The 288,358-nt window shown below is 43.7% G+C and overlaps 1 long non-coding RNA gene across 1 annotated transcript; it reads left to right on the top strand.

The window, feature by feature from the left end:
* Positions 1–101,541: 101,541 nt before the first annotated feature.
* LOC141134527 (uncharacterized) lies at positions 101,542–107,835 on the top strand. Its single transcript, XR_012243187.1, has 2 exons — positions 101,542–101,783; positions 107,009–107,835. It is a non-coding gene; the product is annotated as an uncharacterized lncRNA (long non-coding RNA).
* Positions 107,836–288,358: the final 180,523 nt, after the last annotated feature.

The following is a 288,358-nucleotide window of genomic DNA, read 5'->3' as shown; positions in this document are numbered from 1 at the left end:
CCTGTAGTAGGATCCTGGAGCACAATGGTCTGGCAAGCAACCGGTAGGTCTTCAGACTGGGTAGAGCAGATGCTGGGCAGGAACTGATCAGGCTGGTCACACACAGGCAGAGGTCGGCAACGGGCTGGCAGCAGCGGTACAAGAGGGTGAGGCAAAAACAAGGTCAGACAAGCCGGGGTCGGGTTCAGGCAGCAATCAAGGATAGTCCAAGGGGTAGCCGGGTCACAACTGATAAGCACAACAGGGAAACAGGAACTCAGGATGATCACGGACAAGGTACAGAGCTGTTTGATCAGGCAGCACTGGGTCAGCATAGAGGCAAGCCTTAAATAGGCCGATTGGCGCCAAAACGCCGCGCACGTGCGCGCGCCGATTCGCCAAAGCGCGCCGCGCCCCCGCACGCGCCCGAGCGCGCCCCCGACACCGGCGTGCACGCCCACCGAACCGGGTCGCGTCACAAGCAGCGCCCACAGGCGGACGCGCGCTAACGCGAACGCGCGCTAGCGCGAACGCGCGTACGCACGAACGCCCGGACGCCACCCCGCACGCCACGGTCGGCCAGCCCAGACACACCGGCGCCCCCAGGGACACGCGCCCCAGCACGGACAGGAACGCGAGCGCCAACACGCCCCGGCGCGCCCCGGCGCCCAACCAGGTAACCTCTCTGACAGTGCCCCCTCCTCAAGGGCAGACTCCGGATGCCCAGCTGGGCCATCTTTGCGGGATGAGAGGTTTTGAAGGATTGAAGGAGATCGTTAGCGTGCAAATTGTTTTCTGGTTCCCACGAATTGTCTTCGGGACCGTAGCCCCTCCACTTCACCAGATATTGTACCTGATTGCGCCTTCTTCTGCAATCAAGAATTGCTTCCACTTCAAACTCCTCTTCGCCATCAACCTTGATCGGTTTGGGTGGACCAATGCAACGACCAGGAAAGAAATTAGGCGTGACCGGTTTTAGGAGAGAAACGTGGAATACTGGATGAATTTTCAGGGAATTGGGGAGGTCCAATTCAAATGCCACATTGTTGATCTTCCTTTTGATCAAGAAAGGACCCAGGTATTTGGGACCCAGTTTCCTGGATGGACAAGCTAGCTTGAGGTTTGCGGTGGACAGCCAGACAGAATTGCCAGGTTCTAGCATAAGTTCTCCTCGCCTCTTTCTGTCGAAGATCCTCTTATAGTCTTCCTGAGCCTTGGTCATGGTTTCCTGTAGCAATTTATTGTTATTGGCGAAAAAATTCAAGGTCTCGGAAACTGCAGGAACAGGGCATTCAGGAAATGCTCCAGGTAAGAAGGATGGGTGGAAACCGTAGTTGGCATAGAACGGAGACTGATTAGTCGCTGAATGTAAAGAGTTATTATAAGAAAACTCTGCGATGGGAAGCAGGGAGGCCCAGTCATCTTGGGAAAAAGCTGAAAAACAGCGGATGTATTGCTCCAAGGTTTGGTTCGTCCTCTCGGTTTGTCCATTGGACTGAGGGTGGTAGGCCGAGGAAAAGGACAACTCGATCTCAAGGGCACCACAAAGGGATCTCCAGAATCTGGAGGTGAACTGGACGCCTCTGTCCGAGACTATATTGGTCGGGACTCCATGTAGTCTGACGATCTCTTTGATGAAGATAGCGGCGGTCTCCATGGCTGAGGGGGTGCCCTTCATGGGGAGGAAATGGGCCATTTTAGACAACCTGTCCACTACAACAAAAATGGATGAAAAACCCTCTGATGGTGGGAGCTCCACGATGAAATCCATAGAGATCATGGCCCAAGGTCTCTCTGGGACTGGTAATGGCTTCAGTAGGCCCCATGCTCTTGACCGGCTAGTCTTATTTCTGGCACACGTATCACAGGACTCCACATATGCCTTACAATCCCTGGTAAGATGAGGCCACCAGAAGGAGCGTTGGACAAGGTCAATTGTTTTCCGTGTGCCGAAGTGACCCGCAAGTTTGTGGTCATGGCACAAGCTTAGTACCCGTGCTTTCAGCTCCTCAGGAACCACAATCCTATTCTTGAACCAGAGCAGTCCATCCTTGGCACAGGCTTCAGCAAGTGGGGGCATTCTCGAGGAAGCTCGCCTGATTTGAGAAATTATGTCTTCCTGTAGAACGAGAAAATTTCCAGAAGGAAGAATGGTGTCTGGGGACAGGGTTCTTTCAGAGTCAAGGAACATCCGGGAAAGGGCGTCGGATTTGACATTCTTGGATCCAGGTCTGTACGTGATGTGGAAAATAAATCGCGAAAAAAAAAGTGCCCATCTGGCCTGCCGGGGTTTTAATCTCTTGGCCGTTCTTAGGTACTCTAAGTTCTTATGGTCTGTGTTGACCAAGATGGGATGTGCTGCACCTTCCAGGAGATAACGCCATTCTTCCAGAGCTGCTTTAATGGCCAGAAGTTCCCGATCACCCACATCATAGTTTTTCTCGGACGGAGAGAGCTTACGTGAGAAGAATCCCACTGGATACAGGAGTGCTTTGGCACCCTGTCTCTGAGACAGTACAGCTCCGACTGCAACTTCGGAGGCATCCACCTCCAGGACGAAAGGCAAGGCAGGATTGGGATGTTTAAGAATAGTGGCTGAGGTAAACAACGCTTTGAGTTTTCCAAAGGCCTCTTGTGCTTTAGGGGTCCAGTGGAACCGGCACCCTTGTTTAATAAGTTCCGTAATGGGAGCTATGATTGAAGAAAATCCCCTGATGAACTTTCTGTAGAAATTGGCGAAGCCAATAAAACGTTGTACCCCTTTCTTGTCAGTCGGTGCAGGCCACTCCAGAATGGCGGATACTTTCTGAGGATCCATTTTAATGCCATCAGGAGAGATGATTAAACCCAAGAATTGGATGGATTGGAGCTCAAATTCGCACTTCTCAAGTTTGGCGTAGAGCCCATGCTGTCTTAGCCGGGAGAGTACAGTTCGTACATGTCTGCGGTGCTCCATCAGAGAGGCGGAGAAGACCAGGATATCATCTAGATAAACGATGACGTATAAATCCAGTAAATCATGAAAGACATCATTAACAAAGTGCTGAAATGTTGCCGGTGCGTTGCACAGACCAAAAGGCATGACAAGGTACTCATAATGACCAAATCGGGTACGAAAAGCTGTCTTCCACTCGTCTCCTTCTCTTATACGGATCAGGTTATAGGCTCCACGGAGGTCTAGTTTAGTAAACACGGTAGCAGATCCTAACCTCTGAAACAGCTCAGGAACCAAAGGTAGCGGGTATCTGTTCTTTATGGTAATTTTGTTAAGCTCCCGGTAGTCAATGCAGGGACGTAGGGAATGATCTTTTTTTTCTACGAAGAAGATGCCTGCCCCAGCTGGAGACGTAGAAGGACGAATGAACCCTTTCTTCAGGTTTTCGTCAATGTAAGTCTTCAAGGTGCCCAGCTCCTGCTCAGTTAAGGGAAAGATCCTACCAAAGGGGACTTCGGTACCCGGTAGAAGTTCTATTGGGCAGTCATAGGGTCTATGTGCTGGAAGGGTTTCTGCCCCCTTCTTACTGAACACGTCTAGGAAATCCCGGTAGGGTTCAGGAAGATCTTGGTAGAGTTTAGTTTCAGAGTCCATGCACAGACATTGGGAAGAGGTTGGTGGGGTTCCCCGTAAGCAGTTTTGTCTACAATATTCGGAGGAAAACTGAACCTTGCCCGTAGCCCAGTTGATGCTAGGATTGTGGGCCTGTAGCCAAGGTATCCCTAGGATAATTGGGAAGAGAGGAGAGGAGATGACATCTAGGCGTAATAGTTCCTGATGTTCCGGGCCAATGGTGGCCAAAAGAGGAACCGTTTCTTGGGTGACGGGTCCGGAACGGAGGGTGGAACCGTCTGCTAGAAAGACTGCCAGTCCTTGGGCTTTAGTTTGAGTGGGGATATGGTGAGTTTCAACGAAGGTCCGGTCAATGAATCCACTGCATGCCCCTGAATCAACGATGACCGGTACTGGGATGCTCCTTCCAGGTAACTGCAAGACAATGGAGAGAGTTAAATGGCTACCGGTACTAGGTAGGACAGGTGCACACAATGAGGAAGACGGTAGACACTTACGCCTCTTATTGGGGCATGCTCTTGCAAAATGACCGGGCTCTCCACAGTACAAGCACAGGTTGAGTGTGCGTCTTCGGGTCTTCTCTTCTGGGGTCAGAGAGGGACGGAGCAGTCCCAACTGCATAGGCTCCGAGCCTTCCTGGGCGGAAGCGGATGAGACCAATGGAGCTTGGTGCGGGGCACTAGGGGCCCTGGGCAACATCCAGGTAAGACGTGGATGACCAACTGATCTTTCAGAGCGTCTTTCCCTGAGGCGACGGTCAATTTGGATAGATAAATTGATGAGTTCCTCTAGTGTCTGGGGAACCCCCACTCGTGCCAGCTCGTCCTTTAGAGGGTCAGATAATCCCAGCCGATATTGGTGACGCAAGGCAGCGTCATTCCACTCCGTGTCGGCACTCCAACGCCTAAACTCCACGGCGTAATCTTCAGCCGCTCTGCGACCTTGTTGGAGGGAGTGCAAAGTGGCTTCAGCCGTTGCCGTTAGCTGCGGGTCCTCGTACAGTTGGGACATGGCTAGGAAGAAGTCACTCACGGAATCAAGGGATTGAGCCTTTTGTTTCAGCAGATTGTGGGCCCAGGTTTGAGGTTCACCAGTCAGCAAGGATATGATGAACCCCACTTTAGTAACTTCCAGGGAGAATGTACGGGGTTGCAGGGCAAAATACAGTTCGCAAGCGTTGCGGAACGCTTGGAACTTACTGCGATCTCCTGAAAACTTCTCGGGTGGAGGTACTCTGGGCTCTGGTGGAAGCATCACTACAGAGGGTGCCGAAGCCGAATTGGACGCTGCTCCTGAAGGAGAGGCTGAGAGGGCCTGGACCTGCCCTTCCAATCTAGTGTAGCCTTCTTGCAGACTTTTAACGGCTTGAGTGAGGCCCGCTAGGTGCCTGCACAGTTCATCCATGGGGGAGGCCCCCTGCCCGGACTCAGTCATGGCTGCCTGATACTATCAGGTCCCACACTTACCAGACAGGTGAGTCCGCTTGGGCAGAGGGTAGGCTCCCTTACGTATCCGATTCGGGGCCCCTGATAGAGTAGACAGGAGGCCACGAATGCGGAGTGGTATGAGGGCCTGTAGTAGGATCCTGGAGCACAATGGTCTGGCAAGCAACCGGTAGGTCTTCAGACTGGGTAGAGCAGATGCTGGGCAGGAACTGATCAGGCTGGTCACACACAGGCAGAGGTCGGCAACGGGCTGGCAGCAGCGGTACAAGAGGGTGGGGCAAAAACAAGGTCAGACAAGCCGGGGTCGGGTTCAGGCAGCAATCAAGGATAGTCCAAGGGGTAGCCGGGTCACAACGGATAAGCACAACAGGGAAACAGGAACTCAGGATGATCACGGACAAGGTACAGAGCTGTTTGATCAGGCAGCACTGGGTCAGCATAGAGGCAAGCCTTAAATAGGCCGATTGGCGCCAAAACGGCGCGCACGTGCGCGCGCCGATTCGCCAAAGCGCGCCGCGCCCCCGCACGCGCCCGAGCGCGCCCCCCGACACCGGCGTGCACGCCCACCGAACCGGGTCGCGTCACAAGCAGCGCCCACAGGCGGACGCGCGCTAACGCGAACGCGCGCTAGCGCGAACGCGCGTACGCACGAACGCCCGGACGCCACGGTCGGCCAGCCCAGACACACCGGCGCCCCCAGGGACACGCGCCCCAGCACGGACAGGAACGCGAGCGCCAACACGCCCCGGCGCGCCCCGGCGCCCAACCAGGTAACCTCTCTGACAGCACCACAATGCAGAGCTCAGAGGTCAAAGGTCACATTCCATGCTTCCAGCAATCTTCCAGTCCAGAGGGCTCCAGGCATAGCCTCCAAAGCGGTTGCTGAGGATACGCCAATCCTGATAGCTGCTTTGTTGAGATTAGCTCAATCGATGTGGAAAAAGAGAAAAGAATCTACGCAATAAACCCCACCCAATGTGTTCAGTCACTCTGACATCATCAGGAGAAGTCGAAACACATTGGGACTTTTGTTTTCATATATTAATATATATTGTGTGTATTTATCTTTTGTTATTTGCACTAGCACTTTATATGTGATTGAATTTGAACACTAATTTATTTAGATACCAATTATGCATATCCCCTTAGCACTGACCGTATGCACATATGTGGCCTCGACTTGAAGGGATATACCGGGTTGATGCCTGCACTTGCAGGCATCAACCCAGTACCGTTTTTTAGAGCTGGCAGACGGCTTTTTAGTGATAACAATCGATGTGGCTAAAAGCCACTCAGCTGTTATCCTAAAGGAGCGGGAGGGGGACGTCCCCCTTCCCGCCACCTTTCACGGCTACTACCGGGCCTCCCGTCTCACCGGGAGACCCGATCCATGATCCTGCACCTCCGCCGGCTAGGCTGAGACTGGAACAAAGCCAGAAATGGCTTCGATCTAGTCTCCTATGTAAAAACATGGAAGCGATGTCACAATGTCACTTCCGGTTTACTCGGCTGCCAATGGCGCCGATTTTTTAAAAATGACAGTATTCAGAATTGCTGTTTTTGGTGATCTGAATACTTTTAGGTGTCTTTTAGACCCCCGATCCCTCCATAAAGAGTACCTGTCACCACCTATTACTGTCACAAGGATGTTTACATTCCTTGTGACAGCAATAAAAGTGATCAGAATTTTTTTTTAAAGGGAAAATGTAAAAATAAATAAATAAATAAGAAATCTTTTTTTTTTAAAGCGCCCCCGTCACCCGCATGCTCGCGCAGCAAAAAAAAAACCACATGCGTAAGTCGCGCCCGCATATGTAAACGGTGTTCAAATCACACATGTGAGGTATCACCGCGATCATCAGAGTTAGAGCAATATTTCTAGCAAAAGACCTCCTCCAAAAGACCTCCTCTGTAACTCTAACCTGGTAACCGTTACATTTTTTTAAACCGTTGTCTATGGAGATTTCTAGGTACCATAGTTTGTCATCATTCCACAAGTGTGCACAATTTCAAAGCATGACATGTGAGGTATCTATTTACTCGGCTTAACATCCTCTTTCATATTATACAAAAAATTGGGCTAACTTTATGGTTTATTTTTTTTTAATTCATTGCAACGATCACCATTTTATTCTCTAGGGTCTCTGCTAAAAAAAATCTATATAATGTTTGGCGGTTCTAAGAAATTTTCTAGCAAAAAATGCGGATTTTAACTTGTAAGCAACAAATGTCAGAAATAGGCCTAGGCATGAAAGGGATATACTGTATATTGTTATAAAGTTTGAACGTATTAGTATTTTAAAACACTAGGTTTATATATACACAGTAACACTTTTTGAATAGTTTAAATAGTTTAATACAGTTTTTGATCATTTTAGTCCAACTCTAAGCACTACCCAATATATATGCATCTTTATATTGTGCTTTCTCATGAATATTGGTAATCTTGGTGCTGGGAGCTGAATGGGTTTACCAGAGTGATACTCATAGTGTGGAACTGACATCTATATGGAAGGTGTAGATAGAGCTCTTGGATGCCTGTGACAAAATAAGTTGCCACGTTTTCAGGGGCAGCTCCTCCCCCAAGGCCTGCTCCCATTTTCGCATATAGGCATGCTGAGGCACGGGCGACGTAAGGTCAGTATTGAGAAGTTTATAAATGCGAGAGATCATGCCCTTAGAGGATGGGCCTTCCAAACAAATTTTCTCAAACTCTGTCAGATTAGAAAATTGGAGGTTTTCATTCAAATGGGAGACATCTGAGAGGCCAAACTATCCCAGACATTAGAGGTAAGCAGAAAGGAAGCTGCTAATGAAGCATTGGAGGTAAGGGGGTAGAGCAGCTTGGCACACCACCAAAGAGTACTCAGGATATAGGTCCCAGCAATCACGAAGTATGAAGCGGGGCGTCATTACTCAACAACATAGAGTTCAGATGGACCAGCCACAGTTTCTTGACCTCCGTCCAGCGATTGTAAGCATGGAAGGTATACCAAAAGACAAGAGAGCGTAGCAGGGTTGCCAAGTAATACTTAGCAACGTTTGGGAATGCAAGGCTGCCTTGACCTCGGGAAGCGTAGAGAACAGACTTAGCGATGCTGTGTCTTTAATAATTCTAACAGAAATTATGCAAATCAGTTTGAAGGTCCTTAAGGTGTGAGGATGGAATAGGGATAGGCAGCGTTTTGAATAGAGGAATTTAGGTAAAATAGCCATCTTGATGGTAGCCATACGACCAAACAGAGTTAGCTCATGGGATTTCCACTTAGCTGAATGGGTTGTTTTACAAGGTGAGGGTTAACATATACTTTATATATTAAATCTCATTTAGACAAGCAACACTTTTTGATCTGTACAGTTCTCATTTCCAAGAAATACAGAGGGTGGTTTTCAGGACCAGGTATTATATTTTCTCAGTCTCTGATTAAATGCCATTTCAAAAACAAAGTTAATAGCATTCACAAATGTACCTAACTGGGGATATAGCTTCACAAATGGTATCCCCTGGGTACCATTTAATTGCAGACAGAAGCACAGAAAAAAATCAAAAATGTGAAATGCACATTTGCAGAGCTTTTTCTTTCCATAGATTATTTATATAACTGCCAGAAGATGAAAGAGAGGAATTCTATAGAATGCTAACATCACATCCATGGTAAGTGCAAAGATAATACACCTTGAATCTAAAACGTGCAAACATAAATTGAAACACAGAAGGAGAAATAATGTAATGAAAATTTAAATAGAAAAGTCCATATAGTGAAAAAACGAATTCCAAAGTGATGAATGAAATACATTTTCATAAGGTGCCAAGTGCATGTATGGGACCTCCACCTCAGACAAACACTGCCGCTTACCAGAATGCAATGGTCCCTTATTACAGGGGACCACGCTGAGCAGATGGCTGCAACCCCAGCCTGGGATCTCACAAGCACCAGATATCTTCACGTCCCTGGGGATCCTCACCGTCAGTCACAGCAGGGTGATGTAATTACCAAGGAATAAACACATAAAAATGCTCCACATAGCGTAAATCCTTATGATTTATTGAGAAGGTAAAAGTCAAATGGACACTTACATTTGGACAGTATAAAAACAGCAGAACAGATAAGAAAGCCGGCCAGCTTCGGATCAGCCCATATCTTCCGGGACTAGATGCACAGCGGTGACGTCAGGACGTGGCTCCTTCTCCCTACGTCGTTTCGTCACTAGGGGACGTGGTCACGGGATACGAGTGGCATCCTGACGCACCGCTTAAATACACAAACACCCCACCTCCATCAGACAGGACACAATGAGTGCCATCCCACTTCAGGGAAAAACAAAGGGCAAATGATTACCTGCATTTCATAACTCATGTGATACCCAATGGAGGAAATAACATTACCTATACTGTAAATATAAAAAGTATCACATACGAAGCCGCCAACAAATCAATATTCAATGGATATCTGGCAGGCATCGAGTGTATATAAAAAAATATAAAAATATATAAAAGAACAAATATATTTTATAATAACACGAACCCTGCTATTGATACAGTCGGTTATAAATAGCAGTCAGTGACATTGAGTGCCAAAATTGACTCTATATAGTGAAACCTAATCATTGTTCAAACCGTTATATAAGTGCCTCCCAAATGTTCGGTTGATCCACCAAGAACACGGTGAAAAATCTTAGGACGAAAATTTGAAAATTAATGTGTCTCCCCAAAATGGAAGGGCACCCCCTACAGGGTAAATTATACTAAAGTAGCGACCATAAAAACTGAAAGGAAGTCTCAACATAACGCTCGACATCAGTAAAAGTAAATATTAATTTACAATCAGGGTTACAGACATAGAATAAATCCCATAGATCCTAGAACACTTCATAAGACCCCCCAGCCATAAATCAGAAAGAGAATTAGAACCTATGCCCTGATGGGTTATAAATTAACCCAGAGAGCCTAGGAATTATCTACAAAAGAGTTGACATCTACATTGATATTGAGGCCAAACAGGATGTATGTTTTCAACCGATGGACCCACGCCATCTCCAGTCATGAGATGCTTCTGACAAGGACACTACCCCTCCAATGGGGCCTAAATTTGTCAATTCCAAAAAAAATCGTACCTGAGGGGTCTCTCCCATGGGAGGTGAGGTAATGCTTTGATACAGAGTGCTTAGTAAATCCCCTCCTTATATTATTGATATGCTCATTTAATCGCACCTGCAGCGGTCTTTTGGTCCGGCCCACATATGGCAGGCCACAAGGGCACTGCAGCATGTAGACAACCCCGGAAGTGGAGCAGGTAATAAAAGGCTCAATGGTGAAGGTTTCAGTTAGTTCAGTTAGAATATCTCGATAGATCCAAAAATTTACTTAAGTTATTAGAAAAAGAGGATAGGGAACAAAAAATTAAGAATAGGAAAAAGTTTAACAGGTATTTAGCAGATTATGAATCCCACACGGTGTTTGAATGGCAAAAAAAACTACTTGCCGAACAGGCCGGTGGGGCCATTCAGTCTATGGACACTGCTCCCAGCGTAATAAATCAGGCTATGCCTGTTACCCAGGGGGGCTGTGTTGGTAATGTTGCCCATGGTGTAACATTGCCCCAGTGTGGTCGCCCCACCACAGTGGGAATACAGCCACCACCACAGAGAGTGAGCGGTAAACGCCCTCCTAACCCGTATTCCCACCCTGGGGATTATATCCATGGTGGGAATCGACCTTATGATGGGTCTTTGCCCCCACAGCCTTACAGGCATGGTTCACCTCACCGAGGCTCCCAGCGGGGCCGTGGAAGAGGTTGGATGCGGGGACTACCCCCTTCTCGGGGACGGAGCTCTACACCTAACCCGAACAACGGTTATTCCAATAGCGGTCATCCGCATGGTGGTTTTTTTGACCAGCGTGTTCCCATTCCATCCCATCTTCGTGGCCCTGGTATGTCCACCCTAATACCTATGGTGAACAACATGTAGTGCACTATGAGGGGGACTATGCTACAGGTTACAATGTACCTGTTCAGAATAGCTTTTCACCCTTAGATGACACACAGGGCCCAGTGGAAGGTTTTTACCAACCATCTCCCCCAATAAGGGATGCTAGTAACCAACCTGGAGGTCAATATGTACACAATCCTGATGGGTACATTGGGACTACTAGTTTGCAATGCCCAGGACAACAAAACTGTGGTTTTCCCAGACCCAACCAGGGTAAAAAAAGGTTGGTAGTACTAAGAGAGGAACTAGAAGGGGGAGGCGCATTAAGTCCAAAAAGACCAAGGACGTAGATGGTAATGGTATTTTTAACCTCAGTTCCCAGACCCTGACAGATTCTAAAGTCAGGTTTTGGACAAAGGTTTGAAATTTGCCCCACCCTGTAACATCAATAAATTACAAACTTATATGGATATTCATAAATATGTCCGTAAATTTAATGTCCAGAGATATTTGACTTCAAATCCTATTAACCCCTCTAGGATATCTTGTACTGGTTTTTCTCATACAGGTTTATCTAATGCATCCCTGTTTAACCCTCCCGGTCATCTATCCCCCTCCCTTAAAGTCTTCAGGGATTTGGCCCTGAAGGAGTTAGATGAAATGGAGGTAAAATGGGTTCAAAACAAAAGGGACATCCAGCTGGGTATTGAATCCCTGTGTGCAAATAAACAACTTATTATCCGGCCTGCGGATAAAGGGGGTGGGATAGTCATCCTTAATAAGGATGACTATATGGATGAAATGTATCGCATTCTAGGGGATAGCACCACCTATACTTAGTTGCGCTCCAACCCTAATGACCACTATAAGACCCAACTTGAGGCTTTGGTCACTAGGGGCTCTAAGCTCGGTATCCTAAATAAAAAAGAAAGTGCCTTTTTGTTCCCTAAGGCACCTAGGATACCGATAATCTACTATCTGCCCAAGATACACAAGAGTCTTGTTTGCCCCCCCGGGACGCCCCATAGTTAGTGGGATTGATTCCACTTCCAGGGTGGGCAAATACATTGACTTCTTCTTACAGCCTTTAGTCCGGTCTATGCGGTCTTATGTAAAGGACACTCGGGATGTCATCAATTGCCTTTCCAACCTTACCCCCAAGAAAGGGACCATATTGGTGACTGCAGATGCCACTTCCCTATACACGATAATCCCCCACCAGTTGGGTTTAGAGGCTGTATCCACGCATCTTAACCAATTCTCTGATCTCCCTGAGGAACAAATTGGATTCATCATGTTGTTGTTAGAGTATGCAGCCACTCATAACTTTTTCTGGTTCGATGGTCATTACTATCGCCATGATAAGGGGGCTGCTATTGGGGCCAAGTATGCCCCCAGCCTGGCTAATCTATTCATGGCCAGGTGGGAGGAGGATGTCGTCTATGCCCAGCCAAGGCCTCAGATGGCCTTGTGGGTTTGTTACATAGACGACATCCTCCTCCTATGGGATGGCACGGACTCTGATCTATCTGAGTTCATAGGTTTCCTCAATAACAATGACAGAGGCATTCAGCTCAACTATGAGGCCAGTACTGATAAGATTCATTTTTTGGATCTTACCATCTCCATACATCATAATGAGTTTGTTAACTCCACATACTTTAAACCAACAGATAGAAATTCTTTCATTCCCAAAGATAGCTGTCACCACGAGTCGTGGCTTAGATCTGTGCCTAAAAGCCAGTTCCTCAGGCTGAAACGTAATTGTACTAAGGCTACTGCTTTCCAGACTGAGGCACAGATTCTAACCCAGAGGTTTTTGGCCAAAGGTTACTCCCCTGACTTTGTGGCTAACACTTTGGACCAAGTGGCTAAAGTGGACCGCAAAGACTTACTTACAGTGCGGGCTGAAGGTTCAGTTGATGCCTCGTATCATTGCCCTTTCATCACTGACTTTTCTTGCCAGCACCCTAAAGTCAGACATATTATCACCAAATATTGGCACATCCTGAAAAATGATAGGATGCTGACATCTATTCTACCAGAGAAACCTCAGGTGGTTTTTAGGGGTGCTCCGTCACTTAAGGACAAAGTGGCATCCAACATACTTGATCCTCCCATTGTGAGGTCCATTTTTTTCTCTGAACTAACTGGATATTATCAATGTAGGAGGTGTCAGGTTTGCTCCATCAATGGTTGCAGGACCAGAAGGTCTTTAAATTTTACCTCTACCTGCACCTCTAAAACCTTCACCATTGAGCCTTTTATTACCTGCTCCACTTCCGGGGTTGTCTACATGCTGCAGTGCCCTTGTGGCCTGCAGTATGTGGGCCGGACCAAAAGACCGCTGCAGGTGCGATTAAACGAGCATATCAATAATATAAGGAGGGGATTTACTAAGCACTCTGTATCAAAGCATTACCTCACCTCCCATGGGAGAGACCCCTCAGGTACGATTTTTTTTGGAATTGACAAATTTAGACCCCATTGGAGGGGTAGTGTCCATGTCAGAAGCATCTCACGACTGGAGATGGCGTGGGTCCATCGGTTGAAAACATACACCCCGTTTGGCCTCAATATCGATGTAGATGTCAACTCTTTTATAGATAATTCCTAGGCTCTCTGGGTTAATTTATAACCCATCAGGGCATAGGTTCTAATTCTCTTTCTGATTTATGGCTGGGGGGTCTTATGAAGTGTTCTAGGATCTATGGGATTCATTCTATGTCTGTAACCCTGATTGTAAATTAATATTTACTGTTACTGATGTTGAGCGTTATGTTGAGACTTCCTTTCAGTTTTTATGGTCTCTACTTTAGTATAATTTACCCCGTAGGGGGCGCCCTTCCATTTAGGGGAGACACATTAATTTTCAAATTTTTATCCTAAGATTTTTCACCGTGTTCTTGGTGGATCAACCGAGCATTTAGGAGGCACTTATATAACGGTTTGAACAATTGACTCTATATAGAGTCAATTTTGGCACTCAGTGTCACTGACTGCTATTTATAACCGACTGTATCAATAGCAGGGTTCGTGTTATTATAAAATATATTTGTTCTTTTATATATTTTTATATTTTTTATATACACTCGATGCCTGCCAGATAGCCATTGAATATTGATTTGTTGGCGGCTTCGTATGTGATACTTTTTATATTTACAGTATAGGTAATGTTATTTCCTCCATTAGGTATCACATGAGTTATGATATGCAGGTAATCATTTGCCCTTTGTTTTTCCCTGAAGTGGGATGGCGCTCATTGTGTCCTGTCTGATGGAGGTGGGGTGTTTGTGTATTTAAGCGGTGCATCAGGACGCCGCTCGTATCCCGTGACCACGTCCGCTAGTGACGAAACGACGTAGGGAGGAGGAGCCACGTCCTGACGTCACCACTGTGCGTCTAGTCCCGGAAGATACGGGCTGATCCAAAGCATTCTTATCTGTTCTGCTGTTTTTATACTGTCCAAATGTAAGTGTCCATTTGACTTTTACCTTCTCAATAAATCATAAGGATTTACGCTATGTGGAGCATTTTTATGTGTTTATTCTTTGGTAATTACATCACCCTGCTGTGACTGATGGTGAGGATCCCCAGGGACGTGAAGATATCTGGTGCTTGCTTGTGAGATCCCGGGCTGGGGTTGCAGCCATCTGCTCAGCGTGGTCCCCTGTAATAAGGGACCATTGCGTTCTGGTAAGCGGCAGTGTTTGTCTGAGGTGGAGGTCCCATCCATGCACTTGGCACCTTATGAAAATGTATTTCATTCATCACTTTGGAATTCGTTTTTTCACTATATGGACTTTTCTATTTAAATTTTCATTACATTATTTCTCCTTCTGTGCACTGTATGGACATTTCAATTTATGTTTGCACGTTTTAGATTCAAGGTGTATTATCTTTGCACTTACCATTGAGGTATTGTTGTATTGTATTGTTGTCATCTATGTTTGAAACACTTAATTTGTAGTTTCCATCACACATATGTTAGCACGACTTTATTGTTTTTCATTCTGATTTGTGTCGTATAACACTGGTTAGTTGCAGCTATTTTTCACTTTTTCATTTATTTATTGTGTTTGGTGTTAGCGCAGTATTCTTTATACACATTAACATCACATCCAAGATGGCGGCACTGAGCAGTCAAAGAGCAACACAGGGGAGGCTTTTACATGTAAACAATATGCATCAAATATGGTAAATATACATATAACCTTAATAATAGGAAAGATTGCTGAAAAGAATGGTCAGGACAGGATCATTTTACATGCAATATCTTCACTTCAGTATACCTTAATTAATTTATAAATTAAATAATGAATGAAATTTAAAATGTTTTAGTAGGCAATTGTGGAGTTATAATATGATCTGGCTTCAAGAAAAACTGTTGTATCCAGCTAAATTTAATAAAACGGATGCACCCTATGTACCCATTGGTGCTGCCAACCTCCCCAATTCCCCACTGCAGCCCCTTAGTATAGGCTGCATAAACACACCTCCTCTGTTTTTTCAAATTCTCACAGTTGGAATGTTGACTAAATGCTGTCATGCAGGGGGTAAGAATTGTGGCTGACTATAAGCAAATACCACCCAGTCACTTGGCAGTTTCAGTGCTTGTTCAGTGCTTGTACAGTGCTAGCTGAGTACAGGGTCACTTTACATTATTTTAAAAACTTTATGACCCTTTTTTGTAAAATTTCATGTGGTCTTTGAAATAGCAGCAGGCGTGCCTGGTTACAGTATTTCTAGTGTTTTAATTTTTAATACTATTGCACCAGATTGATCATAGCTGTACCAGTGTAGGGTTGAAGTAAGGGGATATGTAATGATATAGAAACGAAGGCTAGACATCGCATAGTCTCAGTATGTATATGTTGAGTATTCAGTTATACACCATCAGCAGATTTAAATACTAGACTGACCTGAAAAGATTTATTGAGAGTGTCTTGAGAAACCCATGCTACATGTAGTTATTCGCTTTATATTTACAGTGATGAAGTTTGTTATTCACTGAGAGATATTTAACTTCCACTCCTCTGCAAATCTAACATATAGTTTGATATGTGTAATCTCAAACAATAAAAAACAAAAACAGACATTGATTGATCAATTTTTGGCAGAGCAAGGCCATTTTATGTACCTATCAGCGTGCTTATCTAATGTATGTGATAGAAAATGTGGTTGTATGAGGGCTGCTTGGTGTAAAGATGTAGTTTTCATACATTTACCTCTAAAGCCCTAAAGCCTCGCACACACGATCCGATTGTTGGCCAACCGAGCGTCTGATTTTTGTCCAAAGGGCGTGTGCCTGGATCTTGTCTTGCATACTAACGGTACACAATTGTCGGCCAACAAACACGAATGTAGTGACATACTAGACGTACTACGAGACTATAAAGAGGAAGTTAATTTCTCAAGCGCCACCCTTTGGGCTCCTTCTGTTAATTTCGCGTTAGTAGAAGTTTGGTGAGTGTTGATTCGCGCTTTTCAGTTCGTGCTTTTTAGTTAGTTTCAAAGCCTTCACATTAGGCTTTGGGATGTGGCAGAGACCCTAGGACTATCCTAACTAGCTCCTCTTTCTCTATATTGTTTTAGTTAGTTTCTGAAAGGCCGTTCGTCAAACAGCCATGTTGTGTAATCGAAGGAGAGAATGTGTTATTATTGGGCTTGGAGTTATTGCTTTGACCCAAGTCCAGTCTAGGAACAGGAGGAGGAGGAGGAGTTCTCGAACCAAACATTGGTTGCTTAATCGTGACCAATTATGCCATATGCCGTTGCTGCGGGAGCTCCAGGAGAATAATCCAGATGATTTTCGGAAATTATCTCTGGATGACGGACCCCTGCTTTCACCAACTCTTGGCATTGGTGACCCCCCATATTAAGAAGCAGGACACATGCACTCGCGAGCAAAGGCTCATAGCCACCTTGCGGTACTTGGCGATGGGGAGAAGTCTCCAGGACCTCTCCCCCCAGGCTCTGGGACTCATTATTCCAGAGGCCTACTCAGCCATTATTCAAGTCCTGCAGAAGGACCTTATTAGGGTAAGTTTTTACCTTTTAGATCACATTCTATGTATTAATGTTTGCTAATGTATTGTATTAATTTGTTGATTACATAATTCTCAATATTGTAATATGCTGTGAATGTCCTCTTTGTCCTCATGCATGCTGTAAGCTTTTCCTGCTCCTTTTTTGGCCTACATGCATATTTTCCTTCATTAATCTCCCCAGCATGCTATCCTGGGTCCATACACACCTAGCCTAGTAACTTAACTTTTTTTTTGTCAGTTACATTTTAGGGCTTACCCTAAAATGTGTCCACATGTTATTGTTGTCCTCGAATTCAGGCAGGGTGCAAGATGCCATTTTTTGGGACCCAAACTCATTTGGAACCCTCTCTCCCCCCAAAAAAAGTCAATAGATACAAATACCCTATCTGCTGACTTTACAAAACCCATACACACTATCCCTCTTTTGTGTTCATATTTCTGTATAAATTCACCAAACCTTGTAGTGCAAGGGCCTGCCTGATTACCTACAAATTGTAACGTAGAAAGTTTTTGTCTCCTATTATATTGATAGGTTATTTCCGAATATCAAAATGTGCTCCAATTTGCTGCAAGTGTGTATCCAGATTTTTAGATTATGACACTTCTTACCTGTCCACTGGGCGGCCAATAGTGTAAGTAAGGAGAGCCAACGTATGACAGATTATTTATGAAAGCAGCTCTCATGGAAGTGGAGAAGGTTGCCTGTCCAAAACATCTACCCATTACCTTCCCCCACACTAAAATTTGTCTAATGGGCCACCAGAGGGGTTGAGGAATCAGATAAGTTGACCTTACACTTTTGTCTTTAAATACTCATTTAAGTTTTCTCCTTATGTTGACTAAGCATGTTTGTGTCAAATCTGCCTGCAATGTTATGTGCAGAAGTAGTAATTTATTTTTTATTTTTTTAATCAACAGTTTCCTTCCAGCCCAGACCAATGGCAGGACGTTGCAACCCAGTTCCAGCATCAGTGGGATTTTCTCAACTGTGGTGGTGCTATTGATCGCAAGCATGTCAGGATTGTCCCACCACCCAACTCTGGCTCAGATTATTTTAATTATAAGGGCTTTTGCAGCATAGTCATGCTAGCTGTAGTGTCTGCCAACTATGAGTCTTTGTATCTGGATGTTGGGAAGAACGGCCGCAACTCTGATGGAGGAGTGATTATGCAGACAGAGTTCTAGAGGCGGCTCCAGAATGGCACCCTAAACTTGCCACCTACTGAGGAGAATGTTGAGGGCCTCAATTTTGTTTTTGTTGCAGATGAGGCCTTTGCTCTGGGGGAACATCTGATGAAGTCGTTTCCTATGAGGAACCTCACCCCAGAGCAGAGAATATTCAATTACAGGCTCTTTCGTGCCGGAAGGGTGCTTGAAAATAAACCATGTGGTCCTGTGCTGCTGTATCCTATATAATTTTTTTAAGGAGGAATGCTACCAGCTACCTAGCCTCACTGCCAAGTGATGTGGGCCCTGCAGTGGCAGGCCCAGCTGAAGAGGCTGCAGCTCGTCCATCTGTGGGCGTGCTGACGGCTATTGAAAAGGCCCGTGCTAGATTGCCCTCACAAATTGCCAGAGATTTACGGCAGAAACACCTTGATTATTTTGTGGGTAGAGGGGCAGTGGCTTCTCAGCAAATTGTAGCTGATCATGTCTAATATTTTTTTGAGATCATAAACTCATATTTCATTTGAACTACTGTTGTCTGTGTATCTTATCTGTCTAATATGTTCACAAATGGGCTTTATTTTGGCCACTTGCTATAATAGTGCAAATGTATCTTATTTGCTACATGAAGTGACAATATCTTCTTCAGCTAACTATTATGGTGTGCTGTGGGTCTGCTACACACACACACACAATGTTTTTGTACTTAATGGATCTATCGCACGAAGTTAAAAAACATGCTTTTTTAACTCTTTTAATCTTTTGGAGGCCTAAAATTTGCAGGAGTTGGCCACATTTAAGAGCACGTTGTCACTTTAACTACAACAACTTATCAAATACACTGGTATTGAGCATTGAAATAATAAGCCACACATTGTTAAGTAAAAAAAGATTTTACTCAAAGCACAATCAAACCAACATCTTGGTGTATAACATGTATGTTTTGCATTATTTCTCCTTTTTTGTGGCTAAACAGTCATGTTCTAAACATTAGATACACACCCCAAACTCAGAAACTTACAAAGTTCCAGTTTGGTAAAGTGAAGGCCAAATGAGACATTAGTATCCCAAGACTGTGTGGATGTTGCCTTCCTCCTCAGATGGGGTGATCTCAACCCTCTAAAAGCCAAAATTTGAAACCACGTACACAAAGAAGCATAACGATTAAATTTGCCTTATGATCCCATGCTGAAAATGTGTGTAGTTACAAACATCCTATTGTCTAAACCAACAAAACACAGTGTGTCAACATGTGCTATCTCCCATCACGGGGTATCAATGGGTGTGTTTCGGGGGTACAATCCTTTCCTCTGAGCTACTTTAGTTATGAGTAAGGGGTTGCACCTCCAAAACATGTCCATTGATACCCAGTGATGGTAGATAGCACATGTTAACACACTGTGTGTTTTGGTGCTTTTTGCAAACTAGATGTATGGGAATACACACATTTTAGGCATGGGATCACGAGGGAAATAAGAATGTTAAGGCCCAATTTGGGGGCACCTTCAAATTTGGGGTTTTATATTCTCAAAAACACAGAAACTTTACAATTCACATTAGTTAGAGCAGTGTTTACCAACTCTCCTCCTCAAGATGCAAACCCAGGTCACGTTTTCTATACTTGTATAATTTGGCACAGGTGATGTTGTGTTTTGCGTGCGTCTATCTAGCAAGGTTACTGTGGTATAAGCAAGGAAGCTGAGATTTCTGCAGTGTGTAAATGTGCTTTTACTATACAAAGATGCTGTACATACAAAACTATTACAATCTTAGGAATACAATACAAGACTGACAGATATCTATAACAAGCAAAATGCCTAGCAAACTGAACAGCCTATGGTCTATAATAGTACAAATACACTTAAAGGTTACTTATGTTCTGTTACTGTATGTTCGTGATCTCCATTGGCAACGATTCTCCTGGAGCATCAGGCAAGTTTCTTCTATCATGAGTGGCTTCAGATGTTACAGCATGATGGTGTGTGTCTGTCTCCCTACTCACCCCTTTTATGTGTCAGGCTGTTTGCCATAGTTACCAAACAACAGAAAACATGCCTGTTTACTGTAGCTGTAGAAACAATGGACTGTTGAAAACTGTATCTACGTACCCATTGTCTAATTAGGCCAACACCTAACAGTAATCTAACAGTCATTCTTTCAGTTTGAGAGCTGAAAAAACCTCAAAGAACTAAATCTCTTTCTTGTGTACTGTAGCTATAGAGACAATAGCCTGTTGAAAACTGTAACAATACAATACCCATTGTATCCAGCATTTGTTTGAGAAAGTCTGTCTCTGTGACACCAGAATGCTATGAGTCTTATAGAAAAATTATATTTTATATCAAACGCAACACATTCCGCCCTTGATTTTTCTCTCAGACTACACACAGAAAATCTCTTCATTACTAAACCGATTCTAAACATTAATTTTCCTTGAATGCAACACCTCCCATTTCTGTCATTGAGAAGGTCTTTAACTAAAAAGTTAATTAGAAAGTCCATTCTAAAGTTCTTTAGAAACAAGTCCAGGCTTGTAATACATCAAAGGCCTTGCTCTCCACAACTCTTGCGATCTTCCGTCATTCTTTCCATCATGTCCTATGGATCAAATCGGAGACAGCCTGTGGAGTGGAAAACAAAGCGGATTATCTGTTCCTTCTAATAATACATAAACCGTAGATCCAAGCCCTTCAGCTACAATCTCTCCTCTAAATGGCTTCTTGCCTGGATATCTGATTAACACTTTGCCCCCTGCCTGTACCCACTTCTGACCCTCCCAAAGAACATCAATAGGGAGGAGAGGAAATATACTGATATTTCCCAGAAGATTACTGCTGTTTATTTTGGAAGGTTTGCTGTTATGTAGCCTCACTTTCCACTCCTGCTGAGAAGTATCCACTAACCAGAGTCCCAGCCACTGTCTTGAAGCTCATCTGTCAATGCAAATGTAACTTCAAACCTTCCTGCCAGATTCCCTCTCATTCCTAGATAGGCTTCAGCTTCAGATACGTCACTCTTGGTTTCTATGTCATGGGAAGCAGTAACATGGTATCTGTTAAGCCCTGTTCTTTCAGGAACCTTACATAAATACTGAACTCTGCACTCCAGCTGTGGAATCTGTGCCCCAGCCCCTACCATCCTCTCATATGGTGTGCTTTTGGCTATTGGCCTAGAATTTACCAACATGATTGCCTGTGTGAGGACCCCATCCCACCCCCTTAGTGTATGTGTGGGTGTAAGTGTGCGTATCTGGTCCTTCAATAGCCCGTTGTATCTTTCAATCAAACCAGCTGCCTTTGGATGGTATGGGATGTGGCACAACCAGTACACTCCTGAATCTTTGGCCCACTGCTGTCCGGTGAAGTGTGAGCCGTTATCACTTTGGACCTGTTTGGGACAACCATAAGCAACGACAAGTTTCTGGAGCAGTTGAAGCATTGCAGCTTGAACTGCACGTTTGCAAGGATGAACAAGCATAAGTCCTGAATAGGTCTCCACTGCAGTACAACAATATCTCAGTCCATTGCTTCCCTGGGGCAGGGGACCGATAAAGTCAATCTGCCAGATCTCTGCAGGCCTCCCACCCCTCTTGATCGACCCGGCGGAGTACTTTTGCAATGGCCATTGTCGCACTTCTCCACACACTGTACAGTTCCCTATCACAGTCTTTATCATGTCCATGGATATAGGCAATCCTCTCTGCTGTGCCCATTCATATGTTGCTTTCTGCCCCAAATGTCCAGATTGCTTGTGGGCCCAGTTGGCCAAGTTCATCAAAACAGGATCAATTGGCACAACTGCCTTCACTTTGGCGATTTCATCTGCAACTCTGTTATGGGGCGTACACACGGTCGGACTTTTCGCCTACAAAAGTCCGACAGCCCGTCCGACAAACTTTCGACTGACTTTTAGCGGACTTTCTAACGAACGGACTTGCCTACATACGATCACACAAAAGTCCGACAGATTCTTACGTGATGACGTACGCCGGACTAAAATAAGGAAGTTGATAGCCAGTAGCCAATAGCTGCCCTAGTGTGGGTTTTTGTCCGTCGGACTAGCATACAGACGAGCGGATTTCTGGGACCGGCGGAGTTACGACGTAAAGATTTGAAGCAAGTTCCAAATCTAAAGTCCGTCAGATTTACGACTGGAAAAATCTGCTGAAAGTCCGGGGAAGCCCACACACGATCGGATTGCCTGCCGGATTTGGTCCATCGGCGCCCGTCGAACTTTTGTAGCCGAAAAGTCCGACCGTGTGTATGCACCATTATAGTTTTCAAAGTCTGGGACAAGGGGCACATGTGCATCAACATGCCCCACTTTTATGGTGCTGGAGTGAGCTTCCTTCCAGATGTAGTCCCAGACTTCCTTGTCTTCCCACACCACCTTTCCATGAATCATCCATTCAATGGACTTCCATGTGGGCATCCAAGTTGTCAGTCCTTTAAAAAACATCCAGCTGTCAGTTTAGATAGTGACATGGGAAGAAGGATTCTCCTGAAGAGTCATCAGCACAGCTTTCAACTCTGCATACTGACTGGACCCTCCAATTCCGGTCTCCTGCAGGACTGTGTCTGTACTTGGGTTGTAGGCTGCTGCTGTCCATTTACGTCCAGACGAGGTGACTATGGCTGAACCATCAGTGAACCACGCTGACTCCTTCATGTTTTCTGAAAGAGACTCAAAGGGTGGAGCCTCTTGAATGGGGGATGACTGCAGCACAGGAATTTCTTCTTCTGGCCAGGTGCTGGTAAAAGTGACAAGCCCTGCCAACTGTTTTGAAATGTCTCTAACATCCCCAGCTGCAATACCCCCTCTTTCTTGAAGGTACCACTTCCATTTCATCAGTGTCTGGTTCTGGGCTACAGCTGCCCTAGTGGTCAGTCCATTATCTCTCACCCATCCTGCTATTGGCAATGCAGTATGGATGGTGACTGTGTCCTTTCCTGTAATGGTCTCTACATGTTGAAGTGCTGTGTAGGCCCCAAACAGGTACTTCTCTAGGGGCATGTATCTCTTCTGTGCCCCTGTCAGTTGTTTGGACCAAAATCCAATGAGTATTGCTCTCAGTCCTTTCTTTTCATTTGGCTGCCATAGACTCCAAGATATGGCACCATTCTGCTCCACTATATCCAGCTGAAATGGTACTCCTTGTCTCACGGGTCCTAATCCCTGATGCTGCAAAATAGCTTCTTTAGCAGCCAGGAATGCAGTCCGCTGCTCTGAACCCCATGAGAACTCAGTCTTTTTTCTGGTGACATTATATATAGGCCTCAGAATCAGTCCAAGATGTGGGATGAACGATCTCCAGAACCCCACAACTCCAATGAACTTCTGTGCCTCCTCTTTGGTAGTAGAGGGCGACAGAGCCTGGATAGTTTGCACAACTGTCTCTGGAATTTTCTTCTGCGGCCCAGTCCACATCATTCCCAGGAATTTCACTTCTGTGGCAAGTCCTTGGACTTTGTCTCTGTTGATAGCCCACCCTCTGTTCTCCAAGTGCTCTATCAGCAGGTGCAGTGCTTCAGTTACATCTTCTTTTGTTCCAGAGATCATGATGTCATCAATGTAGTAGAACACAGCGACTTTCAAACTCAGGGTACTTAAATCTCGGGCAATCAGTCCATGACAAATCATTGGAGAATGAACATAGTCTTCAGGAAGCAAGGTGAAAGTGTACTGGCGGCCGTCCCACACCATAGCAAACTGGTCTTGACACTCTGGGTCTATTAAAATCGAAAAGAAAGCATTAGCCGGGTCTATCACATCATGATATTCTCCTGCATCTTTAGCAATTTTCTCAACAATTGAGATCATATCTGGTACAGCTGACTTCAATGGAGGTGTCACTTTGTTTAGACCTCTGTAATCCACAGTCATTCTATATGTCCCATCAGGTTGCTTTACTGAGAACACTGGAGACGAGAAAGGACTTACAGCAGGTCTAAGGATCCCTACTCTCAACAGTTCTTGAATAGTCTCCCCAATTTCTTTGTGGCCTCCAGGAAGTCTGTACTGCTTGAGACAGACTGGTTTCTCTGGTGGAGGAATGTAGCCAGGGGTCCATTTCGCATGACCTCTGACCACAGCCTTCACCGCCCTAAAAAGATACGCTTTATCAGGATACCCGAATGTGAATGTACCTCTTTCAGTCTGAGTTGACTGACCTTGAAGTACATCCATCCCAAGAATATTTTCGGGTAACTCTGATACCAAAACATTTGTCATAAATCCTGATCCCTTGCCAATAGCCAATTCCACCCGTATCCTAACTGCTGGTGTAGTTTGCCCTCCCAAACCTTCTACATAAATCAATTCTCCTTTGTGATGGGAAGGATTACCTTGCAAAAGTGTAACTTCAGCTCCGCTATCAACTAAAGCCATTACATGTGTAGGAGAAGATGACTTCCCCACCATACAGTGACAGGTGCATATGGGCGTCGGTCTCCTGCGGTCACTGCCCTCACGGCTATTACAGGAGACTCACCTTCCCTTCATAAAGGATAAGGAACCTCCCAATCCCATTTTCTGATTCTCTCTAACTCCTCCCTAGGATAAAGGGATTTGGGTTAATGTTCAGTTTTGGGATTTGGTTTGGGGCTAACAGGAGGGGTCTGTTCTGTTTTCTCTAAGTCCAGGCTGATGTTATCTTCATTAGGAGTAGTGTTTCTAACCCTGACAGTTTTCCCTACTAAATGTTTCCACCTCTTCAGCATTTCTGCAGTAGAAATGCCACCTATCTCATCTTTAGGTACTTCTGCCTTTAATAGGTCCACCCACATTTGTTTCCTAGAAATAACTAGCCTGGTTTTCTCTTCACCTCCTGTCTTCTCTACCTCATTCCCTTTCTTCTCTGTTTTTTCTGCTTGTATTCTTCCTGTTTGGCCTTGACCTTATCTACTGCCCTGACAGGTTTTGTTTTAGTCTCCTCTAGCTCCCCCAACTGGCTTAAAAAGGTTGTGGCTTAATGAATCTTGCTGTTTAATCCCAGGCCCCCCAACAAGGACAATAATGGAACCCTGAGATTAAATGGCGCAGACTTCATCAGCTTAGAGCGCAGAGCAGACGTAAAGGGTTCCATGTCTGGACCCATCCATTCTGGAAATGTATTTAATCCGGTTATACAACCCATTTCACGTAACCTGGAAATACCCTCTACTATTGATCTCCAGGTGTAGGTATTTTCCAGGTCAGTAGGACTAGCGTATACTTGGACTATTCCATCTCTCACAAGGTCTAACAGTAAAAAATTCACGCTAAACTCTCGGACTTTTCGCATTGCCTAATGCAATTGTGGATCATGGGTTAACACTCCCATAGTCACTGCTTCCTTACCTGACAAAACAACACTGTCTGCCCCTTCATTCCATAAGCGTAGGAGCCAGGTCAATAGTGGCTCCCCAGACCTTTGTTTGTATTGTTTTGTCAGCTCATGGAGTTCAGTTTGTGTAAACTCCCGTACTTCTTCAAATTCAACATCTCTGGGGTTGCGATAATGCACCTCCCCATCTGCCATATGCTCTCTATCATGTTGCCGTTTCCTATGCTTAGTAATGAGAGATCTGGCATACTTTATCTTTCGCACTAGCAGATCATCATGCGAAATATCAAACTCTATCTCCTCATCCTCACTATCATTTGAGGAGAGCACATTCTCACAATCCCAATTTTGGGATGTGACAATGGCACGTACCCTGGCTTTACTAACAGGTTTACGGCCCTTCCTTTTCCTTAAGGCATTAATTGATTTGGTCATGAGGGCTGCACACCGCTCTTGTAAATCATCAGCCCAACTAGCAGTTGAACGCACACACTCTGAAGCAACTGCTAGCTGGTCTTTTAATACCTTAACTTCTGCCTCTGCCTTCTCCCTTCTCTATGATTCAGTGTAAATAGCAGTAAGGAAATACCAGTCCACTTTGGACACTGTCCTCTTCTCTTTTTTACTTAAATCCAACCCCTTAAGGCTAAAATCTACAAAATGATCTGAGACTTTATCATCCCATGTCAACTTCAAGGGAGAAGCATACTTCACAAATTCTTTAGCAAGAGGCTCCCACTCATTGTCTCTGGCCCAGATAGGTAAGCTGCACACTTCCTTCTGGCCACCAGAACCCTCTGCAGCCTTTCCTAAACAGCTTACGCAGCATTTTACCTAGCACAAGCTACGCAACACACTACAGAAAAACAGGTCTGCTTCAGTTGAATTATAGCACAAATCCCGGACGAGCCCCCAAATGTTTTGCTTGCGTCTATCTAGCAAGGTTACTCTGTGGTATAAGCAAGAAAGCTGAGATTTCTGCAGTGTGTAAATGTGCTTTTACTATACAAAGATGCTGTACATACAAAACTATTACAATCTTAGGAATACAATACAAGACTGACAGATATCTATAACAAGCAAAATGCCTAGCAAACTGAACAGCCTATGGTCTATAATAGTACAAATACACTTAAAGGTTACTTATGTTCTGTTACTGTATGTTCGTGATCTCCATTGGCAACGATTCTCCTGGAGCATCAGGCAAGTTTCTTCTATCATGAGTGGCTTCAGATGTTACAGCATGATGGTGTGTGTCTGTGTGTGTGTGTGTGTGTGTCTCCTTACTCACCCCTTTTATGTGTCAGGCTGTTTGCCATAGTTACCAAACAACAGAAAACATGCCTGTTTACTGTAGCTGTAGAAACAATGGACTGTTGAAAACTGTATCTACGTACCCATTGTCTAATCAAGCCAACACCTGACAGTAATCTAACAGTCATTCTTTCAGTTTGAGACCTCAAACAACTAAATCTCTTTCTTGTGTACTGTAGCTATAGAGCTACAGTACACAAGAACAGCCAATGTTCGAGTCGAACTCATGCTCGACCTGAACATAAAGCCCATCTCTAGTGTGGAGTGGGTGTTTTGTTTGGACATCTAAACACTCGACATGTATACACATTTGCAACCCGATTCAAAGAATACTTACTTGCACAAACAAGAGGCTCCCGAATACTTTCTTCCTCTTCTGGTTCGCTTTGGCTCTCAGTGTGACTCGCGTCAGGGGATTTGACGTCCGCAATGGCAAGGTCTGTTGTGGGTCCAGGAGTCAGATCCCATGGCTCCAAACAAACATCCTGGTTGAGCTCACTTTCCTCTAAAAAGAAACAATACACCAGTCATTAAGCCACCCCAAGTCCCATCTGTTTCTAGGGGGCGCTAGAGACCTGAAACCATATGTATCTGTCACTAGATACACACACAATCCACATCAACCGCAGTGAGTTATAAAGTACTGCTTGTGCTAAAGTGAAAATATATCAAATACATAGTATATGATAAAAATAAACATACAAATAAAAATAAAAATAAAAGTGAAAAGTGATATTAAGATCAAAAAGGTTCTTAGTGCATGTGTGATAGATATAATCGTAATGGTTGATTGTCCCAATCCATTGAAGAGATCAGAGCAAACAGTTAGTTGAAAAACAACATCACAGCAGACACATAGATCTTCAAAGATGCAACAAATCTTGCGATGATATAAAGGTTCCGTCACCAAAGAGGAAAAATCACCTGAGGATAATAGATATCTGCTTACCAGATACCAATGACTCCTTTAACTAAAAAGAGAGTCATTAGCGCTTGTACAGGATTGTGCCTGTTCACATGAAGGCTGGAAGGCTGGGTGGTACTTTAGGCATAGATCCCTCCCGTCCCATTCATTCAGGATAGGAAATATGAGAAACAAAAGGGAATCTCCATAGTGTAAAATCATTTAATAAGTAAAAAAAGAACAATAAAATAGCCAAATGGCCTCTTACATTGATCGGTGCCTACCCGGCACTGGGACTGCTTGCATGTCAGGGTGAATGGTGTCCAAAACCCTTCGCATCACATCGCACATGCGGCGTGCGTTCCACCCCGTGCGTCTAGCTAACCAGATGATCCGGAAGTTGGTAGGATGAATCTGGACATGTGACCACGTACCGCTCCGCTCCTTTTACTTATTAAACGATTTTACACTATGGAGATTCCCTTTTGTTTCTCATATTTCCTATCCTGAATGAATGGGACGGGAGGGATCTATGCCTAAAGTACCACCCAGCCTTCCAGCCTTCATGTGAACAGGCACAATCCTGTACAAGCGCTAATGACTCTCTTTTTAGTTAAAGGAGTCATTGGTATCTGGTAAGCAGATATCTATTATCCTCAGGTGATTTTTCCTCTTTGGTGACGGAACCTTTATATCATCGCAAGATTTGTTGCATCTTTGAAGATCTATGTGTCTGCTGTGATGTTGTTTTTCAACTAACTGTTTGCTCTGATCTCTTCAATGGATTGGGACAATCAACCATTACGATTATATCTATCACACTTGCACTAAGAACCTTTTTGATCTTAATATTACTTTTCACTTTTATTTTTATTTGTATGTTTATTTTTATCATATACTATGTATTTGGTATATTTTCACTTTAGCACAAGCAGTACTTTATAACTCACTGCGGTTGATGTGGATTGCGTGTGTATCTAGTGACAGATACATATGGTTTCAGGTCTCTAGCGCCCCCTACTGTATACCATTCCTTATTTGATTGTTTTCATTCAAATTAAGGGGAGCAGCTTGCATTTGTATTTTTTAGTTTGTTTTTTTGGTTTTTATATTGATCATTCAAGGGTGATACACTTTTTTGGGTCAGTACAATTACCGATCCTCTATGTATGCCAACTTTTAATTTATCAATTTTTCAATTTTAATTTATAATTCAATTTATTAATTTTTCAATTTTTGTAAGCTCACATTACTACTACCACGGGCGCGAAAGTATTGTTTATCTAACCCATCTGTTTCTAGCATCCGTTTTGTTACATTAGTTGACCAACCTTACACTTGGTCTGATGTCAATGTTTGCTCCTGACTAGTGGACTCCACCATGCTGCACTCTGGTTTTTGTTCTGTGAAAAATGCATAGAAAAGGGAAGGTGATGTCATTTTCCAGAGATCAAACACTTGACAAGTGCCTACACTGAAAAAGTCCTGCAGTTGCCCCCACCCCTCTTAGAGATGGGGGGGTGAGCGCTGCCAGATTACACAGAGCAGGGATCTTTTGCTTACCTGGCGCTGCCGCCGTGTCATACGAAGTCCTGCCTCCTGGCCCAACTCCTATGATGGACATCACACTGGTCCAATGCCGGGACGTGTGATGTCCGTCATAGGAGATGGTCCAGGAGGCGGGACTTAGTGTTACGGCGGCTGTGCCGGGCAAACTAGCGGCTCTCCTCTCCCCATGCACTGGCAAGGCTGTGCTGATGGGCACTGGTAAGACTGCGATGATGGCCACTGGCAAGGCTGCGCTGATGTTAACTGGTGAGGCTGAGCTAATGGGCACTGATCAGGCTGCAATGATGGGCACAGATAAGACTGAGCTGATGGGCACTGATCAGGCTGCATTGATGGGCACTGATCAAGCTGGATTGATGGGCACTGATGAGGCTGCTTTGATGGGCACTGGTGAGGCTGAGCTGATGGGCACTGATCAGGCTGCATTTAGCTGCAATTTTCAGAGATCCGGAAGCAAAGGTTAAAACGTCACTTCCACCCATAGCTCTTAAAGCAACATTTTTTTTTCTTTTAAATGACATTTTTTTTTTTTTAATCAATTCATTTTAGTGTAAATATGAGATCTGAGGTCTTTTTGACCCCAGATCTCATATTTAAGAGGTCCTGTCATACTTTTTTCTATTACAAGGGATTTTTACATACCTTGTAATAGGAATAAAAGTGACACAATTTAAAAAAAAAAAAAGAACAGTGTAAAAAAATAAATAAAAGGTAAAATAAATAAGTTAAAAAAAAAAGTTTTTTTTTAAACACGCCCCATCTCGCCGAGCTTGCGTGCAGAAGCGAGTAGTGAGTAGTGCCCGCGTAGTGCCCGCGTAGTGCCCGCATATGAAAATGGTGTTCTAACCACACATGTGAGGTATTACCGCGATTGTTAGAGCAAGAGGAATCATTCTAGCCTCCTCTGTAACTCAAAACATGCAACCTGTAGAATTTTTTAAACGTTGCATATAGAGATTTTTTAGGGGTAAAGGTTTGTCGCCATTCCACGAGTGGGCGCAACTTTGAAGCGTGACATGTTGGGTATCAATTTACTCGGCATAACATCATCTTTCATAATATAAAAAATTGGGCTAACTTTACTATTGTCTTATTTTTTAATTAAAAAAGTGAATTTTTTCCAAAAAAAGTCTGCTTGTAAGACCGCTGCGCAATTCGGTGTGACAAAAGTATTGCAACAACCGCCATTTTATTCTCTAGGGTGTTAGAAAAAATATACATAATGTTTGGGATTTTTCCTAGGAAAAAAAAAATTATTTTAACTTGTAAACAACAAGTTTGAAAAATAGGCCCGGTCCTTAAGTGGTTAATTTTTTTTTTTTTGGGGGGGTTTACATCCATTTTAATTAGCAGCAATTTCCTCTCACTTCCTGTTTTCATCTCCCTATCGGAATGGAATGGAAGGTAAGACCTGGTTCACACCTATGCAGGTTGAAGTTTGCATATTCCAGGTGCATTTTGCATTTTTCAATACACATATTTAATCCATTGAAGTCTATGGAACCAAAAACCAGAAAAAAGTCCCTGCCCTTTCCATAAAATGCAGAGATGTGAACTACATCCATAGGAAACCATGTTAAATGGACTGTAGTGTGTTTCTGCAAAACTGAAAACGCACAAAAAAATGCATAGGTGCGTGTGAACTAAATCCCCCTAATGGGACACAATTAGCAAAAAAAACTAAACCCCAAAAAAGGACAGTAGTTATTACCTTCCTTTACTGTATCCAAAAATGAAAAAAAAAACTTTCTTGAAAAAAGTGTTTAAGGTGGAGATTTACCTCCATGAGTCATTAAATTTACTCAACATACTGGTTCAAGGTTCAGATTCCACAAAGTCTTAGATCTGTTTGCTTTGATGATGCAATGTGGGACATTCTTATGCAGAACCCTAGAGACTATTTAAAGCGGAACTACACTGCATCTTAGCACCACAAACTAAAAACGCTATTTTATTAATTTTTTATATTCAACGCAAACTCACCCATCCATCCATGCCCCCATGCTTTATTTTGCTGAGACATCACTTTAAAAAACACTGCATTTCTGGCTGTGGCCATCTTGAGTAAGGACCAGTGGTTCCCCTAACCTAATCCATGTGTCCGGCCCCTAATCTACATGCAGGATGCCGGACGCATGAGTTCCAATGGTTTTTTTTTTTTTTTTAAGCACGTGATTAAAGTCAGAGGCTCTAATAGGATTCAAAAAAGAGTGGGCTTGGGGGCAGAGCACTGCGGCCCGAGCGAGCCCACCCAGATGTGTGACAATAGCGAAATAAAATTTGCTATAAACAAGGTTTAAAACAAGTGAATTTAATATACCTTCCTATCTCTTTAGTAATGCTAGCAGCATAAGGATTACAAATAATGTTGCTTGAGAGAGTGACATTCCACTTTAAGGCCTCTTGCACACTGCAGCTTGAAAATGCTCAGTACAGCTTATTTTTTTTACTGAGCTAAAATACAGCCCATCAATTGTAATGTGCCTATGCATGCACATTTGCGCGCAAATGCAGACAAATCTGTCCATTGACATTGTCAATCCGAGAGCAAGCTTCCGCGAATGCGCAAAAATGTGCGTGAATTTGCATGAAAATTGTGCAAACTCATATGCGCAAAAATGCACGAAACTACATTTAAAAAAAAACGTCTGAAAAAGTAGATGCTCAAATAGTATTATTATGTGCAAGAGGCCTAAACGCGGCAAAACTGACATTTTTAAAGGTCGGTTACTATCTGTCAAGTTAAATCGTTCAGGAGAGGTTTTAAAATGTTAGGCCTTTAAGTTCAACCCATGCAAAAACGTTTTTATTTACAGTACTGTGCAAAAGTTTTAGGCAGGTGTGAAGAAATGCTGTACAGCAAGAATGCAATTTACAAAAATGCAAAATGAGTGAACATAAAAATAATCAAAATCAAATCAATATTTGGTGTGACTAACCTTTGGCTTCAAACCAGCATCAATTTTTACACTTGCACACTTTGCACAAATTCAGGGATTTTGTAGCAATACATGTCATCAGAATTCATGTGGGTAAGGCTCCTTTCACACTGAGGCGCTTTGCAGGCGCTAAAGTGCTAAAAATAGCACCTGCAAAGCGCCCCGAAAGAGCCGCTCAATGCACTCCAGTGTGAAAGCCCCGAGGGCTTTCACACTGGAGCAGTGCGCTTGCAGGGAGGTCCAAAAAGTCCTGCAAGCCGCATCTTTGGAGTGCTGTAGGAGCGGTGTATTTACCGCTCCTAAAGCGCCCCTTCCCATTGAAAACAATGGGGCAGCGCTGCAAACCCGCCCTCAAAGGGCCCCTGCAGCGGCGCTTTGTGGGCTGTTTTAACCCTTCTTTGGCCTCTAGCGGGGGGTTAAAACCACCCCGCTAGTGCCGGTAAAATGACGGTGAAGCGGCGCTATATTTAGCGCCGCTGTACCGCCAGCGCCCGCATGCCTCAGTGTGAAAGTAGCCTAAATGTGTGGGGATCTTCACAAAGTAGGCATACAAACTTCAAGATCATACGGATTAATACAAGTTGGCTAGAAATCACTGAATTCCAAAATGGAAATGAATATATGATTTTACATTTTGACCATAGATACACTTTAAGCCCCAAAAATGTTTTTCTCGCATTGCATTTGTTGAACACATCAGAAACACATTGATGTGTTTTTGATGCTATTGTTTAATTTATAATTAAATACGGTTAGGTGAAATAACATAAGCTTACTGGACAGAAATGCAGACAGGTGTGTCCAAAAGAGCATGACAATGCATTGAAAGCAGATTACATTTTCACTGTGTTCATTTAAAAAAAAAAAAAAGAAACAAAAATAAATATATATACAGTATATAAGATACAGTATATACTGTATACATTAAACTTGCACCACAGGCAACTAAATGGCTCTGAACAGTCACAAGCAGCATAGCATAGCTGGTCATGCCATAGCATTTCATATCCAAAGAAGAAGAATTCCTAATTAAAGATGTGTATAAAAGCATTTTTTACACTGTAAGTGGGCTTTAATTTAGCTGCATGTGAATCACTGATAAAATATATTTCATTAATCAGGTCCATGGATTTAAACATTCTCTAAATAGTACAAGTTTTTCTAAAGTACAGCAAGTCTATTATATGAATACAAAATATAAATATTTATTAACTTCCCGAATCCTGAGATAAAAAAATAAACTTGAGCATGGTATTCCTAAGCAAGCCACTCCATGCCATGAAACCTTTGGTAAATGCAGGATGTCAAGTGCCATGTTAACAGGGCCAATGAAACTTAATATGCTCAATAAATATTTATTAGCCTACCATAAACCCAGGACACGTAAAAAAAAAAAAAAAAAAAATATTTAGAGTTCTGCTATGATTTAATGCTGCTGGGCATCAAAATATTATAGCAGGTCTTAAAAATGAACAATGTACCACTGTCTTATGTTAAACCATATGTCATTAAGCTCGATATCTTATTTTTTTTAATATAACACCCAACCCATGTTACTGTATGACCATAAACTGGGATAATGATAGCACCCCAGGCAGTCAGCAGGCAATAAATCTAGTTATCATTTTACTATATTGAGACATACTTATCAAGTTACAGCCATACTGCAACTGTACTAAAATGTGATGCAACAGTTTATACAGTTGTTGCTGACCAGTGGGGTCAGTGCTTTGAAGTTCATTCTGACAGCAAGAAGAGTTTGCAACTACAAGCGTACAGTATGTATAGCTAACCAGGTATTTGATGCTATAAATATAATAACTGGGTACATTTTACATGTGCCTCACCCTTGTGTTTTTTTTTTTTTCGTCAGTATTCTGTTCGCTTTGTATTTTCATAAACAATAGAGACATCATGCTGCACTGCAACTGCCAGCCAAGCATTTTGCTCACGCTAACAGTGTAGGCCTAATACCCTCTATTGATGAGTTTGACAAGTTCTGCCATGCCTCTCAAACTCAGCATGGTAAGTAAAATTGGCCATGGCATGTGTACAGTCCCCTCCAATTGAATGTAATGTTTTAGATAGGTGGTAAAACTGGGATTCCTTTGCCTTTTTTTGCTGCCCCCTGGTCGCCCTTGTAAAAGAGACCTTTAGGAAATACAGAGGTTAACAGAAAAAAAACACCTGTGTTGTTTAGCTAATCGTTTTCTGCAGTTTATTTTTTGTGGTCCATGTAAATAGGGGTGTTGTTGGGGCTTGTCTTTGCCTACATGGGGTATGTGGGTAAAGGACCTTCAAATTTTTAGAAAGCTGGGAGATATGCATGACGGGAGTCACTTTGGGTGAGGGCTTAGGGAACCCAGCTTACCTTGGAGAGCACTGGAATCTCCTTATCCAGCTCCCCTGGCCCCTCCTATGTGTAAGTTATTAAGGGCACATTGTGACCAAGAACCCCAGTCTGATCTGCACTAGACTCACTATACAACCACACTGGAATATTATGTATGATATATATATATATATATATATATATATATATATATATATATATATATATATAGTCTCATATACTGTTGTAAACTCTTTACTAGATCGTTTGAGGTGTGGCTGTATCCCATTGTTCTATTGTTTGTGTCTGCCTTGGGAGAAACTGTATTATGGAATGTACTGTATATGTCTCTGTGGATTAGCTGTGGTGGGAGGGATTTATCCAGCAGCCCCTTCCAAAGACAGTCTACTGATGAGAAGTTTGAATATACCTGTGTCATGCTACTGGGGGAGGTAAAGTCTACCCCGCCTTCATTATGCAAAGACGGGGGGATTGTCTCCTGAGTGTATAACTCTGTGTGCCTTTGTTCAAATGAAACCGTTCATGTTCTAGTTCAGAAGCAAAAATGAGTCCTGCCTTGTTCTTGGTGGCAAGTGGCTGTACTATCTAATATCTATATTCAGACTGGAGGAAGCGGTATATGACGGAAGCACTCAAGTGGACTGTGGGAAGTTCTGTTATAGTATGTACATATATACATAAATTAATTTAGTAAGCTTCAGCAATGATATCATATGAACAAACTACAGCACGTATTTTTCCACTGTAGACTAGATTGCAAGTATTACATGCCCAGGAAGTATCTCGGGGTTCCCATTCCAGCAGTTTTATACAAGAGTCCCTGCTGTATTCCTCACCTTAGTGGGAAATGAGTTCTTGCACTTTAAAGGGAATGTATGGTATTTTAAATGTTTTCTAGATATACATGTGAAAGATATCAGCTAGACGTAAATATTAATTTCAGTTTGTGTTGAAGACTTAAAAACCTTTTTTAGTGTCTAGTCAAAATTTTCATACAGCACTAACCCCCAAAGCTGCCTTCCATACTGGTCATCTATTTTGTAACAGCACCCAGATGCTCACTGACTGGCCAATAGTAACAGGTGTCAAAGGAGAGAGGGTTAGGTGTACAGCACAGGTTTCGCAGCCCTCCAGCTGTTGCCGAACTACAGGTCCCATGAGGCATTGTGAGTCTGACAGTTACAAGCATGACTCCCACAGGCAGGGGTATGATGGGACTTGTAGTTCTGCAACAGCTGGAGGGCTGTCAGTTTGACACCCCTGGTGTACAGGATACACAAAAAACACCAGTAAAAATGTCTGGTGCGCAGTCATGTTGGAACAGGAAGGGGCCATCCCCAAACTGTCCCCACAAAGTTGGTAGCATGAAATTGTCCAAAGTGTCTTGGTATGCTGATGCCTTAAGAGTTCCATTCACTGGAACTAAGGGGCCAGGCCCAACCCCTGGAAAAACAACCCCACACCATAATCCCCCCTCTAACAAATAATTTGGACTAGTGCACAAAGCAAGGTCAATAAAGACATGGATGGGCAAGTTTGGAGTGGAGGAACTTGACTTGCCCGCACTGAGAGCTGACCTCAACCCGATAGAACACCTTTGAGATGAATTAAAGTGGAGACTGTGAGCCAGGCCTTCTTTCCACATCAGTGCCTGACCTCACAAATGTGTTTCTCGAAGAACGGTCAAACATTCCCATAGGCACACTCCTAAACCTTGTGGACAGGCTTCCCAGGATACTAAAGATCAGCCCTGGAGCAGAAGGAACTTTGGTGGAGGGGCCGCATGACTGGGGGGATGCTGTTTGAGATGCACCAGGAAGTAGTGGGCAGGAAGTGGGAGGTATAGCTGCGGGACTCAGGGCGGTGCTTGGAGTCTTTTCTTAGTAGGTAAGGGCGGGGCTTACCATTTGGGCGCAGTGTGTAAGAGGTAACACACAAGCTCAGTGTTTTGTGCTGTTACCTCTTAATGGAGAAACTAGATAGCATCCTTGAGCAGCTCCGTGACCGTGGTACACGGGCCGGAGTGGTGTGCTGCACAGCTGGCTGAGCTGCTACCGGGGTCGGGGTGAAGGTATGTCAGATCCGTCCCCCCCCACCCACGCCGCGTACGCGGAGGTCACGGCCTGTGGCGTGATTCAGCCTTGATCCATCTCCCAGGGTGAGCCGCCGTTCAGGGAGCCCAATCCTGGACCCTCCAGCTCCCCGGGCCAAGCGCCATGCCCCTGCTCCGGCCGCGGGGTTGGGAGGAATCCCCGTTGCAGGTGGGACCCGGGCAGGAGGGTGACGTCCCCTTCCCCCTCCAGGCCTGCAGCGGTGGTGGAACAGGATTTGGCGGCGGTGTGTGCGGGGAAGGACTGCCAGAACGGGCGCAGGCCACTCCCCCAGGACGGCCGCAGCCATCGCAGGATGAAGCAGAGATCCAGTTGGTGACAGTGTCATTGCCAGAGCGGCATCTGGTGGCAAGCAGAGGGACCCGCATGGGAGGTCGGTGGTGGAAAGCCGTGTGGTTTGGCGGGCCCCTGATGACGATGTTGCCCTTGAGCACCTGCCCCTTTTGGCTTCCACAGCGTCCCCTGCTGGACAGGAGGACCAGCGATCGGACGGCGAGCTGTCTGATTCGGACTTGGATGTGCCAGGAATGGCCTGTCGGGGCCTCTACAGGGATCTGGAGTGGTGGCTAGTCGGTCAGTTTCCCCTGGGCAGCCTGGTAAGTCCTCTTCTTTTTGTTTGCCTTTATCTGCTCCTGTGTCCATATTGTCTGTGTCTACTCTTCCCTGCCGTCACCTTCTCTTGGGTTATGGGTAGGGATGGGCCAGTAACGGTGCCGGTTTTGGCGACAGGTAACAGGGTAAAGTTCTTGGGTGTGGACAGTGTCCCGGGGGCCAGGGAGGTGTTGCTGCAGCAATTAATGGTGTCTTTGTTAGCGGGCTGCAGAGATATGGTGAACAGGGGCGTCGCAGCGGTACCTGTTGCTGCCACGATCTTGCCAGCAGCGGCATGGGTGGTCGGGGGGGATGCGTGGCCTGTTGCCTTCTCCCCACCCGCTGTCACACTAGCGACTGCGGTGGGTCAGCAGTTTCCTTCGGTAGGAACTGGGGCGGCTGTGGATCACCCGGCGGTGGTGGGGGCCCTGCAGATGAGTGCAGGGGTGGGAGCCACCCCCCTTGCAGTGGCAGGAGCTTCTCAGGTGAGTTTGGGGGTAGGAGCCACCCCCCCGGCGATGGCCTTGGCTTCCAGGTGGGTACAGGGGTGGGTGCTACTCCCCCAGAAGAGGCTGGAGCCTCCAAGGTGAGTCTGGGGGGGGCGCCACTGCAGGGTCGCTGAACACAGATGGGATTTGGCTGGCGGACGCAGCTCGCTGCGAGGTCTATGTTTGTTACGAGGGCCCCCTGGGTGCTCACCTGAAAGCGGCGGTGAGGGAGAAGATCTGGAAGGGTGACTACGTGGAGATCTTTTCACTGCTGCCGCTTGAGAAGTTTAATTTGTAAAAGGTTAAGCCTGACAAGAGCAAAGAGGAAGAAGAGGATCCCGCAAACATTTGCGAACTGGATACAAGCTTTTAACATTTTAGCTAGTGTTATCGGGGAGAAGGCACCAGATAATTGTTCGGCCCTATTCTGTTATCTCGATTCCATTAGTGAGGCGCAGAGGGTGTATGGGGGTTGGCGTGGCTGCGCTATGATGAGCAGTTCCAGCAACGGAAGGCGTTAAGACCATTATTGCGATGGGATCATAAGTACATTGGTTTGTAGATGAAGCTCATGGCGCAAGCCAGGGTCGCGCCGCAGTCCTTTCGTGGGAGGGGAGGGGGTGCCCAAACCTCTTCACCATCGACCGGTAAGCGCAAGGGGATCTGTTGGCAGTTCAACGAGGGCACTTGCAAGTTCGGGGGATCAATTTGTTTTCGTCACGCGTGTGATGGGCTGCGGGGGTGCCCATCTCTTGTCCAAATGCTTCAAGAAAGGGAGAAACCCGGGCAACGCTGGAAAAAGGGAAGACGGCGGTGAAAGTAGAAAAAATGGTGCTGTACCTAAGTGGGTATCCGAACAGGGGGGAGGCGTGGACGCTGTGGTTGGGCTTTAAGGAGGGTTTTCGATTCCCAGTGAATTGGCAGAAGTCCCTCCCATCTCGGCCAACCTGCGGTTGGCATATGATCACCTGAATGTGATTTCTAGTAAACTGTAGAAGGAGGTATCATTGGGCAGGATGGTGGGTCCGTTTGAGGAACCGCCATTGGGGGACTTGGTGGTATTGCCATTGGGTGTGGTCCCTAAGCGAGAACCGAATCAGTTCCGGCTTATACATCACCTTTCCCACCCGAAGGGTGGGTCAGTGAATGATGCGATTGATCCCGCGCTTTGCTCTGTGTCCTATGCCTCCTTTGATGAAGCGGTACAGTGGGTGCAGCTGTTTGGTAGGGGAGCGCTTATGGCAAAAACCGACATTGAATCAGCCTTTCGCTTGTTGCCGGTACATCGCATGCCTTTTTTTTGGGGTGTAGTTGGGAAGCGGAGTATATCGTGGATAGATGCCTGCCTATGGGTCTCCTATTTTTATTTTGAGTTGTTCAGTTCCTTTCTGGAGCGGGTGGTCAAGGATTTGTCGGGCCTTTGCTCAATTTTGCACTTTTTGCATTTTTTTGGTGATAGGCCCTCCGGACGATCATTCTTGTCTGATTTTGTTGGCCACCACTCAGCATGTTTTTCAAGTTTTCGGGGTTCCACTGGCACAGGAAGGTCCAGTGTACCAGTGTTGAAGTTCTTGGGTATCGTTATTGATACCAAGCGGATGGAGTGCCGGCTGCCAAGCGATAAGGTGTCGGTGGCGGCTGTGGCTCGCCGCTCCAAGGTACAGTTGCGGGACTTGCAGTCATTGTTGGGGAAACTCAACTTTGCGTGCCGCATTATGCCAATGGGAAGGATGTTTTGCAGGCGCTTGGCGGTGGCTACGGCTGGGGTCAAGGCCCCGCATCACTTTGTTCGTTTGGGTCGGGACCACAGGGACGATTTAAAGGTATGGGCGGTGTTTTTGGAGCAGTACAATGGTAAGTCCTTTTGGCAGGGGCCCGCGGTGCAGGCACAGGAACTGGAGCTGTTCACGGACGCGGCGGGGTCCATGGGTTTCGCAGCTTGCTTTCAGGGGAGGTTGCCTTTGTCCAGGTACCAATTCGTGTCGGTGTTCAAACGATGCCTGGAGGTAAGGGGGTTCTCTGTGTCAGACTATTCGTCCCATTCGTTCAGAATTGGGGCGGCAACAGAAGCATCACGCTGGGGTTTGAGTGATCAAATCCTACAGCGTATTGGGTGTTGGGAATCTCATTGTTTCAGGTTGTATGTCCGCCCTCACCTCCTGTAGGGGGGTGGAATGTCCCGTTTGGTGTGTTTTTCATGTCTGTTTGTTATGTGGGCTGTCTTTCCGGGGTATGTGCATGATGGGAGTGTGTATGGTGCTTGTTCTCTGGGTCTTTGTCCTGTTTGTTTCTTTTTTAAAGGCCCGGTATGTCTGATGTGGATCCTGGGCATTCAGATGTGCACTGGGGGCAAAAAGGGCATTGGTTAGGCCGGAAGGAAGACAGTGGGGCTTCCCCCGGGCGGGAGCTATGATACGGTGGATAGGGATACCAGGGATGCTGTGGTCCAGGGGAAATCCAACGGTATGCTCGTTTGGACAGGCCCCCGGATGTGCTCTTGTTACATGTCGGGGGGCAACGACCTTTGTCTCAGGGCCTCCAGGGAGCTTATCGGAGATGTCAAGTGGGATTTTCTCCGACTTCAGTTGGCCTTCCCGGACACGGTGATAGTATGGTCAGACATCATTGGGAGGGCGGCCTGGCGGGGGGCCCAGTTTGTGGAATGTGTTAACAAAGCCAGAATAAAGGTTAATAAGGCTGTGGCGAAGTTTGTGGTCCGCAATGGGGGGCTGGTGGTGCACCATTGTGAGTTAGAGGGAGACATTGGCCTCTACTTGAGGGGTGATGGAGTACATATGTCCACAGTGGGAATTGATATGTGGTTCCTGGGGCTCCAGGAAGGTCTCCAATGGGCCTTACGGCTGTGGCGGGTCGCCCACGCGTAAGGGATCACTGGTGGGCATCCATGGATATATAATATATGGTGTGGTACGGGTTGGGACCTATCTTGGTATGGGTACCTTCCCTATCTGGTAATATGGACAATATCGGTCATTGAGCTGAAGGTGCAAGAAGGTGGTAAGCATTTGTCACTGAGCTGGATTGATCATGGCTAGGGGTCAGGATTCTGTGGTATTGGTGGTGGTCAGCCGATGAGATAGTGGTACCTTCTTTCAGGAACCTCAGACGTAGCAGTAAAATGTTTTTGGTTATATATATATATATATATATATATATATATATATATAAATAATATAAATTAAGATTAAGTGGGGGGGTTGTAAATGGGGGTTAGTGGTCAGGGCAGCAAACATATCAGCCTTACACCAGTCATGTAGCTTAACAGTAGGGAAGATGTATTGGGTTTGCTGACTATACATGACTTGTTATCCAATTCCTGTTGTTTTTATCTTTTGGAGGGGTTGTTAAACCTACTCTTTTTAAGATGATTTTGTAATAACATTTTTAAATGTAATTATTGCTATGTGTTTTCTTGGGGTTTTTGTTAAAGGTTTTAATAAATGTGCTGACTGTCACTTTAAACCAGTGATGGCCCGTGTTTTGAGGGTGCACGGGCGCTGCCCCCCTACCCCTGCCACCGCCCCCGTATCCATGTGCTCAGCCCCTTTCAGGATGCCGGGTGCATGGATTCCTATGGCGGGGTGTTTTTTTTAAGCACCTGATTAGAGTCAGAGGCTCTAAAAGGCTTCAAAAAGGGTGGGCTTGGGGAGCAGAGATTGAGCCCTGATCCCACCTAATTGTGTGACCATAGCAAATTAATTTTTGCTATTTTCACACTACAGTTCCTCCCCGCCAATCAGGAAGGCAGGTCGTGAGCGCCAGGTGATCCTATTGGATGCCTAGCACTTCGGCAGAAGAGGAGACACAGAGGGAGGAAGCATGATGAGCAGACACCAGAGCCGCCACTGCTGTCTGCACTGTGGAGGAGAGTGAAGACACAGGACAGGAGGATCCTCTCCACAACCCAGTAAGTGCCGACCCCCCGGGGGGTTCTGACACTGCTGCGAGCCCCTCGTTGGGGGATGGGGGGTATGCTATCAGTGCTGCGAGCCCTGCGCCGGGGGATGGGAGGGAATGCTCTAAGTGCTGCGACCCCTGCACCAGGAATGGGGGGGATGCTGTCAGTGCTGCAAGCCCCGCGGCAGGGGGTGGGTGCTCTATATACCCTATCTGTAATGCTGAGTTATATACCCTATCTGTAATGCTGAGTTATATGTCCCATCTGTAATGCTGACCTATATACCCTATCTGTAATGCTTACCTATATACCCTATCTGTAATGCTGGGCTATATACCCTATCTGTAATGCTGGGCTATATACCCTATCTGTAATGCTGACCTACAGTTGTGCTCATAAGTTTACATACCCTGGCAGAATTTATGATTTCTTGGTCATTTTTCAGAGAATATAAATAATAACACAAAAACTTTTCATTCACTCATGGTTAGTGTTTGGCTGAAGCCATTTATTATCAATCAACTGTGTTTACTCTTTTTAACTCACAATGACAACAGAAACTACACAAATGACCCCGATCAAAAGTTTACATACCCCAGTTCTTAATACCGTGTATTGCCCCCTTTAACATCAATGATAGATTTCTGAAGTTTTCTAGCACAGCGTTAACCCTTTGGGTTTTTTTTTTATATACTGCATTCATCTTGCCATCAATTTTGACCAAATTTCCTGTGCCTTTGTAGCTCACACATCCCTAAAACATCAGCAATCCACCTCTGTGTTTCACAGGAGGACAGGTGTACCTTTCATCATAGGCCTTGTTGACGCCTCTCCAAATGTAGCGTTCATGGTTGTGGACAAAAAGCTAGATTTTGGTCTCATCACTCCAAATGACTTTGTGCCAGAAGGTTTGAGGCTTGTCTCTGTGCTGTTTGGCATATTGTAAGCGGGATACTTTGTGGCATTTGCGTAGTAGTAGAAGTTATTTGTGGGTTTTTCTTTGCATCCCGAACAATTTTCCTGGCAGTTGTGGCTGAAATTTTAGTTGGTCTACCTGACCATGGTTTGGTTTCAACGGAACCCCTCATTTTCCATTTCTTGATTACCGTCTGAACACTGCTGATTGGCATTCTCAATTCCTTGGACATCTTTTTATATACCTTTCCTGTTTCAGACTGGGTTCACACCTATGCATATTGGATGCGGCTTACACCGCATTCAATTTGCATGACATTTTAAAATACGTTCATTTGAATGAGGCTGGTTCACACATGTGTGTTGCATTCGCACTCCATATTGCCCCAAAAAAATGTGCATTTTCTGGGCATTGCGGTGCGAATTGCAAGCACATTATCTTCTATGGGAACGCATCTGATTTGCAGATACATTCCGTTGTGAACAGGCATTCTCTCCCCCTCCTCACTACACCTCCCCCTCTCCCTGCTGAGCTGATCTGCAGCTACAATGGAGAGGAATCGCTGAACAGCTGTTTTTCTCTTCGCAGAGAAAACAGAGCTGGAATTCGCACCGCACATGTGTAAATCCAGCCTTATACAGTTCAACTACCTTTTTCCGCAGATCCTTTGACAATTCTTTTGCTTTCCCATGACTCAGAATCCAGAAACGTCAGTGCAGCACTGGATGACAGATGCAAGGGTCTGTCAGGAGTCCAGAAACTCATTGACCTTTTATACACACACACACTAATTGCAAGCAAACAGATCACAGGTGAGGATGGTTACCTTTAATAGCCATTCAAACCCCTTTGTGTCAACTTGTGTGCATGTTATCAGGCCAAAATCACCAAGGTATGTAAACTTTTGATCAGGGTAATTTGGGTAGTTTCTGTCTATCACAACTGGGTATACCCTATCTGTAATGCTGAGCTATATACCCTATCTGTAATGCTGACCTACAGTTGTGCTCATAAGTTTACATACCCTGGCAGAATTTATGATTTCTTGGTCATTTTTCAGAGAATACGAATGATAACACAAAAACTTTTCATTCATTCATGGTTAGTGTTTGGCTGAAGTCATTTATTATCAATCAACTGTGTTTACTCTTTTTAACTCACAATGACTACAGAAACTACCCAAATGACCCTGATCAAAAGTTTACATACCCCAGTTCTTAATACCATGTATTGCCCCCTTTAACATCAATGATAGATTGAAGTCTTTTGTGGTATTTGTGGATGAGGCTCTTTATCTTCTCAGATGGTAAAGCTTCCCATTCCTCTTGGCAAAAAGCCTCCAGTTCCTGTAAATTCTTGGGCTGTCTTGCATGAACTGCACGTTTGAGATCTCCCCAGAGTGGATCAATGATATTGAGGTCAGGAGACTGAGATGGCTAGTCCAGAACCTTCACTTTATTCTGCTGTAGCCAATGACAGGTCATAGGCCTTGTTGACTCCTCTCTGAATGTAGCGTTTATGGTTGTGGCCAAAAAGCTAGATTTTGGTCTCATCACTCCAAATGACTTTGTGCCAGAAGGTTTGAGGCTTGTCTCTGTGCTGTTTGGTGTATTGTAAGCGGGATACTTTGTGGCATTTGCCTAGTAATGGCTTTCTTCTGGCAACTTGACCATGCAGCCCATCTTTCTTCAAGTGCCTTCTTATTGTTCATCTTAAAACAGCCACATCACATGTTTTCAGAGCGTTCTGTATTTCACCTGAAGTTATTTGTGGGTTTTTCTTTGCATCCTGAACAATTTTCCTGGCAGTTGTGGCTGCAATTTTAGTTGGTCTACCTGACCATGGTTTGGTCATGACACGACCACGGAGCACGCGGCGGCGCGCCCACAAATCTTAAAGGGGACGTACCTGTACGCCCATTTGCCCAGTCGTGCCATTGTGCCGACGCATATCATCGCGTGATGGTCAGCATGTGGGTAAACTTTAGGCATGTTATAAGCCTGCTAGCTGCTTGTTTAAAGTGACAGTCAGTACTCCTTTTCAGATCTACAGTAGTTTTACCATTCCAATACTACAGTCCCTGAAAACTATTAAGCTGGCCATATATTTTACTATTTTCTTGTTCAGTTTCCTTTAGCTTTACCTTCAACTATGTAGTGCAAGGGCCTGCCCGATTGGATACAAATTGAAAGTTTTTTTAGGTTTGACCTCATATTATAAGGTTTTGGTAACTGTAAAGGATAATTGTACAAAAAAAATGTATAATGTATGGCTAGCCTTAGCATTCTTCTTGGTTCAGCAAAGTTCAAGCATAGATGCATTTACTCCATTATACAGGACATTTAATTGGAGCCCCAAGGCAGTGCACCTGTTATGTACTTGGCCACTACTTAACGCCAACTGATACAAATGAAAAGCATGTGTTCTGTCTGCTCATTTCAGTCTGTGTCCGAAAGTGTCTGTGAAAATGGCAGGTGCTCTGCCCAGATACTTTCATGATTTTCCCATCATCCGCTTTATGTGGCTGTGTGTAAGACTGCAGTGGGCATTTTATACTGTAAGTTCCTTTTAGTGTAGGGACTGGTGCAAATAGTCAGGCTTAGATGGAATTACTTAAGGCAAATAGACTGTACAATGCAAGCACAGTTGCTCCAGAGCTTAATAAATGAGGTAAAGCTTCACTTAGCAAAGAATACCCAATCAAACGCAAGGGAAAAAAAACAGCATTTTTGCCTGCACATGATTGGATGATAGAAATCAGCAGAGCTTCCCTCATTTACTAAGATCTAAAGCAACTGCTTTTTGCTTGCAGTGCACAGTATATTTTTGCCTTTAGTAAATCAACCCCTATGTATTATTTAAAGCACGTCAGAATCTGTCAGCATTGTATTAACTTCCACAATGATACAAAGTGGAAATATTATATTTATTCCCAATGATGACATCTTCGCATGGAGAAATCAAATAATACTGTAAGATAAATGCACAGTAATCAAGATTTCGACATGCATGGGTTGTGTCTCTCTTCTAATCCATTTATTAAGATATGGCAAAAAGCACATTTAACGGGAGTCACTTTGGGTGGGGGGGCCCGTGGAACCCAGAATCCCTTGGAGAGGTTGGGAAACCCTTGTTTCAGCTCCCCATGTACCTCCTATGTCTAAGTCAGGGGTCTCCAAACTCTCACCCTCCAGTTGTTCTGGAACTACAGTTTCCATCATGCTTAGTCATGTCTGTAAATGTCAGAGTTTTACAATGCCTCATGGGATGTGTAGTTATGCAACAGCTGGAGGGCCGTAGTTTGGCGACCCCTGGTCTAAGGTACCCTGTGTCTGTTAGATGTGTATGGTAACCGAGAACCCCAGTCTGATCTATACTAATCAGACTCACTATACAACCACACTGGAATGTTGTGTATATATATATATATATATATATATATATATATATATATTGTATATTGTTTCATTCAGGTACTCTGTGTACCTGTGTTTCAATAAACAGTTCATGTTCAGCAGCCAAAACGAGTACTGCCTAGTTCTTGGTTGTCAGTGGTTTGGAATATCTGATATCTATATTCAGACTGGAGGAAGCAGTATATGACTAAAGCACTCAAGTGGAGTGTGAGATGTTTTGTTACATTGGTGGCAGTGGTGGTATACTTTCTGCAGTCTGGGACATCCAAACCTCCACCTGGATCCAAGATCAGGATAGCAGACTTCGGTCACCCCAGCTGAGATATAGATCTGGCATCAGAGTTCCCGGGGCTGCTGCGGAACGTCCTTTCAGCATCAGTGGCGGCCCATCCATAGGGAGTGCCTTGGCACCGCCCCCCCTCCAGGGAGTCACAAAAAAAATGTCAAAAAAAAAAAATTTTAAAGCTGGCCCTTTAAAAAAACAAAAAAAAAACAAAAAAAGGTCCTTAAGTGCACTGTGTTCGGACACCGGACACAGTGCGACTCCGGACACAGTGCACCTATGGGAAGCGCCACATCTATGCAATCACGAGATTGCAGATGTGGCGCTTAATTTGCGGGCGTTTAGCCTGCCTTGCGGCACTTTCTGAAGCGCCAAATAGCTTCCGCCCGGCGCTAGTATCTATTACTATGGCCGGGCGGTTTGATTGACATCTAAGTATGATGTCACTTCCCGTTTCTCTCTCCACAGGAGACACTGCTGGAGAGGACAACACACAGCAAGGTAAGTAACCAGGGGTGGGGGGTTTGATGGTGACATATGCTACTGCAATTTGGTGACACATGCTGCTGCAATTTGGTGACACAGGCTGCTGCAGTTTGGTGACACATGCTGCTGCAATTTGGTGACACATGCTGCTGCAATTTGGTGACACAGGCTGATCCAATTTGGTGACACATGCTGATGCAATTTGGTGACACATGCTGCTGCAATTGGTGGTGACACATGCTGCTGCAATTTGGTGGTGACACATGCTGCTGCAATTGGTGATGACACATGCTGCTGCAATTTGGTGACACATGCTGCTGCAATTTGGTGGTGACACATGCTGCTGCAATTTGGTGGTGACACATGCTGCTGCAATTTGGTGACACATGCTGCTGCAATTGGTGGTGACACATGCTGCTGCAATTTGGTGACACATGCTGCTCAATTTGATGACACATGCTGCTGCAATTTGGTGACACATGCTGCTGCAATTTGGTGACACAGGCTGCTGCAATTTGGTGACACATGCTGCTGCAATTTGGTGACACATGCTGCTGCAATTTGGTGACACATGCTGCTGCAATTGGTGGTGACACATGCTGCTGCAATTTGGTGGTGACACATGCTGCTGCAATTTGGTGACACATGCTGCTGCAATTTGGTGGTGACACGTCCTGCTGCAATTTGGTGGTGACACATGCTGCTGCAATTGGTGGTGACACATGCTGCTGCAATTTGGTGACACATGCTGCTGCAATTTGGTGGTGACACTTGCTGCTGCAATTTGGTAACACATGCTGCTGCAATTGGTGGTGACACATGCTGCTGCAATTTGGTGGTGACACATGCTGCTGCAATTTAGTGACACATGCTGCTGCAATTTGGTGGTGACACGTCCTGCTGCAATTTGGTGGTGACACACGCTGCTGCAATTGGTGGTAACACATGCTGCTGCAATTTAGTGACACATGCTGCTGCAATTTGGTGGTGACACGTCCTGCTGCAATTTGGTGGTGACACACGCTGCTGCAATTGGTGGTAACACATGCTGCTGCAATTTGGTGACACATGCTGCTGCAATTTGGTGGTGACACATGCTGCTGCAATTTGGTGGTGACACATGCTGCTGCAATTTGGTGACACATGCTGCTGCAATTTGGTGGTGACACATGCTGCTGCAATTGGTGGTGACACATGCTGCTGCAATTTGGTGACACATGCTGTTGCAATTTGGTGACACATGCTGCTACAATTTGGTGGTGACACATGCTGCTGCAATTTGGTGGTGACACATGCTGCTGCAATTGGTGGTGACACATGCTGTTGCAATTGGTGGTGACACATGCTGCTGCAATTTGGTGGTGACACATGCTCCTGCAATTTGGTGGTGACACATGCTGCTGCAATTTGGAGGTGACATGTGCTGCTGCACTTGGTGGTGACACATGCTGATATAATTGGTTGTGACACATGCTGCTGCAATTGGTGGTGACACGTGCTGCTGCATTTGGTGGGACACAGGCTGCTGCATTTGGTGGGACACAGGCTGCAGTTTATGTGACACAGGCTGCATGTAAGGAGGGACTCCGCTGGGGACACCTGATGGCATCTGGTGGCAGGCGAGGTGGCTAGTGACACGCTCAGGGCTCCCACTGATTCTGCATTATGGTGAGTTGAATGATTTAATTTTATATTACAATGTAATAATAGAAATAATGCGCTTCAATCATCCTGACACCATAACAACCATGGTGCCGGGATGATTGAAGCGCTAACACCAGGTGTTTGGAGTATCTTTATCTGCTGATTGTTAAACTTTCTAGAATACACATATTTCTATTGTTGTGTAGGATCTGGGCCTGCTGTCCCTCCATCCCTCTTTCCCTCTCCCTCCATCCCTCGTTCATCTCAGACACTAACCACACCACCGTAGAGCCACGCCCACTATTTAGCTGAAACCACGCCCATTTTCACCAAGTGGGAGGGGTCAAATAAGAAGGGTGGGGTCTTGTGCCCCCCCATCCTAAAACTTCACCAGCCGCCACTGTTCAGCATACTCCAGGACTGTGTCTGCGGATAATTACCTGGAGCTCAGGCAGCAGATTCGGGCAGGACTCCGGATTGGAGCCCTCCAGGTCGCTGGTATGCAACAGGGCAAGTGCTTTCCAACCCCAGAGCAACAAACCAGTGACCAGTGGCCATTGCAGATGGCATTCCTGGGAGACTCTGGGTCTGCCTTCCAACCAAGGAGGGATCTTCCCTTAGAATTGGTGTAGTATACAGACCCCCAGGACAGACTGAAGATTATGAGAACTTATTGATTGACGAGATAACGACAATGAAGGGAGAGGTTTTGATTATGGGTAACTTCAACATGCCTGCCATTACCTGGAATTCTCAAACTGCTATTATAAGCAGGAGCAGGGATGTAGCAGGAGCAGGGATGTAATGGAAGCACTAAATGGGGTTTCCCTAAAACAGTTAGGCCTCTTTCACACGAGGGATCCGTATGTCCGTTTTTCATCCTTCCGTTTTCGGATGAAAAACGGACATACATGTATCCCTATGGAGCGTCGGATGTCAACGGTGACATGTCCGCTGACATCCGACCCGCTCCGATCCGAAAAGTGGAGGAAAATCCTACTTTTCCATCTGTTTTCGGATCGGGTGACGACGGACACTGCGGTCCGTCATCATCTGATCCCCCATAGGGGAGAGCGGCGCTCTGACAGGTCCGTCGCTGCACAGTGTGCAGCGATGGACCTGTCATCTTTCTGCTCAGCGGGGATCAGCGGAGCGATCCCCGCTGAGCAAGCGGGTGTTCACGGGGCGGATCATCACTGATCCGCCCCGTGTGAAAGAGCCCTTAGTAAAAAGCCCAACCCGAGGTGATCATATTCTAGACCTAGTACTGAAAAATAGGGATCAGATGTCTGATGTTGAGATGGGAGAAAATTTAGGTTTTAGTGATCAATGTCTTTGGTTGGATATTAAAACAAGAACTGAAAAATCATATACAAAAACAAAAGTTTTAGATTTCAAAAGGTCAAATTTTGCTGAAATGGGGAAATTTCTAAGAAATGAATTGAAAGGTTGGAGTAAAATGACAGGAGTAAATAATCAGTGGGCACTGTTAAAGTCTACCATCCTGGAGGCAACTAGATTATATGTCAGGCAAATTAGTAAGAATAAACTGAAGAAAAAAACAATATGGTTTACTAAGGAGGTAAGTAGGCTAGTAAAGGAGAAAAAAACAGCATATACCAGATTCAAGGAAACAGAAGGTGTATCTGAAGAGAAGAGTATAAAAAATAAAAAAAAGGAGGCCAAACAAATTATTAGTACTGCCAATGCACAGTAAGAGGGGGAAATTGCTAAATCTATTAAAAAAAGGAGATAAAACCTTTTGTAGGTACATTGGTTCAGTTTTCTCAGAAATAAATTGTACTAACAATCACAAGTTGGGTTATAATATTGGTTCTAGTAATGACCATTCCTTTTTAGGATTTCTGGAGGCAGAGGTAGCAGAGGAACTGACTCAGTTAATGCTTAATAAAGCAATGAGCTCTGATGGTATTCATCCCAGAAAACATTGATGTATAGTTGTTGGCGATTAAAAGATCTTTTCAATCAATTTCTTCTAACAGGAGAAGTTCCCCATGACTTGTGGACAGCTAACATTGTACCTATCCACAAGAAGGGCAGCAAGGTAGACTCTGGCAATTACAGGCCAGTGAGTTTAACATCGGTTGTAGTCAAGTTAATGGAATCACGCCCCAATAGAAGGATCATTAATCACTTAAAGATACACAACTTGCTGGACCCAAAGCTGCATGGCTTTACTGAGGGCAGATCATGTCAGACTAATCTGATTGAATTTTTTTACTATATTATATATGTTTTGGACCAGGGTGGTGCTGTGGACATAGTATATCTTGATTTCAGCAAGCCATTTGATACAGTTCCACATATTGATCTAATACAAAAGTTGTATGGGCTAGGACTTAACACTTGGGTGGTTCAGTGGATATTCAGTTGGCTAAAGGATAGATACCAAAGTGAGGTTGTAAATGGGGTTCACTTGGAACATAGACCAGTTACTAGTGGAGTACCATAAGGTTCTGTACTAGGTTCTGTTCTATTTAATCTATATGTATTCCTTTCCCCCTCTATACCCTGTGCAGCCTTGCCCCGTGTGATCCGTGATTTGATCCAGTTGTGATAGGCCGCAGTATGGCACACTTATAATTAGTTATGTTATATTGAAATATCTATGTTGTTGATCATCTTCTTTGTAAATTTACAATTACTGTTCTTTTTATTTTGATTTCTCTTTACGTGTGGTGTTCTCCTTTGCATGCCCCTCTATTCAATCGCCCTTTTCCATCCTGCTCGCCATGGGCATTCATGGGAATGTGTCTTGATCCATCGTGAGCTTTGTGGACTGTTTTTCCCACAAGTGGCCGCCAGGGATGGCCCCCCGCTCTGTTCTGCCTTTTTCCATCATGGCCGCCAGAGGTCTGTTGCCCACCCATGACATGGTTCCTGTGCGGCGGCCCTGATTTTGGCTGTTCTTGCGGATGTACAGCTCCGTAGTGAGCGGTAGGCTGTGTTGTTTCGACCACGGGGAGGGAATTTCATTTCCCCCATTAGAGTGCCCATTTACGGACCTGGCACATGCGCACTATGGTCCCAGTGACGTCACACGCCATCATGGCAGTGTGGGCGGTGCAGGGCAGGAGCCCTACATATGTATAGGGGCCCTTCTATCGCAGTCTGTCTGTTGCTGCAGTTGTGGTGCTAGTCCTTCCCCCTACCGATACCGATCTCTTTTCATCTTACAACTTCACCACATGCACAGACACCATGACGATTCCTGATGGATACCATTGTATGGCCTCTGTTTTCATCCACAGGTGAATTTTTTTAGAGACATGTACTGGCCACAAGCTTAACTTTTCTGAGGCTATACTGCTGTACCAGTTTTGTCTTTACCAATTCCCTGAAAGTTGAGCACTCAGGATATATGTTTCTTTACCATAAGTGACACTATATGCACATTTGATACATGTGTGCATCCTCTTTGCTGAGTACCTTCTCTTTGTCATGTTTATTTTAGATACACTCGGTAATAGGAATATATTTTTAGTACCTTGCTAAAGACATATTCGTTATATGTCTTTACTTTTCCCTGGTCTGCTGTACAAGGTAAAAAATCTCGGATTTACTGGTGTGGCCCGATGTTTGGGGCCTTATATACCTTATATACCTCATATACCTAGCATACCTACATCATAGCTTGGTTTTGTATTTTGCTGTCTCTTTTTAGCACCACCATTACTGCTGCGTATACCCTTGCCGCAATTCGGCTTTATTTTTGAAAGGACACTACCCAGGCGTAATGGATCTGTTGTCGCCATGTGGTGAATTTTTTAGTGATTATTATATGGTTGAACTGTTGAATTTGATACGTGATTTCAATTTTACGATTCTAACTCCTTACCAGACTGTGGACTGTGTGTCCCCTGATGTAGGGATTCCCACATTCGCCGGTGCAGATTACTGGTACTACGCACATGACTTTGTCCTGGGTAAGATCACATGCATTCGATATCACCACACCTATATGTATTATCTATGTATTTTTTGAATGCTATAACCTTTTTTGTCTTTTCTCCTTCTTATTTTATAGAATTAATAGTGATATTTGCACTATAATAAAATACATAAAAGCTCCTGAAGTGGTGATTTACACACGAAACATGTAGAGCCTTCACACACCAATGCTATATACCTATTGACAATGGTTATCTCCTAGTGCCACCCCCACTTAAGGACCAGCCTCGTTTTGGATTTTAGGTGTTTACATGAGTAAAACGGTAAAAAGGTTTTTTTGCTAGAAAATTACTTAGAACCCCCAAACATTACATATGGTTTTTCTTCTAACACCCTAGAGAATAAAATGGCGGTAAAAAAATAAGACAACAGTAAAGTTAGTCCAATTTTTTTTATATTGTGAAATATAATGTTACGCCAAGTAATTTGATACCCAAAATGTCATGCTTGAAAATTGCGCCCGCTCGTGGAATGGCGTCAAACTTTTACCCTCAAAAATCTCCATAGGCGACGTTTAAAAAATTCTACAGGTTGCATATTTTGGGGTACAGAGGAGGTCTAGGGCTAGAATTATTGCTCTCGCTCTACCGGTCGCTGTGATACCTCACATGTGTGGTTTTTTTTCTTTTTTTTTTTTTTTTGCCACTTCAGCGAAGTATTTTTAGGGACTATGTTTTCAACTTTTCAGTTCAAGTCTATCCCAATAAGCATTCACATCATTGTGGCTATTTTTTCCTTATTTGGTTCGGGAAAAAAAAAAAAAAAATTTCGAAAAGAGATTTCTAGGAGAGACATCTCCAATAGAGAAAGGAAAAGAAAAGGAAATAAAGTGGAAACATAGTCCCTTCCCCCGTGATCCGCCTATACCTGCCCTCCCCCTACCCCCCCCTCATTACACCCGTGAGACCCTACCCATTCCCGGCTCCAGCTCCTCCTCCAGTAGCTCATGTGCAAGTTCGAGTCGATATACTATTCCAAGTTTAGCAAAATACTACCTGGGTAGTTTTTTTTTTTTTTTTTTTTATTTTTTTATTTTTTTTTTTTTCCCTTTTATAGCCTTTAGCCTTTATATTCCCCACAATTCTGCCGCTTGAAGTGAATACCTAAAATTCTCCCAGTCCTTCCATATCTCCTCGTAGGTTTTCATCTCGGTTCCTTCGCTATACTTCAAGTATTCAAGATTAAAAATCTCGTTTATCTTGCCTAGCCACTCCCGTACCGTAGGTCTCCTTTTATCTTGCCAATATCTGGGGATGAGGCTTTTTGCAGCATTTAAGAGGTGGGGGAGTAATGACCTCAAATATTCCTTCGTGGGAACTTTCCTCCCGTGGTGCAAAAACACCCAGGGATCCAAGGGGATATCTATCTTTAAGATCTTGTTGATGATTTGCCTAATCTCCCCCCAGAATTCCATGATTACCGGGCACTGCCACCATATATGCGCCATAGTCCCTATTCCTCCGCAGCCCCTCCAACATAGCTGTGACCGTCCCTCCATAATTCTATGCGCTCTATCTGGGGTTATGTACATCCTTGTGAGGATCTTGTAGTTCATTTCTACTAGCTTGTAGTTTACTGAAGTAGCGTTCACCCTTTTCATAATCCTCCCTACCTCCTGTCTGTCAATCTTTATACCTAGCTCTTCCTCCCACTTCTCCACGAATCTCAGGTCTCCTACTCCCTCTAACTCATTGAGCGCTCTGTATGTCTTGGCTATACCTCCTCTCCCTTTTTTCTCGACACATAGTTTCTCCAGAGGGAGTAGTTTCTCTATCGGTCTGATTGGTTGCGGGAGTGAATTGACAAAGTGTTTCAGTTGGTAGTATCGCCAAGGATCTATTATCAACCATTCATTTTTAGCTTTTATTTCTGCCTCAGTACAAATCTTCCCCTGTTTCATGACATCTTTTAATTGTAGATCTTCCTTTATAATCCATCTCCCAGACACCTCTTCTTTCCCTGGTGCAAAATAATCTGTATTTTTTAGAGGAATTAATGGTGAATTGAACTCCCAGTGCTCTTTTTTGTGTACTTTATCCCAAATATTGAGTGTATGCTTAGTTATATACGTTGTTTTTGTGCCCAATTTTCTGTACTGTGGTGGGATCCAGACCATCTTGCTCAAATCCACTCCACTCATACTTTTTTCCATTTTCACCCATAATTTTTCTTCATTATTTTTAACCCAATCTAACAACCGTGATAAAGCAATCGCAAAATAATATTTTCTAATGTCTGGTGCCCCCCACCCCCCCTTCTTCCTGTCTTTTGTTAATTGTGCTAATTTTAATCTAGGTTTTCTCCCTCTCCATATAAATCTTAAGAAAACAGTGCGTAGCTTATTGAAGTAAGTCAGAGGGATTGGAATTGGTATCATTTGCAATTTGTAGATGATTTTTGGCAAGATTGACATCTTGAATAAGTTGATTCTCCCTCCCCATGATAGTTGGGTGTGTGAGATTCTGTTAAGGTCAGTTTTAATTTCATTAAGGAGTGGTATGAAGTTTGCGAGAAAAAGAGACTCCTTGGTGGTGGTAATTTTAATACCTAGGTAGTTGAGTTCCTTTGCCCCCCATTTAAATGGGAATGACGATTGATACGCCGTATCGCTCGCACTACCCTTTATTATCTCGAGTGTTTCTGATTTGGCCTGATTCACACGGAAATTGGACAGTCTGCCATACTCTTTGAGAGTCTTTACCAAGTTCGGGAGTGAGATCATCGGGTGTGTGATATAGAACAGTACGTCGTCCGCAAAGGCGGCGAGTTTGTACTCCTCTTCACCCACCTTTATCCCTCTAATATCCGGGTTGGTCCTTATCTTTGCCAGGAGGGGTTCTAAAGCAATCACAAACAACAATGGGGAGAGGGGGCACCCCTGTCTCGTACCATTGTACATTCTAAATGGTTTCGATAGGGTTCCGTTAATTTTCACTCGCGCTGAGGGATGTGAATATAAAGCTTTTATCCAGCTAATCAGTCTGTCCCCCAGGCCGATCTCCTCCAGGGTGTCCCAAATGAAGCCCCAGTCAACCCTGTCAAAGGCTTTCTCAGCGTCAGATGACAGGAGAAGACCTGGGGCCCCACTATCCTGGACACCCTGGACTGCAAGTAGCGTCTTGATGGCATTGTCCCTCCCCTCCCTTCCTGGCACAAAGCCCACCTGGTCTGGGTGGATGATCCCATTAATTATGCTTTTCAGCCTATCAGCTAGGATTTTAGCGAATAGCTTTGTATCGACGTTCAGGAGAGAAATGGGCCTGTAGCTCGAGCAGAGCGTATTATCTTTTCCTTCTTTCCAAATTACAGTGATGCTGGCCTCCAGTGCTTCATTCCTCATCCCCCATTTCTCCCCAATTCCGTTCATATACGAACACAACCTGGGAGTCAAGAGTTCCTGAAATTTTTTGTAGTAGAGAGCAGTCAGGCCATCAGGCCCGGGGCTTTTACCATTTGGGATTTCCTGAATAGCTTTCTTGATCTCTAACTCCGTAATGGGGGCCTCTAGTATGCATTTGTCGCTTTCTATTATCTTGGGTAGCATTGCTTCCTTTAAAAACTTTTTGGTTCTAGCGCTTTTGCTACTTTTATTCGCTTGGGTGTTTTTAGTATTGATGGCATATAGCCCTCCGTAGAATTCTTGGAAGGTATCTGCTATGTCCCCTGTTCTAAATCTAATTTCCCCAGATTTTGTCCTTATTTTCTCTACATAGTTGTTATTTTTCTTTTTTTTTAGGGCCCTTGCTAATAACTTCCCTGGTTTGTTCCCATTGATGTATCTGTCTTTTTTCAATAGATTAAATGTCTTGCGTGTTTCCTGCTCCATTAAATCCCTCAACTCTTCTCTTCTCCTCATTAATCTGGCCAGTGTCTCCCGGTCTCCCGTTATCTTGTGTTGTTGCTCTAAGCCATGGATGTTCTTTAATAAGATATTCTTCTCCTTGGCCCTGCTCCTTTTTTTTTCGGATCCCACCATCATAAGTATGCCCCTAATGTAGGCTTTATGCGCCTCCCAAACTGTGGCTTCAGATGTCTCTCCTGGTACATTAATTTTGAAGTACATATCTAATTCTTCTTTGATTCTTTTTTCTACCTCTTTATCATGTAGGAGCTCCTCGTTTAACCTCCAGCCACTACTCTGTACTTGAGGCGTCCCTGTTGTCCATTGTAAACTCACCGGGGCATGGTCAGAGAATGTGATACTGCCAATGCTCGACTCAGGTACCCTCTCTAGTAGTCTATGTTCTATAAGGAAAAGATCTATTCTCGAGTACGTCCCGTGCACGTGAGAGCGGTAGGTGTAGTCTCTGAGATCCAAATGCTGTGACCTCCATATATCCACCAGCTGGAGTCGGTGCATCTTCCTTTTTAACTTAGCCCCCCACACTTCGCTCCGCTCACGCACACGGGACGTACTGTCCATCCCTGGGTCCAGACACAGGTTAAAGTCGCCTGCTATTATGGCGCCCTCTCTCTTAAACTCCTCAAACTTGGACAAGACTCCCAATACGAATTTCATTGTGTTCTTATTTGGGCAGTATATATTTGCCAGTGAGCAAGCAGATCCATTTATTTTGCCTCTTAGAAAGATGTACCTTCCTTCCGGATCGGTCCTTCTCTCCTCTAACTCGAACCTTACCCCTCTGGCGAACCCTATGGCGACTCCTTTTGCTCCCCTAACAGGGGAGTCCCCATAGTACCATACCGGGAAATCCCTGGAGTATATTTTTTGATGATTATTAATACATAAGTGCGTCTCTTGGAGCATAGCGACGTCAGCTTTTAAGAATTTTAGTTCATTTAAAATATTGGCTCGTTTTATAGGTGCATTCATGCCTCTTACATTATAGGATATAAAATTGACCCTAGACATTATAGATTACTTGCTCTTTTTTTTTTTTTTTCTTTCCATTCCTTTTTTCTCTTTTTTTTTTGACTTTCGGGTGTCTACACTTAGTAAGGAGCTGGGTCGCCCTTGTCCCCTCCACTCTAGTGCCCCCCCCCCTCCCTCCCCCTCCCCCTCCCCCTCCCTAACCCCCCAGACCACTCCCAATCCCTCGCCCTCCCTCGCCCTCCCTCCTCCCACCCCCCTTGTCCGCCCGATCCCCCCCTCCCATCCCCCCCCCCCTCCCCCCTCCCTCTCTATCCGAGTCGCCCGGGGTGGGCTATCCTTCCTCGGTCTCCTATTGGGGTAAAAGAAAGAAGACGTAGAAAGAAACCGGTCCCCCTTTCCCATCTCTTGTCTACCCGGTTAACCCCTCAGAGGTTGAGCTCCGCTGCTGGCAATCGACGGGGCTCGTTTTTTCCTCCCCAGATGGATTATGGGGGGGAGAAGTGTCTCACCTCAGCCCCGGCTCCCCCGTCCCTCACCCATCCCCCCCAACCCCACCGCCCGAGGCCCCCATCGTCTGTTTAGATTTATATGGTCCAGTCTCGTTCCCGTTTCTTCTAGTATAGCTAAATGTTTAAGTTAATCATCGTCTGGAATGGTTAACTGGTTGCCATGTCTGTGATTCTTCTGCGATTCCTCCGGTTGCCCGGTTTTCCCACCATCCGGGTATTTCTATTATTGGCAAGTTGAGATGTTTACAGAATTTAGGCGTGTCTTCTGGGAACCTCAGGACTGCCGTTCTTCCCTCTTTGCGCCCCATTAAACATGCGGGGAATCCCCATTGGTATTGAATCTCTTGCGACTTCATCTGTTCTAATAGGGGTTTTAACGTCCTTCTCCTTGCTAGGGTCTCCACTGCTAAATCAGGGAAAATTTGAAGGGTGGATTCCTCATATTTTAAAGGTTGGTTTGATTTCATGAAAATCCTAATCTTTTCCTTTTCCTGGAAATGGTGGAATCTCGCTATAACGTCTCTTGGCACTTCTCCCGATATTTCGGCAGGTTTCCTCACCCTATGAATTCTTTCGAGCTTGATTTTTTTGTCTGAGCCTGCTTTATTCACTATATGACCGAAGATGCAATTTATTTTTTCTTGTAGATTGTCATTTTCGCCTCTTGTCTCAGGTAGGCCTCTAATCCTCAGGTTTTTCCTTCGGCTACGGTTTTCTTGGTCCTCGATTTTATACAATAGATTTCTTTGGTCTCTTTGCATCTCGGCCATCTGTGTTTTAAGCCTTTTGATCTCCTCTCCCTGTATCGTCAAGTTCTCTTCTGTGGCCTCCACCCTTTGCAATAGGTGATTCATGCTCTCTTGTATTATTGCGATTTCGCCTTTTATTGACACTTCTAATTTTGTGAACATTTCCGCCATATCATCCTTAGTTGGTAGTTGTTTTTTTTGTCGGGTTTCCATTGATGATTCGTCTAGCGGCGTCGCGCCTCCTACTGGGGTCTCCGTCGCTGCCGGCTGTTTCTTTGTTCCGTTCCTCTGCGGGCTCTCTGTTTGTTTATTTTTTGTTCCAGACGAGTTCTCCAAATTTTCTTTTGTCGCTTCTTGTGTCATATATTTTCTTATAGTCCCTGGACTAGCGCTCACTCTAGGTGGGATTCCTGGGGTCCCTTTCCCAGCCTTACCCCTCATCTCCTCCTGTTTCCTAACTGAGGGTTTTTCTGGCGTCCAGATCTCTGATTGGTTGCTTCTTCCTATACCCCAGAGGTTGTCTGCTGCTTCTTGTGAATAGGATTGGGGGTGAGGGTCTGCTCAGTCTATTGTCGGGGCCCAGATCTCTCTACTATACTCCACTTCCTTATCACTAAGGCAGGAGTAGTCCTTTAACTAAACAGTTCAGTCCCCCACGTCGTGCAGATCAGATAAGTCAGATGGGACCAATATCTCTACGGCGTTTAATACTCTATAGTTACGGCGGAGGATGCACAAAATGACACAGCATACAATACCAGTTTCCCCAACAGTCCTGCATAAGATTCCTCCCTCGTTTTCCCCTTATGGGTTTTCACAATCCTGCATCTTAAACCATACACATCTGTTCAGCATAAACTGTCACATCTACTTTTTTTTTTTTTTCAGACTCACCCAGGGCACTGCCGCTACTTCCTTCCTCCTGGGTTTGGCAATTCCTCAGAAGTTTTTTTTTTTTTTTTTTTTTTTACCTACTCCGCCGATCTCCAGCTCTTTTCAAAGCTCCGAGGGCTCGTTGCGATCCTCCCTCTCAGCTGTTCTGATCCTCCTTCCTGCCTTACTGCCGCTGCACTACCATCAGGCTCTCTCTTCAGCTCCGGATCTTTTAATTTTTCACCGGGGGGTTCGGCGGGTTCGGCGGGTGTCCTGCCGCTTTCAGGCAGCCTCGGGAAGACGGGCAGGGGGGGCCGTGGGGGGGAGCTATACGGCCATATCTCCGATCAGCCGCATTTCAGGAGAGCCCGTGCTGCGTGCACACAGGACGAGCTCAGCGTCCACACTAACCCCGCCTCAACATCCGGCTCCTCCCTCCCTCAGGCCCATGTGTGGTTTGACCACTGTTTTCATATACGGGCGCTACTGGCATATGCGTTCGCTTCTGCGCGCGAGCTCGCCGGGACGGGGGGGTTTTAAAAATTTTTTTTTTATTTTTATCATTTATTTTACAATATTTTATTTATTTTTACACTGTTTAAAAAAAAAAATGGTGTCACATTTATTCCTATTACAAGGAATGTCAACATCCCTTGTAATAGAAAAAAGCATGGCAGGACCTGTTAAATATGAGATCTGGGGTCAAAAAGACCACAGATCTCATATTTACACTAAAATGCAATTAAAAAAAAAAAAAAAAAGTCATTTAAAAAAATGACATTTGAAAAAATGTGCCTTTAAGAGGCGTGGACGGAAGTGACGTTTTGACGTCGCTTCCGCCCAGCAGTGTCATGGAGACGAGTGGGCGCCATCTTAGCCTCACTCGTCTCCAGACACACCACAGAGGAGGACGCGATCGCTTCCGACGGTACCGACGGCTCCGGTAAGCGGCGGAGGGCACCGGATCGCGGCGGGAGGGGGGGCCCTCTCCTGCCACCGATAAAAGTGATCTCGTGGCGAATCCGCCGCAGGGACCACCTTTATCTGAAAGCCGGTCGCCGCACGAAAACGGGGATACTAGCAGCTAGCTGCTGCCATAACAACGATATCCGCCGCCAAAGTTTGGACGTACATCGTCGTGCGGCGGTCGGTAAGTGGTTAAAGACAATTTTTCTCTTTGTTTTTTTTAATGATATATGTATGTTTTAACCACTTCAGCCCCGGAAGGATTTACCCCCTTCCTGACCAGAGCACTTTTTACAATTCGGCACTGCGTCGCTTTAACTGCTAATTGCGCGGTCATGCAATGCTGTACCCAAACGAAATTTGCGTCCTTTTCTTCCCACAAATAGAGCTTTCTTTTGATGGTATTTGATCACCTCTGCCATTTTTATTTTTTGCGCTATAAACGGAAAAAGACTGAAAATTTTGAAAAAAAATGATATTTTCTACTTTTTGTTATAAAAAAAATCCAATAAACTAAATTTTAGTCATACATTTAGGCCAAAATGTATTCGGCCACATGTCTTTGGTAAAAAAAATGTCAATAAGCGTATATTTAATGGTTTGCGCAAAAGTTATAGCGTCTACAAACTAGGGTACATTTTCTGGAATTTACACAGCTTTTAGTTTATGACTGCCTATGTCATTTCTTGAGGTGCTAAAATGGCAGGGCAGTACAAACCCCCCCCAAATGACCCCATTTTGGAAAGTAGACACCCCAAGGAAATTGCTGAGAGGCATGTTGAGCCCATTGAATATTTATTTTTTTTGTCCCAAGTGATTGAATAATGACAAAAAAAAAAAAAAAATTTACAAAAAGTTGTCACTAAATGATATATTGCTCACATAGGCCATGGGCTATGTGGAATTGCACCCCAAAATACATTCAGCTGCTTCTCCTGAGTACGGGGATACCACATGTGTGGCACTTTTTGGGAGCCTAGCCGCGTACGGGGCCCCGAAAACCCAGCACCACCTTCAGGATTTCTAAGAGCATACATTTTTGATTTCACTCCTCACTACCTATCACAGTTTTGAAGGCCATAAAATGCCAAGATGGCACAACCCCCCCCCAAATGACCCCATTTTGGAAAGTAGACACCCCAAGCTATTTGCTGAGAGGCATGGTGAGTATTTTGCAGCTCTCATTTGTTTTTGAAAATGAAGAAAGACCAGAAAAAAATTTTTTTTTTTTTCTTTTTTCAATTTTCAAAACCTTGTGACAAAAAGTGAGGTCTGCAAAATACTCACTATACCTCTCAGCAAATAGCTTGGGGTGTCTACTTTCCAAAATGGGGTCATTTGGGGGGGTTTTGTGCCACCTGGGCTTTCCATGGCCTCCGAAACTGTGATAGGCAGTGAAGAGTGAAATCAAAAATTTACGGCCTTAGAAAGCCTGAAGGCGGTTCTTGGTTTTCGGGGTCCCGTACGCGGCTAGGCTCCCAAAAAGTCCCACACATGTGGTATCCCCGTACTCAGGAGAAGCAACAGAATTTATTTTGGGGTGTAATTTCACAAATCCCCATGGCATGTTTGAGCAATATAACATTTAGTGACAACTTTGTGCAAAAAAAAAAAAAAAAAAAAAAATTTGTCTCTTTCCCGCAACTTGTGTCACAATATAAAATATTCCATGGACTCGACATGCCTCTCAGCAAATAGCTTGGGGTGTCTACTTTCCAAAATGGGGTCATTTGGGGGGGTTTGAACTGTCCTGGCATTTTATGCACAACATTTAGAAGCTTACGTCACACATCACCCACTCTTCTAACCACTTGAAGACAAAGCCCTTTCTGACACTTTTTGATTACATGAAAAAATTATTTTTTTTTGCAAGAAAATTACTTTGAACCCCCAAACATTATATATTATTTTAAAGCAAATGCCCTACAGATTAAAATGGTGGGTGTTTCATTTTTTTTTTTCACACAGTAATTGCGCAGCGATTTTTCAAACGCATTTTTTGTGGAAAAAACACACTTTTTTAAATTTTAATGCACTAAAACACACTATATTGCCCAAATGTTTGATGAAATAAAAAAGATGATCTTAGGCCGAGTACATGGATACCAAACATGACATGCTTTACAATTGCGCACAAACGTGCAGTGGCAACAAAATTAATACATTTTTAAAAGCCTTTAAAAGCCTTTACAGGTTACCACTTTAGATTTACAGAGGAGGTCTACTGCTAAAATTACTGCCCTCGATCTGATCTTCGCGGTGATACCTCACATGCATGGTGCAATTGCTGTTTACATTTGACGCTTTTTTTTTTTTTTTTTTCTTTCTTTATTATTTTTTTGCTTTTTTATCTTATTTTTAAACTGTTCCTTTCATATTTTTTTTTAAATCATTTTTATTGTTATCTCAGGGAATGTAAATATCCCCTATGATAGCAATAGGTAGTGACAGGTACTCTTTTTTGAAAAAATTGGGGTCTATTAGACCCTAGATTTCTCCTCTGCCCTCAAAGCATCTGACCACACCAAGATCGGTGTGATAAAATGCTTTCCTAATTTCCCAATGGCGCTGTTTACATCCGGCGAAATCTAAGTCCTAAAATGCTCGTAGCTTCCGGTTTCTTAGGCCATAGAGATGTTTGGAGCCACTCTGGTCTCTGATCAGCTCTATGGTCAGCTGGCTGAATCACCGGCTGCATTCTCAGGTTCCCTGTTGAGACAGGAGAGCCAGAGAAAAACACAGAAGACGGTGGGGGGGGGGCATTCCCTCCCACTGCTTGTAAAAGCAGTCTAGAGGCTAATTAGCCGCTAGGATTGCTTTTACATGAAAGCCGACCGCTGGCTGAAAAGAATGATACCAAGATGATACCTAAACCTGCAGGCATCATTCTGGTATAACCACTCAAAGTCGTGAATGGCGTACCTGAAGACAAAAAAATGGTTAACAATAAAGCACAGTAAACGGTAAAGTATAAAAAATTGCATACCTGAAAAGCAAACATGATAAAACATAATAACAATAAAACATTGCAGAATAGAATACAGTAAAAAAGAGCAGAACACCAGAGAGAGAATAGAGAGAGAGAGAACAATAAAACGACAACTATTTTTTTTTATTTTTGTTTGTTTTTTTTTTTTTTTTTTTTACACTTTTTTTTTGTAACTGTAACTTTTATAACTGTAACCGGTTCCAGGTTCGGGTCTCTCAAAATGTGATGGCATCTTGGGAGACCCTGTGAAAGTGTGCCTAGTCTGTGCAATGCTGTACCCTACGCTAATACTCAACTAGTGAATGGTAGCGTTCAAAACATTCACCAATGCAAAGACCAGGATTATCAGGACAGGAGGGACAATAATAGCGGGTGTCACGCCTATATCCGCGTTTGCTGCAGACACATCTTTTTTGGGGGGGTTCGTTGGGTAGGGGTACTCGGGAGGACATATAAATGCCTCTCATGCAGCTGACTGCATTTGGTTGGGGATGTGAATGGGGGAAATACGGGCGCTGCAGAAGTGGTGGGTTCCCAATTAGGATTGGCGAATGCAGCAGGAAGGGCATTATGGGCACGACGGGCCTGTGTTTGTCTTCTTGGTGGCAGCGGGACACTACTTGTGCTTGCCACCTCACCAGCTTGAACTGCACTTATGGGACTCGCCACGTCACCAAGTGTTACTGCAGTGCTGGTATGACTACGACCGGGGTGTACTAGGCCGCTGGCGCTTGCCAGTTCACCAAAACGCTACAAAAAAAAGTGACAGAGATCGATCGATACTGCACTTGGGTGGGCTGGGCTGGGCCGGGCGGAGGGGCAAAACGCAGGTGCTAGCAGGTATCTGGGCTGATCCCACTAACACTGCGTTTTTGGGAACCCTAAACTGCTGGGGACGCTAGTATAGATCTGATCGGATCAGATATTGATCCGATCAGATACTATACCACTAAGGGAGGTGTACGGTGCGTGCGTGGGTGTTAGTGGTACTGGCGCTAATCTGACGCTGCTTGGGGCTGGTGCTTGCCAGTTCACCAAAATGCTACCAAAAAAACTGTTAGCGATCGCAGGGATCAGGCCTGACTCTGCGAACGCTGCAGTTATGCGTTTAGTGTTTTGTAAGTGACAGTGATCGATCGATACTGCACTTGGGTGGGCTGGGCGGAGGGGCAAAACGCAGGTGCTAGCAGGTATCTGGGCTGATCCCGCTAACACTGCGTTTTTGGGAACCCTAAACTGCTGGGGACGCTAGTATAGATCTGATCGGATCAGATATTGATGCGTTCAGATACTATACCACTAAGGGAGGTGTACGGTGCGTGTACGGTGCGTGCGTGGGTGTTCGCGGTACTGGCGCTAATCTGACGCTGCCTGGGGCGACGCATATCACCGCCGGGCGATCAGGGGGCTAAACCTTTATTCGGTAATAAACGGCGGGTGCCCTGACACTATAAAAAATAAACAAACTAACCAGCGTCACCCGTAACAGTTATACGGTGATCAGTGGTGAAAGGGTTAACTAGGGGGCAATCAAGGGGTTAAAACATTTATTAGGTAGTATATGGGGGTCCCTGTCGCTATAAAACGCTGACAGCGAACCTAAATATTTACGTTCCTAACTAGCGTCACCAGCGACACTAATACAGCGATCAGAAAAATGATCGCTTAGCGACACTGGTGACAGGGGGTGATCAAGGGGTTAAAACTTTATTAGGGGGGGTTAGGGGGGTACCCTAGACCTACAGGGGGCTAATACTAACTGTCCTACCACTGCTAACTGTCACAAACTGACACTATGCAGTAATCAGGAAAAAAACAAAACAAAACAAAAAAACCTGCTTGGTGTCAGTTTGTGACAGGGGGGGGGGGTGATTGGGGGGGGATCGGGGGTGTTTAGTGTGCCTGGCATGTTCTACTGTGTTGTGTGTGTGTGTTGGTGCACTTACATGTCTTCTCTCCTCGGTGCTGGAACGGAAACTGGCCAGCCGAGGAGAGATGACATCACATCCTCTGCCTCTGTGTACTATACAGAGGCAGGGGATGTTTCTCATTGGCTGGGAGCGATCGCGAGGGGGGGGCCACGATCGGATGGCCTCCCCCTCATCTCTGATCGCTCCTAGACAAATGCAGACCGCCGCTGGCACCGGGGGGGGGTCCGATCGGACCCCCCGCCCGCGGGAAGGCAATCACGTACCAGGTACGTGATTTTGCCTGCCCGTGCCGCTCTGCTCACGTATATATGCGTGAGGCGGTCGGCAAGTGGTTAATATGTTTTTGGAATAAAAATGTACCTTTTATACTTACCCCTTGTATGTCAAGTCTTTGTACGGTACCATCAAAGTCCATAGTAGCCTCAGTCCACATTTTTCTCTAATCTATATGTAAGTTATATAACTAAAAGTTTTTTAGCCAAGGTATGTCGCTGATGATACAAGGTATGCAATAGGGTTGATATCCTTGGAGGTGTCTGTAACATGGAACATGATTGGCATTGCTGGAAGATTGGTCAAAGCAGTGGAAACTGCAGTTCAATGTTTATAAATGTCAAATAATGCACTTAGAGAAAAATAATTCCTTGAGAGAGTACAACATTGGGGGTACAGCATTGACTTGCACTACCTACTTATTTCAGATGATTGCAAAATGAGCAAACAGTGTGACCAGGCAGTGAGGAAAGTGAATAGAATTCTAGGATGTATCACTAGAAGTACACTTTCTAATTCTCTCTTCATTTAGCCTATGCTTGGCCTAATAATTTCTTTGAAATATACCAAGGTGTGTTGGCAAGTGCTGGGGGAGTGGGGTGTGTCATCTTTATTTTTTTTCAAATTTTTATTTTACAAAGCAAAAGATTCCAACAATGTAGAACATTATAACTAGACAAATACAGTAATGCCAAATGATCAAGTTCACAATGAACCCTTGTGGCAGTTACAGCGTTTAACAGATAGCACATATAATGACTTTGGTAGCACTGTATTGCGATCAGGGGTCAGGCTTGGAGACCAGTAGCTAGAGCAGTAGGGGGATTCCCACCAACCAGCAGGATTGTATACAAGCAGGTCCCCCTGGCAGATGATCACCCAACATGGAGGTGAGCAAGTCGGGGTCCAGTAGCGCATAGAGCAGGTAAGGATTAAACAGAAGCGTAGTCAGTAAACAAAGAGTGGGTAACAAGTGGTTGCAGGTTGGTTTTAGGCAAAAGTGTAGTCGAGGAAAAAGACAAAGGTCAGTAACAAGTGGTAGCAAAAATATGTATGGCAGCAGGGAAGACAAGAGCAAGATATTGGCTGGAGAAAGCACAATAATCTGGCAGACAGGAAATGCACAGACATGGCTTAAATCAGGAAGTTCATGGGAGGAGAAAAGTTCAAGGTTCAGCAGAAGTCAAGGAACAAGGCAGGGTTGTCCAAAGGATCAGACAGGGTGCTGTCCAGCATCACAGGTAGCTCAGCAAGAAGAGTCATTTCCAGGCACAGCAGTGGTCCTAGGTTCAAGTCCAGGCACTGACACACTGGGTTGTTCTAGAGATCGGGAGGTCAAGGAGAATTAGGCTGACTAAGGACCTGTAAAGTTTAACAGATGATGTGGGACACTGCCGAACATTTTTACTCTTCTTTAAGGCTAAACCAAATAGGAAATAGCATAGGAAGAGCAATATCAGGGAAAAAATGAACAGGAAGAAAAGGGGGAAAGAAGAGAAATAAAAAATGAGAGCAGGTAGGAAGAAGGGAGTGGGAAAAGAAAAAAAAGAGGAGGGGGATTAAAGAGGAGGACTGCTATGAGGGACTACACCTGCATCCAGCTAAAAAAAAATTCATATAATTAACCGCCAGTAAAACTCACTGCGAGAAGAGACTCCTCCTCCTTGGAAGGTGTGTCATCTTTAGGTGTGCTGAAAAATCACAAGACAATTCAGTGACTCCTCCAGGGGTAGCGCTACACTTACTTTCACTGATGCTTGGGCATTAATTACACTGGTTGACCGTTGACACCAGAGCATGGTTTCCTACCACTGACCACTAACAGGCATTTTTTTATTGCTACTGAACAAATGACGCATATTTAATGTATTACTTCCACAGACCATCGATGTAGGAACTCTTTTTATTCCCTCTGACCACCGATGTAGGGGCATTTAAGCATAAGGTTGTTTGCCTGAAGCTCAGCTTTAATAGAGCCATGTCACCAACCCCTGTGCTAGCTAGAATTGTTAGAGAGCTGGCCTGGCCCTTGTACTATTATTATTAAAACAAACAAAGAAGCCAGGTGTAAAACTGACAGCTGAACATGGACTGCATCCAGTCAGATGCAGCCACTGTATAGGAATACAATATTCCATCAGGGGGTTATGTCCATCCAAGCTGTAAAGTTTGGATAGAGGGATCTGTTAGATTTTTTTACATTCAGCCCACAGGCTGAATGAAAAAATCTAAGAGTGTATAGTCCAGCTTAAGGCAACATGTTATCTATACAAAAATTTGGACACAAATGTAAAGGCTTATAGCACTTCCACAGAGAGAAGTCACCAAGAATGCCTTCTGTAGTAGTATACATGTTGTCTGCACAATGCTAAAGAAATCCCAGGTCTTTTCCACAGATTGAAGTCACCAAGAAAGTCTGCTCTAGTAGTAAATATCTCATTTGCAAACTTCCACAGAAATTCCATTATGCCATCATCTAATGTTTATGGGTACCACATGATCATAGTATGGTGAATGCAGACATAAATTACACATTTTTAGATAGAAGAAATCAGCTCTTTAAACAGAACTTTTCAACCAAACTAATTTATACTTTCATATACTTCATACTAGCATTTATAATAAAAAAAATGCATCACCCCTGGGGCTGGGTCCTCCTCTTCTGTCTGTTTCCAGGAAGGTACTGGATAACAGGAAGCTATGCAAGATTCCACAGTGATGATTGCCACCAGACACAGTTGGTGGTGACACATGAAACAGATGTCCTGCTGCTTCACATGCTTGCAAAATATATTGTGAACTCAGTGATCCAATGCACTGAAATAATAAATTAACCGTTACAACAGTTCTTTTTTTAGTACAGATCTAAAATTGAGATGACAACATATAACATAGAAATGATAGGCTAATTTAAGCTAGGATATCTCCCAAAATCCTTCAAGGCTTAAATATCATCCAGCACAAATCTTCGGTCAGGTATAATAATTAACAGCTCCATTGCAGCTAAACTTAGCCCAGAGCGCATTGCATCGGTATGCTGTTACTGTAACATAGTATTGTGGAATTCTTTCAGTTGCCTGACACAGATTTAGAATTTCCAAACAGATTAAATCTCATGTAATTCATTTCCCCTGGTGGGAAGACAAGGGAACACTGTTTTTTTTATAAACCTTCTGTTTCACAGGTGACAGAGGTTTAGTGTTTGGCTTTGGACAGTTTAGTGTGTATCAAACTATTAGCAAAGATCGCTTTACTCATTCTGTGTGAACTCAACTCTACACAACATTGTCGACAATCATTCATTGTCTTTAAAATAGACTCTTCCATGCAACTTCTAGTCAACTTGTAGGCAGGTTGTCTACAGTGTTAATGTTAGTTAGATTGGCATGGCTGCCCAGATTGGGGAAAGAAGGGGTTAACTCTGTTACGTTCCACTGCTAACATTTTGTGGGCTTTTTGGGTCCTGTGTCCTGTGAGATATCAAAGCAGGGGTTCAGATCTCAAGGGTCAGTTTCAGGTCAGCAACAGGAAATTGGGACTGTGCTGAGACCTACAGCATTTCTAAGGAGCACAGGTGTTCGGAATACGCCCAAGCTTGAACTTCTCCCATCGAGACATGCCAGCTATGGACTTCACCAATAAGGACTTTACCTACAGAGGTACACTGGGGCAGCCACTATTAGTGTTAGTTAGGGAAAGGACATTCTGCCATGTTGTGTTCCTCATGCCACACTTTTATTAAAAGTTGTTAACTGTAATAAACATAGTCTGAAATTATTCATGGGGTGCACATGGGGTCCTGAAGCATGTACACAAGGGTCTGAGTTTTCAACAGCCTGTGACAGAACACAAAATATTCCACTCACAGTTCAGCAACAAAAAAGTTAACTGCAACCAGTTGATAGTTATTAAATTGATTGTCATTGTCTGTGTAGTGCCCTGGGGTTTAGTCAGGGAGCTTCTCACCAAATTCCTTGTCAGGTGTAGCTACCATAGTTAAATTGTTAGAGATCCATTGATTTCTTCCTAAGTTTGGCCTTGTTGTACTTTTCTCTTCCACCACTAGATGGCCGGGCACTTGGTGGTACTAGATAGGAGAAGGACAACTCAAGGTCAGGTTATGGGTATATGGGGTATCTCAGCCAATGGGCAGGGGTTTTCTTGAATCTCTTGGCCTGCTGGGAGAGCCTATATATTTGGGTGGAGTCAGGTGATCTATGTTCTGTGCCACCCGGACTGCCGTCTGGGTGCACGTGTGTTTGGAGATTGGGCCTATCCCGGGGGCATTTGGCTGCCAAGCTGTGTGAGGGCCTATCCAGAAGTAAGAGGGCAACGCAGGGTTGGGACTGCGGCTTGCAATCCAACCAAAAGTGACGGTTCTGCCGACCCGAGAACCTGTCGTGGCCAGAGGTAGAAGCGAAGCTGTCGCCATTAAGGGACCAACCATCTTTACCAGGGACCACAGTGAGTAACTGAAGCAAGTACTGGAGCAGTATTCTCACCGACCGGGCACGGTGGAGAATCGGGAAACTTCAGGCAGTGATCAAGTCAGGAAACCAACCAGCGGAGGTGACATTTGCAGAGCAGCCTTGTGTGTCAAGCTAGGTACCGAGCCGGTCAGCAGGGGTGAAGTTTAAAGGTATCCGAAGTGCAAAGCTAGGGACCCAGCAGGGAAGCATGGGTGACGCTTGAGGGAGATACCACCACAAAAAGTCTGCTTATTGAAATTGCAACTACTAAAGGGTTTCCTGGCCCCAACCCTCTTTCCCTTGCAAAATATAAAAGGACTGTTAAAAGAAATAAAACCTCTTTTGCATCCAAGAAGTATCTGGCGCCCAATGACTTTTAAATAAAAATTTTGTGCGCTAGCAATAATATAATTAGGGAAAGAGTGCCTAGGAGACACAATGTATGTGTGAATCCCAGCAAAAATGATAACAACAACAAGTGCATAAAATCATTACTCAAAGATCAAACAAAATATTAACATATGCTGAAAATAAGTAATCACACATCAAAAAACTTATAATCAGTCCATGACTGGGTTCAAAAAAATATAGGTAGAAAGAAAAAGTCCACTTGGTATATCTCATCACAAAATCATGAGAAATAATGAGCTGAAGAGACTCTTATCGAATGTACATTGATTGCAGAAAAAGGAGTAATAGATGTACGCTTACCCCAATCGTTGGACCTCCTCTATGGCAAGGTCGTATAGGCTTGCAGATATAACCCTCTGCAGGGACAGAATGTTGATATCCGGGTCTTGTCAGCATGTACCACCGACTCCAATGTGGTCCGGTCAATCCAACTGCTCCAACATCAGAGGGGGGACTATGCCTCTCACTGCCTCTGCTGCCCCACGAATGACGTCATTCGTGGGGCAGCAGAGGCAGTGAGAGGCATAGTCCCCCCTCTGATGTTGGAGCAGTTGGATTGACCGGACCACATTGGAGTCGGTGGTACATGCTGACAAGACCCAGATATCAACATTCTGTCCCTGCAGAGGGTTATATCTGCAAGCCTATACGACCTTGCCATAGAGGAGGTCCAACGATTGGGGTAAGCGTACATCTATTACTCCTTTTTCTGCAATCAATGTACATTCGATAAGAGTCTCTTCAGCTCATTATTTCTCATGATTTTGTGATGAGATATACCAAGTGGACTTTTTCTTTCTACCTATATTTTTTTGAACCCAGTCATGGACTGATTATAAGTTTTTTTGATGTGTGATTACTTATTTTCAGCATATGTTAATATTTTGTTTGATCTTTGAGTAATGATTTTATGCACTTGTTGTTTTTATCATTTTTGCTGGGATTCACACATACATTGTGTCTCCTAGGCACTCTTTCCCTAATTATATTATTGCTAGCGCACAAAATTTTTATTTATATGCTTATCACTTCATGGATATTTGGAGTTTTTTTTGCAGCTGCACCTTGTGAATTTTATCTTTTATCACGTTTTGCTCATTAGCGCAGGTTTTTTCCACCATTTCTGAAGGCCCAATGACTTTTACCACCTTTGCACCCACTATGCCTCACAACCCATTATATATTGAAGGATGTCAGCGGTCTGTGTTGTGGAAATTTTTATAAATGTATGTTGTCAAATGTCCCCCAGTGTTAGTTTTGCTGTGTGTATGTCTAAGTAACTGTATGTTGTGTAATAAGTATATAGAAATGTATGAATTGGGATTATTTGCAACATGAAATGTGTGCGGCCAAATTTCCCCAACATCTGTGGCCTCAAAAGTTCTCATTAGACTGGAAGAGGTTAGAGATTCTGTTACATTTGGCGCCCAATGTGGGGCTAAGGTGTTGTCCTTGCAGCAGTCGCCCATAGCAACTGGCTTCCACTCCATCGGGACTTTGCCTGGCTCCGTGGGACAGTGGCAAGTAACATTTACCCTTCTTATAGACTGTGTTGTCGTGTGGACTATTAGCGTGGGGAAGAACCAACAAGTCTCACTGCTCATGAGAAAGAATCAGCCTGGTCTTTTGACACTTCCCGCCAGCGATGTAAGGGTTAAAACAGGTCCCAAAATGGACTCCATTTCACTTTTGGTGCGCCGCAGTAAGAAGGAGGCAGGAACCACAGTTCTTGAGAAGCATTTGCACCAATCCATTGACAGGGGGAGGAGCTCCCACTCTGCAGAGGAGGATAAGGAGGTGCCACCACGTCTGTCTGATCGTGGGTTAGTGAGTAAGATGGCGCAGTTCATGAATCACATGGCGGATTAGAGAAAGTTCACTCCAGGTGTCTATATTGACCCAATCGGCAGAAAACCTGTCGTGACCGATCCCCCTATCACAGCGGCTACCTCAGGACCCAGCGCACCAATCGCGCCCAAGGATCGAGGCCGGGCCAGGATGCTTGCGTTGATGACTGATTTGCCCGAGAGAAAAATACAGAGGCTGGGTAAGTCAGCGAGCAGTAAGCGTGGTGTGACTGTGGGGGAAGTGATACCGGTGGCCACAAGGGGAGTTGACCCAGAAGTGTCAACCAAGGCGAAAGCCAAGAGAAAATATCTCCCAGCCGAAGAGTGTTCGACCATCTCAGATTCGGACATTTCGTCTGATAAGTTATCGGAACTCTTTTCGGACACTTTGTCTTACTCAGAAAAGTGGGGAGAGAGTGACGAAGAGTTAACTAGCAATGTGCAGGAAGACGAGATACCTGCTACTGTTACTACAAGTGAACAGATTATCCTGTTAGCCAGTGCAGCTTCGCTGATCAACATTGCCAGGTCATTTGAGGAGGACCCAGGGAATCAATGGGTTCCTACAGCTCAGCCTTTTATGCCCATACCAAACTCCAAAGTGGATCGCAAACCGGAGGTGGTTGCTGGATATCCAGTTCAGCATGCCCCAGATGCTCGGGTTCTATCTGGGTATGGAGACCCTAAAACCCTGCCTCAGCTCAACATTATTAGACAAGTAGAAAATAAATGGAGAGACAGCCTCTGTATGTATGTATGTATTCCTAACTCTTCTACTTTCTGTTGTTCTCAGCCTCCTCCAAATCTCAATTTTTTAAATTTATTTGCTGCTGTGATCTGGCTTCTTGTTAGAGGGTGACCATGTTCATTCTCCATGGTCTGACTGTATGTAAGAACGTAGTCATCCTCTTTTGCTCACTCTCGAGATGGACTATGAGATTTGTAGTGTGCATAGAGCAGTGCACATGGCCCCAACTAATGTACACTGTTCATTCCAAACAAACGGAAGAAGATAGAAAAAAGAGAGGTTTGCAGAGGACATTCCAAGAAGGCAGAAAAACACAGCAAGAATTGATTTCATGAACAATAGATCACTGGGCCACTAAGTAGTAGATGTAAATTAATTATTTTTGGAGAATAAGGATATTGTTTAGTGTCACTTTAAATGTTTGTTAAAGTAATAATATAATTATATAAAACATCAGTTTATTAGCTTGAAATAAAAAAAAATTGTGAATAAATTCCTTTTAATGAAAGTAAATAGGCTTAGCATATACTGTTTGATCATATACATACGTTTTATCTCAAGAATTCTAGTTTTTTTTAAAGCCCAACTCCAGGGCAATAGTGAGCCTCCCCTCCTCTCCCCCCTTCACATTTGATTGCTGGATTAATGAAGTACATGATGAAGGCAGTTCCCATTGGCTGGTCAGCCGAATGGATCTTTTAGGTTCTAGAAAAGGACCAATGTGAGACCGAGTGGAGGGGACCAGTTGGTGTAGTTGCCTTCACCAGCTAAAGAAAATGTTGGCAGCATAGGTTAGACCAGGGGTAGGCAACCTCATGAGCACAGTGTGCCAAAAAATGTTTTCAAAGAACTTGAGCGTGGCGATTTTATAACAAACAAACGTCAACTTCACACTCTCAATCACAAAAATAATTTTTTATAAAATAAATGCTGAAAACTACCTTAGAAGTGAGAAATTAACATCCTGCACTCTCACGCCTCAGATCAGCCCCAAGTCCTGCAACTCCACACCTCAGATCACTGTACCCCCCTGCAAACTTGCCCCACCACTGTACTACCCTGCACATCTGCCCCACCACTGTACTACCCTGCACATCTGCCCTACCACTGTACTCCCCTGCTCATCTGCTCCACCACTGCAACCCCCTGCACATCTGCCCCACCACTGTAACCCCCTGCACATCTGTCCCACCACTGTAACCCCCTGCTCATCTGCCCCACCACTGTAACCCCCTGTACATCTGCCCCACCACTGTACCACCCTGCTCATTTGCCCCACCAATGTACCCCATTTCTCATCTGCCCCACCACTGTAACCCCCTGCACATCTGCCCCACCACTGTACTACCCTGCACGTCTGCCCCATCTCTGTACCCCCCTGCTCATTTGCCCCACCACTGTAATCCCCTGCTCATCTGTCCCACCACTGTAACCCCCTGCTCATCTGCCCCACCAATGTTCCCCCTTTCTCATCTGTCCCACCACTGTACCTCCATGCACATCTGCTTCACCACTGAACCATCTTCTCATCTGTCCTAACACTGAACTTATCTGCTCATCTGCCCCACCACTGTACCTCCTGAACATCTGTCCCACCTCTGTTCTCCCTGCTCCTCTGCCCCACCGCTGTAACCCTCTGCTCATCTGTCCCACCAATGTACCTCCTTTCTCCTCTGCCCCAACATTGAACCCCCCTGCTCATCTTTCCCACCACTGTAACCCACTTCTCATCTGACCCACTGCTGAACCCCCTTCTCATCCCTCCCACCACTGTATTTCCTGCACATCTGCCCCACCACTGTAACCCCCTTGCTCATCTGCCCCATCAATGTACCCCTTTTCTCATCTGCCCCACCACTGTACCTCCCTGCACATCTGCTTCACCACCGTATCCCCATGCTCTTATGTCTTACTATTGAATCACCTTTTCATCTGTCCTAACACTAAACCCATCTGCTCATCTGCCGCTCCACTGTAACCGCTTTCTCATCTGCCCCACCAATGTACCTCCTGCACATCTGCCCCACCTCTGTACCCCCTGCACTCCTGCACCACCACTGTAACCTCCCTGCTCATCTGCCCCACCACTGTAACCCCTTATCATCTGTCCCACCAATACACCTCCTTTCACATCTGCCCCACTGCTCTACCCCCTTGCTATTCTGGCCCAACACTGAACCCCGTGCTCTTCTGTCCCACTGCTGAACCCCCTTCTCATCTCTTCCACTACTGTACCTCCCTGCACATCTGCCCCACCGCTGTACCCTCTTGCTCTTCTGTTTCACCTCTTAACTCCTCTTGCTCATTTTCCCCACCACTGTTCCCTCGTGCTTGTATGTGATGTATGTGATGTATGGGATGTATGGGATGTATGTGACGTATGTGATGTCACATACAAGCATCTGGAATGGATGCGCAATTATGAGCTCAGGTCAGTGGCATTTTCTGAAAGCAGTGGGTCTGTGTGCAGGATCATAAGTTGGGCCCCCGCAGCTGAGAAAAAGTGGTTGGGTGTGATTTTCATTGCGCTGAATACTGGCTGTGGCTTAAAGGGACACAGAGTGCAGAGGGGTTCAGTAGTAGGTGACACAAAGGTTCAGGAATAATTTCAACAAAGGTCTCAGAAGCTCAACAGTAATTCCACAAACTGTCACCTGATTGTGGTTTTCTCAATCACAGTGAAATCCCTTCTTTCTGAGATTGGTAGTGGCAATCAAGCGAGACATCTTCCTCCAGATGATGGACGGGGCTAGCAGGACTGTGATTGGCTTTAGCAGTGGCCAATGACAGTCTTCCTCTTCTCAGAAATAGGGACTGCCCCCCCCCCCCCTCCCCTCAGCAGAACTGCACCCAATCTCTTCCCCATTACAAAAGCTGACGATCACAGCTACAGCAAAGTTAGAGAACCAAACAATGTTTCCCATCATTTACAATGTGTGGGGGTGCAGTGCCTCCCCCTCAGTGCAAGTGTGGCATGGGGAATTCTGAAATTGGAATGCATTAGTGTCTCACTGACACTTCCCTGTGCTCTGCTGATAGGGAGGGAGTCGAGTGGCAGCAAAAGCAAAAGAGGCTTTGCGTGCCGCTTGCGGCACCAGTGCTGGGGGTTGCCTACCCCTGGGTTAGACAGTGGTGGGACAGGGCATGGGAAAAATAGATTTTGGGTGGAGTTAGGCTATAAACCAGGGTTTACAATACAGTGAATGTTTTCCGATTGTCAATCAAAGCACCATTACTGTACATTACGTATAAAAAAAAAAAAATACTGTTGGTTTGTGTACAAAACAAGGAGAATGTCAGCTTGTCTACTGTCCCAGATTTGATATTCCTACTGTCAAATGTATCAACCTGCCATCTCCGGGTATTTACTAGCAACAACATATCTACCCAGCACCATAAGCAATGGCTTTCTCTTTTCTGTTTGCAATAATAACAATAGGTAGTATGGAACTGTTTTAGGATAAACTCAGTTTCTCCTAAGCAATGTTTTGAGAAAATAATTCAATGTATATTTGCTGTATCTGTGAGAAGTCACAGCAGACTTGTCATTTGGAAAACATAAGAGTACAATTCTTTTTACCATTGACAAAGAGATCACTGCATAGAGCTGTAGAAATGGTTATTTTTGACGTCGGTCAAATGATGAAAAATGTATGTTAACCACTTCAACCCCGGAAGGTTTTACCCCCTTCATGACCAGGCCATTTTTTTACGATACGGCACTGCGTTTCTTTACCTGACAATTGCATGGTCGTGCGACTCTGTACACAAATAAAATTGAGGTCCTTTTTTCCCACAAATAGAGCTTTCTTTTGGTGGTATTTGATCACCTCTGCAGTTTTTACTTTTTGTGCTATAAGCAAAAAAGGACCGACAATTTTGAAAAAAAACAATATTTTTTATTTTATGCTATAAAACATACCCAATAAAAAAAAAGGTAAAAAAAAACTAGTAATGGCAGCGATCAGCAATTTTTAGGGGGACTGTGGCATTGGAGCGGACAAATTTGACACTAATGCCGTGTACACATGGGTGGACTTTTCGACCGGACTGGTCCAACGGGACGAATCTGTCGGACAATCTGACTGTGTGTGGGCTTCATCGGACCTGCAGCGGACTTTTTCGGTCGAAAATCAGACGGACTTTAGACTTCAAATCTTTCCGACGGACTCGAGTCCAGCCGAAAAATCCGCTCGTCTGTATGCTAGTCCGACGGACTAAAACTGATGCTAGGGCAGCTACTGGCTGCTGGCTATCAACTTCCTTATTTTAGTCCAGTCGTACGTCATCGCGTACGAATCTGTCGGACTTTGGTGTGATCGTGTGTAGGCAAGTCCGGTCGTTCGAAAGTCCGCCGGAAGTCCGTCAATAGTCTGTCGGAAAGACCGTCGGACCTTTGATGACGAAAAGTCCACCCGTGTGTACACGGCATAAGTGACACTTTTTGGGACCAGTGACACCAATACAGTGGTCAGTGCTTAAAAAAATGCACTGTCACTGTACAAATGACACTGGCAGGAAAGGGGTTAACATCAGGGGCGATCAAAGGGTTAAATGTGTCCCTAGGGAGTGCTTTCTAACTGTGGGGGATGTGCGTTGACTAGGGGAAAACAGAGATCCGTGTTCCTGCTTAGCAGAAACACAAGATCTACATTTTCCCCTCTGGCAGAACATAGTTTTGCCTCTCCTCAGAACGATTGGCGGGTGATGCCAGACATTGGGTCCGCCAGACTCGCTAATTGACTTCCGCGTGTCCAATCACTGCGCGTCGCCAGCGGCACCCACGCGTCCCATACCCACACCTGTACAGGTATGTGATTTCATGCAGGAGGGCCACCCTACCACCGTACATCTACATGGGGAGGTCCAAAAGTGGTTAAAGTGTTACTGAACCCAGGACCCTGCATTCACTATATCTGGTCTCCCACAGTACACCGAACATGAAAATGCAATAGTTTTAGTAAATATAAACTACTAAATACCTTTCTCTCATCAGCAGTATATAGCAGTCTTGTGACTTTTATCAGTGTCTGGTTAAAACTTGTAGACGTTTTCATTCTGCTCTGACTGTCCTATAAGGCTGCAGGACCCCTGACCCTCTGTCTGGACAGTGCTGATTGGCCCTGTGTTGATCATATGCACCCCCCCCTCCAAAAAAAAAAAAAAACTCTCTAGCAATACACACCAAACTGAGCATGTGCATGTGCTTGCCCCTGGTTTGGGGACTGTGGAAGAAGGGGAGGAACAGAGAAGACAGGATCAAACAGCCTTTCTACACAATGCAGAGGATTACAGTGAACCACAGTGAGTATAACAAGAATGCTTTACTGCATGTACAGACTGATTTTACTGTTGTGGGTTTAGTAAAACTTTAAGGAGTGTAAATAAACAGTTTATCTCACAACATTCACATTCCACATGAACTTCTGAATCCTGCTGTCTTGTGACAGCTCAAGAGACTGGCTTATACTAGATTCCTGGTCACTCTGTGAAGATTACTGTCCTAGCTGATCTGAATCCAGACGCTGATTAAAACGTATTTTGAAGTAAAGGCTCTTTCATGCTTGTGACTATGCAGTAACATGCCTTTCTATGTGCATTTCCTTTCAGTTTAAGTACTTGTTTTATTAGTTTCTTTGTTTAGCTGCAGTGCATGAATGTAAACTAGCCACATACTAATGAAAGTGTTTTTTCTTTACTAGAAAATGCATTCTGAGCAGCAAAAGGTATCTGTTTTAATGCAGTTGGCACTCAAATGGGGTCCTTGTATAAATAAAATTTCTTTTCGAATGTCTCAGCATTCATGCGAAAGTCAAGAGCAAAAAATATAAGGAGACATCTGGGGAGCAGTAGAACTAATGGGTGTTCAGCTGAGCGAACCTCCAGCTGCAGAGAAACTGAAACATTTAGCAGTGGTCCTGGATGTTAGGGTGGTGGGGTCCCCACCAAATTTCCTTTAAGTCTGGAATGGATTTTAAGGGGGAGCCCCATGCAAAAATCGATAAATGAAAGAATGAGATCCTCCTCAGGATTCATACCATACCCTTATCGAGCATGCAGCCTGGCTGGCCAGTAAAGAGGAGGCAAGCGTACAGTACTCCCTCTGGAACCGCAACATGGGGGGGTACCTTGCAAAGTGGGAACCATCCTGGCAAAGCACCTTGTCCCCATGTTGAGTAGGGCAAGGGCCTCTTGCCCATAACCCTGCCTGGGTGGTTGTGGGGTTCTGTTTTGAAATCTTTAACAATAAAGGGGTTCCCATGTAAATGAGTAAGGGGAACATTGTGTCCCTGTCTTAATCAGCAAAGGGACAAGATCTCCTCTTACATCAGGGTCCCTATCAGAGTCCCCCTAACCTTACACAACATGGCTATGGCAGCAGAATTGGAGCCATGAGGTGGAACTGAGGAAATTACTTCCTTCTGTGAAAGCTGGAGTTGGGGCATGCACAAGACATCATTAGTAGTTAGGACACTGGCGGGAGAGGAGTTTCAAGTCACTCTCCTTGGCTTATGAGGGACCTATCTCTCTTGGGGCCCATGTGCCCAGCACACATTGCGCATGTGAAGGATTTGCAACTGTTGTCACCCTAGGACAGGAAGTTTGTTAATGACATGTAGGGATGAGACAAACACCCCCCTGTTTAGGTTCGCACGAGAACTTGCGAACAAACAAAAAATTTGTGCGAGCATGCGAACACCGTTAAAGTCTATGGGACATGAAGATGAAAAATCAAAAGTGCTCATTTTAAAGGCTTATATGCAAGTTATTGCCATAAAAAGTGTTTGGGGACCCGGGTACTGCCCCAGGGGACATGTATCAATGCAAAAAAAAGTTTTTAAAATTGCTGTTTTTTCAGGAGCAGTGATTTGAAGAATGCTTAAAGTGAAGCAATAAAAATGAAATATTCCTTGAATATCGTGCCTGGGGGGTCCCTTTAGTCTGCCTGTAAAGTAGCGCATTTTCCCCAGGTTTAGAAAAGTACCGCAGCAAAATTACATTTCTAAAGGAAAAAATGTAATTTAAAATTGCTCACGGCTGTAATGTATTACGGCAATATAGATAAAAAATCATTTTAAAAAATGGTGTGGGGGTCCCCCCCAAAATCCATAGCAGACCAAAAGGGACTGGTATGGACGGGGGTAACACATGCAATTTTTTCTTAATTCTGTCATAGGGCTCCCCTTAACCACTTCAATACACTATATTATATATTGTACACTGCACTATATACCATGCACTGTATTATATCTACTACACTGAGTGCACTATATACTCTGAACTGCAGTATATATACTAAATGAACTGCACTATATACTCTGCTAAAAATTTGGGCTTTAGATGTTGGTGGTGGCAGAACATGGTAACCCCTCAAAGTTACTCTTGTTGGGCGCAGGAACGGTCCCTGCTGTTAGATATTATTTCAAAAATTGTAATTACATGCCCCTGTTAAACAGGGGTAGAAACATTGGGCCTTAGGTGTTGGTGGTGCCAGAACACTGTAACCCCTTTACAGTTATTTCAGAGGCTGCTTGCCCTCTTTTAGTGGCCTGTGAGCGTCTGCCTCTCCTTGGAGGCTATCTGGACATGATGAGTATTTTTTTTTTTTAACACTGCATGTGTTAAATACTGTGTACACCGCCTGAAGTGTATTTTTAACTGTACACACTGTATTATATACTGTGTACATTGCCTGCACTGTATTAGAAACTGTACACCGCCGAATGCACTGTATACATAGGCTACGCTGAATGCAGAGTATATATATATATATATATATATATATATATATATATATATACAGAGAGAGAGAAAGAAAGTTTACACTGTATATATAAGCTACACTGAATGCAGAGTATATATATATATATATATATATTTATTTATACAGTGGGGATGGAAAGTATTCAGACCCCCTTGGCCAATTATGGCTCTCGCTGAGGAGCGTGCTGTGATTGGCCAAAGCATGCAGGTCTGGTGTATGCTTTGGCCAGTCATCATACAGCTATGCACTGCGGTCTTGCAGTGCATTATGGGGCGCTCGAATTTCCTGTGAACGCCCCATAAAATTCGCTGTTCGGCGAACACCCGATGTTCGAGTTGAGTACGACTCAAACTCGAAGCTCATCCCTACTGACATGATCACAGGTGAAAATAAAGGGAAAAAAGGAACCTGAAAAAAATGCAGCCACTGCATCTAAGGACTTATGCCCTTAAGTTTACACACAGTTTTGCTGCCTGATTTAAATCCTTCTCCCCCTTCCTCTTGAGAGAGAAAACTTGTCAGGTGCCCTTCCATTATCAAGTTTCAGCATAAAAATTTGCAAACAGACAGGTTTTACTGCAGAAGAGGCATGTAATGTCTCTTCTGCACAATTTACCACCCGTGCGCTGGGATGACTGCTTTCCTACATGAGCATGGGAGTGATGAAATGTGGCACTGGCCAATGAAGACTGGCACCCAGAAAAAGCTGGACAGAAGATGCTGGCAAGGGAACTTGTGGGCGTTGGACCGTTAAAACTAAGGTAAGCATTTTTGCATTTAGCTTCACTTTTACACCAACAAAGAAAACATATGTAGCCATGCCCCTGTAGGGGTTGCTGAATGTAGTGGTCCCCTCCTGGCTGCATCCAGTTGTCCTCCCTGGAGACTCTTAGCAGTGTTCTCTCCTGCTATCCTCTCTCTGCTCTCTCATGTGCCTCTCTTTCCAGGATCTCTTCACTCCACCTGGATGGGGATGGGCCGAACGAACCCCTGTTCGGTTTGCACCAGAACTTTTGAACATTGGGAAAGTTCTGAACGAATAACGAACCCCACTGAAGTCTATGGGAACCGAACATGAAGGATCAAAAGTGCCAATTTTGAAGACTTATATGCAAGTAATGCAAACAACGGTTATAGGGGTATTTATCAAAAGTCCCACGCCCTAGTGGCCTACACTGTCTGCTACCATCCACCAGGAAGATAGTGTGGTGTCTGCAGGGAAACACACATCCCATCCTGGTCGGCTAGACATGGTGAGAGCGCTCTCTAGGCTTGCTTACTTGCTTTTTTCAATATGTTACAATGTACGTAGTTAGGATTAAGGGGAACACTGCTGTATAGGGGATTTTTACATGAATAAACAGGATTACGCTATGTCGGTGTTGCTCTTGTGTTTTATGATATATATGGAGCCCCTTTACCAGTGAATCCTGCTGATGATGAGGACTGACTATTGAAGTGGATGCTGAATACCCATTCAATGCTCTTTTAATTGTGGCTTCTGGTGAGTTTGACCCCCTGGGGGAGTGTACATCACGTGGTGGAACATGCTTTCTTTCTGGTGAAAGATGCACGCTTGGACATCAGTGATTTTACACCTATAAAAACCTTGAACTGTCTTCATCATTACCTTCTACATAGAGACTCTTTTTTTGTTCTAGCCACTTACTGTGACAATTTTTGTGGATTTTATTTTACCGCTGTTTTTAGTATTTTATGATTCAGTGTTTGAATGCTGGACTTTTTTACTACTCATTTATGTCATTTCTTCCTTTTTAAACAGCTGCTTGATACTTTTGAATATTTATTTATTTATTGCTGCACATAGAATTGTGGGATTTAATATTCTTAAGTGTTTATTTATTTATTTTATACTGCATATAGAACCGTAGGATTGATCTGGCGCTGAGCGAGTGTGTTATAGGCCTCATTTTACACACTTTCTCCGCAGCCTAGAAGTCCTGCAGAAATTCCACATCCCAAAAACACTTAATCGGCCACATCGGCATCAGGGGCTTCATAGTTGCTAGTAATCCAGGACTGATTCATTTTGATAAAAGTCAGTCGGTCCACAGAGTCTGTGGACAGATGCGTTCTATGATCAGTAACAAAACCTCCAGCAGCACTGAATGCCCGTTCAGAAAGCATGCTGGATGGCGTTAAATTTGCAGTAACGCAGGGCAGCCCAGCAGCTCAATAGCATACTGGGCAAGTTCTGGCCAGTGGTCTATTCTCATGAAGCTCTCTATCTCTGTTTTTGCTCCTAGATAATCGTCCACCATGTGATGCAGACGCTGCCGATGGGATGCGGAATCTGACAGCCCTGGGCGGTGAGGACTGAAAAAATTCAGAAATGCATCACTTAGGTGGCTGTCTTCTCCACCGCTCCTCTCTTGCCCAACAGAAGCCTCAAAACTACGTTTTCCTGCAACACTGAGCCGGGAAAAGTATTCAATGAACTTCTCTTTAAGGTGTCCTGAACAGATTTCATCTTCTGCACTCTCTCTGGGGATGGGATGAGTTCTGAAACTTTCCCCTTATAACGGTGGTCAAGGAGGGTTGCCAACCAATAGTGATCCTTTTCCTTTACGCCACGTATTCTTGGGTCCTTTTGCAGGCTTTGAAGCATGACGGAGCCCATGCACTGTAAATTTGTGGAGGCATGAGAAGCAGATTCCTCGGGGGCACTGAGAATTATAGTATCTGGAACTGCCTCCTCCCAGCCACATACTACTCCCAAGGGTTCTGCAGATGGATAACCATCTCTTACTGTTTGACGTATGTCTTCCTCTGCTTCAGTGCCTCATAAACTGCCAGAATCCTCCTCCTCCTCCTTTCTCTCCTCTTGTGTGTTCTGTGGCATAGGAGCAATGGTGTCTGCATAAAGTGGGCCGTGAGAGGAAAGGAAGTCCTCCTCTTCGCCCGCTACTCTGCCTTGAGTTCCCTGTCCATAATGCCACGCAGAGTCTGCTCCAGCAGGAACACAACAGGGATTGTGTTACTGATGCATGCAATGTCACGGCTCACCATCCTTGTGGCCTCCTCAAATGGTGACAGTACAGTGCATACATCCTTTATAAGCAGCCATTGGCATGGGGAAAAAAAGCCAAGCCAGCCTGAGCCTGTTGTGGTGCCATACTCACTCAGGTACTCGTTGACGACCCTTTGCTGGGATTCTATTGTTGCTGACTGCAGGGGATCTATCATACTGCTTTTCTTTTTATCATCAACATATTCCATACAAATGATTTAGCACCACAAAACGATACTTGGTTCTGTATTCTCTAAAAGGGGCAGTACTGGTAGGTAGGTAGGGGGTGGAATCAAGGGACGGTGGTCAGAGGTGGGTGGGGGCAGAGACAAGAGGTGACTCAGACAGGGGAGTTCCTGCACGTATTCTCCGAGAAAAAAAGCCCTGATAATGATGATCCCGCGCTGTTACATGCGGAGATTTGTTCTTCCAGTTGCACACTCTACATATTTCGGGGTGACCCCCTTCTTCAGGAGTATATTAGGTCAGAAAATGATCTACAAGAAAGCATATAAATCAAGTGTACAATATTAGAATCAAAAACGCATAACTAGTGACCAACCTTCAAGGTATATTGTCATGCATCTTAAATCAATAAGGATAGAGACTAATATATCCCTCAGTACATCCCTCAATATTAAGGAGTAAACCCATGCGAAATGGTTGATTTTGGAGCAAAAAAGAAAACTCACCCACATAGCATTTTAGGTGTCACAAGGCCAAAAAATTGGCAATCTCCCGGGCGGGTGCGGGAACCAGGAAAAGTGAAGTCACATAAGAAGACTGTTACATAAAAAAGAAGTAACTTTAAAAATAAGAACTTCATAGGGTGGAGAAATCTATCTCACAGCCTTTATATTACAGATAATTAAATTAAAAAAATTCAATCAAAACATTTCAATTGGTGATACACACCTATGAAGTCTTCACTAAGCGGTGCATATAATTTGGGTGCGGAGAAAGTGTGTTATCCAAATGGTAATTGAAGTCAGGTGTAGATAGAAATAGTCCAAAGAACCATCCAAAGCCACATATAGAATCTATGTAATATATAAAGAGCATTAAAGAGGCTTATTATTAGAATGATTGAAGCATCCCAACACCAAACTAATCCTAATGAGAGTAATCAAAAGAAACACCAACCCAGACTCAGAGATCTCAAAGTATAATGTCAGGATCACATCAAGCGGATTGGATATACTCAATAGAGATCCAGGCTTCAAAGAGTGTTCACAATAGGGTATAACACATGATCTCAGACAAACACCAGATCCACCAGGATCTGTGGACAAACATATCATTAGAAATGGTTCATACAGGAACACTTCATAAGGGTCATACCAACGCATATAACAAAACACATACCAGTCGATCAACTCCACAGAGTGTCTCTCCGCCACCATGCAAGCTGCCACAGGGAACATCTGAAAAATCTGTGGATGCACTTTAATCGCTGGAAAGTGGTGTTTGTTGCTCTATAATTTGAGTATTGACGACACACACACTCCACGGATACATTATTGTATACTGCAATATATTGTGTCAAACCTGCAGTAAAGCACAGAACTATATGGTGTTAAACTTGCAGTAACACAATGAAATATACAGCGTTAAACTTGCAGTAATGCAATTAACCACTTCACTACCCGTGTATTGTCAAATGACATCCACAGATGGGATCTCCCATCCAGGGTGGACGTCATATGACGGCCTGGGCTTCCCAGCCGTCTAGGGGGTGTGCGCACGCCGCCGGGGGCACGCGCCCGCCGCGTTGCTCGGGACCCGGTGTGTGTGCCCGGCGGCCGCGATGTCCGCCGGGCACCCGCGATTGCCCGTTAAGCGGGCCGGACCGTGGATCTTACATAGTTACATAGTAGGTGAGGTTGAAAAAAGACACAAGTCCATCAAGTCCAACCTATGTAATCTGTAAACACACAGATCCATGTCCTGTCAGTTGAGAGGAGACCGATCTGTGTTCCCAGTACAGAGGAACACTGATCGGTCTCCTCCCCTTGTACGTCCCCGCCCCCTACAGTTAGAATCATTCCCTAGGAAACATATTTAACCCCTTGTGTCCCCCTAGTGGTTAACCCCTTCACTGCCTGTCACATTTATACAGTAATCAATGCAATTTTATAGCACGGATCGCTGTATAAATGTGAATGGTCCCAAAAATGTGTCAAAAGTGTCCGATGTGTCCGCCATAATGTCGCAGTCACGAAAAAAAATTGCGATCGCCGCTATTACTAGTAAAAAAAATAAATAAATAATTTTTTTTTAAAAATGCCATAAATCTATCCCGTATTTTGTAGACGCTATAACTTTTGCGCAAACCAATCAATATACGCTTATTGTGATTTTTTTTTACCAAAAATATGTAGAAGAATATGTATCGGCCGAAACTGAGGAAAAAAAAAAAATTGGGATATTTATTATAGCAAAAAGTCAAAAATATTGTGTTTTTTTCAAAATTGTCCCTCTTCTTTTATTTATAGCACAAAAAATAAAAACCACAGAGGTGATCAAATACCACCAAAAGAAAGCTCTATTTGTGGGGAAAAAAGGACGTCAATTTTGTTTGGGTACCACATCGCACGACCGCGCAATTGTTGTTTAAAGTGCGACAGCGCTGAAAACTAAAAATTGGTCTGGGAAGGAAGGGGGTGAAAATGCCCTGTATTGAACCGGTTAAATATACAGCGTTAAACTTGCAGTAATGCACAGAACTATATGGCATTAAACTTACAGTAACGCACAGAACTATATGGCGTTAAACTTGCAGTAATGCACAGAACTATATGGTGTTAAACTTGCAGTAACACAATGAAATATATGGCGTTAAACTTGCAGTACCGCACAGAACATTACGGCGTTAAACTTGCAGTAACGCACAGAACTATGCGGCTTCAAACTTGCAGTAACACACAGAACTATATGGTGTTAAACTTGCAGTACTGCACAGAACTATATGGATTAAACTTGCAGTAACGCACAGAACTACATGGCGTTAAACTTGCAGTAACGCGCAGAACTATATGACAGTAAACTTGCAGTAACACACAGAACTATATGGCGTTAAACTTGCAGTAATGCACAGAACTATATGGCGTTAAACTTGCAATAATGCAATGAAATATACGGAGTTAAACTTGCAGTAATACACAGAACTATATGGCATTTATCACGTACCTGATTGGAGGCTGAAGTGCAGGGAGAGCTTCCCTTGCGACTAAGTGCAGAGCGCCCCCTGGAGGTGGTACAGGGGGAGCTATACTCAAAGCGGCAGGGGTTGCTGGCTGCGGAAAGCTGAGATGAAGCAGAGAAGTCCACTGGTGGGCAGCTGACGAGCAGGGTAGACTGCTAGGCAGGGGTACCTCGGAAGTACCAGATGAGATCGTACAGCAGGAAGTAACAGAAGCAGTGTCAGGAGCCAGGCTGGGGTTCATACACAGGACAGCAAACAGTAGCAAAGTCCATAAAACAAGCCAGGGGTCATACACGGTGCAGCAGATCAAACAGTAGCAAAGTCCATAAAACAAGCCAGGGGTCATACACGGTGCAGCAGATCAGAGCGGAGTAACAGGAATGAGCCAAGGGTCAAGCCAGGGTAAGTACAGATCAGATAGGTCAAGACAAGCCAGGTCGTTAGCAGATAATCCAAGACAACAGGAACAGGAACTCAGGAATACACAGGAAGCTGAAGATCATGCAGCAGTTGGTGACTGCTGCAACATGCTTTAAATAGTATGCTTGGATCCTGGAGTCTCTCACGTGGTGCGTGTGCTTTGGCGCGCACGTGTTCGCATTAGCGCTGGAGAATTTGTGTTCATTGATACAGGATTCTGCTGGCCATAGATGTTAGTTCTCCTGCGGGTTAGTCCCTGACAGTGCCCCCCCCAAGGGGCAGCCTCCGGATGCCCAGATGGGCTTGCTTCTCCGGATATCTTCTGAAGAATTCACGTAGCAGTCTAGGGGCATGAACATTACTTGCGGGTTCCCAAGAGCTCTCCTCTGATGGGTAACCCTTCCACTTCACTAAATATTGAATTTGTCTACCTCTCTTTCGACAATCCAGGATGATTTCCACCTCGAACTCCGTTTCTTCACCCACTGTGATTGGAGGTGGAGGAGGATCTTCTCTTCCAGAGAAGGGGCCAGTACTGATTGGCTTGAGCTGCGAGACGTGGAAGACTGGGTGAATCTTGTAAGAGCTTGGCAGAGACAATTCAAAAGCCACAGGGTTAATCTCTCTCTTAATCGCAAAGGGACCGATGAATCTTGGGCCCAGCTTCTGGGAGGGGCAAGACAATTTGAGATTCAATGTGGAGAGCCAAACTTTGTCCCCTACTTTCAGAACTGGATTACCTTTCCTCTTCCTGTCATAATGCTTTTTATAGTCCTCCTGTGCTTTTTTCATGTTTTCTTGAAGAACCTGTACATTTTCTTGAATGAAAGTTAATCTGTCCTGTACAGCAGGTATTGCTGCTTCTGGAGTGACATAAGGCAAGAAGGATGGGTGGAATCCATAGTTCGCCCAGAATGGAGACTGATTGGTGGAGGCGTGTACCAAATTATTATAGGCGAATTCGGCACATGGCAGCAACGTTACCCAGTTATCTTGAGAGAAGGTAGAAAAAACAGCAGAGGTACTGCTCTAGCGTTTGATTCGTCCTCTCCGTCTGGCCATTACTCTGTGGGTGATAGGCAGAAGACAAACAGATTTCAATGTTCAAAGCTTTACAGAGAGCCCTCCAGAACCTTGAAGTAAATTGTACTCCTCTGTCGGATACAATACTGTCTGGCAAGCCGTGCAATCTTACGATCTCTTTAATAAAGACATGTGCTGTATCAATGGCAGAAGGTGTGCCTAGTAGAGGCAGGAAGTGGGCCATCTTTGATAAACGGTCGACCACCACCAGGATAGTGGTAAAGCCTTCAGATGGGGGCAGCTCCACAATAAAATCCATGGACAACATTTTCCAGGGGCGGTCCGGGATAGGTAGTGGTCTTAGCAAACCCCAGGCTTGGGTGCAGCTTCCCTTACTTCTGGCACAGGTTGTGCAGGAGCCTATGAAATCCTTACAATCTTGCCTTAGATTAGGCCACCAGTAGGATCGCTGAATCAGCTCAGTAGTCTTATGAATCCCGAAATGGCCGGCAAGTTGGTGTTCGTGAAAGGTCTTGAGGACCTGAAGCCTGGCTCCCACAGGAACGAAGATCTTGTCCCCGTGCCACAGGAGTCTTTCCTGCCTTCTGAATGCAGATCCTTCCAATACGAGGCATTGAGCAGAGGTTTGTTCAAGGGTTGATCTTAGATCAGGTTGAACTAAAAGGAAATTCTGAGGGGACAAGATGTTTCTAGGGGCCACAGTCTCTGGAGTTTCTGGAAACATGTGTGAGAGGACATCCGCTTTCCCATTCTTGGACCCCGGGCGGTAAGTAAGGTGAAAGTTAAACCTCGAAAAGAACAAGTCCCATCTGGCCTGCCGTGGTCTTAGTCGTTTGGCAGATCTGAGATATTCAAGGTTTTTATGGTCGGTGAATATCATGATGGGATGAGCTGCGCCTTGCAGTAGGTATCGCCATTCTTCGAGAGCAGCTTTTATTGCCAGTAATTCCCGATCCCCCACATCATAATTCCTTTCTGGTTGGCTTAGTTTTTGGGAGAAAAAGGCTACAGGATATAGTAAAGCTTTAGGGCCTTGGCGTTGTGACAGGATAGCCCCTATGGCGACTTCCGATGCATCGACCTCCAAAACATAGGGCAGGGCTGGATCTGGATGTTGCAGAATGGGGGCCGAGGTGAATAGAGCCTTTAGTTTATCAAAAGCTTCTTGGGCTTCCTGGGACCACTGGAAACGGGTATGCTGGCGAGTGAGCTGGGTAATGGGGGCAATAATACCAGAAAAGTTTTTAACAAATCTCCGATAAAAGTTAGCAAACCCCACAAATCTTTGGATACCTTTCTTGTTGGTAGGGGCTGACCACTCCAGAATAGCGGATACTTTCTGAGGGTCCATAGCTATCCCAGATGTAGAAATAATTAAGCCCAGGAACTGTATGGATGCCTGTTCAAATTGACACTTTTCTGCTTTTGCATAGAGCTTGTGTTCTCTCAATGTAGATAGTACCTTCCGGACGTGGGTTCTATGTAACTCTAGAGTGTCAGAGAAGATGAGAATGTCATCCAAATATACGATCAGGAAATGATCCAGGATTTCTCTAAAGATGTTATTTACAAAATGTTGAAAGGTAGCTGGGGTATTACATAGTCCAAAAGGCAGAACATGGTATTCAAAATGCCCAAAACAAGTTCTGAAAGCGATCTTTCACTCATCCCCCTTTCTGATGCGCACAAGGTTGTAGGCGCCTCGTAAGTCCAACTTAGTAAAGACTTGGGCAGAACGGAATCTCTGAAAAAGCTCTGGAACCAGGGGGAGAGGATAACGATTTTTGACCGTGATTTTGTTAAGTTCCCTGTAGTCCACACAAGGCCTGAGGGAATGGTCTTTCTTCTCCACGAAGAATATTCCGGCACCAGCTGGGGATGATGACGGGCGGATGAATCCTTTTTCTAAGTTCTCGTCAGTATATTGACGTAAAGTCTCAAGCTCAGTCTCTGAAAGTGGAAATATTCGACCAAAGGGGATCTCTGCACCAGCCAGCAACTCGATTGGACAATCGTAAGAATGATGAGGTGGCAAAGTGTCGGCTTTTTTCTTATCGAAGACATCTAAAAAGTCATGATAAACTGGGGGGACGTCTTGGCTAGAATTGGAAACTGGCTGGACGGTAAGGCAACTGGAAGGTGCTACAGGTTCAGGTATGATACAATGCTGGTGGCAATAAGTTGACTTGAAAGCGATATTCCCTGTGTTCCAGTCTATCTGAGGGCTGTGTGCCTGTAGCCAAGGGAGTCCCAAAATTACAGGGAACATAGGAGAACCAAGAACATCAAAACAAAGAAATTCTTGATGGTCTGGGTCAATCATGGTGAGAATAGGCAAAGTCTCTTGAGTAACAGGCCCAAACTGCGGTGTTGAACCGTCGGCCAAGTGAATTTTAAGTTTATGTTCCTCCCTCTGAAGTGGAATCTAAAAGTCTTTAGCCAGGGAAATGTCCAAAAAGCATCTGCAAGCCCCGGTGCCAATTATTACTGGAAGTCTGACCTCTCCTCTTGCCAACTGTAATGCTATATGAAGAACAAGATGAGTTGGAGAAGGTTTCAGGACTTGGAGGCTAGTAGAGTTGCGGAAAGGAGATCTACTGGGCCTTATTGGGCAGTTGAGATGGATATGTCCGGGTTCTCCGCAATAGAAACATAGGTTAGCTTGCCGGCGATGAAGTTTCTCGTTAGGAGTCAGAGCAGAGGATACTGCGCCAATTTGCATAGGCCCTTTGTTGGACGTGAACGGAGTGACGGGGGCAGGAACGGCCGGAACTGTGGGCGTCATCCAAGAAGGCCTGAAGGATCGTGCACGTCGTTCAGACTGTCGCTCCCGCAGGCGCCTATCAATTTGGACGACTAGCTGGGTGAGTCCTTTTAAAGTGGTTGGGGACTCTACTCGTGCAAGTTTGTCTTTGACAAGTTCAGATAAGCCGAGCCGGAATTTGAATCTGAGAGCGGCCTCATTCCACCCCGTGTCGGAAGCCCAGGTGCGAAAGTCCACGATATAATCCTCTACAGGGCGCTGCCCTTGCCACAAGGCATGAAGGGCGGTCTCAGCAGTAGCCATACGTTGTGGATCATCATATAATCTGGACATAGCTTCAAAGAACAAGTTCACTAAATTAATAGCGGGATCCTTTTGCTCTAGTAACTGATGAGCCCAGGACTGGGGTTCATTGGACAGCAGGGAAATAACAAATCCCACTTTAACAGTTTCTATGGAAAAGGTTCTTGGTTGGAGGGCCAGGTAAAGTAAACAGGTGTCCTTGAATGCTCGGAACTTCCCTCGGTCACCAGAGAAGTGCTCCGGAGTAGGTACCCTTGGTTCAGGGGGTGGAACCATCATAGGAGACATTGCTTGGTTCTGAAGGTGAATCTCCAACTGGGAATAATGTCCTTGTAGATTCGTCACTGCTTGGGTCAGCGTAGCGACTTGCTGGCACAGAGTCTTGAGCAGGGGAGCACCTCCGTCAGCCTCTGACGTTACTGGCTGCATGATACTATCACGTACCTGATCGGAGGCTGAAGTGCTGGGAGGGCTTCCCTTGCGACTAAGTGCAGAGCGCCCCCTGGAGGTGGTACAGGGGGAGCTATACTCAAAGCGGCAGGGGTTGCTGGCTGCAGAAAGCTGAGATGAAGCAGAGAAGTCCACTGGTGGGCAGCTGACGAGCAGGGTAGACTGCTAGGCAGGGGTACCTCGGAAGTACCAGATGAGATCGTACAGCAGGAAGTACCAGAAGCAGTGTCAGGAGCCAGGCCGGGGTTCATACACAGGACAGCAAACAGTAGCAAAGTCCATAAAACAAGCCAGGGGTCATACACGGTGCAGCAGATCAAACAGTAGCAAAGTCCATAAAACAAGCCAGGGGTCATACACGGTGCAGCAGATCAGAGCGGAGTAACAGGAACGAGCCAAGGGTCAAGCCAGGGTAAGTACAGATCAGATAGGTCAAGACAAGCCGGGTCGTTAGCAGATAATCCAAGACAACAGGAACAGGAACTCAGGAATACACAGGAAGCTGAAGATCATGCAGCAGTTGGTGACTGCTGCAACATGCTTTAAATAGTATGCTTGGATCCTGGAGTCTCTCACGTGGTGCGTGTGCTTTGGCGCGCACGTGTTTGCATTAGCGCTGGAGAATTTGTGTTCATTGATACAGGATTCTACTGGCCATAGATGTTAGTTCTCCTGCGGGTTAGTCCCTGACAGCATTAAACTTACAGTAACGCACAGAACTATACGGCGTTGAACTTGTACTAACACACAGAACTATATGGCGTTAAACTTGCAGTAGCGCAATTAAATATATGGCGTTGCAGTAATGTAATGAAATATACAGCGTTAAGCTTGCAGTAATGCACAGAACTATATGGCGTTAAACTTGCAGTAATGCACAGAACTATATGGCATTAAACTTTCAGTAATGCAATGAATTATATGGTGTTAAACTTGCAGTAACGCAATGAAACAAACAGCAATAAACTTGCAGTAACGCAATGAAATATACGGCGTTAAGCTTGCAGTAATGCAATGAAATACATGGTGTTAAACTTGTAGTAACACACAGAACTATATGGAGTTAAACTTGCAGTAATGCACAGATCTATATGGCATTAAACTTGCAGTAACGCACAGAACTATACAGCGTTAAACTTGCAGTAGCACACAGAACTATATGGCGTTAAACTTGCAGTAACGCAATTAAATATATGGCGTTAAACTTGCAGTAATGTAATGAAATATACAGTGTCAAACTTGCAGTAACGCACAGAACTATATGGCATTAAACTTGCAGTGACGCAATGAAATATATGGCATTAAACTTGCAGTAACGCGATTAAATATACAGCGTTAAACTTGCAGTAATGCACAGAACTATATGGCGTTAAACTTACAGTAACGCACAGAACTATACAGCGTTGAACTTGCAGTAATCCACAGAACTATATGGCATTAAACTTGCAGTAACGCAATGAAATATACGGCATTAAACTTGCAGTAACGCAATAAAATACACTGTGCTAAAAGTCACTACACTTTCACTGACTGAACTATCCCTACATTCACACTAATGTAAAGATGAATGATCGCACGACACTCACAATGACTGAACTATCCCTACATTCACACTAATGTAAAGATGAATGGTTGCACTACACTCACACTGAACTATCCCTAGATGCACACTAAACTGATATTCTACACTGACAATAGAATCAGAATAGAACGCTATTGCACACTAACTGTCTAATAGCACCTAAGAGAGCCCTGTTCTATCTCTCTCCACGCCGCTATCACACTACAAATGGCCGCTATGGAAAGAATACTTTTAGAGTGTGGGGCGGGATTAAGAGCAATGAGCCATGATTGGATACAGTCATCATGACAGCGTCCAATCATGGCTCTGACAGTGCTCTATGCCCTGATTGGGCGAAGCTTTCATTGCTTCAGCCAATCAGGGCTTTCAATGCATTGTGCAGCGGCACTGTGCAATGTGGTCATTCAGCGGGCCCAACAAACGGTCAAACGACTCTATAGTTCGGAGAACTTCAGAACGGCCAATGTTCTGGCCGAACTCATGCTCGGCGGCGAACCGTTCGCCCAACCTTACTCCTGAATGCACCCGAGCCTGGCCCGGGGTCACCCCTCCGAGACTGGAGAGCTCCCCGTGGGCCCCCGACAGCCCCCACAATCTCTCACTCAAGCTCTTCCACCCGACAACTTCTCCCCGGCTGGACTGACCCCAGGTATTTAAGGAGGCCTGCCACCTGCTAACTAGAGGGTGCTACACATATGTAAAATCAAAACACAATTCAGTATAGTATAGTCTATCAGAAAACAGGCTGAATAATACATGACATCAAGAAATGCACTACACAGTTGTTCTTACCATCCACATTGACATAGAGAATCACTTAGATGTGCATGTAGCTCCAATTTGCTTCATGTGTCACTGATTGGAACTGAAGGTCATGTTGCCATTTTCTTCTGTTTAGGTACTACATTTAAGATGCAGTTTAGATAATGTCTTTGTCTGTATTGGCTAAACTGATAACCTGTCTGCCCTGGCTAAGGGAATGGGAGCATGAAAAAGGTGTGTATAGACTCTTTCTGGCATCTGCTGTCAAGGAAACCTGTTACTTTGCCTATTCCTGAAAAAGTACAGGTACACTGCAAGGTGAGGAGCAAATTCAAGAGCTTAAAAAATTTATTAGAATAGAAGGAATTTTGTGTTCTTTGCAGACTTTAAAGGCTAGGTTCACCTTTTACATGAAATGGCCTATGCAAACAAGGGGACCCAGTAGTTTAAATACACTTAGGGGAATTCATAATGAGTGTCTAATGTCATGTACACACGGGCGGACTTTTCGGCATCAAAGGTCCGACGGTCTTTCCGACAGACTTCCGACAGACTTTTGACGGACTTCCGATGGACTTTCGAACGAACGGACTTGCCTACACACGATCACACCAAAGTCCGATGGATTTGTACGTGATGACGTACAACCGGACTAAAATAAGGAAGTTCATATCCAGTAGCCAATAGCTGCCCTAGCGCGGTTTTCGTCCGTCGGACTAGCATACAGATGAATGGATTTTTCGACCAGACTCGAATCCATCGGAAAGGTTTGAAACATGTTTTAAATCTAAAGTCCGTCTGATTTTTGACCGAAAAAGTCAGCTGCAGGTCCTATGAAGCCCACACAAGGTCGAATTGTCTGACGGATTTGTTCCGTCGGACCAGTCTGGTCGAAAAATCCGCCCATGTGTACGCGGCATAAGACAACAAATGTTGGTCAGGCAACAGATTAATCACTCTGTGCAACTGAGATTTCTCCCCACTGCTGCAACTGTCACACAGACATCTGCATCTGAGAGGGGCAGAGCCTGATTGGGATTCAGAGACACTAGTCCACCCTTCAGGTCTACTCCTCTTGTTATAGAATCCGCACACTGCCTGCTGTTCCTGCTGTCAATTACAAGAAGAGAGCAGACCTGGTGGGAAACTAGTGTCTCAACTTCAAGGGAAGCAAATGTGCCACTCTGGTACACCGTGTACAGGGAAAGGTATACTCTGTCTGTCTCTATACACCAACCTAGAGTTGGTCCTAATTACTTCCAGTTTCACTCACCAAGAACTGGAGGTGATGCTTTTTGAAAGTAAGCCAGTATCAGATGTGTTCCATTCCACCAGTTATTGTGAAAACATCATTTTTTGAGGTTAACGCTGAACTTTACTCATTGCCCCTCATCCCACCCCTACAACAAATCACTGCCTTACAAATATCCAAATTACTTACCTAAATCTGTGGTCACATTAGACTCACAAGTTTATTTTTTTTTTAATCGTCGTTCCTGCAGGATATGATCTTTCTGCAGATGTCCATAGCACTGACTGGGTGATGAGCAGCATCCTCAATGGACTGCAGCAGCCTGAAGACATCAAGAAGATGCAACAGGTCTACTGCAATGTAGGATGGACCATTTGTGACTACCATACATGTTGCCAGTGAGGGACATGGACAGCAAGTCTAGGTGAGAATAAAAAAGTGTCCAAAGGTATTTAGTTATGCTGAATGAGTGTAAAGCCTCATACACAGAGTACAATTGTTGGCAGGGGATTTTCTGTTGACAGACTGTTGTCCTAAAATCTTACTGTTAGGACGCTCCTTTTGACAATTGTCCAATTTTCAGCCAAGAAATGTTGGATGACAGGTTAGTACATTTTCGGCGGACAACAGCTTGACGTCTGATTTTCGTATGGTCAGTACACAAATCCGTCACAAAAGTCGAACGTACAAACTCGCATGCTGGAAACCAATGGTCACTAAAGACAAAATTAGCAGAAGGGGCTCAAAGGGTGACACGACAATTGTAACGTTAGTATGCAAGATAAGATCCTGGCACACGCCCTTTTGACAAAAATAAGACGCTCGGTTGGCCAACAATCGTACCGTGTGTATGAGGCTTAAGGGGCAGGAGCTGTGGTAGGAGGGATTTGTGTGCTTATTGATATAGGCTTTAACTTACCACATGCCAAAATGATGAGCAGATCCAAACCCATAGGCATCTGAGGTTCAGTAGAAATAAAAGCTCCCTTTTACACCTGAGCATTTTTTGCAAGTGTGTGTTTTTTTGCATGGGAGACTACATCTGACAATGCTCAGCAATGGAAATCCCATAGATTTCAAGATGTGAGTTTTTTGGACCTGCGTTTTTCACCCTATAGACCTCAAAGAAAGCACCTGTTAAAGTGTAACACAAGCAGTTGCACACATTTTTGTAAGATACTGGGGTTGATTTACTGAAACTGAAGAATGCAGAATCTGGTGCAGCTCTGCACAGAAACCAATGAGCGTCCATGTTTTTGTGCCAAAGCTTAACTGAACAAGCTGAAGTTAGAAGCTGATAGGTTTATATGCAGAGCTGCACCAGATTTTGCACTCTTCAGATTTAGTAAATCAACCCCACAAAAACATGTGTATATGTGCAAATAAAGACCCGGGAGTGATAGAAACAGCCTTCAAGGAACAGACACAAGACACTATGAGCATGGGCCTAAACCCAGCATGTTTGATCAATCCAGGCACAGGATGAGAGGCAAGAAAGCTGAGGAAAATACCACTGGAATTCCACATTGACTAGTTACATTGTTATCACATAGGCTTGGATATCAGTACAAACTACAGTGGAACCTTGGATTACGAGCATAATCCATTCCAGGAGAATGCTTGTAATCCAAAGCACTCGCATATCAAAGCGAGTTTCCCCATAGAAGTCGATGGAAACTAAGATAATTAGTTCCACATTGAATTCTATTGCATGCAATACCACATGTGGCCAGAGGTGGGAGACTCAGAAATACTCAGAGATGGCTGGGATACACTCGAAAAACCCTCGGAAAGGCTTGGAAAGGCTCTGAAAGACTCGGGACCGGAGTATTCCAGAGTGTTTCCAAGTATTTCTGAATATTTCCGAACGGCTCCGAGTGTCACCGGCGCCCCTGCACCTCTGGCCAAATGCGGTACTGCACACCACAGAGGCTTGAATCCTGCTCGGAATTTTTTTAAAATAAGTATTGCGAAACGCTCGTTAACCGCGTTACTCGCAATCCAAGGTTCCACTGTACATTTAAAAACACTATTAATCGTCTCAAATTTGAAATAAACATATACTCTAATCGCATATTCCTCTTTTCCCTCATACTCTGTTCAATTCTTTGAATCCCAACTGTGTCAGGTACCTTGTGGCTGAGCCTGATGTGCAGAGGGAGCCCTCTCGTACAGCCCTGGCTCAGGAACCATTGATGTTGCGACAGTGGTCATGAGAGCGTGGTAAGGTATGGATGCCTGTATACTCTTTTCCTGGAAGTAGTGATGTAGCAGGTTAGTAGCAGGTTAGTAGTGGTTGCACCAGAGTTGGCTGTATAGGTTGAATAGATGACAGCAGGAACAGCAGGCCCAGGGTTAGTATACAGCAGGCAGCGGTAGACAGCGGCTGGTAGCAGGTGTAGGAAGATTGGTGGCACACATCAGAAGAAGCTTCAGGGGAAGCTAGACAGGTGCAGGCAGGGAAGAAAAACAACTGGATGCGAGGTCAGGCAAGCCAGCCTGGCAACAAACAGTCAGATGCAGGCATAGCAAATTAGTGCCTATTAGTGCTGCCTTTCAGTGCTCATCAATGCCTGATGCAACTAGCATTTTCAGGGGGAAAGGCCAGCAAAGACAGTCTGCATATTTCTCTGACTTCAGATTTCCTTGTCTAGCACTGGGGTTGTGATCAAGTTATCATGCTAAATAATATGATGTTTTTTAAGTAAGAGTTTGGCTCCCTCTAGTGTCCTTTTAATGCTATTAAGACTTTTGTTTAGTTTCTGTGAACAGTTTCTGTGAAGCAGCGTTACAAAGCATTGTGGGAGATGTAGTTTAATGAAGAAAGGACTTTTGAGCTAAAATCATGTGCTAAAATCTGGGAACTACTGACCCACAATGCCCAGTCCACCTACCCACAATGCCAAGTCACAGAACAGCCTGCTGGGTAAGCAGATAAAAGGAGAAGCACGCTACAGTGTGGCAGAGCCATCTTTCATCAGACTGAGACACCAGGAGGAGTGTCTGAACGGAGCCTCACAGCTTCTGGGTCTACTTGGTGAGAAGGGCACATGCCTATTTCAGTAGAGTACATTATTAACGGAGTGTGTTATCTACAGACTGCTGGTGAGACTTGTAGTCCCACAGAAGTGATCTCACTTATTCACAGGCTGCATACAGTGGAACTTTAGGATTTGTTTCTTTGTGCTATAAAGTCAATACTGAACCATACCCACTGCTAAGGAGGAAGTATTATAAGTGCCTTTTATTTGCAAGTACTGTACACAATTACCAGCGCATCACTTATCCTACAGTTTGCTTTCTACTTGTTGCCCTGTTTGGATTTACAATAACTGCAGTCTAATACATAAGCTAGCTGAAGATTCTGAAGACAAGGAACTTTATTCATCTTCTACAAAGCATCGCAGTTTACTTTGCATTTGGAACATTGCATTACAACCTAGGGCACAGGTGTCAAACTGGTGACCCTCCAGCTGTTGCAGAACTACAAGTCCCATGAGGCATTGCAAGGCTGACAGTTACAAGCATGACTCCCAAAAGCAGAGGTATAATGGGACTTGTAGTTCCTCAACAGCTGGAGGGCCACCAGTTTGACATCCCTGACCTAGGGGGAGCCCTTGAGTCCAGGATATATGCATTGCATTTTACTGTTGCATGTTCATGACATTATACTGCAAATCTGGTGTGTGTGCTTTGAGGTTTCAGTGGGAAGGTGCTTAATATAAGTTTTGGAAGATATTGGGAACTTGTCCCACTGTGTACCTGTCTACATTTGCTCTCTGAGGTGATCATTGAATCTACGGTTTCACATATACATTGACTGCCATCTGTTGTCATTTATTACCTTTAAGTTATCACACGTCATTTATTACCTTTAAGTATCACACTGTTCCTTGTGTTTAATTTCCATTTCAGTAAACTTTCTAAATGGTTAATTGATATCCTGTGTGAGTCTCTATCTATTATCACAGCTGGTGAAGTGATGGGTTCCAAGGCTACGGTAAATATACTGTATAGTGCAGAGGCGTAGCTTGAAGCTTGTGGGCCCCAATGCAAAAGTTGACCTGGCCCCCCCCCCCACTACCACCCACCACTTCCACTGTGTGTGCAGATACACCCACCGCACACCAAGATACTCAAAGTGGCTTAGGAGTTTAGAGTTCCCAGAGTTCCTCCTTACATTAGAGGACAGGGATCACCCCTGGAGAATCAGAGGACAGGAACCCCTGGCAGGTCATTTGGCAGTGCTCCTTTTCCATCCCAGCACTGTATACAACCCCCTTCACAATACACAGGGCTGTAATCACATTCCTTTACACACAGTCTATGAGCCTGCACAGGGTGTATCTGGCTTTTATGTTGCCGTTCTGACCTGTGAAATTCTCTGATCGGAACAACAGTGTAGTTGCAGTAGGCAGATACACTCTATGCAGATCATGGCTGACTGGCTGTGTTGTAAAGGAATGTGATTTCAGCCCTGCAGAGTAGGAGCAGTATAGAGTGCTGTACTGGGAATAAGCTCAGCAGCGGGCATAGCATCGAGGGCGGAGGGGGTGGTCATGGGGCTTGAGGGGGGGAACTTAGATATGGGGGGCAAAGCCATGTGACATAAAAACTGGAGCCTGCAAGCCCCTCAGGGGACCCTCAGGAGGTGTTAAGGGATTTGTTTTAGCAATTTCTGAAGGATTATCTGTCAGTGTTGACAGGTGTTGGGGGAAGGTCACCTCCCGGAGGTTTGTGTCTTTTCCCCAGTAGTCAGGGAAGTGGGGTAAGCAGACATCCCCGGGTGGGGGGTACAGAGAATCCCAGCTAGTGACTAGAAGTAACTGAGCAGTGTCATACCTCACCAGTGACATTGGTCCCATCGTGGCTCCTCTTAACTCGCTGAGCTCAGTTACCATTCCGTGTTGCCAGCACACAGCACAGACACTTGCCCATCCTGGGCTGTTCTCCATTCAGGAAATGGCTCACAGCTTCTCCCCAGCCAATGAGAACAGAGGGGTGTGGATTGTGGAAGGCAAAGTGGAAGCCCAGTACTGGAGCATGGCTGTGGGGCCCTAGGGCAGATCGGAGCTGGACATTGTGGAGGATATGATAATATGACAGGGAGGCTGCAGGGGCCCCCTTGAGCTAGGGGCAGGGTTGCGATTGTGACCCCTGCAACCCCTTATGCTACGCCCATGGTATAGTGTATCATTACTGTGTTCTCTTTACTGCTGGGTCCCACGCTCATATCACTATATAGGTGTGCCAGAGGGGTCGAGACCGTTCTTGGGGGTTGAAAGGCAGGGTGCAGAATTGAACATTTATCAGCAGCTCCTTCGGGTTAGTGCTACACTTGCAAATAATTGCCATAGCCTATCTATATTTTGTCTGATCACAGTCTGACAATATCATGACTATTTCTCAGCCACTATGGTTCCAGAGATTGATTTAGCAAAATGTGCATATGGCCAAATGGTTGGGAGCTTACTATTTATCAATGAGTTTAAAGAGCTGGATTGTATGGAATCTGGGCAAGCTTTAGTCCCTAAACACTGAATAAGTCCAACAATATTTCAAATACATGTGAGGTTTTGAAAAAGCCCAACAATTTGTGTGATAATGACAAATAAAATCAAGTAATCACCAGTAATCAGCTAGTAGGTAAGTAATCACCAGTAATCGGCTGATGATTACTTGATTTTATTTGTCATTATCACACTATTTGTTGGGCTTTTTCAAAACCTCACATGTATTTGAAATATCGTTGGACTTATATGGGAAGTTACATTAATTTTATGCCTTGGTACTGTAATGTTAATACTTGAAGACCAAGATAGTCTAGTCTTCTGATCTGTATCTTTGTTTGCCTGATAAGCCACCTTCTGAACTCAGAGATAATTTTGTATGAACAAAAACTCACACTGCATGATGCAATGATGAATCAAGATGCTGCATACGTAAACAATGACTCAGGAATGAACTGTGTCGCGCCCTGTCCCACATCTCATTGCCTCAGAGAGGTTAGATTCTGCAATTTGTAAGGGAATGCTACAGGAATGACTAAATCCATAAATGGACAGAAGTTCAGCCAGTTCGGCATTCAAACAAATGGATAAACGGTGCAAATGCTCCACTTGGTGTGCATTTTTTGGCAAAAATTGGGCTAAAACAGGCGGTGAGGAGGCCAAATCTTGATCGGGCTTCAGATGAATCTACTCATAATGTTTTAGTCATCCTCTAATACCCTCACAGGTAGGTTAAGTATATGTTGACTGTGTCAGTAATACAGTGTTATAGAAAAAGGAGTTATTAAAAAGCTTATTAAATATCTTTCATTGTGCCTACAGTCAGGAAGGGTTGCTAATGAAACCATACAGTGATCAACTGTTGGTAGCAATGCTTGGATTAAAGTGATATAAAAGTGATTGTAGAGATTTCTCTTTTATTTTTTTTAACCCCTTAATGACTGCCCTTTAAGGGGTTTAGTAACCTGGGAGGCAGGACAGGGCTTATGGTTATGTGACCGCCGTGATTGGCTGGGAGCTTTCCGTGAGCCGCTGGGAGCATGCAGGGTGCACACTCTTGGCACAGCGCTGTTGCTGCTATTGCACGCAAATATGCGCCTGCTCAGTGCCAAGACCCGGCCACTAAGAGGCCGCATACTCAGTGCCAAGCGATTAAATAACAAACCTGTTATACTGACCTTTTCTGTGCAATGGTTTTGCACAGAGCAGCCCTAGTCCTCCTCTTCTGGGGTCCTCTATGAGCACTATCCGCTCTTCCCTCCTGCCGCATGCCCCATAGCAAACCGCTTGGTATAGGGAAACTTGTGCATGCTCACTCCTCAGCCAGCTGAGCATCTTTTCCCTATTCAAGTTCAATTCCCCTAATAAAAAAAACAAACTAAGCTGCAAGGATTGTTTCTTGACTTGGAGTGAGTGAAAAATGGGTATGCCTGGCTGTGCAGGGTGGGAGACAACCACATTCACCAGCGGCCCTTATGGGGGTAAGGGCTATAGGTTAAAAAAACTTCAGGCTTTAGAACCAAATGCAGAGCGTCATGCCACCATAATAACTCCTGTGTACATTCGTGGGAGTGACCTCAACATGACCAGAGAGTGCAAACCTAGAAGGAAGAAGGCGAAGATGGGTGTGCCTGCAGCAGTGACAGCTCAGAGCTGAATGAATTTGTTTTAAAGGTAAGTCTGCCAAAGAAACTCAGTATTAAACCCAAAAGCAAACATTTATTATTTTGCAGCTTACCAGTTCAGATATAAATCACACTAGGTGCTTTAGATTAAGGTAAGTACACACGGCAGAAGGATACGCATTGTTAATTTTTCATTCCAGAGGTTTACAAGAACTTTAAAGCAGTATTAGACGCAAAAGCAATATTTTAAAATATCACAGCTTATCAATTCTTAGATGTGATGGCTGTATTAGTTTCCTTTTTTAGGCTTTCTATCTTCTGTTTTTATCTACTGAACCAGTCAGCAAGTCTGTTTTTCAAAAGCACAGCTTTTTCAGCTCTCCAGTAGAATGTATCAGTTTACATAGATGAGACAAACCACTTAAAGTGATTGTAAAGTCAAATAATGATTACTGCCAGTCCATCTGTTCTACTAAGCTATACTACCCTGTGTACATGTTTGTATAAAATTGTGCCTGCAAAATAGCTTATTTCATTTTGTTTCTGGCCAGTCACGTGATCTCCAGCTGCTCTCCTCCCCCGATCCAAGGGCTACAGCAGGAGGGGCCGAGATCCCCCTCTGACATCAGCCAGGAGGTCTTGTGACCACTGTGCTGTCCTCTCAGCCCCTCCTGCTATAGCCCATAGATCGGGGGAGGAGAGTGGCCAGAGGTCATGTGACCGGCCAGAAACAAACTGGAATAAGGTATTTACAGGCACAATTTTATACAAACATGTACACAGGGTAGTATAGCTTAGTAGAACAGAGGGGCTGGCAGTAATCTTTTTTAACTTTACTGCCAGCTGCTAATAGCGGCAGGAGGGGAGCAGGGAAAAGATCGTCTCACACACAGGAGCTGACAGGCAGGGAGGGAGGGGAAAGGGGGAAAGAGGAGAGCAACAGGATGACGGAGGCACGTAAGCTGACCCCGGTATCATGGATCAGCAGCAATGATTACCGTGGTCAGCACACTAAGGGGGACACAGAAACAAGCAGGCTCAACCAGGTTTTTTACAACATAGAGAGGGACAGATTAGACAGACACTGGGTGGGAGAGACAGACAGACACTGGGTGGGAGAGACAGACACTGGTTGGGAGAGACATATAGACAGACAGACACTGGGTGGGAGAGACAGACAGACAGACACTGGGTGGGTGGGAGAGACAGATAGACAGACACTGGGTGGGTGGGAGAGACAGACACTGGGTGGGAGAGACAGACACTGGGTGGGTGAGAGAGACAGGCAGACAGACACTGGGTGGGTGGGAGAGACAGACAGACAGACACTGAGTGGGTGGGAGAGACAGACAGACACTGGGTGGGAGAGACAGACAGACAGTCACTGGGTGGGAGAGACAGACAGACAGACACTGGGTGGGTGGGAGAGACAGACAGACACTGGGTGGGTGGGAGAGACAGACAGACACTGAGTGGGAGAGACAGACCGACAGAAACTGGGTGGGAGAGTCAGACAGACAGACACTGGGTGGGTGGGAGAGACAGACAGACAGACACTTGGTGGGAGAGACAGACACTGGGTGGGAGAGACAGACAGACACTGGGTGGGAGAGACAGACAGGCACTGGGTGAGTGGGAGAAACAGACAGACAGACACTGGGTGGGAGAGACAGACAGACACTGGGTGGGAGAGGCAGACAGACAGACACTGGGTGGGAGAGACAGACAGGCACTGGGTGGGAGAGACAGACAGACACTGGGTGAGAGAGACAGACAAACAGACACTGGGTGGGCGAGACAGACGGACACTGGTTGGGAGAGACAGACAGACACTGGGTGGGAGAGACAGACAGACAAACAGACACTGGGTGGGATAGACAGACAGACACTGGGTGGGTGGGAGAGACAAATAGACAGACTAGGGTGACCACGTGTCCCGGATTGCAGGTCTGTCCCAGGCACCTTCATTCCAGGACAATACAGTGTCCCAGAATGAAACTAAAACTGACACAACCCCCCCCCCCCCCCCGATTCGATGCCCAGAAAAAGGCTCATCGCCACTCTACTCACTAACAGTACTTGTCCTGGCCGGGAATGTCTGGAGAGGCACAATCCCCACCCCCTCCTTGTGATTTGAGAAATCATAAATCCTGCCTCTTGTGTCTAATCACTGCAGTGCAATGTAGAGCCAGCGTTGTAACAAGGGAAAACGGGTCTCGGCTGACCAGGACAAGTTTTGTCAGCGAGTAAAGTGGCAGTGCGGTGGCCTTTTTTTTGGGGGGCATGATCAGTACTTCTGGGTAGAGCGTGCACCCGCCATCTTGGCTGTGCTGTGATTCGTTACAGTACAAGCTGATTTTAGGGATGGGGGGTGTCCCTGAATGGCAGTTTGGAAATGTGGTCACCCTGAGACAGACACTGGGTGGGTAAACAGAGTAAGCATAGTCAAAACAAGCCATAGTTCAGTAACCAGATCGGGTAGTCAGCCAAGCAAATGTCAGAGAGCCAGAGATAAACGTAGTAGTACAGCAAGCAGGACCAGGAGTCAGAAGGAAGGTCAGCCGAGCAAGTCTTCAACAGGAACGCTGGAGAAAGTCACTGTGATGTTGACAAAGGCGAAGGCAGAGATCAACAACAGCTGGGTAGAATCAACAACAGCTGGGTAACAGTGGAGAGAGATGGGGGCTCGTAATTAGCCGACAGCTGAGCGGCCAGCTCAGAGAAGGAAGGGCTGAGCCCAGCCCTGACAATTTGCGCTTTTCATTTCGCACTTTTCAGTTCGTTTCTGAACGGCCGTTCGTCAACCAGCCATGTTGCAGAATTGGAGGAGATAACGTGTTATTTATTATTGGCCTTGGAGTTATTGCTTTGACCCAAGTCCAGTCCAGGAACTGGAGGAGGAGGATTTCTTGGACCAAAAACTGGTTGCTTTATTAATCGTGACCAATTATGTCATATGCCTTTACTGCGGGAGCTCCAGGAGAATAATCCGGATGATTTTCGAAATTATCTCCGGATGACGGACCCCTGCTTTCACCAACTCTTGGCATTGTTGACCCCCTATATTAAGAAGCAGGACACATGCAGGACACATGCCACGGACGGCACAGTGGTGTAGTGGATAGCACTTTCACCTAGCAGTAAGAAGGGTCGCTGGTTCAAATCCCAACCTTGACACTACCTGCCTGGAGTTTGCATGTTCTCCCTGTGCCTGCGTGGGTTTCCTCCGGGTACTCCGGTTTCCTCCCACACTCCAAAGACATGCTGGCAAGTTAATTGGATCCTGTCTAAATTGTCCCTAGTATGTATGAATGTGAGTTAGGGACCTTAGATTGTAAGCTCCTTGAGGGTAGGGACTGATGTGAATGTACAATGTATATGTAAAGCGCTGCGTAAATTGACAACGCTACATAAGTACCTGAAAAAATACAAAAAAATTTGATTTGGTATATTTTCTATATTTATGGATGCATCAAATGCACTTTTTGGTTAAGTTCTATTGGCAGATAGCATGTCTAATTTTATTTGTTTTCTTTTATTAATGCACAATAAAAAAAATTGTGTAGAATAATACTTGGCTAGGTGTTTTACTTCAAATGACAGTTTGGGAGTAGGCAGTTACATTTTAAAAATACCAATATAAAATTTACAAGGGACACCAACATAGTTTATCTTTGATCTTAAAAACTACGGATTAATGGTGTTGTGGTAACTTGACCAAAAAAAAAAAAAAAAAAACAAGCATAATAATATTATTCTTGATATCACTAGAAAAAAAAGCCTTTAAAAATACGTGTTTTTGCAGAACTCCATCAGTATCACCAGCAAAGCAGCTTCATTATTATCCCATTAAAGAAAAAGAGAATGTGCGCTGTATTTCTAGATTTCATAATTTGCCGCGTCACGAATGTTATTCCTCCATTATGAACGCTAGTTTACAAGACCGACCGCTTATGGCTCGTCCTTGCTTCCGAGCATGCGTGTTTGTACTTTGGACTTTTGTCCGACGGACTTGTGTACACACACTCGGAAAATCCAACAACAGACCTTTGTCTGTGGAAAATTTATAAACCTGCCATCCAGCATTTGTCCATGGAAAGTTGGCCAACAATTGTCTGATGGAGCATACAAACGGTCGGATTTTCCGCAGCCTGTCATCACACAATTCCCGTTGGAAAATCCGATCGTGTGTACAAGGCTTAACAGGTTTTCTTCTAAGTTTGCCCTGTATTTGTTTTTTAATATATTTTTGGGGTATATTTATTATAGCAAAAATTTTAAAATATTGCTTTTTTTTTCTAAATTGTCGCTCTTTTTTTGTTTATAGTGCAAAAAATAAAAAACGCAGAGGTGATCAAATACCACCAAAAGAAAGCTCTATTTGTGGGAAGAAAGGGACGTCAATTTTGTTTGGGTGCAATTGTCAGTTAAAGCAACGCAGTGCCGAATCGCAAAAAGTGCTCTGGTCAGGAAGGGGGTAAAATCTTCCCGGGCTGAAGCGGTTAAACAATGGCTTTCTTCTTGCCACTCTTCCATAAAGGCCAGATTTGTGGAGTGCATGACTAATAGTTGTCCTGTGGACAGATTCTCTCACCTGAGCTGTGGTTCTCTGCAGCTCATCCAGCGTTACCATGGACCTCTTGGCTGCTTCTCTGATTAATGCTCTCCTTGCCCGGCCTGTCACTTTAGGTGGACGGCCATGTCTTGGTAGGTTTGCAGTTGTGCCATACTCTTTCCATTTTTGGATGATGGACTGAACAGTGCTCTGTGAGATGTTCAAAGCTTGAGATTTTTTTTTTTTTATAAACTAATCCTGCTGCTTTAAACTTCTCCACAACTTTATCCCTGACCTGTCTGGTGTGTTCCTTTGCCTTCATGATGCTGTTTGTTCACTAAGGTTCGCTAACAAACCTCTAAATTACAGAGGTGGACTCTATTTACTAACTAGGTGACTTCTGAAGGCAATTGGTTCCACTAGATTTTAGTTAGGGTTATCCGAGTAAAGGGGGCCAAATACAAATGCACGCCACACTTTTCAGGTATTTAGTTGTAAAAAAAATTGAAAATCATTTATCATTTTCCTTCCACTTCACAAATATGTGCTACTTTGTGTTGGTCTATCACAAAAATTCCCAATAAAATACATTTACGGTATGTTTTTGGTTGTAACATGGCAAAATGTGGAACATTTCATGGGGCATGAATACTTTTCAAGGCACTGTATGCCAATCCTTGCAAGAGATGCTTGAATCTAGAGTAATGCTAACTATGATTAGGGGATGGCCAAACTAAGCCACGTCTCTTTGAAACTGACCCCAAGAGTGACCCCCAATGACTTTCATAGAAACTGTCACATGATTGATTTTGTTTCACTTGTTCATTCAGTCTTCAGCTAAGGATTAAATGACTTCTGAACATGACAGATAAAAATAAACCTGGTTACGATGTTCTTGTAAAAGTATCAGAGCAACAAGTATGTCAGATGGCTGTATGCTGTTGCAGGAGGACTCCAAACTGGCCTGCTCTTTCTCCTCTGTTGATTAATGCTTTTGTGCTGTTTGCTGGGTTGAAAATAGCTGCATGCAACAACATTTGCAGGCAACGATATAATGGACATGTCTCACACGTTTCATAATACGTTAAGCTGTATGAGAAGTCTTCATAATCCGTCTAATTTATTTAAAATCAGAACAATGTTTTCATTAATGTAGTCCCTTACGTAATGTCTTGAATTGACGGCCTATGTAAAGTTTCACATACAATCCTGAACTGCCAATAATCTACCAAGGTTAAATTCTGATCAGTCCCTCTCGGCTAGCAACAACATCACAGAGGTCTACTGTAACATTACTGTATACTGTCCTAAAACTGTCCCTCTAGCATTGCCATAATATCAATATGTGATTTCTCCTGTGGAAGTCATAAAGGTGACACCTCTACGACTAAGCCCAATGTGTAAGAAACATCAGAGGGGCGTCACCAATGGTCTGGGATCTGAGGTGAAGTCTGTCTTTCATTTACCTTACATCGAAGTTGAATACAGTGTATTACGTGCATGCCATATGATTTGCTTAAGGACAAACTAACAATTGTGTGTAAAAAAACAAACAAATCATACGCTCATGGAATGTGAGCTGCAGTGCCTGTATTATTTCCATATGTATTATAGATTATTGTGTGATCAGCTAAATAGGTTCAGGGATAATGATCATGCCAGTATGCAAGCTTCTACTGATCTACCTGATCTTTAGCAACATGATGGTGCTCTAGGAATTCTTTGTCACATTTTAATTTTTTTTAAAGCAGAGATTGTAAATTATTTACAAAAAACAGATATGAATGTTTTATAATTTATAATTTTAAATAATATTTAGCTAATGGAGCTAAAACCATTGAAGGAACCTTTGAAATACAAGCCAACAAAGTGCAGGATGGCATGATGCATTTTTTCTGGATAGTAAAAACAAATTTATGCCTTGTAGAGGTTTAGAATGTTATGCAAATAACATATTTGTAGTCACAATGCATAAGATTATCTTGGTAGATTGCAGAGCACTTTGAAGACATATGCTTAGGTTTCCTTTAATGTGAAATGTACAGAAACAGGTGACATCCAACTCTGGAAAGGTCAAGGAGGTTGTCATATGTCAGTTTCTCAAGTACTGCCGGGTAACAATGTAAAACATTAATCGTATGCCAATGACGCCATTAGCATTGTCATCAGCTTCTGGTTGAAAACACATGCACAGAAATAGTACTCAAATAAAAATAAGACGTGCTTTGGACTGTGAAACATTTGAAGCCATTTACTAATGCAGCAGCTGATGTCTTGCTTCTTGAAACGGTAATAGTTTCAGGATTAGAATTATATATCATTAACCAAAATTGAACCATATCTTTCTATAGCACCATAATGTAATAATCCTTGCAGAGCTTTTTATAATGATTTGAAATTACAACTTGATTTGCTCTACCATCTTCTGATCCCAGCTGTGCCTTTCAATTGATTTAGGTATAAGGTCATAATACTACTCTTCAACATTTTGGTTCCAGATAGTTAAGACTACTTTGCTTGACTTTTGTTAGGAAGTGTACAGTATATGAAGTGAAAAATTTGATTTTTTTACTCATCATAAAATTGACCTAGATCATGACCAGTGGGTTATATTGCTGCCCCCAGGAGTACAGAGCTAGGTACAAACAAAAAGACAACCCAGGGGTGGCCCTTGCTGGTGGCCAACCTCCCCCCCCCCCACTCTGTGACAACCAACTCAGTACACAAAGTAAAGGCAAACAAAGCATAGAAATATATTTGAGGGCTGCTGCTGTGTTCTTCATTAAAAGCAGAGAAAAGGATTTTATGGTAAGTGCAAAAGTCCTATTTCTCTTCTGTTCATTAAAGTGGGTGTAAACCCACTTTAAAAAAAAAAAAACTAACATCTGCAAGACGCATAGCATACTAGCTCATTATGTAATACTCACCGGAGATCGAAGCCCTCACTGCGGTGCCCGTACACCACTCCATCGGCTGACATCACTCCCGGGGGTTACTTGCGGGTATCGTGGCTCCGGCGATGTGGTTGGAACTGCAATAGGAATAGAGGGGAATTCTTCCAATGATAACACATGATTACCTTCACTCCCCCCTCACCCTATATCTACAGGGCAGGAAGTAAAGGGAAAGCTCCCTATTAAATGTGCCCCCAGGACCTCTATGCCACAATGTGCTAACACCACATTATGGTAGATACCTGTCAAACAATGCCCTCCAGCACTGCGCTGTCTGCATTATTGCTGGTCACGGGCTCTTCCATCTTCTCCTAGTCATCCTTCTGGTTTTGGTTTGTTCAGCCGCTTGAATGGCCAGGCCACGAGACATCACTTCCTTGCATGCGCACAGGAGGCACATCATCAGGGCATAGAGGGGTGTCATAAATGTTACATTGAGCTGCACATGCGTGGCTTAATATACATTACTACAAGCAGAGAGAGGTATTTATGACAGAAGAGACAAGTATGGACAGTGTTGTTTGTTTTGTTTTTTTTAGTTCAATTCCACTTTTATTCTTCCCTACTGTATCCATAAAAAAAAGTTTATGGATACACTTTAATATGCAATATGTGATTACGCACATCAATAATTGTATCTTTGGCTATTATAGTGGTTTTAAAGGCACAAGGTTTTTTACTTTCATGCATTCTATGCATGAAGGTAAAAAAACCTCCTTTGTGCAGCAGTCCCCCAATACTTACCTGAGCCCGATCTTCCTCCAGCGATGTGCACAAGAGTCTCAACACTCTGGGGACTCTCTCTCCTCATTGGCTGAGATAGCAGCGGGTACCATTGGCTCACACTGCTGTGAATCACAGCCAGTGAGCCAATGAGGAGACAGAGAGGTGGGGCTGAACCGGGGGACCCTGTCTGAATGGTCATGCAGAGCCGCCTTGGGTGACCCCGTTGCAAGCTGCTTGCCCTGGTGGCACTTGGCAGGAGGAAGGGGCCAAGAGCGGCGACGGGGACCCAAGAAGAGGCTTTATCACTTTAAATGACTGTTTTCTGACCTGGTCAAAATGACTATGCCTATTGGTTATACCCCCTTCCAATTGTTATGAGGTAGTAAGTCAATAAACAGTAAAGCCTCCGATAGGGCTGGCACAGAGAAAATCTACACAGCACCTAAACATAGCACTGTTTACACGTTCTGTGATCTTGTCTCCATAATTTGATCTCTGGTGGTTGTAGGTTACAGCACGTTGTACATCAGCCCAGCTCTTTTCACTGCTTTCCTGATTAAGCTTAATGCTTTGCAATATTAACTGATCCCGCAATGCACACAGGCAAGCTGATGCAAGTGAAAAGGTTTTGTAATTGTTACAGGAAGCGTGAAGCTTTAGTTTTTCATGCCAAGCCGAGCTGTAAACAACAAAAAGCAAGCTATTAATGTGCAGTCTAATTATCTTTAATAGGGGCAGAAAGATATGCAGCAGTAAGCACTGTATACTAGAAACTTAAATGCATATATGTTGTTGTAATATACAATCTTTGGTCCAGTATGAGTTACATGTATGCAATAACACTTTCCTGTGTTAACAGGTCAGTGTATATAAGTTCTTCCACTTTAGTCATCACTGCCAGAGGCACATATGTGGATGTTATGTGACTTGTCATTTTAGAATCAGAGAAAGTAAAACATGCTAAAGACAGGTAGCAGCTTGAATAACTGTAGGCACTTACATGGCAGTGTGAGCCCCAGCTAAACTCTCACTTTCATGAATGAGCTTGGATACACTGTACATAGGGTGTAATTATGTTCAAAGTGCTTGTTATGCAAATGTGAAAGTAAGATAAAAGTACAGGCTCGCACTCAAGCTTGGCTCTGCACATTTGCCTATCAGCAGAATTGTCAGGAGAGAAATATCCAGACTGTCATTGCTGGGCGTGTTTTGAAAATGCTAGTCGCCTGGTTGCTGTCTGACTGGCTTCAATATGTCTGAGTCACAAACCCAAAACAAGCATGCAGCACATGAGTGTCAGAAAAGTGTCGATATTCCTTATCTCCTCTTTTGTCTAGGAGGACTCAGAAAGATCTGAAGTCAGATAATAACAGTCTACGTTAATTGGGTATTTGTTTATTTATGTCAGGTACTTATATAGCGCCATCAATTTACGTAGCACTTATACATTGTACATTCACATTAGTCCCTACCCTCAAGGAGCTTACAATCTAAAGTATTGCAGCAATATTTGTGGTAAGGATGGTAGGAAACAAGACTAAAGCTGGCCAAAGAACGATCATATTTCGCCAGGTTCGGCAGGGACCAATTGAATTCTGTCAAAGGGACATGATGGAAAACTTTTTTACGATCAGCAGCTGTAGGCAGTCGGTGAGTTCTGCTGTCAGAATACAAGGTCCCGACGTAGAAAATTCCTTTATCCTCTTCGTTTATGTGGATGAGGAAATCTGTTTTTTTTTTTCTTTTCGTTAACTGAACAAAAAATAAAAAATAAATACTCATCTATGGCCAGCTTAAAGTGTTACTAAACCCAGGACCCTGCATTCACTATATCTGCTCTCCCACAGTACACAGAACATGGAAATGCAATTATTTTAGTAAATATAAACTGCTAAATACTTTTTCTCATAAGAAGTATATAGCAGTCTTGTGACCTCTCTCAGTGTTCAGGCAAGCACTGGTTAAAGCTTGTAGGAATAGTTTTTTGACTGTCCTATCAGGCTGCAAAGTCCCTGACCCTCTGTCTGGACAGTGCTGATTGGCCCTCTGCTGATTACATGCACTCTCCCAAGACTAAAAAACCTCTCTAGCAATACACACCAAACTGAGCATGTGCAGCTTGACTCCATAAACTCTGTGTTATCAGGAAATGATCAGGGGACTGTGGAAGAAGGGGAGGATCAGAGTAGTCAGGATCAAACAGCCTTTTTACACAATGCGGAGGATTAACCCCCTTAGGTTTCACAGTGAGTATAACAAGCATGCTTTTCTGCATATACAGACTGATTTTACTGTTGTGGGTTTGGTAACACTTTAACCCCGGAAGATTTTACCCCCTTCCTGACCAGAGCACTTTGCGATTCGGCACTGCGTCGCTTTAACTGACAATTGCGCGGTCGTGCAACGTTGCACCCAAACAACATTGACGTCCTTTTTTTCCCACAAAATAGAGCTTTCTTTTAGTGTTATTTGATCACCTCTGCGTTTTTTTTTTTTTTGCGCTATAAACAAAAAAAGAGCGTCATTTTTGAAAAAAAACACAATATTTTTTACTTTTTGCTATAATAAATATCCCCCACAAATATATAAAAAAATGTTTTTTTCCTCAGTTTGGGCCGATATGTATTCTTCTACATATTTTTGGTAAAAAAAAAAAAATCACAATAAGCGTATATTGATTGGTTTGTGCAAAAGTTATAGCTTCTACAAAATATGGGATAGTTTTATGGCATTTTTATTATTAAATTTTTTTTACTAGTAATGGTGGCAATCTGTGATTTTTATCAGGACTGCAACATTATGGCGGCCACGTCGGACAATTTTGACACATTTTTGGGACCACTGGCATTTATACAGAGATCAGTGCTATAAAAATGTATTGATTACTGTAAAAATGTCACTGGCAGGGAAGGGGTTAACACTAGGGGGCGATCAAGGGGTTAATTGTGTTCCCTAGTGCGTGTTCTAACTGAAGGGGGGAGGGGACTGTGTAGGGGAGATGACAGATCGCGTTGCCAGCAAAACCAGTGAGGCACGGTGGAAGTGAGGAGAGAGAAGAGCTGCAGAGCATACCTCCCAACATTTTGAGATGGGAATGAGGGACACCTACTAGCAAACATATGTAGGCATAGGGCAAGCCCCCCGTCACACACCCTTAAAGTAGAATTAACCAAAAAAAAATGTTGATTAAATCCACAAGGGCTTTTTTTTACCACTTTTACTCCTTTATATTGGCTCTTCAAATTTACAAATGCAGCAATTTAGAAATTAGTTGAAAAATTTAGCACTGGGAGACACTTTTTGAAAGATAAAAAGTGCATTTTATATAGAACTATATAGATCAGACCAAAATGAGGGACAAATGAGGAGGAATGAGGGGCAGAGGGACATTGCTCCAAATCAGGGACAGTCCCTCGAAATCAGGGACAGTTGGGAGCTATGCTGATGCCTAAACATTTTTTATCTTAATGCAAGGAATGCATTAAGGTAAACTTTAGGATGGCCCAATGACAGCAGCATGTGTAGCAGCAATGACAGCATCAGCTTTGAGGGTGTAGGAAACTGTGGAGGGGACTCGCTGGCTTCACTACTTACAATAACAAGTTTAATTCTATTTCTGGGTGCTGAAGGTCCATGCTTTAGCCCCCTGGTCTGTCGCTCGAGCTGCTCTGGCTTCCTATGGCTGGGTGGAGGACCCCTGGATTACATCAAGGTTGCCTGTGTACACCCCTACTTAGAATACCTGCCAATAGTAGCAGACCCCTGTTTGCATCACTTGTTTTATGTTCTTATTGATGTAGGATGATCTGCAGAACCAGGTTTACTGTCCAGTACATCCCATAGCTACCAGACCAGTGTGAAACTTTCAAGACAGCATGAACAACACCAGAACATACCAAGCAGACTCTACCAATCAATAACAGCTCTCTGTTAAGCAGACAGTATATAAATTTGCCTAGCTGTCTCCCTGTTAAGCAGAGAAAGCAAAAACTATATACACTCACTCTAGCACCTACCTAGGAGGGCGCTACACTTGCAGCACTGTATACCTTGCTCACATGCGGATATAGACTTGTTTCATTGTTCTTTGTCTTTGTAAAATTCAAAGTAGAGATTACATAACAAAAGCAAAAAAAAAAAAAACAAGTATCATTCTAGTTATTAGTTAATGACTTATGAGAGACAAATCTCCACAGTTCTTTGTACCATTAAAACCATACAACCAGAAGCTGGAGAGTAATGCCGCGTACACACGATCGGACTTTCTGGCATACTTGGTCCGGCACACTTTCCGACGGATTTTGTCCGCCAGGTGCACCGGACTTTAAAACGGACGGACTTGCCCACACACGACCGGACTTTCCGGCGGGCTAAATCCGCCCGTCTTTCCGACGGACTTTCGCCGGAGTTACGGCGGACTTTCAGAATGAACGGGCTTGCCCACACATGGACAAGTCCGTTCATTTTTAACGTGACTCAGGTACGACGGGACTAGAAAAGGAAGTCAATCTTGCCGCTTTTATCGGTCAGATTGACACCCTGCGAGCCCCGTCGCGGGTCATACTAGGCCCTTAGCTCTGGTATAGGTTATAAAGGGAAGCCCCTACGCCGAAAAAACGGCGTGGGGTCCCCCCTAAAATCCATACCAGACCCCGATCTGAGCACGCAGCCCAGCCGGTCAGGGCGAGCAGCCCCCCCCTCCTGAACCTGATCAACATCACCCGGTGACCACGCACCCTAAAACGTCACAGTCCCAGCATGCCCAGGGACTGTGACATCATAAGGGGGCAGGGTCTCCGCCTATATAAGTCACAACGGAGCGCTCAGAGAGCAGTCCAGCCGGAGAGAGCGTCGTGTCAACATCTGGAGAAGAGAAGAGGGAAGAAGACAAGAAGCCCAGAAGTCCGGACCTCCGCTGGCAAAAGAGCGGCCTGAAGACAGCGGAGGAGCCGGCCGAAGAACTGGAACACCGGGAGAAGAGGAACCGGAGGGACCCCCGAAGGCGGAAGAAGACGCCGAAGCCGGAAGAAGACCCCCGAAGCCGGAGGAAGACCCCCCGGAGCTGTTTAATAAATTATTTTAAAAACTTGTGTAGTGTGTTTTATTATTGACGCTTTTTCCCTAGGTGAATGGGTAGGGGTACCATGTACCCCATACTCATTCACATAGGGTGGGGGGCCGGGATCTGGGGGCCCTCTTATTATAGGGGGCTCCCGGATTCCGATAAGCCCCCCGCCCGCAGACCCCGACAACCAACGGCCAGGGTTGTCGGGAAGAGGCCCTTGTCCTCATCAACATGGGGACAAGGTGCTTTGGGCCCCCCTCCTCCCCCAAAGCACCCCCCCATGTTGAGGGCATGCGGCCTGGTACGGTTCAGGAGGGGGGGGCGCTCGCTCGTCCCCACCCCCTTTCCTGACCGGCCGGGCTGCGTGCTCGGATCGGGGTCTGGTATGGATTTTAGGGGGGACCCCATGCCGTTTTTTCGGCGTAGGGGGTTTCCTTTATAATCCATACCAGACCTAAGGGCCTGGTATGCCCCGCGCTCGCCGCAATAGTAAAATTTGTTTTTCTTATTGCAGCGAACGCGAAATGCAATACCCTGCCCTTGCGTCGTATCTGGTCCGTTGGACCAGCATACAGACGAGCGGGCTTTCCGTCGGACCAGCACACAAACGAGCGGACTTTCTGCCAGAAACTGTGTCCGACGGAAAGATTTAAAACATGCTTCAACTCTAGGTCCGGCGGGCTTTTGGGAAAAAGTCCGCCGGAGCCTACACACGGTCGGATTGTATGCCGGAAAGTCCGCTCGTGTGTAGGCGGCATAAGAAAATTAGGTCGGTGTAGCACTGACTGCCAATGGCCCTTTTAAGCTGCTTGGTAGAAGGTTGCACGCTGCCCTGTTCAGCTAATCTCCCCCACCCTCATGCAGGGAAAGAAAGACACAGGGAAGGACACTGATTGGCTGCTGCTGCAGCCTAGAACTAACCACCCCTGGAACCAAAGAGGATTCCAATTGGCCTCTGCCTTGGTTTTAAGATTAACCCAGGCCACAGCATAAAATGGGACATGGAAGGATGGAGTTTGTCTGGGTTGTCCCACCCAGATCATGCCCACTTTCTAGGTGGCCAGGCCCCTAATTATGTAGGAACTGCCTACTCGCACCCACCATCTCCATGAGCCGTGCTGCTGAAAATATACTATAATGCTGCTGGAAGAGACTATTGGCCTGGTCATGTTGCTGCTAAAAGACTCATGCTGCTGCCAAAGGGTCTGCTACTGTAGTAGAAGACTGCTGGGATCCTCTTCCTTTTTGGAGCAACCTTTCCATTTGGGACTTTGAATGCCCTCAGTAGGGAGGGGTGAGCACTCTGACGAGAGACTAGGGACCCCAATGCCAGCAAGACTAAATTACAGCAATCTAGTCTCCCTGCCCAGTAGAGTATGTGCAGTTAGGGCCTTTGCATCGGAGATAGGCCTGATAGATGTCAGTCACCTGTCTGCCTTTCAACTTGTGTCTAGTGGAACTGTTATTTCTTGATATTGTTGTGTATCTTTGTCTACCTAACCAACTTCTTTTACAGTGCCTTTGGCGTTCAGTAAAGGTTGAAACATTTTCAAGTGTGTAAGCGTTCACTCAGGTCCAGGTGCAGGGTGGGTCATCACTGGTGCAGGGCAAAAGTGCCCAAACAATCCGGAGATAGTGGGGGCTCAACCCGGATTCCCTTCTGCCCCATTTGCAGATCGTTGACTGGGACCATGAGCACCTCAATAACTTGCTTGGCAAGTTATGCAGTAACATGCATACAATAACAATCCCTCAGAAGTAATATTTTAGCAATCAGTCCAATTAATAAACTGGAAATCTTATTTCCATGGGCTAGCAGTTATATGTTTACTGCATATCATCATTTTTTAGATGCTGCTAAGCTGCTTTCAGGGAAACTATTTTAACAATATGAAAAAATGTTTCAAGCTTTTACAATATTTCCCAGATCCATTCTATAAATTAATCATAGCAATTAGAAATAATTTCACAGTGCATATTGTTTTACAATACATATTATAAATATATCTATAGAACTGGGTTTGCTCTGAGATAAGAAAATAGTTTTTCAGCTGATTTTAGCAATAATTATTATTATAGTGTGAATGCAGTTGTTATCATTAGAGAAGAAATATGCTACGCCGTCAGTTCTAGTTACCAAATATATTGGGTTGTCAAACTGTCAACACATTGCTGCTTTCCTGTGGTGTTCTACATGGAAAATGTTTTAGTTAACAGCTGCTGAGAAGAGGAGACAAATGCTTATGTTACACGTCCGTCATTGGACAGTGTCGCTGCTGGAGCCCATTTAGCTAGTGCCTTTCCATGAATTCTGTGCCATAGTCTTTAAACTTTAGCATCAGCACTGGTCTGATAGTGGTTTGCAAAGTTGACACATGTAGTTATTGTTTTTTTTATTTAGACATCATGCTACCCTACCAACACTTTTGTACAGGCTATTGCTCAAATGTGCATTCAAGGAAGCATGCTGTCTGATTTATATTCACAGCTACTTTGCAATTATACAGACCAACAGAAAGGAGAGATAGCTTTACATTCTAGAACTATACTGTGACGCACGACTCTAAACAACATCCTTCTGGAATTCATTTGTTGGATTTAACCACAAATGTCCAGGGGTGACCAGAGAAGGGAAACAAAATAAGAGGAAAAAAATGCAGTTTGTAAATTTTGAGGCTTGATGATGCACCCTTGTGTTTGCCATTATAGTAAATACAGTCCTTTCTGTGTTTGGAATTAGCACTTTAAAGCCCAACTGAACTTTTAGTTTAACCGTTTAAGGACCGCCCCACGTACATATACTGTGGCAGGGCAGCCCTTAAAGTGGAGGTCCGCCCACACACTGCAGCTGCTGACTTTTAATAATCGGATACTTACCGACTTACTTGTCACTCTGCAGAGGTCAGACACCCCCCCCCTGGATGAGTCCATTCAGCAGGCAGCAATGATGGTGTATGATGTGCTGCAATCTGAATATGCTAACCTGATTTTATTTGCCATTTTTACAAAAAATTTAGTCTTACTAAGAAAAAGGTATGTATGCATGCATGATAACTGTATGGTGTTTGCATATGGGAATAGCTGAAACACAGCATAGCTTGCACAAAACTGAAGATGGGATGGAACTGCAATGGAAAACTCGTAATGCTTTGCTTTCCACTTGTCCAGAAAAGTAGGCTCTAGAAAACCTTTCATTTAACACATCAGTTATGTCTAATGCCGCGTACACACGACCGGACTTTACAGCATACTTTGCCCGGCGGACCGGAGTCCGTCGGACAATTCGATCGTGTGTTGGCGCCAGCTGACTTCTTTCCACAAAAGTTCGACGGACCTAGAAATGAAACATGTTTCAAATCTTTCCGACGGACTCGAGTCCGGTCGAAAAGTCCGTTCGTCTGTATGCTAGTCCAACGGACAAAAACCGACGCTAGGGCAGCTATTGGCTACTGGCTATGAACTTCCTTGTTTTAGTCCGGTCGTACGTCATTACGTACGAATCTGTCGGACTTTGGTTAATCGTGTGTAGGCAAGTCCACTATTCGGAAAGTCCGTCGAAAAAAGTCCGCCGGACAAAGTCTGCCATAAAGTCCGCTCATGTGTACGCGGCATAACAATTATTGTCATACTTTCTGTAACCTTCTGTACAGCATCAATATGCCTTGTTAGTGGTATCCATGTAATGCATTAAATAGTTTTCCAGGCACCACAGTTGCACTTGTTCCCCTCTAAAAAAAGGACAATACAAGGTGGCCTCTGGTGTTTGAAGAAAAAAAAATACATTTTGTTTTAATGTAACAACTCCGTAACGAACCCAATGTGTGCTGACTCAAGTCATGCATGTGAGAGCAGATATGTTCCTATCTGAATCAGTGCAGGCAGGAGAACATGTTGACAATGACCTTGCAATAGATAGAGTGGCCCAGGGTATAGCTTTTAAAACAGAGAAAAAAATGGCAACAAATGATAGTCAATATAACTAGGTAGAGTTATAGGAAATTGTAAAACAGAAAAAGAGAAAAGCAGTCTTTATCTGTAATGGAACTTTCCACAACCTTTGGCACAGAGCTGTTTCTGAGAAGTGCAGGTACCATTAAACAGGAGGAATAACCATTGGTTAGGTGATAAAAGATAAAAAAAACTGTTAAAACATTCATATAACTTTTATTTTGTACACTATGCCCATATACTTTTGAGCAACGGCTGTCTGTTTTTAATCATCTGTTACACTCATTAACAAACCAAAAGAAAAAGGTTTTGCGCTTAGCCAATACTGGTATTAGTAACTGCTACAACACAATTGTCTGAATACTAGACTGGGGAAAAACATGTAAAAAAATGATGATAAATGATTAATATACCCAAAATGTGTTCTCAAAGGAACAACTGACAAAACACCACTCAGAAAATGGTGTATATATAAATAATGTGCAAGTGTAAAATATTGAATATGAAACGTACAATATAAAAAAATATGCATCACTATGTGATCAAAATCTAAAGTCCATCAAACCATCTTAATAGATGGATAAAAAGTCCAATATACGTGTAAATGTGCCTAAATAATAAAGTGCTCTGTGCTCAAGGACCAATTTCCACTTCAAAAGTGCTCCAGTGCTCCAAAAGTCCCCCTTAAAATGAAAAAAAGCAGCCTCTTACCAGACGGCATGGATCTCAATTATAGAGATCAAATAAGCCTGCACTCGATCCCCACAATGAATGATTCAATCATAAGGCACTCCTGCTATGACACTCTCGCTGATGTCAATGAGCTCTTTAAGGAGCACTTTTGTAGTACTGGAGCACCTTTGAAGTGGAAATTGGTCCTTGAGCACTTTATTATTTAGGCACATTTATATTGGACTTTTTAATCCATCTACTAAGATGGTTTGATGGACTTTAGATTTTGACCACATGTTGATGCATATTATTTTATATGTATGTATGTATGTTTCATATTCATTATTTTGCACTTGCACTTTATTTATATGTACACCATTTTCTGAGTGGTATTTTGTCAGTTGTTCCTTTAAGAACATATTTTTGGGGTATATTAATAATTTAAAGGAACAGCACACCATTTTATTACACACTCATTAACAGCAAGATGTCAATTACAATTGCTTCCCTCAGTCTCCCTGCAAGTGCGCAGCTTAAAAAACTCTTATACTGGAGGTAAAAAATACAAACACTCTTATACACTGATAGTGAATATACAATCTTTTCATTTTTTTTGATCAGGTATTTGTCAAAATATAGGACCTTAAACGAATCTTTGTACATATGAACAGTCAGTGATCTGCGTAGTCCATACAAAACAATCTTTATTTCCTATGTGTTCACAACCTAAAGGTAAATTATAGATTCTTACTTAATTCCCCAATCTTCTCAATGGGGCCCACCTGGTCTTATGCTTATCTATAGCCCCAATTCAGCAATATTCACTATGCTGCCATTGAGTCATTGGCCACATGACTTCATCAGGGCAAGTCATATGATCAATGATAAAAAGCGCGGGGGGCGGAGTCAGGTGACATCACAACCAGAAGACAGGAAGTGCAGCGCCAGAGCAATAATCAGAATCCCTGTGCATTTTTGGACTACTGTGAAGGTTTTACTGCAGTGTACTAGTGTACGAGGTTTGTCTATTAAATAATGAGGCTGATTAAATAACTCACCTTTATTCATATGTATTACAAATTTAATGCTTGTCCCCTTCAATATATTCCCCATTTACACTAATACATTGCTGCAGTCTTGTTTTCCACTGGTCGAAGGCATGGAGAAAATCAATTTCTGTCAGCTGTTTTAATACATCTGCCGTTTTCTTCATGACAGCATAAACTGACTCAAAACGTGTACCTTTAACCGCTTGCCAACCAGCCACCGTCATTATACTGCAGCAGGTCGGCACATTCCTGCGAGCCGTCATAGCTGTACATCGGCCCTTTAAGCGGGGATAGCAGGCACGCGCACGCGCCTGCTGCACTGCGGTGGTGCCGATGAGCGTGGCTGGCGGTCGCGATGACTGCCAGCCATGTGCATTGCGGGCACGAGAGCCAGAACAGGGACTTGTGTGTGTAAACACACAAATCCCTGTTCTGTGAAGAGAGGAGAGACAGATCATGTAGAAGAATACATATCGACCTAAAATGAGGAACAAATTAGCTTTTTTAAAAAAAAATTGGGGATATTTATTATAGCAAAAAGTACAAAATATTGTGTTTTTTTCAAAATTGTCGCTCTTTTTTTTGTTTATAGCGCAAAAAAATGAAACGCAGAGATGATCAAATACCCCCAAAAGAAAGCTCTATTTGTGGGAAAAAAAGGACACCAATTTTGTTTGGGTACATCGTACGACCGCGCAATTGTCAGTTAAAGCGACGCAGTGCCGTATAGCAAAAAATGGCCTGGTCATTAAGCAGCTAAATCTTCTGGGGCTGAAGTGGTTAAGCACTGATTTAACTTTTGGGAATTCATTCTCACGTCCCTCGCTGAATCTTTTGTGTCACTCAAACACATGCGCATGAGACAGGCCGTCATTCCCATAAGCTGTAGTAAGCATTTTAAAACATTCTGTTGGTGTTTTGTGCAGTTTTACAAAAAATTTCAAATTGACACATTCAACTTTTAACCACTTTAAGACCGGGCCTATTTTTCAAACTTGTTGTTTACAAGTTAAAATCATTTTTTTTTGCTCTAAAATTACTTAGAACCCCCAAACACTATATATATTTTTTCTAACACCCCAGAGAATAAAATGGCGGTTGTTGCAATACTTTTTGTCACACCATATTTGCGCAGCAGTCTTACAAACTCACTTTTTTTGGAAAAAATTCCCTTTTTTTAATTAAAAAATAAAACAACAGTAAAGTTAGCCCAATTTTTGTTTCATATTGTGAAAGATGATGTTATGCCGGGTAAATTGATACCCAACATGTCACGCTTCAAAGTTGCGCCCGCTCGTGGAATGGCGACAAACTTTTACCCTTAAAAATCGCCATATGCGATGTTTAAAAAAATTCTACAGGCTGCATGTTTTGAGTTACAGAGGAGGTCGAGGGCTAGAATTATTGCTCTCGCTCTAATGATCGCAGCAATACGGTTTGAACACCGTTTTCATATGTGGCCGCTACTCACATATGCGATCTGCACGCGAGCTCGGCGGAACGGGGCGCGTTTAAAAATTTTATTTTTTTTTTCTTATTTATTTTACCTTTTATTTTTAATTTTTACACTGTTCTTTTAAAAAAAAATTCTGTCACTTTTATTCCTATTACAAGGAATGTAAACATCCCTTGTAATAGAAAAAAAGCATGACAGGACCTCTTTAAGGTCAAAAAGCCCTCAGATCTCATATTTAAAAAAAAATAAATAAAAAAGAAAGTGACGTTTTGACATTGCTTCCGCCCTGCAATGGTATGGAGAGGTAGGGGCCATCTTCCCCTCACTCATCTCCATACCTAACAGGGCGAAGGATGCGATCGCCTCCGCTGCTGCCGGCTGCTCCGGTAAAGCGGCGGAGGGCACCAGAGAGCGGCGGGAGGGGACCCCTCTCCCACTGCCGATAAAAGTGATCTTGCGGCGAATCCACCGCAGAGACCACTTTTATCGGAAAGCAGACCGCCTGCTGAAGAAGAGGATACCGGGGTTATGGTAGCCAGCTGCTGCCATAACAACGATATCCCTCTTCAAACAGCCAATGTATAATGACGGAGGGCTGTCCAGAAGAGGTTAAACTTAGCATTTTTTCGGCACACTACAGAAAACACAACCAAACTAAATTCAGACTCACAATCAACGGAACATTATAGAGTGTTGCTGCTTGTCATGCAGGTTCAAACATGTTCAAGGTCACCACGCATGCAGTTATAACCAGTTCTCTTATTTAATAGACACACCTCGTATATGCACTTATACATGCGAGTGCAAAACTTTTTAATAAATTGTATTCTCTATTTGGAATACTACACTGTGGCTGCTCTTTATTTCGTATGAGTATATTCCAGCTATAGAGCCTCTTAAAGGGAGCATACATATTTCTGAAACTAGTGGAAGTTAACATCATACCTGTGGAAGTGACGTCTAGTCCATCTCCTTCCCCTGTAAAAAGGGCCTATGTGCAGTAGACTTGTATTGTTATATGGGTTCAAGTGATAAGGGGGGGCATAATTATCAAGGCGGTGGAGCACGGTTTTTTTAGTTTGTTGTGGAGCACTGGAGCCTTAGTGAAAGAGTGTCACGAAATTTGGCTTAATTATTTCATCACATTAGATTGACTATTAAGGCTTTCAAGATTATTTTTTTATTTCACAAAAGTTTTATGATTCTATGTTTATTGATTTAATGCTGTATATACACAATATTAGCACTATCATTAGTTTAAGGATTGGTTTATATTTTGATTAGTGTGTCACTAATATTTATTTTATTTATCAACCCTAAATGTATATATAGAACTCCTATTTATTCTACTTACATTTATGGCGTCATTTTTTTTTAAAAGTGTTACTAAACCCACAACAGTTAAATCAGTCTGTATATGCAGCAAAGCATTCTTGTTATACTCACTGTGGAACCTAGGAGGTTAATCCTCCACACTGTGTAATAAGGCTGTTTGCTCCTGTCTTCTCTGATCCTCCCTTTTTTTACTTTCCCCAATCCATCTGCTGATAGCACAAAGCCAAAGCAGGGCACTCTGCACGTGCTCAGTTTTTTTTTGGGGGGGGGGGGGGTGCATGTGATCAGCACAGGGACAATCAGCACTGTCCAAACAAAGGGTCAGGGGTCATGCAGCCTCATAGGACAGTCAGTGGAGAATGAAAAATCCTCCTACAAGTTTTAACCAGTGCTTGGACAGACAATGGTAGAAGTCAACAGACTGCTATATACTGCTGATGAGAAAAGGTATTTAGCCATTTATATTTACTAAAATAATTGCATTTCCATGTTCTGTATACTGTGGGAGACCAAATATAGTGAATGCAGGCTCCTGGGTTTAGAAACATTTTAATTTCAAACCAATGAGATTGGAGGAAAAGCGGTTTAACCTCAACCATTTCAATACAGGGCACTTTTAACCCCCTCCTGCCCAGGACAATTTTCAGCTTTAAGCACTGTCATACTTTGAATGACAATTGTGTGGTCATGCAATACTGTAATCAAACTAAATTTGTATCATTTTGTTCACTCAACTATAGCTTTCTTTTGATGATATTTAATCACCACTAGTTTTTTTATTTGTTGCTAAATAAACAAAAAAAAGACTGAAAATGTCGAAAAAAATGCATTTTTCTTTGTTTCTGTTATGAAATGTTGCAAATAAATAGTTGTACTTCCTAAATTTAGCTTAACATGTATTCTGTTACATTTCTTTGGTGAAAATAACCCAAATCAGTAAATATATTCTCGTCTGTAGAAAAGTTATAGAGTCCACAAACTATCTTTTACAATTTTTTTTCTTTTTTTTACATACTGTCACCAGTGCAGTATAGCATCATCATACAACTGATGTGCTGGTGATCAGGGGCTCTGACTGGTGACAGTGCGAAAAAAAATGTTATCATTTTTTTCACAATTGTTTGTTAATTTTTTAATACATTTTTTTTTTTTTTACAATTTTTTTTTTTTTTTAACACACTGTGACCAGAGTAATATAATGTTACCACAGTGCCATTGCTGACCTTTATTTCTAAAAAAAAAAAAAAAAAAAAATGCTAATTACCTAAGTGTTATTTTAAGCCTCTTGCTTCCGAGCACTGACGTGCAAAAAGTATGCAGGTAGTCTTGTGATTTTGCTCTCTGCCTTTTCTGATCTGAATAGTTATTTGGCATAAGGACTGAAGCCAAAACGTCAAAGTAACAGTTAAACAATTAGCATATTTATCAGAAGGTCAGCAATGAAAGCATCTATATTTCTCTCATATTGCCAGATAGCAAGCAGTTGTGCTGCAAGTTTGAAAATGACTTGCTAAGCTATTGCTAGACTTGCCAGGCTTCACAAGTTTGTTGCACAATTGCAGAAAGTCCGCATTGCATGACTCCAGATCAACTTTCTTTGCAAATATTCTCCAAGTCAGCTAGAAGTTCTGGTTCAGTTATGTTGTGCGATAGTCATCCCACCACAGGGGTCACTGTGGCTGAATTTTCATGCTGTAAAATTTCATTCAAGCTGTCTTGCCTACACACGGTCAACGCAAAGTCTGACCAAAGTCAGTTATTTCTTTGCAAATATTCTCCAAGTCTGCTAGAAGTTCTGGTTCAGTTACAGTGGGGATGGAAAGTATTCAGACCCCCTTAAACTTTTCACTCTTTGTTATATTGCAGCCATTTGCTAAAATCATTTAAGTTCATTTTTTTCCTCATTAATTAAACAGAATTGTTGACATTTTTGCAGATTTATTAAAAAAGAAAAACTGAAATATCACATGGTCCTAAGTATTCAGACCCTTTGCTGTGACACTCATATATTTAACTCAGGTGCTGTCCATTTCTTCTGATCATCCTTGAGATGGTTCTACACCTTCATTTGAGTGCAGCTGTGTTTGATTATACTGATTGAACTTGATTAGGAAAGCCACACACCTGTCTATATAAGACCTTACAGCTCACAGTGCATGTCAGAGCAAATGAGAATCATGAGGTCAAAGGAACTGCCTGAAGAGCTCAGAGACAGAATTGTGGCAAGGCACAGATCTGGCCAAGGTTACAAAACATTTTTGCTGCACTTAAGGTTCCTAAGAGCACAGTGGCCTCCATAATCCTTGAAAGGAAGACTTTAGGGAAGACCAGAACCCTTCCTAGAGCTGGCTGTTCCGGCCAAACTGAGCTATCGGGGGAGAAGAGCCTTGGTGAGAGAGGTAAAGAAGAACCCAAAGATCACTGTGGCTGAGCTCCAGAGATGCAGTCGGGAGATGGGAGAAAGTTGTAGAAAGTCAACCATCACTGCAGCCCTCCACCACGTTGTGTTGGTGGCGTCAGCACGACGCTCCTCCCTACGTCGTTTCGTCAAAGGTGACGTCGTCCAGGGGTGCGTGCCACTGGAGGAGCGGTGTGCTGACGCCACCAACACAACGCGTAGTCCTGGAAGCTTCGGGCGATCATCTGTATGAGCAGGCAGGCTTGGATGTTTTATAGATGCTACTTTTTTTGCTTATTTTGTAAGTGCAATATATTTTTTAATATTAATAAAGACGTATACAGTTTTACACTATGGTAGTTTTTTCCTTTCCATTGGGTTAACTGCTGACCGTGAGATATTCAGGGAAGACCAAAGAGGATGAGAGTTGCCATTTGGTGGTTAAACACAGAGACTGTGGCTGGGATATAAGCCTAAAGCAGAGCTGATCTCCTTAAAAAAGAGATCAGAGCAGCTGGTAAGCGGCAGTTATCTTCCAGGTGGTAGGACCTTCCTATCTTAAATCACTTTTTTTCTACTGTGTTTTCTGGTTTGAAGTCACAATTATCTATGAAGGAGAGACATCCCTTTAATGTGAACATTCAGTGACCAGCAACATCATCTGTCTAGAGAATCTAAGTGACTAATAATGTTTTCAATGACTTCTTTTTGACCGTATCATGTGAATAATTGCATAGTACATTCTGGAATTATTACTGTGATGCAAATAGTTTTTCTATAGGTAGTAGAACTTTCCCATTGATAGGGAGCAAATATGTCCCTTATAAGATAGGGACATCCCATCACTTGCAGTGAATTATTAACACTTATAAGGTCTCATATAGCGCAGTTTTTTTCTTTGACATTTACTTATTGTGTGTATCTCACATTATAAACTGTAGCAGGGCCTTAATTGTTGTATTTTCTAGAAGAAGCATGACCTTAATTGTTGTATCTGCTGGAAGGGCTATTTAGACAGTGCTGTATTTCCATTTGATAAATAAAATATTTATTGCCCTAATCAACAAATACCGTATATAAACTGTGATAACTGTTAGCTTGTAATTTTCTAAAACACTAAATGCACTGCAGAAGTTCTATAACCAAATTATAGGAAGGAGAAATGTTTATGGCATCTGACAAAGTCATACTGGCAAATAATTTTCAAAAAATCCTGAAAATAATCACTGGTAGACATTTTTCAAAAATAGAGAGGGAAATTTTTTTAAACAGTATTATTACAAGGCAGAAGAATGATAACAGGCCTCTGTCATAGGTTAATACCAGGTATATTGTTTTAAATGGATTCTTGAATAATATACTGTATATTAGAGGTTACATTTCCTGCTAAAATAATTATCTACAGGGTACAATGTCTATGAATATAATGCAGTTTGGTGGAGGGTAATTAAGGACATACATAAAATCCTCTTTAACATAAAAGTGTGTAGTTCTTCTTGGAAGACATGCCTGTACTATGTGGCATGTGAATTAGCTGTTAATCCCATGTAAACAAGGTTACTGCATGAAATTTATGCCCCGTACACACGGTCAGATTTTCCGATGGAAAATGTCCGATCGGAGCGTGTTGTCGGAAATTCCGACCGTGTGTGGGCTCCATCGGACATTTTCCATCGGATTTTCCGACACACAAAGTTGGAGAGCAGGAGATAAAATTTTCCGACAACAAAATCCGTTGTCGGAAATTCCTATCGTGTGTACACAAATCCGACGGACAAAGTGCCACGCATGCTCAGAATAAATAAAGAGATGAAAGCTATTGGCCACTGCCCCGTTTATAGTCCCGACGTACGTGTTTTACGTCACCGCGTTCAGAACGATCGGATTTTCCAACAACTTTGTGTGACCGTGTGTATGCAAGACAAGTTTGAGCCAACATCCGTCGGAAAAAATCCTAGGATTTTGTTGTCGGAATGCCCGAACAAAGTCCGACCGTGTGTACGGGGCATTACTCTGTCACAAATATGTTTGCCAGACATTTATTCAGAGCTAAGCATCTATGGTATGTAAAAAAAGCAGCCATTGTTTCCATTGCTTCGTGCTAGCATAGTGTGAACTTCCAAGAGAGAAGCATATTAATGACATGTATCTATATATTTTTTACCTTCAGTCATTAGAACCTCTGTTAATATTTCCAGTAGCCCTGTACTTGACATACCTCTGACACATGACACGAGCTTCACAGAATACTGAGAATAGCTGGTGTATCTAAACCCAAGCACAAAAATGTAACATGTTGCAATTTACCAGTCCTTAGGTGTAGTGGCTGCATTCCTTTTTCTTTTAGGCTTCCTTTCCCTTATTTTGAACCAGGGGCGGATCCGGGGGGGGGGGGGGCAACGGGGCAATTGCCCCCTCCGAGAATTCGGGTGAGTGAGTGGGCCGGCAGGCATCGCCCGGGTGAGAGAGCCGAGGGACGGTGGCTCCGCGGCTGAGAGCGCGGGCGGCTCCGTTGCTGAGAGACAGCGACAGACAGGTGAACAGCTGTGTGGCTCGTGACAGTGTTTGACTGTGAGCGTGCTGCCGGCCAATCGGATACGGCGGGCGGGGGAGCAGAGAGATGACATAATCTCTCACTGCCCGGCGCCCGCCCTGCATCCCTGCAGTTCCACTCTCGCTGTGCAGTGTGCAGGCAGCCGTGGCAGCAGAGAGATTACATCACCTCTCTGCTGCTTGACTGGTAATCTGCTGCCTGACACTGGGACACAGCAAGACAGAGACAATTATAGCAGGCAAGTGACAATCCACAACATGTGGCATGGGACGTGGCAAGTGAAATTCTGCAACGTGTGGCAAGGGACGTGGCAAGTGACGTGGCAAGTGACAATCTGCATCTGGGGACAGGCGATGTGGCAAGTGACAATCCGCAACGTGTGGCATGGGACGTGGCAAGTGACGTGGCAAGTGACAATCTGCAATGTGTGGCATGGGACGTGGCAAGTGACAATTCGCAACGTGTGGCATGGGACGTGGCAAGTGACGTGGCAAGTGAAAATCTGCAACGTGTGGCATGGGACGTGGCAATTGACAATCTGCAACGTGTGGCATGGGACGTGGCAAGTGACGTGGCAAGTGACAATCTGCAATGTGTGGCAAGGGATGTGGCAAGTGACAATCTGCTTCTGGTGACAGGCGACGTGGCAAGTGACAATCTGCATCTGGTGACAGGCGACGTGGCAAGTGACAATCTGCAACGTGTGGCAGGTGACAGTGGCAAGTGACACGCTCGGGGCTCCCACTGATTTTGCATTATGGTGAGTTGAACCATTTCATTTTTTATAACAATGTAATTTTAGTAATAATGCGCTTCAATCATCCTGACACCATAACAACCATGGTGCCATGATGATTGAAGCGCTAACACCAGCCATTTCCCCGATAAATTTACCCCAAAAAAAACGTATTTTCTGGCAGTGCCCCTCCCGAGACTAGGCTCTGGATCCGCCCCTGTTTTGAACTGGTGATCCTGCCTAGAGTGACGGCCCTTATTCACTGTATCTTTGGAGGCACAGCCTTCTCACCCTAGTGTGCTACAACTACAGAGCACTCCCTCCTTCCCATCTTCAGAACATGGGGGGGTTGTGTTGTCCAAAGCTCCCAACTGTCCCTGATTTGGAGGGACTGGCCCTGATTTAGAGCAATGTCCCTCTGTCTCTCATTTGTCCCTCATTTTGGTCTGCTTTATATAGTTGTATATAAAATGTACTTTTTATCTTTCAAAAAGTGTTTCCCAGTGCTAAAACTCTCATCCAAATTCTAAATGGCTGCATTTGTAAATTTTAAAAGCCGATATAAAGGAATAGTAGTGGTAAAAAAAGTCCCTTGTGAATTCAATTAACCTTTTTTTTTGGTTAATTCTCCTTTTAGGGGGTGTGGCAGCGGGCGTGTCCTATACCTACATACATTTGCTAGTAGGTGTTCCTCATTCCCATCTCAAAATGTTGGGAGGTATGGTGTTGTCCACAGAAATAACTGGCAATGATCCTAAATTATAACAGTCAGGAGAGGCACAGAGTGCAGGAAGTATAATCAACAGGCATTTTTTGCACTTATCAAACAGATACACTATATTACCTAAAGTATTGGGACACCTGCCTTTACACACACATGAACTTTAATTGCATCCCAGTCTTAAGCTGGCCATACACCATACAATTTTCCTGTTCAATTTTCTTTAGATTTACCTTCAACTATGTAGTACAAGGGCCTGCCTGATTGCATCCAAATTGAAAGTGTTTAGGTTTGACCTCCTATTATATGGTTTTGGTAAATCTAAAGGAAAGTTGAACAGGAAAATTGAATAGTGTATGGCCAGCTTAGTCCGTAGGGTCCAATATTGAGTTGGCCCACCCTTTGCAGTTATAACAGCTTCATCTCTTCTGGGAAGGCTGTCCATAAGGTTTAGTCCTCCTGTCCTCTGCTGGAAAAAAAATTCGGGTTAGTTGTATTTCAAGCCACCTTATTTTATTTTCATGTTTTGCAGTGAAAAGAAATCTCATGGAATTTTAAATTTCTGATCAGTTATAATTCATAGGGTCACAAATACAAGAGTAACCCATATAGTGAAATCTTTACTATCTCCTGGAGGCTATATTTAGAGTTATGGTACTCTATGATAGATGAATGTGTCAAGGTGCAGGAGCACTGATGTCCTTTTTAGAGATACATTCATCGGGATTGAGAGCATACAGTGAAGAAGTTTAGAGATCCTAATGCAAGCGAGTTTGACCCTACTTTGAGAGACGGGGGTCATATATTTCTGGTGAGTGCAGGGGGTTGGGGGTGCTGGTGGTAGAGAAGAAGCACTATCCTTCATTTAGTGGCACTTTCCTTTCACTGTGTGGACTTAAAGGCACAGAAAACAGGACTTTTGTTTTATTTCAAAGGCACTGGATGTATGATTTATGGATTTTGTTTATTGTTCAATGTTAATATAATTTGTGCACATATTTACACATTTGGGTATTTCTTGAGAGCGCGGTCCTTTGTATATATGGTTTATCAATAAGCCCTAGCGGCTGTAAGACGCACTGCTCTTAAATTGGTATTTACACATATATTTATCTGGTATAATTTCACATAGATTTACACATTTTTAGTTATCCTTTTAAAAAAAACAGAGGTCCTCTTTTTATATGGTTTATTCATAGGCCTTAGTGGCTTCAAGATGCGCAGCTCTTAACGTGATATTTTACACAATTATTTCATATGGTATATTTTCACATATATTTTTTAACAAAAAATGTCAACTTCACACTCTCAATCACGAAAAGGATTTTTTATAAAGTAAATGCTGTAAACTACTTTAGTAGTGAGAGATTACCATCCTGCACTCTCACGCCTCAGATCAGCCCCAATTCCTGCAACTCCACACCTCAGATCACTGTAACCCCCTGCAAATCTGCCCCACCACTGTACCCCCCTGCACATCTGCCCCACCACTGTAACCCCCTGCACATCTACCCCACCATTGTACATCTACCCCACCACTGTACTATGCTGCACACTTGCCCCACCACTGTACTACCCTGTACATCTGCCCCACCACTGTACCCCCCTGCTCATCTGCTCCACCACTGTAACCCCCCTGTTCATCTGTCCCACCACTGTAACCCCCTGCTCATCTGCCCCGCCACTGTAACCCCCTGTACATCTGCCCCACCACTGTACCACCCTGCTCATCTGCCCCGCCAATGTACCCCCTTTCTCATCTGCCCCACCAATGTACCCCATTTCTCATCTGCCCCACCACTGTAACCCCCTGCACATCTGCCCCACCACTGTACTACCCTGAACATCTGCCCCACCTCTGTACCCCCCTGCTCATCTGTCCCACCACTGTACCACCCTGCTCTTCTGTCCCACCACTGTAAACCCCTGCTCATCTGCCCCACCAATGTTCCCCCTTTCCCATCTGCCCCACCACTGTACCTCAATGCACATTTGCTTCACCACTGAACCATCTTCTCATCTGTCCTAACACTGAACTTATCTGCTCATCTGCCCCACCACTGTAACCCCCTTTTTCATCTGCCCCACGAGACTGTACCTCCTGCACAGCTGTCCCACCTCTGTTCCCCCTGCTCTTCTGCCCCACCACTGTAACCCCCTGCTCATGTATTCCACCGATGTACCTCCTTTCTCCTCTGCATCCCTCTGCACATCTGCCCCACCTCTGTACCCCCTGCTCCTCTGCCCCACCGCTGTAACCCCCTGCTCATCTGTCTCACCAGTGTACCTCCTTTCTCCTCTGCCCTAACACTGAACCCCCCTGTTCATCTGTTCCACCACTGCTCATCTGTCCCATCACTGTACCCCCCTGCTATTTTGTCCCATCGCTGGAACCCCCCCTGTTCATCTGCCTATCAATGTACCCCTTTTCTCATCTGCCCCACCACTGTACCTGCCTACACATCTGCTCCACTGCCGTATCCTCATGCTCTTCTGTCTCACTACTGAATCACCTTCTCATCTGTCCTAACACTGAACCCGTCTGCTCATCTGCCGCACCACTGTTACCCGTTTTCTCATCTGACTCATCAATGTACCTCCTGTACATCTGTCTCACCTCTGTACCCCCCTGCTCTTCTGCCCCGCCTCTGTTCCCCCTGATCTCCTGCTCCACCACTGCTCCTCCTGCTCTCCTGCCCCACTGTTCTACCCCCCCTGCTTTTCTGCCCCAACACACCCCCCCTGCTCATCCGGCCCATCACTTTACCCCCCTGCTCTTCTGTCCCACTGCTTAACCCCCTTCTCATCTCTTCCACCGCTGTACCTCCCTGCACATCTGCCCACCACTGTACCTTCTGGCTCTTCTGTTTCACCTCTGAACCCCTCCTGCTAATTTTCCCCACCGCTGTACCCTCTTCTCATCTATGATATGCGTGATATGTAGACTGGTGAAAGGAAGAAGAGATGAGACACATCTACCTGTCCTGTCATTCTGCTTATCCACCTCTAGCCTCCAGCCCATGTGATGTATGTGATCTATGTGATTTCATGTACAAACATCTGGAATGGATGCGCAATGATGAGCTCAGGTCAGGGGCATTTTCTGAAAGCAGTGGGCCTGTGCGCAGGATCATAAGTTGTGCCCCCACAGCTGAGAAAAAGTGATTGGGTGTGATTTTCATTGCACTGAATACTGACTGTGGCTTAAAGGGACACAGAGTGCAGAGGGGTTCAGTAGTAAGTGACACAAAGTTCCTAGAAAAAAAGGAGGAAAAAAAAAATTCTAGGGACTTAGGGGAAGCCAAGACCTGGTGAGGTCACGTATTTCCATCCCTACGGGACTTTAATTGAAATCATGACCTGGTAAGGTCATATATTTCCATCCCTGACAAGTCAAAAAACAAGGGAATTGGGGAGAGTGGGACTTTAAATGAAGCACTTAGTAGCACATAGATATTTCCTAGAAACTCAACAGTAATTCCACAAACTGTCCCCTGATTGTGGTTTTCCCAATCCCAGTAAAAATCCCTTCTTTCTGAGATTGGTAGTGGCAACCAAACAAGTCATCTTCCCCCAGATGGTGGATGGGGCTAGCAGGACTGTGATTGGCGGTGACCGCCCCCCCAGCAGAACTGCACCCAATCTCTTCCCATCACAAAAGTGGACGATCGCAGCTACAGGAAAGTTAGAGAACCAAACAATATTTCCCATCTTTTCCCATGTGTGGGGGTGCAGTGCCTCCCCCTCAGTGCTGGGGCAGCATGCGGACTTCTGAAATTGGAATGCATTAGTGTGTCGCTGACACTTCCCCTGCGCTGCTCTGCCGATTGGGAGGGAGTCGAGTGCCAGAAAAGTAGGCTTTGAGTGCCGCTTGCGGCACCAGTGCCGAGGGTTGCCTACCCCTGTATTGCAGCATATATGCACTAGGTGGATTTAAGTGTTCTAAGTGACATTAGAGATGTGTGGGATGCATTTTGCAATGCAACTGTTACTTAATATGTAGGTCTGATAATGCTGCTGATTATGCCACTGAGTAAGTTGAAACAACGGAAACCTAAGTGTTTCGTTTTAGCTTTCTCAGCTGTGTGTACTTCCCTGCTCAACATTAGCAGAACTGAAGCAGCTGCAAACTAGGTGTAACCAATAAACCAGGACAAGACGAAGATATTTATGAGTTTGGACCACCAGCCTTTGTAGGCCAGTTTAGCAGAGAATGACACTAAAATAAAGTAGCCAGAATGAGATATTTGTCTCGGACATTGAAGTTCACAGGCATGTTTCTTGCTGCTGTGTAACATCTGTTTGAAAATAATCACCAGTGGCGGCTGGTGCTCAAAATTTTTGGGGGGGCGCAAACAAATTGAAAAATTCTGAAAAAAAACATCAATCGCAGCCTCTGTCATCAAAATACAGCCACTGTGTCATCAAAACGCATTTACTGTGTCATCAAAAACGCATTCACTGTGTCATAAAAAACGCATTCACTGTGTCATCAAAAATGCATCCACTGTGTCATAAAAAAATCGCATCCACTGTGTCATAAAAAATCGCATCCACTGTGTCATAAAAAACGCATTCACTGTGTCATCAAAAATGCATCCACTGTGTCATAAAAAAATTGCATCCACTGTGTCATAAAAGATCGCATCCACTGTGTCATAAAAAACGCATCCACTGTGTCATCAAAAATGCATCCACTGTGTCATAAAAAACGCATCCACTGTGTCATCAAAAATGCATCCACTGTGTCATAAAAAAATCGCATTCCACTGTGTCATAAAAAAATCGCATCCACTGTGTCATCAAAAACGCATCCACTGTATCATAAAAAATGCATTCACTGTGTCATCAAAAATGCATCCACTGTGTCCACTAATCCCAGAAACCATGATTGTCTCCTTAATAGCAACCAGCATCTCTTTGAACAAGGGGGAAGAGGGGCAAGTTCTCAAAGAAAGATAATGACAGTGATTTGGGGGGCTGGGAGAGGATGCTTTATGTGCTAGGGGCCACTTTGGGAGCAGAGAGGATTTGTGCTGGGGGGGGGGTCTAATTTTATATTCAACCCCCCTTCTAGCACAAATCCTCTCTGCTCCCAAAGTGGCCCCTAGCACATAAAGCATCCTCTCCCAGCCCCCCAAATCACTTTATCTTTCTTTGATAACTTGCCCCTCATGTCCTGTGTATGTGTCCATTCTCCTCCCCCTCCCCCTCTGTCTGTGTATAGGAGGTGTCTTCAGTCCGTGTGTAGTGAGACAGGAGGGAGGGGGGGGAATGGGGAAGAGAGGGACAGATACATGCAGCTGTGCTGTGCTGGAGCTCACCCTCCTTGCCAGACAGCAACCCATCCCTCATATGACTCTTACCTTTCTCCTGCAGCTCCGCTCAGCCGAAGAACGGAGCTGCCGACATCACTTCCGGCTCTCGTCTTCTTCACGAAAGCCGGAAGTGACCTCAAGATTTGAAAAGCAATGCTCCCGCCCATAGAATCACACTGATTCTACGAGCGGAAGCTAATCGGCGTTTTCGTTTGCGCCACAAGGCGGGTTAAAAGCCCGCAAATGAAGCGCCGCGTCTGCAATCTCGTGATTGCATTGACGTGGCATTGACGTGGCGCTTTTTTCTTAAAGGGGCCGTTTTAAAAAAAATTTTTTTTTTTTTGAATTTTTTTTTTTTTTTTTTTTTGAATTTTTTTTTTTTTTTTTTTCTTGACTACAGGAGGGGGGGGCAGCGCCCTGGCTCCCCCTATGGACGGGCCGCCACTGATAATCACGATATTATGAAAGGTGCATAAATATCCACTCTTCATAGCAATGTCTTTATGGCTCAATCGGGGTAATGTGGCCACTTAGAATAGTCTGTAAAAGATTCTATCACAACAAAAAGTCTAGCTGAGAATCCTTCAGTTCAGAACTCAAAGAGCTACTTGCAATAAACTCATAAACAGCAGCATTCCTCTCAGTGAAGTCCAGGGTTGATTTGGTACCACAGGCGAACAGCTGGAGAGATCCAGGGCCCAAGGATGAATCTTACAAAGCTAAGTGCATCATGTCATGCACAACCAACCCCTCATGGACTATAAGGCAGACTCATAATATAGGGTCAAAATATATTTTTATTTTGACATCAATATCATTAAAATTGAAGGATAAAAAGTAGAAAAATAAGCATGTACATACAACATTTAACAGACATTTGTGTAATACATACAGTATGAATACCCTTAAAGGATAAGTTCACCTTTGTTCATTTTTTTTCTAAATTCCAGCTTCCCTATGTACCAATAGAGCACTTAGTTTACTTGTCCTCATCCATGTTTCCAGACTTATCCATTATTGATGTCTTGCTTCCTGATCAGACTTTAGGTCATGACACAGGAAGGAGTTGACCAGCTGACCTCATTAGCACACACCCTGCATCTTCTACCCACCCACTCCCAGGTGCACGTTTTTTAAATGAAATGCAATCAATCAGTGATCACCCTTCTCGCTTAATACACAATATACAATCAGATTGCATAGTGTATGGCCATCTTTATACAAGTACATAGGAGGGAGTGGACATAAACACTCAGCTGTCAAGCCCCGTTCACATCTCTGTATAGCGGAAACTCGCATTCTCACATGTGTCTTTTTTTTTTTAGCTGGGGGGGAGGTGTTTCGGAGCATTTTCACTCATCACACACAGGGCAGCCCATCCACCTGAATCCCCCCAAAGAAGCTTCAGAATTTTTTTAGAGCGGAGCTTGGTGCGTTTTTTACTGTGATTTTTGGTGCCGCGCATTTCTGAAATGCAAGGAAACGCACAGATGTGAATGGAGCCTCATTATTCTTGTGTTAGCACACCAATTTCCCTTTCAGGCCCCATTCACATCTAGTATAGTGGGGTCGCACATTTTGTGGCTTGTTTTTCCTGTGACACGCATAGAGCAGCCTGTTGATTTCAGTTGGCTGCTCTACATGCGTTTAATGGAATATTTTGGCGTTTTTTGAGGGTTGCGTGTTTTTGACTGTGCATTTTGCAGCATTTGCCCCTCGTTTTTTCACATGGCAAAATGTGTCTGGTGTGCCGTTAACAATAAATGGCACTTAAAGCACAACTAGTAATTTTAGGTGTATAAAGATGGCCATACACCATACAATCTGATATACAATCTGATGTGCAAACATCCATGAGGACAGTGAAGTAAGTGTCTGTAGAATTAATGGAAAGCTTTCATACTTTTGCAAAAAAAGTACATTAATGGTATATTGGTACACAGGGGAGTTGGACTTCAGAAAAAAAGGTGAACTTAGCCTTTAAGTGTAATCTTGCATAGCTCTTTCATTTGACATTTTGAAATGTGCAGGAGATGAGAAATGGGATAAAAGTCTATGTGGATAGAGCTATAGTATTGAAAACAGGAGAAGGGTCTCCTGGGTTCTGTAAAGTTCACCATACACTATTCAATCCAATTGTACAATCTCCTTTAGATCTACCATCAACTATGTAGTGTAAGGGCCTGCCTGATTGGATACAGAGTGATTGACTTGATAGGTGTTTCCTCCTATTATATAAATTTGGTAAATCTAAAGGAGATTGTACAATCAGATTGTATCAGATTGTATAGTGTATGGTCACCTTTATACACCTAAAATTACTAGTTACACTTTCAGTGCCATTATTTATTAATGGCACACCAAACACAGAAGCAAACATGTATTTTTCCATGTGAAAAAACAAGGGGCAAATGCTGCAAAACGCACAGTAAAAAACACGCAACCCACAAAACGCCAAAATGTCCCATTGACCATTTGTAGTGCAGCCAATTTAAATCAACAGGCTGCCTTATGCATGTCACAGGAAAAACGAGTCACAAAATGTGCACTCCCACGATGCTAGATGTAAATGGGGCCTGAAAGTGAAATTGGTGCAACACAATTGAAACACAAGAACAATGATGCTCCATTCACATCTTTGCGTTTCCTTGCATTTCAGAAATGCGCTGAACCAAAAATCGCAGTAAAAAAGCACCAAGCTCCGCTTTAAAAAAAAAGTTCTAAAGCTTCTTTGGGGTGATTGCTCTGTGTAGCCCATTCAGGTGGATGGACTGCCCTATGTGTGATAAGAGAAAATGCTCCAAAATACCCCCCCCCCACCTCATTAAAAAATAAAAAGATGCATATGCAGAGATGTGAACGGGGCTTCACGGCTGAGTGTTTCTGTCCACTTCCTTCTAGGTACTTGTATAAAGACGGCCATACACTATGCAGTCTGATTGTATATTGTGTATTTAGTGAAAAGGGTGATCACTGATTAATTGCATTTCATTTAAAAAATGTGCACCTGGGAGTGGGTGGGTAGATGATGCAGGGTGTGTGCTAATGAGATCAGCTGGTCAACTCCTTCCTGTGTCCTGACCTAAAGTCCAATCAGAAAGCAAGACATTACTAATGGATACGTCTGGAAACATGGATGTGGACAAGTAAAGTAAGTGTCTGTAGATTTATTGGAAAGCATTGATATTTTTGCAAAAAAAGTACATGAATGCTCTATTAGTACATACGGGAGCTGGAATTTAGAGGAAAAAAAAGTGAACAAAGGTTAACTTATCCTTTAACACAAAAGCATGGCATCCAAAGAGCTACGCATGTCCAATTCCAGGTTAGCTTCCATGAACAGTTGTGATGAAACCCAACACGTTTTGGACTTTTTGGAGTCACTCCTCAGGGGTTATAGACTGGGTATTATTTTTCTAGAATGCAAAAATATTTTGTATTAGTAAGCATCATGACAGATATAGCTGTATTAATGCAGCTTTCTTGCATACATATTGTAATAGTGTTGCATATCACGCAAGTTGTTATACTGTATTTACTAACAGAAATAAAGTGAGAACATATATATATAGAACACATTAGTTCCTGCTGGATGAATAGAGAGTAGAAATTGCTAATATACTAATAAGGTATATGGGTGGTTAAAAAAGATGTTAGCAAAGAAGAGAAGATCCACATATACATTTAAAAGCCATCCTTAAGGAGAAAGTAAGTAATCTCAGAGTATTAAGGAGTAATGAGTAGTACCTGTGAATCAAAGAGTCCATATGTCAACAGTCAGCATGTTCCATGTAGCAACTGATGGCCAACTGGGACGCTCAATAAATACCCTACCTAGCAATGTAAGCAATCCAAACACCCTGATGGCGATATGCTGCAGTTGGCTGATGGCGCCAAGACGCTCACTCAATCCACAGGGGTGGTGAGTGTGGCCTCCATTTTAGGTCCCCCAGAGTGCGGCGTGCGTGCTGCCAACGATCCCCGTTCCAGGCTCTAATGCAAATTAAAGGAAGGGAGATGGCCGTCTCAGATGAAAAAGAGACGCTGCACGCATCCCTGGCCTAAACAATGACCAACCACTTTTCAGATGGGATCGAGGAAGGTCATGGCGCATTGGGTGATGTGCATTCTGGAAAGAGAGCAGTGCAATCGCTCAGAAACCGCGAAGGGCATCAACTACCCCACCAGATCCATAGGAACAATCTGTAAAGGGATATGTTAGAACAATACTAGCAGTATACTGGGCAGATATAGACAAATACAAATCCAAAACAATTGAGAAAGATAAACAGAATGTGCAAAATATATAAATTACCACAAACAAACAAAATGACAGAAAATAAGTACCCTTGAATATAATACAAAATATACAAAAACTACCACCCAGGCCCAAGGACGAAGGGTCAGCCCACTGGCACTAGACTACTCTGTCAGCAATCAGGGATAGGTTCCCTACAGTAGCAGGGTCTTTTAGAGAAGATATGTGCTATTGTCAGGAAAGGCGCATTCCTGTGTGCAAGCGCAAAATACCAAGAAGCCCTGTCGGCAGCCAACTTGTAGGTGTGTGGGTGCGGGAACTGGTCTGTAAATGCGCATATGTGAGTGAGCACACACAGGTGCCAGGCAGGCTATTTAAACTACACTAAGGCCTTGAGTCATTGCCGTTTGGTCTACTACATTTTCTGAGTTTCTGTTGCCCGTTCCTGTGTTGACCTCCTGCTACTGACTCAATCTGCTCCTGACTCTGCCTGAATGCTGCCTGTACAGACCCATGGCTTGTTTTTGGATTTCGTCTCTGCATGATCCTTCTACTCATCTGCCTATCTGCCTGGTGTTACCAACCCTGGCCTGACCCCTGACTACTCTTCTGGCTGCTGAATGTACTTGGTCTTCCCGCTAGTTGCTGGCCCGGATTGCCTGACCCTGCATAAGGTTTCCTACCCTAAATCTAAGCCTGCTGATCTGTGCCAGTCTCCTGCTCCAGTCTACCTGACAGGACAGCTTTGAGTTTATCTTCCTGCTTTTCTTGGACGCACAGCCCAGTCTTCAGCATCCATCAGCAGAAGACTAGTCAGGCACTCATGCTCATTCTGTGCTTTGGCGCTCCCTGTTACCTTACCAGGGCTCTTGAGCCAGAGGTGTAAGAGATGCCTACCTCTGAATGTCAGGCTCCACCACCAGGCACGTTACAGCTATTGGCTCCGGTCTGGCTGCCCACACGCCAGTTGTGATAGTGGAGGGCCATTTACCTGGCAACAGATCATTTTCCCAGTCGCTCCTGGTTGATCCTGTGTGGCTTCTCTGAGCTGCTGAGGGAGGGAAGCTGAGGAACTTGATGGGAAAATGGGCACTCAGCTTAAAAAAAGAAATAATAGATATAAGGTATAGTGAATAGATCTTAGAACAGATATCTCACAAAGTAAAGTATAAAGCATACAAGCACATGCGGACAAAGTTTTGGTACACAGTAGAGCAGTAATGTTTAGTATATGTAATCTCACTGATTCCGACACAGTACACTATTTGGCACCAGCTATGCTATATAATTGATATAAACTGAAGATTCTCACTCCTTCTATACAAATATGGATTCCTAAGGTAGAAGAAATTAGATGTATGGAGGATATTATCCTCTCTACAAAACAAACAGAAAGTCTGTAAAGCGACATAATTTTATTGGATTGACTTTACATTCTTGATGGTAAGGCCCTAATATTTGGCAAAACATGAAAACTCTCAACATCCTTCCACTCATCTTTCCCAGGGGAAACCCCATACTCCTTCCTCTTTTATCGCCCCCCTTTTTTCTAGCCTTTCCTTACCCTTTATCCATACCACAGCTTTATCCCCACCCTACACTCCTTCCATGTAAATGACACCTCAATATCCTTCCCAATCACTATTTCTTGATGCCACTTTCCCATTGGTACCCTCATATTCTTAACACTAGTGTACAAATACATAGTCATAATTGTCCTTTTCTCTGGTGTATTTCCCAATGCTCTCTGGGATACAAACTTGTACATCTATAGGTCATACTCCAGATTTGTAATTAAGTTATCTGTTACTACTGTTACAATGTGTATTTTCAATGTACTGTAAGTTGACATTTTTTCCTCTCAAAGAGTATGTGAAGCAAAAACGTTTGTCCTTTGGTTCTGGATGGAATGCTGAGAGGTTGGAATCCTGGGTTTTTAATGCTGTCTGTACATCTGGTAATAAGATGACTTTTTCTATTTGCCCTGCTGACCACTGTTTCTAGGACTAAAAGTTAGGGAGAATCCAAAATTTTAGGTTGTTACCAGAACAGATGTGGAAGGGAAATTCTCCAATGAAGACACATGTTGTGGTGTTGTGTCTACAGGCCAGAAAGTGATGAAAAATCTCCCCAGTGGTATAGAGACAGTAAAAAAAAGTCTCAAAAAAGTTTTGGCTTCTGATATACTTTCTGTTGACTTAGAACACTAATCAAAGTACAGATAATCTCAATAGACGACTGTTGACTACATTTTAAAATGCTACTAATAGGAAATCAGTCTTTATATTAACTTTCCCTAAACCAAAGAACACCAGAAATCAGTCTGTTTTGTAAAACAAATAGGCTCTAATGCTGGGCTGTCTACCTACATGTTTTTGGCTTTGAGAGCCTAAGGAGATACTAGGGTATGTTAATCTCCCTGGCGGTATGATTATTTCGGATTTTAGGTGCTGAAAGCGGTACAATTATTTTGCATGGAAATTTGGCGTTTTATATTGTAGGTCTGTAATTCTTAACAATAACACACTTAAATCTGTCCAAACAAGAGTCTAGTACATATCCCGGGTATGATAAAGTTTGAAACACAAAAACATAAATTATAATATAATAAATAATTAAAAAAAAAAAATAATAATAATAATAAAATAAATTTCCCCACGCTTCACTATCACTCAATTCTGCAAGTGTTCTAATTTACTATCGCTGTTTTCTAGCTGGTCTAAAGCCACTTTTGATGTAAAGGGACACTTTTTGGTTGCTATGGACAATCTCCAGTTTCCAGGCAGAAAGAACAGTATATATAACATAAAACTGCATGCAGGGCATAGGACAAAGCACTGGGGACAAAAGGGATGTGAAATAATTTCATACAGTACTGTAATCTGTAAGATTACAGTACTGTATGTGTTATGATTTTACAATTTTTTGAATTTGCCGCCAGGCTCCGCCCCCGTGCATCGCGCCGCTCGCAGGGAACGGAGCCTGGCACGGAGAGGCTTCGGAGGAGGACGGAGCCCGCAGACACAGCGGGGGACATCGCAGGATCCTGGGGACAAGGTAAGTAAAGCCACACCAGGATCCTGCAATGTAATCCTGAGTGTGGCTCAGGGTTACCGCTAATGGTCCTGAATTTTAACCCCGAGCCACACTCGGGAAAACCGCCAAGGAGGCTACCAGGTTTTAGAAACAAAGTGTAGGATTTCAGGGAGATGATGATAAGTGAGCTTGTGAACAGGTTAGGATGACAGGGTGGTCATCATATCCTCCATAGTTCCATCCTCATTGGGCGCCAAGCAAGGGTCACATGAGAGGCCTACGCCGAGGTGGATATACTAGTTCACTACACATAGGGTACCTTTACTTTGTGCCATCTTCATCAATGCACTGGGACAAGACTGAGGCTGCAGTGGGGGACTACCTGATCTTAAGATGAGCCTCTACATTTAAAGATGAATGTACACCATGTACACTTGCACTGCAACAGTTCTCCAGTTAACTCTCAGGTCCCCGTGACCATGTACGTCTTCTCCATAATCTGCATTTAGGAGGGACATGCTGAGCTCTGGCCACATCCATCTGCCCAGCATTGTCCACTATGACTCTACACATGCACTTAACTCTTAAGCATCCATACCTCTGTACAGGATGAGAACCTCTGTGGTGTGAATCTGCTCATGTTGCTCTGGGAGACTGCTGGCCAAAGGAGTGCCAACAATATCTCCCTCGCTGCTAGAGCCCGTTCCACAAATAACAGGTGCACGCTACCGAAAGTCTGCATGTTAAGCTTCCATTAACCTGGGTGACCAATTGTGTCTTCACATTAATCCACTTCACACTGATGTCTTCATACCCCAGTGTGTTAAGACCCACTCTGTGCACTATGTGTGTAATACGCCCCTTTCAGTAACTTCAGACCAGGCAAGGGCAACATTTTAGGATGCTTTACTCTGAAAAGTGCAAAATGAACATTTCAATATACAAGTACAGGGTCTTTCCTATGTTCCTACTCCTAATTACAGGCTTGTGTTGCCCTGGGATATCTGCCAAGTCTTTCAGAAGCATACTCCAGTGCTGGTGTCTTCGGGACAAGCCCCAGGTTCAGGCGACTTTACATCCTAATGGTAATAGGCGACATTCTTCTACTCCCCGTGGGTATCATTCTCGTCTCTCTCCATTATGGGCACCAGGCCTCAGCTCTCTCTCTCTCTCTCTCTCTTGGGCTCTCCATGGGTGAAAAATCCCTGAACTCTCCCCAACTACCTCTCCCTGTGGGGGTTCACCCATATTGGACCCCTGTCCCGTAATTATATATCACAGGATTACTGAGTTAGACCTAGAGAAGAACCTGCCAAAAAAACAAAGAACTGGGAAAGACATTAATTCCTACCCTCCCTGCTGGGACAGCACGTTTCTAGTTATTTCAACCTGCTTACAAGTTGGCTGGAGTTCAGGTGTAAAAGCCTCTAATTAAATAGTATGGTAATTTAACTGTATATCTGTAGCGCTGGTAGATCTACAATCTACCGCAGATTAGGTAAATTTAGTAAATTGTGTGTTAAGAAGGTTAAAAGTTCGCCTCTGTTCCAGCTTGGCTGATGTTGTGTGTGCTTCCGTGCTGACCGGTGGGTGTCGCTGTTACCATTAGTTAGTGTTGGAAGGGCAACGTGTCGAAGTGTATAGATGCTCCTCTGTCTCGGAGACAAGCTCGATGGAGGTGGTCCTCCGAGTTGCATTCTGGGAAGGGGTATTTATGGGACAGACGCCATGTTCAAAGGTCGTTTTACAGCCACCTGCTGGCCCTCCTGGCCGACAGGTATGCGTTAAGGAGCTACCTTGTGGTCCTCCGATCGGGAGGCCCACGATGCTACGGCGCAGGGGTGGGTCCAGAGGCTTGTCTGGGGCCTACCACCGCGGCCAAGGAATGGTCCTGAGCTGTCGGTCCTGTGTGACGAAGGTGGACAGCCGAGGAGATCCCAGGGGAGGACTCGTCTTGGAGAGATCACGCAGCATGCTGGTCTATAGAGGGGCCTGGTGACTCGCCTGGAGGACGTATCCAAAAGAAGTAACCATACAGCATAGTGTCGCCGGTTCGGCTTAAAGGTTCAGGCACTGTGAGTGACTGTTCACTGCAGAAGATCTGATACATCCTGTGGCAGAGGATTGTGCACATTTAACCCCCCAAATGAGTCTGTGGCAGAGACTTTAGATTCGTGCTGCGTACTGGCTGCTAGACCGGTGAGAGAGGCCTATCCAGACGAGCAAGGAGTGCGTCCCATGAGGGGAACACATTCCACATAATTATCTGAATTCTACCGGGACATTTGTTGCTAAGATTTTGTAAGAAGATATTTGAGTTTCTCCTGAAGGTTTCCTTTTCCGTCTCTTTCCTGCTACTTCCTAAAATTTGACTGTTCAATAAAGCATTGAAAACGTACTACAGTGTTGGTGCGTGTGTGGTCCAGCAGTAAACTCAACGGAACCCCTAGATCCGGTGCCGGTGAAACAGAGGGAAGCAAAGTGAAGGTAACAGACCCATTTAAACCAGCAGCTCCACCGTGAGTTAGTGCTACATATCTACAGTACATGTTGTACTGAATGTACAGCTTTAAGTGGTCTATATTCTGCATAATAATAAAATATAGTGGCAATTGTTTTGCTATTTAGGGGTATCTTTCCTACTTCTTCTATTTACTGAGTCACATCATCAAAGAGCTCTCCAGTAGTGCGCTTTCATTTATAGAGATGTTTTTGGCTCTGGTTGTTACTTAAAGGTTGAGTTTAAAAGATCAGACAGAATGAAATTATTAGTTTAAACTGTTCTTGAAAATCTGATACCCTGTACTTGAACTAAAAAAAGTTTTGCTTAATCTGTCCTATTTTTACATGTGTATAACATGATATTTACATCTATATGTTAGCATTCGTCATAGGATTTATATTAATATCCTGCAAGACTGTAGTGTTTCTTCTGACATTGTGTGAAATGGTTTAGATACCATCTTGGATTTAACAATTAGACTAGAAAACCTATGACCTTTACATCTGTATTTCACAACATTTCCAGGGTTTACCCAATACTATCCACTAATGAGCAAAGTGAGCATTCTAGCTGAGCCTGAAAATTCAAGGTCCAATTTGAGTATTGGAAATTGAGTTTAAAAATATCATTTAATATTTAATTGATGGATATAAATGTAGGATGAAAAATGCTGAGACCTACACTTGTGGGCTTCAGTCAAATATGCACACAAAACAGTATACTGAAACACTGCTGTACTACTGTAGATCTACACTTGCCCATGACATCATGTCCATTATGCAACCAGTTATTATTATGATTGTGGACTATGGTGAATCTCTGTGCCTTAGCATTACTAAAATGCATGTAGCAATTTTAGGTGCTATATGCTCATATGGATGACCTTCTGCATGCAAACTAGTCTGTAAGTAGTTTGGTATCCCCTCATTTTGACAAAGGCAAAGCCTTTATCGTGGTACATGGGTACATTCAATATTTGCCATCCATCAAACTGGTGGCCTGCAATGTGCAATTTTTTATTGCATGGTTTCCCAGCCACACATTTTTTTTTAATCACAATACCCTTCAGTACAGTGAAAGAAATGTTTTAGTTCAATCTTGATTTTCTATATATAGATAGATATATATAATATATATATATATATATATATATATATATATATATATATATATATACAGTGCCTTGAAACAGTATTGATATCCCTTGACATTTTTCACATTTTGATATGTTACAACTAAAAATGTAAATGTATTTTATTGTAATTTTATGTGATAGACCAACACAAAGTGGCACAGAATTGTGAAGTGGAAAGAAAATGATAAATGGTTTTCAAAATGTTTAACAAATAAATATGTGAAAAGTGTGATGTGCATTTGTATTCAACCCCCCTGAGTCAATACTTTGCAGAACCACCTTTCGCTCCAATTACAGCTGCAAGTCTTTTTTGGGATGTCTCTACAAGCTTTGCACATCTAGGGAGTGAAATTTTTGCCAGTTCTTCTTTGCAAAATAGCTCAAGCTCTGTCAGATTGGATGGAGAGTGACTGTGAACAGCATTTTTCAAGTCTTGCCACAGATTTTCAATTAGATTTAGGTCTGGACTTTGACTGGGCCATTCTAACACATGAATATGCTTTGATCTAAACCATTTCATTGTAGCTTCTACTATATGTTTAGGGTCGTTGTCCTGCTGGAAGGTGAACCTCCGCCCCAGTCTCAAGTCTTTTGCAGACTCTAACAGGTTTTCCTCTAATGCCGCGTACACACGGTCGGACTTTTCGTCTACAAAAGTCCAACGGACGCTGACGGACTAAAGCTGGCTGGTAATCCGATCGTGTGTGGGCTTCTCCGGACTTTCAACTGACTTTTTCAGCCTCAAATCCGACGGACTTTAGATTTGAAACATGCTTCAAATCTTTCCAACGGACTCGAGTCCGGTCGAAAAATCCGCTCGTCTGTATGCTAGTCTGACGGACAAAAACCCACGCTAGGACAGCTATTGGCTACTGACTATCAACTTCCTTATTTTAGTCCGGTGTACGTCATCACGTAAGAATTCGACGGACTTTTGTGTGATCGTGTGTAGGCAAGTCTATTCGTTAGAAAGTCCGCCGCAAGTCCGTCGAAAGTCCGTCGAAAGTCTGTCGGACAGGCTGTCGGACTTTTGTAGCTGAAAAGTCCGACCGTGTGTACGCCCCATAAGATTGCCCTGTATTTGGCTCCATCCATCTTCCCATTAACTCTGACCAGCTTCCCTGTCCCTGCTAAAGCAAAGCATTCCCACAACATGATGCTGCCAACACCATGTTTCATGGTGGGGATAGTGTGTTCATGGTAATGTGCCATGTTAGTTTTCTGCCACACATAGCGTTTTGTTTTTCAGACAAAAAGTTCAATTTTGGTCTCATCTGACCAGAGCACCTTCTTCCACATGTTTGCTGTGTCCCCACATGGCTTCATGTAAACTACAAATGGGACTTCTTGTGGCTTTCTTTCAACAATGGCTTTTTTCTTGCCACTCTTCCATAAAGGCCAGATTTGTGGAGTGCACTACTAATAGTTGTCCTGTGGTCAGATTCTCTCATTTCAGCTGTGGATCTCTGCAGCTTCTCCAGAGTTACCATGGGTCTCTTGGCTGCTTCTCTGATTAATGCTCTTCTTGCCTGGCCTGTCAGTTTAGATGGACAGCCATGTCTTGGTAGGTTTGCAGTTGTGCCATACTTATTCCATTTTCGGATGATGAATTGAACAGTGCTCCTTGAGATGTTCAAAGCTTGGGATATTTTTTTTATAACCTAACCCTGTTTTAAACTTCTCCACAACTTTATCCCTGACCTGTCTGGTGTGTTCCTTTGCATTCATGATGCTGTTTGTTCACTAAGGTTCTCTAACAAACCTCTGAGGGCTTCACAGCACAGCTGTTCTTATACTGAGATTAAATTACACACAGGTGGACTCTATTTACTAATTAGGTGGCTTCTGAAGGGAATTGGTTCCACTGGATTTTAGTTAGTTGTATTAGAGTAAAGGGGGCTGAATACAAATGCACACCACACTTTTCAGATTTATTTTTGTAAAAAAAAATGAAAACCATTTATCATTTTCCTTCCACTTCACAATCTAATGCCAACAAAGTTCCCAGAAGCTCAATGGTAATTCTACAAACTGTCACCTGATTGTGGTTTTCTCAGTCACAGTGAAATCCCTTCTTTCTGAAATTGGTAGTGGAAACCAAGCGAGTCATCTTCCTCCAGATGGTGGGAGGGGCTAGCAGGACTGTGATTGGCTTTAGAAGTGGCCAATCACAGTCCTACTCGTCCTGGAAACAGGGAGTGCCCCCTCCAACAGAACTGCACCCAATCTCTTCCCCATCACAAGAGCTGATGATCACAGCTATGGAAAAGTTAGAGAACCAAACAATGTTTCCCATCGTTCCCCTCAGTGCAAGTGCGGTGTGCGGAATTCTGAGATTGGAATGAATTAGTGCGGCAGCAGCTGTGTCTTGCTGACACATCCCTGCGCTGCTATGCTCATGGGGAGGGAGTCAAGTGCTGGCAAAAGAGGCTTTGCATGTCACTTGTGGCACCCGTGTCAGGGTTTGCCTACCCCCGCCCAAAAGTGTATGTATAGCCAAAACTTATTTTTAATTTTGGGGTAAAAAAAAAATGTCTAACCCATGTCAAGTTGGCTGAAAAGTATGTTGAGAAAAACCTCAATACCTTTGCAGAAGATACTTTGATCATGCACTCTGCATGTGGGAAGTGATATTGTAGTCAATAAAGACAAGCCTTTTACTTACTAATAGAAACTTTATCTGAAACCTTTGAACCCAATCTGGTCAGCTCTGATTCACACATCAGCTCCTGACCGCCTTCATACTTGCATTATAGAATTATCTTAAAGTGGAAATCATCATTATTATTATTATTCATATACAGGATTTATATAGCGCCAAGTTTGCGCATTGCTTTACAATATAAAGGGAGACAGTACAGTTGCAATCTAGTTCAATACAGAAGGAGAATACAGGAGGGCTCTGCTCATGGAGCAGGTTGTACAATAGGTAATAGCTGTGGGGGAAGATCTGATGGAGGTGGCTGAAGTACAGTTTTTAGATGAGGGTGGGGTAAGCTTCCCCAAATAAGGGAGTCTTCAGGGATCATCTAAAGGCGGACAAGGTAGGAGATAACCTGACATACTGGGGTAGAGAGTTCCATAGGATAGAAGAGATTTTGGAGCAGTCCTGGACGTGAGCATAAATGAAGGCTAATGCAATTTAGGTTAAAAACGTTGCGTCCCCCCCTTCCTGATACCCATGCTGCTTACTGTCTGTAAAAGAGTTCTGTGTAAAAAAAAAAAAAAAAAACTAACTGCACCTGCCTGTTGCCAGGTGCAGTTGGCTAGTCTGCCACTAGGTGGATCTGTCTCAAACTAATGTGGGAATCAGTGGCAGCTGGTGGATTTTTTTTGGGGGGGGGCAAAAAAACACCCCCTGGGCAGCTGTCCAGCCGGCTGTCTGCCGGTCGGTCCGGCACTTACCCTATCCAGGTGGTGGGTGACGGGCTGCGTGGAACGGCTCCTCTGCTCCTTGGCTCCTGCTCTGTCTTCTCCTCCATCACGGCGGCTTCCGTGTGTTTCCCCTCTTCCTAGGCACTAGGCTTCCAATAGGATCGACTGTCCTTTCAGCCAATCGGGTGACAGGTCTCTGATCCACTTCTTGATTGGCTGGGAGGAGGATCAGTGTTAGAATATTGAATAATCATTCGCTATTTTAACACACCTGGGTGGGCTGTGAGCGCACTCTCTGCGCCCCAAGCCCACCCTATTTTGAAGCTTATTAGAGCCTCTGGCTCTAATCAGTGCTTCAAAAAAACACCCCCACCATTGGAATTCATGCATCCTGCAAGGGGCCAGATGCATTGGATAGGGGGGGAGGGGGGGCGGAGGCTTGGATAGGTGGTAATGGAAATTACTGGTGATAACGGGAATTATGTAATGAGGTGTGTTAAGCCCCTTTAAGAAGAAATCTTCCTGTAGTGATGTAGTGGGTGAAGTTAATGCCCATATAAATGCCAGTATGGGAGGAGCATTAGAGAGTTGGGGTATGGTAACCAAACACCCCAGAGCTATTAATATGTAGTCAGCTGCTGCCAAGGGCGTTTGACAGGGCTGAATCTCAAGGTGAGGTAGTTCAACACCCAGAAGGACCAGTTGTAGTCATCCTGACTCTTTTACGGTCTGACGCGGACTTGACCAGGATGTGAAAAGCTTTTTAGGCCAGGTCAAATGTCCTCTGATGTGAGTACTAGTAGTACTAGAACAAGTGTAAAATCTGGGAGTTTGCTCGGCCGGGCAGAGCCATAAAATGGGACAAAGAGAGAGACTGGTATAATAAAGAAAAGCACCTTGATTAGACTTGGTGACAGAAGCTGTAGGCTGTGCGCATAATATATGTGGAAAAGTGGTCCCATCACTGTGGTGCTCTCAAGGAGAGAAGAGAAGTAAAGGGAAGATGGCTTACAAGTTATGTGCTGCTACAGAATATCTACAGGAAAAATGTGAATCCTAAAAGAAGCCCTTACATTTGACCTATAAGGAGGTATGGATGGAACCGAATAAAACTATAACTAAATCAGAAAGAAGTTTTATACTTCAGTCATAACTAAAATCTACTGATATTCAGCAGTGTAAAGCATTTAGAGGTTTAGATGTTTAGAATTCAAGCATGAAATAGTATTTCTTTGACATTAGAACCAAGTGTTTTCTAAACCGAGAAAAAATGTTATTCCTTTTGGAATTCATGATCTTGTTAGAATCAGATTTAATCAGATGTCAAAGGTCAGGAATTTCCAACACATTTCTCTACGTTATATAACATTCTAAATGAAAACGATATATGAATTTATGACCAGCTACAGGAACTTGGCAGAATTACCATAACCGCTTGCCAGATTGGCCAGCTACAAAAAAAAAACTGATACCCTATGATAGCTTAATTTGACCACGTCTCGCAAATGCGTTGATTTATTGCCCAGAATTTAAGGTGCATTTCCAACGCAAAAGTACAATTAGAATTACTGGAAACATGCTTACATTGAAATATAGGTTTATTTAATTGTGTTCTTTAAATATCTGGAAGTAGAACTCTTTTTTCGCTGTGTAAAGACACTTAGCATAAGCAACAACTCAGCACCTCCTGCATGTGCCTAATTAAAGACACTATACCCCATAAATAGCAAGCTGGAATCTTCCCACTACATCCCTATTTCACCACATAATATTACATGTGTTTCGCATCGAGGATTAAATTCTCCCTATTGTGCAAGCTAAGGATGAAAATTAAATTGTTACTATTTACCCATTCATGGATATTTTGTCTGAAAACACTTAAAAAATACACTGCATATTGAGTAAAAAGGAAAAACATAACGGCTCAGTTGTTCTTGGGGCTGTTTGGAGAGCCTTGGTGTTTCTTATGCAGACCTCTGGTCCCACCAGCCAGTGTTTTCCTTGGCTAATTGGCTACCCTACCAGCACATGACCTAGAATTGAAAAAGGAGAAATGCTTTTAGATTGTAATTCTGTGTTGACCTCTGATGTGAGGGAGGCCTGGGAACACCTTGCCTCACTCTGAGCCAATGAGTATTGCAGAGAAAGAGCTTGCGGTAGCACCATATGTGCAATTCATGAACTGCTGTACCATACCAAAGTGCCCCGTAAGAACTTTTTTTTTTTTCTTCACTAAACATTTATAACAGAGCTTCTTCTGGGGAATAACAAATGTGTGAGCAGTAATTTTAAGGGGAGTTGTGGGGCTGAACACAAATTTAGGAACATTGATTTGTAAAGGGGCTGTAGTGGTAGTCACATCTAGCAGTCTTATGTTACATACCTCAGTATCTACTTGTCTCCTGTAGTATATCCCTATTCTCTGACTATTTTCACCGGCATGTACTGTATGCAGTCTCCAATTATTTCCTGTTATATTCCACAGTCTTGCACAGCATTACATATACAGTACTGAATATTGAAATTAAAAAATAACTCTGCCGAAGGCCTGCACCTGAAGGACCTTTTATCTGTTAAGTATACCACCAAAGTTATTTTTTCAAAAGACAGAAGAAAATAATTGCTGATTTGCCCCAACTCCACCACTAGTTTGATTAGGTTATTACAAGCCAGCCCACTGATAACAAATCTAATGACGCTCACACAGTAGCATCTCCCTTAACCACTTGCTTACTGGGCACTTAAACCCCCCTCCTGTCCAGACCAATTTTCAGCTTTTAGCGCTGTCGCACTTTGAATGACAATTGCGCGGTCATACAACACTGTACTCAAATGAAATTTTTATCATTTTTTCCCCACAAATGGAGCATTCTTTTGGTGGTATTTGATCACCTCTGCAGTTTTTATTTTTTGTTAAAAAAATAGAAAAAAACGAATTTAAAAAAAAAAGAATTATATATTTTTTATATTTTGTTATAAAATTTTGCAAACAGGTAATTTTGCTCCTTCATTGATGTACGCTGATGAGGCGGCACTGATGGGCACCGATAGGTAGCAGTGATGGGCTCTGATGGGTGGCAGTGATGGGCACTGATGGGTGGCAATAATGGGCACAGAATGCTTACACTGATGTCAGCACTGCTAGGTGGCACTGATTGGCACCACTGGTGGGCATTGATAGGTGGCACGTGTGGGCATTGATAGGTGGCACTTGTGGGCATTGATAGGTGGCACTGTTGGGCACTGGCAGGTGGCAATGACAGATGGCACTGGTAGGCTCAGATGAGGCATATGTGCCTCCTTCCTCTTCGGGACCGATGTCTCTTTAACATAAGCCGGTGATCAGCTTTTTTTTCTCCTCACGCTGTCAGCGTGAGGAGAAAACGAATCCGATTACCGAGCTTTTGTTTACATCATGTGATCAGCTGTCATTGGCTGACAGCTGATCACATAGTAAGGGGTGGGGATCGGCCCCTTACTTGGATCTGAGTCTCCGTGACTCGGTGATCACATCGCCGTGCAGGGTGCGCGCGGTGCGCGTGCACAGGGGAGGACGTCCCATGATGGCCTCCCGGAAATTGAGGTCCATGCTGTGGCCGTCATTCGGCTATGGCCTGGACCTAAAGTGGTTAAAGCATAAGTGCACTCTGTGCTGACTTAAACTAACTCCACCACTTCACACAGATGTATACTTACCTCGATCTAGTGGCCATCTTCTTTACATCCAGTGCCTCAAGATTCACTCTCCTCTCTGCACCTATAGATTACAGCCCAATGGAATTCTATGAACCTGTTCTCCAAGGCCAGAGACAAAGGAAGACAGCCCCATGGGACTTTGTAGGACTGTAATGTGCAGGTGTGGCCAGGAGAGGGAAACTGCTGGATGTAAAAAAACACTGAAGGCTAGGCCAGAAAACACTGAAATCACAGAAGCAATGACAGACCTCTCTATTTGGACACAGATAAAACAAGCAACTTCATTTTTGTACTCCCCTAAAATCTGTATCTTGCAGCTCATAAAAGAACTAAAATCTCTCAACCAACATAAACTATTTTTAATCATTATGCTTCTAGCATTACTAAATAGAAGGTAAATTATATTTAGTTTTTTAAACTTTTTTTATTTATTCAGTTGCTTCCTGGTTACTGGACTAGGTAAAAATAATGTCATACATCCCAGGAGTCTTCATGGGCACTCTCTCTTTCACATGGAGAAGTAGGGAAGAGGCTTTCTCAGCTAAGCACACCATCCTGCCTGCATGCCTGAGCGAATCTCAGATGAATTCCAGGAAGTAAATGCTACATGAATCATCTGCCCTTCTTAAAAAAAATTGATGGCTGAGTTTGCTTTGAATATTAAAAATGAATTAAATACAATGCATTTTCAGTTTGTGGTTCTCAGATATAGTTTAGTTCCACTTTAAGGGGCAAAAGATTCTATTAACCTGAGATAACTTGGTTATACTGCCACCTGTGCCATCTGCAGGAGGATTTGGACACTAGCAAACAAAAAAGCCGTTGGGCAGCTAGGTATAGCCCTTCCCACTCCCTGCATAGGTCAGTATTGTAGAAAAGTAGTACTTAGGCGAAAACCACTAAGACAGGGTGGAACCTGTGCCCTTTAATTAATTTCAAGAAATTGATTTTATGGTAAGCACAAAAATCCAGTTTTCTTTATTGTCCATTAAGGAACACAGAATTCAGTTAATCTGAGATAATTTGGACATTCAACAGGAGTAAACTGAGGGGTGAGCAACACGTAACCACAACACCAGTAGGCACACAAAAAAACAGACTAAAACTGGGGCAGCCTGCCGCTCAAAAAGCTTCCTGAACGACCTTACGTCGGAAGATGGCAGATTAGGCCCAAACATCCAACTAATAAAATGTGAACAGAAGACTAGGTGGCATCTTTGAACATTTGGGAAACAGTTGTCTTATGTCTAAAAGCCCACGAGGCGCTCACCAATTTAGTAGAGTGTGCCTTGAAAGGCAAAGGTGGAACCTTGTCTTTAAGACCATAATCCTGAACAATGATCTGTCTGAGCCACTGAGAAATGGTAGAATAAGAAACTGGTTCCCCTTTATGACCAGCATGACAATAAGAGAGTCAGTGCATGAGAGACAAACCTGTACAGTATCCACATCTAGGCAGTGAAGGGAGATCTCCTTCCAATGCACTGGAGCCGGACAGAGAGATGGAAGAATGTCTTAGTTGAGATGAGAGACTGCTATCACTTTGGGAAGGAAGGAGGCTATAAACCTCAGTACTACCTTATTTTTTTGTAAGACCAAAAAGGTTTTTTTACAGGATAAAGCCGCCAACTCAACCACACATCTTGCAGAGGAGATATAAGGAACACAACCTTGCCAGTAATAGTGGAAAGTGTATTATTCCTCAAGGGTTCAAAAGTTCAATAAGTTTTCAACAAAATAAAGTACAAAAACATCATCGTACATAATAGAACATACAGTGGAGACATAAGATGGTCCATGTAAAGTTAACAGAGACATACCATGAATAGTGTACAACTAGGCAACTGACAACAGCATAGGTAGGATACATGTTGAAAAAAGGAGGAACAACATTCCATAATTCATAAAATTGATCTTTCCATTTCTGATGTGTGCTGCCATTGTTTGCAGTTCCCTGGCACCATGCTTCATATTTGAGGTACCTGCCCATGCATTTTCCCCTTTTGGGATAAAATACTGCAATTATATGATATTCTGGTGGGGGACAAATACCCTAATCAGCCTCAAATCACGGTACTCTCCATGCTACCAGGCTCCTACAAGCAAATCAAGAAAGGTTTGATCAGACACTTTTTGACAGCAACTCCATCTGTTATTGCCATAAGCTGGCACCAGCTTGAACCCCCATCACAGAACCAAATTTAGATTTTACAAAGATACAGGAGGTTGTACAAGAAAAGTCCCATGAGAGACACCCTGAACAAAAGTCTTGACCAGAGGTCAGCAGTCTTTGAAATAAGATCACAAGGGCCAGGTTTTGTCCCTTAAAGGGTACACAAAGTCAAATGTTGATCTAAACCAGACTGCAAAAAGGTTAGGATTTGCCCCATGGAGCATTTAATTGGGTGAAACCTTCTTTTCTCTCACCAGACAAAGTAAACCTTGTCAGAGGTAGGTTTCTTAGCTTTTAATAAAGTGGGAATTGCTGATTCAGAGAAATCATGGTCCTTCAATAAATAGATTTCAACAGCCATGCTGTTAAAGCCAGAGATCACGGAGAAGAGTAGTGAACTGGAATTTGAGGTAGGAGGTCCAGTCGATCTGGAAGAACTCACAAAGTGTCTGTCAGAAGTTTGATCAGGTCGAAATACCACATCCTCCTGGTCTAGGGATGAGCTGAACACCCCTCCCGGTGCGAACAGACCAAAAATTCGAACCCCGTTGAAGTCTATGGGACTCGAAAAATCAAAAGTGCTAATTTTAAAGGCTAATATGCAAGTTATTGTCATAAAAAGTGTTTGGGGACCCGGGTCCTGCCCCAGGGGACATGTATCAATGCAAAAAAAAGTTTTAAAAACTGTCTTTTTTTGGGAGCAGTGATTTTAATAATGCTTAAAGTGAAACAATAAAAGTGTAATATTCCTTTAAATATCGTGCCGGGGGGGGGGGTATCAGTCCCTGCACAAAATGACATTTCCAAAGGAAAAAAGTCATGAAAACCTCACAGAACAGGCAGGAACAGGCCCTGCTGTGAAATATTAGATAAAAAATTGTAAATACGCACTCCTGTTAAACAGGGGCAGAAAAATTGGGCCTTAGGCGATGGTGGTGGTGGTGGTGGCACAACACTGTAAAGCCTTACAAATACTTTTGTTGAGTGCAGGAACAGGCCCTGCTGTGAAATATTAGATAAAAAATTGTAATTACGCACCCCTGTTAAACAGGGGCAGAAAAATTGGGCCTTAGGCAGTGGTGGTGGTGGTGGTGGCACAACACTGTAAAGCCTCACAGATACTTTTGTTGAGTGCAGGAACAGGCCCTGTTGTGAAATATTAGATCAAAAGTTGTAATTACACATCCCTGTTAAACAGGGGCAGAAAAATTGGGCCTTAGGCAGTGGTGGTGGTGCCACAACACTGCAACCCCTCACAGATACTCTTGTTGAGCGCAGGAACAAGCCCTACTGTTAAATATTTGAGAAAGGGGGCGGTTTGGTTGCTGCCTCTAACTATGATAAAACTCCCAAAATACATACTGGAAAAGGGGAAAATAGCCCTGGGACTTTAAATGAGTCAATCATAGAGGTCATAGCAAGTGGTTGAATAAAATAATTAGGATTTATTATTCAATTGTTGATAAACATGATCATCAATAAGCATAAAAAGTCATAGAGTAGATCATTAGTAGCCATAGATAGGTTCCATACAAAATGGGATGTATATAATATACATGTACATCTTGGGTATTCGACATTGATAACATCTATTATACGTGTACATCTTGGGTACTCGACGTGTTTCGCGAGCTCTACTCGCTTCCTCAGTAGTTGATGTACGTATAAGGTATCTATAAATTGATTAAAGTAAAATATGGCACACATTGGTGATTGGGGTTGAGTAGAAAGCATGTGACCTCAAATGAGGTGCTCCATACTTACATAATGGTCCTTGAACCCAAAGGGCTGGTCCCAACCTGGCAAGAAGCAGACATGCTCCCACTGGGAGCTGAAGAGGCGTGACCTCTGGCTGGCTGTCAAGGGTACAGTGGGGGGTGACCATGGTGAATGACAAAAATGGACCAGAATGTATGTTCTGGATCTCCCATGGGCAATGGGTGTCATATGTGACTGTAATGGAGAAGTATATGTATCTATAACAACTGATGATATCCAAATTAAATGAAAGAATCACTATGGTATAATGGAGTCACTAGAATGTGAAGCAAGGCAGACAGACAGGGATGAGAGATGTAACGATATCACGTACGGGACATGAAAAGCTGTAGCTAGCTGCCATGTTGTGTGGAAGTAGCCATGACAGTTTGGCTAACCATGTAACATTACAGAGAAATCTGAACTCCCTCCTCCCTCCTCCCTTGTCTTAGGAATTTAAAGCTTTTTAAGTTCAACAGAAAATGTAATCTCAACAGAGAAAACAGAACCAGGCTAGGTCAGTAAAAAACAGCTTGTTGAAAGGGCAGAGTGTTCAGGCCTGTCGTAAAACTGTCACCTTCTCCATTCAGAGACCCAACAGGCCCCGGTTGTAATTTGTCTGAATACACATCCAGCTTAAAACAGTGGAATAAGCATGAAATTTCAGCATGTTGTATAACTTCCGACTTAGTAATAGCACAGCCATAATATGGACATATTTAGTTTCCTCAGATAATTTGTAACATTTCAAGTCCAGACACCCCTATGTTAGGTCATATGGGAAACCACTGGTACCACTTATTCCTCCTAAGCAGACTATACATTATAGACATAGCATGTTTATACTTGTTTTGAAGGAAATCTCACGCTGAATAATAATATGGATATTTGGAGTCTGTAAACACTATAGATGCAGATATATGAATATGTATCACAAAATCTACCTGGGACCTGGTCATGAGTGTAGACACCTCCCAGCAACCAACCCCTAAACAAGATGACCAGACGATTGGTTACTGGTCGCTGTCAACACCCCCTTTGATTTGACAGAAAAGAGGAGATGCCAAGACAATGGTCAGTTCTCCTTTTACCATCCAAGAAGAAACATCTGCCAAGTCGAGAACCGATTACCTAGCTCATCGATCGAACTCTGATCAACCCTCGGACATTAATTGCAAGTATTTTGACTTCCCAATTCTACCTTATTGCTTTGTGGCTGTATATTGTCTTTATCTTTTTGAAACATCTTTTTTCTGTAAATGTTTTATTTGCATCAACTTTGACCTTTTCTTAATAAACCCTTATGTTGAAAAGTGTTAACCTTGTCTCTAAAGCTCTTAATGCAAGCTATAAACGAACCTGTCTCTTGAAGGGCACTACTGTTGAAGAGTAAGACTCTGAGCAGACCTGTCTGTGGTGGCAGTGTGTGTGGCAGACGCTTATTCTAAAATTATAATTGGTATTGCTAAAATTACGAGTCTCCCCCGGCTCGATCCTTTAAACGGGGGTGGTGGCAGTTAAAGGGTTAATTTTGTAATTAGCCCAGTGACAATCACTCTCAGGCTGCTCGCACCTAGATTGTGGTCCTGCAAGCTGGAAAATCTTTGTGCTGGGCGCAGCTGAGAGTGGCATTGTTACGTAAGTGACAACGTGGTGTGAGGTTGGCCGGTCCTTCGTTGCAAGTTAGCGAGGAGGACAGGGATCTGACACCCGCGTTCGTCACATATTGGCTGGCAGCGTAGCGGGATAGTTTTGCATTAAGAGCATTCAGTGCATTGTTAGGAATTAGCTCTGCACTGAAGGATTGTAACCTTTGTGGAAACAGTCCTTAGAGACAAGCTGGTGCATATTTTTTTTTATTTTTTTTTGTTCAAGAGAGACATACAGCAACAGCTCCTTCCTACACCTTCTTCCTATCTCTTCTTTCTGTTCTATCTTTTCTGCTTGCAAAATGTCTGGGTTATCAGCATATAAAAAGATGAGCAAGAATGAACTGACTGCTGAGTGCGCAGAAAGAGGAATTGACGTCGGTGGCAAAAATCGTGAAGGCTTGATACGTGCCTTACAGGAGTTTGATATCCGTGCAGACCAGAACCTGGGGGAAACTGGACCAGAAAGGGTTTCCGTTACTCCAGAGCCCAGTGGTTCAGAGGCGGCCTCACCAGATGGGCAAGCAGAGACTGACACTGGAATACCACGGACTGTTACCTCCAAGCCACCACAAGAGCAGGCCAGCATCAGATTGCCTGAAACCATCATAGACTCTCCTCAAATGCAAGTAACTCTACAAAACCTCAGGGAGACGAATCCTGTGGTGTACCTGCAGTTTCTGGAACACCAGGCTGAGCGAGAGGAACGCAGGGCTGAGCGAGAGGAACGCAGGGCTGAGCGAGAGGCGGCAGAACACCAGGCTGAGAGGGAGGCTGATCGTCGGCACGAACTGGAGATGGCTAGGCTCCAGCAGCAGCGACAGGCTCAGAACCTCGGATCCCTAGAGCACAGGGATGCCTCTCTGCCAGTGACCCCGGCAGCCAAATTTCCAGTTATGGAAAAGGACAGTGACATTGACGTGTATCTACTGTCGTTTGAAAAAACTTGCCGTCAGTACCATCTGCCCCCAGCCCAATGGGCCGGGTACCTGACGCCAGGGCTACGAGGCAAGGCCCTGGATGCTTATGTCGAACTGTCAGAAGAGCAGTGCGACGATTATGAGGCCCTAAAGGCTGCAATCATCCAAAAGTTTCAGCTAACCCCGGAAGTGTACCGGAAGCATTTTAGGTCCTTGCAAAAGGGGCCTGGGGACTCATACATGGATGTGGTAAGTCACTTACGCACCACATTCCGGCAGTGGACTAAAGGCTTGAAAGATGATTCTTTTGAATCCCTGGAAGATCTTATGATTGAAGATCAACTTTTGCACATCTGTCCTACAGATGTCAGACAGTTTGTGCTGGAGCGAAAGCCAACCTCTGCCAAAGCAGCAGCAGAACTGGCAGATACCTATATCCACTCTCGGGTATCTGACCATCGCAAGGCTCCTCCGAATGGCTGGAAAGGAGGGAAATCGCACACGGCAACCCCTCCTCTGCCTACCAACCAAGTTCCTCAGCAGCCGGAACCTGCAGCTCCTGGAGCCAAGGCCTTCCTAACTGACAAACGCAAATGCTACAACTGTGGGGAAGCCAGAAATCTCAGGACGCAGTGCCCTGAGCAGAAGAAGACGACATTACCTGGCCATTCGGCCAGCAACCCTTCTTCTGTGCTGTTCGTCCGCAGGAAAACTCGGGTAACCACCGCCAACTTGCAGCCAGTCACCGTGGGCCACTGGATCGTTACTGGTTTCCGGGACACAGGAGCTGAAGTCACTTTGGTCAGACCAGAGGTGATAGAAAGAAGGGACATCATCCCTGGAAAGTTTTTTACCCTCACCGGAGTTGGGGGGACCCACTCACGAGTACCCCGTGCCTATGTTTTCATTGATTGGGGTGCCGGAAGTGGGATGAGATAAGTGTGAGTCTCGGAGGAGATCCCCACTGCGGTGTTGTTGGGTGCTGATTTAGGTACCCTTGTTTCTTACTATGTCCCTGCTAAAAGCACCCAGGATGCTCCCACGGAACTCTCTGGACCTACCAAGGTACTGTTTACAGATGTTGGGGTAATATCTGGGCAACCTGTGGATGGACAGAGGGAGGGGGAGGGTGGAGTGGAGGTACAGGGGTCTTCTTCACCTACAGAAGGAGAGGAGGCCCCCTTGCATGTGCCGATATCAAATGCTTGTGTAGCTGATGTTAAGAATGTAATTACTGAATGTAATGATGTTATGTCTTTGTTTGAGGTCACCCACAATGCTGGGAGGGTGGAGAAGATAGAGTCTCTGGCGGCAGAGCCCAGGAGTGGCCCAGGTGGCCCCATTCCTGACTCTAACCCAGAGTATTCTGCCTTGACTACACCCCAGCAGTTGTCCTTGTGTGTCACAGGACGGCTGGTTGGTACTTGTAGTCCCACGCCTCAGCCAGCACTGCTGAGAGACAAAGGCTTTGCAGTGTTCAGCAGGCCAGCTGTTAGCTCCCCTGCTGAGAAAAATAAACAAAAGCCTGACAGGGACAGTGGGCAGAGAGGCTGTACTGGTCTACAGGCAGGAGGCCTGGAGACTGAAAGGGTTAAACAGTTGCTCACTGTGTTCAGTCAGCCTAATGCCCTGTACACACGGTTGGATTTTCCGACTGAAAATGTGTGATAGGACCTTGTCGGAAATTCCGACCGTGTGTAGGCTCCATCACACATTTTCCATCGGATTTTCCGACACACAAAGTTTGAGAGCAGGATATAAAATTTTCCAATAACAAAATCCGTTGTCGGAAATTCCAGTCGTGTGTACACAAATCCGACGGACAAAGTGCCACGCATGCTCAGAATAAATAAAGAGATGAAAGCTATTGGCCACTGCCCCGTTTATATTCCCGACGTATGTGTTTTACGTCACCGCGTTTAGAACGATCGGATTTTCCGACAACTTTGTGTGACCGTGTGTATGCAAGACAAGTTTGAGCCAACATCCGTCGGAAAAAATCCTAGGATTTTGTTGTCGGAATGTCTGAACAAAGTCCGACCGTGTGTACGGGGCATAAGGGGAATGTGTTGAAGGTGTCACCTGATATGGTCTGTGAAGGTCCAGGTGAAATCAGGAAGGCCAGGGCTGGAGTGAAACACAATGGTTTGTGGCCTAGCTTGATGTTCACACAATGTCCCAGCACAGTGCCTGTCATTAGCAGAGACCGTATACCTGAACGGAAAGAGTTAGGTGCCCTGCTAGAAGTGATAGCTGACACTCAGGGAGTGGGCTTAGGGCTTCAGTCACACTCACCTTTCCTTCCCCTCCAGGCATCCATGATGCTGGCAGTGCTTACAGCATGCCGTGTCTGGGTCATGGGAAACCCTGGGAGGGCACCCCATGGCGTCCACAAGGTGGGCGGCCGGGTGTATCCTCCCCTCACCCTTGCAGCCCACCTTGTCTTGCAGGAGACACAGACAGGTGGGGCAAAGGAGACTGAGGAAATTATGCAGTTAGGGGTCGTTCAGGGAGCTCGGACAGTCTGGGCGCCACTGGTAGTCCTGGCCCCCAAAAGGGATCAGACGACCAGGCTTCCAGGAGCCCTTGAAGGGCTGAACACCAGCCCTGTTGTTGTGGCCTTCCCCATGCCCAGGAACCATGAGGGGTCAGAGCAGCTGGTAGATGCCCGCTGTCTCACTATCATTGACCTGAGCAGGGGGAGTGGACTAACCCCCCTAACACGGAAGGCTCAGGACGAGTCAGCCTTTACCACCCCATGTGGCTTGTCTGCATGTAAGGCAATGCTAGTTGGGGTTGAGAATGCGCCAGCCACTTCTCCGGGGGTCATGGATGAGCTACGAGGAGGGGTGGAACCTTGTGAAATGGTCGGCTCAAGAAGCCCTGGAGTGATTGGCCCTGTCTGGGAAGAACACCTGGTGCACCTGTCACAGGTCTTGGACCAACTGACAGCTGCCAATCTGACTGTGAAACCCAGTAAGTGTCATATTAGCATGACTGATGTGCAGTGCTTGGGACACCAGGTAGGAGGAGGTATCCTGAAACCTGAGACAGGGAAGGTTGAGGCCATCCTGGCCTGGCCTACCCCCCAAACCAAAAAGCAGGTTATGTCTTTCTTGAGGACCACTGGCTACTATAGGAAGTTTGTATGTAACTATAGTAGCCTGGCTAAATCTCTGACTGACCTAACCAAAAAGAAATTGCCCAAGGTGGTGTCTTGGACACCAGAATGTGAGCAGGCATTTCAGGCCTTGAAGGAGGCGCTGGCCAGTGCCCCTGTGCTGCAGGCTCCAAACTTCACCCGCCGTTTCCTAGTGCAGACGGATGCCTCTGCCTATGAATTGGGTGCAGTCCTGAGCCAGGTGGACGAGGCCGGAGAGGAGCATCCCATCCTCTACCTGAGCAGAAAGCTGCTTCCCAGGGAAGTAGCATATGCCACGATCGAAAAGGAGTGTCTTGCGATCGTGTGGGCTCTCCAGAAGTTACAAACGTACCTTTATGAACGGCACTTCACTGTGATCACGGATCGCAATCCCTTGAGCTGGCTAAATCGTGTGGCTGGGGAGAATGGCGAACTACTTCGGTGGAGCCTAATTCTGCAGCAATACGATTTCACCATCCAGCATAAGAAAGGCAGCGCCCATGGCAATGCTGATGGGCTGTCACGACAAGCCGAGCCCGCAGGAGTCGGTTGCGTCAGGAGGGAAATTGTAGTTCCCTCCCATGCAACCACCTAAGGGGGAGGTGTAACGATATCACGTACGGGACATGAAAAGCTGTAACTAGCTGCCATGTTGTGTGGAAGTAGCCATGACAGTTTGGCTAACCATGTAACCAGAGAAATCTGAACTCCCTCCTCCCTTGTCTTAGGAATTCAAAGCTTTTTAAGTTCAACAGAAAAGGTTATCTCAACAGAGAAAACAGAACCAGGCTAGTTCAGTAAAAAACAGCTTGTTGAAAGGGCAGAGTGTTCAGGCCTGTCGTAAAACTGTCACCCTCTCCATTCAGAGACCCAACAGGCCCCGGTTGTAAATTGTCTGAATATACATCCAGCTTAAAACAGTGGAATAAGTATGAAATCTCAGCATGTTTCATAACTTCCGACTTAGTAATAGCACAGCCATAATATGGACATATTTAGTTTCCTCAGATAATTTGTAACATTTCAAGTCCAGACACCCCTATGTTAGGTCATATGGCAAACCACTGGTACCACTTATTCCTCCTAAGCAGACTATACATTATAGACATAGCATGTTTATACTTGTTTTGAAGGAAATCTCACGCTAAATAATAATATGGATATTTGGAGTCTGTAAACACTATAGATGCAGATATATGAATATGTATCACAAAATCTACCTGGGACGTGGTCATGAGTGTAGACACTTCCCAGCAACCAACCCCTAAACAAGATGACCAGACGATTGGTTACTGGTCGCTGTCAACACCCCCTTTGATATGACAGAAAAGAGCAGATGCCAAGACAATGGTCAGTTCTCCTTTTACCATCCAAGAAGAAACATCTGCCAAGTCGAAAACCGATTACCTAGCTCATCGATCGAACTCTGATCAACCCTCGGACATTAATTGCAAGTATTCTCTCTTCCCAATTCTACCTTATTGCTTTGTGGCTGTATATTGTCTTTATCTTTTTGAAACATCTTTTTTCTGTAAATGTTTTATTTGCATCAACTTTGACCTTTTCATATTAAACCCTTATGTTGAAAAGTGTTAACCTTGTCTCTAAAGCTCTTAATGCAAGCTATAAACGAACCTGTCTCTTGAAGGGCGCTACTGTTGAAGAGTAAGACTCTGAGCAGACCTGTCTGTGGTGGCAGTGTGTGTGGCAGACGCTTATTCTAAATTTATAATTGGTATTGCTAAAATTACGAGTCTCCCCCGGCTCGGTCCTTTAAACTGGGTGGTGGCCGGGGGGCGTGGCCTGAGGAGCTATGGAGTAGGACGCTTTTAGAGAGAGCTCCGTTTGCCCAAACTCCTGTAATAGCCATCCTGCTTTAATCCTAACAATCCTGTCAGAAAAAGACACCTCAACAGGCTTGTCCCGTCACCTGCATGGCCCTTGGTGCTGCCTAACCACCTGGAGCGCTGCCCGAGGCCGCGGAGACCGGATCGTTCCGCCCTGGGCCTTGCCTGTAGGAAAGTCCCCGGCTTCGGCCTAGTGCTTGGAGCGGCGGCCATTTTGCTCCACCCGGCGGCGGCTCCTGCTCATCTCCCGGACATACCAAGCTCCCCCGAGACGGATCTCTGCCTGCCTCAGCCCCCGGACTGCCTGTGGCCCCCAGCGCTGAGCCTCTGCACCCTGCACCAGCTTCTAGGATGGCCCGCGGCTCCGGCCTGGTCCTCGGAGCGGCGGCCATCTTGCTACACCCAGCAACGGCCCTATTAGTCCTCCTGGCTTGCCTGGCTCCCCAAAAGACTGATCTTCGCGTGCATGGGCCTCCGGATATCCTCTAAAAGCGCAGCACCTTGGGCGAGGCCTGACAGGTAAGGGAGTGAGACGTAGAAAGAGAGAACTTCCTGCACACAAACTCCTGATAGAGATCCTGCGGAACGATACACCAGTGTAATTCATCCCACGGGCTTCCCTTCTGTCCCGGGACCGCAGCGGACTATGTCTCCGCCAAAACGGAACACTGGGACGACAGATAAGCTCGCTCAATATCGCCGCCTGGAGAAAGACATGCAGCAGGAAGTTGGCACCGACATGGGTACGGGCCCCGCTCCTCAGACGTCGGACACCGCCAAAGTGCTGGACGCTATAGCCGCCCTGCAAGGTACCCTGACTGCGAAGATAGACGAAGTGAAAATCGATATATCCCTGATGAGACAGGACTTCTCAAAACTGAAAGACAGGGTCACAGAGGCAGAAACCAGAATCAGCAACGCGGAAGATGCCCTGCACCCCATGAGACATACTACAGAGGAGATGCAGAGACAGATACAGCAACTCCATGCCCATCAAGATGACATGGAGAACCGCCTCAGACGCTGTAACCTCCGCTTCATAGGACTGCCGGAGAAAGAGGAAGGCGCAGACCCAGCAACCTATCTAGAAATGCTCCTGCTCAAAAGCCTTTTCAGTAATGTTTGCGGTGGAGAGAGCGCACCGCATACCTGCGCGGCCACCACCACCCGGAGCGCCTCCCCGCACATTCATCGCCAAATTTCTAAATTTTCGGGACCGAGACAAAATACTTAAACTCACCCGGGAGAGAGGAAATATACAGATCGGGAACAGCCAGATTGCAGTATTCCCGGATTTTTCCAGCGAGGTGCAAAGGAAAAGAGCACAATATCAGGAGGTGAAGCGCCGACTGAGGACCCTCCATCTCAAGTATGCGATGTTATTCCCTGCCAGGCTACGGGTGGAAGAAGACGGAAGAGCACAATTCTTTGACGACCCGGCGGCAGCGACAGCATGGCTGGATCGTAGAGACAGACCTGCTTAATCTGTCTATGTTCACACAACCACAGTGAGTACCTTCTGACTTTGAACAAAATCCTACAATACAAATGTCACAGAGACCTCTTAGTGGGGAACCAGAATCCAGTTTAGGGATATAAAGAATGGGGGCATACACAGCTTGTGTACAAGTGAAGTGGATAAGGATAAGAGAGCTAGCTCCTGTATAACTTTGATATGGAACATGCGGGATCATACAATAAAGTTGCGCAGGTTACCGGTTGCGCCTTTACATTTTGAGAAGAGAGGGGACAGTCTACAGTGATATGCTCTGCAAGACTCCTAAATGACAGGGATGAACTGTACCACAATATCCTGGAATATGGGTCATAATTTGACCAGATGCAAGGAGGAAAAGTGCAAAGGGAACTCACTGAATGTAATGTGTGGTAGTCCTGACTATAATTGCTCCACGAGCGACAGGGGAACAGTCGCCCTCTTAACAAAGTTGGTTCAGCATAAAAGGAAAACACATCTATTGCTATTAAGAAATGTGCCTCCAGCGGAGTGTAACCGATGGATGATATGTTATATGCTGACAGTTTGGGTATATACGCTCACATCAGGTTGGAGAGATGTGCAGCTGGGAGGGATGGGAACAGTTAAAAGGATAAGTTTTGTGTTTTATTTTGGGAATATAAGTGTTGATGTGACTTTGATACGGCTAGACAGGCAATATGCACTCAACAATAAGATATGTATTAGCAGACTGGCACTGTGGAAAAGGCAGACTGAGGGGGTTCCACTGGCTTGGGATCTCACCAGATGACAGATACACTATTATATTCAGAAACTAACATGGCCAGTGTAAAGTTTTTGACGTGGAACGTACGCGGTATGCGGAATAAGTTAAAGCGAACCGCAGCTCTAACATTTCTAAAATCACAAAAAGCAGATATCATAGCTTTAACAGAAACACATATCACAGGCCAGATGCAGGTAGCCTTAAAAAAACCGTGGGTAGGATGGCTATACCACAGAACGCATACCAATCAATCAAGGGGGGTATCGATACTGGTCGCCAAAAGAGTGCCCTTTGAACTAATCACACTAGAGTCAGATAGATTAGGAAGATATATCTTCCTGCATGCCACCATAGGAGGCAACTCCCTATTGATTCTGGCGTGTTATATCCCCCCCCCTTTTTCGATTGAGGTAGTATTGAAGGGATTGGCATTCATGTCACAGAACCCATCAGTTCCAGCTATTTGGATGGGCGACTTTAACCAAACCATGAATCCAAATTTGGACAGACCAGGCCTGGGAGATACGTCCAGGACTGTGCCTCACCAAACCAGACTCTGCAGACTATTCACAGAATTTGCGCTAACAGACGTATGGAGATGGCAAAACCCGACTAAAAAAGCATACACATGTCACTCGGTAGGCTGTGACACGATGTCCAGGATTGATTTTATACTGGTCTCAAATGCATTACTGCCTAAAATTACAGGGTCGGGTATGGCTCCACGAGCTCTATCGGACCACTCACCCTGTTGGATAACAGCATCTCTATTAAAGGCAATGCCCACTTCTAATTGGAGGCTGAATCCATTCTGGCTGTCGGTCCTGCCTGATCTCGAGAGCATAGGGCAAGAACTACAATATATCCTAAACAACTTAAGATGTACAGATTCAGATATTGCAGTCTGGGACACCTTTAAAAATCAAGCTACTAGACTACTTTCAGTAATAATAAACAGATTTAAAAATTCCTCTAAACTGCTATTACAGATGACCACTGACAAACTACAGGAATTGGAACAGGTATACGCACAAGAACCCAGTACTGACAATCTCCATAAAGTACAAATGCAATCCAGAGCAGTAACCCAAATGCATATAGAGAAAGCCAAACAACAGGTTTTTTTCAAAAAACAAAGAATCTTTGAACACGGGGAGCAAGCAGGTAAATTACTGGCATATTTAGCTCATTTAAATGAAAAACCTCCGGTAGTGGTGACCCTAGGTACCCCACAGGGAGACGAGGTGACCGACCCACACCAGGTTGCAGACACTTTCCTAAACTTCTATAGGAATTTATACAAAACTCAGACAACACAATCCACACAAGAAATTAAAAATTACTTACACAGAATTCAGTTCCCTAAACTCACATTAGAACAGGTTAAGCTATTGGATGCCCCCATTAGCCAGGAGGATATATCTGAAGCACTGTCCCAGCTAGCTAAATCCAAGGCCCCCGGACTGGACGGCCTGCCACTAGAATTCTACACTGCATTCCCTGATATACTAGTCCCGAAATTGCAAAAATTATATCAACAAATATTTAAACATAAAACACTCCCTCCATCAATGCAAGAAGCACAGATAATAGTTTTACCGAAACCAGGAAAAGACCCTAGATATCCCGAGTCCTACCGTCCAATCTCACTACTGCAAGTAGACATTAAGATACTGGCCAAAATCCTAGCATCCCGTCTAAATAAAGTCATTCTTTCATTAATTCACCCAGACCAGACCGGTTTTATGCCCGGAAAAAATACGGCCATGAATATAAGAAGACTTTTTTTAAATATTCAAGCACAACATGACAATCAGGGTACCAGAGTAGTGGTGGCCCTGGACACAGCAAAGGCTTTTGATTCAGTGGAATGGTCTTTTCTTTGTGAGTGTCTACGAGAATATGGATTTGGTCCCAATTTCATACAGTGGGTACAAATACTCTATCAGTCACCAAAAGCACGGGCCTTCGTTAATGGTTGTATGTCGGGGCAATTTCCTCTAGAAAGAGGCACACGCCAGGGATGTCCCCTTTCTCCACTGCTATATGCCCTGGCAGCTGAGCCATTGGCCATAGCTATAAGAGCTGACATGGACATAGTGGGACTTAGAATAGGCAACTATATAGAGAAGATCGGACTATACGCAGACGACACGATACTCTATCTAGCCGATCAGGGCCCATCACTACAAGCAGCTTTGGACACTATAGATAAAATGGGAAAATTCTCAGGCCTACGGATAAATTGGGAAAAATCACAGATACTCCCCATAGACCAGTTCCCCCCAACCAATATACATCCAGAACTACCATTAGTCAGGGTAAACACTATTAAATACTTAGGGGTACTGGTTACAAGAGACCTACGCAAATACACAACCAACAACATAGAACCATTGTTTGCCATGATAAAAACCAAAACACAAGCCTGGTCCAAGCTACCACTGGGAGTAATGGGGAGGATAAATATCATAAAAATGATTATCTTACCCAAGATCCTATACATGGTATGGCACGCCCCACTATATATACCTATCGGGATTTTCAAAAAAATGGAATCTATTTTGAACACCTTTGTGTGGGGACATCAAAGACATAAGGTAGCTTGGCATGTCCTTAAAAACCCTACAGATATGGGGGGAACAGCTCTGCCAGATCTGCAGGAATATTACATAGCGGCACAGCTGTCGCACATGCATCACTACCATAATAACGAAAGACAGCGGTATAGTACACTAGTATCTAGTAGCCCAGACAGTCCTTTATCTACCCCACTTCAAATTATACTACAAGGGGGTCAGTTTAATAGGAAAGGTCCAAACTCTAATGACGGGATACTCAACCATCACCAACGAATATGGGGATTAGCCCAGAAAAAAATTAAAATAGGGTACATTCACTCCCACACTCCATTATGGGCTAACAACCAGCTAGCGGAGCTTAAAAAAATACCAGACCCTACTCTATGGGCTAGATATGGAATTATATACCTGCACCAGCTAATGGCGAATGCTAGGCCTAAAGCATTTCAAACTCTTAAGGAAGAATACTCTATTCCGCAACAATTACTGTTCAAATACATACAACTCAGACATGCCCTGCGTTCTCAATTCAGGAACGAAAGTTGCATCCTGGAACATCCCCAAATCTTGGACATAATAACGGGAGCCGATTCGCAAAAATTGATATCTAATCTCTATTACTCCATAAGGTTACCCAGAATCAGAGAAGTGATACAAAAAGCCAAAACAAGATGGGAAGGAGATGTAGGAGCAGTTAGTGACTCAGATTGGGAGGAAATTCTAGAAAATGTAAAGGTGGCATCTCCAAAACTGTCTGATAGGTTAACACAGATATACATCATTCATCAAGCGTATCTAACACCTAACATAATAAGGAAGTTTCAACCTACACGTAATATATTGTGTCCTCACTGTCAGGCAGAGATGGGTAGATTCTTTCACTTAATCTAGGAATGCTCTATCCTTCAAACATACTGGAGTCAAGTGATTAAGTTCTTACACGACCAAATGGGCTCCCCTGTGGTATTAGATCCAAAACTTTGTATACTGGGTCTTCTTCCAGATGTGGACATTGATAAATACCAAGCCATATTTATATCTGAAGTTCTGTTTTTGGCCAGAAAAGTAATTGCCAAGACTTGGATGCAGAACGTAACCCCCACCATAACAAGCTGGAAGAGAGATGTTAACAATTCCCTCCCATACAAGCAGTTGATTTACAAACACAGGGGAAACAGCCACAAATACTCAAGGATATGGGACGGTTGGCTGGGTGACGGGGAGACATGTGTATAGTAATACGTGAAAACAAGTTTATCAATACCTAGCAACTAAAACATACAACCATATAATAGGTAACCCATTTCGGTCTGTCAGAACCTCACCGAATCACTAACAATTGGTATATCTTTGTTATGCAATGCCAGCCTTATAAGGCTCTAATGTATGTTAACTAGGGATGAGCTTCGTGTTCGAGTCGAACCCATGTTCGACTCGAACATCGGCTGTTCGATCGTTCGCCGAATTGCGAACGATATGGGCCGTTCGCACCAAATTCGTGTGGCGCGTCACGGCCCATAATTCACTGCGGCATCGCAGTGCATTGCTTGCTGATGATTGGCCAAGCATGCACTATGACCCGCATGCTTGGCCAATCACAGCGCCGCCTTAACAGAGAGCCATAATTGGCCAAAGCCAAGGAGGCTTTGGCCAATTATGGCTCAGGGGATTTAGTACACGCCCCACACTATATAAGGCCGCCTGCACGGCGGCCCTGTGCAGTGTGTTCCGGTGTGCTTAGAGAGACAGAGAGACAGTGTCATTTCGTTTGAGTTAGCTAGATTAGGCAGGACAGTCAGTCAGTTAGCTGCACTTAAAGTGTATTGTGTATATATATGCATCCCAGGTGTTGCATATATATATATATATATACACTGTATTCAGTTTAGCTAGATCCGTTCCTGTTATCTTCTAGACTATTTACATTTAGTGCAGTGCGTCCTGCTCACAGTGTTCAGCTAGATCCGTTCCTGTTATATTCCTACTGACAGGCAGGCTTGTCTTGTTACAGTATTTTGAAGAAAATTACTGGTGTTCTTTTGATCCTATTAGTACCACAGTCAGGCAGCTAGACTATTTACATTTAGTGCAGTGCGTCCTGCTCACAGTGTTCAGCTAGATCCGTTCCTGTTATCTTCTTACTGACAGGCAGACTTGTCTTGTTACAGTATTTTAAAGAAAATTACTGGTGTTCTTTTGATCCTATTAGTACCACAGTCAGGCAGCTAGACTATTTACAGTTAGTGCAGTGCGTCCTGCCCACAGTGTTCTGCTAAACCTACAAGTAAGTGGGGTGCGTCCTGCTCACAGTGTTCAGCTAAACCTACAAGTTAGTGGGGTGCGTCCACCTCACAGTGTTCAGCTAAACCTACAAGCTAGTGGGGTGCGTCCTGCTCACAGTGTTCAGCTAGATCCGTTTCTGTTATCTTCTTACTGACAGGCAGGCTTGTCTTGTTACAGTAAATACAGCTACCTGAAGAAAATTGCTGGTGTTCTTTTGATCCTTTTAGTACCACAGTCAGGCAGCTAGACTATTTACAGTTAGTGCAGTGCGTCCTGCTCACAGTGTTCTGCTAAACCTACAAGTTAGTGGGGTGCGTCCTGCTCACAGTGTTCAGCTAAACCTACAAGTTAGTGGGGTGCGTCCACCTCACAGTGTTCAGCTAAACCTACAAGCTAGTGGGGTGCGTCCTGCTCACAGTGTTCAGCTAGATCCGTTTCTGTTATCTTCTTACTGACAGGCAGGCTTGTCTTGTTACAGTAAATACAGCTACCTGAAGAAAATTGCTGGTGTTCTTTTGATCCTATTAGTACCACAGTCAGGCAGCTAGACTATTTACAGTTAGTGCAGTGCGTCCTGCTCACAGTGTTCTGCTAAACCTACAAGTTAGTGGGGTGCGTCCTGCTCACAGTGTTCAGCTAAACCTACAAGTTAGTGGGGTGCGTCCACCTCACAGTGTTCAGCTAAACCTACAAGCTAGTGGGGTGCGTCCTGCTCACAGTGTTCAGCTAGATCCGTTCCTGTTATCTTCTTACTGACAGGCAGGCTTGTCTTGTTACAGTATTTTAAAGAAAATTGCTGGTGTTCTTTTGATCCTATTAGTACCACAGTCAGGCAGCTAGACTATTTACAGTTAGTGCAGTGCGTCCTGCTCACAGTGTTCTGCTAAACCTACAAGTTAGTGGGGTGCGTCCTGCTCACAGTGTTCAGCTAAACCTACAAGTTAGTGGGGTGCGTCCGCCTCACAGTGTTCAGCTAAACCTACAAGCTAGTGGGGTGCGTCCTGCTCACAGTGTTCAGCTAGATCCATTCCTGTTATCTTCTTACTGACAGGCAGGCTTGTCTTGTTACAGTATTTTAAAGAAAATTACTGATGTTCTTTTGATCCTATTAGTACCACAGTCAGACAGCTAGACTATTTACAGTTAGTGCAGTGCGTCCTGCTCACAGTGTTCTGCTAAACCTACAAGTTAGTGGGGTGCGTCCTGCTCACAGTGTTCAGCTAAACCTACAAGTTAGTGGGGTGCGTCCACCTCACAGTGTTCAGCTAAACCTACAAGCTAGTGGGGTGCGTCCTGCTCACAGTGTTCAGCTAGATCCGTTTCTGTTATCTTCTTACTGACAGGCAGGCTTGTCTTGTTACAGTAAATACAGCTACCTGAAGAAAATTGCTGGTGTTCTTTTGATCCTATTAGTACCACAGTCAGGCAGCTAGACTATTTACAGTTAGTGCAGTGCGTCCTGCTCACAGTGTTCTGCTAAACCTACAAGTTAGTGGGGTGCGTCCACCTCACAGTGTTCAGCTAAAGCTACCTGTAGAAGGTTGGTGGTGTTCTCATACTACAGGCAGGCAGTTGATTTTGCTAGCTGCAGTATCAGTACATATATATATATATATATATATATATATATCCCAGCTTAGTGCAGCTACAGGCCATTAGTATGTCTGGAAGGCCAAGAAGGAGAGGCAGACAGTCACAAGCCAATAAGAGAGGGCAAGCAGGCTCTGTGTCTAGTGCTGGTCGTGGAGACGGTGCATCCTCATCAGCACGTGGCCATGGGACACGCTTGGCCTTTTTTTCGGCAGCTGGCCATGTTGAGCCGCAACATGCGGAAGACTTGGTCGAGTGGATGACCAAGCCGTCCTCATCCTCCTCATCCTCTCTCACCCATGCCCAGGGTACTTTGTCTGGCAAAGCAGCGACCTCTTCCCTCGGCTCAATGTCATCAGTGACTCCTTCCCTAGCCCCACCATGTCCTCCTGAGGAGTCCCTCGAACTGTTTGACCACAGCGTTGGGTACATGCTCCAGGAGGATGCCCAGCGTTTGGAAGGCTCTGATGATGATACTGAGCTCGATGAAGGCAGTAACACGAGCACGGACAGAGGGGGTGCCCAAGAAGGACAGCAATCTGGCAGTCATGCTCCCCCTGCTGCAGCATACTGCCAGGTTTGCTCCAGTGATGAGGAGGGAGGGGATGATGAGGTCACTGACTCAACGTGGGTGCCTGATAGGAGAGAGGAGGAGGAGGAGGAGGCGGCACATCACCAACGAGGCAGGATGCCCTCCAGGGGCCAGCCTAAGGGCAGCACATTGACTGCATCACACCCCAAAGCTCCACATGTGCAGGGCGCTGCAGTCTCTGCGCGTTATTCAAAAAGTTCTTTGGTGTGGGCCTTTTTTGAGACGAGTGCATCAGATCGCACCGCTGCTATTTGCAACATATGTCTCAAGCGTATCTCGCGTGGCCAAAACATCTCCCGCTTGGGTACCACATGCTTGACCAGACATATGTTGACCTGCCATGCAGTTCGTTGGCAAGCGTATCTAAAAGACCCACACCAAAGAACAAAGAGGACCTCTGCTTGCTCCTCATCAGCTGAGATTTCCAACCCCACTAGACCTTCAGTCCTCTCTGAGACCTGCACTGAGAGGAATGAAGGTGTAGAATTAGGTGTGTCACAGCCACATACTTGTGGGCAATCTGATTTTGGTACACCGACGTCAGATTGTACCAGGCAAATTTCCCTGCCCCAGCTGCTGCACCGCCGAAAGAAGTTTGCTCCCAGCCATCCACATGCCCAACGGTTGAATGCTAGCTTGGCAAAATTGCTAGCACTTCAACTGCTGCCTTTTCAGTTGGTAGACTCTGCCCCCTTCCGTGAGTTTGTGGAATGTGCGGTTCCTCAGTGGCAGGTACCCAAACGCCACTTTTTCTCACGGAAGGCGATTCCGGCTCTCTACCAGCATGTGGAAGGCAATGTCCATGCCTCGCTGGACAGGGCGGTCAGCGGTAAGGTGCATATTATCGCTGACTCATGGTCCAGCAGGCATGGACAGGGACGTTACCTAAGTTTCACGGCGCATTGGGTGACTCTGCTGGCAGCTGGGAAGGATGCAGGACAAGGTGCAGTAGTGTTGGAGGTTGTTCCGCCACCACGCCTCCAAAATGCTAATGATTGTGACACACCTCTCTCCTCCACCCCCTCCTCTTCTTCTTCCTCCATGGCCTCTTCCTCGGAACCAGCGGTGCTCCGTAGTCGTTCAAGGGGCTACGCAAGTACGCAGGCCAAAAGATGCCATGCGGTGCTTGAGCTGGTGTGCTTGGGGGACAGGAGCCACACTGGGGCAGAGGTTCTGTCAGCTCTGCAGGGGCAGATTCAGAGGTGGTTGACGCCATGCCAACTTAAGGCAGGAATGGTGGTTTGCGACAATGGCACCAACCTCCTCTCTGCCCTCCGACAGGGACAAATGACCCATGTGCCCTGTTTGGCTCACATCCTTAACTTGGTGGTGCAGCGGTTCTTGGGCAGGTACCCGGGCTTACAGGATGTCCTGAGGCAGGCCAGGAAAGTCTGTGTGCATTTCCGCCGGTCATATAATGCCAGTGCTCAGCTGACGGACCTCCAAAAGGAGTTTAACCTGCCCAAGAACCGCCTAATCTGTGACATGCCCACCAGGTGGAACTCAACGTTGGCCATGCTGCAGCGGCTGCACACGCAGCAGAGGGCCATCAATGAGTACCTGTGCGACTATGGCACCAGGACAGGGTCAGGGGAGCTTGGTTTTTTTTCCCCACGCCAGTGGGCCATGATCAGGGATGCATGCACTGTCCTGTCACCATTTGAGGAGGCCACGAGGATGGTGAGCAGTGACAGTGCATGCATCAGTGACACTGTCCCCCTTGTCCACCTGTTGGAGCACACGCTGCGTGGAATAATGGACAGGGCACTTGAGGCAGAACAGAGGCAGGAAGAGGAGGACTTCCTTAGCTCTCAAGGCCCCCTTTATCCAGACAGTGTTCCTGCGTGCCCGCCGATCACACAGGAAGAGGACGAGGAGGAAGAGGAGGAGGAGGAGGAGGAAGATTGTGTCAGTATGGAGGTGGAGCCTGGCACCCAGCATCAGCAGCAGTCTTTAAGGGATCAGTCCCAAGAAACACATGGACTTGTACGTGGCTGGGAGGAGGTGGCTGCGGACCATGTCGTCCTTAGTGACCCAGAGGACTCCGGACCGAATGCCTCAGCAAACCTACTCTGCTTGGCCTCCCTGATCCTGCAAAGCCTGCGTAAGGATCCTCGTATTCGTGGTATCAAGGAGAAGGACCAATACTGGCTGGCAACCCTCCTTGATCCACGTTACAAGGGTAAGGTTGCGGACCTTATCTTGCCATCGCAGAGGGAGCAGAGGATGAAACATCTTCGGGAGGCCTTGCAGAAAGGTCTGTGCAACGCGTTCCCAGAGACTGGGAGGTTACAAACTCCTGTTTCTGGACAACGTGTTGCTGAGGCTTCGGTCAGTCAAAGAAGGAGCGGTGGAGAAGGTGGCCGTCTGACCGATGCGTTCAGACAATTTTTTGGTCCGCAGCCCCAAGGTATGATCGGTTCCAGCAACCATCGCCAGCGTCTGTTTTACATGGTGCAGGAATACCTAGGGGCAAGATCAGACTTGGACACCTTTCCCACCGAAAATCCTCTGGGTTACTGGGTCTTGAGGATGGATCACTGGCCAGAGCTTGCACAGTATGCAATTGAGCTACTGGCCTGTCCTGCATCCAGCGTTCTTTCGGAACGCACATTCAGTGCTGCTGGAGGCGTGGTAACCGATCACAGGGTGCGTCTGTCCACTGACTCGGTCGATCGACTGACCTTCATAAAAATGAATGAGTCTTGGATCACCACCAGCTACCAAGCACCTGATGCTGATGTAACCGAATAATTTTTTTTGAAATCTCAGATCCCTTCAAAGACTGCCTATGCTGATGCTGAGTGACTATCCCTGAGTAATTATCCTCTTCCTCCTCAATCATCACGCTGATAGCTTGTAAGAACATTTTTGGTTCTGGGTGCCACCACCAGTGCCTAAGGCACAATTTTTCAGCCCCTGTTTAACAGGGGCGTGTAATTACGATTTTTGATGTAATACTTTGCAGCAGGGCTCGTTCCTGCATTCCAACTAGAGTGTCTGTGAGGGGTTGCAGTGTTGTGGCACCAGCACCAGTGCCTAAGGCCCAATTTTTCAGCCCTTGTTTAACAGGGGCGTGTAATTACAATTTTTGATGCAATACTTTGCAGCAGGGCTCGTTCCTGCATTCCAACTAGAGTGTCTGTGAGGGGTTGCAGTGTTGTGGCACCAGCACCAGTGCCTAAGGCCTAATTTTTCAGCTCCTGTTCAACAGGGGCATGTAATTACAATTCTTGATCTAATATTTCACAGCAGAGCCCTGTGAGGGCTTACAGTGTTGTGGCCACAGCAACACCTAAGGCCCAAATTTCTGCTGAGTATATAGGGCAGGACCCTACTTTCAAACAACTGACTTACAAACGACTCCTACTTGCAAACGGAAGGAGACAACAGGAAGTGAGAATAAATCTACCCCTAGGAAGGGAAATTCTCTCCTGTAATAGTTAATATGGGAAAAACATTTCTCCTTTCCACTGATGCTTTCCAATCCATTGGGACAAAAAGTGAGGTGAAATCTTCTGAAGAGGAGGAAAGACAGCAAAACAAATGTCACAGGGGTGATAACCCTTCCCTATGTTTTCCAAAAAGCTTAAAAAAGATTTTTTGGCTGGAGCTAAACACGTTAAAAATGTACCCGTTCAAAATTACAAAGAGATTCTACTTAACAACAAACCTACAGCCTGTATACTGCTGTTCAGAGTATATAGGGCCTGGTGGCCCCACACCTTTCCTTATTTTAATTTGGGTGCGGGGTTCCCCTTAATATCCATACAAGACCCAAAGGGCCTGGTAATGGACTGGGGGGTACCCATGCCGTTTGTCTCACTGATTTTCATCCATATTGCCAGGACCCGACATTACATTAAACCCGCAAGCAGTTTTAAATGAGATTTTTTCCTTTAAAAATGACATTTGGTGCAGGGACTGTTCTAAACACGGGAAACACGCGTCACTTTACAGGCATACTATAGACACCCCTCAGGTACGATATTTAAAGGAATATTTCACTTTTTTTTTTTTTACTTTAAGCATCATTAAAATCACTGCTCCCGAAAAAATGGCCATTTTTAAAAGTTTTTTTTGCATTGATACATGTCCCCTGGGGTAGGACCCGGGTCCCCAAACCCTTTTTAGGACAATACCAAGCAAAATAAGCCTTTAAAATGAGCACTTTTGATTTCGAACGTTCGAGTCCCATAGACGTCAATGGGGTTCTAACGTTCGTGCGAACTTTCGGTCCGTTCGCAGGTTCTGGTGCGAACCGAACCGGGGGGTGTTCGGCTCATCCCTAATGTTAACGTACCACATGTGATTATGTTTTATGTTTCTATACATGGACCTCAAATGTGCTGTATTAATTTCTGTCTAATTTCAATAAAGATTATTTTCCCCAAAAAAAAAAACTGGGTGGTGGCAGTTAAAGGGTTAATTGTGTAATTAACCCAGTGACAATCACTCTCAGGCTGCTCGCACCTAGACTGTGGTCCTGCAAGCTGAAAAATCTTTGTGCTGGGTGCAGCTGAGAGTGGCATTGTTACGTAAGTGACAGCATGGTGTAAGGTTGGCCGGTCCTTCGTTGCAAGTTAGCGAGGAGGGCAGGGATCTGACACCCGCGTTCGTCACAAGAGAAGGCAGGTAAAGGGTGGACGGAAAAAAGGGGAAGATGGGAAAGGGAGAAAAGAGAAAACAAAAGGGAAGAAGGAGAAAGGAAATGCAACACTTGGTATGCCCTGTTGACCATATGCAGAAGAACAGCATGTCAAAAACATAGATATATAACTAAGTCTAATACTAGACATCATCAAATATTGAAAGAGTCAAAAAATGGTAATGTACCTTATTGACCATAAGCGGCATGTAAGGCATAATAGCTCTGCCCAAGATGAAAGTGCAGCAGAATGGGCTGCAAAATCATCATCATAAATTGTAATGCCGCGTACACACGGTCGGACTTTTCGTCTACAAAAGTCCGACAGCCTGTCCGACATACTTCCGACGTACCTTCGGCGGACTTGCGGCAGACTTTCTTACGAACGGACTTGCCTACACACGACCACACAAAAGTCCGACGGATTCGTACGTGATGACGTACACCGGACTAAAATAAGGAAGTTCATAGCCAGTAGCCAATAGCTGCCCTAGCATGGGTTTTTGTCCGTCGGACTAGCACACAGACGAGCGGATTTCGGGGTCCGTCGTACTTACGACGTAAAGATTTGAAGCATGTTTCAAATCTAAAGTCCGTCGGATTTGAGGCTAAAAAAGTCAGTTGAAAGTCCGGAGAAGCCCACACACGATCGGATTACCAGCCAGCTTTAGTCCGTCAGCGTCCGTTGGACTTTTGTAGACGAAAAGTCCGACCGTGTGTACGCGGCATAAGAGTAGCGAGGGCTCGCACCCAAGCCATGTCACATATGGCATTAGGGGCGTTAGGGGCGGAGCCTGACGTGTCCGCTCGGGCTTATAAACTGGAGGTTTGACCTGGCGATTGCTCTCCTTCCATTTGGGCTGCACTGTCACATTAGAGAGTACCTACACAGGGGTAAGCACATCCAGACATCTCCACCAGGATATTCCTGCTTACTGTAACCTAATATGTAACCACTATCGATTTGTTTGTATGTTAGAACATTTCAGACACACCAGTAGGACTCCCCTTGCCTACACCTTCTCTCCTGCATCCCTACCCTCCTTCATCCCTTCTCTCCTTCTTCCCCACTTTTTTCCCTTGTAACCTTGTCTAATGCCCCATACACACGGTCGGACATTGATCGGACATTCCGACAACAAAATCTATGGATTTTTTCAGACGGATGTTGGTTCAAACTTGTCTTGCATACACACGGTCACACAAAGTTGTCGGAAAATCCAATCATTCTGAACGCGGTGACGTAAAACACGTACGTCGGGACTATAAATGGGGCAGTAGCTAATTGATTTCGGCTCTTAATTTATTCTGAGCATGCGTGGCACTTTGTGCGTCGGATTTGTGTACACACGAACGGAATTTCCGACAACGGATTTTGTTGTCGGAAAATTTTATAGCAAGCTCTCAAACTTTGTGTGTCGGAAATTCCGAAGGAAAATTTGTGATGGAGCCTACACATGGTCTGAATTTCCGACAACAAGGTCCTATCACTCATTTTCTGTCGGAAAATTTGACCGTGTGTACAGGGCATAAGCCTTGTTCCAATCCAGTCCAAGGCAATCCACCCTGGACACTAGGTAGATATCTACACCATCATTATTTTTTACTCTTACAATTTATGATGATGATTTTGCAGCCCATTCTGCTGCACTTTCATCTTGGGCAGGGCTATTATGCCTTACATGCCGCTTATGGTCAATAAGGTACATTACCATTTTTTGACTCTTTCAATATTTGATGATGTCTAGTATTAGACTTAGTTATATATATCTATGTTTTTGACATGCTGTTCTTCTGCATATGGTCAACAGGGCATACCAAGTGTTGCATTTCCTTTCTCCTTTTTCCCTTTTGTTTTCTCTTGTCTCCCTTTCCCATCTTCCCCTTTTTTCCGTCCACCCTTTACCTGCCTTCTCTCATCCCTGTCTGTGTCTGCCCTGCTTCACATTCTAGTGACTTCATTATACCATAGTGATTCTTTTATTTAATTTAGATATCATCAGTTGTTATAGATACATATACTTCTCCGTTACAGTCACATATGACTCCCATCGCCCATGGGAGATCCAGAACATACATTCTGGTCCATTTTTGTCATTCACCATGGTCGCCCCCCACTGTACCCTTGACAGTCGCCTGCAGGTCACACCTCTTCAGCTCCCTGTGGGAGCATGTCCGCTTCTCGCCAGGTTGGGACCAGCCCTTTGGATTCAAGGACCATTATCTAAGTATGGAGTACCTCATTTGAGGTCACATGCTTTCTACTCAACCCCAATCATCAATGTATGCCATATTTTACTTTCATTAATTTATAGATACCTTATACGTACATCAACTCCTGAGGAAGCGAGTAGAGCTCGCGAAACGCGTTGAGTACCCAAGATGTACACGTATAATAGATGTTATCAATGTCGAATACCCAAGATGTACATGTATATTATATACATCCCATATTGTATGGAACCTATCTATGGCTACTAACGATCTACTCTATGACTTTTTATGCTTATTGATGGTCATGTTTATCAACAATTGAATAATAAATCCTAATTATTTTATTCAACCACTTGCTACGACCTCTATGATTGACTCATTTAAAGTCCCAGGACTATTTTCCCATTTTCCAGTACTGTTAAATATTTGATCAAAAATTGTAATTACGCGCCCCTGTTAAACAGGGGCAGAAAAATTGTGCCTTAGGTAGTGGTGGTGGTGCCCTGAACTGAAAATATTCTTAGAAACTATCATCGTGAAAATTGAGAAGGAATAGGATAGTCACTCAGCATAATAGGATAGTCACTCAGCATATGCAGTCTTCAAGGGATCCCACATCCATAGAAAAATTATTCGGTTACATCAGCATCAGGTGCTTGCTAACTGGTGATCCAAGACTGATTTATTTTTATGAATGTGAGCCGATCAACAGAGTCTGTGGACAGGCGCACTCTGTGATCGGTTACAAAGCCTCCAGCAGCACTGAATGTGCGTTCAGAAAGAACGCTGGATGTAGGACAGGCTAGTAGCTCAATTGCATATTGAGCAAGCTCTGGCCAGTGGTCCATCCTCAAGACCCAGTAACCCAGTGGATGTTCTGGTGGAAAGGTCTCCAAGTCTGATCTTGCCCCTAGATATTCCTGCACCATGTAATTCAGATGCTGGCGATGGTTGCTGGAACCGATCAGACCTGGGCGCTGAGGAGTGAAGAATTGCCTGAAGGCATTGGTCAGCCAGCAACCTTCTCCACCGCTCTTTCTGTGATTGAATGAAGCATCAGCAACACATTGTCCAGCACCAGGAAATTCCCAGGCTCTGGAAACGCATTGCACAAACCTTTCTGCAAGGCCTCCCGAAGATGTTTCATCCTCTGCTCCCTCTGCAAAGGCTGGATAACTTCTGCAACCTTACCCTTGTAACGTGGATCAAGAAGGGTTGCCAGCCAGTAATGATCCCTCTCCTTGATACCACGAATCCTAGGGTCCTTTTGCAGGCTTTGCAGGATCAGGGAGGCCATGCAGTATAGGTTTGCAGAGGCATTTGATCCTGAGTCCTCTGGGTCACTAAGGATCACATGATCCTCAACCACCCCCTCTCAGCCACGTACAACTCCATGGGTTTCTGGGGATTGAAAACGATCCTTTCAAGACTGCTGCTGATGCTGAGTATTATCCTCCACCTCCATGCTGACACAATCCTCCTCCTCCTCTTCTTCTTCCTGTGTGATCGGCAGGCCTGCAGGAATATTAGTATCTGGGTAAAGGGGTCTTGAGAGGTAAGGACGTCCTCCTCCTGTTCTGCCTCAAGTGCCCTGTCCATTATTCCACAAAGCGTGTGCTCCAACAGGAAGACAAGAGGGACAGTATCACTGATGCATGCACTGTCACTGCTCACCATCCTCGTGGCCTCGTCAAATGGTGACAGGACAGTCCATGCATCCTTGATCAGTAGCCACTGGAGTGGCGAAAAAAAGCCAAGCTCCCCTGACCCTGTCCTGGTGCCATACTCACACAGGTACTCATTGATGGCTCTCTGCTGCGTGTGCAACCGCTGCAGCATTGCCAACATTGAGTTCCACCTGGTGGGAATGTCACAAATGAGGCAGTCCTTGGGCAGGTTGCATTCTCTTTGAATGTCAGCCAGCCGAGCACTGGCATTATATGATCTGCGGAAATGAATACAGACTTTCCTGGCCTGCCTCAGAAGATACTGTAAGCCCAGGTACCTGCTCAAGAACCGCTGCACCACCAAATTAAGGACGTGAGCCAAACAGGGAACATGGGTCAAGTGTCCCTGTTGGAGGGCGGGGAGGAAATTGATGCCATTGTCGCATACAACCATTCCTGGCTGAAGCTGGTGTGGCGTCAACCACCTCTGAGCCTGCCCCTGCAGAGCTGACAGAATCTCTGCCCCAGTGTGGCTCCTGTCCTCTAAGCAGACCAACTCAAGCACCGCATGGCATCTTTTTGTCTGAGTGCTTGCGTAGCCCCTTGAACACCTACGAAGCACCGCTGGTTCAGAGGACAAATCTGCAGAGGAAGAGGCCATAGAGGAAGAAGAAGAGGAGGGGGTGGGGGACAGAGCTGTGGCAGAATCACCACTAGCATTTTGGAGGCGTGGTGGCGGAACAAGCACCAACAATACTGAACCCTGTCCTGCATCCTTCCCAGCTGCCAGCAGAGTTGCCCAGTGCACCATGAAAGAAAGGTAACGTCCCTGTCCATGCCTGCTGGACCATGAGTCTGCAATAATATGCACCTTACTGCTGACCGCCCTGTCCAACGAGGCCAAGACATTGCCTTCCACATGCTGGAAGAGAGCCGGAATGGCCTTCCGTGAAAAGAAATGGCTTTTGGGAACCTGCCACTGAGGTACTGCACATTCCACAAGTTCACGAAAGGTGGCAGAGTCTACCAGCTGAAAATGCAGCAGTTGCAGTGCTAGAAACTTGGCCAAGCTAGCATTCAGACGCTGAGCATGTGGATGGCTAGGACTGAAATTCTTTTGACGGTTTAGCAACTGGGGTAGGGAAATTTGACTGCTAAAATCAGATGGAGGTGTACTGATAGCGGATTGGCTGCAAGTACTTGGGACACGTATTTCTATACCTTCATTCCTCTCAGTGCATGTTTCTGAGAGGACTGGAGGTATAGTGGGGTTGGAGAACCCAGCTGATGAGGAGCAAGGAGAGGTCCGCCTTGTTCTTTGATGTGGGTCTTTTAAGTGCTGTTGCCAACGGACTGCATGGGAGGTCGTCATATGTCTGGTCAAGCATGTGGTGCCCAAGTGGCTGCTGTTTTGGCCACGCTTGATACGCTTCAGACATATGTTGCAAACAGCAATCTGCTGCACACGTGTCAAAAAAGGCCCACACCAAAGAACTTTTCAAAATATGTGGGGAGTCAGCAGCGCCCTGCACCTGCTTAGCTCTTCGGTGTGATGCAATAGGGTGGCTGCCCTTAAGCTGCCCCCTGGAGGGCATCCTACCTAGTTGGAGATGTGCCTCCTCCTCTTCTCTTCTATCAGGCACCCAAGTTGAGTCAGTGACCTCATCATCCCCTCCCTCCTCGTCACTGGAGCAAACTTGGCAGTATGCTGCAGCTGGGGGAACATGACTGCCAGTTTCTTGACCTTCTTGGGCACCATCATCGGAGCCTTCAAATCGCTGCGCATCCTCCTGCAGCATGTACCAGACACTGTGGTCAAATAGTTCGGGGGACTCCTCCGTGTATGATGGTGGGGCTAGGGAAGGAGTGACTGTTGATATGGAGCCGATGGAATAGTCCGCTTTGGCAGCTGCATTGGCAGGCAAACTACTCTGAGCCTGAGTAACAGAGGATGAGGAGGATGAGGACGGCTTTGTTATCCATTCCACCAACTCTTCTGCATGTTGTGGCTCAATAACATGTCCAGCTGCAGGAAAAAAGGACAAGCGTGCACCATGGCCACGTGCTGAGGATGCACCATGTCCACGACCAGCACTGTTAACTGTAGACACAGAGCCTGCTTGCCCTCTTTTAGTGGCCTGTGAGCATCTGCCTCTCCTTGGTGGCCTTCTGGACATGCTGTAAATTTTGTTTAGAAAAAAAACACTACACTGTATTGTGTACTGTGTTCCCCACCAGGAAAGTAGTAGCAACTGCACTAGGGGTGCACGGTACTGTGTACACCAACAAAAGTGTAATAACAACTATGGGTGCACTGTATGTATTTTGTACTGTGTACACCACCAGAAAAGTGGTAGCACTAGAAACTGCACTACGGGTGCACGGTACTGTATACACCAACAGAAGTTTAATAACAACTATGGGTGCACTGTATGTACTGTGTACACCACCAGGAAAGTAGTAGCAACTGCACTAGGGGTGCACGGTACTGTGTACACCAACAGAAGTTTAATAACAACTATGGGTGCACTGTATGTATTGTGTACACCACCAGGAAAGTAGTAGCAACTGCATAGGGGTGCATGGTACTGTGTACACCAACAGAAGTATAATAACAAATATGGGTACACTGTATGTATTGTGTACACCACCAGGAAAGTATTAGCATCTACATTAGTGGTGCACGGTACTGTGTACACCAACAGAAGTTTAATAACAACTATGGGTGCACTGTATATATTGTGTACACCACCAGGAAAATAGTAGCAACTGCACTAGGGGTGCACTGTACTGTGTAGACCAACAGAAGTTTAATAACAACTATGGGTGCACTGTATGTTTTGTGTACACCACCAGGAAAGTAGTAGCAACTGCACTAGGGATGCACGGTACTGTGTACACAAACAGAAGTTTAATAACAACTATGGGTACACTGTATGTATTGTGTACACCACCAGGAAAGTAGTAGCAACTGCACTAGGGGTGCATGATACTGTGTACACCAACAGAAGTATAATAACAAATATGGGTACACTGTATGTATTGTGTACACCACCAGTTCATTTTTTTTCCTCATTACAATGTACACACAGCACCCCATATTGACAGAAAAACACAGAATTGTTGACATTTTTGCAGATTTATTAAAAAAAGAAAAACTGAAATAACACATGGTCCTAAGTATTCAGACCCTTTGCTCAGTATTTAGTAGAAGCACCCTTTTGATCTAATACAGCCATGAGACTTTTTGGGAAAGATGCAACAAGTTTTTCACACCTGGATTTGGGGATCCTCTGCCATTCCTCCTTGCAGATCCTCTCCAGTTCTGTCAGGTTGGATGGTAAACGCTGGTGGACAGTCATTTTTAAGTCTCTCCAGAGATGCTCAATTGGGTTTAAGTCAGGGCTCTGGCTGGGCCATTCAAGAACAGTCACGGAGTTGTTGTGAAGCCACTCCTTTGTTATTTTAGCTGTGTGCTTAGGGTCATTGTCTTGTTGGAAGGTAAACCTTCGGCCCAGTCTGAGGTCCTGAGCACTCTGGAGAAGGTTTTCGTCCAGGATATCCCTGTACTTGGCCGCATTCATCTTTCCCTTGATTGCAACCAGTCGTCCTGTCCCTGCAGCTGAAAAACACCCCCACAGCATGATGCTGCCACCAACATGCTTCACTGTTGGGACTGTACTAGACAGGTGATGAGCAGTGCCTGGTTTTCTCCACATATACCGCTCTTAGAATTAAGGCCAAAAGTTTTATCTTGGTCTCATCAGACCTAATAATCTTATTTCTCACCATCTTGGAGTCCTTCAGGTGATCTTTAGCAAACTCGATGCGGGCTTTCATGTGTCTTGCACTGAGGAGAGGCTTCCGTCGGGCCACTCTGCGATAAAGCCCCGATTGGTGGAGGGCTGCAGTGATGGTTGACTTTCTACAACTTTCTCCCATCTCCTGACTGCATCTCTGGAGCTCAGCCACAGTGTTCTTTGGGTTCTTCTTTACCTCTCTCGCCAAGGCTCTTCTCCCCCGATAGCTCAGTTTGGCCGGACAGCCAGCTCTAGGAAGGGTTCTGGTTGTCCCAAACGTCTTCCATTTAAGGATTATGGAGGCCTCTGTGCTCTTAGGAACCTTAAGTGCAGCAGAAATTTTTTTGTAACCTTGGCCAAAGCTGTGCCTTGCCACAATTCTGTCTCTGAGCTCTTCAGGCAGTTCCTTTGACCTCATGATTCTCATTTGCTCTGACATGCACTGTGAGCTGTAAGGTCTTATATAGACAGGTGTGTGGCTTTCCTAATCAAGTCCAATCAGTATAATCAAACAGCTGGACTCAAATGAAGGTGTAGAACCATCTCAAGGATGATCAGAAGAAGTGGACAGCACCTGAGTTAAATATATGAATGTCACAGCAAAGGGTCTGAATACTTAGGACCATGTGATATTTCAGTTTTTCTTTTTTTAATAAATCTGCAAAAATGTCAACAAGTCTGTGCTTTTCTGTCAATATGGGGTGCTGTGTGTACATTAATGAGGAAACAAATTAACTTAAATGGTTTTAACAAATGGCTGCAATATAACAAAGAGTGAAAAATTTAAGGGGGTCTGAATACTTTCCGTCCCCACTGTATGTTTATTTAATTTTTCTTTCTATTTTAGCACATACTTTCAATGAATAAAAAGAAGATAACACATATTAGAAACATAACAGAATAAAATAAAATATTTTCTTCTTCACTTTTCTTTTATTCATTTATTTTTATTTTTTACTAAAACATTTTGTTATTAATGTACAACTGACATAGGTTTACATTTCAATTACATTTTCATTTTATTTTTGCACTTTTTATTTATTTATATATTTGTATTCACTCCACGTTTTATAAGCACCATTTCTTTCACAGCTTTGAGTCTTCATTTTCCATTTCAGTCACAGCTCTTTTGAGTTTGTTGATTGAATGCCTTTAATCAATTTTCTGAACACATGTTCAATGAATAGTGGTATATATGTGGGATTCATCTCTGTGATATTTAGCTATGATTAAGCACTGACTACTGCGTCAGTTCCTGCATTTTTCTGCTGTGGCATGTATCTCTGATGATCTTTATTTAATAAAGGCAACATATAATTTTGAGTGCGGCTGTCCAGGACTTTTTCTAATTACTTCATCCTTTTTCCTCTCTTGTCACAGCAAGATTTCTGAGTTCTCTTTGGTGATTGATGTATGCCAAGGTCGTACATCCAGTCCCCATACAACACAGGTTGAAGTAAGGAGTGTACCAAGCAGTGTTAATTTTGGCAGCAAATTTCAATTTAGTTTTAGTCTTTGTCTTAGAACTAAAATGGCATTTTAGTTTTAGTCCTATTTTAGTCTTCTGCAATTGTTTTAGTTTTAGTTGTATTTAGTCGACTGAATCTCCAATACATTTTAGTCAACGAAAATGTCCTAAGTTTTAGTCGACTAAAATATCCAGTACATTTTAGTCGACTAAAACTCATTTTAGTTGTCTAAAATCTAATGGGTGTAATTCAATTGTAATGCATTAGTTAAACATTTCTCTACAATTTCCAAACCCATTATATACTGCTGGAGTGAAAAATCTCATATGTTATTATTTATGTTATTGAGGTATGAACATGTACTGCAGACCAGTGTTCATTTTTAAGTCAAATTTCAATTTAGTTTTAGTCTTAGTTTTTTGACTAAAATGGCATTTTAGTTTTAGTCCCATTTTGGTCTTTTGACTAAAATGCCATTTTAGTTTTAGTCGTATTTTAGTCATCTCAGTTGTTTTAGTTTTAGTCGTATTTTAGTCGACTAAAATAGTATTCATTTAGTCGACTAAAATATTTTAGTCGTTTTAGTCAACGAAATTAACACTGGTACCAAGAAAGTTTGATTGTTTGAAAGTTTGATTTAGGGAACACAGACTGGTAACAGCAGTAGTAGAATCTACAGGCTGCCCCATTTTAAATGTCTGATGAAGGGGTTCTGCGAGGATTTGAAAGGTCACTACTGTAACTATGATGTGATCGCTGAATAACGCTTTGGGCCCATTCTGAAGATAATTGGGGTGCTGGTGACATACTTCTTGCTTCATTTTTAGTATGACTCAGACAGCATCGATAAGAGTTGATTTGGTATTAGTTAGCCCAGGTGCCTTTTCAACTGGCTGAAGCTCCTCAGAAACAAAATCATCCATCAGAGATTTGTGAGACTCTATATCAGATAGTAATTCCACAGCTGAAGGCTCAGAAGCCACTATAGCTGCAGAACAAAGATTCTGGAAGAGAAGGTGTAGAACTAACTATACAGTCACTGCATTCAGAGTCAGCAATCATATTTACAATTTGGACCATAAAATGTAGCATAGCTGCAGAAAACTCTTGCCTACATAAGTCAGAATTGGGGATGTCACAGATCAGCTGCAGATCTGAATCACCTGTGCTTCTGCTGGTACTTATGGTTCTAGAAGCGTGTGCTCTGTTCTAGATTCCTTGCTGTAAAGAAACGCTTCAACTGCTGATCCAATACCTTGCTTCCTGGCCACCTCCTGCCCAGCCTCTCAATCATCCCCATTATTTAAGTAGTGCCCTGGGGTTTAGCCAGGGAGCTCCTCACCAAATTCCTTGTCAGGGGTAGCTACCATAGTTAAATTGTTAGAGATCCATTGATTTCTCCCTAAGTTTGGCCTTGTTGTAATTTTCTCTTCTACCACTAGGTGGCCGTGCACTTGGTGGTACTAGATATGAGAAGGACAACTCAAGGTCAGGTTATGAGTATATGGGGTATCTCAGCCAATGGGCAGGGGTTTTCTTGAATTGCTTGGCCTGCTGGGAAAGCCTATATATTTGGGTGGAGTCAGGTGATCTATGTTTCTGTGCCACCCGGACTGCCGTCTGGGTGGACGTGTGTAGTCTGCCCCGGGCTGCTAGGCCAGAGATTGGGCCTATCCCATGGGCATCTGGCTGCCAGGCTGTGTGAGGGCCTACTCAGAAGTAGGAGGGCAGAGCAGGGTTGTCACTGTGGCTTGTAGTCCAACCAAAAATGACAGTTCTGTCGGCCAGAGAACCTGTCGTGGTCGGAGGTAGAAGGGAAGCTGTCACCACTAATGAAACCAACCACCTTTACCAGGGACCACAGTAAGTAACTGAAGCAGGGACCCAACCAGCAGAGGTGATGCTTGCAGAGCAGCCTTGTGTGTCAAGCTAGGGACTGAGCCAGTCAGCAGGGGTGAAGCTTGAAGGTATCCAAAGTGCCAAGCTAGGGACTCAGCAGGGAAGCATGGGTGATGTTTGAGGGAGATACCACTGCAAAAGCCTTGAGGAGCTCACAGGATTCAGAGTTAGTGAATCAGAGATCAGGAGCTCAAGGGGCTGAAGAACTACAAGTAGAAGTTGTAGTAAAGCTGAGAGAACTGTTACGTTTGAATTAGGAACTGCTAAGTACTGTAGCCATAGGGGACAGCAAACCTGCACATGCAGATGTGGCACCTTGCGGGGGCCTTTCCCTGTATGGCTGTCCTCCTATTGAAGTCTCGGAGTCTGCCTATTGAAATTGCAACTACGTAAGGGGGGCCTGGCCCCAATCATCTTTCCCTTACAAAATATAAAAGGACTGTTAAAAGAAATAAAAACTCTTTTGCATCCAAGAAGTGTCTTAGCGCCCAATGACTTTTACCACCTTTGCACCCACTATGCCTCACAACCGCTTCATATTGAAGGATGTCAGCGGTTTGTGGCCTCAAAGGTTCTCATTAAACTGGCAGAGGTTGGAGATTCTGCTACATTTAGGATACATGAAGAAATATTCAGACGGCTGCACTGTTCAAAAGTACCACTTTAATAATATCCATATAAAAGCACATATACAGGCAAAGCGCTAAACTAGCGTGAAGTGCATTGACTCTTCTGTGCACTCCCTGTGCTCTTCTTTGCCTGTATATGCGCTTTTATATGGCTTTTAATAAAGTGGTACCTTTGCAACAATCCAAAGTTTCTTCATGTATCCTGGGTTTCAGCTGACAAGCTGGGCATTGCACCCGATGGACTGAGGACAGTGTGGGAGATCATACATCAGAGCAACCTGGAGCAGTATCTACCTGTCTGCGTCTTCATTATTTAGTCAAGCTCAGATCAGCTCTCATTGCCTGTGCAATAGGTTATACCTAGCCATAGACCCTCTGCTTCTAGCCCCAATCCATGTTTCTCGTGCTAGTCTTTGTTCCTAGTTCCTGACCTTCTGTGACCTACTCTATCCTGCTACCTTTGTGACTCCTGTGTGTCTGGTTCCTCACAACCTCTGTGACCCTTGTGCGCCTACCTCCTGCCAGTTTCTTTGTTGGATTGACTTTCTCTGTACTTACCTGGGCTCTCTCTCTGGATTCACTTTTCTACCTCCTGCCCTGACCTTTGGCCTTGTTCCTGATCTTTTTACCATTTCTGTCCGCTTTAGCTCTGGCAGTTCCCTTGATCTGCTTCATCTTGAACAGCTTTGTCTCTGCATATTGAGCAGGGTGAACCTGAGGGTCGAAATATGGCATCAGCATGCAACGAGACCCATCTCTACCATCTGGAACTCTGGTGAAAACAAGCTGGCGCTTAGACTACATACTTCAGAGGATCCAAAGTCAAAGTAAAAAGTTTTACTCACAACAGTTTAAGCAGAAGAGGTTAATGGCCAGAGCTAATCAGATCACTGTAGGCAGCAGCATGGACTAACTGGGGTAAAACTGTGTGTCATTTTCAGATATTAGCTAAGGTGATAAGAAACTGCTTTACATTTAAAGAAGAAGCATGGTCACAGCTCTTTTGGCCATACTTCTACTGTGGGTCACAGGAGTACACTTAGTTCTGCACCCCTGTGACCCAGATTCAGCCGATAGCTAAATCTGCTGTTGGCTGAAGTCACAGAGCCAGTCCAGGCTCTGCAGGAATCCCTATAATAATGTAGTTGGCTCAGCCTCTCAGTGCACCACTCCAGCCACATAAAAAAATGCTGATTCACACTGTACAGGCCACAGTGCCCATGTGAATGTGTCCTAAGACCTCATCCACACACAGAGTTTTATTTATTAACTCAATACAGTTTAATCTTTGAGGTTTAGAAGGAATTTTGTAAGTTATGCTGGGTTTGTGTCCACTAATAATCATTTTAATGTAAAATACTGTCAGTTAGTCTGTATGGGGGTCTATGTTTTCTAACAGCAGTCTTTCGTTTCAACAACAAAAAGGAATTTTGGAAATAATAGTGGAATTGCACAATACCAAGTGGACATAGGTGTGCGCAGCCTATTGCATAAGGGTGTGCACCCCAAAGCTCAAACTCACATGTGTCTGCATATATATACTATGTATCTATATATATATATATATATATATATATATATATATATATATATATATATTTAATATAGCTGAGTCAGGTCCGAAGGGATGTTAATTCTTAATTACTTTAGCGTAGAGGAACAAAATCTGAACGGAAAATTATTTTTCAGCATCGTCACTTAATGTGTTGAGAGTGACACATGGCAATGGCACTGACACATGGCAATGGCACGATCGCACAATGGCACGGCTAGGCAAAAGGACGTACCTGTAAGTAATGTATCCTAGGGATGTGTTCTAACTGTAGGGGGGATGGGCTAGCAGTGTCACTACACTGATCGCTGCTCCCGATGACAGGGAGCAGAAATCAGTGACACTGTCACTAGGCAGAACGGGGAGATGCTTGTTTACCTTAGCATCTCCCCGTTCTTCCTCTCCATGAGGCGATCGCGGGTATCCCCGCGGCAATTGAGTCTGGGAAGCATCACTAGAAGAGCCAGGTTGCCCAACTGACACATTCCAGGCAGGCCTCACAATCTTTGGTCCAGTGGGGTCCAGGAACAGCCTTTAAGGCATCACCGATGATTAGCTGACCCTGGTAGCTGCATAAGAAGCCCAACTCAGAAGGATGTACGTGACATCTCAATTGAAGACAAAAATATTTATAAAAAAATAAAATAGCTGGATAACTGAATTCCTGTGTCCCCTAATGAATGAAGAAGTAATGCAATTTTAGCAGAGTTAAACTGGCCATACATGGATCAAAATGTGTCTAGTTCAGCAGGGACCAGGTGAATTTCAGTCCATGTATGGGATTTTCCCCTGCTGTCAGAATACAATAGCCCAGTGGGGAGGATTCCCCCATCCACATTAAATGTAGAGGAAGAGAGGAAAGAACACTCTCATGGTGCAGTAATTCAAATCATTTATTTAAAAAAAGGTTGTATTGCACGTACATCAAAGAAGACAGGGATCAGCATGTATTGTATAGGAATCGCCGGTTAGCGCTCCACCTGCGTTCTAGCTGACTGGAAATGATGTACCTCAAACACCACCCAACGACGTTTCGTCACCCTACGTCTGACGTCTTCAGGAGTTACGCAGATGGAGCGCTAACCGGCAATTCCTATACAATTCCTATACAATACATACTGATCCCTGTCTTCTTTGATGTTAGTGCAATATAATATAATCTTTTTTTAAATAAATTATTTGAATTTCTGCACAATGAGAGCGTTCTATCCTCTCCCTCTTTATATGGCAACACTGGAGCTTTGAATACGCTATCTACATATATATTGAATGGGTCACAACAGCAGTTTGGATTAATTCCTGTGACCTCATGTATGACATCTTGGATTTTCCCATATGCGTAATTTGACTCCCTGTAATAGGGGTCAATTAAGTCTGGTGAGTGCATAGTGTGTCTGCATGCTGGTGGAAAGAAACCTTTCCTATACTCACTGAGGACGTCATTTACGTGTGGGATCTATATATGGACCTCATCCACAATTTTTATGTATTTTTTATCATTTAAATGAAGATGTATTTTTTTTTTTTTCACTACGGTGATATGTAATTTGTAATATAAGTGCATGGTTCCTTTGTTTCTTTTCACATACTAGCACATTATGTGTTTACCTTGCGTTTTGTTTTTTGTTTGTTTGGTTTTTAACCTTTACTATCGCTTTAATACCCCTTTAAGCTTCATTGTAAAATTAAGATTTTTTGTCTTGTAAACTAAAGTGAATGAATTCTAAGCTGAGAAAACAATATAGTGTTGTTGTCCCTTTATTAACTTTGTTTTGTTTTTTAATGTTTATAATTTATAGCCTTTACTATAATAAGTTTGTTTCTATTCACAGTTTGCATTATGGAATAAAGCAGTGTTTAATTATATTTTTTTTTGCTTTTGCTAAGTCTGGAGTGGATCGTTATTAACATAATGATCAACAAAATAAAAAAATTGTAGACACACAGTAAGTCCTCTGTTTTATTGCAATTCCATTTACGAAATGCAGGCCTACAGCTTACAGTGTCTATTTTAGCACATTTTTAAGTCATTGGTAGAATACAAATGTAGGAACCTGCTGCCCTTTACTGTCTAAATTTGTATATGCCTGTAAATATATTATGTATGCATTTCCTGCTGCTGGGTTGTTGGCTTTAAAACCCTGGAAGTAGGAAGTGGAGGGGGAGAGCAAGTGTCAGCCACATGTCTTGTCCATGCTGCTAAACCCCAAGCCAGAAGGGACTATTATACAAGTATTTCTATGGTTTAACTGCAGCTGCTGAGTGCATATCTTAATCCTTGGGTATCCTTAGAGTATCTCTACCCTGTCCTTGTTATTATTTCACATGTGCCAGATAGCTATGTCTGTGCTTCTGTATGTGTAGTGGTCACCTTTCGGTATTTTGGAACCTGTTTATTGCAATATAGTTTATATGTAGCCCCTACTTATCCCTGTCTCTTCTGGTCTGGGACTTTATAGCTAGCGTTAGCTTGGAGCTCGATAACCAGCATACACTGAAGCAAGGTTAGGCATCCGATGGCTACTTCTGGTAGCTGGGGGTCTTAGAGGTACGATTGCATGTCAGATTAGAAACTACTAGGGTGGGACTAAAGTGCAGAGTAGATAGGCTGACTCTTAGTTCCAGTGCCATAGCACAGGTCCTGTCGGGGAGAAGCTCCGTTCCAGGCTGGTTGGACAACAGTTGGAGGATCTCCCTATGACCGCAGATCTTGTCTTCAGGCCATCCTCAGGGGCCCCTGCAACTGGACTTTGCTGCAACATTCATTTGGAAGTATCTCTAATAACAACTATATATACACCTGGGTATATGCCCACAATTCCACCAGGGCTCCTTTTGGACCCTTTGCTGATAATACTGCTTGCACATTGGATATATACACTGTTATTTATCATTTTGTTCTTTTTATGTAAAGCTAGTATTATTTATTTAGCTGCGTAAATCTATATGCTTTTAGTTAATGTTATATTCTAGTTGCAGTAGTTATTTTGCCCCCAATTACTTTGTTTAGATTACAGATTTATTTCCCAGGAAAGGAATCTCTTCTGTTTACGAAAGCCCTGTTCTGGGTGGAGGCACTGGTAACCTCATTATCAAACTCACTCTTCCACTTACCAAAGGTTCTGGTTTACCTATAGGTTTAGTGCAATATCCTGTTTGGGGTGGGCCATTTGTCATAACCCCCCCCCCCCCACAAAAAAAAGAGGGCTACACAAACAATTAGGATTTACCTATTTTTTTGGTGTATAACAAGCACTTTTTCCTCCTGAAAATAGGGGGCAAATCACGGGTGCGTGTTTTACGCTGATAGTGTAAGGGGAAGGAGGGGGACGAGCGCCGTCGGAATTCACCGAGTCGCCATCTCCTGTTTACTTGGCTCTCACTCAGCTGTCACGTCACACACACAGTCCCGCCTCCACCACAAGCATTGGACCAGTGCTCTGTCTATCACAGAAGCTGGTCCAATGCCAGTGGCGGAGGCAGGACTGTGTGTGTGACTGCCGACTGAGAGCCGAGTAAACAGGAGATGACGGCTCGGTGATTTCCTGCACTGTTCAGGCTGCCTGCATTGATGAGAGATGGTGAGGCTACAGATGAGCATTGAGGCTAAAAATGGGCATTAATCAGGCTGCATTGATGAGAGATGGGCTGCAGATGGGCATTGATCAGTCTGCATTGAGCCTGCAGATTGGCATTGATCAGGCTACATTGAGGTTGCAGATGGGCATTGATCAGGCTGCATTGATTGGAGATGGGCTGCAGATGAACATTGATCAGGCAGCATCGATGGGAGATGGGCTGCAGATGGGCATTGATAGGGCTGCATTGAGGCTGCAGATGGGCATTGATCAGACTGCATTAAGGCTCCAGATGGGCATTGATCAGGCTGCATTGAGGCTGCAGATGGGCATTGATCAGGCTGCATTGATGGGAGATGAGGAGGCTGCAGATGGGCACTAATCAGGCGGCATTGATGGTCACTGACTCTTATTTTAATTCAAAGTTGTTTATTTAAAAAATATGTTTTTTTCCAGAAACTTCCCTCTTAAAATGAAGGTGCGTGTTATACGCCATGTGCGTGTTACACCGATAAATACACCGATAAATAAAAACAAATGATCAAAACCAGGATCTTTAGAGGTGTTCTTGTAAAGTATCTTGTAATGTATAACTGAGCTGTCTCACGCAGTGCATATAAAATGTGTTCATTCATGGTACACAAAAATAATTTCTGTTAATTATTGACTTGATTGAATTTAAGTCTTTGGAGTTCCTGGCAGAGCTCCAGGCACAAACCAAGACCAAGTCAATGAACTAAATATAGCATGTTAGCATCAATTAAGTTAAACCAAATTTTTTATCTTCCAAATTCCAAATAATAAAGTGTTGTTAAAAATACTTTGTGAACTAAAATAGTTTAACTCATATGACTCCTGGACAGTTGTAACTTTTTTTGCACATTGGAAGAATTGGTTGGATCAGGCGATGCGCTTATATCTATGAATCAGGTAGAAGTTTACTACAAGATGTAATAATTGGACAAGTTTGGCTTTGATGGCTAGGGCCCCTTCCCTGAGACAGCAGCATGCCCCTTCCCTGCACCTCCCTATAAGAATGTTTTTAGATTAAATTGTATGTGAACCTTAAATGTAAAAGTTGGGATGTTGAGAAATACATTGCTTTGTTCCCTACTAAGCTCACTGTAATCAATGTCTTGCATATGGGGTGTGTAAAAGGCGGTAATCCTGTAAGTCCTTTTATGAACCACTCTGCTTCTTACTGATCAGGCTAAGGATGGAAGCAAATCAATCCTAGTCCATAGTCAGTTTGCATCTTTGGTTTCTACTAGGCAATGTAGCTACAGGGCTCTGTGCCAAAGCATGGTGTGCATGTAGTCCCTAAGTCACACTGTCTGAAGTTGCAGAGCATTGTTTTGAAACTCTGCTCCCAACCCTTGGAGGTGGGGGGAGAAGAGAAGATCTATCTGTCCCATGATGGCCCAAAAAATATCCAAAATAAGGTACTTACACTTTTATTTTAAAATGTTCAAATATGGGCCATGATTAGAGGACGTGTAAATATTGCAATGATGTATTTATATTTGGTATCACTTTACAGATACTATGAAAATGAACCCCAAGCATGAAAAAAACAAATTGCTTCCCACTCCATCCAATCCTAGGGATTCTGTTGTTTTTATTTTGAAAAAAGTTTGCAAGACCCCCATTTCCTTTTTTGATTTCACTGTCATGTGGCCATAAGTGACACCTCTTCATATAATGGAGGCCAGCCAGTCCAAGCTGCTCTCTGAGCAGCTAACTGGTATAATTCCTGCCCCTTTTGTTGTGATAACATGATGCCAGCACTGTAACAGTAGAGGACCCTTTATGAACACTTTGCACAGGCAATGTGCAGTGTCCGCATCACCAGGATGTAACTTGGGCACTGCAAGAAATACCTTCACACTACAGTCCAGAAGAGAGAAGACCTAGAAAGCCAAATGCCATACAAATGCAGTTTAAGGTACCCAGATAGCAAGCAATTGTGCTGCAAGTTTGAAAATGACTTGCTAAGCTATTACTAGACTTGTCAGGCTTCACAGGTTTGTTGCACAATTGCTGTAAGTCCGCATTGCATGACTCCAGATCAACTTTCTTTACAAATATTCTGCAAGCCTGCTAGAAGTTCTGGTTCAGTTATGTTGTGCAATAGTCATCCCACCACAGGGGTCACTGTGGCTGAATTTTCATGCTGTGGACTTGCAGAGCTCTTGCTGTAGACTCACCACTGCAACTTTGCTCTTGCTAAAGACTTGCCACACAAATTTGCTACAAATTAGAAAAGTGTCAACTAAAACTTGTGCTTCAAGTGCTGTGTGAGTGTACAACTTGCCAGTGAAAATGAGCAGCAAGTTTACAGACTTACAATTCAACACTGCCACAAATTTGTGGCACGTTATCATTGCTATCTGGGTAAGAAACTGTGGCTTTTAACTACTTCCATACCGAGCCATAGTAAAATGACGGCCGCAGGAACCTTTCCTCCCCCTGGGTGGGCGTCATATGACATCCTCGGCTTCCTGGCATTGTGGAGAGCGCACGCGTGCAGCCGGTGGCGCACTCTCGCCGCATCATTGGGGACCCGATGCGCATGCTCAGCGGCCACAATGTCCACCGGGCACCCATGATTGCTCATCACAGAGCAGGGACGTGGATCTGTGTGTGTAAACACACAGATCCACGTCCTGTCAGGGGAGAGGTGAACTGATCGTATGTTCCTTGTATATAGGAACACCGATCGGTCTCCTCCCCTCATCAGTCCCCTCCCCCCACATTTACAATCACTCCCTAGGACACACATTTAATCCCTTCAGTGCCCTCTAGTGTTAACCCCTTCCCTGCCAGTGACATTTACACAGTAAATCAGTGCATTTTTATAGCATTGACTGCTTTATAAATGTCACTGGTTCCAAAATAGTGTCAAAAGTGTCTGATCTGTCCGCCGCAATGTCACAGTCACGATAAAAATCGCAGATCGCCGCTATTAGTCGTAAAAAAAAAAAAAAATTATAATAAAAATGACATAAATCTATCCCCTATTTTGTAGACGCTATAAATTTTGCGCAAACCAATCAATATACGCTTATTGCTATTTTTTTACCAAAAATATGTAGAAGAATACATATTGGCCTAAACTGAGGGGAAAAAAATTGTCTTTTTATTAAAAAATTGGGATATTTATTATAGCAAAAAGTAATAAATATTGTGTTTTTTCAAAATTGTCGGTCTTTTTTTGTTTATAGCACAAAAAATAAATGCAGAGGTGATCAAATACCACCAAAAGAAAGCTCTATTTGTGGAGAAAAAAAATGATCAAAATTTAATTCGGGTACAACGTTGCATAATTGTGCAATTGTCATTCAAAGTGTGACAGCGCTGAAAGCTGAAAATTGGCCTGTGCAGGAAGAGGGTGAAAATGCTCTGTATTGAAGTGGTTAAAATCTATAAAAACTATACAACTTCTATAAAACTATAACCTTTATTGTATAAAGTTTATAGCATAAAACTATAAAATTATATATAGAGGTAGGTGTAGTAGGATTGACAAAAAAAATAATGTAAACAATCTCAACTCTAAAGTAAACTATCTTATCAGTATTTTATGTTATAAAAAAAAAAAACCCATATAAAATGTATATATAATACTTATATGCGCATTATGACAACAGGCTGGTACCTGTGCCATCAAGTGTTCATATTGGAGATAGTTTGAATGATAACAAGCTAAACTGTCTCTAATCTATATACCTTATATCACTAACACTGACAGCTTGTCAAAACAGACCATGCACCTGAAGCATAGGGCATTGGGCTGTTGCACAAACCAGATGGCAGTGGCAATGATTACCAGTATTCAGGTAAGTACTGCATAAAGGCTTTTTTATCAATAAAAAACTACTAACACTCAAAGTTTCCTTTAGCATTATCAAAGAGTGATTATTTTTACCATTCCACTTATTACAATAAAAGTATATGGAACAGCTCAGACTCTGTTGTCATTAACTATAATCCAGTCTCTGGATGGTTTATCCTGTAAATTAGTTTATCTCAGCAGCACCTCCCCAGCAATATTGATGATATTTTCTGCCATCTCTAAAGCTACTAGAGAGGGGAAAGTTAAAATAAAGGATAGAATAACTTTAAAAGTCGTTGTAAACCCTTTCATATCCCAAGTGAAATGACTGGCCTCAGGTGATACACAGAGATGATACAACTTCTCCTACATAAGTTGTACCTGTTTATCTGCAGCCCTCTCTTCTGTGCATCTATTAAAAGTGCTGAATTATAAAGCTTATTCAGAAAAAAGGGGGTGGAGAGCTGAAGTTACACTCTGCAAATCTCAGTGTGGAGAGCTCTGACAGCTGATTAGAGAGAAGGGACACCCCCCCCCCCCCTTCACACAGCACGCAGGAACAGAGCTAAGGCTGTCAATCCACTGGAGGTCCCTCCCCTGTCACCTTTTTACTCTTGGTGTCAGGAAAACTTGTCAGAAGTGAATGCTGATAGCAGAGGAACAAAGTAGAAGAAAAAAGTGACACATAGTGCTCTTAATTGAGACAAGTACACACTATAGAGGGATATGCTTTGTTCATATTTCTTGTCTGAAGTTTGCAACCACTTTAATGTGAATATTAGAATATGGATAAAAACGCTGGTTAATGTGTGCAAAAATGTACATGGTCATACCATGACTGGTTAAAGAATAAACTGGTGAGATTATAAAAATTAGCCAGGAACCTCCAACTCTGATGAACTGTTTTCGAAAGCTAGTTAATGGACATGTGAAAGTGTCTATAGACATTTCATTGCACAAGCTGACTTTAATTGGTCTACAGCAGGGATATGCAATTAGCAGACCTCCAGCTGTTGCAAAACTACAAGTCCCATCATGCCTCTGCCTCTGGGTGTCATGCTTGTGGCTGTAGTTCTTGCTATGCCTGATGGGACTTTAATTCTGCAAGAGCTGGAGGTCCGCTAATTGCATATTCCTAGTCTACAGCATGTCTATTCATTTTCCCACTGACTTTGATATCAAATAACATGGATATTGCTACAGGTATCACAGTTGCTATTAATAGCTTTGGTAATAAACCTATGGGTCCTAGTTTCTTGTTTAAATATAGTGTGGTACTGTTATATTTATGCCATGACCACTCGTCATTACTGACCAAATCTCTATTGTCATCTAACTAAAAATATACTTGTTCACAAACACATATCCCTCAATAAAACAAGAACTCGCCATTTCCTCTGGGAGCCATGCTTTTAGAATGAAGCAGCCTCCTTATTCAGAAGACAAGCGTTTCTAAATATTTCATGCAATTTTAATGTAGGACTATAACAAGAGTCATAAAGGAAGAGTTCTGAGGGTGCTAAAATATTTTATTACTAGTTTGCACTTATTGTGCATGTGGCTAGGGTAAAAATACAGACTGGAAAAGCTTTGATTATGGGAATGTTCTCATGGCAGAAAGTGTCAGTTCACATGCTTAAAAAAAGAAAGAATATGTATAAATATACAATATAGAATATGGTGCACCTTACCCTGAGCAAATTTATTTCACTTACATTAAATCTGCATCTCAGTCTGACTCAATATACATTAGGTTACATGTTTAAAGGAAGCAAATAGTGCATATGCCAGGGCAAGTGATAATATAAACCGATTAGTACACACATTACAATTATCTGGTTAAGGCAGTAAATAGCATATAGGAAAATTGTTCTACCAATACTGCCTCTGAATCATTGACATACAAGTGAGGAAAAAAAATATTTGATCCCCTGCTGATTTTGTACGTTTGCCCACTGACAAAGAACAAATCAGTCTATAATTTTAATGGTAGGTTTATTTTAACAGTGAGAGACAAAATTGGTGAAATAAGTAGTTGATCCCCTATCAATCAGCAAGATTTTTGGCTCCCAGATGTCTTCTATACAAGAAACGAGCCTAGATTAGGAGCATTCCCTTACAGGGAGTGCTCCTAATCTTAGCTTGTTACCTGTATAAAAGACACCTGTCCACAGAAGCAATTAATCAGATTCCCATCTCTCTCCCATGACCAAGACCAAAGAGCTGTCCAAGGATGTCAGGGACAAGATTGTAGACCTACACAAGGCTGGAATGTGCTTCAAGACCATCGCCAAGCAGCTTGGTGAGAGGGTGACAACAGATTATTGCAAATGGAAGAAACACAAAATAACTGTCAAAAAATCTCCCTCAGTCTGGGGCTCCATGCAAGATCTCACCTCGTGGAGTTTCAATGATCATGGGAACGTTGAGGAATCAGCCCAGACCTACACAGGAGAATCTTGTCAATGATCTCAAGGCAGCAGGGACCATAGTCACCTAGAAAACAATTGGTACCTCACCAGGGCTGGACTGGGATAAAAATTTGGCCCTGGAATTCATCCAGACTGGCCCACTTTAATTGTGCAAACAAGCACAAAAACAGTATATAAACTATACGCAATTGTGCAAAAAAAATAAGTAGCATAACATCCTTAAGGAGTCCTCACTAACCGCTTTTATTATTTCACTTATTCTCCTCTGTATTTTTCTCATCTTTCTCACATCACTGCATGAAGTTGAGGCCGAACCAAGAAAGCCATTACTTTGACAGGCTGTCACTGAAACCGGCCCACTGAGCCATCGGCCCACCGGGAAACTCCCTGTAGTCCCGATGGCCAGTACATGCCTGTACCTCACTACGCCGTGAAGGACTGAAATCCTGCAGTGCCCGCAAGGTCCCCCTGCTCAAGAAAGCACATGTACAGGCTCTTCTGAACTTTGCTAATGAACATCTGAATGAGTCAGAGGAGAACTGGGTGACAGTGTTGTGGTCAGATGAGACCAAAATCAAGCTCTTTGGCATCAACTCAACTCGCCGTGTTTGGAGGAGGAGGAATGGTGCCTATGACCCCAAGAACACCATCCCCACCATCAAACATGGAGGTGGAAACATTGTGCTTTGGGGGTGTTTTTCTGCTAAGGGAACAAGGCAATTTTATGGGCCATGTACCATCAAATCTTGGGTGAGAACCTCCTTCCTTCAGCCAGGGCATTGAAAATGGGTCGTGAATGGGTATTCCAGCATGACAATAACCCAAAACACATCACCAAGGCTACAAATTAGTTGCTCAAGAAGAAGTACATTAAGGTCCTGGATTGGCCTAGCCAGTCTCCAGACCTTAATCCCATAGAAAATATGTGGAGGGAGCTGAAGTTTCGAGTTACCAAACATCAGCCTCAAAACCTTAATGACTTAGAGATGATCTACAAAGAGGAGTGGGACAAAATCCCTCCTGAGATGTGTGTAAACCTGGTGGCCAACTACAGGAAACGTCTGACCTCTGTGATTGCCAACAAGGGTTTTGCCACCAAGTACTAAGTCATGTTTTGCGAAGGGGTTAAATACTTATTTCACTCATTAAAATGCAAATCAATTCATAACTTTTCTGAAATGCATTTTTCTGGGTATTTTTGTTGTTTTTCTGTCTTTCACTGTTAAAATAAACCTACCATTACAATTATAGACTGATCATTTATTTGTCAGTGGGCAAACGTACAAAATTAGCAGGGGATTAAATACTTTTTTCCCCTCACTGTATGATGGAAAGGCCCTCTGTGTCACAAAAGGTACTCAAAAGCAGCTTTTTTTTTTTGAGCATCAGCCTGCAGCCTTAGTCATTCCAGAGCTCTGATTAAAATCTGTCTCTACTAGATCAATACCTCATCTCTGCACAGACTCAGAGTCAGGGAGAAGTAGAAAAACTAATCATCAGGCTTGTAGCAATCACCCAGGAGGTTACCCAGGGCTGGTATTGCAAATTATGGGGCCCCATATAGCCTAATCTAAAAGATAAAACTTTTTGAACTAATCAATTAAGCTCTGTGTGTGGATGAGGTCTTGAGGCTCATTGACATGGGTGCTGTGGCTTGTATAGTGTGAATCAGCAGTTTATTTATGGGTCTGGAGCCACCCTGAGCTGTGTGCAGGCATCCTATGTTACTCTATGAGCCCTTGCACACTGGGGCGGGGGGCGGCGTCGGCGGTAAAACGCCGATATTATTAGCGGCGTTTTACCGTCGGTATGCGGCCGCTAGCGGGGCGGTTTTACCCCCCGCTAGCGGCCGAGAAAGGGTTAAATACCACCGCAAAGCGCCTCTGCAGAGGCGCATTGTCGGCGGTACAGCTGCGCCGTCCCATTGATTTCAATGGGCAGGAGCGGTAAAGGAGCGGTATACACACCGCTCCTTCACCGCTCCGAAGATGCTGCTGGCAGGACTTTTTTTACTGTCCTGCCAGCGCATCGCTCCAGTGTGCAAGCCCTCGGGGCTTTCACACTGGGATGACAGCAGCGGCACTTTCGGGGCGGTTTGCAGGCGCTATTATTAGCGCAATAGCGCCTGCAAACCGCCCCAGTGTGCAAGGGCTCTATGGGGACACAGTAGCTGTACGGACAGGTCTTAATTTGACAGGTGTGTGGGTGCAGGTGCGCAGCCCCAAACGCAGACAGTGTGCATCCGGGGCCACTATCCCACACCTGTCAAATTAGGACCTGTGTCTGTGTTCATACAGCTGCTGTATCCCTATAGAGTGACAGGTGGTTTCAGTCACATGAACAAACTAATTATTCACACAGTCAGAGTACTGTACATGTGTGAATGAGCCCTTTATTATGTTTTTTTTATTATTTTTTTTTTTTTACAATTTTCTTTTTTTTTTTTTTTTACATTTTTTTTTAATTTTTGCATTTTTTTTTTACATTTACATTTTTTACATTTTACATTTTACATCTAAACAGACTAACAGATTATAATATCATTATTCTTCTTCTTAGCCCCTTGAAATGTAACCGCACTGTTTTGATACGTTTATTTTTGTAAGATTGAAACACCAAAACAGAAAGGCAGTGGCCCTTTAAGGCCGTAATTTTGAAAAGGGAGGAGCATCCCCACTGACCAGTACATTGCATCGTTCTGAGGAAGCTCACACAGCTGAGTGAAATGCATAAACACCACGGTGTTTAGCAGCCCGGTCTTGGAGCCACACACATGTAGTGTATATTCGCTCCTCTCATCACCGCACAAAGCGGGGCCACTACAGCCAGGCAAAGGATGACTGCTTCCACTACCTGAACCGTCCCAGGGACTGGCTTTTTTGGACATCTGAGAGTCAATTGGTAGCGAACTAAGGAAACAAGCAGCACGGCGGATGAGATTGTGTCAGGGACGCAGCAGTCCCATCATTTAAACTTTTCTCCATGCATTGTATATGCTAAATCCCATGCCATCTGGCTGTGGCGGCTTCCTGCACCAGGGACCAAAGATCTATATTATATACTCCCTTATAGCCAAGTCAAGATGCCTATCATATTTGGAAGCTCATCCATACATATGTACATATGTCAGTAACTTTGAACTATATGCTGGATTATCCTCTTCACAGCTGACTGTATTATCTCACTGATTTTCAGGAATGACATTTCCGTTTTTACTACTGTGACACCACTACTTCCTCTCTACTCAGGAGATTCCTGCTTTTGTGGTATATCCATACCTGTTGTCACTGGAGGCTGATTTTAGAGTTTCAACACTGAGTCTAATACCCACCCCTCCCAAGTGTGCTGAGTGTCTGTGTGTGTGCAAGTGAGCCCGGGTTGCTATGTTTTTCACTTTTATTGTGACAACGTTGTCATGATTTTTTAATATTGGTGAAGGTTGTACTGTTATTGTGGCTAATAGCCATACATTATTGAAATTGTGTCTCTTTTCCATTAATAAACTTTGTATCTATGCCGCTGCGCGTTCCATATTGAAGCCCCTTTACAAACCTGCTTGGCTTGTTTTCTTTTCTTTGCAACATCTAAACAGACCCCAGATGTCCCAGATGTTTCATTTTGTACAAAGGGATTGAGGACACAGATCCCCAATCCTTCCTCTGCAGCCTCGGCTGCACTGCAGAATGAATAAAGAGGTAGTGCTCTGTACCACTTACTATGTTCATTCAGGAAAGGAGATTATATGTTTACCAGCTCCCCACTCTCTATCCTGTGTTTCCGCAGCAGCTGACAGCTAGCAGGAGGGAGAGGAGAAAAAAGTGGGAGCCACAGGAAGATCAATTTCAGCGATTGACCCCACCCCACCCCTCTGATCACCCCTCCCCTGTCCACGATCTCCTTCCTCATGCTTGTCAGCTGTCCATGCCTGGTACATGAGGGCCGATGCTACCCCTTTATCGGCGGCCTTGGGTGTACCTGTCCTCTCCCTAACTGCGAGCTTTCATTAGCTACAACTAAAGTGCTAAACCCACTACACAGTGCATCTAAACTTACTAGTCCTGTTGGGTTTCACAACTCACTCACACTGCCCAGTCAATGATATTTTGAGCTGTCAGAGTCAAATTTGCTACTCATCTGCTCCACAGTGATTAAATATTCTATTTATTAAAGGTACATACGTAAGTAGCGCCATAAATTTATGCAGCGCTTTCAGGGCCATCTTTGATATTGAATGGACCCTGGGCAAACATTTTCTTGGGCCCTCCCAAATTCACTAATCAACTATTTGAAGGCATTGTAGGCTCAAGGGGCATCTGTTTTGGGCCCCACAACAATGACTGGGCCCGGGGCAGCTCCCCCTTTTGCCCTGTGCTAAAGACAGCCCTGAGCGCTTTACATATATACTACACATTGGTCCCTGCCCTCAAGGAGCTTACAATCAAAGGTCTCTAACTCACATACACATACTAGGGCCAATTGAGACAGGAGACAATTAACCTACCAGCATGTTTTTGGAGTGTGGGAGGAAACCGGAGTACATGAAAGAAACCCACGCTTGGACAGGAAGAACATGTAAACTCCAGGCAGGTAGTGCCATGGTTGGGATTCAAACCAACAACCCTAGTGTTGCTGGGCGGAAGTATTAATCACTTAGCCACTATGCTGCCTATATCTACAATATGGGCAATATGGTGGCTAAAGAAAAATCCAATGTCTTGTGATTAGAATGGAAATGTTATAGCCACTATGACGTTTCGACTGCTACAGAAAACATACATAATTACACTTTTATGCACATGTAAATTATACAATTCTGAGTAAGTTTTTGGAAATTTCCAGTGTGCTGTTGTCTTAAAAATGCTGCACACAAAAATATGGTGCTTCCACCACTCACATATGCTCACTATCACCTCTAAAATGCCTAGTGTGCTACCTTCCAATTCATCATTGGGTATAAAAAGAGATGATGTCTTATTAGACAAAATGCGTCGGTACGGGCTCTGCTGATGCCACTGCGTCACTTTCCTTACTTTCTTATTGTAAAGCCCTTTTTATCTTCACCAAATGTGAGTGTTCCCTTTTTATACACAATAAATGTTTTTTATTTAAATGGAATCACACAATGTGGCCTATTCCTTCTTCTTCCCATAAAATACATCATTTGGGAGAAACTTTCTGACCCATCCTTTGGCCATTATCCCTCCGGTGGGCATCCATTCGGAAGTAGTGTTGCGAAGGACCACACAAGTTTTATCTCCTATTGGAAGTTGTTTGTGCCAGTGACAGATTTCCCTGAGTGTATTACACCACAAGCCTTACTGACTCATTAGGCGTATGCCTATTTGGGTTCAACTTTTCCGGTAAGCCTTATATATATTGGTGGTGGATTATCTACTGACAAAGTGTCTGCACCAAGCTTTTCAAGTCACCATGTCGTCATATATATTTGTTTATGGACTTTGATGTTCACTCATGAATGCATATATTCTCCTTTTTTGCTTCACAGTATTATTTCACTATTTTTAATTAATGTTTCCTCACTTTTTGTCTATGTGACTGTATTGTATGATCTTTCCAATTATGAACATAGATATACATTTGCTATCAGCACTTGTTTCACTTGCATATGATGTCATTGTACTGAGTATGTAGTTATATTAGTTTGTTGTCTATTGCATTGACATCACACCAGCGCTGCACTTTTTTATACACATGGTATAAAAAGAAATAACGATTGTGGCCACCCAATAACTTCAAGCGGATATCAAGAGATGAATAAACATCCTTCTGTAGTCAGCTTTGCCCTCTGCATTGCATTGCACAAACATTTATTTCACCTTTTGAGATGGATCTACTGGTGCATTAATAACGAGTAACCTCATCTAAATAGTATTTTTGCATGATCTGGTGAATAAATGTTTTCAAAGCAAACCCCTAGTCACGTGTCACATTTTAATACCTTTAGATTTGTTTACTGAATCGTCAAACTAATAGACCTCCAGGCATTGCGTTTGACCAGAATGTGATGAGTTTGGATTTGTGATCATTCAAACATAAGCTGCCTCGGACCAGTGTGTACTCTGGAAGAGATCAGTAGATTAGTCAATCATCGGAAGGGAATCATCGAAACGCTTAGGTCACTGCTGACCCAGGTCACATTCAAGTTTCCAGGTTTCAAATAACTATGCACAATCCATAATTAGAAGATTAATTATAGCTACTACAGTTTAGAATTTCAACATACATATTAACAATGCCACAAATAGTTTGCAGTCTAAAAAATACCTTATTAAACTGCTGAAAAAATTATTAAATCAATATTATTGACAAGTAAAAGCACAGAGGTATAACATGAATCAGTACACCAGCTGTTTAGTGAAACATTATTTTTAGCTCTGAATAAAGTAATGAGCCCTTTAATTTGTTATGAATGTTTTATCGTACACGGTAATAGCAAACCACAGGGGGCAGATCTCTCATTCACTAAAACTGAAGATGAGAAGTGGGTCTAGCCTTATCACAACAACATCCATCATAGAACTTAATGTAGCTTTTTAAAATGTTAGGCAACGCTTAAAGCTGAACTAAACTCTCTTAATCATCAATACATATTTTTAATCCTTACACTGCTAGCATTTGTAAATAGATAGAAGGTAATTCCATTTACTGGTTTTTACCTTTTTTTTATTTATTTTTTTATTTAGTCGCATTATGGTTTTTGGTCTAGGCCAAAATGATGTCATACATCCCAGGATTCTTAAAGTGGTTTAAAGACAGAAGGTTTTTTTCATCTTAAAGGGATTGTAAAGTCAGAAGGTTTTTTTATCTTAATGTATTCTATGCATTAAGATAAAAAACCTTCTGTGTGTAGCAGCCCCCTCAGCCCCCCTAATACTTACCTGAGCCCCATCTCTGTCCAGCAATGTCCACGCGTGCCTCGGCCATCCAGGCCTCTCCTCCTGATTGGCTGAGACATAGCAGCAGCACCATTGGCTCCCGCTGCTGTCAATCATAGTCAGTTAGACAATCAGGAGAGAGAGGTGGCGAGGCCGAACCAAACCAAACTGAATGGACACAAGGAGCTGTGACTCTGCTCGGGTGTCCCCATAGCAAGCTGCTTACTGTGGGGGCACTCCACAGGAGGAAGGGCCAGGAAAGCCGAAGAGGGACACCACTACATAGGGCAGGTAAGTATAACATGTTTGTTATTTTTAGAGAAAAAAAAAACAAGACTTTACAATCTCTTTAATGCATTACCTGTATTAAGGTAAAAAAAAAACTTCCACTAGTTGTTTTCCTCTCTAAATACTTACCTATGTCCTGTATTGATCCAGCACTGTGTCCATCTGCAGTAGCACTGGTTCTCTCTCTCCACTCTCACAGGCTCAGACAGTAATGGGAGCCATTGGCTCCTGCTGCTGTCAACCATCCAAACGTGAGGAAGCCAGGGGCAGGGCCAAGTCACACTTTGTGTGTCAATAGAAGCACACAGCTTGGCTCAGGAGCAAGCCCACAGCACTACTATAGGCTTCCTACGGGAGCACACCAAGGAGCCGATAGCACGTTAGGGACCGCTTTGGCCAATACCACTGCCCAGAGCACATAAGTATAACAAATATATATATATATATATATATATATATATATATATATATATATATGTATGAGAGAGTGAGGGCTGAGAGAGAAGGGGGCTGAGAGAGGTAGGGCTGAGGGAGGGCTGAGAGGGGGGGGGCTGAGGGGGGCTAAGCAAGGGAGGACTGGGAGAGTGAGGGCTGAGAAAGGGAGGGCTGAGGGGGGCTAAGCAAGGGAGGGCTGAGAGAGGGAGCGAAAAGGGAGGGCTGAGGAGGGAGGGCTGAGAGAGGGGGCTGAGAGAGAGGCAGTGCTGAGAGAGGAAGGGCTGAGAGAGGAAGGGCTGAGAGAAGAAGGGCTAAGAGAGGGAGGGCTGAGAGAGGGAGGGCTCAGAGAGAGGGGCTAAGGGAGAGAGAGGGTGTAAAGAGAGGGGGGATTGAGAGAGGGGGCTGTGAAAGAGGGGCTGAGCGAGCGAGGGCTGAGTAGGGGGGAGAGGGAGGGCTGAGAAAGAGGGGGGTTGAGAGAGGGGGGCTGGGATAGAGAAAGAGGAGAGTGAGGGGGGAAATAAGAGGGGCCCCTAGCCCTGCCCCTATATGTGCAGTCCCTCCTCTGTCCCATTGTCTCAGTCTCTGTCTGCAGATCTGCAGGCCAGGTCTGTGTATGATGAGGTACCTTCCATGATGCAAGTCTATCTCCTTCTTGATCTGCTTTGATGCTTCCAGCGGCTCCCACAGCAGCCTGCGCCTCCTGCCCGTTCTCTGTGCCCTCAGTCAGTCTGTCCTGTGGGCCTTACATTAGAGTGCAGAGGAGGCTGAAGGAGTCCATGCTCCAGAGGCGTAGGGTACTCTGCGCCTGCTTCTCTCTTCGGGGGGCAGGGTCAGGGGGTGTGGTCAAGGGGAAGGTGGTAAAGCTCTTTTGCTGAGTCCCGGGCTCTCGCTGATCACCTTGACTCGGCCCCTCACTGATCACTGCTGTGTGGCGATGGATGGATGCCCGTCTGCCCGCACCCTAAGGACGCTGCTGATTGCTGCCACCATAGAACCTGATTCTCAGGGGTAACAAGGGGCTATTTGCCCCATGCTAGTCGGCCCACAGTCAGCCCAGTGCCTCTTTAAATTTTGCACCCTGGGCGGTGGCCCCGCTTGCCCCCCATACTACACCACTGGTCAGACAGCAGGGTATAGGACAAGGAACTGACAAGCTCCAGGCGCCTCCTTCTCCCAGTGGAGAGTAGGTAAACCAGCGGCAGTGGCTGTGTCCTTGGTGGTAGTGCACCCTAGGCGCCTGCCTAATTTGCCTGCCGGTAGCGACCGGCCCTGGCTGTGGGTAGAAATGCTAGGGGGTTGTTTATTATTATTATTATTTCTCAACAAAATAAAGCATGAAGACATGGATGGATGGGTAAGTTTGTTTTCAATATTAAAAATTAATGAAATAGCTTATACAGTTTGTGGTGCTCAGATACAGCTAAGTTCCACTTTAAAGATAAAGGATAAGGATCAATGTAGCTATGAATATACCATACCTGACCAATCCCTCCGGAAGCTGGAAAATCACTTCCAGAGGGATTGGCTAGGTATGGTATATTCATAGTTACATTGATCCGGCTGTTACAGTGATCTCCACTGCCGAGTGCTGGTCTGCTGCATTGGGAACACAGGGGATCGCCCGCACAGCACTTGCACCATTTAGAGCATGCTTTGCATTTTCTCTGATTGCATGAGGTGGAGAGGTTGGGCAGTGACGTCACAATCACCACCATATCCAGAGACTGCAAAGCATTCTCTAAAGGGCACATACACTATGCCGAGCAGGAGACCTCCTATGTTCACAATGCATCAGGGCAACCGCTTGGCACAGGACCCAGAAGGTAGTGGACATCAGTATAGTAGGCAGCGCTTCCAGGGGGATTGGCCAGGTATGGTAAATGCATAGTTACATTGGACCAACATAACTATGTAAAAATATCCATACCTGGAATTTATCTTTCAAAGCTGGTGCTGACATACTATGAGCTAGATCCAACTAGGGTGCATGCCACTTCATGGACTTATCTCTTTAATGAACATTTAACAGATTTCTGAAGCTCTGGGAGTACAGCCATTACTACACTCCCATAGCTCTGACAGGAGAGACGCTGTCTTCTCACACACAGCATCTCTGCCTACCCCTCTCCTCTGCTGCCCATTCACAGCAGCCTTAGTATTTTGAGAATGTGTTCACATAACACAAAACGCTCTGTGATTGGGCAGGAGGAGGAGAGGGGCAAGCACAGCGGTTGCATGGGACCCAGCAGATGCTGGAGCTGAGACCAGAAGGTTCAACATCAGAGTAATGGAACTACAGCAGTATAGCAGTTATGCTCCAAGCGCTCCATAAAAATGTAAATTGTAAATGAAAGAGAAGGATTTAACCCCTAGTAATCCAGAGTGGCTGAATTCCTATGAATTCCTAATCCCTTTTCTGTGATTAAATAGGAACAATGCATAATCAGTCACATGGAATTTTTCACCTTTATTACCTCAATACATTAACACTGCTAAGTTGTTGCCTATACTGTGCATACATGTGCTGATTAGCAACAGCGTAACTAGACACATAGCAGACAATGATATTTATGGGGCCCAGAGTGGCTACATAGTGATTCATACAGGTAGCAATATCATTTAGCAAATACTGTATCTTTGCATAAAATGAATGCAGTTACAGTTTGGGAACCTCTATAGTATTCTTTATAACTAGAAGAACTGCATAGACATCATGCTACCCCAGATGGAAACAGTGGAATCTGCTCCAGCTTCTCTATGTTGTCCTCCAGGCATGGATCATCAAGCATTTGGCTGAATGATAGACAGAATGTCTTCCTGAGGTCTTTCTCAGCTACCCCTTTTCAGCTCTTATAGAAAGTTCTCATAAACCTCTTTCTTCCCAGAGTGTGTTACAAAACATTCCGCTATCTAATCTAATTTGCTATGCAGGCTGGCACGTGTCATTCTTTTTGGTAGCCATCCCATAGAGGTAAATTGCAGCAGCCATTTTGGGATGTCTTAAATTTATTGCTGGCAAGCTGTAGGAACAGAGTTGCCTCTAGTAGCAGAAAACAGTCTGCATGAAATAGCTGCCGCATAACAAATAAAAATGTCAGTTCTGCAAAGCAAAACAGTTCTGTTCAACACCTTAACAACAGGCAGTGTTGCCAATCGTCAGTATTTTTACTGGCAGCCAGTAAAAAAATGGACACTTTTCTCCTGTCAGTAAATGCCAGTGACAAGAAAAGGTTGCCAGTAAAAAATATGGCTGTGACATTTGGTGTGGAACTGTGCATGCACAGTTTCGGTCCGGAGCCGACTGAGACCATCGGAGTGCCTGTTACAGTGTGTTCAGGGATGGCGCCGGTGGGTCTGGCGAAGGCGGTGCCTGAGCATGTCATGTGATGTCATGGTGCAAGGGAGTCAAGCGGAGTGGCCAGAGCCTCGTGTGCGCGTCTGCAGGATGGGAGCAAGGCAAGCTGGGAGCAGGGCTGTCAGTGCTGGACTGGAGGGACCACCTGGCGTAAAATGAGACTGTCACCACCTGGCATAAAATGAGACTGTCAATGTGACTCAAGAGGGGACATGTCATGTAGGTGAGGTGTAATCATCATCTGTGCTGCTGCACACTGCACTGTGTGCAGTGCCAAGGCCATTTGAGCACAAGACCATACTGGTAAATAAAAATAAGAAAGGCCAAGGAGCTGTAATGACTAATGAGTCATAAGAGGTTATTTGATTAGATGCCATGGTCACCCGAAGATTGTATTTTATGTAGTTGCTGGAAAATTGACCCATGTTTGCTTCTGTTCAGATATCCTCACTAGAATTCCTAATTCTACTCAACTGTCAAGATCATTATAACACTAAAAGACTGCGTTATACAAGCACTGCCACCGTGGATTCTCCAGAATGTAGAATAAACAACTTACTGAGAAGTTCAATCGATTCTACCCCCTCCTATCATAGGATGCTAAGGACAGAAATACAAACTACTGCAAGCAGGGGATTTAACACACTTTTGGGTTAACTAATTGATATAGACGGTTAACCAAACATATAACAATGCTATATTTGCTAATCTTTAAAGAAATTGTTTAATGTATTGTAGCACACCCCCGTAGAGACTGCTGATGAACTTGGATCCCCCATTCCTGCACAGCCAGGCACACCGAATTTTCACAAGCGCCCAGAGTCAGATAACAGTCTATGACTTTGTTTTTTTTTTAATTAGAATGTTAATAACTTGGATAGAGATGGGAGGTTATGGGATTCCCACTTGTCTTCAGCAAAACTTCAGGGACATCTTCCTATATACACATATATACAGTCTCCGACACTTTCCTCCTGCACACACTTGTTTGCTCCAGCTGAATCACTTGAATGATCTGACAGGCTTTCAGTCAGATTAGCGATAGCCCATTACAATCTCGTATTCCCTCTTTGTGTAGCACAGTTGCAGTGAAACAGCTTGTAACTTCTCCTCTGTGGTCACTGATCCCAGCACCACCTTTTCAGGCACTGCCAACCAACCTGACTGTAGCTGCCCCATTGAGACATGTGCGGTTCGTTTCGTTCTGAATGAATATTCAAATTTTCATTATTTGGAGATTCAGATATATCCAAATGCTCGCAATACAGTGTAAACAAAGTTTACTAAATGCTCCAAAGAACAAGGCCATTTGAGCACAAGGGCTGAGGCCATTTGCGCACAAGGCCTTACTGGTAAATAAGAAAGGCCAAGGAGATGTAATGACTAATGAGTCATAAGATATTATTTGTTGTTATTTGATTAGATGCCATGGTCACCCAAAGATTGTATTTTATGTAGTTGCTGGAAAATTTACTCATGTTTGATTCCTATGACTATTCAGATATCCTCACTGGAATTCCTAATTCTACTCAACAGTCAAGGTCATTATATCACTAAAAGACTGTGTTATACAAGCACTGCCACAGTGGATTCTCCAGAATGTAGAATAAACAACTTACTGGGAAGTCCAATTGCTTCTAACCCCTCCCATCATAAGATGCTAAGGACAGAATTAATATTCAGATACATTTTTGTAGGGAGGGGGTCATGCTCTGCTTCAGTATGTCACAGCACATGTTGGCATTCATGGTTCCCTCATTGACACCCCCACCACCATGCTTGACTGTAGGCAAGACACACTTGTCTTTGTACTCCTCACCTGGTTGCCGCCACACACGCTTAACACCATCTGAACCAAATAAGTTTATCTTGGTCTCATCAGACCACAGGACATGGTTCCAGTAATTCATGTACTTAGTCTGCTTGTCTTCAGCAAACTGCGGGCTTTCTTGTGCCTCATCTTTAGAAGAGGCTTCCTTCTGGAAGACAGCCATGCAGACCAATTTGATGCAGTGTGCGGTGTATGGTCTGAGCACTGACAGGCTGACCCCCCCCCACCTCTTCAACCTCTGCAGCAAAGCTGGCAGTACACATACGTCTATTTTCCAAAGACAACCTCTGGATATGATGCTAAGCACGTGCACTCAACTTCTTTGGTTTACCATGGCGAAGCCTGTTCTGAATGGGACCTGTCCTGTTAAACTGCTATATGGTCTTGGCCACCGTGCTGCAGCTCAGTTTCAGGGTCTTGGCAATCTTCTTATAGCCTAGGCCATCTTTATGTAAAGCAACAATTCTTTTTTCAGATCCTCAGAGAGTTCTTTGCCATGAGGTCCCATGTTGAACTTCCAGTAACCAGTATGAGAGAGTGAGAGCAATAACACCAAATTTAACACACCTGCTCCCCATTTACACCTAAGAACTTGTAACACTAACGAGTCACATGACACCGGGGAGGGAAAATGGCTAATTGGGCCCAATTTGGACAGTTTTACTTAGGGGTGTACTCACTTTTGTTGCCAGCGATTTAGACATTAATGGCTGTGTGTTGAGTTATTTTGAGGGGACAGCAAATTTACACTGTTATACAAGCTGTACACTCACTCATTTACATTGTAGCAAAGTGTAATTTCTTCAGTGTTGTCACATGAAAAGATATAATAAAATATTTACAAAAATGTGAGGGGTGTACTCACTTTTGTGAGATACTGTGTATATATATATATATATATATATATATATATATATATATGTAGCAGGCATGTTGTAATGCAATTTCTCCTTTTGGCTACAAGATAGAGACAGAGAGATGATGACTTGTCCTTCCAGAAAACTCAGAGACACAAAGCACACTGGGAAAAAGGGGTGTTTTAGGAAGTGCTGAGGAAAATTGGGAAAGGGAAGACCTGAGATGTGAGAAAAGATAGAGAGAGACAGGTTTTCCACACAGCACTACAGAGAGAGTACTGACAGGAGACTGAAGAGAGGGAAGTGGGCGGCACAGTGGTGTAGTGGGTAGCACTCTCGCCTAGCAGTAAAAAGGGTCGCTGGTTCAAATCCCATCCACGACACTACCTGCCTGGAGTTTGCATGTTCTCCCTGTGCATGTGTAGGTTTCCTCAGGGTATTTTGGTTTCCTCCCACACTCCAAAGACATGCTGGAAGGTAGGATTCAGGAATCTTGGATTGTGGGCTCCTTGAGGGTAGGGACCGATGTGAGTGTGTGATGTATGTGTGGAGCACTGCATAAATTGACGGTGCTATATGGGTACCTTAGAATAAATAATAATATAACAGATGAGCATCTTAATGAGACACAATGTACAGGGAATGGGACAATTGTAAACTCCCACCCACATTCACTCAGGTTGAACTATGTAATACTATGTACATGTATATATTCGAGTATAAGCCGAGTTTTTCAGCACGTTTTTTGTGCTGAAAGTGCCCCCCTTGGCTTATACTCGAGTCAAGCACTTTTCTGCAGCAAAAAAAATGTCATTTTCCGAACCGACTTTGGGGCCCCGTATCTCGGGGCCACTTGGTGCTAGGAACCCCCGAATTTGGTGTGCAAACCCAGTGGAACTAGCACTACAACATATCCAAAACTGGGGTTCCTAGCACCAAGTGGCCCCCAAGATACAGGGCCCCAAATACAGTTTGGAAAATGTCATTCTCAGCTGCAGAAAAGTGCTTGACATTTTCTGTACCAATATTTAGGCCACTTAGTGCTAGGAACCCCAGCTTTGGATATATTGTGGTGCTAGTTCCACTGGGTTTGCATACCAAATTTGGGGTTCCTAACACTAAGTGGCCCCAAGATATGGGGCCCCAAATTTGGTCAACTGTGTCCATCTGCAGCAATATCATTTCGGGACCCTTTGGGTGCAGAGACCCCAAATTTTGACTGCAGCTAGGGGGCATCTAGGAACCCTTAACTACCGAGTTTGAAGTTCGGGGGACCTATGGCTGCAAATGGGCAATGTTGACCCTCTTTTCCACTTACAGTAGCTGCGCATTTCTCACCCTAGGCTTATACTCAAATCAATAAGTTTTCCCAGTTTTTTGTGGTAAAATTAGGTGCCTCGGCTTATATTCGGGTCGACTTATACTCGAGTATATACGGTAAGTGCTGAGATGATTGAAAGAGAGAGAGACAGGTTTTCCACACAACGCTACAGAGAGAGTGCTGACAGAAGATATGAGGAGGACTGTCTGAAGAGAGTGAGTAGAGCGCTCTGAGGTACCAGCATCTGATTGAGGGGAGAGACACACGCTGACACCAGGGACTGTGTGTACCAACAAAGGGAGAGAAGGCCACGTTTCTTTTGAGACTAACGGGGAGAGTTACCGTAAGGAGAGTGGATAGAGGACAGGAGTGGTGAGGTGACGGGACTGTGCAGTGGAACTCCACCTAAGAAAGAGAGGGCCACACTGTCTACCAGCATCTATGAGAGCCACGCTTTTCCCGAGACTGCTGCCAAGAGACTGAGGATAAAGGAGCTAGGAACACCCACACGGTCCCCCACCGTTCAGCTCAGGGATCCTGCTCAGCAACTCAGCGCCATCTAGCCCAGCAGAGACAAGCCACACACTGGTTTGTGGATCACATAGACCCATCCAGGTGTCCTGTTCGCCATTGTCCCATCACCCTGCCAGTTCAGCTACCAGCCATCCTGATAGGCCGACAGGAGGTGATCCAGTGACTTACAATATTGCCAGGAGCCTTAACCATCATTTGGGACTTCCGTTGTGTCATCAGCCAGAGAATTGGTGAGCGGGTGTAAACCCAACATCGTTCTTAGCACAGTACAGACACTGCAAGCAGACACCGATTCCCCTTTCTACTGTCAGAGAATGCTTGTTTGGAGCTGCCGCTTTTAGCCATTCTGTTCTTACAAACCACTACCTAATGAGATTTCCTAGAGGATTACTGTCTCTCTTTTGATTGATTAACCCTACTCTTTTTACAAAGGGCCCCAACGTTTGCTAGCGGAAGACACTAGTACCCTTCAACTCAGGACCTGTAACGTTACAGAACTGTGCTTACTGTACCAGTTAACCCATTTCTTCATTTTGTATTGTTACTTTCAATGGTGTTTGTGGCCCAGAAGGAGCTGAGAAGTTGATAGATCTTCTCTCTTGCCTCTCAGCATCTGTGTTACGGGCATATAGATTACTGCCCTTTTCTAAATTTAGATTTGCTAAGTATTGAAGGTTGTCTTTTCTAATGTATTAATTCTTTGCAGAAAGGTTTAACAGTGTTGTAAACTTCCATATGCTTTAAACTGATAATATACTCAATTTGTTTATCACTAATAGGTATGTGTCTGTTTTTGGTGATAATCCACAGCCAGGATAACAGTATTTTCCACATGTGTTTTTAAATGTGTTTGCAGTAATTTAATTTAACCAGGTGTGCCAGAGGGTTGAGGTTATTCTTGGGGCTGAGGTAGAGATCAGAGAACCCAAATTTACCAAGTGGCTTCTTCGGGGGTGGTGCTACATATTCACAAATGTTTTGCCTTTTATTTCTATTTTAAACTGTAAGTTGTTTTACAAGATGAGGGTTTACATATACTTTAATTATTGTTCATCAGATTGGATCTGTGTTTTTCATTTAATATGCCTGCAAACACTCCATCTCTATGACCCACATTAGCATTATATGTCAGCTCAATAGGAAAGTAATTGAGCACTGGAAAAAAAAAGCGATTATCATTTGTATAACACCTTTGATTAGTAATATTGCACCCAGTAAAACTATTACTGGTTTGCTATGAACACTGTCGGCTGAAATCTTAAACTCTGGCACAGGGGACTCTCTGGCTGTTACATAAGATATCTAGTTATGTGACATTGCTAAGAAGAAAACACAGCAGACAAAGATTAATTCAATTAAAACATACTGCAATTCTTTTTTTAGCATAATGTATGTCTTCATAACATATGGTTGGCCTGTGTTTAAAAACAATATGTTTTTCATGTCAATCCCAATGTTTCCCCATTTTACATGCCTGGAAGCAAAGCAATGGAAAATGTTCTAAAGATTGCTTGTGATATCCAGGAAGGGCATCTGTCTTCATCCGGTAAAAGTCAAGTGCTTCAGAGGATTAATGAAAACTTGAAACTCTGGCTGTGTTCTTTCTTCCAGGCCCCATCAATACAGGAATCTCATTCCATGAGAATGCTACTCACAAGTTATAAGTGTTCTAGTATGAACAATCTGCTATACATATACATACTGTGTCACTCGGTTTACATTTAGTCATGCTGTACAGATACAGCTTATGATTAAAGTTCCTCATTGGGACCCATTTTGAAATCTGCTGTCATCTTGGCTAAGAGCTGGTCTGTAATTGATATTGGTGCTTATAACAGCATAGGTAAGGTAATCATAAAACTGTGAACTTTAGCAACACGTGTCATCGCTTCTTAAAATGGGACACGCTGATTTTTACACCTAGTAAGTAGTCGTCTAACGGAACACACACTTGATTTGAGAAAATGAAGACTACAATCCATAGGAATAACACATGGCTGCCTAAAGTACAACAACACAGAGAGAAATTACAAATAAAATGTATAAAAAGCGTACTCTGGAAAGCAAGTGGACAATTGGATTGTGTCCTATAGATGCAACTAAGAGTAGGGACTTCCTTGGCACCCTCTAAGTCAAAAGGTCAGAAGAAACACACAGCACAGACATATAGACATATTATTATTATTATTATTCAGGATTTATACAGCGCCAACAGTTTACGCAGCGATTTACATTATAAAGGGAAACAATACAAATTCAATCCAAGAGAGCTATGAGGGTCCTGCTCTTGAGAGCTTACAATTTAATAGAAAGGTGCAAGTGGAACAAAAGGTTATAACTGTTAGGAATGAGCTAATGAGAGAATTAAAATATTCAGTTGTTAAGTGAAGGCAGGATAGGCTTGAAGAGATGAGTTTTCAATGATCACCTAAAAGTGGACAGAGTAGGAGATTTCTAGACAGATTGAGGTAGAGTGTTCCAGAGGATGGCAGAGACTCTAGAGAACATGGGAGGAAGAGACAAGGGAGCTAGAGAGTAGGAGGTCTTGGGAGGAGCGGAGAGAATGGTTTGGGTGGTATATTTGGTTTGAGTGATATATTTATACAAGATCGGTGATATAGCTTGCAGCAGAGTTGTAAATTACTTTGTATGTTATTGCTAGTATTTTGAATTTTATTTGTTGGGCAATTGAAAGCCAATGGAGGAACTGGCAGAGGGGGGTAGCGGACAATGAGCGGCTGGTAAGTTGGAGGAGTCTGGATGCACCATTCATAATAGACTGAAGGGGGGGGGGGCTGTATAGAAGTAAGCCTATGAGGAGGAAGTATACAGGTTTTTGGCATTCACTTTTTTTACTTCTGGACCTGTACGCTACATTACCTGACAGCTTCTACTTTTCTTTTCTCCCTCCAACTGTGCTCCAAGGGGCCTGCTGTCTTGGACCCTTGTGTGCCCCTATCTCCGCAGTGTTTCACGCCTTTTCTGCTGGCAGCTGCTGAGGGCACACAGGAGGGTTGTTTCAGGTTGGCGAGCGGGGGGCTCACCATCTGGAATGAACACACCATACCGAATGAACAAAGTGAGTGATTGGTACTAATCACACACTGTGTGGATGCAGATTATGCCTCCAATGCCGCTATTCACTTGAATGGGTCTTGTTCGACGAGGGTATAATTTCTTCTATGGCAGCAAAGCATAGCATCGCTGCTGTTGCATTTAAACAAAAATATAATTTGATATTTTCAAAGGAGGGGGGCCCTGTCAAGTAGGCTGATTTCTATCAACAGCCCTGCCTACAGATAAGCTTATAATAAAGCTTACCTGTAGGTAAAATTAATATATCCTAAATGTGCACCATTTAGGAAATATTCTAGTGAGCAGCAGCTGGTGACATCACCGCCGCATGTACTCTGAAGGAACGTTATGATATTGCCTTGCAGGAAGAAAGTTTTTTTATTACAAGAGTTTACTACCGCTTTAAATCCATACTAAGAAAAATGTGCACAAATTAGAAAAAATAATATTAAAATCTGTTTTTCTAAACTCTGATTAAAACATTCCAATTGGGTGCTATAGGTTACTACAATTGGCATATTGCTCTTTTAATGGTTCCATGGCATTTTCAGTGTATGGTATGTTAAGGATCTATATATGTGGGTAAGATTTCTTCTTACCAGTCCAGATTGATGTGTTTCAGTGTTCCCAATTTAAAGTGATTGTAAAGTCTTGTTTTTTTTAAATAAAAATAACAAACATGTTATAGCTACCTGCTCTGCGCAGTTGGTTTTGCACAGGTCAGCCTCAATCCTCCTCTTCTTGGGTCCCTCTTTGCTGCTCCTGGCCCCTCCCTCCTGTCGAGTGCCTCCACATAGAATGCATTAAGATAAAAAAAACTTCTGCCTTTACAACTCCTCTCAGGCTGGGTTCACACCTATGCGATTGGATGTGGGTTTTGCTGCATCCTATTCGCATAGCAGAAGATTGTGACCGGCTCTGTATGGAGCCAGTTCACACATCTCCACAGCGGCTCCAGTGCGAATTGTACGGGAGCCCTGTGCGTCTTTTGGTCCGTTTCAGGTCCTAATTTCAGCCCAAAATTCGGGCTGAAATCGGACCTGAAACAGTGAATGGAGACACACTGGACTCCTGCTGTGAGTCGCTGCATGCTGCAATGTGAACCCAGCCTAAATAAACTGAATTTAGATTTTTTAAAATTAGATTTAATCTCCAATAGGTCACTTACTATAAGAAAAATATAACTGCTTTGGTGAAGGTGGGTAAAATTACTTACTGCCATTTTCACCTATTCGAGACTCTGAGGGTGTACTATGTTATGGTTGAAATTTTAAAACTAAGATTTCTTCCTAAGTGCAGACACTTCAATGTGCCTGTTATTATCTCGATATACCTAAAAACTCAACTCCCTGCTTTGAATTTTAAAACACTATTTTATTAAGATCTCAACATTCTAAATTGAGTGATAATACCCACCATCAAAGCTAATTTCCTCCCACCAGCACACCCTTCAATGACAGCAACATCATTAGCTGATGAAACACTATTATTGAATAATTAAACTGGGGGTGGAGGGGCTTAGCTTAATGGAGGGGTTAACATTGAATCTGGGGAATTCAAGACTTTGGCTGTAGGGTGGAGGGTTTCCCTTCATGCTGGCTCCTGTTTAGCTCTGATACTTTAAAAAAGAACTAGGTATTGTGGTCTGTAAATTATACAATGCTGGGTTGCAGTAGTCACCACACAATGGTCTCTGACAAAGGTGGACTTTATCTTCATATAATCTTGAGGGATATTGTTCAGAAATATTAATTTCCCAAGTGAAAGAGCCCCTTCCTTCCTTCAACACGAACCACACATATAGAACCCTGGATAACAGGGGTAAGAGTCTGATTAGTGCAGAACAGACTGGGGTTCTCGGTCACCCTGTGCCCCTAATAGACACAGGGTGACTTACACATAGGAGAGGGTGCGGGAGCTGGACAAGGAGTTTTGATTTTTTTGATTTATGGGCAACACACAGAGTAATTGAAAAATAAGAAGGGGAAAAGTCAGCCACATGTAGACAGTGCCAAGGGTTGAGTGAAAATTAAAACCAGGGAGGCCTCCAGAGATCATTGCTATGGGTAACATGTACTATGCATCTAGTCAAATTGTGAAGCAGAGTCATAGTTCACAGCAAGGTAAGGGCAAGTGGAGTGTCAGAAACCATGAATCAGACTGAGGCAGAAGTACAGTTAAATCACACTCGTTTAATAATAATAAAAAAAGGTAAACAGAGTAAATGTAGTCATAACATAGCCAGAGTTCAGGAACTGGAATGGATAGTCAGACAGGCCAAAACGTCAGGGAGCCAGAGAACAGCATAGTAGAACAGCAAGCAGTGTCTGGAGCCAGAAGGAATGTCAGCCAAGCAAGTCTTTAACAGGAACACAGGAGAGTGTCTCTAGAGATGTGACCAAGGCGAAGGCAGAGATCATCTGGACTGGACGGCTTAAGTAGGCAGGACTGACGAGCAGGATATCATCAACAGGTGAGTCACTGTAGAGAGATAGGAGCTGGCAATTAGCCAACAGCTGAGCGGCCAGCCCAGAGAAGGAAGGGCTGAGCCCAGCCCTGACATGGAGTTTACTGAGGTAAAGACAATAAGGGTCAGCAGGAAAAATAATAAATGCTATCTTGAGGGTGAGGGTGTGGTGTTAGCTGAAATTAAAAAGGAACCCATACAAATTAGTATGGGTACTGACACAAGTGTATGATTGGTCACATTCCACAATGTTCATTGCACACCCGAGATTAGACATGCTGGAACATATGAAGGGCAGCAGGAAAGGAATCTGGAGTGCAGAAAAATCAAGAAGAGATAGCCAGTGAGAAAGCATAGAACAAAATGTCATGAACAACAGCAGAAAAAAATAGGAGAGGAGCTAGCAAAAAGAGCAACTGCAAGGGTCCTTTTGTCCCTGGGCCCGTGTCTGTAACATATTCAGCTGGTTACTGATCCTACATGAGTGAAGAGTCGAGCATTACAAAGCTAGCTGCTCCCCATTTAGATGGGGCAGCACTTGGTAGAGGAAAACCATCCACCTCTGACTTTCTTTGTGACAAGTTACAGCAACGTAAAGTAAATCAGTGATTTACTTAGCAATATAGTGTGGATGAGCTAGTTTGGGGTGGAGGAACTTTCTCAGCTTGCACAACAGTCCTGACCTCAACTTGATAGAACACCTTTGGGATGAATTAGAGAGGAGACTGCAAGCCAGGCCTTCTCGTCCATAATTAGTGCCTGACCTCACAAATGCGCTTCTGGATTAATGGGCAAATATTCCCATAGACACACTCCTAAACCTTGTGGACAGCCATCCCAGAACAGTTAAAGCTGTTATAGCTGCAAAGGGTGGGCCAACTCCATACTGAACCCTACAGACTAAGACTGGGATGCCATTAAAGTTCATGTGCGTGTAAAGGCATGCGTCCCAATACTTTTGGCAATATAGTGTATCTTCCTTTAGGATGGTCTTTTAACCTAAGAGGGTCACTATAAAGCTATAGAAGGCACATCATCAAAATGTATTCATTCTTATAACGTAAAAGATAACATGATTAGTGAAGTGTTTTGCTGCTTATAGCCCATACACACGATCAAAAAATCATACAAAAAATACCGCTTTGCAGCGGTTATAGGATAATCTGATCGTTAGTACACAGCTATCGAGAGCCGATGATGACAGTTCATCCAAAATTATCCGACAGGACAAGCATGAAAATTTTTCTCGTACCATACCAGATCGTACGATTTTCTTTTAATCAGTACAGCTGTCATTCGAAAATACAATACAACACATTACATTACTTATGAATTTTTAATCTGTTGTACGAGAATTTTTCGTCACTTTAGTAAACGTTTCATTTTCGATATGAGACTAGCATGCAAAAAAAAAAAAACAGACGATCATTCGCCCGATAATCTCATCGTATGTACCAGGCATAAGGCTGTCCCACAATGTGCAACGATGTACAAAGTGAACGAGGGCTCAGATAAAGGAAATAGCATGAAATGTTGTATCCTGGATACCATGATTTTTTTTTGTTATTATTATCAAGGGTTTCAAGAGCAGACTAAATCTTTAACCGCTTTCACGGTTTTTAAAAATAAAATCTAAAAAAAAAAGAGTAAGATTTCAGAGTTCCTGAAACACAAATACAAAGGCATTCAAGGTATCTTCTCTTACAGTGAACAGAATATATAATCCCTTTTCACCGCACGCTTAAAATCCAAGTTGATCCTGTGGAAAATCTCTGCTCATTTGAGTACAATAAAGCTGTGCCTGTAAGTAGAAAGCTTAAATCCTATTGAATATCTCACTGATGTAATGGAAGGAATATAACTACTGCCAAAATGTTTTTTTTTTCTCTGACCCTAATAAAATATGTGAAAATTATCCATACACCTCTCCTGCACTGTCTATAATAAGAACCAGAATGTGCCAGAAAGTTAGACAGAAAGTTTTCTGAAGTAGATGAAAAAATCCAACAAGCAGAAAATTTATTGAAGATTTTTTTATTTTTTATGGACTCCTACATAAATATTTTTATACTGACTGTTCCATAAACTCGTACAATCTGTTGGCCAAACTTGCATGTATACAGTGTGCCTATAGAGCAGGAAGGTGGAGAGGGATCTGACACTAATGGCCTATCTTTGATCTTTGGAGGAAAATACTAGCAAACATCTAAAGCAGGTAAAGATTATCAAAGGGCCTATACACTGGTGCTTTGCTATAATTAACCCATTTAACATGTGTTGGGATAGGCAGCCCATTATTTTGACATTAAAGTGGACATAAAGTCCACTTTTTAACTTGTACCTACAGGTGAGCCTATGATAAGGCTTACCTGTAGGTATAATGAATATCTTGCATTGTTTAGGAGATATTCACACAGGATGCAGCCGGTGACGTCACCAGCGTATGCAGTCTGAAGGGATGGCATACCGTAGCACGCATGCATGGTCATGACGTCTTTGCAGCCCAGACTCCGTGAACCTAGAAGGAAGACCAGGTGAAGATAGAAGTGCCAGGAAGATGTGACCGTACTGCGCTGGAGGGTTCCATGTGCAGGTAAGTCTGTCATAATGTGCTAATATGCGGTGCATATTAGTACATTATAACTTAAAGAGGAACTGCAGTCTGCTCACATAATTTGTAATAAAAACATCTTTGCCATTCTGAAGCTTCCCTCCAACCACTTTGCATATTATTTTATGTAGCAAGGTCCCAGGCCTCCTTTGATCTAATGAGAACCTCCAGGGCCAGGGATAGCTGACATCCTTCTGTATGTAGTGGGTTGTGAGGCATAGTGGGTGCAGAGTAGTTAAAGTTATTGGGCGCCAGACACTTCTTGAGTGCAAAAGAAAGTTTATTTCACTTAACAAACTTTTTGGGGAGAGAGAGGGTTAGGGCCAGGACACCCTTAGGTAGTTGCAAGATTAATTGGCAGACTCCGAGACCTCAATAGTAGGACAGCCATGCAGGGAAAGGTATCCAGCAAGACACCACATCTGCATGTGCAGGAATGCTGTCTCATATGGCAACAGTCTTAAACAGTTCCTAACACAAAGCGTGACAGTTCTTTCACTACAATCACTCGTTGTAGTTCTTCATTACATTACGCTCCCGGTCTCTCACTAGACCCACTGATTCACTGTCACTGAATCCCTTGAGCTCTTCCAATCTTCAGGGTGGTATCTTCCTCAAGCGTCACCCCCGCTTCTCTGCTGGGTCCCTAGATTGGCACTCTAGATACCTCTCAAGCTTCACCCACACTGGCCTGCTCGATCCCTAGCTTGACACACAAGGCTATTCTGCAAGCGTTACCTCTGCTGGCTGGGTCCCTGGCTTAATACCCACTGAAGATTCCTGATTCTTCACCATCCCCGGTTGGTGAGAATGCTGCTCCGGTACTTGCTTCAGTTACTCCCTGTGGTCCCTGGTAATAAGGTGGTTGGTCCCTTAGTGGCGACAGCTTCCCCTCTACCTCCAGCCATGACAGGTTGTTCTGCTGGCAGAACGGTCATTTTTGGTTGGACTGCAAGCCACAGTCCCAATCCTGCTCTGCTCTCTTGCTTCTGGATAGGCCCTCAGACAGCCTAGCAGCCAGATGTGCCCAGGATATGCCCAATCTCTGACCTAGCAGCCCGGGCAATACAACACACATCCACCCAGACAGCCGTCCAGGTGGCACAGAACATAGATCACCTGACTCCACCTGATCATATAGGCTCTCCCAGCAGGACAAGGGATTCAAGAAACCCCCGCCCATTGGCTGAGATACCCATATACCCATAACCTGACCTTGCGTTGCCCTTCTCATATCTAGTACAACCAAGTACCCGGCCACCTAGTGGTAAAAGAGAAAAGTGCAACAAGGCCAAACTTAGGGAGAAAACAATAGATCTTTAACAATCAACCAGGATAATTATTCCTGGCAAGTCAATTTGTGAGGAGCAACCCTGCCTAAACTCCAGGATGCTACATCTATATATACTGTGATTCTGTACTTACCAAATATGCTGCAGAAATCTCCCTCCACTGAGTCTGGCTGCAACCATTTTAACTGTGGGCAGCTGAAGATGCACTTCTTGGATTTACACAGACACACAGAGGCACAAATGAAAATTAAACCTGTGCCTTGGAAAAAAAAATTTTATATATATATATATATATATATATATATATATATATATATATATATATATATATTTATATTTACACATACATATATGTGTGATAGGGCTGCCGCTATAGGGCAAGATAAATACCCCAAGAAGTAACAAAAATAATTTATACTCAGCACTGCCTCTATGAACCACTAATATGCTTATACATGCATCAAATATGTGTCATATAATAACATGTATAATAAAGTGCTCAGTGTCAATATAGTGCAAAAAAACTGCAATCAATATAGTTCAACAGATGTGCAAAGCAAAGTGCAATCAATAAAGTTCATCAAGTGTGGGGTACAGGGTTGGTGACACGTTGATATAATCTTGGTGACTTCCTGTGCTCCCCTCCTGGGTCCCCACTCACCAGATATAGATGATAAATACGCCTGTGTTATATATCAAGATGGTGCCTCCTGTCCAACGAATACAGTAGGTTGGTTGATCGTGCCTCAGAGAATGGGATCTCCTCTCCTCCACCACATGATGTAAATCCTACACACTTTACTCAGTCAAAGGACGGTCGGGGTAGTAAAGTTTGGACAAATGAAGGAAAGGGGACATATAGTGTAATACTGCAAGATTTATTAAAAGGTTTAAAATCATTACACTTACATCAGAATCTTTAAAAACGTGCAAAATTGCCGCCTTGGCATCCAAACAGCCTTCACAGATTATCCTTAGCTTGACATGTTTCGCCCCTCCCACTGGGCATCTTCAGAGTTGGGAACCACTGCTCTACAGGCTAGTTAGTATAGGACTTAGAATGGGTGAGAGCAGGTTTGAGATTAGGTTTAGACTTGACTTCTGCTTTAAATTTGCCAAAAAATTGTGGTCAAATTTAGCATAACTGTCCTTTAATTTCGCTCTGCACCACTGCAAGGCAAAATTAGAACCATGAGTAATTTAAAGCTTCCAGTGGTAAGCAGAGAATTTGTGCTTAAGGTGCGATTTCTGTGCTGGGATGTGGAGATTTTGCTGCTTGGGAGTGGGGATTTTTATATGACAGAGGAGAGGATTTGTTTTTGCCAAGTAATGTCTGTGCTGGGTAGACATGTGTGATTTGGTTTATTCACATTTGTTTTTTGGATGAAAATGTAATTTTCAGAGATTTGGATGTATGCAAATTTCTGAATGGACGTAGTAACAAATCTGAATTAATCCAAAAAAGTTATAACGAAATTTTCGGATTAGTTTGTTTCATTCTGATACATTGAGAAGAGCCGGTTTTCAAGAATCGGGATCCTTAACAATCATGACTCATCGGCTGTCAGCGATATTCCCCACTATGGGAATCCCACTGACAGCAGATGAGTCATGGTTGTTAAGGAGCAGGCAGCTGCTGCATCCCTAACAACCAGCTCTTCTCAATTAATGCAAATGAAACTAAATGAATGCCAAAGATTCAAAACTAATTATGAAAATGAATTGGTTCCATTACCAATTCATCCGAAACGTATTCTTCAATTAATGAATGCATCAGAAAATGAATTGATACAAACTTTCCAGTGTGCACATGGCTAATGCTAGAGGTATTTTTGTGCTGCAGGGGAGAATTTAGATTTGGAGGGGGAAATTTTTTGAACCTGTGGGTGAGGGGAATTTTTCTTCGGGGAAGGAGGTAGACAAGGTGAGGGAGGTTTGCTTGGGAGGGGGATAATTTGTGATGGATTAGAGATTTTGGTCTGGAGAGTTTGGGGGGGGTTTAGGGAGCGGGGTGTTAGTGCTTAGGGCAGTGTTTCTCAACTCCAGTCCTCAAGGCGCACCAACCGGTCATGTTTTCAGGATTTCCACTATTTTGCACAGGTGATTTGATCAGTTTCATTGCCTTAGTAATTACCACAGCAGTTTCATCTGAGGGAAATCCTGAAAACATGACCTGTTGGTGCGCCTTGAGGACTGGAGTTGAGAAACACTGGCTTAGGGCATGCTTCTTACCCCTGCATGCTGTACATAAATACTGCTGACTCCTGAACTCTATATGGTATATTACACATTACATACTCCATATTGTGCGGGTATTAGGACTGTGGCATATGTGTGAAATGACTTAGATTCTATTTAACTATGCCACCTTCAACCACTTCCATGTGACCACACCCACCATTTGCTACGTTACTGGGTGCACTAAATTAAATTATTCCTTCTTTTAGAGTGCACAAAGGTGCCCCAGGTATTTCATAATATTAGCAAACCTATGCTTTAACAGTTATGCCAACTATTTCCTTGAGATTGCTCTAAAATAGCATTAATGGCCAAATGCATATGGGAAAATGTAATAACTTGTAGTACACAAATTACCATATTTAAAAAGAAAAGGGTTCTTTTGAAATGTTATACTTTTTTCTTTTTATCAGCAGCTTAAATGGGTTCTAAAGCCTCAAGTTTTTGTCCCTTAATGCCTTCTGTCCATCTCCCGTGGAGGGTTTTACCGTCTGTCTCCAGCGGGGGGGGGGGGGGGGGTTATGTTGGTTTGCCACCCCCCAAAAATATTGAGCTCCAGCCGCCACTGAGTTTACACTGTTCCCAGTTCTGTCTAGGACTACAGAACACACCTATGCCTATGTTATGAAGAGGATTGAGGAAGTCCGAAAACACATTCCCAATGCTAGGGTATTAACACTGCTCCTCTTTAGAGATAGCGGTGAGTGAGTGTTGACACCTTAGAATAGAAAACATGTTACTGGTAGGAGTAGCTCCCCCACTGCTCCCCTAAATGCTCAATCTTGATTCAGAGCTGTCTTGTCTGCAGCAGCTCTTCTCCCCCTACCCTCTCTCAACAGCTTGGCTGAGAGCAGCGGTAGCCATTGGCTGCCGCTGCTGTCAGTCAAAATCTGTTACAGAGACCAGGGGGGAGGGGCGAGTTGCGCTGTGTGTCTGAATAGAGGCAGAGCCCGCACGAGTGCACCCATAGCAAGTGGCTTGCTATGGGGCTATTGGAAGGGAGGAGCCCAGAGTGCCAGCAGGGGACCCTAGAATAGGAGTTTCTGGGCTACTCTGTGCAATATTGTTGCACAGAGCAGGTAAGTATACTATGTTTATTTTTTTTTTAAAACTTTACAATTACTTTTTGTTTGTGGGCTTGGGATATGTTTTACCAGGTGTTGTACAGCGTGAACATAGAGGCTTATTTTAGGTTAACGGGCTGGATTTTTGGTAAATTTAATAGTTATTCTTCAGGAAAAAAAATAAAGTAAGAGAAATGCACATGTGCGAGAACTGCATACCGTTTGCAAGTACAAAGGTGTGAATAAAACCTGAAAGAAAATTACTTTCCCATTTCAAGCTTCAGAGACAGTTGAAAGAGATGTCTCAAAATACAATGTATTTCCACTTGTAATACACATGTGAGATCTCTGTAAAGAACAGTACAAAGTTATTCTTTATTTGCTTATAAATGACATGTTTGCTCACAAATGTGAAATGCAAGGATGCAGTGAAATTTCAAAGGAAGTTCAACTCTCTGAGCAGGGCACACTACAAGAAATTAAAAAAAAAAAAATAAGCCTAAAGCTGGCCACATACAGAGAAAAGTTTGGCAATTCCCGATTTGTCTGAAATGCACGTTGTGGGTTGTCATGTGGACATCCTTCAATCTGAAAATCAGGTGTAAAATTGTCACTTGTGAAAACATCCGGTCAGATGCAGCCACTGTTCAGTTATTCTGACAGCCTGTGGTGCCAGCTGTCTCCTCTCTACAGGAAAGATTTGTCCATCGAAGCTGTTTAGCATGGATAGGGGAATCAAATGATTTCTCTAATTCAGCTGTCAGGACTGAACAAGAGAAATCTTACAGTGTATGGCTGGCTTTAGAATTCACATATATCACAGGTAACACACACATTTCACAACAAATTTCGGCATCAGAAGTATAAATATAACTATTTTTGTGGGTGCTTTCAGGGAACTTCTCACCTAAGTGTAACCAAAACGTATCTTTTTTATTTTGGCTAGAGTGGGAAGCGTTAACCAATAGACTTGTCTGTAAACCCCTTTTGTAATAATTTCTCCTAACTTACTGCAGTTGTCACTGGGACAGGATCAGGAGCGTCCTGACCATTTGGGCTCTTGGTCACTACCCGAGGGCCCGGGGTCAGGGGGGGGCCCCATGAGCGGCTCAGTCTGCCCCTGGATGTGCCCACAGCTTATCATGCAGGATAGGGGAAGTTTATGCACCGCGAAGGTAGTGAGCTGATGTCCTCTCTGCCTGCAGTTGATGCAGCTATATGAGAGGACTCGTGTTAGGTACCTGGTAGTTGAGCCCGACTGGTAGAAGAAGACCTCTCTTAAACGCTGGTTCAGGAGCCACTGGAAGTGGGAACAGTGGTCTCTTGAGCACAGTGGGTAGGAGGGCCTGATGCAGGTTCCTGCGGTAGCAAACACTGGAACTGGGAAGACGTCCCTCCGGGATGGCTGAGCTGCGGATGCAGGTAGGCTGAAGCGGATCAGTAGGCAGACAGGTGGATGATTTGGCAGCAGCAGAACCTGGAGCTTGGCAAAGCAGGCTGGAAGCAGCGTCACAGGACACAGGCAAAGCAGAGTCAGACAGTCCGTTTGGCAGGAGATCAGGCAAGTATATGGCAGGAGGGATAATACAAGAATAGTCAGGCAGGCAGGCGTTTGGCAACGGGTCACAAGATATAAGCGAGGTCAGGCAGGCCGGGTCGGATTGGAGACAGGAGAATGGTCAGACGGAGCCGGGTCACTAGCAATACAACAACAGACAGGATACAGGAACTCAGGTGCAGAGCTGCAGACGTACAGCACCTGATGGAAGCATCTGACAGTCTTTTAAAGGGCCCTTGGTGCCAAACAGCGCTAGCGCGAACGGGCACGCGCATGGGCGCGAACGCGCAAACAGGCGCGCGGGAGCGCTCCGGCGCCCCCTGGTGGAGATTTTAGCAGAACTGCCCTGGGAAGGCCCCTCGTGCACCTGCGCGCACGCATGTTCGCCCGACGGCCACTGATATGTCCCTGACACTCGGGTGCTGGCCAGGATTACAGAGCGATCATGGAGCCATGAGGATGATAGCAGTGACAGGCCACTTCTCCGACAGGCGCTCTGGCCACTTCTTCAAGGGAATTCAGCAGAAGGGCAGGGCCACAGTTTACATTCCTGCCGTGGGGGACAGCCGGTGAGAGAGCTGGTGGCAGGGTGAAGACAGAGTGGAGTGATGTTGGAAATAATAACCTGACCTGCCTTGTGTGCAGCCGCAGGTCAGTTTGTATCCACAGCAGTTTTGTGTGTGTCTAGAATCACCAGCCAGGCTGACTGAGTGTTCCTTCTTGCCCAGTGCCCATCTACCAGGTGCTATTCCCTAGTACACTGATATCTGTACACTGAGTGACACTCGGTGTACAGATATCAGTATTGTATATAAGGAATAGCACTCAGTATACACATATCAGTGTTAGGGAAAAACACTCAGTGTATAGATGTCATTGTAACACATAGGGAATAGCACTTAGAGCCCTTTCACACTGGGGCGGGGGGCAGCGTCGGCGGTAAAACGCCGCTATTTTTAGCGGCGTTTTACCGTCGGTATGCGGCCGCTAGCGGGGCGGTTTTACCCCCCGCTAGCGGCCGAGAAAGGGTTAAATACCACCACAAAGCGCCTCTGCAGAGGCGCTTTGCCGGCGGTATAGCCGCGCCGTCCCATTGATTTCAATGGGCAGGAGCGGTAAAGGAGCGGTATACACACCGCTCCTTCACCGCTCCGAAGATGCTGCTGGCAGGACTTTTTTTACCGTCCTGCCAGCACATCGCTCCAGTGTGAAAGCCCTCGGGGCTTTGCCGGCGGTATAGCCGCGCCGTCCCATTGATTTCAATGGGCAGGAGCGGTAAGGGAGCGGTATACACACCGCTCCTTCACCGCTCCGAAGATGCTGCTGGCAGGACTTTTTTTACCGTTCTGCCAGCACATCGCTCCAGTGTGAAAGCCCTCAGGGCTTTCACACTGAAATGCAAGCAGCGGCACTTTCGGGTCGGTTTGCAGGCGCTATTATTAGCGCAATGGCGCCTGCAAACCGCCCCAGTGTGAAAGGGCTCTTAGTGCTATTCCCTATGTGTTATGCCGTGTACACACGCTCGGACATTCCGACAACAAAATCCTGGATTTCATACACACGGTCGCATAATTGTTAGGAAGAGTGATCACCGCTCCAGGAAAAGTCCAAACAGACCAAAATAAATCCTTCTTAGTTCGGAGGTTATAGGTGCTGGCTATTGCTAGTAGCAGTAAACAGGAATGAATTCTGGACAGCCATACTCGTAGATTAGCCTTGTTTATTAAGAAGATGCACATCAATTACAGGGTAACAGCAGACAGGAATAGAGCTGACTTTTCGCACTAACGTTAGTGCTTACTCACAGAATTCATTCCTGTCGCACAAATGTCGGAAATTCCGAACGTCAAGAACGCGGTGACGTACAACATGTACAGTACAAGGAGACGAAAAAAATGAAGTTCAATAGCCAGTGCGGCTCTTCTGCTTGATTCCGAGCATGCGTGGAATTTTACGCGTCGGAATTGTCTAAACACGCTCGGAATTTCCAAGAACGGATTTTGTAATCGGAAAATTTGAGATCCAGCTCTCCAATTTTTGTTGTCGGAAATTCCGACAACAAATGTCCGATGGAGCCTATACACAGTCGGAATTTCTGACAACAAGCTCCCATCGAACATTTGTTGTCGGAAGTTCAGAGCGTGTGTATGCGGCAATACACTGACATCTATACACTGAGTGCTTTTCCCTAACACTGATATGTGTATACTGAGTGCTATCCCTTATATACAATACTGATATCTGTACACTTCGCCAAAAATAATGCTCCTTACATTGGTGGTCAGAGAGAATAATGTCCCTAACATTGGTGGTCAGCAGAAGGAATGTTCCTTACATTGGTGGTCAGTGGGAAGAATGTCCCTTACGCTGATGGTCAGTGGGAAGAATATTCCTTACATTGGTGGTCAGTGGGAAGAAAGTTCCTTACATTGGTGATTAGCAGAAAGAATGTCCCTTACATTGGTGATCAGCGGAAAGAATGTTCCTTACATTGGTGGTCAGTGGGAAGAATGCTCCTTACATTAGTGGTTAGTGAAAATTATATAAAGTAAATAAAAATTATTTTAAAAAAAATGTAAAGCACACCCATGAGACCCGCACATGCTCTATATGAAAAGCTTTATGTAGGACAAGCTCATGTATGTAAACAATAATGGCACCACACATGTATTATATTGTTGGGAACATTGGAGCAAGAGCAATTCTAGGGCCACAATTTTGTAACATGCAGGACAGAGCTTTTTATTTTTTGTATACTTTTTATCAAACTGTTCAGCTAAGAAGACATTTGTTCTGCCTGTTATATTGTGTTAATTTATGAAATCCTTAATTTTGGAAATGTACCATTGTTGCACTTTTAATTTAAGTTTATTTTTCTTTATAATCTACAATTAACATTTATTTTGAACATAGTGTAGAGAAATTCTGTGATGAATGCGTGTAGTGTGGGCAGTGCAATACGTAGGTGGGGTTTTGTGTGGGTGAGGCTGAGTGTGGGTGGGAACACATGGGTGTGGACAGGGGCCCCAGGATCTCCTATTGCCCAGGGGCCCCATGAGTTGTCAGTCCGCCCCGGACAGGATTTAATGGTAAATTTCTTTCAAACTAATAGCCTAATGTATAAAAGAGTTTGTATTTAGTGGTGAGAGCAGGGATGCTCCCAATAAAAAAGGTACCCACAATTTGACAACAGCGGAACGTCAGGCACTCAAACAATTAACATCCAACAAACATAATATTAAAACAAGCAGACGAAGGAGGCAGCTAAGTCGTCCAGAATAGGTTAGAGTAGATTAAGGAAGACCATCGGCTACTGGCAGATACTAATACATATTTAAAACTCTCTTCAGACCCTTTGCCAGGATATCTAATTGAACTAAAAGCTCTGGTTGATGGAGCCTGGAAGGGGTGCTGAATTCTATCGAAAGACGGTTTTTGCTTAAACCTGTCTATAGCACCCCACATTTCTATCACCTTCCTAAAATACATAAGGCGACTACCAATCCCCCTGGAAGACCCATAATAGCTAGCACAAATAGTTTTACCAGTGGCCTATTGATGTACATAGATTTTTTTCTGCAGTCCAAGGTGTGCCAACTTGCTTCATATATTAGGGATTCTAGCCACATCATAGAGATTCTTAGGCAATACACATGGGAAGATACGTATATACGGGCCTCATTAGACATTACATCCCGTTACACCTCGATACCTCACGAGATCGGTCTAGCAGCTGTACAATATTTTTTCAATAAACACGGAGAGACTAATTCCATACAATCACAATTCTTGTTAGACAGTATGCAGTTCTGTCGGACACACAATTATTTTACAATGTAAAGTATATTATTCCTGCGCTACCATGCGGTAGTTAAAGTGGTGGAGGGGGGAAAAGCAGCTTGCACCGAATGGGGTCCGGCCTGGCCCCTGATACGGACGTAAGCTCACAAGTGGGAATGGTGCTGCGCTAATCCATATATAAGCACCGGTGCAACAGTGCTAGAGTATTGCTGGGTAAAAAGCTAATCACCTGCACTCAGTATACAATATATATCAGACTTAGGCAAACAGTAAAGGTATAAGCGTGCTGTGCTCAATCAAAAAATATATAAAATAGATGAATGGATGAGTAGGTGAGAATAGCCGGACTATACAAAAATTATAATATATAAAAACATCAGCATCAGTGTTATAAATATGCAGTGTAAAAACTACGCATATAGTGCAACGAATAAGTAAATAAATAAATATCTGAAGCATTGATCACATGAAAACAAACTAAACCGCAAACGTGCAATGTTACAATGAATGCCCAAAGAGATCACAGTGTCTGTGACAGATGTAATAAAGTGTCCAGTGACAACAATAAGTGCTCACAGTTGTATGAAAATAATATTAAAGTTCAAAGAAAAAGTGGCTTGTGCAGCAGCAAACAACTCCAATGTTTCATCAAACGTGCCAAACAGTGAAAAAGTGCAAGCAGCAGCTGGATTCTAGCAACACTTGCCTAAGGCTCCATTCACACTAGCGCGTTTTTTGATGCATTTTGCATTTTGCAGAAATGCATGGGAATTTTTTAACATGGGTTCCTATGGAACATGTTCACATCAATGCTTTTTTGTATCTCTGCGTTTTTGGAAAGGGTCGGGGACTTTTTTTCATGCAAAAAGCAACGTTTTGCATGTAATGGATTTCAATGGACAAGCATCAAAAACACAAGTGCACCGTTTTTGCAGCGTTTTTGGTGCGTTTTTGGTGCGTTTTTGCCGTTTTTTTTTTTTTTTTTTTTGTAATTTTTTTTTAAGACTGTAAAAAAAAATGAATAAAAAAAAAAAAAAAAACGCAAATCGCGGCAAAAACGCCGCAAAAACGCTACAAAAACGCTGCTCAAAAACGTGCCAAGCATGAAAAAAAAACCTCCAAAAACGCTCAAAAGCAACATGCATAGGTGTGAATCGAGCCTAAAAGAGTGAAGAGTGTGAAGTGTATAAACCAGTCCTCTTCATGCAGCAATCCTACATTGGTGGGTAATGGCCCCTTACCTCATTACACTGAGGTTACAGCATAAGGCAATCAGCGCTTGTGGTGTCTCCTGTGGGGGTAGGTCCTGGGTCCCGGACTGTCATTCAATATACCTCAGGTCCACAGGGGGCATGACGGCCAAAGGAGAGACAAGGATGCCACATAGTGTAGTATTTTAAAACATTAGGGCTTTATTCACAAATAATAAACAGGGGTACTCACACAGTGAAGTATCAGAGAATAAAATGTAACCAGACGAGTGGCGAACTCGTACACTGCTGACAGTGGAAGGTGCCTGTCAGGCGTAGTTTTTACATTGCATATTTATAACACTGATGCTAATGTTTTTATATATTATAATTTTTGTATAGTCCGGCTATTCTCACCTACTCATCCATTCATCTATTTTATATATTTTTTGATTGAGCACAGCACGCTTATACCTTTACAATTATTTTACGTTTCTGAATAAATTTTTCTTACAACTTAAGGTCACGACCATGAGGTCCAATTTCGCCCCAGTGTATGCCAATCTTACCATGGGCCACTGGGAGGAGGGGCATATCTGGATGGACAATCCGTATACTGAGCACATTGTACTCTACGCTCATCTGGTGTGGCGATCCAGACCTGTTCACCTCCTTTATGGCCCACTGTAACAACAACGCGTTTGGACTTTCATTCACATATGTGATGGACCCTCATGAACTGGTCTTTTTGGACTTGGTCCTATGTCATGATCAACAGGTGATTTTTACAAAAAAAAACATACAAAACTTACAAGTGGGAATTCCTACTTCCACTACAATAGTTGTCATCACTCTAAAATGGAAGAATAACATTCTAAAAGGTGAATTTAGGAGACTCAGAAGGAATTGCACCAAAGTAGAGGAATATACTGCTCAGGGTAATCTGACGAAAACAAAATTCAAAAAGAAGGGTTACCCAGTTGACTCGATTGAGGAAGCGTTTATCTCTCAAATGGACTTGCCCCTAAAAATTACAACTGACAAGGTGAAGCAATCTGAGAACATGGCCAGATTTGTAACCACATATAATGACAAGTACAAGTCTATCTCTAATGTTATTCCTAAGCATTATAACATTTTATTATTAGATCAGCGCCTTGCCCCGACATTGCCCGCCTTTCCGCAAATTACTTTTAGAAAAAAGAAATTAAAAATCTCACAGTAAAGAACATTCTAGCTCCCAGTAAAATGGTAACCGTGAACAAGAAACCTTTGTTCAATATAAGATCTTACTTTGACCATAGAATAGGCTTCTTTCAATGTCGTAAGTTAGATTGCCTGACTTGCCAGTTCATAAATGCACAGTAGTAAAAAATATTATGCCCCACAATGGTAAAAACTTTCAGATTAAACAATTCATTACCTGTTCAAATGAATTTGTGATTTATGTTCTACGTTGTCTGTGCAAGATGTTATATGTTGGACGGACTATACTTTAAGAACAAGAATTGGTGACCACCGGAGGCTTATACACAAAGGGTGTGATAAACATAGCGTCCCACGTAATTTAAAAAACATAAATAGGATATTAAATGCCTTGAGGTTTTCACCATCAGGGCTATTCCGATGGGCACATTCATGGCCAATGAGAGATTTTCTCTCCTTTGCAGGAGAGAAAATGTTTGCATATTTTTGATGGGGTCGCTTTTGCCCCATGGCTGAAATGAAGAACTAAGATTTATCTAAATTCGCCCACCCTGCGTACATTTTTTTGTAGGTTAATTTTTAGTATAAAAGGGGAAAAAGGGAAGGAAAAAAAAGAAGGTAAAAAGAGAAAAAAAAATTCATATGTTGTTTTTTATATACATGTGTGTTTTTTTAATATATATATATATATATATATATATATATATATATATATATATATATATATATATATATCCTCTGATTACATTTATGGATATTTATATATTGATAGCCTTTTATATTAGACGTATTTATTTCAGGTGCTTATGTGGTGCCGTCAATTTGCAGGGCGCTTTGCATGTGCATTGTGCGTTCACGTTGGTCCCTGCCCTCAGGGAGCTTGCAGCCTGGGGTCCCTGACACACATTCATATATGCTGGCGCCAATTTGGATGGGGTCCGATTGACCTACCGGCATGTCTTTAAACTGTGGGAGGAAACTGGAGTACCCGGAGTAGATGGTGTTGTGGTCAGGGTTCGAACCAGCGACTCTTTTTGTTGCTGGGTGAAAGTGCTAACCACTTCTCAGAAACTATGAATCAGACTGAGACAGAAGTACAGTTAAATCACACTTATTTAGTAATAATAAAAAAAGGTAAACAGAGTAAACATAACCGGAGTTCAGGAACCAGAACGGATAGTCAGACAAGCCAAAATGTCAGGGAGCCAGAAATGAGCGTAGTAGAACAGCAAGCAGGATCTGGAGCCAGAAGGAATGTCAGCCAAGCAAGTCTTTAACAGGAACACAGGAGAGTGTCTCTAGAGATGTGACCAAGGCGAAGGCAGAGATCATCTGGACTGGACGGCTTAAATTGGTGTTACGGCCGAAATTATTTTTAAATAAAAATACCCCTATAATACACAAGCTTAATGTATTCTAGTAAAGTTAGTCAGTAAACGAAGGTCTGTTTTGTTAGTTTATAGCAGTAGTTTGTTATTTTATAAACTTCCAGCAGGCCATGGCCATCATAAGTGTGGGCATCTGAAGCCAGACTTTATTTCTTCCTGGATCTCATCCTTGCAGATCTCGCACATGCTCAGTGCAGCACAAGCAGTGTAATAGGTTTCAGGTCAGGTTTCCATAGCAACGGCAGTTTCAGAGGAAGTTGCCGCCCCTTCCCAGAAGGCATTGCAAACAGGAAATGATGGGATGGGCCACGGCCAGGGAGGAGGAAGTGAAAAATGAATACAGCAGATATACAGTAGGTGCTGAGAAAAAAAATTAAAAAATATCCAATTTGTTTACAGTGCACAGTTTAGTGAGAGATGCTGAAGAGTTGTAAAAGTGGGTGAAACTCCACTTTAAGTAGGCAGGACTGACAAGCATGATATCATCAACAGGGGAGTCACTGTGGAGAGATAGGAGCTGGCAATTAGCCGACAGCTGAGCAGCCAGCTTTGAGAAGAAAGGGCTGAGCACAGCCCTGACACCACTACACCACTTTGCTGCCCATATAACTATTACATGCATTAATTTGTGTATGGTCATGAGTATTTATTTTTTTCCCTTTATCATGTTATTATTATTTTTGCATAAGAACCATTGTTTTTTATTGTTTTTGTTTGTTTTCTTTTCATATATATGACAACTGCTTGTCATATAGACCAAGACCAACAGTTGGTCTTACAATAGATAGTTGCTAATTTATGGCCTTTTATGTCTATTCTGATGTTTATGAGTTGTACCACTCATATGGAGCTTTTTAGAGCCTACCCCTTTAAGACTGAGCAGTGAGGAGGTGACAATTATCCTCAGGCTTGTAATTAGCTCTCTCTCTCTATATCTATCTTCTGTTGCCATCCTGGCCTTGACTTTGACAAAGCGCATGCGCGCAAAACATGTAAGTCACAGCAACAGAAAAGTGTGGACGCTTATACAACTGGCTTCAGGTCACCTTTCCCCTTAATTTCCAGCACATCAGTGACGTCACAGAAGGCGCGCTGAGAATATCGTCCCTGCTCGGCTTGGTTGTTTACTCTGGGGCTGTTTACATTACACAGGTTGCCTTTCTATCCATCCTGCTGACCACCATCCAGCCATGGCATCCACCTGGAGCTGGCAGGTTTTGCCAGCAGCCAGTACACTCCCTTTCTGGGAACTGAATTTTCTCCCTTACATTTCCTTGGATGGTGATTGATGTTCAAACCATCTCCAAGCAAGCCTCTCAGATGATTGTTTCCCCCTTATCCACTCTGATGTCACTGGTAACGTTCACTACCATTTATTTTAAAGTTTGACTGTTCAACCATTTTTTAACTTTATGGAATAAATAGCATTGTTTATGCATACAGTACTAGGTTGGAATTTATTTGATCATTCTTACATAGCGCTGCATTTTGTGTTTTTTCCAATAAAGGATAAAGGCTTACCTTGGTTCGGAAAACAAATGTTTTTAATTATATATATATATATATATATATATATATATATATATATATTGGAAGATTAGCTCATGGGGATCACCTTTCCTGGGAAAAAAGGTCAACATGCAGGCAATTGCTTTAAAATCTGGTGGGTTGCCAGTTTTATTTAGCAGAGGTTTGCACAATAATGAACACAAACAAAAAATAGTAAAGCAAATCCTTGCCGTCCAGCGAAAAACTATACAGCAGACTTTCTCTCTATACGGTGTGGAGCTGGTCCCCAACACCCATAAAACATGTGGTAAAGCAAACCTTCTTTTTAAGCCCAAACAGAGCTCTCTCTCAGATTCCCTTCTGAGTCTCAGGCCAGAGCTCTCCTGTGCTCTCTTCCTGCTCAATAAAAGTGCACCTGAGAGTGGACTCAAGTGGACCACAACATGCGGACTGGAACCAAGCATGCCACAGAGGCTTGAAAAACCCGGGTCGGATTCCGGTTCAGTCTCTTACAACAGAACGCATGCGAGGTGAAATATACCGATTATCCATTACCTCACCTCGCATACTGTCACATATCCTCCTCCTCTGCTCAAGCCCCTGCGGCTGAGCAATTGTCCCAAGCATACAGTGCATGCGGGAGAGGGCATCCACATTGTTTTGGAGCTTGCCTGGCCTATGCTGTCGTGTAAACTTAAAGGGCTGTAAAGCCAGGAACCTTGTCACACGGCCATTTTTCTCCCTGTTATCACACATCCACTTTAGGGGAGCATGGTCGCTGACCAGCTTAAATTATCTCCCCAACAAGTAATACTTCAGGGAGTCTTATGCCCCGCACACACGATCGGATTTTCAGACAACAAATGTTGGATGTGAGCTTGTTGGCGGAAAGTCCGAACGTGTGTATGCTCCATCGAACATTTGTTGTTGGACTTTCTGCCAACAAATGTTGGCTAGCGGGTTCTCAAATTTTCCGCCAACAAATGTTTGTTGTCAGACTTTGCGATCGTGTGTACACTAGTGTACACATGCTCGGAATCAAGTACGAGCCGGAGATATAACTAGCGTTCATAATGGAGATATCACGTATATCTTGTACGTCACTACGTTCGTAATTGTTGGCCAACATTTGTGTGACCGTGAGTATGCAAGACAAGTTGGAGCCGACACCCTTCGAACATAAATCCACGGTTTTGTTGTTGGAAAGTCCGATCGTGTGTATGGGCATAAGGCTCATTTAATAGCAAGACACTCCTTCTCGACAATGGCATAGTTTTTTTCATGCTTGTTCAGTTTTTGGCTCAGGTATAACACCGGGTGCTCCTCACCATCTCTGTTCTGGGATAGTACAGCCCCTAGGCCCACTTCAGAGGTGTCTGTCTGTACCACAAACCTCTTTGTGAAGTACACAAAGGGCCTGCTTTAATTTCTGAAACGCCTCCTCGGCTTCAGTATTCCATTTGACCATGACCGACCATCTATCCTTCGTCAGGTCGGTCAGAGGGGCGGCAATGGTGGCAAAGTCGGGTATAAACTGTCTGTAATACCCCGTAATGCCCAAGAAGACCCGAAATTGTTTCTTGTTTACCGGTTGGGGCCAATTTTGAATTGCCTCAATCTTATTGGTCTGAGGCTTGACCAGTCCCTGGCCAATAACGTACCCAAGGTATTTGGCCTCCTCCAGGCCTATGGCACATTTGTTTGGGTTGGCCGTGAGACCTGCTTACCTAAAGGGAATCTACCACTGCTTGTACTCGGGGCAGGTGTGATTCCCAATCTGGGCTGTGGATGACATCGTCCAAATAAGTGGCTGTGTATGGGCTATGTGGTCTCAAAGTTTTGTCCATCATTCGCTGGAACGATGCAGGGGCCCCATGCAGACCAAAAGGCATCCGCTTGAGCACTCAGGAGTGGAAAAGGCAAAAAAACTCAGGAGTGGAAAAGGTCTTCTCCTTGGCCGATTCAGTTAGGGGTATTTGCCAATAGCCTTTTGTTAGGTCTAGGGTTGTTATGTAGAGAGCCTGTCCCAACCTGTCCACGAGTTTGTCGACCCGAGGCATCGGGTATGTATCGAACTTGGACACACTCTTGAGTCACCTAAAGTCGTTACAAAACCTGATAGTGCCATCGGGTTTTGGGACCAGCACTATGGGGCTCGACCACTGTAGGATTCTTCTATCACGTCCAACTCTAACATATTTTTGATTTCCTTTGCGACTGCCTCTCACCTGGCCTCTGGGATTCTATATGGCTTTACATTTATGCAAACCCCAGGTTCTGTCACTATATCATGCTGGATCACCTTGGTCAGCCCGGGTAAGGGGGAGAAAAAGTCTCTATTCTTGTATACAAACGCCCTAACGTAATTTTGTTGTGCCACGGACAGAGAATCCATTATGGGGACGTCAGGTGTCACCGGTACCCGGTCTATTGGAGGCGGGGATGCGGCCAGTAAAGTCTCTCTGTCCTTCCAGAGCTTTAAGAGATTCAGATGATAAATTTGTTGTGGTTTCCTTTTCCCTGGCTGGTAGACTTTGTAGTTTACCTCCCCTACCCTTTCAACAACCTCAAAGGGACCCTGCCACTTGGCAGCAGAACCAGTACCAACACTCTGTCCCTGGGGCTGAAAGTACGGACCTTGGCACCTCGATCATAGACCCTCCTCTGGGCCTCCTGGGCTCGCTCCATATGTTCTCGTACCAGGGGTAGGGCAGCTGCGATTCGATCCTGCATCAAGGAGACATGCTCTATGATGCTTCTATATGGGGTGGCCTCTCCTTCCCACGTTTCTTTGACAATATCTAGGAGCCCCCTGGGATGTCTCCCATACAAGAGCTCAAAGGGGGAATAGCCTGTGGATGCCTGTTGAACCTCTCGTATGGCAAAAATGAGATATAGTAGCAAAAAATCCCAATGTCTCCCATCTTTGTCAACCACCTTTTTCAGCATACTATTCAAAGTTTTATTAAACCTTTCCACAAGACCATCCGTTTGGGGGTGGTAGACAAAGGTACGGAGATGGAAGGTTTTGTATAACTTACACAGTTCCTTGGTAAACCTGGACATAAATTGGGGGCCCTGATCGGTTAAGATCTGGACTAACTCCTTGGCGATAGCCTTAGCGGAGGTGTTACGCAGGATAGCGCGTCGCATAGTCCAGGATTACCAAAATATGCTGGTGACCCCAGACAGACTTCACTACCGGCTCCACCAGGTCCATGCCAATCCTCTCAAAAGGAACCTTGATTATTGGTAGAGGGACAAGGGGACTGCGAAAATGGGGTGCCGGTGCCGACATTCGGCACTCGGGGCATGATTCACAGTAAACCCTGACATCTGCATACAAAAAAAAAATCTCTGGATGATTCTCTCCCTGGTCTTTTCGATACCGAGATGTCCCCCCATTACATGACCATGTGCCAGGTCTAGCACCACGCTACAGAAGGGTTTGGGAACCAGTAGCTCTTCTACCTCATCTTCTCCACATTACGAGCTTCTTCAGGAGTTTTGGCATGGATTGTGGTAAGCTCTAAATAATAATAGAAAGAACATAAATGAGACATAATATTACATAGTTGCGAAATAGGGTTAACGGTCCATAGTCAACAACATAGTGTATAAGGGTAAATATAGGCACTGGATCATACATGAACTGGAAAAATCAATGTAATACAAAATATACACAGAAAAACAATAATCTATCAATGCATTATTATTGTTTTTCTGTGGGCCAGTGCCCTTTCACGTCTTCACCAAGAATCTTCTTCAGTGGGACAATATACTCTTCAGTTTTGTATCCTCACAGCTGAGCTGGAACAATGAGGCCCTGGTTACAACCTTTTTACGTGGCCTCTCTGACCGAGTGAAAGACGAATTAGCAGGAAGAGCTATCCTCACCAGTCTGGACGATGTAATTTCCTTGTGTAACCAGATTGACATTCGTTTTCAGGAGAGGTCCCTAGAAAAAAGACGCCAGCACTCCCTGGGCCCTAGCCAGTCTGAGCTCTCCTCCCTTCGTCCCAAAGGGAGGAGAACTCTGGGCTTGTGTCTCTATTGTGTGGGCAAGGGTCATTTTCGCGACTCCTGCACGCTTCATCTGGGAAACACTCGGGTCTAATACATCTGGAAGGTGAAGTATTGGACCCAGAAGCATCACCTTCTCGTCTTCTTCTTCCGGTGTTCCTTCATGTAGGTGCTTCTCCTCAATCGATCTTTGCATATCTGGATTCTGGGGCTGCTGGCAATTTTATGGACTGAAGAATTGCTTCTTCCATGAAGCTTACCCTTTCGCCTCACTACGCCACTGGTAGTCTTGGCAATTGATGGCACTGTTCTCCCAGGGGGCCCTATCCACCTCCAGACTCTACCTATTAAGATGTCTGTAGGTATACTCCACCAGGAGTGGATATCCTTCCTCATTCTACCCAGGGCTTCTACCCCCATTGTATTGGGCCTTCCTTGGAAACAGCTCCACTCTCCACATGTGGACTGTGTCTCTGGGCAGATCCTGGCTTTGGGTCCCTCATGTTTCTCGTCCTGCCTTCTCAAGGTGGCCCCCAAGGAGAGACTTCGTTGCTACCACATCTGTATCTTCTGATCTTCCCATTGCATACAGCAATTACCAGGATGTGTTCTGTAAGAAATCAGCTGAGGTGCTTGCTCCTCACAGGTCTTTTGGCTGTGCTATTGACCTTGTCCCTGGAGTAACTCTGCCCAGGGGTCATACCTACCCTCTGTCCATCCCAGAGACCCAGGCCATGTCAGAGTACATCGCCGATAATCTAGAGAGAGGTTTCTTCTGGAAATCCTCATCACCTGCAGGAGCAGGTTTCTTTTTTGTTGCCAAAAAGGATGGTACCTTGAGACCCTGCATCGACTATCAAGCTTTAAACGCGGTAACTATCAAAAATCTATACCCCTTGCCCTTAATATCTGAACTATTCAACAGGTTGAAGGGTGCCTCCATTTTCACCAAGTTGGATCTCAGAGGTGCATACAATCTGATTCGGATACAGGAAGGTGACGCATGGAAAACCACGTTTAACACTAGAGACGGGCATTACGAATACCTGGTTGTGCCTTTTGGTTTGTGTAATGCCCCAGCTGTGTTACAAAACTTTGTCAATGAAATCTTCAGTGATCTGCTGTACCAGTTTGCTGTCATCTATCTGGATGACATTCTCATCTTTTCGTAAAATCTGCTTGCCCACAGAAACCATGTCCGCACTGCACTTCAGCGCCTTAGAGAGAATAATCTGTATGCCAAGCTGGAGAAATGTTCTTTTTAATGTTCTGAGGTCCTGTTTCCAGGATGCTTTGTCTCAAGGCCACACAGCACTTTCTTGGGTTCACAAATTATTACAGGCAGTTCAAAAGGAATTACTTTTCCATTGCTGTGCCTATTATCGCTTTGACCAAGAAGGGTGCGAATGCCAAGGACTGGCCTCCTGAAGCTGTCTCTGCATTTCACAACCTGAAACAGGCCTTTGTTTCTGGAACTCTCTTGAGGAGACCTAATCCTGGGGATCCATTTTTTATTGAAGTGGACCTTTCAATGGGGTTGGGAGCTGTGCTTCTTCAATCCTTTGAGAAGCGTAGTCAACCATGTGCATTCTTCTACAAAGAGACAATATACAAGATTTTAGTAATGAGAACGGTATCATTAGCAGTAATCAGCATGGATTCATGAAGAATCGTTCTTGCCAAATCAATCTATTAACCTTCTATGAGGAGGTGAGTTGCCATCTAGATAAAGCAAGGCCCGTAGACGTGGTGTATCTGGATTTTTCAAAAGCATTTGACACAGTTCCCCATAAACGTTTACTGTACAAAATAAGGTCCATTGGCATGGACCATAGGGTGAGTACATGGATTGAAAACTGGCTACAAGGGCGAGTTAAGAGGGTGGTGATAAATAGGGAGTACTCGGAATGGTCAGGGGTGGGTAGTGGGGTCCCACAGGGTTCTGTGCTGGGACCAATCCTATTTAATTTGTTCATAAACGACCTGGAGGATGGGGTAAACAGTTCAATTTCTATGTTTGCGGACAATACCAAGCTAAGCAAGGCAATAACTTCTCCGCAGGAAGCGGAATCCTTGCACTAGGGGGAGAACCTCTGGGGGAATCTAGGATGGAAAAGGACCTGGGGGTCCTAGTAGATGATAGACTCAGCAATGGCATGCAATGCCAAGCTGCTGCTAACAAAACAAACAGAATATTGGCATGCATTAAAAAAGGGATCAACTCCAGAGATAAAACGATAATTCTCCCGCTCTACAAGACTCTGGTCCGGCCGCATGTGGAGTATGCTGTCCAGTTCTGGGCACCAGTCCTCAGGAAGGATGTACTGGAAATGGAGCGAGTACAAAGAAGGGCAACAAAGCCAATAAAGGGTCTAGAGGACATTAGTTATGAAGAAAGGTTTCAAACACTGAACTTTTTCTCTCTGGACAAGAGATGCTTGAGAGGGGATATGATTTCAATTTACAAATACCATACTGGTGACCCCACAATAGGGATAAGACTTTTTCGTGGAAGGGAGTTTATCAAGACATGTGGCCACTCGTTAAAATTAGAAGAAAAGAGGTTTAACCTTAAACTACATAGAGGGTTCTATACTGTAAGAGCAGTAAGGATGTGGAATTCCCTTCCACAGGCAGTGCTGTCAGCGGGGGGCATTGATGGTTTCAAAAAACTGTTAGATAAGCACCTGAACGACTGCAATATACAGGGATATACAATGTAATACTGACATTTTTTCAGCCTCACCTACTATGTAACTATGTAAGTATCATCGTATTGTGCTCCTTAAAAACAACCACGCCAGCTTTTTCCAGAGAAGCCTGTATTTTTCCTGAGGATACCTGCGGGTTTTGCTTTGTATCCCAAACAGTTCCTATGGCAGTTGTGGCTGAAATCTTTCTTGATCTACCTGACCTTGGCTTGGTATCAAGAGATCCCCAAATTTTCTTATTAAGTGATTGAACAGTACTGACTGGCATATTCAAGGCTTTGGATATCTTTTTATATCCTTTTCCATCTTTGTAAAGTTTCATTACCTTGTTACGCAGGTCTTTTAATTGTTCTTTTCTACCTCCTCATGGCTCAGTGTCTAGCCTGCTTAGTGCATCCATAGGAGAGCTAACAAACTCATTGACTATTTATACACAGACACTAATTGTGATTTAAAAAGCCACACATGTGGGAAATTAACCTTTAATTGACATTTTAACCTGTGTGTGCCACCTTCTGTATCTGTACCAAGGCCAAACATTCCAGGGTATGTAAACTTTTGATCAGGGTCATTTGGATAGTTTCTGTTGTCATTATGATTTAAAAAGAGTAAGCACAGTTGATTGATAATAAATGGCTTCAGCCAAAAATTAACCCTGAGTGAAAGAAATGTTTTTGTGTTATCATTCATATTCTCTGAAAAATGGCCAAGAAATCATAAATTCTGCCAGAGTATGTAAACTTATGAGCACAACTGTACATATGCCAGTTAAATATGATGTCTTGCAGGATATATATATATATATATATATATATATATATATATCTTTGTTACATATGATCCAAAGACCTCCAGGCTGATCTTTGTTAGTGAACCTCTGACTTTCTTGAATTTAAGCACCAACCATGCCCCCAATGCTGTCATGACTCTACCCTTTTTGACGAGGAAGCCTTGCTGATTGATAACGGCACTCTCAATGACCATGGAATTGGTATACAGGCAAGTCTCAGACATTTGGAATAGAAAACAGGTTCATTCCAGGTTAGGGATGAGCTGAACACCCCCCCGGTTCGGTTCGCACCAGAACCTGCAAACGGACCGAAAGTTTGCGCAAACTTTAGAACCCCATTGACGTCTATGGGACTCGAACATTCAAAATCAAAAGTGCTAATTTTAAAGGCTAATATGCATGGTATTGTCCTAAAAAGGGTTTGGGGACCCGGGTCCTGCCCCAGGGGACATGTATCAATGCAAAAAAAAGTTTTAAAAATGGCCGTTTTTTTCGGGAGCAGTGATTCTAATGATGCTTAAAGTGAAAAAAAAAGTGAAATATTCCTTTAAATATCGTACCTGGGGGCTGTCTATGGTATGCCTGTAAAGTGGCACGTGTTTCCCGTGCTTAGAACAGTCCCTGCACAAAATGACATAAGGAATAAAAGTCACTTAAAACTGCTTGCGGCTTTAATGTAATGTTGGGTCCCGGCAATATGGATGAAAATCAGTTTGACAAATGGCATGGGTACCCCCCCAGTCCATTACCAGGCCCTTTGGGTCTTGTATGAATATTAAGGGGAACCCCGCACCCAAATTAAAAAAAGGAAAGGCATGGGGCCCCCAGGCCCTATATACTCTGAACAGCAGTATACAGGCGATACAAACATGACAGGGACTGTAGGTTTGTTATTAAGTGGAATCTGTTTGTAATTTTGAACTGGTACATTTTTAAAGTGTAGCTCCAGCCAAAAAAATCTATTTTTAAGCTTTTTGGAAAACATAGGGAAGGGTTATTACCCCTGTAACATTTGGGGTTTTTAGTGAAACAAGGATTGGTGATAAAGCATCAGTGGAGAGGAGACACGTTTTTCCCATATGAACTCTTACAGGAGAGAATTTCCCTTCCTAGGGGTAAATTTCATCTCACTTCCTGTAGTCTCCTTCCGTTTTCAAGTAGGAGTCGTTTGTAAGTTGGATGTTTGAAAGTAGGGGCCTGCCGTATATATTCTGCAGAAATTGGGGCCTTAGGTGTTGGTGTTTCCACAACACTGTAAGCCCTCACAGTTACTCTTGGTGGGCGCAGGAACGGGCCCTGGTGTGAAATATTAGATCAAGAATTGTAACTACATGCCATTGTTGAACAGGGGCAGAAAAATTGGGCCTTTTGGTGGTGATGATGGTGCTGGTGCCACAACACTGTAAGTCCTCACAGTTACTCTTGGTGGACACTGGAACGGGCCCTGCTGTGAAATATTATATCAAGAATTGTAATTACATGCACCTGTTGAACAGGGGCAGAAAAATTGGGCCTTTGGTGGTGGTGGTGGAGTTGCCACAACACTGTAAGCCCTCACAGTTACTCTTGGTGGGCGCAGGAATGGGCCCTGCTGTGAAATATTAGATCAAGAATTGTAATTACATGTCCCCGTTGAACAGGGGCAGAAGAATTGGGCCTTGGGCACTGGTGCTGGTGCCACAACACTGCAACCCCTCACAGATACTCTAGTTGGAGCGCAAGAATGAGCCCTGCTGCAAAGTATTGCATCAAAAATTGTAATTACACGCCCCTGCTAAACGGGATCAGAAGAACACCACCAATTTTCTTCAGGTAGCTTTAGGTGCACACTGTGCAGAGGACGCACTGCACTAAGTTGTAAATACTGCAGCTGCCTGCGGTACTAATAGGATCAGAAGAACACCACCGATTTTCTTCAGGTAGCTTTAGGTGCACACTGTGCAGAGGACGCAGTACACTAACTTGTAAATACTGCAGCTGCCTGCGGTACTAATAGGATCAGAAGAACACCACCAATTTTCTTCAGGTAGCTTTAGGTGCACACTGTGCAGAAGACACACTACACTAACTTGTAAATACTGCAGCTGCCTGCGGTACTAATAGGATCAGAAGAACAACAGCAATTGTCTTCAGGTAGTTTTAGGTGCACACTGTGCAGAGGACGCACTACACTATCTGTAAATACTGCAGCTGCCTGCGGTACTAATAGGATCAGAAGAACACCACCAATTTTCTTCAGGTAGCTTTAGGTGCACACTGTGCAGGACGCACTACACTAACTGTAAATCCTGTAGTTAATAGGACTAATAGGATCAGGTGAACACCACCAATTTTCTTCAGGTAGCTGTAAATACTGTAAAAACACCTGCCTGCCTGTCAGTAGGAAGAGAATAACAGGAACGGATTTAGCTAAACTCAATACAGTGCATATATATATATATATATATATATATATATATATATACAGTATATACATATATATACACAATGCACTGTAAGTGCAGCTAACTGACTCACCTGCCTACTCTAATCTAACTTAAATCAAATGACACTGTCTCTCTCTATCTCTCTCTCAATGCCGGTGTCTTGCCGAGAATGTTCCCTCGGCGGATAAGTTCCCCCCTGTACTGCGCAGGCGCAGCGCCTGCGCAGTACATACTACTCTCAGCCGCCGGAGATAGCCGAAGCTCAAATGCTTCAATCAGCTGTACACAGCGCCTGCGCTCTGGGTCCAGGTTCCTTCCCCACCATCCAAGTGAACCTAGAGGGGGAATCTAAAAGTGCCGAGCGCAGCGAGGCCGTGCCCGAAGCGTGGCGAGCGAAGCGAGCCCGCGAGGGGCCCTCTTACAGGCGCCGTGTACAGCTGATTTTCAGCTGTTCTGCTTTGGCTATTTCCGCCGATACCTACTGCGCATGCGCAGTAGAGGGGGGAACTTATACGCCGAGCGGAACTTTCTCGGCAGAACACCGGAACACACTACACAGGGCTGACGTGCAGGCGGCCTTATATAGTGTGGGGCGTGTACTAAACCCCCTGAGCTATAATTGGCCAAAGCTACCCTGACTTTGGCCAATTACGGCTCTCTGTACAGACGTCGCAGTGATTGGCCAAGCATGCGGGTCATAGTGCATGCTTGGCCAATCATCAGCCAGCAATGCACTGCGATGCCGCAGTGAATTGTGGGCCGTGACGCGCCACTCGAATTTGGTGCGAACGGCCCATATCAATCGCAATTCAACGAACGGTCGAACATGGGTTTGACTCGAACTCGAAGCTCATCCCTATTTCAGGGTAGTGTTAAATATGCAACGAGAGTGACCCACTCTTGCCTTTTTGTGATGTGCACAAAACCTTTTATTTTCTGTTGGGTATAAGAAAGGAAAGGTAAAAAAGCTAAATATAGCTTTATAGCTTTGACAAGATGCATAAAGGAAGGCTAGAAACTTTGGCAGCATAAAGAATAGGTGGATACCTCATCACCTGTCAATCTCAAGATATCTGCTGTTCTTATTAAGTGTTCTTGCATAGCAAGACCACTTACTGTTATCTCACATATATATTATTCTTATTATTATAGCCAAATTTACCACCCTAACTCCTCCCACAGTTTTTACACTACATAGACAAGTAATATACCGAAACGTGCGGATTGTTCCCGAATGGTGTGCTATTACTTTGTGGAATGTTTTGCCGAATGGTCCACGAAATGACGTTTTTGCGGCGAAATTGGTCCCATAGGAATGAATGGCGAAATGTTCAAAACTAGAGTGGGAAGTGACAAAAGCTGACAACCCCATGATCAGCCAAAACATTATGACCACCCCATGATCAGCCAAAACATTATGACCGCCCCATGTAAAAAAAAAAAAATATTTTTGAAAAAAAAAAAATATTTTTGAAAAAAATAATTTTTGAAAAAAAAAAAATCATTTTTGAAAAAAAAAATATATATTTTTGAAAAAAAAAATATTTTTGAAAAAAAAAATTATTTTTGAAAAAAAAAAATATTTTTGAAAAAAAAATTTCTTTTAAAAAAAAAAATATTTTTGAAAAAAAAATATATTTGAAAAAAAAAAATATTTTTGAAAAAAAAAATTATTTTTGAAAAAAAAATTACTTTAAAAAAAATAATAATTTCGAAAAAAAAATTATTTTTGAAATAAAAAAATTCATTTTTGAAAAAAAAAATTACCTTTGAAAAAAAAAATTACCTTTGAAAAAAAAAATCATTTTTGAAGAAAAAAAAATCATTTTTGAAAAAAAAAATATATATTTTTGAAAAAAAAAATATATATTTTTGAAAAAAAAAATATTTTTGAAAAAAAAATTATTTTTGAAAAAAAAAATATTTTTGAAAAAAAAATTTCTTTTAACCTGCTCAGATCCGGGCCATTGCCAAATGACGGCAACAGCGCGGATCTGAAAAACCGGGACGACGTCCATTGACGTCCTCCCCTTTCCTCATTCCCAGCGCGCTCTCGTGAGCGCGCCTCGGGGAAAATCTGTGTTGGCCGTGTCCCTTGGACACAGCCAATCACAGATCGCTGTAAACGGCCAATCACAGCGGCCGTTTACAGCGCGATCGCCGCCTCCAATGAGAGATGATCTAAAAGGTAAACAATTGAGATCATCTCTCATTGCCGGCTCTCTCTCTCCTCACACAGAGACAGCGTGTGAGGAGAGAGAGATTCTGTGAGTAGTAAAACAGCAAAGTGTGCCCAAAAAGTGCCCAACAGTGCCCACAGTGACACCAATATAGTGTCATCTGTGCCCACCTGTGCACATCAGTGCCCACTTGTGCCATCAGTGCATCATCAGTGCCCATCTGTGCCCATCTGTGCCCGTCTGTGCCCATCAGTGCCCATCAGTGCCCGTCTGTGCCCATCAGTGCCCGTCTGTGTCCATCAGTGCCCGTCTGTGCCCATCAGTGCCCGTCTGTGCAGTGCGCATCTGTGCAATCAGTGCGCATCTGTGCAATCAGTGCGCATCTGTGCCAACTCATCAGTGCCCATCTGTGCCAACTCATCAGTGCCCATCTGTGCCATCTCCTCAGTGCCCATCTGTGCCATCTCCTCAGTGCCCATCTGTGCCACCTCATCAGTGCCCATCTGTACCAATCAGTGCCCATCTGTCGCTTCAGTGCACATCTGTGCTGCCTTATCGGTGCCCATCTGTGCTGCCTTATCAGTGCCCATCTGTGCCGCTTCATCAGTGCCCATCTGTGCCGCTTCATCAGTGCCCATCTGTGCCACCTCACCTGTGCCACATCAGTGCATATCTGTGCCCACCTGTGCCGCCTCATTAGTGTAAATCTGTGCACATCTGTGCTGCTTCCTCAGTGCTCATCTGCTGCCTCAGTGCCCATTTGTGCCGCCTCATCAGTGCCCATCAGTGCCCATCTGTGCCGCCTCATCAGTGCCTATCTGTGCGATCAGTGCCCACCTGTGCCGCCTCATCAGTGCACATCTGTGCCATCAATTAGTGCCACCTCATCAGTGCAGGCTTAGCACACAGCTGTGCAATCTCATAAACCACCAGCAGCCATGTCCAAAAAAAGCTTTTCCGCCGAGGAGGCATACCAAATTCTTTCTACGGCCGACGAGAGCAACGCGGAGCTCTCTTTTTCAGATTCCCTCTCCAATTCGGATTCTGACGTAAATTACGAGCCAGTCCTCAGTAGTGAAACACTTACAGACTCGGAGGAAGAAACTCGGCCCACCAAACGAAGGCGTTCTAGTGAGGAGGCAGTGGCATCCACCAGCACCGCAGTGGCATCCGCCAGCACCGCAGTGGCATCCGCCAGCATCGCAGTGGCATCCACTAGCACTGCAGTGCCATCCACTAGCACCGCAGTGCCTCGGCAAGAAAGGCCAAGTACCAGTGGGGTGTCACCCCAGCCCCAAAGGGTTAGGTCCCATGCCAGCCTTCCCTTTGCACTTCAGAACCCCTTGTGGCTTCCTCCCAATTCAGGAGAAGCTAGCGTTCCCCCTTTCACGGCCCAGCCAGGAGTCCAGGTGGATACAGGGAATTTCACCCCAATTAATTTTTTTAATTTAATTTTTACGGAGGACATGTTGGCGTCAATTGTGGCCCAGTCCAACCTGTATGCACAGCAATTTATTTTGCAAAATCCCACATCATATTATGCCCGTCCCTTTGAGTGGAGAGACCTGACAGTGGAGGAGTTCAAGGTTTTTTTGGGCCTCACATTGAATATGGGGCTCACTCAAAAAAACGAATTCCGTTCCTATTGGTCAACCCACCCCCTCCACCACATGCCGCTCTTCTCCGCGGTAATGCCCAGAACCAGGTATCTGATGATAATGAGGTTCCTACATTTCAGCGACAATACCCAGTGCCCTCCCCGAACTGATCCAAATTTTGACAGGCTTTACAAAATTCGCCCAATATTAAATTATTTTTCCGAAGTATTCCCCCAGCTGTTCACCCCGGACCAACAAATATGTGTAGATGAGTCCCTTGTGAAATTTAGCGGCAGGCTTAAAATTAAGCAATATATCCCCAGCAAAAGGGCCCGCTATGGGGTGAAGGTGTACAAACTATGTGACCGAGCCACAGGGTACACATATTCCTTCAGGGTGTACGAAGGGAAGGACACCCAGCTGCAGCCTCCTAATTGCCCGGACTACTTGGGAACCAGCGGGAAAGTTGTTTGGGACCTCATATACCCCCTACTTGACAAAGGATACCACCTGTATGTAGATAACTTCTACACTTCTCTGCCCCTGTTCCACAACCTTCATCGGAAGAAGACGCCAGCATGTGGCACCGTAAAAAAAATCGGAAGGGCTTTCCTCAAAGTCTTGTTAATAAGAAGTTGAGAAAAGGAGAAACGGCATGTCTGCGTAACAAAGAGATTCTGGCAGTGAAGTGGAGGGACAGAAGGGATGTGTATATGTTGTCTTCCATCCACAACAACACCTATGTGGAAATCCCCAGAAGGAATGGCCCCATCCAGAAACCCACATGCATCCATCAATACAATTTGTTTATGGGGGAAGTCGACTTTAACGATCAAATGTTGGAACCATATCTTGCCTCAAGAAGGACATACCACTGGTACAAAAAAGTAGCGATTTATTTTTTTCAATTGGCCATATACAACTCCTATATCATTTACTGCAAATCCACCCAAAACCCCCAACGCTTCCTTGGCTACCTGGAGGAAATTTACACTGCCCTTATATTCCCGAACGGCCCACCAGTAAACATCCGATCAGATGTTGTTAGTCGACTCTCCGAGCGCCACTTTCCAGATAAACTCCCTCCCAGACCAACAGGCCAAAGACGCCAAAAAAGATGTAAGGTGTGTACCAGAGCAGGAGTCAGAAGAGACACATCTTATTATTGTGCAGAATGTCCTTCCGAACCAGGCCTCTGTATAGGTGAATGCTTCCGCCGTTACCATACTTCACTAAATTATTAGTGAAGTATGGTAACCGTAATCCTCAGTTCCTGCCTTCACACCCCTTATGCCACTGCCTGCTCTGTAACTGACCCTGGCTTGTTATTTGACCACGCTTCTGCCTGCCGATTTTGTACATACCGCTGCCTCATCTGGAACTGACCCTGGACTGTTTTTTCGACCATGCTTCTGCCTAACGATTCTGTACATACCTCTGCCTGATATGGAACTGACCCTGGACTGTTATTCGACCATGCTTCTGCCTAACGATTCTGTACATACCTTTGCCTGATCTGGAACTGACCTTGGACTGTTTGACCATGCCTCTTGCCTGCCTCTTGGACTGATCTTGTACCCTGCAACTGGACTAGTGGGATTCAACACAGGGGTCTCACATATGTGAGGGGCTCCAGAATAGTTTTTCTGGATGAAGAAAACAATTTTCTTTGTTTTCTCATTCCTAGATTAGGGTCTGGAGACTCGGAGGCTTCAAAGAGATTTGGGTGGGAGAAGCCTCTACCCCTGTCCCCATTCTGTCCTGAACGAGGCCCTACTTCTGCCTGCTGCCTGTAGGAGTTACTGCTGTCATGCCTCTGTTTGTCGCACTGACCACAGCACATGGACCTTGTTTCTGCCTACTACCAAGACCAATATTTTGGCACTTCTGACAATCTCTGCCTGCACTGACCCTGCACTGCACTGACCTATGGACAGTATCCCTGCCTGCTGCCTGTACTGACTATGGACAGTATTTCTGCCTGCTGCCTGAAAAATTGTGTTCGCTGTTGCTGACCAAGTCCCTGCCTGCTGCCTGGACCAGTGCTATCCTCCTGGGGACAACTATACTACTAAAACCACAGGTAATCTTTTGTTTCTCTTTGCTCAGCATAATGTATTTTGGGGTGTAATTCTTGGTATATGCATGCTATGTGTCCCTGGAACACCTGATGGTGTTCCTTGCATGTTGGATCTCTGTATGTGGCCAGGCTGTGTAAAGGTCTCACACATGTGGTATTGCCATACTCAGAAGGAGTGCCACAGTGTATTTTGGGGTGTCATTTTTGCTATGTAAATGCTATGTGTTGGAAATATCCTATAAACGGACAACTTTGTGTAAAAAAAAAATGGGTTTTCATTTTTTTTCCACATATTCCAAAAACTTCTGGAAAAAAATGAACCATTCAAAAGACTCATTATGCCTCATAGATTATATGTTGGGGTGTTAGCTTTCCAAAATGGGGTCATTTTGTGGGCGTTTCCATTGTCCTGGTGCTCCAGGGCCTTCAAAAGTGTAATAGGTGGGTGAGAAATGAGATGTGTAATTTATGCTCCTAGAACACCTGAAGGTGCTACTTCAATGTTAGGCCTCTGTATGTGGTCAGGCTGTGTAAAAGTCTCACACATGTGGTATCGTTTTACTCAGGAGGAGTAGCAGAATGTATTTCGGGGTGTTATTTTTGCTATGTAAATGCTATGTGTTGGAAATATCTTATAAACGGACAACTTTGTGTAAAAAAAAATGCGTTTTCATTTTTTTCCACATTTTCCAAAAACTTCTGGAAAAAAATGAACCGTTCAAAAGACTCATTATGCCTCATAGATTATACGTTGGGGTGTTAGCTTTCCAAAATGGGGTCATTTTGTGGGCGTTTACATTGTCCTGGTGCTCCAGGACCTTCAAAAGGGTAATAGGTAGGTGAGAATCGAGATGTGTAATTTATGCTCCTAGAACACCTGAAGGTGCTACTTCTATGTTAGGCCTCTGTATGTGGTCAGGCTGTGTAAAAGTCTCACACATGTGGTATCGTTTTACTCAGGAGGAGTAGCAGAATGTATTTCGGGGTGTTATTTTTGCTATGTAAATGCTATGTGTTGGAAATATCTTATAAACGGACAACTTTGTGTAAAAAAAAAATGCGTTTTAATTTTTTTCCACATTTTCCAAAAACTTCTGGAAAAAAATGAACCGTTCAAAAGACTCATTATGCCTCATAGATTATACGTTGGGGTGTTAGCTTTCCAAAATGGGGTCATTTTGTGGGCGTTTCCTTTGTCCTGGTGCTCCAGGGCCTTCAAAAGTGTAATAGGTGGGTGAGAAATGAGATGTGTAATTTATGCTCCTAGAACACCTGAAGGTGCTACTTCAATGTTAGGCCTCTGTATGTGGTCAGGCTGTGTAAAAGTCTCACACATGTGGTATCGTTTTACTCAGGAGGAGTAGCAGAATGTATTTCGGGGTGTTATTTTTGCTATGTAAATGCTATGTGTTGGAAATATCTTATAAACGAACAACTTTGTGTAAAAAAAAAATGCGTTTTCATTTTTTTCCACATTTTCCAAAAACTTCTGGAAAAAAATGAACCGTTCAAAAGACTCATTATGCCTCATAGATTATACGTTGGGGTGTTAGCTTTCCAAAATGGTGTCATTTTGTGGGCGTTTACATTGTCCTGGTGCTCCAGGACCTTCAAAAGTGTAATAGGTGGGTGAGAATCGAGATGTGTAATTTATGCTCCTAGAACACCTGAAGGTGCTACTTCAATGTTAGGCCTCTGTATGTGGTCAGGCTGTGTAAAAGTCTCACACATGTGGTATCGTTTTACTCAGGAGGAGTAGCAGAATGTATTTCGGGGTGTTATTTTTGCTATGTAAATGCTATGTGTTGGAAATATCTTATAAACGGACAACTTTGTGTAAAAAAAAATGCGTTTTCATATTTTTCCACATTTTCCAAAAACTTCTGGAAAAAAATGAACCATTCAAAAGACTCATTATGCCTCATAGATTATACGTTGGGGTGTTAGCTTTCCAAAATGGGGTCATTTTGTGGGCGTTTCCATTGTCCTGGTGCTCTAGGGCCTTCAAAATGTAATAGGTAGTCAACAAGTTAGATGGGTAATTTATGCTCCTTGAACACCTGATGATGCTCCCTGCATGTTGGGCCTCTGTATGTGGCCAGTTAGTGAAAAAGTCCCACACATGTGGTATTGTAATACTCAGGAGGAGTAGCCGAATGTATTTTGTGGTGTCATTTGTGGTATGCACATTCCATGTGAGAGAAATAAGCTATTACAATGACAATTTTCTGAAAAAAATATAAAAAATAAAAAAAAACCTTAATTTGCAAAGAATTGTGGGAAAAAATGACAACTTCAAATAACTCACCATGCCTCTTACTAAATACCCTGGAATGTCTACTTTCCAAAAAGGGGTCATTTGGGGGGCATTTGTACTTTCCTGGCTTGTTATGGTCTCAAGAAAGGAGATGGGCCTCAGTACATCAGGTGTGATCAGATGTGATCATTTTTTTATGATTTGTACCATAGCTTGTAGACTCTATAAATTTCACACAGACCACATAATATCCACTAATTTGGGTTATTTTTACCAAAGATATGTAGCAGTATAAATTGTGGCCAACATTTATGAATAAAAATTGCTAATTTGCAAAATTTTATCACAGAAACGAAGAAAAAAGCATTTTTTTTCAAAATTTTCGGTCTTTTTTCATTTATAGCGCAAAAATTAAAAAACCCAGAGGTGATCAAATACCACCAAATGAAAGCTCTATTTGTATGAAAAAAAGGACAAAAAAATTGTTTGGGTACAGTGTTGCATGACTGAGTAATTGTCATTCAAAGTGTGAGAGCACTGAAAGCTGAAAATTGGTCTGGGCAGGAGGGGGGTTTAAGTGCCCAGTAAGCAAGTAGTTAAAAAAAAAAATATTTTTGAAAAAAAAATATTTTTGAAAAAAAAAATTATTTTTGAAAAAAAAATTACTTTAAAAAAAATAATAATTTCGAAAAAAAAATTATTTTTGAAATAAAAAAATTCATTTTTGAAAAAAAAAATTACCTTTGAAAAAAAAATTACCTTTGAAAAAAAAAATCATTTTTGAAGAAAAAAAAATCATTTTTGATTAAAAAAAATCATTTTTGATTAAAAAAAATTCATTTTTGAAAAAAAAAATTACTTTTGAAAAAAATGTTCAGCTCTTTCAGCGAATGATGGAACTTTTTTACTACTATTTATACTTTTTAAAATATTAAGCTTTTTAACACTTTTCACAGTTACTCCAGCCACTCCACCCCACCCAGTTACTCCGCCCACTCCAGTTGTAGAGGCAAGAACACTTTCACAATTTCCCCAGAAATTGTACCTTTTCTAGTTAAATATGTATTGCTGCCCTTTACACTGTGCAGATTGACTGCGCCCAAACTCACTGTCCTCCAAATAGTTTTAACAATTGTGCTTAAAGCGGAGGTAAACCCATCTATTTAACCATTTCAAAAAACAGTTACATTTCCGGCATGCCAGGAAGTCTGTCACATTGGTTGTGCTCTCAACCAAACTGTCAAACCATCCACTGGCTGGTATCATAACTGATCACCTGTGCAGCATCATGACAGTTGAAGATCAAACAGAGACCAGGATGGCAGTTTTCTTGGCTGAAAATGATAGGAGGGTTCACGTCCACTTTAAGGCACGTTCACACTGGGGCGGTGGGGGCGTTGGCGGTAAATTTTTTAGCGACGTTTACCGTCCTTTTAGCGGTGGTATCCTCCGGCTTTCACACTGGAGACACAGCAGCGGCAGTTTCAGGTCGGTTTGCAGGCGCTATTGCGCTGAAAATAGCGCCTGCAAACCGCCCCAGTGTGAAAGGGGCCTAATAGTAGAAGAGAAAATATACTTCATAACTTCCGTCCAAGCTCCTCTAGTAACCTCAGAATTCTAATTTACTAATTACCAGTTTACAAAATATGCTTACATTTCTTAAACAATTTAAAAGGCCAGTTACCTGCAAGAGAAAAGGTAGCGCAGTTACGAGAGTTGCACCTATGCAGTTGCTCGTGGCTCCTACCTTTCCTCTGTGCCAGTACTGCAATTTCTATCACTCGCTGCAACAGATAAAGGTGCCTTAAAACATTTCCTAAAGTAGTAAGATGCAAAATTATGTAGGGAACTGTGGGGTTTCAACTAGAGAAAAGTGGAGCCTCATTCATTTTAAACCATTTTTATTTGGCTGACGGCCACAAAAAATAAGTTAGAGTGGCCCAAAAAAACCCAGTCTGGCATGCCTGGTTTAGAGATTCGATGGGGTCACATTACATGCTCAAGTAATAATATTTACTATATGGCATAAGGTATCTATACTTTTATACTCTAAAATAAATGTAAAATGTACAATAAAACTTAAATCTATTCCTGTTTCCTGGTTTCAAATTAATAAAACATCCAGCATTACTGACTTTATATTTCTGTATTCCAATTAGAATGCTTATGTTATTGGCAATTGTACTTTAAAGCACTGCAGCTAGTTGAGAACTATTTTGTTATTGACAGTTGTACTTTGAGTCACCATTCCATTTGGAAGGCTTATGTAACCGTCAGTTTTACTTTTTATTCCAGCATTCCTTTTGTAATGGTTTTTACAGACAGCTATGCTATAAAGCCCAACTGACCTTTTTGTTAAAATCAGCTAATTACATTCCAGCCCAGGTACATAACCAAAGGTGTGTAAAGCCTTACAGTAGAGTAGAAAAGTATGTCCTTTGCCATCATGCTGTAGAGAAGGACACTTGCTCTTCGGAGCTGTGGTCTCGCTGAAGAGGTCCACTACGCTCCCTGCTGATAGTGACAATTGTCCTTTAGGCTGGAAATACATCTATATATTTTTCCTCCAGATCTCCCACACAGCACTGCCCCTCTTTATATCCCCCCCACAACACTGCTTCCCTTCACATCCCTCCCCACAGCACTGCTCCCCTTTACAACCCTCCATGGCTCTGCCCCCTTACATCTCTCCACCCACAGCACTTGCCCCACCTTACATCACTCCTCAGCACTGCCCTGTTTCATATCTCCCCTCCCCACCAGCACTTGATCCTCTTCACATCACCCTCCTATTAAAGCACTGCTCTACTTTCACTCCCCCTCCCCCCAAAATGTGTTTTTGTGCTCTTTCCGCCCACATACACAGCACTAACCCATTCATGTCAGCCCCTTGTGTTAAGTTATGCAGCTCCCGCCCTCCATTCAGTGCGGCTGTGCCTCCTGCTCTCCAATCTGCATAAGGTAGGACTTGACGCATGCAGCTCACTCTTGTCCTCCATCCAAAGCAGCTGTGCCTCCTGTCCTCCGTGCATTACTATCCTGCCAACCGCTCTCTGCTCTGCTTTGAGAATGGCAGAGGCCAGAGTTAAAGAGGTGGCTCCTCAATGGCGCAACCGCAGGTCCAGATGGGACAGTGGCTTTGTCTGGATCCAGACCACGGTCCACCCTTTAGTGATGCCTGAATCTGATCTATGGGCAATAAATCCCTCTTATAATGTCCAGGTGGTAGCTTTTACCCAGCAACTCTGCCACACTCTTCAGCAAGATCATCCTTTGGGGGGCCAGTTTTCTTCAGGAAATCACTTCAGCTTCAGGTACTTGGGCCTTCAGCACATGCCTCAGGCAGAGGCAAGGCGCAAGAAAAAAAAACTTTGAAAGTGCTCCCAAACCTTTATTATCTCACCAAACCACACCTCTAAATACCACTTCTTATAAATTAGCTGGATCAGATCAATTTTAATTTCAAGAGTTGACCCTTCTGTGCTGCTTACTTTTGTACCCAAAAGGGTAATTTTTTTTTTTGGTTTTACAGCAAACTTTAAGTGACATTGTATTCCATGGAAAGTAAAAAGGTTTAGCTGAGTATGAGAACCAATTCACTAAGCTTTGTTGACTGCTCCCATTATTTGTACCTATGACAGCCAAGTAAATATACAAATAATAGTCACATGGCAACAAAAAACGTATGGCACATGTGTTAAAGCTTATTGATTCAAGTTTACTCTTTGTTAAAAGCTATACTTATATACCAATATGTACAGTTCTTGTAAGACCTGGGATATAGACATGACAGAGTGAAGTATATTCAAAAGATTTTTTTTTCCTAACCTGGATAATAGTGTCTAAAGATACAAAGTTCCATGCACTTCCTTGAAGTTTACATTTTTGACATCTAAATAAAGGAAACACGCATGGACATATCTTAGTACGCTAATGTGTCCTTCTGTCTAACCAAATGATTCCTTTTCAGCATAAAGGCTTTTAATGTCAGCAGTGTTTAACGGTGCCTGAAATGTTTGTGATCTTTTGCCCAGGCTGCATAGTTATGTCCATACATAGTAGTCACGCTCACTTATTCTATTATGCAGCATACCATTTCCATAGAGCTTTAATGTTTTCAGGTGGACTGGAAGAATTTGTTCTATTAACATCTGATTGCGTAATTTATAATTAAAATAATTCAGCTAGAACATATTCAAGATTTATTAGGAAATAAAAAAGATGCATTAAATACATTTTGTGATACCAGTATATTTAGCAAGCCAGCTGTCAAGACCACCAACAGTTATTGTTAGGTGGTTTTCTGTCCATAACTAACTCAATAGCAATATGATGAAGCTACTTTCAACCAAAATATGATATTTTATTACAGGTACAGTACTTTTTATAGCGCCAACAATTTACACAGCGCTTTACATATTGTACATTCACATTAATCCCTGCCCTCAAGGAGCTTACAATCTAAGGTCCCTAACTCACATTTATACATACACATAGTAACATTGTAAAAAAATGTATAGGGACACTTTTTTGCCTGTAGGCGGGGTCTTATTATAATTAGGGGGCAGGGCATTCATTTGTAGGTGTGACATAGCGAGAAAGACAGTGCGCCATGTTGAAAAATGGGCGTGGACGGAATATTAGGCGTGTCTTAGAGGGACATGGCTCAAAGGGGGTGTGGTTAGAGTCTGAGATGAACGAGGGAGAGAGAGAAAGAAAGAGAGAGAGTTTAACGGTCCCTACCGTGCCTTGCAGATGGCCAGGCGTGGTGACACCCCAAGAGGGTCTGGGTGGTATTGAACTGGTATTGAGGGCTTTTTCAGTTCATTTTCTCATGTTTGCCAAGTGTTTCTGTGCTCCTGTCTTCTGTTGCAGTGTTCCAGTGTTCCAAGACTGACCCCGGCTTCAGACCCTGGCTTTGTTGATCATTATCCTGACTTCTGGAATCCCTGACTGCGGCTTTACCTTGACTATCCCTTGGCTATTCCTGTCAAGCCCCCGTGCACAAATTCACAGCCCAGGTAGCTTATCTCTTTGTTACCGTGGGCTGTGTGTATTTGTAAGTGTGAGCGTACATCTCTGCGCCATGGACTCCAACCTAGGTAAGCCCTTACATAATGAACTGAACTAGCCCTCTGAGTGAGACAAGGTTTTATACCCAGCTAATTAGGTAACCTGCCTCAGCTGATCCAGGAGTGGCAGGTACAAACAGAGTATCGCCCACAGTACTTCATGCTAAACTAGGCATGGCTGGAAAGCAGGTTGAATAGAACTGAGGTGTGACTCAGAGGTAAAGAAACAGGAGCAAGGACAGACAGTCATGAGTTCAATACCACCCAGAGCCACTTGGGGTGCGACCACACCTGGCCATCTGCAAGGCACGGTAGGGACTGAGAGAGAAGGAAAGAAAGAGGGGTGGAGGGACAGGAGGCCCAGATCCTACACCACAATAGAAATATGTGTATTCCAGAAAGTTTAGCAATCAGCAGATAAAGATGCTCCAAACACCTGGTGTTAGCGCTTCAATCGTCCCGGCACCATGTATATGCCTCATCTGACTTATTTTTTCGAAAATTTTGATGGACTTAGAAATAGAACATGTTCTAAATATTTCCGACTGAACCATTCCTATCGGGAAAACCGCTCATCTGTATGCTGTTCCGACGGACCAAAAATGGCGCAAAAGTACGAGATGGAAGCTATTGGCTACTGGCTATTGAACTTCTGTTTTCTAGTCCGGTCATATGTGTTGTATGTCACCACGTTCTGGAATTTGGTGTGACCGTGTGTGTGCAAGACAGCTTGAGCGGAATTCCATTGGAACTCAGTCGGAAAAACCTTCAGAGTTTATTCCAACGGCAAAACCGGTCGTGTGTACAGGGCATTAGGGCTAAACTTTAACTAGGTAGAAAAGCATTATAAGATAATTTTACTGTCAATATGTATAACATGTCATACTACTTGCATATCCAATTATTTTAACAAAATGCTAAAAAAAAAGTTTGTTTAATAAAGTTTTTGTATTTAATATTCTAGAACTGCTTTCAACATATTGCTATTTCTAAAGCTGAATAAATAAACCCGTACTATGTAGACTACATAACAAACACTAAAAAAGCACTTTAAAATAAGCCATCATTTGTCTCTGTATCTATAGACATTGTGGAGAAGTTAATCTGCAAAAGTTCACAATAAACACAAGAACTTTTTACTTTTTTCCTAAGGCCTCATGCACACTGGTTTATTGTAAAACACTGTTTCTCCTGATAGGAGAAAATCACACATTTTTTAAATTTGTACTCCATGCATTAATTCTGCAGTCCCACAGACCCTTCATTCCAGAATGTTCGAAAATGCTTTACAGGATATATTTCAGAAGAACTTAAAGAATATGTTACCCAAATATTTCATATTCCTGATAAGTGCCTGCTGTACCATGTACTTGTATGAACAAGTATCCTGTTCTCTTTGTATTGCTTCCTTTGTGTGAAATCCCTGGCGTTCCTGCTAGTCCCTCTGCTTTTCTATTACAAACTGACCACACTAAGCAGGAGAACACACCACATGGTCAGTTCTCTAGCTTTGCTGGAAACTCAGCCTGTTCTCCTCCAATGATCAGATGCATATCCATTCACTGGGGAGTACAGTGTGCTGCTGCTTCTCCTTCCCCCAGCTCTTATGTCTTCTGAGAACAGAGGGATTGTGATCACTTATAAAAAAAAAAAAAAGTGGGGGGGGGGAGTGTTTATAAGGTTTTTTTTTATCTTTACACAAATATTTTGCCTTTCATTTTAATTTTAAACTGAATGGGTTGTTTTACAAGGGGAGGGTTTGCATACAAATGTCCATGCACACAAAAGCCTTATTTTTTTACATATAGTCTATAGTTTATAGTAGTGTAATTGTGAATTACTTTTCTAATCTCATATTGCAAGTCTGCTCAGGGCGATTAAACCCAAAAGATTATCAATGTTGCTAGCTGATATTATTTAGAAGTTGTTTAACTGGAATTCTGCGTATGCAGATAGATAAGAAACAATAACCATGGAGATAGTTGAAAGTTAAGTAATTGTTACAAAAAAGTACATACACACTGAAAAAAGAAAAGATCATTGGATTACTGTATTTTTTATGGTAGCCTGTATTATTGTTAAAATAAAACAAGAACAGCCAATTGGGGCTCCCAGTTATAACACCCCTATGTCCACAGCATACAGTCCCTTGAAAAAGTATTCACACCCCTTTAAATTTTCCACATTTTGTCATGTTACAACCAAAAACGTAAATGTATTTAATTGGCATTTTATGTGATAGACCAACACAAAGTGGCACATCATTTTGAAGTGGAGGGAAAATGATAAATGGTTTTCAAAATATTATACAAATAAATATCTAAAACGTGCAGCTTGCATTTGTATTCAGTCCCCTTTACTCTGATACACCTAACTAAAATCGAGTGGAACCTCTATGTACCCCTCCCCCTGTACATAGTTACCCCTCTCCCCCTGTACATATTACCCCCCTGTACATATTTCCCCTCCTTCCCCTGTACATATTACCCCCTCCCCCTGTACATAGTTACCCCCACCGTACATTGCATCCTCCATGTACACAAGACAATGCCCGCTGTCCCCATACATATCTATGGCGGAGATATTGCAGTATTGGTGGGGGTTACAGCCGATGATCATGTGTCGCTGGCCCGGGCTGTACACCGACATCCCTGCATAACACACAGACGGCAGAGCTGAGCAAACTCCCACAACAAGCTGTGTGTTCAGTGGAGAGGGGAGGGGCCTCTGATTCGTGCAGCCAATTGGTTTCAGTGTACAAGAGAATAGTCTACTTGTACACTGAAGAGAGAAGCCGATTGGCTGCGTGGTGGCGGCAGACATTTTTTTTGTAGCCCGCTGGCCGTTTTTGCCTAAAACATTCCCGATTTCCCGGGACAAAGGCAAAATCCCGGGAATTCAATCAGGACAGGCTCCGATCGGGATGAGGGTCCCAAAATCGTGATTGTCCCGTGAAAATCAGTACTGTTGTATACTAGGTCCAATTAAGACAGGAGCCTTTTAACTTAAAAGCACAACTTTAGAGTTTTGGAGGAAACCCATGCAAGCACAGGGAGGAAACTAAAACATGCAGACTCCAGGCAGGTAATTGCCATGGTTGGGAATTGAACCGATGCCCCTCGTGTTGCCAGCACTAAACACTGGTGTAAGGAAAGATATGGGAAAGAGCATTCCTTAAAAAATCACAAAAGTATCTTTCTTTCATTTTAGGTGCAGTAGAATAATTTTTTTTTTTTTTTGCAATTTGTCCATTATTGGTAAGATTTCCCATTACTTCCAATCCTGTTGAAACAACAGGAAGTGAGAAGAAATCTTACTAAAGTGAGAGAAAGCTCCTCTTAGACAGTTATCACAGGAGCAAATGTCCTTAGTGGAAGATTTTCCCTATTCCTGTTCTGATAACAAATCAGAATTCTGGCGTTTTCTTCACTTTCTATCCCAGTGACAATGTTCACATAGAAAGATATAGTGACTCAATTCTGCTGGACACGAAGGGGGAGGACCAAGGACAGAAATTATAACCAGGGGGTTTTAAGCTCTCACCAATCTTTAAAAAAAAAAAAGATTTTGGCTTTAGATACAATTTAATTTGACAGTACCACACTTTGCCTTTATCCATGTGTCTGTAAACTAACACAACCATTTTCCAAGATCTGAACACAGCCAGTATGCATGCATATGTGTTCAGAGTGCTGTATCTAATGGTCACGTGTCGGGTGCACCCTCCTGGTTATCTTCTCACTGAACCATGATTGTTAAGTGTTCATGTGTAGCTTGAGACGTCTTGCTCTATTGCAGTCAGTCTAAGGGCTAAACTTTAACTAGGTAGAAAAGCATTATAAGATTATTTTACTGTCAGTATGTATTACATGTCATACTACTTGCATATCCAATTATTTTAACAAAATGTTATATAAAATATTGTTAAATAAAGTTTTTGTATTTAATATTCCAGAACTGCTTTAAACATATTGCTATTTCTAAAGCTGATGAAATAAACCCGTACTATGTAGACTACATAATAAACAGTAAAAGCACTTTAAAATAAGCCATCATTTGTCTCTGTATCTATAGACATTGTGGAGAAGTTAATCTGCAAAGTTCACAATAAACACAAGAACATTTTACTTTTTTCCTAAGGCCCCTTTCACACATGCGGACCGTATGTCCGTATTTCATCCATCCGTTTTCGGATGAAATACGGACATACATGCATCCCTATGGGATAGCGCGTGTCAGCGGATGTACATCCGCTAACACCCAATGTCATCCGGCTCCGCTCTCGTCCAATTCTGCAGATGGAAGAAAATCCTATTTTTCTATCCGTCTGCAGAGCGGATCGGATGAACACGGACAGAGGGTCCGTGTTCCTCCGATCCCCCATAGGGGAGAGCGGAGATCTGACAGGGCGGTCCCTGCACAGTGTGTGGGTCCCGCCCTGTCATCCGCCGGCTCAGCTGGGGAAAATGGAGCGATCCCCGCTGAGCATTTATTTAGTTAGCCAGAAGTTGAATTTATTCTGGCTATTGATATGAATAAACACTGAAGTGCTAAACGTGCCTAGCAGCGTCAAGGGCTTTTTCTGCCACTGCAGTGCCAATAATTTTGAATGACCCCCTCAGCACATGTTCCAATGCACATGTGTTGCAGCACACCACAACACAATAAGTGTTTTGTAATGCGCTGTGTTGACAAAAATGGTGCATGTAAATTCTTTGGATGCTTTGGTATGGTGCCAGACCATTTATGTTGGGCTGCCATAATCTAACGTCCATTAATTCACATGCTTTGAGATGTGTTTCACACATTTTTAAAATTTGTACTCCATGCATTAATTCTGCATTCCTACAGACCCTTCATTCTAGAATTTTCGAAAATGCTTTACAGATACATTTCAGAAGAACTTAAAGAATATGTTGCCCCAATATTTCATATTCCTGATAAGTGCCTGCTGTACCATGTACTTGTATGAAAAAGTATCCTATTCTCTTTGTATTGCTTCCTTTGTGTGAAATCCCTGGCGTTCCTGCTAGTCCCTCTGCTTTTCTATTACTAATTGACCACACCAAGCAGGAGAACACACCACATGGTCAGTTCTCTAGCTTTGCTGGAAACTCAGCCTGTTCTCCTCCAATGATCAGACTTGTCCTGACACATCTCCCCTGCACAGCCATTCACTGGGAAGTACAGTGTGCTGCTGCTTCTCCTTCCCCCAGCTCTTATGTAGCTGAGAACAAAGGGAATGTAATCACTTATAAAAAAAGTGTGTGTGTGTGTGGGGGGGGGGGGGAGTGTTCATAATGTTTTTTTTATATCTCTACACAAATATTTTGCCTTTCATTTTAATTTTAAACTGAATGGGTTGTTTTACAAGGGGAGGATTTATATACAAATGTCCATGCACACAAAAGCTTACAACATTGTATTTATTTTTTTTACATATAGTCTATAGTTTATAGTAGTGTAATTGTGAATTACTTTTCTAATCTCTTATTGCAAGTCTGCTCAGGGTGATTAAACCCAAAAGATTATTAATGTTGCTAGCTGATATTATTTAGAAGTTGTTTAGCTGGAATTCCGTGTATGCAGATAGATAAGAAACAATAACCATGGAGATATGTGAAAGTTAAGTAACTGTTACAAAAAAGTACTGTACATACACACTGAAAAAAGAGAAGATCATTGGATTACTGTACAGCATGGGAATGTTTTATGGTAGCCACAAGAAGCCTGTATTATTGTTAAAATAAAACAAGAACAGCCAATTGTTATAACACCCCTATGTCCACAGCATACAGTCCCTTGAAATGATCCACATTTTGTCACGTTACAACCAAAAACGTAAATGTATTACATTTTATGTGAGCTATGTGATCTATGTAAAAAGTGCAGCTTGCATTTGTATTCAGTCCCCTTTACTCTGATACACCTAACTAAAATCGAGTGGAACCAATTGGCTCCAGAAGTCCAGAAGTGGTGAATACACCAGTGCTCTTCTCCTAAAATCCCACACTGTGAAGTGCAAAATCTTGACCCAGACAACACAATCTGCTCACCTTAGTGATATGACCTCTAAGGTGATATGAGGTCAACACAGCTTGTTTACCCCACAGGGGTTAATAATATGGTCTGGTCTCCTTCCTTAATCATCCGATGGGGATACCCAATTCAGCTTTCATCAGATTATGTATTGCAATATGGCAATTCTAAAACTAGTTTCCCACATATGGAATATGACATTTTATAAAGGGTCCCCCACCTGTGGCAGGGTCCCCCACCCAGTTATGTGACAATAGCGAATAAATATTAGCTATTTTCACACTACATCTCCTCCCTGCCAATCAGGAAGAGTGTGGTGAGACCCTTTTCCCAATTGGCCAAAATGTCAGGCGATCCTATTGGACGCCTAGCTCCTAGGAGGAGGAGAGAGGAGACGCACAGCGAAAGCCGTCATGCTAGAGAAGAAAGAGGACACTGGAGCCGCTGCCTGCAGCCCACCACCCACCACCTAGATTGGGTCCGCCAAGCTGGAGCAGAGGAGACCGGAGCTGCTGCCTGCAGCCCGCAACCCACTACCTGGATGGGGTAAGTGCTTGTCCAACAGCGGGTGGGGGTAGCACCGCTGGTTGCTTGCCGCCCCCCCCCCCCCCCCAAAAAAAAAAAAAAAACAGGTCTCTCACCTGTGGCATTGTGTGTACATAGGAATTGTACATTGAAATGGGGAAGAAAGTATAATAAAGGGAGGATCATGATTTTCGACATTTCGTTTTTTTTAAACATGTATGATGTTATTATTCTAAAGGAGATTTTTTTGCCTTGACATAACTATTTTGCATTCACACTGTTTGTTTAACATATATTCTTTGAGTCTGATAAGGGGATAGTGCTCTTAATGTTGCGATCATAGTGATGTTTGATAATAATAATTATTAATCAGCAACCCATTATTTTGTAGGCTTGATTATTTTTGTAAGGTTTATTTCGTGTTATGGTATTTCAGACATTACTGAAAAAGTTAATAAACCACCTTTAACAAGACCAACAAGTCCAAGACCAGGCAGGAGACCAAAGCAATAGATAAGAGCTTCTGGAAGTTTTTCCATCCAGTCCCCTCAAGTGGGAGCAAGACTGGCTACTTTCAGAGATGCCTGGGCAAAGTTTATCATGGACAACTGGACATCATTCAAAGAGGTTATTGTCTAGAGTTTGTTAAAAAAAAACCTCCAGTGTCTTTGTAACTCAAATTCCTTCTTTAGAGAACCTATATAACAGAATTAGGGACTTAGGGACAGATGCCATTGTGCAGGTCCTTATTCCAGAAATGGGTACAGGCTATTATTCCTTGCTGTTCCTGGTCAAGAAAGCCTCTGGAAGTAATCATATTAATGATAAAGAAGGGTGATTGGATGACAACAGTGTATATATTGAATGCTTACTTGCATGTTCCAGTAGACCAGCAGTGGTTTCTGAGCTTTGCAGTAGCAGGTGGTCATTCTCAATTCTGCTGTCTCTCCTTTGGCCCGTGCACGACACCCAGAACTATTTTCATAGTGTTGAAGACTGTAATAAAGTATTACTTGTTGTTATTTGTTTGTTACCAGGTTCCTTAACCTCTCAAATATGTAGGTGTAGTTCAATAATTCAAAAAAGGTTAATTACAGATGTTAAAATACATAAATACAGCATCATTCTATTGCTCTTAATTTTCTTTAAATTCCTGGAAGTGACACTCCTCTTTTCCCAGGTGCTTTGACAAAGCCCTATGTGAATTCAACTGGTCTTTGTCTTCCACCTATATACTGTATATACCTTTCAAATTGCGGGGTCTCTTTGTCTCCTGCTGAAAACTAGTTAAATCCAGTGTCACCAAATAATGATAGCAGGAGACAAGGAATGAGATTGTATGGTAAGATCACAGCTAATGAAACTATAAATATATATACAGACACAGTATATACAGTACATACACAGAAATTAATACCTATAAACTCAGAATTAATAAAATAAAAACTAATACTAAGTTCCTTGTAAATCAAAAACTTTTATTTTAGCAGCAGTAATTGCAATCCTGAGGTTCAGGGGTGTGAAGATGTTTTATTATCACACAATATTCTTTTATTGACCAAGACAGAGAACACCTTGAATCACAGTGTAAATTAACTTGCAGTTTGAGCTGGCTGATCAATGCCCAGAAGAGTCTGGTTAGGCACGAGAAAGCTCTGTGGTTTTCTTCCTCAGTGAAAGATAAAAGTGATTCGGAAAAGCAAGCCCACTGTTATGCAGAGGCCATTGATGTCATAGAGCAGGGTTCTCCAAACTATGGCCCTCCAGTTGTTCAGAAACTACAATTCCCATCATGCCTAGTCATGTCTGTGAATGTCAAAGTTTTACAATGCCTCATGGGACGTGTAGTTCCACAGCAGCTGGAGGGCCGTAGTTTGGAGATCCCTGTCATAGAGGGCCATGATGCAGTTCTTAGGCCTTCTATTCTTGATAATTCTGTATCGTCCCATGGAATGAGGAAAGATTTATGGGCTAGTTAGGGGTGGTCCTAAGGGGGTTAGAGGGGTGAAGCTCAGGGATGGAGATATTGTTTGGGAAATGGATCTTACAAGAGGACGTACAATTAAAGGACGTGATGGAACAGGGTGAAATTTGTACATATCAGGAACTAAAAAATAAAAGGGAACTCACTGTAATAGATCGATGGCGGTATAGTCAATTAAATCATTTTATTGAAACTCTCCCTCAACCCGTTAGATCAGGCACAAATTTACGCCCCCTGGAGAAATTGCGTGTGGATAAAGCAGGGAAGAAAGGGATCTCTAAGATCTATAGAGTGTTAATGGAATTGAAGGGAGTAGAAATACCGCCATTTATTAAGAAGTGGGAGTTGGAATTAGATATACAGCTTAAAGAACTAGAGATTGGTAAGTTATTGAAGCGGATACACGCAACAACTGCTAATTATAAGATGCTCGAGCTAAATTATAAGTGTTTGGCTAGGTGGTATATTACCCCAAACAGAGCACATAAGTACCAGAGTGAAACTTAGCAATACTGTTGATGGGGATGTAAAGAGATCGGGACAACAGCGCATATATGGTGGCATTGCCCAGAAATTAAAAAATATTGGGGGGGGGGATTAGGCAAATTATCAGTGAAATAACCAATATCGGAGTTCCAGACGATCCTTGGGGATGTTTATTTCACGGGATTAAAATGCCAACTAGGATATATTTGAGAACATTATTACCACAACTTTTGAATGCAGCTAAAAGCCTTATTCCTAGATACTGGCAAGTAAAAAAGAGACCCACGTTGCAGGATTGGTTCAATAAAATAAATGAAATTCAAAGTCTCAAATACTTGAGGTTTAGTGAGGAGATGGGATTGGAAAAGTGTGAAGAGAAATGGAGGGAATGGGCAGAGTACAAGTGTTCAATAAGGTGTGCTGAGGTGATGGGAATTTAGAATAAATAAGAGATGTGGCCCCAAAGTAGTTAGGCAGTTGGATGTTGCAGAGGTGGAGAAAAGAGTACACTAGTACCGGTAGGAGCAAAGAAGAAGGGAGGCCGGGTAATGGAGGAGGGAGTGCTTTGTGGGGGGGGGGGGGAGGGGTGGATACACTGGGGGTTTATGTCATGGTTATGCAACAGAGTTTTGTCTGTCAGCTTACCTGTCTCCATGTGTTCATCTCTAAAGACCAGCTGACTCTCACCTGACTGCTTTTATAAACTCTCCTCTAGCGTGGCTCCACCCCAGCTCCTATCAGGGAACCCTATATTAACCTGTGCACTGCAAGCGAGCAGTGCTGATCCACCATTGTGTGTTAGCCGTCGTGTGTATTTGCTGTGTTTCCTACGTCTGATTCCAGTTACTGACTTTGGCCTGTTCTCGACTATTCCTGTCTGCTCATGACCCTGAACCTTGGCGTGTCCCCGACTGTCCCTGTTTGCCTGTGACCCTGAACCTTGGCATGAACTCTGTTGTCCTTATCTGCTTGTGGCCCCGACCATGGCTTATTCCCTTACCATCCCTATCCTCCTGTTGCCTACTGTGGGTGTGAGCTGGGGGACCCTGGGGGTCGCGACCTGGAGCCAGTTGAAGCCCAGTCCATCCTCACCACTAGAGGCTCTGGTGAACTCCTACTGGCTCTTAGACTCCGCGCCCCAGGGAATCTTACGCTCTAACCTCGGTGGGATCCATGCTAGTGTTCCCTGCCTTCCTTTCCACCCTGACTCCCATCCATGGCAGTTAGCCATAGGGTCCACTACCTTGCGGTGCACTCCTGATCCCAATGGTGTGCATCTGTCACCTAGCCTTTAGGTGACCTGACAGCTTATATATCCAATGTACATTAAATGTAATATGAGTTATGCTTTAATACAAACAAAAAAAAAACAAACGCCACAATGATGTGTAAATGAGACGGGATGAAATTGAACTGTTAAGTTGAAAATATGTCCCTTGGAAAATGTTCACTGAAGTGGTAAAAAAAAATGGAGGGGTGAAGCTGACCCATGCCATGGGAGGCTGACATGATATATGGTATATACTCTATATATCCCAAATGAGATTTGAAATCCTATTTTGAAGACTATTTAATGCATTCAATTTTTTCATTCAGTTTAAGAATGTGTGGACCAGGTGGAGAAGATGATTTCAATATGGTTTCCTTCTCCAGTGAGCCATTTGTTCTCTGACACATATTTTCCCTGGCCAACCCTCTTCAACCACATGCACTGGTGATCTTAACAACAAATGCCAGTTGCATGGGTTGAGGAACCCATTCTTTGGGTCATCAAGCTCAAGCTGGGGTTGGATGGTTCCACCTGTCTTTAATTAGATGAATCTCACAGGGGTTATAAGGGCTTTAAAATATTTTGAGGAGCTGTTGTAAGGAGCAGACTGACCAATTGGCTAAAGGTGCCATCTGTATAAGGCGTACGGGCAGCCACAGAGCACAACGGGCTGGCCACAAGTCTATGTGGGGCCCTAAAGCAGCTGAAGTAGCTGGGCTGCTCCTTCAGCCCGCGCCGCTGACCTCTCCGTGGCTGGCCGGCTGCCTGTAAAGGGAAAGAGGAGTTCCAATGGGTGGATCCCAGCACCTACTGCAGTCTGGCCGACCGTCCAGAGAGAAAGTGAGTGCCCGGCCGTGCAGCCCTCCTGTGTGCCTGGATAGGAGGAGTGGCGGGGACAGCTGCATATAGAGGAATTGATCTTTCCATATTCCTCCTGAAGCTGCTGAATGTCTACTTCTTCTGTGGGCATTCAGAGGCTGCAGGAGGAATATGGAAAGATTAATTCCTCTATATGCAGCTGTCCCCGCTACTCCTCTTATCCAAATTCTTTTACTGCCCCCCGTGCTCCCTGGTCCCTCTCAGTTCTCCCTGCCCCCCCCCAGCTTCCTGGCTCCCCCATGCTCTCCCCCCACTGTGCTGTCCAGTCCCCCTCTGCTCTCCAGCTCCCCCCAGTGCTCTCTGCCCTCAGTGCTCTCTGGCCACCATGCTCCCTGGCTCCACAGTGCTCTCCAGCTCCCCCCTCCCGTGCTCCCTGGCCCCTCCCAGTTCTACTTGCCTCCCCAGTGCTCTCTGCCCCCTGTGCTATCCAGTGCCCCCCCCCCAGTGCTCTCCACTCTACCCCCATGCTCTCCAGCCCTCACAGTGCTGTTCGGCACTCCCGTGCTCTTTGCTCCTTTGTGCTCTCCAGCCCCCACTGTGCTCCCTGGCTTCCCCCCATGCTCCCCACCCCCAGTGCTCTCCAACATCCCCTGTGCTCCATGGCTCCCCCCATGCTCTTCACCTTACTGTGCTATCCAGCTCCCCCTAGTGCTCTCTAATTCCCCCAAGTGCCCTTTGGCTCCCCTGGTGTTCTTCACCCCCCACCCTCCCTGTGCTCTTCTGCCCCCCAGTACTCTCCTCTCCCACCAGTGTGTCCCCCTAGTGCTCTCCACACCCCCAGTGCTCTTGGCCCCCCCGTACTCTCCCCCCCTCCCCTGCTCTCTGCCTCACTTCCATGCTCTCTGCCACCCCTGTGCTCTTTCCTGGCCCCCCTCTCCCCCATGGCAGCTCTGCGCTCCTTTTCCCCACCTCCAACTGCTGCGGGGGGGTCTGTCAGGCTGGAAAGTGGGGAAGGGACGGGTATAATGGGCTTCTCAGTCTATTTTTGGTCCCAGTCCGGGCCTGACAGGCAAGGTTAGCAGCAAGGGCGGCAAGAACTGATAGCCCAGGAGGGAGAAGAGCTTCAAAGACCTCCCAGGACTGGAGGACAGGCTGACTGGGGCCGGAAAACGAGGACGGGCAGAAGGTGCAGGTGGCCAGGGACCACTCCATCTCACAGTAAACAGATCCTCTGGAAGGAGCAGGACGTTGTCCCCACCCAGAACGAGAACGGACCCTGCCTGCTGCTTGCCTAACATCCTGCTGGCATGGAAGGTACAGTACAAAGCATCATACGCACCTTCCCACAGACTGCGACATGGGGCACAGGAGGGGCTGCAGACAGGGATATCTCTCTCTCTCTCTCTCTCTCTCTCTCTCTCTCTCTCTCCTCTGTGGATGTGGGATGATTCAGTGACACCCTCTTCCCATTCTTCCAATGCACAGGGGAAAATCCTAGAGGGGTTGTCATCTTGCTGGGTCCCAGATGTTTTATTAGCTGCATATGTCTGATGGGTGAGGAGGGTGCCCTGGAAGTGGTGCTGATCGCCTGTGTGCTAGATCTGTGCATCTTTCTGCAGCCATTTTTAATTGCTTGAATTTTTTTACCCATTATGGGCGTGTAAGTTTTGCCTAAAGCCTCACAAAGCCTAGAGCAGCTTCTGGTAGAACCAAAGCTTTCTGCTCTTATAGACTGCCTAACACATCTTTTTCTGAGCAAAACATAATCTGGTGTTGCTGACAGCATCTTATCTGCAGAATATATAAAAGCAGACAAGCTTCACAGAAGGTTTCTAGGCCACGAGTGGACATTAATCTACAAATATTTGCAGTCTTCAACATGTGGGGAGTTCCAGATATTAATCCAATGGCTTCAATTGTCATTTTCTTTTCTACTTCTCTCAAGTCCCAGATCCCCTGGCATTGGGCAAGATGCCTTTGCAAAGGAATAAAGGTACTGTCTTGCAAACATTTTTTCTCCCCATGATATTGCATATTCTGTTTAAGATCTAGCAAGAGGTATCGGAGGCCATTGTAATTTTTCCATTTTGGCCTAAACTACCATTGTTTCTGCTACTGTGGCTAATTAAGTTGACACCATCATTTTTCCAGCCAGACTGTACAGAAATATTGTATCAGAGCGATTCTCTTCATCCAAACATCCAACAATTAAACCTGGTTGCATAGAGGTTAAAAGTGGACAATTAAAGCAAATAAAGTTAGCAGATAAGGTCATTGATTCCTTTTTTGAATCCAGGAAGACTTCAACAAATTATACTTACCACCAAGTTTGGAGAAGCTTTCTTCTGTTCACAGCAGGAGGGGTATTGGAAGCCACTCCCTCCTTCAGTGTCACGGGTTCTGGATTTTGTGCAAAAAGGCCTAAATAAGGGACTTACATAAAACTCTCCAAGAGTCCAAGTCTCAACCTTATCCATGTTCACTTATTGTAAATGGGTTACTAACCCACTGGAGGTTCATTTTTAAATTGTACCCTCAGTTAAGAAAGTTTTTTCTCCAAGAGGGTCCTGTCTTGTTCTCCAAGCTTTGCTGTCTGCTCCCTTTGATCATGTGTTCATTTTTTTATCTCACCCTAAGAATATTTTTTTTTTTTTTTAAACTGACAGTTTTATTGATTTTTGATGTCGAACAGAAAAAAAAAAGATAGCAATGAAAATTTTGATAGACATAGACCAGACAAGATACCCACTTAGAATGCAGCCAGTGGGAAAACTTGGTTAAAGCATGTAAGTCATATACTGTAGACAATAACAATATATATATGTATGTATATATGTTGATATACAAGTATATCAACATCAAATTGTCTGGTTACAATTCAGAACATCGGTGTATCAGCTACATCTAAACACACGAGTACGTGTAGCCTAGTAAAGAAGAAAGGCAGAGGAGTGAGCAGACAGGGAACCAAGAGGGTAAAAAAGAAAGAAAGAGGATAGAGAGAAAGAGATAGAGGGAAAAGAGTAGGAAGGGACATCCACCCATAGCAGGACCCCTCCGAAACCCGGGTTCACCATCGAAAGACCACCTCCCCCATTCAAGGAATCATCAGAATATAGGGGCCTTCAACAGATCCCACAGCTCCCAGACCTGATTGTGTGTATCAAATGAATTATTTAAAGAGTTGTCAGATATTTTATCTCTAATCCTGGAGTGCAGTTCACACAGGGAGGGGAGTTCTCGTTTTTTCCATTTCAGGGCAACCAGGCACTGTGCAGCAGTTAACACCTAAGCTAGGAATTTTTTAGACAATTTGGAAAAAGAGGGAGGTGGAAGACCCAAGAGGAAAGTCTTAGGATTAAACTGTACCCAGGAACTAAAGATGGAATGGAGTAGGTGGGGGACTGTCCGCCAATTGATGACAATCAGAGGACAGGACCGGTACATATGATATAGATCAGAGGACCAGTAGATATGATATAGCGTCCTCACTTCACCACAAAGCGCCAACACCCGTGATCGGCAGAGGGATAAATAGAATGGAGTAGGTCCGGGGTTTGGTACCAATGGAATAATATCTTATATTGGTTCTCCTTGTACAAAGTACAAATAGAGCTCTTAGATTCCTGTGACCAGATAAGTTGCCACATCTTCAGAGGTAAGTCCTCACCCAAGGCCTGCTCCCACATACACATATAGGTGGCCCAGAAGGTGATAGATCTGTGATTAGGAGCTGGTAGGTGCTCAAAATCATACATTTAGGGGATGAGCCCTCTATACAGATTTTCTTGAATTCAGTTAAAGATTCGTTACCAAGGACTGCACGCAATGTCGGATTTGTAAGTAGCTAAAGAAATCCTGTCTAGGCAAATCGAAAGTGTCTCTCAAGTCCTGGAAGGACCACAGGGTTCTAGTTCTGGTACCCACCAAATGACCATAGTGAAATAGGATCTTTTCCATCCAAAAGTGGGACATCAGTGAGGTCAAACTGTCCGGGACATTAAGTGTAAACGGAAATTATGTTGCCAGGGAGGAAGTGAAGGTAAGTGGGTATAGTGATTTAGCGCGTCGACAAAGCGTCCACAAAAGCGACATTGGTCCCAACAGTCGCAACACACTGAGCGGTACATCCATACTCCATAGCAAAGAATTCGGATGAACGGGAGCCAACCACAGCTTCTCAAGTTGCATTCATCGATTGTATGAAGAGTACACCAAGAGGCTAGAGGGCACAACTGGGTTGCTAGATAATACTTGGCTTAATTTGGGAACACAAGGCCGCCTTGGCCATGGGGGGTCATAGAGGATAGACCTACTGATACAATGTCTCTTATAGTTCCAAAAGAAGTTAATCAAATCACCCTGGAGGGTCTTAAGGTGCGAAGATGAAATGGGAATGGGCAATGTCTCAAAGAGATAGAGAAGTTTGGGTAGAATCGCCATCTTAATGGTCGCCAGGCGACCAAAGAGAGATAGCTTTTGGGATTTCCACCTGGCTAGAGAGGTCCTAATAGAAGTATATAGTGGGGGAAGTTGGCTTTATAGAGAGTATCATAGGAGGGTGTGAGCTGAACCCCTAGATATTTTAAAGTGGAGATTTTCCACGAGTAGTTAAATGATTGGGAAAGAGAAGATAGTGTCAGATGGGGCATATTGAGGGGAAGAGCTTCTGTCTTAGAGTTGTTAATTGTAACCCGAGAGAGATCTATAGCGATCTAGCTCCATGTGTGGTTTGGGAGGGAAACATGTAGTTGCTTAAGTGTAAGCAAAACGTTGTCCGCAAAAAGGGAGATCTTAAAGTCCCTGGTACGGACAGGAATACCGTGTATATTTGGATTCCTATATTTTCAACTACCAACGCTTCAGCCAGATGCATGCTGAAATTGTGTTCTTTCTTTGCAAAAGAGCCTCTTTACATTGTTTATCCAGACAGAATAGTCCTCACCGAAAATTACCATCTTACCTCCCGAAAGTACACAGAATTTTGACAGTGCTCCCCCTCAATTATTTCACTTTACCACTGTGTTTTTCCTTGTCAAAAGAAGTTTATTGAGTATACAATATTATAAAGATACATAAAGTAAGTTTACAAGGATCTATAAAGTAAGCTCATTGTTTTACAGTAGGGTTTATATAGGTAAATATCATGAAATTTCAAATATTAAACATTGGGTTCACGTAAACCTAAATTAAAGATATATATCATTTCCTTAGTTACTTTTGTAGGTATTTAAATGATTTATACCTACTATACATATTGTTTACAGGTAGAGTGTATATAGGTCAAATAAATTCTGATAATGAGCTTTAATCGTAAGGTGGAGAAAAGGAAAGAGAAAGAAGAAAAAGGGTAGAAAGGCAGAGGTATGGTCCACAAGGTTGTCCCGCTCGTCAGTTTATTATTCTTTTTAGTTCTCTTTGAAGCCTTAGAATGGGTATCTCTGTAAGTCATTTAATCTGTTACCATGGCAACAGGACAGAGTCATTGAAATTTGACAGGAACTGTTGTTTTATCCAAGGATGCCAAAGTTTTTCAAATTTTGGAATTTGATTTTGATCGATGGCTACCATCTTAGCATGGGACATTGTATTATTCATTCTGTGAATTGTTTCTGCTAGTACCAATGTAGGAGATTTCCATGCCTTGGCCACTGTTTGTTTTGCAGCCGTTATTAGTTGGATCATAAGTTTGAATTGAGAGAGTGTTAACCATTCCGGTTTTAGATTAAGTAAAGTTATATATGGATCTGGTTGTATTATTTTTTTAAAGATTTTAGATGCAATCACGAAGACTTCCTTCCAGAAGGTTTGGATTACTGGGCACGTCCACCATATGTGTAAATGTGTGCCTATTTCTGGGCATCCTCTAAAACAAAGAGCTGAGGTATTAGGTGAATATTTTGCCACTCTAGCGGGTACAAGGTACCAGCGAGTTAGGACTTTATAATTTGTCTCCAGTGCTAAGATCTTGGGTGAAGATGACTTAGATGTGAGCCATATGTTAGACCAGTCCGTGTCTTCTAAAGTTCGTCCCAGGTCCTCCTCCCACCTCTGAACGTAAGAGGGTCTATTAAGATTTACTACTCCATAAAATTGATTATAAAGTGATGAAATTGTACCTTTAGCAAATGGATCTTTTGTACAGATTGATTCAAAAATGGATAATTGGGATAATGGTGTATCCTCCTTTAGGAATGGTGTATAGAAATTTTTAATTTGGAGATATCTAAATAATTCAGAGTTTGGTAGATCATATTTTTCTCTAAGCGATGGGAATGAAAGGAATGATTTAGATGCTATGAAGTCATTTAGTGTCTGAATGCCTGATGTTGTCCAAGCTTTAAAAGAATTTGGGTAGATCCATGCCGGATAAAAGGCTGGATTTCTGATAAAAGAAAGGAGAGGATTGTGTGGAGATTGTAACTGATATTTGGTTTTTAGTTTATCCCAGAGAGATAAGAAGTGTTTAGTTATGGGATTATGAATTTTAAAGCGGTCTTTAGGATCAAGCCATAACAAGTTTGATATTAATAGAGGGTCGTTTTCTGAAGCCTCTATAAATACCCATAATGGGATTTCCTGTTTTGCATGGTATTTGGACAGACTGGCCAAATGTGCTGCTCTGTAGTAGTTAGTAAAATTAGGGTATCCCAGGCCTCCTTTATTTTTGGGAAGATGTAGTGTGTGTATAGGTATACGTGGTTTAGAAGAGCCCCATATAAACAAAGTTGCTCTTTTTTGTACTATTCTCAAAAAATAGGAAGGAATTGGAATAGGGAGGACTCTGAATAGATAAAGCAATTTGGGTAGAATAGTCATTTTGATTGCATTAATCTTCCCTATCCAGGATAAAGGAAGTTGCGACCATTGTTTTATTAGATTTGTGATCTGTCTTAATACAGGAGGATAATTGGTTGAGAATAAGTCAGAATGAGATGCTGTTAAATGAATTCCAAGATATGGGATTGATTTTTCTGCCCATGTGAATGGGAGTGCAGCCCTAGCCGGGATCAATTCCATGTTTGTGAGTGAAATATTAAGCACTAGGCATTTCTTAGGATTAATCATAAGGCCGGATAGGGCTGCAAATCCATCAAGAGCTGGTATTAAGTTAGGACCAGAGACCTGTGGTGATGATAGAAAAAGTAATATATCGTCTGCAAATATACATAATTTGTGTGTAATACCTCCTACTTCAATGCCAGTTATAGTTTGGTTTGTTCTGATGTATTGGGCCATGGGTTCGAGTATAAGGGCAAATAATAAGGGAGATAATGGGCAACCCTGTCGGGTACCTCTTTCGATATTAAAGGCATCAGATTTGTATCCAGCATATTTTATATAGGCTTTGGGTTTATTATATAATGCTTTGATCCATGTTAAAAAGTGGGGTCCAAAACCCCATTTTTGTAATGAATATTGCATATATTGCCAGGATACTGTATCAAATGCCCTCTTAATATCGAGAGATAGAAAACATAAAGGGATTTTCCGTTTTTTAGCAATATGTGCCAATAACACTGCCCTGCGTATATTATCGCCTGCCTGTCTATTTGGCATGAAGCCTACTTGATCTCTATGTATTAATTTTCCTATAATGCTATTGAGGCGTTTTGCTATTATTTTTGCTAATAATTTAATATCAAGGTTTAACAGAGAGATAGGCCGATAATTCACACAGGAAGTATCATCAGAAAGGGGTTTTGGGATCATACAAACAATTGCCATTAATGTTTCTTGCCGAAAAGAATGTCCTTCTAGAAGTTTGTTAAAAGTTTCAGTGAGAATGGGAGAGAGTATTTCTGAGAATGTTTTATAGTATAAAGCCGAGTAGCCGTCTGGGCCTGGTCTTTTGTTAAGTTTTAGGTCTTTTATGGCGTTAGCAACTTCATCTATAGTTATAGGCTCATCCAAATTGCTTTTTTGATTCTGAGACAACTCAGGTAAGGTTATTTTTGAGAAGAAGGATTCAGCCTCTGTAGGATTAAATTCATTGTTTGTCTTGTATAAAGTTGCGAGGTGTGAGTGAAATTTATGGACTATTTTAACTGGATTACAAGTATAAACATTTTTTGATAATTTCAAACGTATTGGTTTGAAAGATTTGTTAGTTGAATTTAATGCCCGTGCCAAATATGTGCCTGGTTTGTTTGTATTCATGTAGAAATTGTGTTTGGAGCGTTTGAGGGATTTATCAACTGACTCAGTGAGAAATAGATCGTATTCCAATCTAGATTTTTCCAGATGAGATTTTGTACTCTGAGATGGATTATCTTGGAATGATATGTAGGCTGCATTAAAATTGAGTTCTAGTTTTTTTGCTAGATTTTTGCGTTCCCGTTTAAATAGTGCCATTTGTCTTTGTATTGTACCACGCAAGACAGGCTTATGAGCTTCCCACAGTGTTATTGGGGAAATGTCTGTTGTATTATTAATTGTTATGTATTCCTTTAAAGCTTGTTCAATGGCCATCTGATGTAGTGGGTGTTTGAGCATTATGTCCGGTACGTACCACGTTGGGTCATGCGCTTTTGGTATGGCTGAGGCTATAGTAGTGTATACTGCATTATGGTCAGACCACGGAATCGGAATTATATCTGATGCAATAATTTTTGGTATCATTCCTATTGTTAGAAAAATATGATCTATTCTGGTGAAGGTTTGATGAGGGTGCGAGAAATAAGTGAATTTCTTTTTCATTGGGTTACTTTCTCTCCACGAATCTACCAGATTGTATTTGGAAAGAAGTTGAGGAAAAGGTAATCTAGAGGTTATTTTGGATGGTGTAAAAGGTGATTTATCTAGAAATGGGAGGAGGACCTGGTTCGAATCCCCGCACATTATCACTGTTCCTATTTTGTGTGTATTAATCACTTGTAATATATGTGAGAGGAATGGTGTAGGTTGTTTGTTAGGAGCGTAGTAGGAAATCACCGTGATTGCTGTATCCATTATATAACCCATGAGTATCAGGTATCTACCTTCTGGGTCTTTAATTTCTGATGATAAGGTGAATGGTGTGGATCGGTGAAATGCAATTAGAGTACCCCTTTGTTTGGTACAGGCAGAAGCCGTGTAAATTTGTTGATAAAAAGGAGAAATATATTTTGGAGTAGAATCTTTGGTGAAGTGTGTTTCTTGGAGGCATACTATGTGAGCCTTCTTGTTATGGAAAGTACGGAAGGCTTTGGTCCTTTTTTGAGGGACATTTATTCCCTGAACATTCAGGGAAAGTATATTCAGTGGTGCCATGGTAACAGATCAAATAGTTTTGACTTACTTTTTGTTATGCAGAGCTGACTGCGCAGATCAACCTGTGTGGACTGAAGAGATGAAAAGATAGGAAAGAAACCAGTGAATTCTGGAGTAAAGAGTAAACAAAAAACATATGAGATTAGATGATACATTGTATAAATAATTTTTTGCAAGTAATCACAATTTACCCGAGAAAGAGAATAAATATCTCTCTCAGGGGAATAAGTGCCTTCGTCACACTCCCACATAATATGGTTGGGAGAATGAGGAGGGATAATGGGGGTACACGGATCTTCCGCTTACAGAAGAGAAGTGCTATGTCAAAAGACATCAAAATGATGATTCATTAATTGGAGTGCAGAATATAGTTTTTGTTGAAATTATTTATTCCAGGGTGGTTGTATATGGTTAGTTTTGCCCTAGACTAAATAATTCAGTTAGAAAGGTACTGTTAATAACTTTGGTATTGATGAAGATGGTTTGAATTATTTTGGGATTTAAACCCTTTTAGAGTAAACAATTACATATTTTATTCATATGTAACTGTTTAGATATGTTAACTCATAAAATTGAGGTTGTATTGCTTCAGATTAGAATAAACAAAAACATAGTTCTAGGAACTAGTTAGGTAATAATATATTTGTTTTAAGAAAAGAAAGAAAAAGCTTCCATTACTTCTGGAATATTGAACATATTTGTCCTAAAAAGTAATAAATCTATTGTTATTACCTGAAAATATATAACTGAACAAGAATTTCCTTGTTTCACTTATATATTCTAAGGCTATATGAATCAGAAGTAATAAGAAATATAACTGGAATGTAACATGATCCCACACAGTGTGTGACTATCAGAATGCAGTTACATTCAGTTATAAATACAGGTTTTTTATAGAGAACCATCTCTTAGTATAATAAATGAAGAGATATCAGGAAATAGGATGTCAGTCCATTGAATCTTCTTGGTCCATGGATGATGTGGCATAACGGCCTCTTTTGTGAGAATGATGATTCCCATTTTGTTCTGATATTTTCTGGGTGCTGCCTGAAGGTGAAGATGATGCCATTCTTCTGCGTGTGGGAGAGTTGCTGCTTGTGGGTTCTGTCAGATTTAATTTTAAAAGGGTTTGTTGTAGTTCATCTGCTGATCTGCTTCTGTAAATTGTACCTTGGTAGTTAAATCTGACTGAAAAGGGGAAGCCCCATTGATACATAATGTTGTGGCGTTGCAGTTCCATTAGTTGGGGTTTCATGGATCGTCTTTTAGTAATAGTAAGTTGGGATAGGTCAGCAAAAATTTGATAATTGTGTCCTTGAAAATTAAGTTCCTTTTTTTCTCTTGCAGCAATTAGTATTTGTTCTTTTGTTCTGTAATAATGAAATTTTGTGATTATATCATGTGGGGGTCCATCTTTCTTTTTGGCTGTGAGGGCTCTGTGTACTCTGTCCAGTTCTAAACGTTCAATAGGGATATCTGGCTTTAGTTCTTGTAATAGAGCAGTAATAGTAGATTGCAGGTCTGTCACAGTTTCAGGTATTCCCCTTATGCGCAAGTTTGAACGTCTGGCTCTATTTTCGTAATCTTCGAACTTAGTTTGAAGTATTAAATTCTCTTCTTTTAATTGTTCCAATTCTGTTATATTTTCTTGGGTTGTAATTTCAATTTCATCCATTTTTATTTCTAAGGCTGCGGTGCGGTTTCCCAGCTCTCTTAGTTCTTTGGTTAGGCTGTTTGTTATTTGGTCTGAGGTTTGTTTTAAAGCCTTATGAAGCATCTTTTCAAATTGTAATAATATTACTGGGGATGCTGAGGAGGCTTGTGGAGAAGTTTGTGAGAGGATTTGTTCTGTATCTGACTCAAATGGAGAGTCTTGCTGTGACATTTTCTGTCTGTGAGAGCGCCCTGATGCTGTATCTTGTGAGGTGACTGGAGCTGCTTTAGTTGCAGTGAGTGCCTGTGAGCTCTTTGTGAGGTGATTTTTATTTCTGCCACGGCTTCCTCCCAGTACCATATTTCCTGCCCAAACTTTCACAGTTTGTTCCCTGGGGCAAAAAGGTTCAAATGGATACCTTTTGAGCCTGCAGGCTCCGCTTTGTCCTTCTCTTCTCTCCTCAGTGGTGTGGAGCTCTAACAATGCATGTCTGCCCTGCTAGACTCCGCGCATGCACCTCCACCACCACTGTGTTTTTCATTAACTGTTTGGAGCTGTTCCAGCCACTAAAGAGTGATCTGCTAGATCACTCTTTGCTACATAGGTAGCGCCACCCACCCCTTTCATTCTCTTTTTAACTTACTTTTAGAGCCCTCTTACGGGGGGTTATTTGGAGAGGCTGCAACCTTTATACACATCCTAAGCACGGACCCTTTTATTTTACTTACAACCCTAGGATTGTATTTGAAAGATGAATAACCTGACACATAGCTGAAGTGCTTGATTCTATCCAAATAGGATGTTAATGACTGGACTAGATCTATCACAAAAGTATGAAGTGGAAACCCCTTCCAAAGGAGAAACAGGACTATGAAGGATAAGTTACCATCTTACCTCCCGAAAGTGAAAACTTTGTTTCATGAATTGAATACGGAGTGTGGGCTTAATGCATTTTCACCAGAAGAGTGAATGGAAGAAGTTAGATTTAGTCCATAAACTGTTTTTAACCAGTTTTAGGGACAACTCCCCACATCCACATCCTAAATACATGTCAAGGCAAAAGTGTGAAAGGGAAACCTCTTCCAAAGGAGAGACAGGACTTTGAAGGATATGGGGTTGTCACTGAGGTGAGCACATAAACAATGTTAATATAAAAAATAATTTTATTGTACAAACATGGTTTGTACCATGTTTGTACAAATAACCACCCCGTAAGAGGGCTCTAAAAGTAAATTAAAAAGAGAATGAAAGGGGTGGGTGGCGCTACCTATGTACCAAAGAGTGATCTAGCAGATCACTCTTTAGTGGCTGGAACAGCTCCAAACAGTTAATGAAAAACACAGTGGTAAAGTGAAATAATTGAGGGGGAGCACTGTCAAGATTCTGTGAGCACTAAAGTCACCTGCTACAATCCTTCTAAACACGAACAGTCACTCTTACTGGAATGAATGCACCTATGCGTTTTCTGCACATGGTGCGATAAAATTGCATTTCTCTGTTTTTTGGTGCGATTTTTTTGCACTTTTGCCTTTTGGGTTTGCATTATATATATCTTGGTAAACACATTTTTGGTATAATTACTTTCTATTTTTTATATCTGATT

The sequence above is a fragment of the Aquarana catesbeiana genome, linkage group LG03 (genome assembly GCF_042186555.1).
Source record: "Aquarana catesbeiana isolate 2022-GZ linkage group LG03, ASM4218655v1, whole genome shotgun sequence".
Lineage (NCBI taxonomy): Eukaryota > Metazoa > Chordata > Amphibia > Anura > Ranidae > Aquarana > Aquarana catesbeiana.
The sequence above is the reverse complement of the archived record's forward strand: the minus strand, read 5'-3'. Positions and strand labels throughout refer to the sequence as shown.